We start from the raw sequence: 226236 nt of genomic DNA, 5'->3' as shown, positions 1-226236 counted from the left end.
AAATGACTTTTATCAAATGAAATTGCTTTCGATTGACAAAAAGCATTTCCGTTCGAACTCGTATAGCAACATGTGTGCTGTCAACTGCTCTGATTGCATTAGGGAACCTGGACATTGCTGGAAATTGCTCTTTGAACCGCTTGATTCTGTTCACCCACCCAGTAAGGAAATCTTATGTACTGACTTGCCAATTTAACAATGCCAACCAAAATGACTGACAGAATGGAGCTGAAGGATTTCTGTAAATAGATATCTAAAAACTAAGAGCTAAGCCTCTGTACCATTTGCCAGGAATCTTTGCTGTTAAGTCTTGTAAGTGGAAAGATTTTGCCTGAGATATGCAACATTATTCTCTTTTAACCCGGACTCAGTTTAAAACATAGTTCCTCCATTACAAATTAGTCATCAAAAAATCTTCATGATGTTTGCTAACTTTATTTACCCATAATTACAAATAGGTATCGCTACAGCCCGGAGACCTCCAAGTGGGAGGGACTTCCGCCGCAAGTAGGCGCCACTCATCCAAGAGAGAGGAACTTCTGCCGCATGTAGGTTGGATTTCACAAAGAGGCGGGGTTTATGCGGTGAATGACGATTCCAGAAAGTAGGAACACACGTAGATTAAATGGTATTTATTTATTTATTTTTTTAGTTTTTTTTTAATATCATATTTCTTTTACGTCTTTGCCATTGTGTATGTTAAACGCTATTTTAAACAGCAATTTTATTGCTCAATATAAAATAAATGTATATATAGAATAGTCTCCATAAACCTTTATTGCATATTTTCTCTCTTCTTTTTTTTTTCTTTTTTTTTTTCTTTTTTTATAAAAGTGAATGGAATCACAACAACATTATTTCTTATTTGTACACAATTTAATACAATAATGAAATCTGAGGGTGGGTAACTGATTTTATTTTCAGTAAAATTAGCAAAACATTTACAAGTCACTCATGCAAACATGTAACATTTCTAAAGAGAACATGATTTTTTTTTGCCATGTTTTTTAATTAAAACTCATTGTAAAATATTATAACTCTGAAAAATGTGGACTGTGTACGTGTATATATATATATATATATATATATATATATATATATATATATATATATATATATATATATATATATAATCATTCGCAGGACTTCTGCAAAATGGTCTTAAAATATTTTAAGAAATAATAAATTACTAAAAACAAATCAACTGTTATGTATCTTCTGAACAAAAGCAACAATAGCAACTAAAAGAGCTAGAGGCACAAGGTCTGAAGCGCAAGACAGAGGAGAATCTCTGAGTGATACAGATATTACTGCATTATTAAAGAAAGGAAAATACAACACAACAAAACCTTGGCCTGTTGTTTTATAAGATATCATTCCAGTTGTTGTTCATGTCCATGTTCATTTACACCAAAAGTCAAACTCAAATAATTTTTGTTTTTATATATATATATATATTTAAAAGTAGAGCAAGTGAAATTAGTAGTGAAAAGAAGCAGTCAGTGCATTGAAAATAATACTACTCATACATTTAACTTGCGGGTTTTTGGGGGCGGAAGCAGGACTGAAAAATCTGTCCCGTGCAGGGTTCTACCTTGGAGCTCAACTAATACCTCAAAAGTCGTAATCCACATCAATGTACCCAACTTATCAATAAAGTTGTGTGGATATAACTCTCCGAGCCCTTACTCTCTAACATGAGTCACATGTCTTTGAAGACTATCAGAACTGCCATGTAGCTGGTTCACATCAATGTGTCCATTTTATATATTTGTTCTCAATTATTTTGGACATTACCAAATCAAATCCTACTACAGTATTTGGTATGTCTTTTCTAGCATCATGTGTGTATTCAAAATTAACCCAGTCAAAAAAAATAAAAAATTGTGATGGCTAGAAGCAAATTAATTTCTGCCCTATTTGGAAGACTGGATTCTATGTGCCACCAATAAGAGAAAGACCATCCAGAAAACATTTATCCTTCTTGCATACAATACAGAACTTGACCTCAGTGTGAACTTAAAAAAATGTCCCTAGCATGTCATTTATTGGCATGAAGCTGGATTCACTCAGAATGTTAACCACACTAAACATAACCATAATGTGTGGCAAATATAATAGCGTGGTGATCAAATACTGGCAGGTCACTATTTGTGGTACCAGGTCCTGCTGAGATAGATAAAATTGTTAACCACGGCCACAGCTGTAGTAACTTTCAGAAGTGGTTTACTACTTTTAATGCTGCAGTCTCAAATCATTTGGTCATAACACTTCTTTAGGAGTTTAGAGTTTTGCTTCAATTGGGGAAGCTTTAACTTGGCAACAGGGAACCGTGAAAAACTGTACAACACAATGCTTTCCTTTCAGAAAATCAATTCGAGCACTGGATTAGATTTAACTTTATTGTCATTGTGCAGAATACAAGGACAGGGCAAATGAAATGCAGTTAGCATCTGACCAGAAGTACAAATAGCAATGTATATAAATAAATCTTATATAAATATATAAATATACAAATATACAAATATACAATACATGTACTATGGGATTGCAAATGTGCAATATATAATTACTATATATACATATGGAGCTCACAGGGGTTACGTTCTAAGACCCCCGAAAATCCGCGAATTTTGGGCACACCCCACAGCCCCTTTGCTACCTTAGAGAATCCATCTAGACATTATGTCACTTCAATACAATAATGTGTTTAAAAATGTTCATGAAATTTGTTATTGTTATGTTGGAAAAAGTTATACATATAATGTTATACGTATATATATATATATATATATATATATATATATATATATATATATATATATATATATATATATATTGGATAAATAATATCTAAAATATTTGAAAAATAATATAAATGTAATTTAAATAATAAATAGAATAAATACAATTAATGCAATACTTTTTATTATATTGGTTAAATTGAGTCATCAATAAAAATTGCCACAAATTAAATTTATTAAATAAATGTTAGTGTGTATGTTTTACATTTAATATTACATTTTCTAAAGATTCTAACTGTTCTACTTATTTCTGCATACTTTAACAAATGTTAAACAATAAATAGAATTGTCAGGATTTTCTACTTTTAAGAAAAATTATTGAAGCTGGACATGAAATGTTAAAGAATCCATAGCGTTAGCATTAGCCACCTGCCACTTCCTGGTTAGCGGCTAACGCCAGCGCTGTGAATTCTTTAACGTTATCATGCATGAGCAAAACAAATCTTATTTCCGGTACGCCGTAAGTACCCACAGTGACACTGCTCTAACTCAAGTTACTTTTTTTTAACCCTTGCATTGCTGTTTTCATGCTTAATAATAATAGTTTTATATTATTAATAGCTTAATAATAATAGGTCCCCTGGTGGTCTAGTGGTTAAGATGCAGCGCTCTCACCGCTGCGACCCGGGTTCGATCCCGGGTGAGGGAACCATCCCCAGCCACTGTCAGTGCCGGTCCCAAGCCTGGATAAATTGGGGAGGGTTGCGTTAGGAAGGGCATCCAGCGTAAAAACATGTGCCAAATCAAACGTGCGGAGGATCCGCTGTGGCGACCCCTAACGGGAGAAGCCGAAAGAAAGTTTTAATAGCTTAATAAATATAGTTTTATATATATATATATATATATATATATATATATATATATATATATACAGTGATACCTTGACCTATGAGTGAATTAATGTACGAGTTTTCCGAGATAAGAGTCGTCACTCGGTCGATTTTTTTGCTTTGTTACGCGAGAACAAAATTGAGAGTGCTAGATGGCGAAGTGAAGCCAGAAAGCGAAGACTGTGACGAAAATTAAGATGAACAAAGAAGAAAAAGTAAAAAATTAAAAGTTCAGGGATACGTAGTGTACAGTAGTGATAGAGAGTAGCAAAAAACGAGTTTTCCCTCCTCCTCCGCCTATCTCCTCTACCCGCCAGCGTCTTCGTTAGCTCTAGTCGTCTCATCTCCAAGGTAAATACACTGTATAAAACCTTATTATATCTTTAGATACTCTTTCTATTATGTTTTTTTTACAAGATTTGTTATTTAGAAATGTATTTTCATTATTTAATAACCTGAAATATAAAAACAGGGTGGCATTTTGAGGGTTGGAACAGAATAATGCCATTTTAAGTATTTCTAATTGGGAAAATTGATTTGATGTGCGAGCAAATTGAGCTACGAGCTCGGCCACTGAACGAATTAAACTTGTATGTCAAGGTTCCACTGTATATGTGTGTGTGGGTGTGGGTGTGTGTGTGTATATATATATATATATATATATATATATATATATATATATATATATATATATATATATATATGTACAGTTTTTACTTTATAGGATGCGATATGTTTTTTACAGCTTTTTGCCACTGAAAAAAGTAGGCTGCATGTTATTATGCACAAGGCAACATCCCAAAATCCTTTTGCCTTATTCAGTAAGAATGCACTCTGTATCTGCTCTAACACAGCAATGCTTTGTGACTGTATCTATCTCCCTAATGCAGCTTTCCTCATGCTGTTCCAGCATAAAAATCCTGCCCATAATCCTGAAATAATGAAATCAAGTTGTTGTGTACTTATCACACCTTCATAATTCAACTGCTGCAATGTTAATTCGATTAGATCTATTAGATAGAAATATGTATATTTTGTTAGTGTTTCACTCTCACTGTTTTAGTGAAAAGCAGTAACAACAAACCCTGTTCATTTTAAAAGTATTATATTTGACCTGTTTTTCTAAATTAGTTCTTGCAATATAAGTTACATACATTGCTCACAGAATATGCCTGGGGCCACAAGCATATGTAACTGGTTAAAAAAGCACTTAGGGAACTGGAAAAAAAGAATGCTAAGCATGGAAAGTACACCACAGTTATAAACCATTATGTAGCCTAAGGAGCATTAGCATACCGTAATTTCCGGACTATAAAGCGCATATATATATATATATATATATATATATATATATATATGTAAAAGCATATATAAGCCGCACCCACTGAATTTTACAAATATTTTTATTTTGAACATAAATAAGCCGCACCTGTCTACACTGAAACTAATGAACTTTACACAGGCTTTAATGAAAGACATGTTACACACGGTGTAACGGGTGAAATATGTTGCGCTTCCATAGGACCATAGCGGTATTTTGGGAATAGCCTAGCACTGCATTTTCCCGCTATTACTGCGTGTGTTCAAGACGAGGATTATGTCCTCATTATTTTCTGATGCTCATTTCTAAGTTTCTTTGACTAACCCTTAACGCTGTTGCCAAGAAAAATAAAAAAGCACGAGTTTTGGAAACCTGTCTGTGCTTATATGATTTCTGTTGCAACTGGAGTTAGCGAGCTCTCCCTTCACCCAGACTCAACGCGTTACAACGGCTTGTATCTAAACAGTAGCCTACCAAGAAAGTCATTGTTCACTGTCTTCCTCCTTCCTTTCACAACTATTTCTCTCGGGAGTTTATCTTTTGGCATCGTCGTGCGTTTAAGTTTTTTCTCCCAATGCCGTGCAGCTCAGAACACAGGTGAGGTGCGTTTTTTCGTTTCCGTTAGATCTAATGTTATGGGGCTCAGTTTATTGGCTTGAAGTTTGTGAAACCGGGAAAAACCCATTAACATAAATAAGCCGCTTCGTTGTTTAAGCCGTGGGGTTCAAAACGTGGGAAAAAGTACATTAGTGATAGAGCAGATAATTTGGACTGAAGTACTAATAAGCAAAATATTCACTAATGTGAAACACAAAAAGTACCATACTGTAAAACAATAATTGTATTTATTAGAATGCTTTTAATAATGATTTTTATTTAGTGAGCAATTTCTGTAAAATTTCCAACCCAACTACTACTCAGAAATGTGATAAACCACAAAAAATTGTTCTTTGTTGAATTAGTCAAAAAACACAAATGATTGTTTTATCTGACTTGAAAATTCATGCACACTTTTTAGTTTTACTCAGATTCTCAGAAAGCACTTTTTTCTTTTTCTTAGTTCCCTCAGACTTGTGTTTCTTCTGGAAATTTGTTTCAAGACTAGCCAAATTTGAAGTAAACACTGTCTACATGTATGTACACAGCATATATTACATAAGAATTTCAATATACAGATTAAAAAAAAGTTTAACTCAGTTTACTGAAATGGGGTTTGAAATCTGAAATCTGTTTGCATAGATGGTCTAATACATCTAGCCAGATGGAGGAGGGTGAAAAGTCTATGAAACACCTGAAATTATTGTACAGGTACAGTGGTGTGAAAAAGTGTTTGTCCTGATTTCTTAATTTTTTGCATGTTTGTCACAATTTAATGTTTCAGATCATTCAACTAATTTAAATATTAGTAAAAGATGACACAAGTGAACACAACATGCAGTTTTTAAATGAAGGTTTTTATTATTGAGGGAAAACAAAATCCAAAACTTTAAGGGCATTTGTGAAAAAGTGTTTGCCCCCTAAACTTAATACCTAGTTGGGCCGCCCTTAGCAGCAACAACTGCAATCAAGCACTTGCGATAACTTGCCATGAGTCTGTCGAAGCGGTGTGGACGAATTTTGATTCACTCACCTATGCAGAATTGTTGTAATTCAGCCACATTGGAGGGGTTTCAAGCATGAACTGCCTTTTTAAGGTCATGCCACAGCATCTGAATAGGATCCAGGTCAGTACTTTGACTAGGCCACTCCAAAGTCTTCTTTTTTTTTTTTTTACAGCCTTTCAGAGGTGAACTTGCTGGTGTGTTTTGGATCATTGTCCTGCTGCAGAACCCAAGTTCGCTTCAGCTTGAGGTCATGAACAGATGGCCGGACAATCTCCTTCAGGATTTTTTGGTAAAAAGAAGAATTTATGGTTCCATTTATGACAGCAAGTCTTCCAGGTCCTGAAGCAGCAAAACAGCCCCAGACCATCACACTACTATACCACCATATTTTACTGTTGGTATGATGTTCTTTTTCTGAAATGGGGTGTTACTTTTACGCCAGACGTAATGGGGACACACTTTCCAAAAAGTTTAACTTTTGTCTCATCAGTCCACAGAGTATTTTCCCAAAAGTCTTGGGGAGATGATTCCTGGCAAAATTGAGACAAGCCTTTATGTTCATTTTGCTCAGCAGCGGTTTTTGTTTTGGAACTCTGCCATGCAGACCATTTTTGCCCAGTCTCTTTCTTATGCTGGAGTCATGAACACTGACCTTAACTGAGGCAAGTGAGGATTGCAGTTCTTTGGATGTTGGGGGTCTTTTGTGATGAGTCTTGATGAGTCGTCGCTGTGCTCTTGGGGTAATTTTGGTCGGCCGGCCACTCCTGGGAAGATTCTCCACTGTTTCATGTTTTTGCCATTTGTAAATAATGGCTCTCACTGTGGTTCACTGAAGTCCCAAAGCTTTAGAAATTGATATATGACTTTTTCCAGACTGATAGATATCAATTACTTTCTCATCTGTTTCTAAATTTCTTTGTATCTCAGCATGATGTCTAGCTTTTGAGGATCTTTTGTTTTACTTCACTTTATCAGGCAGGTCATTTTAAGAGATTTCTTGATTGCGAACAGGTGTGGCAGTAATCAGGCCCGGGTGTGGCTGGAGAAAATTAAACATGTTGTGTTCACTTGTGTTATCTTTTACTAATGTTAGTTTGATGATCCGAAACATTAAAATGTGACAAACATGCAAAAAGAAAAAAGAAATCAGGAAGGGGGCAGACACATTTTCCACACCACTGTAGGTCATGATGGTAGTTAGAGAGACCCTGATTTTTTCACAATTTATTTCTATAGTTTTGGTGCAGTTCCTGTACATTGAGAGAGCTAGACACTCCAAAAGGGACACGCTTCGTTTTCTTTATGTAGAAGGTGGTGAGGAAGGAAAAGGGGAGTTTTCTACCTTTAGCCTCAGCAAACAATGGTTAGCCTTCTTACAATGACAGGTAGTGTTAAGAGTCCTTAATCATGTGCAAGCCAAAAAAACTTGAAGGTTTTCACTTGCTCTACACTTGTACTGTTTATTTATAGGGCTCTACTTAGGTCTTTCTGAAGTCAACACTAATCTTTTATGGTCCTATCAACTATGAGAGAGACATTTTTGTCTCTACACCATCCTGCGAACTGCTCAATCTCCTGCCTGTATGCTTATCATTTATTCACTCACCCATCAAGCTCACAACCTGAGAGTCATCAGCAAATTTAATGTGAGTTGAATACTGTCCCTGAGTAGCAGGTGTGTTCAGTGTGGCTGTATACGGTGTTGCCGATCCTAACAGAACGAGATCTCCAAGTTAATGTGGAGAATCTAGTTGCAGGGGGAGCTTCTCAAACCCAGCTTTTATTATTATATGTTATTGTGTGATAATTGTAGTGAATTCTTAATTAAAGTCTTTGGACAGCATCCTTACATAATTGACCTTTTTGTCCAGATGTGACAGAGAAAAAGATGGATGGTAGCAAATAGGACATCCTCTGTTTAGCACTCTGCATGGTGGGCATGCGGAAATGGGTCCAGTGTGGTAGAAAGACTGGTGTTTATGTGTTCCATAGATAGCCACTTAAAGCACTTCATGATGATGAACAGTCAATTTCCAGGAGACAACAACAGTAAATACTAACAGTAAATTTTACACCTGCTTGTTGTCTAGTACTGTGTGTGATATTGTATTTAGACTATTTGGCCTAATTTCATAGGAAAGCCAATGTATATAGAATTTTTTGTTTTTTGAAAGTTAAAGGATTTTTTTAATGATTTTTTACAGACTAGGAGAGTCTGAGTGTTTGTTTGGGCAATCTGCTAAGAACAAGACATGACGCTGAGAAATACACAGAGAAGTAGCTTTATTCCAAAGTCTGGCAATCCTGATATGTAATTTGCCTTTCTGCAGCATGCTATAGCCCTCATTTAATTCTCCTACCATTTGAAACATTAACTAATATACAGGAAACTGAGAGTGACATTGGTATTGCAGTGATTTTAGCATTGAATGATGGAAAACTAATTTTTTTTGTTTTGTTTCATGGACCTGGTTAGGTAAAAATGGGCCAACTACCTAGAGATTTCTAGTTCCAGAATTTTTTTTGTTATTGAAATAGCATGGCACACTGTGTTTTAAAATAAAAACAAACAAAGTTAATTTTGCCAGTAATTTTATTTTATAATTCAGTGTTTAATTAACAAACTTAAAATTAAGTGCACACAGCCTGCTGAAAAATCTTTTTTATTAGTTTCAGGGATGTGTGAAACAAAACATGATTAAGACTAAAGTTAAAAGAATAAACAGAATTAACAGATGACTAATGAGAAATACCTAGGCATTTCAAACATTTGGTGATCACTGATGGTGTCCTTTTTGTAAAAATGTGCCTCTTAGTGGACATCCGTGATATTTATATTGGAAGTGATCCTGCACATCAGGATTTCTGTTAACCGGAAAGCATTTTAAAACATTCAAGATTATCCAGAGAGTGTTGGGAAATATATGAAGGAGAACTTCATTGTTTTCCAGGCTGTTCTTTGTCCATCACATTTTTAGCATGTAAGTGATTTGCACAAAGAGGAATTGCTCTGTATTTGATTACACATTTAAAATTTCCTGGATAAATCGAATGAAATGAGTCCAGTTAAAGTACTAGAGCATGAAAGGGAAGTATTTCACACAGTGAAGTTTTGCTTTCAGGAGGTAAAACAAATAAAAAGTCAGAAAAATGAATTCCATATTAACTGGAACAGTTTAAGCAATGTGTTTTTGCTATCCATTAAGTTCAAATGCATCATGAACTTGTTGTGAGAAATGTTTAAAGGCAATAACTGCACAAGTATCGCTTCAGTATCACTGTTCATACTGATTAAACAAAATAAAGTTTATTTTCATTTACTGATCAATTTTTAAGTGCTAATGTAATTTTGATGTTTTCATTCATCTGCATTAACTGCTTAATTCTTAATTGCTTAATTATTGATGCACTGGATCTGAGTCTGTCCCGAGAGCCCTGGGAATATGAATGGGACACCAGTTTTTTGCTGTAAAAGTACTATCTAAAAAGGCACATTAAAAACTGTCTGAATCAAAAGAAGCATTTTGATCAGCTACTGTATTTTTATTATACATGTACGTACATAGCCATTTAGATGTGTTTTACAAATCAGCAGAATCTGTATTTTAAAAAGCAGCTATTTATTATATTATGGTTAAATATGTAATGTTCATTCCAAATATCTGATAGTACTTTGATGCAAAATGTACTTTTTATTTTGTTTGTTAAAATGCCTAAATCATTAAGCAATAAAAATATTTATAATGCAGATAAAAACAGATTTAATGCAAAACAAATGACTCATTAACTGAATTAAAAGACTATGGTGATAATGTAGTTTTGTTTTTTTTAAAATGTTTAATACAATAGCAAACAAATAAATTGCCTACTTAACTCTTTATGCACTCATCAGCTAGTTTCATGTATAAATGAGTGCTAGCTCAGTGGTTAAGGTGCTGGGTTACTGATTGAAAGTTTGGGGGGTTCAAGCCCCCGTATTGCCAATCTGTCACTTTTGGGCCCCTGAGCAAGGCCCTTAATCCTCTGTGCTTCAGGGGCACTGTGAAGAGAGAATTTCAATGTGCTGTAATGTATATGTGACAAATAAAGGCTGTTCTTCTATTCTAATGTGCAAGTAAAGAGCTTCACAGAGTTAGTTTTCATGGCGCGGTTGCTGCTAATGTTTATTTAAAAAATGCTGTTCTCTATCATTTTTACATAAAACAGTATGTAAAGTTGATATAAAGTTTGAAAAAAATCCACTCAGTGTCAATCCATGTGAGCAGAGACATCTTGTTGATGAGAGAGGTCATATGGGTTCTAATTGACAAGAAGGCCATGGTAACTCAAATGATCACTTATTACATCTCTGTAATATATCATCTTGGAATACACAACAATCAATCACTGAGGCAGATGAGCTACAAAACAGGTGACTAGACTATATGGCTTTTTATTTAAACGTCACTAATAGCAATGAAAAATCAACATTATTTCTAAGAAGCATTTGTCTGTGGTTCAGTATAAAGGCATTTTATTGCTGTTAAAATTAGGTTATATATCTGAATTCAGCATAATAAATATAGGTAATTTCTCAACTCTGACTGATTTTAAGATGCTTTAACAATATATCATTACAAGACTGATCTACTGTAAATTAGTTTAAAGTTAAAATTAAGAAGAGAAAAAAAGTTTGATAATTGCAGGTTTAGTACAGGTCATGCCAACTTGTGCCTGCTTGGCACTGGGTAGCCAATGTCATAGTCTTGGCGAAGCATGCAAATATCTTGCCCATAATTAAAAAATTCTCTTGTATTTAACAAGTATAAACAACCATCATCTCATTGTCTGGCTTATTACAATACTCTCTCTCTCTCTCTCTCTCTCTCTCTCTCTCTCTCGCTCTGTCTCTCTCTCTCTCTCTCTCTCTCTCTCTCTCTCTCTCTCTATATATATATATATATATATATATATATATATATATATATATATCTCTCACACACACACACACACACACACACACACACACACACACAAAATTATGAGTAGACTCCTTGAGCTGCAAGCATATTCAACTTCATTTCCACATTTCCATCTGTACAAAAGCAGTAGTGGTGTCGTTAATTTGCTCTTTTCTGGTAGGAAGGGGAGTTGGAATGGTATGTTAATGAGCCTACAATCAAATGAGGAGCCATTTTGCTCTGTATCTGTCCATATGAGATAAATCAATGAGCTTCCCTCATTAAAAGCAAAGGTGACTAAAAGCAAATAAAGCCATTCAGCCCTGTCCTTGGCCATCAGCTTGTCTATTAATCTGCTGCTTTACAGCCAGTTTTGACAAGATGTATTTTATAAGGTATTAAAGAAATGGCACTTCCTCTTTTGGAAAGCACAGTTATATCTAACATATAGACATTTGAAAAGTTCTTTTTTTTAGCTGACTATTTCTTTTCTTTTTTGCCTTGTTATTTAGTGCTGCATATTTACATTTTATCCTCCTTTCTTAAATTTCTCCATTTACTGCAAAAATTATTCTTATTTCCTGAATCATTCATTGCCATGTTTGTTTCCTTATTTCTTTTAATTTCTGTATGTATTTGTCATTCTGATAATGACTGGGCTTCCAATCAAATCAAGTCTAATCAATATTAGACTTCATAAATTAACTGCTTTTACTTGTTGCTTCTGGTGGCTCGAATTGCTCTTATGGACGCCTCCTCCGTCTCAGGTCCGACAGGCTTTGACCCAGTAATCGATTCATGTCCAGCATCATTAAGGATATATTAATGCTTTGAGTGCACTTAGAGAGTCTTTTTTATTACAGCATATTTTGTTATCCTACAAGTCACGCATCACTGGCATTCAGAAAAGGAAGGTATATAAGTCTCATTACAAAGGAAGCAGATAAGGCCTCCAGATAGCTGTGGATTATAATGATTGACTGGTGGGCACATGCTACTTAAATAGGAATAAAATGTGTGCTGGTTTCATCTGCTAATGAATATATGGTTTTGGTTGTGTTTAGTAGATATGTTTGTGTGGCCAAATCCATATGGAACCACTGACACTGAGCATGCATGTTATACCCGAATGGCATAAGTTAATGTGAGGAATCCATCCAGAACCTGTGGCACTGAGCATGCATATTAGGCAGACATATCTGTATTTCATCAGGGAAATGTAAGAACTCCATCCAGACCCAGTGGCACTAAGCATGTATTAACATTCCTAGTGGGACTTGGTATACCTCTACTCACTGGGGAGGCTCAAGTTGCATTAGTTGGCAAGACTAACACATGACTGAAGTAATCTGAGTAATGCCACAGAAACATAAAATAATCTACCGTATTTTCCGGACTTTAAGCCGCTACTTTTTTCCCACGCTTTGAACCCTGCGGTTTTCCCGGTTTTTCCAGGTTTCACAAGCTTCAAGCCAAAAAAACTGAGCCCCATAACATTAGACCAATGAAATTGACAAACGGTTTAAAGTGAACCAATGAAACTCTTTATATTAAATCGGGTGCGCTCCCTCTAAATCGGGCCGCACCACATCATAAATATGGATGATGTTCCTCGGACTGTCAACAGGAAATGCGAATCATTCATCACGCTGAAAACAACCGGGCATGAAAAAACACACTTCACCTGTGTTCTGAGCTGCACGGCATCAGGAGAAAAGCTTCGCTGATGGTGATTTTTAAACGCACAACGACGCCAAAAAAAAAACTCCCGCAAGAAATTGTTGTGAAAGGAAGGAGGAAGACAGTGAACAATTACTTTCTTGGTAGGCTACTGTTTAGATACAAGCCGTGTAACAGACACTGTCTTTTGTTAAAGCCTGTGTAAAGTTCATTAGTTTCAATGTAGTCACCTGCGGCTTATAGACAGGTTCAGCTTATTTTTGTTCAAAATATAAATCTTTGTAAAATTCAGTGGGTGCGGCTTCTATTTTGGTGCACTTAATAGTCCGAAAATTACGGTACTCATTTATATGACATTGCTTTTAAGTGGTAATATAGTGAACAAAAATGTCCTATTTTGCCTAATTTCTCGGCCCTCACATAACTTTACTTCATATAGATAGAAGTAAAAAGAGTAAGGAATGCTGAGAAATGCAATGGAAATAAATTATAAAAATGCAAGCATCACAGCAAGCTTACCTTTGGTAGAAAGATATGTTTTTTAACTCCCAAAAAACAGGTTGATCCAAGTCCAGGAAAAAAAAAATGTCCATCTCAAGTGTATGCTCTTTTCAGGCTCAAGTTCATGATAAAATATTGCAAGTGATTACAAACAAAATAAAGCAGGAGTGGAGGGGATTAGTAAAAAATTCTAAAGAAGATGGTGGGATTTATATGTGGAAGTGAGTTTTAAAATAGACATCACAGAGTACAGATTTGAAAGACCAGAGCAACTTCAAAATATGCTGTGTAGAGTTTATTAAAGACAAATTAATACACTGATGCAGGAAATGAAGAACACTGACACCGGAAATTAGGAACACAACTAAAGGTAATCAAATACTGATATATCTTATATTCTGTTTTGCTTTCCTAATTGCAAGTATAAAGCAATAATAACTGGTATTATCACAGTATCAAAAAAATGTCAGACTGTTACAGCAATTAAAAAGACGAGAATTGTTGTCATACCTTTTTAAAAAGCATTTCATTAACTTATGTTTATTGGTATGTTTTCTTTGTATGTACGTGGGTTATTTTATTAAAACATTATATGTACTGATATAGTGGTATAATGCTGCTATAATATAATGTGGTATAATATTTTTGCGAAATGTTGCCATTGGCTGCATACAGATTTGAGACTCTTGGCAGACTTGAATACAAATGCTAGTCCAGATCTTTTGTGTAGTCATGGTCTTTTGTGTGGAGAGTCTGGCTAACAATATGTTTCTGTTTGGTGCTCCTGCTGATAAAAAGGCTGGCTATCAATTTGCTTTTGTATTTCACTCCAAAATTCTGGATATTGGGATATTTTTCTCACATGCTGTCTGTGAAAGCTCGGGGGAGTAATTTATTGGCAGTTTTATTGTTTGTCTCACAAAGTAAACCTTTTTTTCATTGATGAACAAAAACGTCCATGAGCTAATGTCCTGAGCCACATTACTTGCTATCCTCCCTTCCTGCTGTGATTGATAAAATACCTCTTAGAACCTCAAGTGAGTAGCACAATGCAGGTGAGCAGATATAACTGAAAATAAAAACAACAGATTTTTCCTGTCACCAGTACATAACCAGAGGGCATGACATTTGTGGCCAGGATTTAGCAATTTAGCCCACATTTTCCTTCTGTGGCAGGGCAAAAGGTATGGTTGATTTTTTCAGCTGGCTGATTACCCGATTAATGCTGGAGATTTGCTGTTGTGTTCCTGCCAGTGTACTTATTATTATACTTATTAAATTATTATAAGTAGAGTAGTAGTGCAATAATATACAGTCTGATGTCGTACCAGTTGGTGCAATATTAGTAAAGCGCAAAATATGCAGTAAATAGAGTGGCAAGGTACATGACAACAACCCCAAACATACAGCAATGTCATTAAAACTATCTAAAACTAATCTTTAGCTTAGAGAAAACTAGTAGTCCTGGAAGTGTAAGTTTTGCCCCCACAGAATCCTTATCTCAACTTCTTCGAGTCTGGGATTACAGTACATGCAGAGACAGAAGAATTTGATGTAGCCTACATCCACAGAAGCTCTGCAGCAAATTCTCCAAGATGTTAGAAACAACCTACCTGCCACATTTAAAAACTGTACCTAGAAGAATGTAAGCTGTTTTGCAGGCACTGTGTATGTATATAGTGTATCTCATTATATATGGGTATATACTGGTTGTGTATACTACTGTGATAAATATCGACATTTATATGAAGAAATGTATATAAAAAATATGCAAATAGATTAAATAAAATGTTTAAAAGAACTATGTACATAAAAGTGGATGTATACAGTGAAAAGTACAGGGAATGCATACAAAGGCACAAATGCAAAATATGTGGGAAAAAATGTGTGTATTTGACAGTTCTGGGCTGATGAGTGTGCCGTCGATGAGTGTGTTTAATGAGTCATTTTAAAATGAACCATTGATTTTGGATCTTGGCAGTTGATCTGTGATGGAACCAAAAGACTTTTATGATGGCTTTTTTTGTAATTAAATGGCAAAGAATATTACAGATGAATGAAACAGTCACAACTGGAGAAAGACTCTGGAAAAGTTAATCTCCATGACAATCCTATCCAGTCAATGCCCTGCCTGCAGGATGAATAGCCAATACAATTAGGAAGGCTGTTATTATCCAGGGAGAAAAGTCAGCAAACATTATGACAGGATAGGTACATGTTTTGCAGGGGACTGTTTTAAAAAAGAGTGCCCAGGAGCTGTAGGGGGAAAAAAGGGTTTCACACTAGTGCAGCTAAAACTGCTAATAAATCTTAAGAATTATATTTTCAAGGTACAAGTTGTGTAAATTCTGCTTTCATTTATCTCCAAATTCCAGCTACCTTGTCACAGTTTATTTAAACACATAAATACTTTTTCCATTCTTCTTTAAGTATTTTTGGGTTCTTGAGAACGACTACGTTCATGTAGCAATGTAACTCCAATTTAAAAAATTGTGTCCACTCTAATGTTCAAGCCTTTGATGGTGACCCCATTAGCCAAGGCATCATTGGGTATCACTTACTAAACCAATGTTATGCAAACATTCAGAGAATTTTCATCTGTACTAACTTCACTAACTTTAATCCACATACTATTCTCTAAAACTAGGCTACTCCTGAGCCTTGAGCAAGGCTTTTAACCCTCAACTGCTCGGTTCTCATAAATAAATTGAAACACAAGGTCTCTAAAAGTAATTTCTTGCTTTCATGTTACATCTAGTGGATACCACTGAGGAACAATATAGCACCTTTCATAATTGTATATTGATTGGTTGTATATTGTATGTTGGTATCTATTGGACACCAATAGGGGCCATAAGGACATCATTAAGCATCCATATTCCAATAAGGTTGTATAATGGTTCTGATTTGGTGAGAATTAAATAATAATTAATTATATTGATAATGATGGTAATAATGATTGGTTGTAATAATGATCTTCTTCTTTCGGCTTCTCCCATTAGGGGTCACCACAGTTAATCATCCGTCTTCTTACCCCCCCTGTCTTCCACATCTGCCTTTTTCAAACCAACTACCTGCATGTCCTCCCTCACCACATCCATAAACCGCCTCCTTGGTCTTCCTCTTTTCCTCCCTTCTGGCGGCTCCATAATCAGAGTTCTCCTACCAATATTACCCATGTCCCTCCTGCACACTTCACTGCTGTCACACTGTCCTCATACATGTCCTGCACCACCCTCACATACTTCTCTAACACACCTGACTTCCTCATACAATACCAAAACTCCTCTCTCGGCACGCTGTAGTACACCTTCTCTAGATCCCCAAACACACAATCAACTCCTTCTGACCTTCTCTATACTTCTCCATCAACATCTCTTTTATTCCTAAAGATCGGTACCTGCAAACTCCATCTCCATTCCTCAGACATCCTCTCACTTTCCAAAATATTGTTGAACAACCTGATTAAAAACTCCACTGCATCTCTCTTAAACATCTCCATGCTTCTACCGTATGTCATCTGGTCGAACCGACTTTCAATTCTTCATCCGCTTAATTGCTGCTCTCACTTCCTCCTTACTAATCCTATCCATTTCCTGTTACAATAACTCCACATCATCCAACCCTCTCTTTCTCATTTTCCTTGTTCATCATTTGCTCAAAATACTCCCTCCATCGTCTCAACACACTCTCCTCACTAGTCAACACATTTCCATCTCCATCCTTTATTGCTCTGACTTGCAGCACATCCTTCCCTGCTCGGTCCCTCTGCCTGGCCAATCGGTACAAATCCTTTTCTCCTTCCTTAGTGTCTCATACAGCTCCTCATATGCATTTTCCTTGGCTTTCACCACATCCCTCTTTACCTGCTGCAGCATCTACTTGTACTCCTGTGAGAGCAGAAAAGAAATGCTTACACAGCATCACCACAGAGCACTCAAGGACAAGGACAAAGAGAGTTGGCCATTGATTGCACACAATAAGCTATGACCAGGTTGTCCCAGTTAAAAGATCAGTTAAGATCATCCTTTTTTCCAATTATTAGTCATCTCAGGTTCCTCACTAGAGGCCAGTCTTGATTAGTATTTTTTGTAGTAACAATTTTATTGATGCATTATAACTTCTACTTATTCAAAGTACTGTATAATTATTTTTTACATTTAGTTCTTGTTATCAAACTGATAATTTATTTAATCCTGCTTTCTCACACAATATTAAAACACATGCATGCACCAAATACATAAATACAACTGTGCAAGTTTCTAATTGTGTAGTTATTGAATCTTAAATGCTACAGTGAGTAAATTGCTCTAAAACTGGCTGTACAACAGACAGAATGTTCTGGCTTTCTAACGCACATTACGGGGAATAACAGGATTGGCCTAATGACTTCAGAGAATTTCTAAATCTTTTAACATCTGAAGGTCGGTGTATACAGGAATTGTTAAATATGCATTACCTAAATCTTACCCAGATTTCTATTTTGGCAAATTGCTATTCATATTTTTCTGGGTTTTTTTACAATATATTGATATATGTTTCAGTGAAGGAAGTCCTTAGTATTTGTTACATTCAGAAATATCAGGTTCAGTAGCAACAACATGCTGCACAGGCCATATAATTATAATAAATAGAAACTGCCATAAAAAGGATCTACTGTTCTCCCACTAATAACTTAATCATAAGTAGTTATATGGATGAAATATATCTGGTGTTGTTTTTCTCCAGCATTCGTTTATGTGTCAGGAGGTTGTAAATCCATGTACAGAGGTTTTATTAAAAATGATGCAAACATGATCATAAAAGAACTGGAACAGGAGAGGTCAATGCACAAGCACAAGAAAAACACAGTATCCAAAAAAATCCTAAAATGAGAATTAAATGAGCAGACCAAAAATCAATGATAAATAAACCCAAAAAACAGGACCGTATGATTTAGATATACTGAGTTTAGCGAGGATTGTGACAGCAAAGCGTTCTGAAATAGAGCTGGGAGGATAAACCATCTTTAAAGAGAGGGAAAGGATGAACCATCAATGTCAGCATTCTATTTGAATTGAATTTCTAATTAGAAATAAATAATTCAAGTTTCTCAAATGCCCTATCAAAAATTTGCATAATGATGAATATGCTGTAGAAATCAGGTTACAAATGACATTTCTTTGGATCTTATTGAAGCAATTTTGGGTATTTAAACAACTCGGTACAGTGGCTTCTACATTAAACAGTGTGTGTTGAAATTAGCCCAATGTGAGTTCTGTTATACACTGATGTGGCCACAGTTATGGGAGTGATTCAGATTAGTTTGCATTTTACCAGTGGCGCACCGTGCATTTGTTACCTGGGCCTTCAGTGAGGACTTACCCGACTTAATCCACCTCATAATACCACCACTATCACGTTGCGATTATAGAAACCATCAATAGTAAACAACACATGGCATTACAGAGAGAGACATTTGACATATAGAGGGTGAATAATATTTTAGTAAAGCAAGAAACCCAGTTAAGACAACTCCAAAACTTTACACTACCACCGCAACTGTGCCACCTACATCATCTGGAGTAGTTCATAATCAATATTTGTCTAATAACATGACAAAAACATAAAAAATCTAAATAAAAAACAACCTACTTACCAGACTTGCAGACTTATAATTTGCACCACTCCTCAGAGGCTATAAGCCAGTGGTACCGCTCGTATTCACTGGTCTGGAAGTGGAGAACAAACCTTTTCCCGGGCTGAGACAAGCTAGCTAGCTTAAGGGTTGGCCGACCTCCTCACGATGTCTAGCTTTTCTGGAAAATTGATTTTTAAATATGTCCGAGACCAAATCAATTTCTCTTCCTCCTTAGGCACAAAGAAAAGTCTAACTCAGATGTATTAATGTGTGCAGAGTGCTACAGGTTTTTTGCCAGTCAAACTTAGCTGTAAAAGTTTCCCTCTGACCAACCAACCAGAGGACGGAAAAATGCTGACGCTATTCTGGGCCAGCTAGCTGGCCCTGTGAGGCAAATATGAAATCTAATTGTTTAAAAAAACAGACCCAATGATAATATTCTCTATGGTAAAAGGGCCAGAAAGACAGACTTTGAAGGCCCTGAGCAGAAAACCGTAGATTGCCATGGCAGCACATAGAGACTGAACTGATCTGATTGGACAAAAAAACTATCATCCACTTACACGTACTTCTGATACACTACTTCTGATATTGTTTTGGTCAGCAGAGAAGGCTTTGCTGGCCCTGACCGCCCACCACTGCATTTTACCCAACATTTTTAAAGTGTGGTATTGACCACTATTAGGTCAATAAAACTGTTCAACTATTTAGAGCTTTGATTATTATAATGACAGTTAAATAAATAGAATTGCTTTACCAACACGTTTTGAGATAAGCGAGGAAAAGGAGAGATGTGCTGTTGGAGCTCCCACTGGTTTCCTCCCTTCCTTTCAAACTGGCGATCGAGAGTTTAGGTTAATGCAAACTGAAACCAGGTGAACAGTATCCATCAACTTTGATGAGGGTTAAGACTTTTGGCTGAGGTTGTAGAGAATTAACAATAGCTTTTTTGCTCCCTCAAGCCAGTTTCTCCATTCCTCTATTTCTGCTTTAATAGCTCCTGACTGTTCTTGGCTTTTCATTGTAAGAGTTCAGCTTTCTCAAATAAAATACTAGTAAAAGTTCGCCTAAACTGCTATGATGCTGAGGTAGAATTGCTCCAGTCCTTTTTTAGAAGCAGTCTGCATTATTTTTTTTTTTTGTTTTAGCATGGGGCTCTGATGAACCTGTCACTGAGTGCTAGAAAGACATTTTCACTCCCTTTGTTCCACTTCTATCAATAAAAGTTTGCTATACTATAAAGTTTTGACCTTTTCCTGAATGGGAAATTTGCTCTGAGGTGAGCACTCAGTGAACACTACAAGCAATGACCTTTGTTATAGACTTTTTGTTTCTTCACCAGTTAAAGTTTTTATCCATTCTGCCTCAATGAATCTTTCCTCTTGAATAAATGAATCTTGCCTTATATTTTGAAGTAAGATAATTTTTTACAATTGAATGAACATTGAACAGTTGAATATAATAGGGTGGAGTAATTAGGTATCCTTAGACACCCTTTTATAAGAGTTTGGCTTGAACTGGTTCAAAAAGTCAATGACACTATTTTGGGATTCCAGTCAATGTTTGCAGCCAGGATATGGAAGGTGAGTGCATAAATTGCTGTAGGGTTGCTACCTTGGCATGGTATGTTTGAAAATCTTCCTCTCCAAATTCAAATTGAATGTTACATACATAAGAATTAACAATACAACATGCAGTGAAAAGCTCTTTGACCTGTATCCATGATAATCCGATATCAGTTTGGGAGTCAAGGAAAATTGGTAGAGATAAGAACACATTAGAGAAAGTTAAATAAAATGTGTACTCACATTAAAAATAACAAGCCAGTACCAGTTATCAGTCAGCTATATAGCCAGCAATGTCCCAATGTATAGCCACATACAATCTAAACCTAATCATGGTGCAGAGTCATCTCACCCTGCTTCCCATTCATAAATCTAGAAAACTTTTAGCATGTACTGTTGATAGAGGGATATCATCAATCTTATGACCACATGCCTTGCCAATCTCAAAACAGTGCATATGTCAGAGATAAGGGAAATGTTGTGTGGAAGAAAGTGACTGAATTTGTTGTTTTCTTTTGTGCTTTTGTGCAGTGTAATAATGAAACTTTTTAGCAATTAAATAATTCAAATAAATGTCCAGTTTTACAAATGTATAGCACTAACAATGGTAAATAAAGTGTATTTAAGATTCAGATATAAACAGATCAGATTTGATTGAATACTTGTGTATTACTCTAAAACAAAACTGTAAATTTGAAATACCTTGCAAGTCTATTATTACATGAAACATATGTGGTAGCAAACTTAATGTACTACATCTTTGCCAAAGAAGCTTCAGTTTTTTTATTCATCAAGTAAAAAACACATTTCTGAATATATATATGACATTTTCATGATATTTTAATACAAAAGCTTCACAATTACAGTAACTAGCTAGCTTTTCTATGTGTATAGTTATGTGAAGCAATTTAAGACTTTGCTATTGAACAACTGGTAAAAGCTGATAAGCACACATACAATATGCATTGTGTATTTGTCCTCTAAGCTTGTAAAATATTACTTACGACTTACGACCACGATTGGGACCGACAGAGGTCGTAACACGATTTGGTCGTAAGTAGACTAGGCTACATTTACAGTACTGTGAAATGATGCCGGAAGCTGGTACGCATTGTCGTATGCCGCGGCTAGCGGCGTAGCCGAGGCGAACGACAGTCGTAACACGATTTGGTCATAAGTAGAGTAGGCTATATGTACAGTACTGTGAAATTATGCCAGAAGCTGGTTCGCACTGTCGTACGCTGTGGCTAGCGGCGTAGCCACGGCGTACAACAGTCGTAACACGATTTGGTCATAAGTAGAGTAGGCTATATGTACAGTACTGTGAAATTATGCCAGAAGCAGGTACACACTGTCGTACGCCGCGGCTAGCGATTGTGGTCATAAAGTCGACATCATAAGTTGAATAGGTCATAAGTCGACGACTACCTGTATAGTAAATACTCCCCCTAAAGCACAAACTTGGAATATCACATCATTCTATCACATCATTCTATCACATCAACTAAAATATTAATTTGCACCTGTAGCAATAATGAATACTCAGGACATATTAGATATGCACTATAAATGGATTTTAAATGTGAGCTATTTTATTAGAGTTTTTTTTTTATTTTATTTTTTTGGAATACAATAGAATGCAGTATAAATTTATATAGCGCTCATATAATTTTATTTGTCATTAATTATTAATTTGACATTATGGCTTCTCAACAGGAAAAGGTAGTTAATGTACTTTATGAATGTTATATGCAAAGCTATTAAAATGATGAATCTCTAGCTGGCAGGTAAGCATTTCTACCTTTAGATTTAAGGCAACATATGCACTCAACTGCATTTTTTAAAGCATTTTAACGGTGAGCCAGGGACACACAACATAAGTCTGTGTCTGTAAGTAATCTTGTATTTACTCAGATGATTAAAATAGTACGTTTTTTAACACAATGTCTTAGACTTTGGTTGAATATGGACGTCATACTCTTACTCTCTTTTTTTCTTAGGAAACTCGTAAATGTCACAACCGATCACTCCTCTTGTAAGGCAGACTGAATAAATAGCTGTAACCTAGGACTGTATATCATCAGAACTCACTTTTTCTTTTCACCACAAATGCAATTAAAGACCATGTGAAATAGCGAAAAGCATGTTTTCATTTGTTCTGGATTAATTTAGAAATAAGTGTTTATAATAAAACCGCCAAAGTTCCTCTTTACTATTTAAGTGAAGTCTGTGATGCGAAGCTCCAGGGGCTTTTTTAGAAATGAATCTGCCATTATCGATATTACAGGATAATATTGTAATGCAATTAATTAATCAGATATTTGAATAACTGGGTTTTGTTAATAAAAAAATGTATTGATGTGTTCTGAGGAGTTTATTTTACCATTAATGGGTACTTTGTTACCGAATATATAGGAACCCCTGTATTAAATTATCACTGTGGCTTGAAAGTAGTATTTGAGAAACTAGAAAGTAGGATTTACCCCCTATAGAGAACTATATTATGAAATGGTATAACTAGCAGGCAGGCAACTTCAGTGCCCTTACTGTGAGTCTGTAGACTTTGGAGCCACATTTTCATGTGTTATTGCTGTAATCTGCTTTCTCCCTTTTACCATGAGCTGTTCAAATCCCTGCCACACAGCTTTTTCACAAATGCTTCAGCTTTCAGCTAGCACACAGGAAAACCTTAAAACTAAAAATGTGGAGATTAAACAGCACACAATGAAACTGTCAGGACTGGGGAATTAAGCCTAATGATAGCAAAACTAATCATTGGTGTGTGTGAAAATCTGTGTTTTATTTATTTATTTATTTATTTATTTAAATGTATTGGATTTTTATGCAATTAGTCCCCATTTGTTGTTGTGTTAATAACCTTCAATCTTCTTGAAAGATTTTCCACTAGAATTCTGTCAGAGAACCACCAGCCACGTCTCCTATCTGCACTCAGCCCACTTGCTCAGCCTCTTCATCCTACCATTCTACTAATCTCCCACACCTGTTTCCAATCTACACTCCCCTTTATAAGTCCCCTGTTTCCACTCACTCACCGTCCAATCTAAAGGTTACTCTATAGATCTACACAGGACTACCTTGTGCTCTGGATTCTGCCTGTTCCCAGGCTTCGCTTCTCTGGAAGTACTCTGCTCTGTGTACTAAGGCAAATAAAGCATTCAAACCAGCCTCTACCAGCGGGGTTTTACCAGCCCAATGGCTATTCCCGCTTTGTATTTTGGAGAAGCGGCCGAGTGCAACGGTTTCCTCCTGCAAGTCAACTTGCAAATGTAAATGTAAATGACATCCTCATCTTCTCCCGGAACCCTGCTGAAAATCGCGGCCACGTCACTCAAGTCCTGGAACGACTCCGGGAACATCAACTTTACCTAAATCTAGAGAAATGTGAGTTTCAGCAGTCCAAGGTGCAGTTCCTGGGGTATGATATCAGTCTGTCAGGAGTATAAATGGACCAGGGGAAAGTGAAGGCAGTGCTGGACTAGCCCTGTCCAAGAACAACCAAGGAGCTCCAGTGCTTTCTAGGTTTTTCGAACTTCTACCAAAGGCTTCAGCTTGGTCACTGCCCCGCTCACCTCTCTCCTGAAGAGGGGAAGTCAAAGACCATTGTGTGGACCACAATAGCCGAGGAGGAATTAAAACAGAGGCTTAGTACCCCCCCTCTCCTGCGACACCCGAATCCCCAGCTCCTGTTCATAGTAGAAATGGATGCCTCCTTCACTGGCACAGGGGCCGCCCTGTCCCAACAGGTAACGGGTAACCCTCCATGGCTCCAACCCTGCGCCTTCCCTGCAGAACAGAACTACGACATTGGTAATCAGGAAATGCTGGACATTAAATTGGCACTTGAGAATTGGGGCCACTGGTTGGAATGGGCACACCCATTCACAGTGATCACGGACCACAAGAACCTCCAAAACCTTTGGAAAGCCAAACGCCTAAACCCCTGGCAAGCCAGATGGGCTCTATTTTTTTTCCCCACTTTCATTTCACGATCACATATCATCCAGGCTCCAAAAATGGTAAAGCTGACGCCCTGTTCCAATTCATAGCCCCGATGATCCCACAGACCCTGAACTTATCGTTTCCCCAATTTAATCTTAAGCCCCATTGTATGGAATTTAGAGGAGGAAATCCGGACAGCGACACAGGGAGAACCAGCCCCCACCGAGTGACCGGAAGGGAATTTGGAAGGGGGATTTGTTCCCGGGACATGCTGTCAAACCCTGCTGAGGTCGATCCACAAAGCCCCAGGTTTCAGCCACCTGGGTAGGAGACACACCCTTCTCATGGTCCAATCACGTACTAGTGGCAAGGGATCACTGGTTCCGAGTCGGCACATACACAGCTTCAAAGAGCCTTCAGGACCACCCGGAGGTTTGCAGATCCTCGGAGATCGGCGGCCCCCCTTACCAACCAGGAGATCTGGTGTAGTTATCGACCCGAGATCTGCGTCTCCGATTGCCCTGTAGGAAGCTTAGTCCACGCTACATCGGGCCATTCAAGATCGTCTGGCAGATCTATGAGATGGCCTATAGGCTCGACCTCCCCCCCCCTACTAGTGTACTCTGTCTGAAATTCTGAATTCACGGCGTAGGGGCTCCACCCTGGAATACCTTATCGACTGGGAGGGGTACAGACCGGAGGAACACTCTTGGGTTGCCAGACAGGATGTCTTGGACCCAGTGCTCCTGGAGGAGTTTCACGCCAGTCACCCTGACTGTCCTGCACCCCGTGGTCGCGGGCGTCCCTGGTGCTGAGTTAGGGTGTCAAAAGCTGCCCAAGAAGGAGAGGGTAATGTCAGAGAACCACCAGCCACTCCTCCCTCCTGCACTCAGCCCACTCGCTCAGCTTTTTCCTCATACTAATCTCCCACATCTGTTTCCAATCTACACTTCCTTTATAAGGCCCCAGTTTCCACTCACTCACTGTCTGATCTAAAGGTTACTCTATAGATCTACACAGGACTACCTTATGCTTTGTATTCTTGCTGTTCCCAGGCTTCGCTTCTCTTGAGGTACTCTGCTGTGTACTAAGGCAAATAAAGCATTATCTACCTTACTCTCGGTTTCCGACTCGTGATCTTTGCGTGACAAATTCGGAGTGTGATTGTAGCCTGAGCTGCAGTCACCATTGCAGTTCATGCCTAAAGGTGTTCAATAACAAATCTTCCTGAACACTTTTCAAATGGGGTAGAGCACTATAGCATGCCACTTAAGACCTTCCACTCCAACCTATGTAAACTATACTGTATCTTCAGGGAGAAAGACAGAAGTTTGTTTCTCTAAGTTCCAGGTTTCCAAGTGAAGGGAAAGTAACAACAGTGTGCCTAAATTTTGTGGTAAAAGTTTGTGGAAAAAAACACTTGTGGCTAGAAAAGTCAGGTGTCCCACGTTTCCGTCTATATAGTATAATTTTTCTGTTGACTTTTTTTTTTATACAGTATTTATTTTATTTTTCTCAAATGTAATAAGGCTTTTGGCTAATGTTAAATGAAGAGACCCTGTCTAAATTGTTTAACATTTCTGAATTTAGATCACTGTCCTTGCTGTGCAAAATATATTCACTGTAACATTAATATAGTTTTAAATTATTTCAAAAGTAGAATCGTAAAAAAATATTAGCATTAGTTCAGAATCACAAACTCCCCCCTTTTTATATTTTATAAAAATAAATATATAAATATAAATGGGATTTCTATTTTTTTTTATTTAACACATGTATAACACATGATCCACTATCAATAAATATTAGACTTATCTTTGGCTACAAGTCTCTGTCTCTACTAAAATAAGCAAAAGTCAGATTAGATGAGGTTCTTTGGTGAATAGGAATTTTTTATTGCATTGCAGTCTAAACTTTCACAAAGTGTTTCTACCACATTCAGGTTCTTGGTATTTTAACCACTGCAGTGTAGTGCTGGCAGTATGCTCAGCATTATCCTGTCTGAAAGTAAATAACCACCTCATTTTGAAGAATTCAACTTGCATTAAATCCTCACCAGCTTTTCAGTCCTGCTGCTAAATAGCAAAATGGGGCCACTTTATTTAACCTTAAACTTTAAAACATGATGATTCATGTCAGTGCTTGATTAGCAGGCCCAAAAAGTCTCACTTTCCTAGAAAGGAGTTATCAGTTAACAAATTATAAATATATGACCATTATAACAAATTTGCTTATTTTAAATAATAATTCATAATAAAAATAAATTATAATAAATATTTTACATTTTGACCTAGAAAGAGTGCCACATCTTGAATACTGAATCATCAATGTGGCCCTTTTTAAAATTTTTAAATTTTAAATCTTTTCATTTCCAGTCTTTGTGAAAAATTGTGAAAATGTCCAATGTGCTCTCAGACTTTTGGATACTACTGTGTTTATACAGTATATACACACACAAAAACGTATGCACTACTGATTGTCAACAGTCAAAGATTTTTTATGCATTTTACCCAGCATGTGTCCCTCAATAAAAACGAATGGCTGGTAGAAGCTGCCTTTCGAAATGCTGAACTAGGGTTTTCAGGGGTTTTTTTCTCCCTCCATCTTTCTGCACTGCAATGCTGGTAATGATATTTCTGAACAATTTCTCATAACCTTAATAATAAAATTGTTCATTAACCAAGGAAACTTTAAAACTTAAAGCATAAATGCCTAGCAATAAATGAAAAAGTCTTTCACTATATATTATTCTATTATGAACAGTGTCATTGTTTCAAATGGAACACTAAACGCTTTTATTGCAATTGAAAATAGTGCTGATGAATGCCAATGGGCACTTTATTATACTTGTGAGTGTTGCTGAACCAGCTGTCTTGTAAAGACCTCATCAGTAATACATGGCCTTCTGTCAAAGTGCAATATTTAACTCAGCGGGAACCAGGTCTTTTTAAGAGTAGGAAAAAACGATGCGTAAAAAAGGATTCTGCAACAAAGGAAGTGAAGGAAGACGTTCTTTTTTTTAGCCTTTTAAGGTTCTGGGTTTGAGAAGTACATGACACTAGGTGTGCTTGTAATTCTAAATTCATGTAAATGGCATAGCATTGCTCAGAGAAATTGTGCACTTTTATTGCAGGTATGTTACATCATACAGGTCTCATCCTGGACTCAAAGCAAATCAGAGGGACTTCTATCCATGAATATTAGCGTGAACAGTTTGTAGCACCCTAGAGAAAGTAAAAAAGTGTTTGGTATTAAAGCCACAGTGGGACCTCTTTTATATTCTGTTTACTGTACATGTGTCAAATCTAAATCCAATGAGCAATGCTAAAAACTAGCTCTCCTGGCTAACTAGAGTTGAGAGACACCACATATGGAAAAGTGGCTTCTCCTGACTTTTTGTTAAAAAAAATATCATATATATATATATGTGTGTGTGTGTGTGTGTGTGTGTGTGTGTGTGTGTGTGTGTGTGTGTGTATTTTTTCAGTCAGCTAATTTTCTATTTATGAGCAACCAGGAAATTCTCACTTTAAAGCTATTTAAAGTACTTAACATGGTGCAACTCTCTTATCCATCTATTTTATTTGTATTGTCCATCAACATATCCTTACTGATGCCTTTCAGTCAATCTAAATATGCTCTGGGCATATGGTCAGATAAATGCCTGGAGAAGATAATGTATTCATAGCCGAGAGGAAGTCATTTAAATAGGTCACCATGCAATTATGTGAATGACTCGGGGAAGTCAAGTCAAAAGTGTTTACTCTCTATGTTCTCCCACTGCATGGTGGGAAATTATGTTAGCATCTGTAGACACCACTGTGGCTAACATCTGGTCCAGCATTGACACAGACTGACATAACAGGACAGATGGTTCTGTGTTTACCTCCCTATGTGTGCTGCAAATTGCAAGACTAATCACCTAGCTGTGTTCAACAAATCAAACAATTTGTATTTCACAGTTGGTCCGTTTCTTACTCACGTTACTTAGGCACTTCAACCTTTTATTCAAAATCAAATTACATTCAAATTTTACTATTTAACTTTTACTGCTACTTAATTAGCCTCATCAAAATTCCTTGCTGTCCCTCATAGCCAAAAGAGTTACCTAGACATTACCTACTCTGTTTTTTCCCCTTTCTTGTGCCTGCTGTTTACTGCTGTCTGTGGTCCTGGAGCATGTCCCACTCCCTGATGCCCAGAGATGGCAGAGATAGCCACTGTGCTGCTTTTCGAGCCACAGAATTGCATGAAATCACCTGGCCCTTTTTTCAAGAGCAAATCTACAGACACAAACATGCTCCCGGCAAAGCTTACTTACAACCACAGACCATGTTCCTTTCACTAGTAAACAAGCTCCAACACTATTCTATGCTGTGTGCTTCCCAAAGAGCAATTTGTATGGAGCCAAAACGCTTGAATTGATTTATTTTCAAGGCCATAAGGATTATGTCTGCGTCAACTAATTGGATTTAAATAATACATGGTGAACGGATATGTGCCAGTTGTGCATGCTTCGTGATAGCTCATCAAAAGCAGACAAAAAAAAAAGACAGCATAGCATGGGGAGAAAACTGGCAGCTGTCTATCAGTTTATACATTCCAAAGAAAGTGGCATCCAGTTTTCCCTTAGATATTTTATGTGCTGACTTGAAGTAACATTTAAACAAGGAAAAAGCATCAATACCAACACTTCCCATTTTCAGCACCTTTATATTTATTCCTCTGCACTCATCTATGTTCAGACAAACAATACATCTTCTCACAGTCTTGTTAATACCCCATAACTTTTCCTCGCATTAGAGAGTGTGTTTTTCCTTTCACAGAGTCTTAGAATTAGCCACCTGTAATGATCTGTTGAATAATCTGTCCTTTAATTCAGACTGATTACAACAGCATCAGCACCTCAAAGCAGCAGGTATGCGTGGAAGATGTATAGTTGCCATAGCAGCATAATCATAACATCACTAGAACTTTTAACATGTTCAAATGAGAGCAGCATATATCAGTTATCAACAATATAAGCATGAAGTAATTTATAAATATAAATGGGATTTTTTTGCATTAAACACATTATGTTTAAAACATCAATGCATACATTGTCAATACGTGGTTGAGTTATCTTTGGCTACAAGTCATCTGCGGCCTGTCTCTATTAGCTTTAGACATTTGAATCCTAATATTTTTCTCCTTTTTTTGGCCATTTTTCTCAGCAAAATTTGTCAAGCAAATGTCATATTGGTGAATGCAGTGTTAAATTGGATTGCAGTCTGAACTTTCACAGTCATTCTACCACATTCAGGTTTTAAACCACTCCAGTGTAGCACTGGCCATATGTCCAGCATTGTCCTGTCTGAAGGTGAATCACCACCTCTTTTTCAAGACTCCAACTTGCAATTAATTCTTACCAGCTTTTTAGTCCTGCTAATAAATAGCAAATTATGGCCACTTTATTCAAACTTTTCAGTACTCTACCAAAAGCATAGTTTTGTAGAGTGTCCGTTCTTTGTTTTTCTGACTAACTAACATCTGATTTGTGGATGTCTTGGATCCATTTTTGTTTGGATGACAATTTCATACATTTCTGGGGAACATAGTTCTGGAGTACATAAATCTGGGGGAATTCTTAGAGCATCTTCTAGTCTACTCTGTATATCATAATTGGTTTTCCAATTAACAGGAGCTGCAATGCATAAGCCATGACTCAGGCACACTGGTTTCTGGGAAAAGGTGAATGTGGGTTAATCTTTTTTGCTGAAATGTTCTAAGTTCAGATTTTTTGTGAGGATGTAAAAGAGGTGTTTAGCTCCATCTATCTAATGCCAGCCTCTTTTCCAGTACAGCTATAATGGTAAGCAGTGTATAATGTATGAGTGTTTATATGAGTGCAGTTTGGCAGGTTTAACCTAGGACTGAGATTATATCACTTTCATGCGATTTTTCAATGTCAAAATCTGAATGGAAGTGGGGGACATGGATAAATGAAGTACGGTAGCATCGACAGCTGGAACATCATTCCACCCTGTTTTTTTTTTTTTTTTAGCTTTTGCCCTTTTTTGAACTACTGCTTCAAATATTCTAAATGAAATGCTGCAAAGGAATATCCAGTCAAAAAGCTTTTATTGTTATTTTAACTATATATAGCTGTGTAGACAGTAAAATGAGACAATGTTTCTCCAGGACCCTGGTGCTACATAAAATAGCATAGAGATACATGACACAACATGGAGCTACATAACAGAATACAGTGCTAAGACTAAAGTAAGTTGTCCTAGCCACATAAAGTTTATTGTGTGCGACCTAGTGTAAACAGATAATACAAGACAGTGTAAGACAGATACACAAAACACAAAATATTGCCGCAAGAAACCCTGCTGTACAATGTGCAAAGGAGAACTGTAAGCAAGAGTGTAATTGTGAATGTAACACAAAATGTAAACACAAAAAGTTGTGCTAAACAGCAACAGTAACAATGAAGTCTTCTTTTTCTTTCGGCTTCTTCCATTAGGGGTCGCCACAGCGGATTATCCGTCTCCATACCCCTCTGTCCTCTACATCTGCCTCTTTCAACCCAACTACCTGCATATGTCTTCACCATATCCATAAACTGTCTCCTTGGTCTTTCTCTTTTCCTCCTTCCTGGTGGCTCCAGCCTCAACATTCTTCTACCGATATACCCCATGTCCCTTTTCTGAACTTGTCCAAACCATCTCAATCTCGCCTCCCTCACCTTGTCTCCAAAACGTCCTACATGCGCTAATAAACTCTAATTAACTCATTTCTAATCTTGTCCATCCTCGTCACTCCCAACGAAAACTTCAACATCTTCAGCTATGCTACCTCCAGCTCCACCTCCTGTCTTTTACTCAATGCCACTGTCTCTAAACCATACAACATCGCAGGTCTCACCACAGTCCTATAAACTTTCCCCTTTCATTCTCACAGATACCCTTTTACAGATACCACCCTCACATACTTCTCTGACACGCCTGACTTTCTCATACACAACTACAACTCCTCTTTTGGCACCCTGTCGTACGCTTTCTCAAAATCCACAAACACACAATGCAACTCCTTCTGACCTTCTCTATACTTCTCCATCAACATTCTCAAAGCAAATAATGCATCTGTGGTGCTCTTCCTTGGCAAAAAACCATACTGTTGCTCACAGACGGTCACCTCTTCTCTCAGCCTGGCTTCCACTACTCTTGGTGTGACTGATCAACTTAATTCCCCTGTAGTTACTGCAGGTCTGTACATCTCCCTTCTTAAAGATCGGTATCAGCACACTCCTTCTCCAATTCCTCAGGCATCCTCTCACCTTCCAAAATCCTGTTAAACAATCTTGTTAAAAACCACTGCATCTTACCTAAAGATCTTCATGCTTCTACCGGTATGTCATCCGGTCCAACTGACTTTCCACTCTTTATCCTCTTAATTGCTGCTCTCACTTCCTCCTTACTAATCCTATTCACTTCCTGCTTCACCAACTCCACACTATCCAACCTTCTCTCTCTCTCATTTTCTTCAGCTGCTCAAAATACTCCCTCCATCTTCTCAACACATTCTCCTCACTAGTCAACATATTTCCATCTCCATCCTTTATTGCTCTAACTTGCAGCACATCCTTCCCAGCTCGGTTCCTCTGCCTGGCCAATCGGTACAAATCCTTTTCTCCTTCCTTAGTGTCCAACTTCTCATACAGCTCCTCATATGCCTTTTCCTTGGCTTTCGCTACATCCCTCTTCACCTGCTGCCGCATCTCCTTGTACCCCTGTCTACTTTTCTCATCACTCTGTCGATCCAAATTCTGTTTTGCCTACCTCTTTCTCCTTATGCTCTCCTGCACTTCTTCATTCCACCACTATGTCTTTTTGTCTTCCTTTCTATTTTCAGAGGAAACACCAAGTACCTTTCTAGCTGTCTCCATTATCACTTCTGCAGTAGTTGCCCAATCATCCAGGACCTCCTCAACCTCACGAGCCCTTGTCTGACCTCCTCCCTCAATCTCACACTACAGTTTTCCGCCTTCAGATTCCACCATCTTATTCTTCTTTCAGTCTTCACTCTCCTTCTTTTCTTCTTCTTTACCTTTATAAAATAATATAAAATGGATGGTGCTGACATGAATGTGTGTGAATCGAAATGAGTATGAGTTCAGATTTGTAGCAGCTCAGTAACACACAGTTGAGTGGGTTTGTGTGTGTCTGTGTGTGTGTGTCTATGTCAATATGTCATGTTTACATTTATTATTATATCGTAACTTCTTTGCACTTTTACTCCACACTAGAACTGCATGCTGATCAGCGCTGCACTGTCTTTCACCTTGCCTATTGGTTATAAAACTTTCTTTTGGCTTCTCCCGTTAGGGGTCACCACAGCAGATCCTCCGCACGTTTGCTTTGGCACATGTTTTTACGCTGGATGCCCTTCCTAACGCAACCCTTTCCAATTTATCCGGGCTTGGGACTGGCACTGAGAGTGGCTGGGGATGGTTCCCTGACCGGGAATCGAACCCGGGTCGCAGCGGTGGGAGTGCTGCATCTTAACCACTAGACCACCAGGGGACCTCACCTTGCCTATTGGTTATATTTTTGTGTTAATTTATGTAGCCCCTTGGCCCTGGGAATACAGTACCTGCTGTAAATGGTTGAAATGACATTCATTGAAACTGTTCTCTCAGTATGTTTATATTTTGGATTTCCACCCTTAGAAGTGGCATAAGAAGAGCTGTTACAGCGCTGAATCACCTGGCTGAATCGATTATGAATGCAAGCCATAGGAATCTTTTTGGTGGTTCAATGCTGTGGTCAGTAGGTGACTGCTTCTACTTTTGTTTTATTAATTTTTCAATCTCCACACCCAGCTTATCCAGGATGGAGCCTAGACACCTATTTGGGAGTTTATGAAACTCATATTTTTCTAACTTCACAACTAGATTGTTTTTGAGAGAGACAGAACCTGCAGAGCACATAAACAACAACAAAGAGAACATGACCATGACTTTTTTTTCTTTTTAGGGAGAATATCGTAATATTCCTAAAACATTTTCTATTGCTGTTTAACAATCACCTCCTTAACTTACTAGAGCTACTTTGTTTCATTGTATCCATTATTAAATGATTGACCAGTGGTACTTCATTACTATGTGATTAAGTGTGGCCTACATAACTATCTTACTGAGCTAATACTGAAAACAAGCATTTGGACTGCTACATATGTTGTTTTATTAAAGACATATTCATTAAGCCTTCAATAAAGTAGGTATAATTTCACTGTGCATCTCAGCAGGTCCATGCTGACAGAGCCATGCTGACAGTTATTCAGCATTTGAAGAAGTTGAATCACTTTTAAATGCATCTCAAAATTAGAATGTTCACCACCATCCTTTATCAGCAACATGCAGTGTATTAAATCATAATGGTTTGGTCTACAAGAAGATTTTACACAAGATTTTAAAGAACTATCTATTGGTTCTCATTAGACAGATTAAACAAGCCACCACAACAGGATGCTTTACATGATAACAATGAAAAGATTCTCCTGAAAAAAACTTCCTAATGGTACTTTGTAGAGGAGTAGCAAGGATTTGATGATCAGAATGACTTCACATACTTACTGTACAATGACTCATCCTGCAAGTAATATTATACATGTAAACTCCTGAACAAAATCTTAAGACCGGGGGAAACATTCCAAGTATTCGCATTTGCTGGTGGATCATAACCAGGTTGTAAGTACTTCTTCAAAATGGCAAAAGAATAAACAAGAGCAAGAGACAAAAAATTGAGAGTAGGCAATTTATTGAAAACTGCATTTTAACTCAAACAGACTGTTGATCAGCTGATCTGAAGTTCAAGAAAATCGCCTTTAAAATAAAAATCTGTGCAAAAATATGGCTTTAATGTCATTGTCACAATGTCATGATCTCCTGATGGCAAAAAGCAAAAAGCTTTCTGTTTTTGAACATGGCAGGAGGCTCCATTATGATCTGGGGTGCTTGTTCCCTTCAATGGAAAAATGGACCTTTAGGTTGTGCAGGGGCCACAACCAGGGGCCTTGTTAGGTGGACATGTTGCAGCAGGCATCCCTCATGACTGAGGACCCTCATCTGTCTGGTAATGAATGGGTTTTTCAACAGGACAATGCTGTGGTTCACAACGCCCACCTGACGAAGGACTTCTACCAGGACAATAACGTTGCACTTCTGGACTATTCTGCATGTTCCCCTGATCTAAATCCCCTTAAGAATGTTTGGGGATGGATGGCAAGGGAAGTTTGTAAAAAAGGACGTCAGTTCCAGACTGCCCTTCGTGAATCCATCTTCACCACATGAAGCAACGTTCCCACCAGCCTTCGGAAACATTTGCACCTAGCATGTCGAAACGAGTGTTTGAAGTTATGAACAAGAACAGTGGGGATACTCACTACTGAGTCCTTTTTTGACACTTTTAGTTCTGTTGTTGGGATTTTTGGGCCGTGTTCTTAAACTTTTGATCAGCTGATGAACTGCTTGTTTGAGTTTAAATGCAATGTTTAATAAATTACCAATCTCTGCCAATTCCCTTGCTCCTTTTTCTTCTTTTGACATTTTGAAGCAGTTCTTACAACCTGGTTATGATCCACCTGCGTGAAATGCGAATACTTGGAATGTTTTCCCTAGTCTTAAGATTTTGTTCAAGAGTGTATACTGTATGTAGTCCAGTCCAAACACTCAGTTCTGTCTGGCAACCATAGAAAGACACAGTACTAGACAGATTGAGACACTTATTGGAGACTTTTCCTTCTGCCCTTATAAGCTAAATAGATAATTTTATGCTTATTTAACTTAACAACATGGATTAAAGAAGATAATTTTAAAATGTGAAAAAATGGCAAAAGAAATTAATATCAACAGCTTTATTATTAGTAGAAAAGCAACACAAATGCAGGTAATTTATATACACACATGCACACTCTTACAGCTAGAATTGTAGAACTAATGACCAGTATAGAATATATATTTTTAAATAATAAAGCATTATGTTTAATCTTTCTGTTAGTTTTGCACCACAAATGACTTAAGCTTGTCAGAGTTATATGATATTAATGCTTAGCTTTAAGGTGGTTATTTGCTTTTTTGTTTTTGCTTTTTGTTGTTTAAAATCCCACACCAACCTATGGATTATAGGTATTGGTGAAACATATCAGTCACTATGATGTGCTTACACATCTTCTGTCAGTTTTGAAATAGATCAAACAAAAATGTAGCTTTTCAAATAAAAGCTGTTTGCTTACATATAGTAGATCTTTATTTCATCCACTCCAGCTCTGACTTTAATCATTTTACACAAAGCCACCATCCCTGCCACACATAAATTACATTCAAATGCACAACTGCTGTTATTCAGCTAACAGTCATGACTAAAGGCAAATATGACCAATATATATTTACTAGGGCTGTCAAAATTAACACATAAATAATAATTCATTTTAACAGCCTTAATTTTATTAACATGCAATTAATGCAGCGCTCATTTCTGTTAGATCATTTTTATAAATAAATATAAAAAAGGTGAAATTTTAACTTTTAACGCAACACACATTTATTCACAACGTCCTTTCTTTAATTAGATATCAAATAAATAAATAAATAAATAAACTCATTTTTAATCACTAAACAAGCACCAAAACCCACCGTGATGCACACATCCGGCAATTAAAACCGTCTTTGTAGAAACATAGCTAAAGATCAGTTTGGGTCCTGATTTAAAACACTGTAATTACTTTAAACGATTTCAAAGAATATTTTGTCTTCATGCTTTATGTTGAGTCTGGTTTCAATCAAAATAAACATACATTTGCATAAAGCATCCACATTTGTCTATGCCCATGTTGAATAGAGTTTTAAAAACTTAAACAGTATTATTTTTAAGGTACATTTAGAACGGATAATTTAATTGTGAGTTAACTCATGACAATCATGCGATTAATTACGATTAAATATTTTAAATGATTCACAGCACTAATTTTTACACATATTTGGAGTATTATTATGATTCATCTGAAATTAGTTGATTCTCCATTAGAAGATCAGATGCCACATTTATAAGACTTCACTGAAATTTGTTGTTTTTAATTAGTCCAAATGTTTTTACTTTGCTATAATTTTTTTTTTTTGCAGGCCACGGGCTGTTGTTGAAAACGCTATGCTACTTCTGAGTGAGCATGCTGGCTTTAAGAGCCTGAAACATTCCCATGTCTCTGATAACAGCACAGAATGTGCACTTTTAGATCGGCAAGATTTAGTTTCTCAATATTTCCATTGTAAAACCCAGTCCTTCTTTTCTAACTGAGATTGTTAATGTTGCACAAGGGCTTTTTTCATAAGTAATTGCTTGGCAGTTCATTTGTCCCATTAAAAGAAAAATGAGATAGAATAAAGAAGTGGGTAAATTATCATAATAATTTCTTTGTTCAGACATAAATAATTACAATAAAACTTAATTAAGCAGTGTGCACATTTGGTACCAGTCTGTTGTTAATTGCTGCTGAGGAAATGTCAAATCAGACCAACAGAGATTTCTAACCCAGAATGCATGTCAATAAATGTTCACATGTCTCCAGTATGTGTCATGTCCTTGCTGTTCCTGCTTTCAACCCCTATACAAGGTTTAAGTGGGACACAGAAATGCTGATGCAGGACTACCGGATTGTTCTCAGCTTGTGTGTTGGAAGACAACTAATTCTCCAGGAAAAAAATCTAATCAATCTCATTTTATTTCTAAGCCCTTTATTGTGAACCTTTACTGTGTACTCATTATGCAGCCACATACTGGCCAATTTATATGAAATAGTTTTAGGCTTGTGATTCGCGCAGTATGACAGTAAGGACGCAGAGGGATTGCAAAAAATAGAACAGGTATGCAATAATTTATTTCTGCAAGTTGTTAATAGTTAGCTTGCCGAAAGGTGTGACCTTTATACTTATAAAACATGCCTTAATGAGATTACTTGGAAAGAAAATGTTTTTGTAAACTGTAGCATAAACACGGCATTTTACAGAAGAACGCTAGATAAATTCCAAGTAAAAGCCCATCTGTTATTCTTGGGAGTTTCTTTGCTTTATTTTCATGGGCTTTTCATATTTATTTTCTTGCAACATTATTTTCTTGCAACATTATAACAAGATGTGAAAAATGAATAATGTCTATGCAATCCAGTGTAGGGGACTCATTACTAGAACATTGGCATTTCGTAGAAATTCAGTAAAAATGCAGGGAAAGCCTGTGTGCACTATTTAACATCGAATTTGCTGTCTTTCTCTACTTAATGACTACAAATAGATTCGGTTGACGTATTTATGCAAGAGGTATGTAGCTACTTTTGAAAATATAATAGTGTCCCACTGTAATCAGGCCAAAATATTAGTAGCACTACATATTACATTACCATTGTTATTAAATCAAAAAGTCTGAACTGTTGTCATGTGTCCAGTTTTAAAACTTTTGACATTGTCTTGTTACACCCTTTGAATAAGTTATATTACAAAGTATGACTTAATAGGAAGTTATGGTCAAAGAAACTGCAAATGCTGTCCATTATACTCTTCCACCTGTATTATGACCTCCATCTACCAAATCTAAAAAACTTCTGCAGATTTAAGAGACAGACGGCCCATCAGGTGGCTGATCTATCACCTACTCAGCTGGTCCTTTGTCCAAGTCCTGTCACACTCTGTTCATCATCACAGAACAAGAGGTAAAAAGAGAAGTGAAAAATAGTGTAAAGAAAACAGCTGACCCTCACACCAAGATTCCTTAAACAGTGTTCCGGTCCCACATCTTTACAGACTTATTCGACTGGTCTTTGGAGCTGAATGCTGTTCCAGCATGCATCAAGACATCAGTCATTTCCCAAATCCCCCCAAAAAACAAGATAAACTATACATAGGCTTAGTAAATACCAAATGGTAGTCATCACCTCTCTTATTTTGAAGACCTTAGAAAGATAATGAGATTTCTTAAATCTAATACTTCTATCTAGATTTCCCTCCAGAGCAACATATCTGTATATGAGGAACAGTTAATATTGAGCTTTATTGAATAACAAAACACCAAAACTCTTCAAACGAAAATGCCTGGATTCTTCTTGTTGATTTTTGCTTGCCATTTAATACCATCGTCTCTGAGCTCCTACAAGAAAAACTCATCTGTTTAATTTAAAACTCATTACAAGGCTCCATCTGTACATGGATCACAAACTTCCTCTCTGACAGGAAACAGTTTGTGAGATTCGGCCCCTAATTTTGTGAGTCGAAAATCAATGGCTGCAGTCTGTCATGACTGGAAGACCTGTTCATCAGCAGGGCAAAGAGGCAACCAGAACAAATCATCTCCCCTATATCAAAAACTGGATTCCACTTCCTGATACCAAATGCCATTGAAAGAGTTTCTTTCCACTGGCAATTTCTTTTATTAACCAAGCTGGCGAGAAAGCAATCCATAATCACTACAGTGCTAATCTACCAGTAACAAGCAATCACACACTAAATGATTTTTCAAATAACTGCATTTATGGCTTCTGTTTTAAATACATCATTATTACATAAATGATGCATTAATATGATTAATTATAATATATTATTTATATAACAATTGTTCCATTTTGTGTAATGCACTCTGACCTGCTACCAGCTCTTATCTCTACCTCCACTGTAATAAATTACAACTGAGCCTACTATTTTTGGTTGAGGTGTAATACTTGTATATTAGGATGGTAATTGTGTTTTGGGAGTGGTGAATGTATCATATTGTGAGTAAACACCAAGGAACAAACTTCTAATCAATTTAAATGTACATTATATGGTTAATAACAGTAGCTTTAATATAACAGAGGTTGGAGAAATTAAAGGTTATTCTTTATGTCCTTCCCACGTACAGTCAGCTCTTTCTTCATTTCCTATTTGTTTTCTATTCATCTTCAGCTCATATTCTCCAGCAAATTTAGACCAAATGCCAAAGTAGTGGTATATAAAAGGGGTATATATCTTTTCCCCACTTTATATCTGACTATTAAAATATTTTCTCAAGCATCAGCCTTCTGTCAGAGTCCTGAGGGAGCCCTGCTCAGCTCTAGTGTTTAAAAGCGGATCCTGGTTTTCTGATGCTTGGCAGTGGAGATCTGAGCTGCTCCAGTGTTCAGTCACCGTACAGCAGTTCTCCTCGTTTAACATTACATCTACAGGTCATATTAAAACAAGCCCCAGAGCTACAAACTGCAACCCACAGATCACTATTATTTCTCTAAGGCAATGACTTTTGCAATAATATAATGGTTGATTAATAAATATAATGACTATAATAAAAAAAATTATCTAACATTTAGTAATTACAGGTTACAGAACTGTGATTCTCATTAACCTTTTTAAATTGTATACTGATAATGCTAAAGATTTTACAGTGAGAAATACACACATATGAATTTAAAAATGAAAAACAAAAAAAATAGATAATTGGTCAAATTAATTGTGTATTTAGAATAAATACAGAGTCTCAGAGACATAGCAATATTTTTCATGTTACCTTTTTTAATATTATAAGTCTCTTGGGTGGGACAATAGGATTCTGTTTACCTTCACTTAGTAGACAGCTGTATTTCATTTAAAAAACAGGACAATACTTTCCTATACTTCATTACCTCAAATAACTGGCCACGGTTTTAATATCTTAGTCTGACACACTACTGCCACCATGTGGATCACTATTGAAGTTTCACATAATGATGAATGACTACAATGATTATTCAGTGGATCAGGTTGGAGCTCGTAACTCAGTCAAAAATAAAGCCAAAATGTTTCTGAGATCCTCTGGTCTATATCTTCTAAATACCAAAAAAATCCTCGCATGATATGAGTTTAATGATGATGATGATAATGATGATGATGATGATGATGACTGGACAGTGTTTCTAGCTTCAAATCAAGCAAGGTTTCTTGGAAGTCAGGTCAAGTCAAGTTTATTTCTATAGCCTTTTCACAACATACATTGTATTAAAGCAGCTTTACAGCAGTTTTCTTGGAAACACAAGAATGACTGAATGCCTCCTATCGAACTCTACTTTGGCATGCTCATAAGTTTATCACTTATTCACTGCTGTGAAGAAAGCTATGAATGAGTTCCTCACTTAAGCCATCAAACAAGAGGTATAGAGTATATCTGCTTCACCTGCATAATCTCTTACATACGTCTTCATGCAGAAGTGAATGGGTTTTGGTTAATGCAATGATTCACAATAAAGTACAAATATTTGTTACATTAAGTCATGAGCACTTAAACATGGATGAAATGTCAGAATTTCCACCAAGCATTTCACTAGTGCCAACAAATGAATACACATTTGAAGGAGACAAATGGAAAAGTGACCTAGTCATTAAGGCTATTTGAAGATGCTATATTAAATGGATGCCTCCTCCATATTTCAGGCATTCATTAATACTTCAAACTAAGAGTTTTGGAAAATTAATCATCACAGAGATTGAAAGCCTCTTGATTTATTGCCCCCTCTGTTAAAATCCATGCAGACAACACCTGAACTGATTCTATATTGAATCTGAACCTGAAAAATTAATGTGCCTAAGGTGACTTCCCTGGGGTATGATATCAGTAAGATGTGGATTTTCATGGGTGAAGTTAAGAGCAGCTGACACCGAATGGCCAATCCTTAAAACTGTCAAAGATTTTTTGATATTCCTGATAACTTTTGACATCTGCTACATAGGATTAATCTCCATTACCCTGCTAAAACCATGTATACACAATCTCAACTGGAATTTACAATGACTACAAAGGCTTGTCAAATTGGTTCAAATTGGGAATAGCAGTGAATATTGAAATGAGCTCTGGAAGTAGAAAATCACATTTTTTCCTATTGTTACAGGGAATGATTAAATACGTTCCAGGAGTACCTAGGCTGATCCTCCTCATTAAAAAAAAACTATACTAGACCATTACTACTGAGAAATGGGATGTTGAATGGGCCATCACCGGATATCGTGGTGGTTCAAATGTGGGTATCCCAACCTTCCACCATTTCCAGCTATAAAAACCTACCACTTTGAGAGATGCTAAGCACTTGGGAATTGTTTCTCCTTTAACAGAAGCAAATTATGGTTTCATAAAACCTACGAGATAAACTGTTCGTTTAACTACCAAGTCACATTTTGATATAAATGTTGGGGTGAGTAAGTGAGTAATAAGTGAGTTTGTTGGTGTAATAACAGTACAATTGCTTGCAAATTGCAACTAAGAGAATTAGTTCGGTTTCCTGGCCTGTCTTGAATATGGTCATCTTGCATCACTCTGCTTCCCTGGTTAATTCCCCTCCACACCCTATCGATCTTGAAGGTCAGCCAGCTTACACCATTAAGGATGGGTGACTCATCTGACAGGCTGACAGGTGAAGAATGACTCATCTGACCGTATCACATTTCCCACATCTCTGTAGACCAGTGTCTGCCTTTTTTGCACCACTGAACTCCAATTATACCTGCTATGATATCCCTCTCTATGTGTGTGCTGTCAGGCTGTTCTTGCTGACAGTCTGGCCACATGCTACATTGTTTTTTCTTATATATCTCTCTAGTGCACAAACATCACAGCATCGAATTTAAGTGCAGTCAGTGTTCCTTTTGAAACTCTGCCCCTAATGCATTATGCTTTTTCAAATTTTGCTCTTGAATCCCTGCCCCATTAATAATCCTCCTCTTTCAGTGTCACTTCAAATGTTTCCTCTTGCTATTTTGATCTAAAAATGTTATTCACCTGAACCTGCTGAGCTACAGACCATAGGAGAATATTACTAACTTATTTCTATCATGCACCAAATATGCGTGAAAGCATTTGCATCATGTTTCTTCACTCGTTTATTTAGTTTTTCACATCCCTGTGCTTTTATATACCAATCTTTAAAAGTATAGCACTGCATATCAGCAGATGCTTCTGTCACAATATATAATTATCAATAGGCTTCTTCAATCTAATTAATTATTCACACAAAACAATCACAACATGAAAATGCCAAAGAAAAGTTCATTTGTTTTTTTATTTTGGATTTGAGAATTCTTCACATCCAAACAGTGGCATGGTGTACAGTTAACCTACATCATAGGGAGGAATCAACCAGCCAAACACTCATGAATAAACAGCATCATTAGACAAAAGGGTTAATAGGAAGGCGAAAAACAGTATGTCAATATTCACAACCCACTAGTACAGACAGACGCAAGTTTGGTTTTATGAATGCTGTGTCTAGAGAAGGAGGAAGTCTGTTACCTTAGCATACATACAATCAAGCATACATACATACAATACACACCCATTAAGAGCATACGTTCTCAAACTGACAGAAAAAAATTAAAATAAAGAATTCATGGTCTACTTACAGTCCATAACGGACAGGAGTGCACAGAGTGCCTCAGTAATCGTGCAAGTACCGTAAAAGATTTGATTAGGCCTTAAATACTGCAATGCAATAGCTAAAAGGATAGGTAGAAGGGTTATACAAGGAGCAGAAAGTCAAAGCTCTTGTGCAGCACAGTCTCAGGTCGTACGGAAAGGAGATGGGAATGATAGGACTTCTATAATGCACATACTGAAAGAAAACAGATGGCAGTTATAAAAACATTAGAATGTGATATAGGTTGCAGCCTTCATACATCTGTCATTAATCTCTAGCAACAAGTTCAACAGTTCCTACTCATGAGCACTTTCCAAGAATTCAGTGCAGACCAAAAAGTCATCTATTGATAGCTGAGCAGAGTTCCTGACAGTCCAAATTATAATATGATAAACTTCATGAGCCTTGATCATAAAAACAAGACAACAAAAATGCATGTGCCACAAAATTGTACATGTGCTGTGTAAAAATGTGCTGTTTGCTCATATCTGAAGTTGTGTTTAAAGTTTCTTATGAGATCTATAACACCCTTATTGTTATTATCCTATTATTGATTTAATGTCACAACCCAAGTCAGGCTGGAGGGCAGCGTGTCCATATACATTCTTTAGTTGATTCCTTTATTAAGAGATGATACATTGTGCGATTTGTTGTAATGGTGCACAACTGTTTAGTGCTCGTTTGTATTAAACGCTCTGTTCTGCACACATTGCATTTCATTGTTTTATATGTGACAGTTTTCTGATTAAACATAATAAATCCAGTATTCTCCAGTAGAGGGAGATGAAGAGCACGAAGAGAACTCCCTCACCTTTCCTCTGGAGGGCAGTGCAGGACCTGCTGCAGGATTTAAGACACAGTGTCGGGGCTTTCAGAACAGAAACCACAGGAGTCACCAGTCAAAACTGGAACTAACTTATGGTAACTGATCAGAGCACCACTACATTCAGCATGCATGCTCATCTGTAAAAGTATTAAACCATACCGTTCCTCACTAAAGTGGGACCCCCCAAGACTACATCTTTTGTACCTGTATTATTATTATTATTAAAATTATTATCAAGAGGCTATCCTGGAAGCACTGGATGTGAAGCATGGATGGAATGCTAGTCCCATGCACCCACACACACCCACACACATACACACATACATACATACACACACAAACATATTCATACACTTTTTCACACCTATTGCCTACATGCTTCTTGGAGGATGGAGAAAACCAGAGAACCTAAAGGAGACCCATGTGGATACTGGGCTCGAATGTACTCCAAACTCATGGATAAAAGACTGTGCAACGTGGTAACGATACAGGAGCCACCACCACACCATCCATTATTTACTTACATGTAAAAACTAATTAAGGTACGTAGTTAAAGAAGGTTAAACTTTCAGGACTCTGGTGGTGTTGTGCAAGTTTGTGATTAAGTTTGAAAGGTACATGGCATACACCTTTCCCAGGTAAAATGGACAAAATAATAGTACAAAAGATGAGCCCTTAAAAGTCGCATCCCCGTATGAAGGAATGGTAGAGTTTATTACAGTTTTGTTTGAGGGTTGCTGTTTCTTTTTGTTGATGGTGCTTTTTTTTACCGAGGCAATCTTAAAAAGGCCACACTGCACATGTATAATTGGAAAAATCGTGAATGAGAATGCCACATTCTCTGGCTTTGACATGACATTTCATATGTATGAATCAGTGCGTGAAGTGTCACAGAAATGCAATGCTGAGACTGATAAATGACTCTCCTTGTCTCCTTGTAAAGGACCGCGTGATAGATCTGAGAAAGGCACAACTGCATCGTCTCAGAAGCACATGCACATCTGTCACCCTCCCATGCGCAATGGAAGTCCATGCAGAAGGTGAGGCCGAGCTAGCCGAACTGTAATTAGCGACCGTCCAGAAATTACTGATTGCTAACACAACTCAGGTATAAAATGCTGACAGTAAGATAAAGGCCAAGTCATTGTCAATAAAACATAAAAAAAAAAAAAAATGGCGCATTGAGTAGGGGCTCCAACTTAGACACAGACACCAGTGTGTGTTTAAACTAAAACTAAATAACGAGCCAGATAAGGACGTCTGTGCTGTTGATACGTTAAGACAAGGGCTTCACTTTCTAAACATCATCACATTGCAAACCAAGCAAAGTGTGCAGTAACAGTACTTTTTTCTTTTCCCAGCAGAATTATTCTTGCAACTATACAAGCATTTACATACTGTCAGTTTGAGCAGAACAGGCAAGAGTTGGCAAATAAGAAAGCAAAAAAAAAAACAAAAACAAGTGGACATGTTTGATTATCTGCAGCGGGGATGAGATTAGAGACTGACTGAAGCAGATAATTGGTTCAGTCGGGCAATCATCATGCCTGAGTAAGAATTCCTCCTCCAAGTGCACTGAGCAGAAGGAGGGGGAGAACTGGAAACCAGTTAAAGATGAACTGGAATCGAAGTGACAGAATGGGGGCGAGTGAGACGATCCCTGCAGGATCTGCTTTGCAATGAAGTGGGAATTATTAATCTGGGATTAGCATGGATATCCATGCCTCTATATAAACCCATGTGTTAGAAATATGGTGTACTCAAGCCCTTTAAGATCAAATTAATAATGATATAAATAAGAACATTATTGTAAGTAAGTAACATGTAGAATAAGTTGTACAAATTGTAGACAAATGTAGCTAGAAGGGGTTTGTAGGTTTGTGGCAGGAGATTAATTGTCACTATGGTTGTACTAGTGGTCATTTTCTTTCCATAGATTTTTCAATAAGCTACAGCACCACCTACAAAAGTTGAGGAAATATGGGTACACCCTGCCCTAGCAAGGTAAAGCTATATTTATATATTATATGTCTTTGTTGGATATGTTCAATAATAATATTATCCTTAGGTGGATTTGGTTTCCTTATTCATGATAATTAACATTGACATCTAATGAGTGTGATTTAAAAAAAATAAAAAAAAAGATCAGGAGTTCTTTAGCATTTCCTTTGTTCTGCTAGTTTCCAAACAAAACAATTTTAGGATGCTGAGCACCCACAAATATCCTGTTGAGGGACCATTTTGCACCCCAAGAACCTGAAGGCTCCTTATGAAAAGAAGGGATTGTTCAAACAGGAATAAATGTCTTGGTCCAAGTGTGTTTCATATGTATGAGTTTGAGAAATGCTTTCCTGATGAAGCCAGAATAAAGTGGAATATATTTAGCAGTAACGGCTCAGACGGCAAACATAAAGTACCCATATTTATAAATGCAATCTTTGTTTGCTGGTTGTGACTGGTTGCTGTGAAATGCCATTTATTCTTGCCTGCTCTGTCCCTAAATATACATGTTTGACGTTTAAAAAAAAAAAAAACCTACTTAAAAATTATATACAAAGTAAACTATATCTTTACCACAGGTTTCTTACAATTAGTTGGCAATGGATATTGGTTTCAGTTTCTGCATCTCATATATGATTACAACTTGGCTATGTTGTTACTTAACTGAACATCTCTTATACTACAAAAACAAAAGGCATTACCAGTTCAAGTACAGTATATCTCTATTTACAACAACCCACGTGGGCGGTCCTGAAGTCACAGGCTGCTTTGAATGACAGTCAGATTCTAGGGGAGGGGCTGTTTAGGACCTCCGCTAAGAAAGAGAAAGAGAGAAAGTGCTCCAACCCTCTCAATAACAACACCTCTGGCCGAGCATTGCAGAGACAAACAAACAAACAGTAAATTTGTTTAGTATTGCTCTACTGTGTGTGACTGACCAACTAGGCTGACCCATCATTAACAATTTTGATCAAGATGTTGATATAATCTATATTTAAATACACATATAGATAGTGATATGTGTGTGCATGTGCATGTGTGTGTATGTGTATATATTCACACAGACACACCTCTGCTATATAGTAATATATATACTGCAGGGTCGAAAATCTCCAAGACTCCAATTCTAAAACGTTGCTCAATTTGTTAAAAGCAAACACACAATTCCACTTTGTGAATATCTATTATTTGTTGTGAATATGTTTCAAATTATTTTATACTGAAATTTCGCTGGAAATCCAGTTTGCTCTTCTTTTTTAAAAGGTTGTGCTGCCATATATTACAATTTAATGGTAACACGTTTATACAATTAATTCTTTTACGACTAAACTTGATATTGATTTCATTATTCTGTGTCTCATTATCATAGCTACTGTTTTATTATCAAAGCTACTCCGTTTTTTAGTAGTGGACTTTTAGACCACTTTTATATGTGGTACAGAGATGTTATTATTTTCCAGTACATTTTTACACCACGTTTTACCACACTGAGTGCTCTAAGAGTAAACCTTGCTACTTTCTCTGCCTCATTGCCTTAAATGCCACTGCTCATTTTTGGAGAGTTTTGAGGCTCAAAAAAATAAAATAAAATTTTGCCTTTCAGTTGAGGCTGGCTGTATTACAAATCAGAGAGCCAACCCTGACCCTGTCTCCTGAGCTACATGCTGCCTCCATGTTTATCAGCTGTGTTAGAGGAGGGGCTGCTGGGAAAGCTCTTGTCAGTCGGGGTGATGGCAGGGCTGCCAACTCCGGATGAGCCAGAGCTGCTTGAGCGCTGCTGCTGAGAGGGCACTGGGCGTAAGGGCCTTATAGCTGGAGGTCGCAGCTGGGCACTGGGCACCCTGGCACACAGTGCTGGTTTGAATGTGCTCATCATCATGGTCTCAGAAGCACTGGAGGAGGAGCTGCTTCCACGTCTCAGAGCCGCCTCGGGGTCGCGGATGGCAATTGTGTGTGAGGGGCTGGCTGGCTCTGAGCTTATAGGATTTTTCAGTGGCTCCAGTGTGTCCAGCACCACGTCAGGGGCCTGCTTGGCTGTGTTCTGACGTTCCAGCTCGCGCAGCTCATGCAGAGCTGTGCTCATCGTCTTCTCTATATCCTGCACGATAAACAATTCACAAAGACATTCATTCTCACAAACATAGTATGTATTAACATAATAACCAGTGTAATTTACCAAATACGTTTAAAAATATCCAGCCTCTGTCATACAGGTCAGTCACTTTATCTGCATAATTAGTTTATTACTGCTGCATGTAGTAGCTTCTGTGATAAAGAGCCTCTCATTCAACTATGGCACAGCTGAAACCATATTTAGTAGACATGACATCAGATTTGCCAAAGTACCAATCAGAATTTGCCATCTGTTTACATAAGCTCTTCAACTTACAACCACAGTACCAAGAATTTACTTCTATCTGATGGATACAACTTATTTTTCTTGAGCAAAACTGTTCATATGTTATAAAAGTAAACATATATGACCAAAAGTCTGTAGACACCTGACCATAACATTCGTATGTGCGTTCTGAAAATCCCATTTACTGCTATAATAACAGAATAACAGCTTGTGGAGATTTATATTCATTCAGCCTCAAGAGCATAAGTAGATTCAGGTACTGATGTAGGATGAGGAAGCCTGGGGTGCAGTCATCGTTTCAATTCATCCCTAAAGTGTTCAGTAGGGTTGAGTTTAGAGTTTTATAGCCAGAAGTGGGAAGTGATGAAGTACAAATACTTCGTTACTGTACTTCAGTAGATTTTTCTGGTATAATGACTTTACTTCACTATTTATTTTTCGGACTACTTTTTACTTTCACTCATTACATTTTTCACACAAACATCCGTACTTTATACTTCTTACATTTTCAAACCAGACTCATTATTTTAGTTTTAATCTATTTGGTGACATGATCAATATTTTTTCTTCTCATGATCAATACCAATTCTTAAAAAAGGGAATTTTTTGTGACTTATTATACTTGGTTTATTAAAGACTCAAGAGTTTCCGGGATTTGTAATTAAATTTCTTGAACAAATAAACAAAATTAAAATCTGAAAAAGCCAAGCATCACTGGCAAAACTCATAACAATAAATAGTTACTAAGCAAGTTGTCATGTGATACCTGGCAATTAAATTAGAGTACAGTAAATTTCACATTTTTCTTGTGGTATCACTATTGTAAGCATTGGTTACATTGGTTTGTTAACATGTTTGTTTGCATTTAATTAGAATTATTGTAAGAAATATATATTTGTTAAATGCTAACTATGTTTATTGACAAGTATTTAGTATCACAAGGGTTATTTAAACAGTTGAGACAGTGTTATAATGGGCTTTAAGCCTGGAATACTATCTTTAGTTGCAGAACAGATTTATAGTCAAGGTTTGAGCTTTGGCTTTGCAGAGCGCCAGGCTTAGCCATAAGTTTATCTCAGGGTCCCATATGTCACTGCCGTACTTTATCTATGACATTTATACAGCGCCTCAGCCTGGACTAGCATGCTATAAAACTCACTGCTCAGCTTCTCTCATTCAAACCAATGGGCCTGGCTTATGATTCTACAAGCTGTATGAAAGCTGTACTGATAAGTGGTGTTAAACCACACAACTATGCATATACAGACAGTCAAGATAACAGAGATTAGGCACACATAGACACTCACTCAGGCCCTGATAAGCTATACATTAATCTATACATAAACTATAAAAAAAGGAAACATCATGCCACATAAACTGAGAATAATGAATAATCATGTACATAATTTCTCTCTCAAAATATAAGATCACCAAAAATAGCATACTATTTAGGTTTACACCTTTATGCCATAAACTCTGTCCTTGTGTAGCTCATTTGTTTCCCATTATCTTAAGTTCAAACACACACTGAGTTGCTGGAATATCATTAGCTGTGCACTGTGCCTGGGTGCTCATTATTAATCTCCCGCCCAACCAAATGGATGACTATGCGAAAGACTATTCTTGGTCAGCCGTTTCGCCTAAGGGTCACATGTGCACAGACTCTCTTATGGTAATTGATGCATATATATATATATATATATATATATATATATATATATATATATATATATATGAAGCTAATTACAGCCCAGAGGAAACTTTCATCTAGAGAAGGTCAAATAGACATGACCTAGCATTTATTAACAGGTGAAATATTATGGCAATAATATAGCTTGTCACATTTCACACATTTTGCACTGTAAAAAAAAAAAAAAAAAAAAAAAATTATATATATATATATATATATATATATATATATATATATATATATATATTTTATTTTCTGACCTCAGCTAAGGCCTCGGCTTCCAGGCTCTTGTGGTCTCCCAGGCTGCTGTGACGTGTGCCAGTGTTCGGTCTCAGTGGATGGCCCTCTCCATACACTTTTCTCTCAGGGTAGTTTATCGTGCCAGCGCTACCAAATGTGCCCAGGCGTCTCTTATCAGGACTCTCCATGCGACTCCTACTGCTCAGCATGGCTTTGTGAGGGCTGCTGGGACATGCAGCTGCACGAGGAGGCGTGTCTGAACCGCGTGGAGGACTGTGGCTCTCTGTGGCACTGCGACGCCGTGGGATAGCAGCACCATCCGAACGCAAGCGTACCCTCAAAACAACAACACATGCATAGTTAATTACACTGTGACAAAACACTAATTTACTCCAAGGCTTCTAAAAAACATCCTGGGTGGCACAGTGACGCAGATAATATTTATACAGCTTTAGGGTTGCTTTCAAAACCATGAAATTTAGTTTTTTCCTTTAATTTGTCACCTATCAGTATATACAACATTCACAGCAACGAGTAGAGAAAACTGATACAGGTAGACCCCGATTTACAATGGTTCAACTTACGATTTTTTTAATTAATTTAAAAAATTGAAAATTTCCAGCACCATTTTATTACTGTCAGGATAATCTCCCGCCTTGTGAGATGCTTTACTCTCGGCAGCTGTCAACAGAGTTCAGGTGTTAGAGTGTGTATTATTTTTCTGTGTTTTTGGTGTTTCAAAGCCCAATTTTAGCTCCTGCCTCTCTTCTTTTTTATTGTCATCACCGGACACAGAAACAGAGCGTGTCCGGCTCTGCCCTTCACTCGCAAACTCGTGCACTGGCCTGTTGCCACATACAGTCTTAGGTATGGAATTCACCAGAGCTGCACTGGTTGTTGTTGAGATCCTCTTTATCTCATAATGATATCACGGAGCTGCTGGATTTTAGACACATGGCGCTTCTCCACTTTCCGCTTGAGGATTCCTCACAGGTGCTCAATAGAGTAAATGTCTGGAGACATACTTGTCCACTCTATCACCTTCACCTTTAGCATGGCAGTTGTCTTCTTGGTGGTGTGTTTGGGTCGTTTGCATGCAAGAAAACTGCCTTTTGACCCAGTTTCTAAAAGGAGGGCATTATATTCTGCTTTCTGAATGTCACAGTACATGTTGGAATCCATGTTTCTCTCAATAAACTGCAGTTCCCCAGTACCAGCAGCACTCATGCAGCCCCAGACCATGATGCTACCACCACCATGCTTGACTGGAGGCAAGACACAATTTTCTTGGTTCTCCTCACCGGGTGTCGCCGGACCCCATCTGAGCCAAACAAGTTTATATATTGTTCTCATCAGACCACAGGACATGGTTCCAGTAATTCATGGTCTTGGACAGGTTGTCTTCAGCAAACTGTTTTGTGGGATTTCCTGTAAGCAAAATTCAGAAGAGGCTTCCTTCTGGGATGACAGATATGCAAACCGCCTTGTTGCAGTGTGCTGCGTACGGACTGAGGACTGACAAGCGGACTTTCTAATTTTGCAACCTCTACAGCAATCCTGGCAGCACGCATTTGCCTGTTTTTTTTAAGCCAGCTTCAGCACCTGATGCACCCTACGAAGAATCTACTTCTTTGATTGACCCTTACAAGATACACAAATTTGTATGGTCCTGACAAGCAGATAAAAACATGAACATGATAAATAGGACATGTGGCTTTGCATGGTTACACGGCATAAAGCTGTTACCACTTGGGGTGTACTTACTTTTGTTGCCAGCTATTTTGAAAATAATTGGCTGTATGTTTAGTTGTTTTCAGAGGACAGAAGAATATATACTGCTATACAAACTGTACACTGACTACTAATTCATTTCTACAGTATTGTCCCTTGAGAAGATATATTAAATTGGTTGCTGAATGTGAGGGGTTCACCCACTTTTGTGACACTTATGTCATTTGTTAAATTATTAACAAATTACCGAGTGCATACTGATCTGCACTCTTTGGAAGAGTGGCTAGGCCATGTTTTGAATTATGATATTTTCAAGTTAGATATTTTCAAGTTTTTCATCTCCATCATACCTTGTTGATTACCTGTACATTTGTATTTCTGTATAATAATAATAAAATCCACTATGGTAATATCCTGTTTCAAGTATGAGTAGTAAAAGAAATATGAGCAACAATGCAGGAAGTCAGTAAGGCAATGTGTTACTGTGTCTCACCTGCCCATCATTGCACTAAAGTTATACTCCAGCGCTGTCTCACACGGAGAATGGAGGTCATTTTTGGACGAGGCCTTGTCGTCTAGTAGTGGCCCGCTGCTCGCTTCGCTGTCCGCCTTCTGGCTCAGATTATCAGAAAAGGCGTCGTCTCTGAGACAAGGGGGCAAAAGCAGAGCAATAGGTTTGAGATGACTGAAAGTGAATACTGTGAGGAAGTCAGTTCAGAGTTTCATTGAGATTCAGTAAAGCCCATATTGATCAGACATTCATGCTCTTTCTACGTCTATTGTCCTAAGGAAAAAAGTGCCTTTTTACTGAGAAACTAGCTGAACCTGATCTAGCAGCACCGAGCAAGTTGGTAAAAAGCACCTCATTTTTCGAAACTTACCAAAACATCGGTAATTTATATTAGCATTTCAGAGCACTGAACTGATTCCAATATGAAAGCTTCCACTTACTATTACTTGACTATCGTTTTTCTTTATCTGGGTTCTGAATTCAGGCTTGATTGGCTCTATTCAACACCATGGCAAGCAGATAACAAGACCAAGAGCACACTCTGATCGGCACAATCGTTGTTTCACACGGCTAGCCTTCAATTGCCATTCAGTGACAGCAGGAAAGGAAAGGGATTCAAAAATGTTATTAGAGAAATTGCAGGCATGACTGGCTACCCTTCTGAGACAGTGAACTTTTTAACCCACAATATAAAAGACAGATGATTAGACAGTGCTTTTATTAATGCTTTACGCTAAAGAACAAAGTTTTACCGAACAAAATAGTGTAATTATGACATGACTTACTGAATAGTTCTGCAACAGTGCTTTTTCACTGAGTGTACTGAAATTACTGCTTTAGAAAATTGCTCTCTGGATCACAAACAGATAAACGGTGCATTACTAAGTGTTTCCCAAGTTGTCGTCAAACGTTCCTTTTTTCAAATCAAACCAATTTTATGAAACGTGCCATAGATATTAACACTACACTGTATCTTAGATAAACAATTTCTAGTAGATTACCTGTTTGAGTACACTGCTTTATGGTAAAAGGACAAAAGATTGCATTAAATTTGAATTTTTTGCTATTGAATTCAAATTCAATTCACTTGCATTTGTATAGCAACTTCATTGAAACTTGGATGCAGCTCTATTAGAGGTGCCAGCATTGCGAAAAAAAACATCCCAGTAGGCAGAGAACAAATCTGAGCATTGTAACACCAACAACATTGGTGGGAAAATTGGACAGCTAAATGCAATTAACACGAGAAAAAACCATGTCTCAATAGCATGCAGTTTCTCCACCAAAGAGACCACAGTTCCACCCACTTCTTCTGGCTTATAAGACGAAGGCATGTGAACTTGCAGACCATTGTGTGCAAAGAGGAATTAACTCCCAGAAGTAAATGCAACAGTTTCATGTCCTGTGTCCTTTTTCCTTCAGTGACTTGGCTTTTTTTACTGTGTGAATTTTACTTACATTTAGTCTGACTATTGCTTTCACATTTGACAGTTTCCAATTGGCTCCTGTTTCATTATAGCATAAAGTCAAATACTGGAAACATAAAAAATGTCAAATGTGAAAACCTTTGACCAGAAAACTTTGTATATAGATGTGACCACCTTTTGAGGTAACAGTTGCAAGGAAAAATTTTGCTTAGAGAAGGAAACGTAACGCAACAAGACGCAAACAGGAATTTCCATAATTGCCCCTTTTTTCAAGGGACAGCCTGCAAATAACCAAGAACCTTTCTAGATTACAATTCTAGACGTTCTAGATGTATCTCTCTGGTGCACAAAATCTATTCAGTACCAATCTGAACTTCTGAATGTTTTGGCTTAATGTAGGGTGTTGGGCTATATATGTACTTACAGGTCTTGCACTACGATGTACTGATGAGGGATAAGTCCATCCACTCCGTTGTGTCTGCCTTCCCACCAGTCCTCTGATGCTCTGTGATATAGCAGCAATGAGGCTCCTTTCTTAAAGGAGAGTTCTCGCGGTGTGCGCCCTGAATAGTCAAATTTAGCTATTGCTTCTATTTGTTCCACCTCTGAGAGAAGAGTGAAAAAAAAAAGTCAAATTTAGATGAATAGAAACAAATAGATAATATAAGTAAAAAAAAAGGTACAAAGAAAAGCAGATGAAAAAGTAGAAATTAGATATAAATAATTATATGTAACAAAATATTGTCTTTTTCTTTTTTAAATACACATACACACCAAACAAAATACACCTGGGGATGCGATTTCATGTACTGCTTAAAAATGACCCTCAATTCTTTCAATCTCAGCAAGGTGATCAAAATGCAAAGTGGAAAACCGACTCTATCCAAACCCTTACAAATTGCCACCTCAATCTGTATGCATATCATTATTCTGAATAGACAGCAGGCTGGCCCTTCTACCTCTTCAGCTCTGTGTCTCTTTTAGACATGGATGGAGCGCTGGGTCAGGAGCGGTTAAATATATGCATAAAAATAAATAGTTTCCCAGTAGGGAATATCCCCTTCAACCAGCAAAGCCAATCATTTCCATTAAGGGCTTCAGCCAGGGGTGAAATTACCTACAGACAGAGCATGGATGGATAGAGGTGTGGCGAGCTCTGCTGCTTTATCCTCAGTGCAGTTGAGCAGAAGCTAATACTTTGACAGTAATCGCTGTCTGTTTCAGGAGTACACACACTTTTATAAAAGTAAAAAGTTTTAAAGAAAATATAGCTTAAAGTGGAAGATATAACTATGGATTCATCGATCCTGATAATGGCGTTCGATATCATTCTCATTTAACAGCACTCGTAAACATTTCGGTATGCTCTATGATGTAATAACCTAGAATGTGTTATTGTGTTAATGTACTGTATAGGCGATCAAAGTAAAGCAAAGCAAAATGTAAACTTAAAGTTATCTGTTCTTGGCTTTTGAGTACAATTATAAATTATGGGTATTTCTCTTACACATCAACACACCCATGTTATAAAGAACAAGCGTAGTAGCTATATGCACACACACATGCTTTTCATGGCCACTACATTAGATAAACCAAATATTAAAACGTTTTTTATTATAAAGTCATTTTCAATACCAATCTTGATTAACTAATATGTCAGTACTAAGATTCACCTCAGTATTAGTACTGGTATAAATAGATACCAAAAAAAAAAAAAAGCTCACGAGCATACACTTCCTGAAATCTGACATTGATGCATTTCTACCGAGAATTGCTTTCCAAATAAAGATAGCAGCAAAAGAGGGAGGAAGCAGGAGCAGAGAGATATGAGACAGAACAATAAAAAGCAGATTAAGAGGGCAGAAAGAGAACCTATGTAAAAAACTGGCAAGAACTTTCCCTCTCTCCTCACTGTTCATTGATTAAAATGCTGGAAAAAAACATTGGGCAAGGATCTTGCCAGAAGATTAGCATTAAGGAGGAGTTTGCAAAGCAGACACAGAGATACAGTAGTGGGAGGTTGAGAGTACGAGTGAAATCCACCCCTGGTTCATCTAAGGCTCTTTCCAAAAACCCAGTAGTCAAGATCTGTTTGAGGTCTGGCTTGATATCGACTCACTGCCTGCCAGCCAATAAGACAACTCGCTTGTGCTCTGCTGATGGAACAACCATCTTAATGGTAAGCGGCAAGCAGTCAAACGCGATAACATTATGGACTGCATCTACAGAATATATACAATTCATGTACGATGAATATGAAATTAATATTTTATATTTTCATTTTTTTTAATTAGTAAAAAAAAATGAGCATTTCGATTAATTATCATTCTGAATTACAAAAACCATAAACAACACTAATTTGAAAAAAAAAAAAAAACAACAAAAAAGATTTATTATTTATTTATTTGTTTGTTTATTTATTTATTTATTTATTTTTTTTTTTAGAAAAGTACATTTCCTGTAAATCTCAAGTGATTTGGGGGTGACCTTTTATATTTAATTAAAATATATAAAGTAGCATTAAAACTATTGTCCATAAGCATAGACTGTACATGAAAGTGAAAGAGGGGAAAGGTAGTTTTCAAGCGTCTTTCTTTTTTTAATAATTGTACACATTCTTTTTATAAGACGAATGAATAATCAAGATAGGTTTAACTGTCTGACTGGATGGAGGGATGAAGGAACAAATGGGCAGATTAATAAATAAAAAGTTTCTGATGTACCATCATCACTGGTGTGTGGCTCGGTTCCATTGTCCACCTCATCAAGGGTGCCTGGTTCACTGTGCGGGCTATCACTACACACACACACACACACACACACACACACACACACACACACACACACACAGAGCGCTGTCAATATAAAGAAATTCCTACTATAAAAATAAAATAAATAAATTATTTCCATTTTCAATAAAACCACACTGACAGGCAAAAATCCATATTTAAATATTTATTCTCTGCATTTTAACTTTTAATACTATTTGGTGTATGCTTGTGCCACTGCTATAAACAATGTGGTCACACAAGCAAATGTGACTCCAGACTTCACACAAATCAGATTGGTTAGTTTTCCTTTGCAATATAGGTGTCAGTCTGAAGCTCAGATTCAGGAATTGAATTCAATTTGCCCTGCTGTCTGTCTGACCCCAGTGTTCAGTGAGCGCTTGTTCACCAGCACTCTGAAAAGGGCTTGAGTTTCACATCCACTACCATCAGGGTTCCTTGAGCATTTTTATAACACAACCTAATAAAGTCACCGTTTCATTTGGAACATAAAATTCAGTCAATTTACTAGTGCTGGGTGTGTACAAGCATAAATAAACCCCGGATAGTGAGGTTCAAAAAACTCTTCTACTGCACTTGAGAAAAGCTTCAAAAGCGATTGATGTATTTACGTAAATAGGGATATATGAACACCTGGAATCCCTGTGAACAAAAAGAGGCTTGACATTTTTATGCACAGTGCAATAAACCTGCACCCTTGGGCGGCATACAACCATCGAAATAATACAGATTTCACCATTCAGACTGTGAGCATGCTCACTATAGTGCGCATCCATCGAGTGCTAATTAGCGTTATTACTTTAGCTTTATTTACTATACTGTAAAGCATGTTAAAATAATATTCTATTACTGTTTATCTTTTTTTTTTTGTTATGTAACAATTTAAAAAATTGCTTAAAAAATTCCCAAATACTCTTTGAACTTGGTTACTAGTTACAGTCTCGTTAGCATGCTAAATGTGGTAGTACGCACTAATTGATACACACAAAATCTAAATGGAGGGGAGAATTCTTTGCGGTTAGAGTCAATATTCTCTTCTGACAGTATGTTTTTTATTGTAGAAACTCTGTTTGCATTTTTAGTTGTAGTGTTCTCTAATCAAATATTATTTAAAATGTAATGTCTGCCCAGCAGCTTGTTTTCCTTCTCAATATTTTAATTACAAGAAGACTTCAAATTTGTGCCAACAAATTTCATATGATTTATAAGACAGCTTTTTGATTGTGTTCCGTTTTAGTTGCTATAAGTAGGACATCAAGGTGCATCTGATATTGTTTAAACACACATACCATAATTACTATCAAGATCACGATGCATGAATCTAAAACACACTCAGCATCATGCTGAATTATTTGAAGCCCAGTACTTACCAGTACTCCTCTCCTCCAGTCATGCACTTCTCATATACCGGACCCTCGAGTTCCCGGTGACCTGGAAAGATAGCCTCACTGTGAATGATGATGGTCTTGATGACCTCGTTCACATGGGCCTGACAAGCCACAGGGTCCTGTCCATCCGGGATGGGCATCAGAGTGGGGCCGAAGCAGATGGCCAGGTTGTAGGGGTCCATCATATTCTCATCGCTGTACTGTGACAGACTGGTGGAGGTGGAGTGAGAGAACAGATACATGCAGTGATTCAGTCTATAAATAGTGTTTTCGGTCATACAGGGCATTTTGAAAAATAGAAGCATAAAATTACAGATTTATAAGGTTTGAAGTATCAGTTTAACTGTTAATGTTGAAAATTCTACAGCATTTGTAAAAAATGTGATGCCTAGAAACTGACCACAGAAATGATAAACCTTCAATTATAATTATATACTTCTCATAAGAGTCTGCCTGTGCAAAGCAGAAAATAGTATTGTGAAAAGTGGCACATGGCTTATCTTCAGGTTATACTGCCATTCTACTTGTTTGTCAGATTTATGCATGTACTCTATGTATTTGGACAAATGCTTGTGGACACCTGACCATAAGATTTGTATATGCTTTTTGAAAACACCAGATACAAATAATTATAGTAATAATTATCTCCACTCTACTGGGAAAATGTTAAACTATATTTTGGAGTGTTTTGTGCAGACCTTTGCTCAATTAGTGAGAAAGTCATGTGATGATGTACGGTGAGGAGGCCTGGGGTGCGCTCAGTGAACCAATTCATTCAGAGGTGTTCATTATGGTTCAGGTCAGAGCTCTATAGCAAGCTACTCAACATCTTCCACTCCAACCCATGTAAACTGTATCCACAACCTAATCACATTTTTATCTGTTCTGAATGTAAATCTAAATATAAGTAATTATGGTGTTTAAAATTATGTAAAACATCAGAACACCAAACGGAACTTTTGCTATGTTTCCACATGGGCGGTTTCAATTGCCGGATGTGTGCATCATGGTGGATTTCGGTGCGTGTTAAATTTGGCAGCCTAATATATATATATATATATATATATATATATATATATATATATATATATATATATATATATATATATATATATATATGTATGTTCTCAGGGACAGTAGTATAGAAATAAAACTGAATTCCCTATTCATCATGTTCATGTTTTTGTCTGCTTGACAGAACATTAAAAATGTGTGTATCTTGTTTTAGAGCAGTTAAAATTTGGTGCTTTGTGTACAATACTCACATACTGACCACTAAATGTTCAATATGGCACTTCATCGCAAAATAAATCTCTCAGGATCTGAGAATTATAATTGTTGCTCTCCACAAAGATGGCCTAAGCTATAAGAAGATCAGTAACACTCAGTTACAGAAACTGAGTTACAGTGGACAGGGTCATACAAAGGTTTTCTAAGACAGGCTTCACTTTGAACAAGGGTTGATATTATATATATATATATATATATATATATATATATATATATATATATATATATATATATATATATATATAGCTTAAAGTAAAGATGGGATTGTTTCAGTTTCTGTCAAACTGACACCACAAAGCCATGTGGATTTTACATGTAACTATATAAGAACTCTATGCATGTACATTTTTATAAAAGATTCTCCCATTTCATTCTTTATGTCTGTCAGGGATTTCCCTGCCACGCCCCCCTCGGCCGCTGTCAGAGATGCACCCTGCCACGCCCCCCTCAGTAGCTGTCATGGTTCCTCGTTATCCCGTGCCTGCCTGAACGACCGACAGCTGTGGCTCGTTACCGATCAGACTATATAAACTCACGTTCTCGAGTCACAGGCTGTCGGTTCTTGAATGTCATGCTGGTGATTCCTGTGGCTGCTCGACCGCCAGCATTCCCCGCTGGTTCTGTCTCCGAACTCCGTACTGTGTGGATTATCCTTTGCCATTGGAGTTGTACTTTAGTTTCGGTATCTACTTTCGTTTTGGATTACTCGTCTCGAGCGGATATCCTTGTTTGTTTCTCTCCTCAGCGTGTGTGAGTGTTTTTGGTTATATTGTGTAAATAAACTATGATTGACTTACTTCCGCTTCCGCGTCATGGTCGTCAGCCTGACAATGTCATTATTAGAATTAAATTCTTGTAAATTTACTGACAGAGTTTAAGAACTGCCATTAGTCTTCTGTTTAAAGTGCGTTTTGAAGATTATTCCTTTAATCAAACATGATGAAATTCATGTACTGTAAATGCTAAAGATACAACTGATAGAGACTTCAGTAAAAATGTTTGATTGCACTTTAACCTCTGAACCTGTCTTCAGTAATTTATCCAGTTCTTCTTACGAACTGCACTTGACATGTATGATTTACGAACCTTTCCTTTTAATGTTGTGTGTCAAGTTCTTATTACATCAACCGGACGAGTACATTTCCTCTGACAGACAAGTTAATAGCATGCACTTAGCCACAATTTCCAGGTGATAATTTTGCCAAGATTTAATGCACACTTGTGCTGAAATCCCACGCTCACACTTTGGGTGTATGAGCACACAGATAGGTGTTCATACACCTAACTCATGATTCCTGGTGAGGCAGGATGTTTTCAACATCAATCATTCCATTTTCTGGCATTCAAGGTGTACCAGCAATTGGATTCAGTCAATTCCATTCCACTGTGACATTATACTGCATCCAGACACCATTGTAACTAAACACTACTGAAAAAAAGTCTTAAGTGTAGGAGAGCTGAATATGCTTGGAGGCCCAGTGAAGTAAAAAAGCACATAAAAATAGAAGCTGTCCGGATACAAATTCAGGATGTAAAAAAGGATTTTTTTTGTTCTGCAGGGGAAAGGGTGCAGAAGAAGCATTAATAATGGTATAATAAAAGAAGACAGGTATAGTTCAGCAGAGAGCAATGGCTTTTCGCTGGCATAAATAAGTTCTAAGTGCTGCAGACAACCAGACAGGGCAATGAATAGGACATAAACAGTAGAGGCTGTTCAATAACTCTGTATATAATGAATACCTGTGTGTTTGAATGTAGTTATTCATGGACCTGCTGATTTACTATGCAGCCAAGTCCTTTACATACAGAACACAAACACAGAGACATGTGCCACACTAATCACATATTTAGTTATGTCAAGAAACTGAAAAGACTCACTGATTGAGGAATGCAAACAGGTATCTCATGACGATGATGATGGTACGTGAAAGAGTGACTATGATCTGCTGAAGGTGATGGACTCTTTCAGCAGATGACTCGAGCTCTGAAACAAACACCCAAGTGAATATATTTCAGACATCATGTTCACCTGACCAAATCACTTTTCCAATGAGGATGTATAAGGTGCAATACATTTTATTCATCATTGAATCATCACTTACTAATGGTGGAGATGAAATCCAGAAAGCGTTCCTTAGGGAAGAGTGGATTCTCCAAACCTCTGAAATACAACTTCAGCACCCCTGCCACTGAGTTTATGTCATGATCGTTCTGATCGTCGATAAGTGGATCTTCGCCTAAAAGAGGAAACACTCTGTGCGTTCATAATTCATGAAGCTATACATGTGCAGAAGTTGCTCAACAGCAATTTCCTGCTGTTTATCCATTTATGTTGGGCAAACATGAAGCGGTTGAGTGCCCTGAATAAATAAATAAATGCATAATTCACAACAAGACACCACTGAAACGTATCTGAAACACGGCCAAGAAAACAGAACCATGACTGAATTTTTTTTTTTAAAGAAAACTTAATGATTTGCTTGTTTTCTGCAGCCTTTGTTAACACACTAGTATGTAAGTATGCTAGTATGTGGCCTATTAGCTTGTAAAGGAGAAAATAGTTTTTTAGCCCCCTCTAGATACAAAGAAGTGCGTGCTTGATGAAATTTGATTATACTTTACATAAGCAGTATTTTATGGCAAATAGCCTACTTTATTGTCAATCCATTCATATTCTGTGAATTCACAGAGTTATCAACTCCAGAGCTTTGAATCAATATGCTAACTGTTACTCCTCTACAGTTTACTTCTTTAATAAGAAAGCATATTCTTATCTAACCTAGGCTACCACGTTAAAGAAAAGAAAAGCAATCTAAAAAAAAACAATTACGTGCACTTCCTCCCCTGCATACCCACCTCTCTCGAATGAATTTTTTATATCGTTGACTTCCACCTGAGAGCCAGGAACGCGGAATATGCCTTGCTGCTGCAGACCTAAAATAGAATGCAAAAAAAAAAAAAAAGAAGACATCAGAAAGAGTCAAGGCATGACACTTTCTTTCCAAAACACCAAGCAGGCAAATGCAATATGGTTGTAAGGTGTATTTCTTTTTGGATGAGGCAGACTCCCCACTTAATTTTGAGGGACATGAGGCTTCTAAAAAAGATTTTCTGATCAGTTTCTAAGATTTCATTAGATATAGAATGCCACCAGGCAAGGCAGACATGATTTGTCAGGTAGCGTGGACAGACGATGTAATCGGATAAAGGAAAGGAAATGAAATAAGAATGGTTATCTGACTTATAAGCCTACGTCACAAGAGAGAGGAGTTTGAAATGAAACTCTGTGAGACTGTGTTGGCCTGCTTATGTTGTTATTTGTTGAAACATATGGATGTGCTTTCCTGGGAGAAGTAAGCATTGCACACTTGCTGATATAAAGCTCGGTCAAGGTTATTTTTCAACTGGGAGTAAGCAGATATGCAATAAATTGGACAGCTGGCCAGCTTTACTGCTGCCTAGTGTTCACAATAATATGCCATCTAATTTACTTAATACTGCCTTTCTTTTTATTGCCCAAAGGACACAGATTACTAAAAAATAAAACCCCAACTTTAGCAACATCAGAAATTAGCAGTGGCAATGAATCTTGGAGACACTAATAAAAATGTCCTTACTTGTCCAATCATAACTCTACACCTGAGTGCTCAGAAACACTGCTGGCTGAAACTCTAAATACTATAGCATAAATCGTAATAGTAGACTGATCCATGGTTGGTGTTTGTATTGTTTGTTGACAGAAAACCCTTTCTTAAAAATACTATATTCCAGAAACAAAAATCAATAACTACACAAAGTGTCTCATAGAAACCAAATACAGCTTCTTGTATCTTTATCAATCAATATCACTAAATCCATCCATTTCACTGCAACTGTCAATAATAAAAAGGCTTCTACTTCTGACTTTACCTTAGTCACAATCCAACAGATGGCATACTGGGAGAACTGCCTTCCTACAAAACCTTCAATAATCATAAAACTTTTAGCAGCTGCATCTACACAGATGAGCATTTAAATTAGCATCTGTGATAAATCTACATATCTTTCACCCTGCTGTTTAGTGTGCATAGCACTCTCCATGAATAATAAGAAGGAGCAGTGACACTAAGAAAAATAAGAGCTCACTTACAGCCAATAAGAGCTTCTGAGCAGGGCAAACAAAACCTGAAACCTAGATCTGGACAGCTTACCATACAGATTGATGTATCTAATGCAGCTTTCCACCACAAGAGGAATAGGCTGGCCTGAATCCTGAAAACAGACAAACATATGGTTTATAATGATCTAATAATGGTATTTCTTCACCTGAAATAGTTGCTTAAAAGAAGAAATATAGTGTATGTATATATATATTCATATATTCATATAAGTCTATTCATGCCTATTGAAATTGCAGATTCTTGTGATTAGGAAGTAAAATAATAAATTAACCCACAATAATTCAAATCAGACTTTTTTCATCTCAATGTGATCAACAAAATTCACATGATAACCTAATTATCAGAAAAAAACTCCAGAGCTCCGGAATCATTTCATCATAAAACCATGAGAAAGAAAAAAAAAAAATCAGCTGAACACAAACCTATGGCGTGATGCTTCACTATTCGTTGAGTGATTAGCTGTTCTTATCTTATTTTCTTTTTGCACAAAACATACATTACAGAATTATTGCCCAAAAAGATCTACCCCTACCACAGCACACTTTTGTCTTAGTGATCCATGCTACATCTACATGTTTTGAAAATTCACTTATTTACCTATCCTGTACATGTTTCGAAGAAAACATCTGATCTTCATTCTGTGTTAACCAGAGTCACTTTACTAATGAGGGGTACAAAAAAAAGCACATGACCCTTTATAAAAGGGTGTAATGATGCATGAAACCTGGTCGTTGTATTTTTATTTCCCTAAAAAGGTTTCTATTGGATTTTGTTGGTAACTATATCACATTATTGGTAGAAAGAAATCTGACACAAATAATTTCTTTTCATTTTTCCATCACAAAAACCTGCAATTATCAATCTATACACATTTTCTGTTCACTGTTTGTAGGAGTGCATATATATATGTATATAGGAAGGTATGTATGCATGCACCTATATATGTATTTATGTGTGTAGGTAGGAGGGTAGTATGTACCTAAATATGTATGGGCAAAAGTTGGACACCTGATCACAAGATAGGTATGTGATTTTTTTTTTTAACATCACACTCCACATTTAGTCCCCAATTACTGTTATAATTACTGCGTGAACATGTGAAGATTTGTGCTTATTTATGCACAAGGGTGTAGTCAGGTATTGATGTAGGGTGAGAAGAGCTAGAGTGCATGTACTCTATGTATTTAGACAAAAGCTTGTGGACACCTGATCATAAGATTTGTATCTGCTTTTTTTATACCTATTTTACATTTAGACCCAATTTACTGTAAAATTATCTCCACTCTACACTCTGGTAAAATGTTTCAATATATTTTGGAATGTTTTGTGCAGACTTTTGCTCAATTAGTTAGAAAGAAGTGCTGCTGTAGGGTGAAAAGTACTGGAGTGCATTCAGTGTTCAAAGTCATCTCAAAGATGTTTATTAGGATTGAGATCAATGCTTCAAAGCAGGCCACTTCCACTCCAACCAATGTAAACCATATATTCATGAAGCTCACTTTGTGCATGGGAGCAATGTAATGCTGGAACAAGTTTGTGTCTTCCAGTATAAGTGATGTGAAAATTAAATGCAACCACATCCAAAGACAATTGTTTGCTTTAAACTTTCTGGTAATAGTTTGGGAAAGAACCACATATGGCTGGAAAAGACAAGTCTTCCAATACCTTTGTCCATATAGTGTATGTATGCATACATGGATTTTTGTATGTAGTTGCAGTATGCATGTAGGTAGGTATGTACCTCTATATATATATATATAGTGAGGAAAATAAGTATTTGAACACCCTGCTCTTTTGCAAGTTTTCCCACTTAGAAATCATGGAGGGGTCTGAAATTGTCATCGTAGGTGCATGTCCACTGTGAGAGACATAATCTAAAAAAAAAAATCCAGAAATTACAATATATGATTTTTAAACTATTTATTTGTATGATATATAAGTATAATAAATAAGTATTTGAACACCTGTCTATCAGCTAGAATTCTGACCCTCAAAGACCTGTTAGACTGCCTTTAATATGTCCACCTCCACTACATTTATTATCCTAAATTAGATGCACCTGTTTGAGGTCATTAGCTGCATAAAGACACCTGTCCACCCATAAAATCAGTAAGAATCCAACTACTAACATGGCCAAGACCAAAAAGCTGTCCAAAGACACTAGAGACAAAATTGTACACCTCCACAAGGCTGGAAAGGGCTACGGGGAAATTGCCATGCAGCTTGGTGAAAAAGGTCCACTGTTGGAGCAATCATTAGAAAATGGAAGAAGCTAAACATGACTGTCAATCTCCCTCGGACTGGGGCTCCATGCAAGATCTCACCTCGTGGGGTCTCAATGATCCTAAGGAAGGTGAGAAATCAGCCCAGAACTACACGGGAGGAGCTGGTCAATGACCTAAAAAGAGCTGGGACCACCGTTTCCAAGGTTACTGTTAGTAATACACAAAGAAGTCATAGTTTGAATTCATGCATGGCACGGAAGGTTCCCCTGCTTAAACCAGCACATGTCCAGGCACGTCTTAAGTTTGCCAATGACCATTTGGATGATCCAGAGGAGTCATGGGAGAAAGTCATGTGGTCAGATGAGACCAAAATAGAACTTTTGGGTCATAATTCCACTAAAAGTGTTTGGAGGAAGAAGAATGATGAGTACCATCCCAAGAACACCATCCCTACTGTGAAGCATGGGGGTGGTAGCATCATGCTTTGGGGGTGTTTTTCTGCACATGGGACAGGGCGACTGCACTGTATTAAGGAGAGGATGACCGGGGCCATGTATTGTGAGATTTTGGGGAACAACCTCCTTCCCTCAGTTAGAGCACTGAAGATGGGTCGAGGCTGGGTCTTCCAACATGACAATGACCCGAAGCACACAGCTAGGATAACCAAGGAGTGGCTCTGTAAGAAGCATATCAAGGTTCTGGCATGGCCTAGCCAGTCTCCAGACCTAAACCCAATAGAGAATCTTTGGAGGGACAGAAACCTGACTGATCTAGAGAAGATCTGTGTGGAGGAGTGGGCCAAAATCCCTCCTGCAGTGTGTGCAACCCTGGTGAAAAACTACAGGAAACGTTTGACCTCTATAATTGCAAACAAAGGCTACTGTACCAAATATTAACATTGACTTTCTCAGGTGTTCAAATACTTATTTGCAGCTGTATCATACAAAAAAATAGTTACAAAATCATACATTGTGATTTCTGGATTTTTTTTTAGATTATGTCTGTCACAGTGGACATGCACCTACGATGACAATTTCAGACCCCTCCATGATTTCTAAGTGGGAGAACTTGCAAAATAGCTGGGTGTTCAAATACTTAATTTCCTCACTGTATATATATATATATATATATATATATATATATATATATATATATATATATATATATATATACACACACACATATACACACATGTATATATGAATGTATTTAAGTATAAACTAAGGCTTTGAGTTCTGCATGTTTGTTTATTTGAATGCACTCACATGTACATGTATAAAGCTATGATATAACCAAATTTAAAGTTTTGGGGTTAAAGCATGCAAATTAATTACAGAAAAGAAGAGCACATTAGGCACATCTGTTCTCAACAAATGTTCATTTCCAATTAAAATGTATTAAATGTATTAAAATATATATTATAACTGAAAGGCCATTGTGTTTGTTGTTTATTCTATTTCTGTGTCTGTCATCAAAATAAACAACAGTGAATTGTTATTTGATAAATATTATACAAATCCAGACTGGACAAATAGCAGACAGAAATAGCAAAAGACTTTTGTTTTGTTTTGTGTTAATTGTGTCACTGCTAGTTTGTAAATTATCTTTATTTAACAAGCTTTTTTTTAAAATAAAGAATTAACTTAATGTATTTTAATACAAATCAAACAAATATATTGCTAAATAAACTAAACTGAAAAAAGGGTCTGCTTTTCAATAAACTAGGCTAGGATCCACTAAAGACATTTACAGCATTTGGCAGATGCCCTTATCCAGGGTGACTGACAACTGAGCATTTAAGGGTTGAAGGTAGGATTTGAACTAATGATATTCTGATCAGAATTCCAACATTTTAACCACTGAGCTAGCACTTCTCAGGAACTGGGAAAACCTAGCTACTCTTTACAGAGTCCAACAGCACTTTGGTTTGCTTTTCTTGGTTTGCTTTTGTCTGGATTTTAAAACAATGATCGAATAACCATTCAAGTTTTGATTTTTACAATTCTTTTTTTGACACAAAATAGAATGAACAAAAAAAATACTCAGACCACAGAACTCGCTTTCGATTAGACAAGTCAGTTTCTCCATTTGTTCCACAGATGCATGAGAAAACCAAAATTACACTTTGTTTTTTTGCTCTGTGCTAATGTACCTGGTGGCGAATACGGGTATTCCTTCTTCCCCTAGGACAGAAAGCAGTGGCAAGAGGAGCAGAGGGGTGAGAAAAGCAAGACAATCACAGATTAGGAAGAAAACGACAGAATCGCCATGGAGACGACACTGTCGTCCTGAATCTCGGAGCGATTGCTAGAAAGGCTCAGGATGCAGCACAGGGTGGCTTAGTTATAATATAAACACAGCTAGTCCTGCTTGTTTAAAAAAAAAAAAAAGACCATTTCTGTATGTCTACTGGTGTTCATGTGTGAAACGCCACCCTTACAATCTGCATCATAACTGCCAGGAGAAGAAGGAGGCATGAGTTACAGAAAGGCACAGAGGGAGGGAGCTAGCGAGCGCTAAGAAAAAAAGGATGAACAGCCTGCGTGCCACAGCCAGCCCTCCATTCCAGCAGAGAGTGCTGTCTATAACAACATGGTACCTTAATGAAGGTCTCCATATTTCCGTTAAACAGCTTATGATTATAGACGGAGCGTGGCCGGGGTTTCCGTAGTTTCTGTGGTTTTGGGGGTAGGGTAGGCGGTCTGGGAAATGGATACGGCAAAAAGGAACAAAAACACACACACACATTCACATAACAGCATACGCAGAGACATGTAACACCATGCAGTTTACCTTAAACCTAACATCTACCTCAAATCTAAAGTCCACCTCAAATTTAAAATCTACCTCAAATCTACAAATCTCATGAAGTAACTAATAATGTGTAAATATGTAACATTGTTGTTATATTTTACCTCAATGGAGTATAATTATCTTGTTAATGACTCCTAATTAGATTCATACCAACTGTAAAGAAGGTTTGTGTTGCCCAAGTTAAATGGCTTTTACAGCATCCTGCTACAGAAACACACGCTGCGCATTGAACACTCGATTGCTTCCTAGATTTGCAACAGCCCACACAACCTGATACAATAACACACCAAGCTGCACTTAGCTGTAAATGCCAGGAAAACTACAGTGCCAGAGCTTCCGTTTAGCTCGAGTTGTTCAACTGTGATAGTGTTGACCATCAAAGTTATACATGGGTCAATCCTTCTGCGCTCTGACCTTTTTTTTTTCCTCCCTGAGGAAAACCTGTCACATTAACTACAAAATATCGTTTCAGACTGCATTCATCCGTGCGCATCCGGAAATTTTTAAGCTTAACAACAAATACTTTGAACTTTTTAAAAATCAAATGAACAAATTTTATGCTGGAGAACATCCTGAAAAGGAATTCATGTTATTCATCTTGATGCTTGCATGAAAGCAGCTATAAACAGTGGTTTGCTCACAAGCATCTCTCGTTTCTTTTTTAAGTTTATATGAAGAAAAAAAAAAAAACCCTTGTCATTTTACTAAGAAAATGTAAAGTGCTAAGTTGTCTATCCTGAAGACCTTCAAGTATTGGCTTCACCTGTGACTTTTAAAGCTCTGCCACTGAAGACTACACATCTAACTGGATGCTAAACATCTCCTTAAAGCTTCACCATATTGCACACGATCACCATACAAGACCCTTAAATGCAAGTTGTCACTATACAGTAATGTATTAGAACAAGTGCGGTGAATACAGCATATAAAATGAATGACTGCCATTAATTATTTTTGAAAGACTGATAGCTATAAACACATTAACAGAAGTTCACAATACAATGTAAACTTTTCAGAATTGGCTATCTGTCTATAGTCATAGCCGCTGAACAGTAAATGTGCGCCGTTGAGCAATGGTATGTGCTGCAGCACTTTGCTCATCAGTTTAAGCAGGTTTTAGTGAGCACGTGCACAGATGGCGGTTGACATCTGCTTGCCAGCGGATGCTCTTTTCACTCACTCTCACTATCTCTCTCAAACTTTCGTAAAAACTGGCACAGCTTTTCTAACCCTACTCAGGGAGAGTACTGAACCTGCCAATGACAGCTTGGGGACAAGACCTCTTTGACGGCTGGGCAATAACTGGGAGATGAGAAAATAAATATTTTTAATCCTTTCATTTCTTTCTCTTTATCACTGTCTTATTCAGGATTCTTTGTGCAGCTGAATAAAATGCAGATGCAAATTGATTGAGACATTTTTTAAATAAAAACAAAAAACACCACTAATTGTACTGCATTGTAATGCATTTTAAAGCATTAATTCTTCTCATTCCTTCTTAATTCCAAATACAACATTATAATACTACTGTAATGCTAAGTACTTATATGAATTTATATGAATTTTAATAAGCTATTATCATCAAATAGTGAACAATGCACTGTGTATACTGTTGGTTAGGCATTAAGGGGAATGTCATCACTGCACAGCTGAGTACAAGTGTCACAGCAGTAGGATAGTACATCAGCATTAGTGCTGTGATTATTCATGAAAAAGGAGGGAATTGGAGTAATCATTTAACCATAAAAAACTTGATTATTTAGCGTTTTCTTTTAGGTCTGGACAATCACATGAAACCTTATTTCAATCAGGAAAACTGCTTAAAAGAACTTACCTCGTCGTTCCACACTCGGCCCTTTCTCCTGCACAAAAAAGGAAAAGAACTATTATAAGACCTTGTGCTCTCAGCTGTAGAGTTTTGATGAATTGGGTGTGGGGCTTTAGTGATAGTGAGCCAGTCTATAGAGGAAAAGATGAATAGGTGAACGGCAACCCTGATATTCAGACAAAAGAGTGGTGTGGTCGCTGTAGAAACCTTCACAGATCCCTGTGGGGTGCTAGACGGCTTGCAGGGGTGAGAAACGGGAACGTCTGCATGTGTATGTATGTGGTCAATTAACTGTGTTGCATGTGACAGCACATTGAGTTATTTGTGTGAGACATGGTAATGTGACAGACTTAAAAAACAGGGTTTTGAGGAAACCGACAGACAAACACACAGTGCGTCTGTCACATACAGTTCCCGCAGCTATTACTGGACAAAAATTATGCAAATAGACAAAGAGGATGCTTCGCCTAACTGAACAGTGGTACACAAGGGACTTATCTCTGAATTAATCCAACAGCCATACAATGAATCAAAGTTTTTGAATAAACTGTTGAGATTTAGCTTTAAATAAGAATATTCTAGGACATTATATTTATTTTAGAACCTACAGTATAATCAGCATTGACTTGTGTGACATAAGACAAAATGGAATGTATCTTTGTCTAACTAATATGAACTAATACTTCCTTTATATTGTGTCCAGCCACATACACCACTTAATGTTCTCTTCATGTAATTCCATTACCATAAAAGCTCCAAGAGACCGACTTGGATAATTGTAGTCTAAATAATTCTACTTCTGGGATTTTGCGTATCTGCTGTGAATTTCATTGAAGTGATTTTCTTAATATCTAGCCAAGAAAGAAAAAAAAATCAGTAGTTGCTGGTTAAGAAGGAAGCTAATTTTAAACATCAATTTACTTTTCTTTTTAGATCGCTGGAGCTTGTCCAAGGTAGCTTTCCACTTTTGGCCATGTCCATAAACATGGTGGTGACACCAGCTGGCATGTACCTCATCAACCGTGAGGACATCACTACAGATGAGTGCACCTAGTAAGCCAGATCATCTAATGCATCTAGGATCAATTAGGTGAATAATTAAAAACAGGGGTTGTACCTGCAGCCACCATATGTCACTCAAACACACACACACACACACACACACACACACACACACACACACACACACACACACACACACACACACACATACACACACTTAGCTTGTGGCCAAATCAGAACCCAGACGTCTAGCCCTCCCTGTCTGGTCTGATTTGGTGTAATTGAGTGCTGGGGCTGCTGGGTAACAGGGGGGCATATTTGTCTGGGAACATCCATACGCATAGGAGGTCTCAGCTGGGTTCTCCCACACTGCGCCGCCATTAGATTAAGACACTGTGCACCAGCAGCTGCCCAAACGCTCATGCTGATTGATTGGGTGCAAACTGCCCATAATAGAGCTGCCAAAAAGCAAGATGATGGTTTCTCTCTATGGAGACTGAAAAAAGGGCACCTACTTCCTTAAATTACAATGGCCTGTAAAATAGTCAATGTAAAAAAAAAAAAAAACAAGGAAAGAAAATTTTGAAAATGCAAAACAAAACTTAACACACAACAACTAAATTAAGCAAATATTTAAAATAATATTTTAAATAAACCCACTACAGCATACATGTAAGCATAAAAACCACATTGGCACCCATTCCTGAATCATATTCTGTAAATAGGGTTTCATTAAAAACTGTTTGATAATGCTATTTAATTTCTGCTAAATATAATTTTCCTTTTTTTTTTAATTGAAAATTAAAAATGTTAAAAAAATGAAAATAAGAGAAAAAAAATTACATTTCAAAATTGTAAACATTAAATACTAAATGTTATCTTATAACCTGCGTCCAGACCATTTTTACAATTACATTTAATTAAAAAAATACAATATTCATTAAGTGTATGTTGGATAAGGACCTACACTTTCTGTTTTTAGTTCAAATCAGTTCATGCTCATTTGTTTGTTGTGTTTTAGGTTTTGTTGGTGTATCATCTCATTTGCTCTTAGATTTTTGTTTTATTTACATGTTTTGCACTTACACCGTATTACCCATATTAATGTATTAACCCTTTTCTAACACCCCCTAGATTAGACTTAAGACATGGAGAAAAGAGCTATCACTCTGTTCTTATCACCACCATTTTTTGAAACACAAACACTCTTTAAAAATCAGGCCGGAGAGGAAGCCATTTAATAACAGCCTTCATTAACGCGCTTGCTCTCTCGGAATGATGTGATCTTAATTTGACGTGATCCTGCAGCGACCAGAGTCACAATGAGAGACCTTTGCTCGAGGTCTGACACTTGGCATTTAGCGTTCGTTATGCAAGTGCTCACCTTCCCCCAGTGTCTGCTTCAGGAGGTCGTGCTTGGCCTGCAGTTTAATGATGAGGTTGCTTCCGTTCAGGTACTCTTTGAATTTCTGCACACAAAGGAGAAGACGTTAGGGAGCTAGTAGTTATAATGCAACCTGACAGCGAGTGTCAGAATGAAGTCGCTCACTGACAGAAGGTTTTTTTTTGTATTTTGCACACCGATAATTAAATCTGTTCTCTAAGAAGTTTTATTTCCGTTCTTTGTTGTTGTTGCAGCGCATCGTACTGAGAGCTTTATGATTTCATTTACGATATGAGTACAGTGGATAGACTTTCATTTTCAACATGTGGGCTCAAGATACTATGTACATGATTAGATTACAAAAGGGATACTACAAAGTAAATGAAAAAAGCCTCAAGTCATTTATAGTTATAATTTATATTATATACAGAACATGTGGTCCTCAAAGTGTAGCATCTAAAATGTTTATACTTTAGTATAAACGATTAGTATAGTATAGTATAGTATAGTATAGTATAGTATTTTTTTTCCTGTTTAACTAGTTAGTTGGATTGAATGACTTACAAGCAGGGCTGATAAATAAAATGGGGCTGATAAATTTAATGAAATGCAATGTAATATAGATAATTATGAATCAAATAAAAATTGTAATTAAAAAAATAAAAGACAGAATTATATGTTTAGTAATGGGAAGATCTATTCTCTATTCATACCTGAACATACAGCATAACACAAAACATATAAATAATTAGCAGACTATATAAATAGTTAGTTAATGGACATAAATGAAATCAGTGCTGAGGAGACCAAAAAAGGGAATGCAAAAATGGTTTGAGAACCCTGCTGTATACTAAACTCCCTGAACTAAATAATACTCATTTTTAACATCTGGAAGAAAATTTATTCAAATGTTGGCCAGACTCTGTTCAACACTATCAACACTGTCCCTCACACACTTTTGAAATATCTGTCCTGAAATATCAGGGCCAGAGGTGAGAATTAATGAAGTACAAATACCTTGTTATTGTGCTAAAGTACATTTTTCTAGTATCAGTACTTTACTTCACTATTTATTTTTCTGACAACTTTTTACTTTTTATCATTCATTTTTAATTAATTTTAAAAAGAAATATCTGTATTTTTTATTCTTACATTTTTAAACCAGGCTTGAAACTTTAGTTTTATTTTATTTGCTGACATAATCAAAAATTTTTCTTCTTATTGTGCACTGTTTTCAGTCCATCAACCTATTTCTTGTCATTTTTCAATCTACCACTTGTGTATCATTTCCTGGCTATTACACACCGCAGATGTAGGCTAGCCTGCAAAGCGAACAACAAGTAAGGCAGAAGGCATGAGGATGATACAGAGGGAGTCAGTGATGTAAACATGACTGAGAACAGAGACATTCCTGATCACCGGATCATCATCATCTTTGCTCTGCTTGTGTTCTATATAGTGGTTGTTCAGCCTGCATTCATTCATTAGATAACAACATTAAAAAATATGATGTCAGGTCCAGTTACCAGCGTAACACTAAAACAGGTTGTAGTAATGGCTACTTTATATGTCAGTGCATGTCAGTGGCCAAACTTCTTGAGTAAAATAGTGTGGTCAGTATTTGAAATTTTATCAGTCTTTTAAAACATGGGTATCTGTACTTCTACTTTAGTGAAGGACATGTGTACTTTTGCCACCTCTGATCAGGGGCATGAGGAAGACTTTCTAGAATTAATGAATTTAAAACAAAAAGAAAGCAAATAAATTAAACATACTGTAATATATATATATATATATATATATATATATATATATATATATATATATATATATATATATATATATAAAACACTAGTTAAGGGAACCCCACTGGAAATCATTATCAATAAAACTACTTTGAAGTAGATCAGGTGTCTGACTCACTGTGAAATAGAAGAGCTCGGTCTCCTGCTGGTTGGAGCGTCTTTTAGCGATATTCAGTTTGCTCATGTAGCCTTCAGACGCCACTGATTTAACAGACTCTGTGGAACGGCTGTGTTGGAAAGCATCAGACACGTCAAAGTCCTCCACGGTCAGCATGTCCTGCAGTGTCTGCATCGTTGCATCCAGAGTCTTGCGTACCTGAGCAGCATAAAAACACATAATTTAACAGCGACAATGTCACTCTTGAATCTGTTCTGTAACAATAAATATATCCTGTCTATAAGAGAAGCTTGATATGAAATTATATTACATTTATATAGCTTACTTTATGTACTTATGCAAGCAATTCTAGTTTTTGTTCATTCTGTTTTAGGTCACCTAAAAAATGTGAAAAGCACATCGGATTGTCCTCAGTAATGTGTAGAGTAATAAAAATAATTGAATGTACAATTACGACATACACCTTTACCTAGAGAGACTTACAACTCAAGGGTTAAGCAGTGGAAGTTTGGCAGTGCTGGGAATTCAACTCATGCCCAAGTACATCATCTTAACCACTGAGCTGCGATTCCATGTATGAAAATCATTAACACATAATCTAGATGTGATCTGTGTAACCCTGTGAAAATTAGCTATCACTTTAGGGGTCACAGAGCTCCTTACCATTTGCACATCTTTTGGTTAACAATTCAAATAAATAATCTTGCTACTGAAAAACCACTACATGTACTGGCACTACTAAAAGATACAGGATTCTGCAGGTGTCTACACTAATGTACTTTACACAGGCTTTAATGAAAGACACGTTACACATGGTGTAACGGGTGAAATATGCTGCGCTTCCTTTAGGAGCATAGCGGTATTTTGGGAATAGCATGCCGCCGCATTTTTTCCGCTATTACTGAATGTGTGGAGACCAAGGATTATGTCCTTATTATTTTCTGATGCTCATTTCTAAGTTTCTTTGACTAACCCTTAACGCTGTTGCCAAGAAAAATAAAAAAGCACGAGTTTTGGAAACCTGTCTGTGCTTATATGATTTCTGTTGCAACTGGAGAAGCTATCTCTGACTGAAGCTATTCCTTCACCCAGACTTAACGTGTTACAACGGCTTGTATCTAAACAGTAGTCTACCAAGAAAGTCATTGTTCACTGTCTTCCTCCTTCCTTACACAACTATTTCTCTCGAGAGTTTATCTTTTGGCATCGACGTGCGTTTAAAAATCACCCGATGGAAGTTTTTCTCCCGATGCCGTGCAGCTCAGAACACAGGTGAGGTGAGTTTTTTCATTTCCGTTTGGAAATTTCATTTGTTTAATGTTATAGGGCTCAGTTTTTTTGGCTTGAAGTTTGTAAACCGGGAAAAACCCAGGAAAAATGCATAAATTAGCCGCTTCGTTGTTTAAGCCGCAGGGTTCAAAACGTGGGAAAAAAGTAGCGGCTTATAGTTTGAAAAATACGGTACCTAAGTTTTTCAGTACAAGGCTTTTGGTCTGGTACACACATGTACCAAATGTGGAACATAGTTAAAACCTGAGTTCTCTCGTATAAAGTAGCGGACCGCAAATTCGTTAAGTCTCTGCCTCACACGTTGAGAGCATTAAAAATATATTTTTAAACTTGAAAACATACACAACAATGCCATGGGGTATAAAAAAATAGAGTTAGTGCAGAGTCATTCTGTACCGGAATTAACATAACGTTTGTTTTGCTTATGCACGAAAACATTTATTTTTTTACTTTTCATTTCACTGCAAGATGTATCCTGCACAGAAGTATGTTTGTGATAAAAATATTAAATCTTGAAGCCTAGCGCTAATAATTATTTAACGTTTTATGTCCAGCTTCATAAATTTCTCTTAATCCTGACAATTCCACACATCGATGGAAAGAATAAATGAAGGGTGGAAGGAATGAAGACATTTATTTATTATTGCTGAAATAAGCAGAACAGTTAAGTATATCATATATTTAGAGAATTAAATATATTAAATGTAACACACACATACACATCTGTATTACCCAAATTGGGGGGAACAAATTGAAACTATTTATTACTATTTTTCCATTTATTGAACTTTATTTATTTTATTTAATTAATTGCTAAATTTAATCAATATAAAATCAATTAAAAAGTATATTGCCTTAATTTGATAAAAATTAATATAAAATATAACTTTATATATAATTTAACCGAGCAGACATTTTATTTAATATTGTTTTAAAAATGTAAACTTATCAAATGTTGATTATTACAAATATTACTAATAACAAATGGCGTTACATTTTTTTTTATGTTTTGCGTTTCTTCCCCACCTAACCATGAATTTTGTGTACCGTTACAAAACTAACCTCAAAAAACATTGTTAATATCTTGCATGTCTTGATATTTATTATTATTATTATTATTATTATTATTATTATTATTATTATTTCATAATTAAAAGAGTAAATAATTACAGCTAGTGCACGCTATATGTCATAATTCCTAATGCAAAATTTTACGTGTGAATCTGTTCATTTTTCTATCATAAATATGACAAGCATTCCAAATTTGAATTTAAAGTCTGAAACCAGACAAGAGGACAGTAGTAGAGCAAATGGCAAAAATTATCAGGGTCTTCGTTTTATTTCTCACTTTTAATGCTGGCAGCTACAGCTTTTTACATCCACCTAGAAAATTCCCACATCAGAACCATAAGCCTAGCTCTCTAAAACAGCCTCCCAAATGACCCTGGGGTGAAACATCACTCATGTGATTCGCTAAAAATGAGCCCTGTCTGAGTACAACACAGATGATATGTAAAACTGCCGCAGGACACTATTGTGAAGCTCACAGATTAATGTGGCATATTCCTCTCCTGACACAGATCGTCCATTATGGCCTGGTTACGAGACACACAGCGATAAGGGCCGGATGGAGCCATCAATACATGCAGGTTGGGCTATTATAGAGTCGATTAGCATCTGCGTACACTTTGCAGGAAATCACAGCATGTCGCCTTCAAATACCCTTCCGCAAAGAAGCACTTTTACGAATTCAACTCTTGCATTTGGAAAAAAACAACGTTATTATCAGAAAGAGAAAGCCAAAAATACACCATGTTCCCACAGACAACGAACTGAATCTTGGAAATTAAATCAGTGTGTCTGGTAGTGTGATGCATCCTCCTGAGTTCTTCAGAAATGATACAGCCTGAGAAACTTTTCCTGAGTAAAGCTAAGGGGTTTCAAAAGCAAAATCTTGCTCAAAGGAACTGTCAAAAAACAAGTATCTCCACAGTGAGCAGTGTTAATTGAAAGCCACAGCCTGGATGTTTTTGTCACCAATGTGAGCTTATTCAGTATACTGTGAGTACATAAGAAAAAAAGAAATAAGCTCTCTTAGGTAACTTATTCTTTTAAGCTATACAAATGGGACTTCGACTTAAAACTGGATTTCATAAAGACACTGAAAATCTGAACAGTGTCTCAGCTTGCCTTGGCCTTTTATTTAGACTTGATTGCCAAGCATCTTGCAAAACCTTTCCTTGAAGTTTGAGATGCCATTTATTTCATGGAGCTATCCTGTGCATCCTGGTTGCTGATTTAAAGGTCAACTGATGTTCGGCTCGATTTATCCACATCATGTTTTCTCTAATGGATCTAATCCATACGGTGCATGACACCAATTAGACTACAGTTAATAACAAAATCAAAATCCCTCACTAGTTAATTGATGCATGCTAATTAGATTGCTTAAGCTGTACATGGCGAAGTGTAAGGGTACAGCGTAAAAAAAGATGTAGATTTTTGTGAATATGGTATATGGTTAAGAAATAAGGCTCACCTCCTCGTTCTCGATCTTTAATGTAGCCAGGCGGGACTGCAGTTGATGGTAGCGCATCAGAAGCTCTGTCTGGACTGGCTGCTGAGCACTCACCTGGCACACCTAACACACACACACACTTGTTTTACGATAGGCTTTACTACTGCATGTACAGTAAACACTGTGGCATGAAGTGGCAGCTTATATGTCACTTTTACTCTCAAATTTAAGCCAATCTAAGGTATAACTGTGCTCCCTAGACCTACTATGTACCTTAAATAATTTTAAATGCTAAACTTTATTCATGATTCAAAGGTAAAAGATACATACTAAAGATACAAATGTACCGTTCAGGATAGTGACAAGCAGAAGTTCAATTGGAGATTGCACTTCTTTATACATACCAATAGTCTGTTTAATATTACATGTGTCGAGGTCTCAATATTATATTGCTTGCATTTGTAAAGTAATAAAAAATTAAAAATAAAAGCATGACACCTGTACTTTAACACAAGAAGTGTTTGTATTTATATATACAATTTATGATTATTATTTAGACATTTTGTTCACAAATCTACTGTACTGGTTGGTACTGCAGTGTCACTGTGTGCTGTTTTGCACAAAATGCTGCTTACGTGCAATTTCAAAAGCGTCCTGGTTATTTTTGTGTTTTCTATTGTTAATTTATGTTGTCTGTGCACCTTAGTCCTGAGGGAAAGCTGTTGCATCTATCTAATATATATATATATATATATATATATATATATATATATATATATATATATATATATATATATATATATATATATATATATACATACAATTTAAATATTTATATAATTTATTTAATATATTTATATTAAGCTGTCTATTTATTTGTGTTTGAGATATGCTGTACTAGATTGAATTCAGGAAAGCCCTTCACAAATGTCAATTTATAAATGATTCTTTCTTTTGGCTGCCGCACAAACACACAGTGAAACTTCTGGGTAGATGGAGTTGTTATGTCCAGCTCACTCACCTCGTCTCCCATGTGAGGCAGATACTCAAAGCGCATAGGAGGACAGAACACCTGGTTGTACATGTCCATGATCTTGTGCTTGTCACTGCGGGAGTCCAGGTTGTCAACGGCGCTCTCAATCAGATCCAGGCCTTCATGGCGAGAAGTCTCCAGGTTATACTCGGCAGAGAGATAAGTCCTAAATGTTCGTGCCAGGCTGGCATGATAACCAAGGTCACAGCACTGAAAAAGAACAGAGGACAAAAAGAGGGATGTTTCAAAAGAGCATGTACACCAGCTCATTTCTGTTCTCCATGGTAACAAGTTCCGAACAAATCAATTTCAGATCTAGTCAAAAAAGCTGAAATGGGAAAATTGGTGGCATTATCATCAATTTGTAGGGCATTCTGCAATTAAATTTTTTATTCACTGTTACATACAAACACTTGACTTTGGATAAAAGAACATGTCTAAAAACATGAAATTGCTTGAGGAAGGAAAAAGAGCCAAATGAGGCCTTTAACACAAATTTAGATGTACATGCACAGTGGGATATCCAGTCTAATTAGTTTCTGTGTTAAAAAATAGCATTAGCTAACCTCAATTAGAAGAACACTTTGCACGTTTTAAGCATGCTGCAGGGAAACAAACATGTCTGTGAATCTTTATATGGGTGTTTTAATAAAGAGGAGTCAGCAAGCTCTCTTGAGCCATAAATCCATCCATTAGGCATAATTAGTTGTTTAAGTAAAGTCATTTGTAAAATGGCAAATGAGCTCATTTAAATAACCTGATTACAAAATGCTTTAGAGATTTACTCTTGTGTATTTTCATATAACTGTAACACAGTGTCATTGATTGTGTACTTAGATACACCAAAACTGAAACTGTGTATCAGGACTGATATTGGCATCACAAGTTTGCTGAGGATGGATAGATAGGCAGAAAGACAGACAGACAGACAAAGAGAAAAACAGGCAGACAGATAGATAGACAAACAGACAGACAGACAGACAGACAGATAGATCATGCTAAGTGGCTATAATTGTAATTCACAGCTCAAATCACAACTAAATGAATGTTATACCAATTTATTATACCAAGCAGCGCCGATGGTCGTGGGGCTCGCAGGCCGACCTAGCAGAAGGCATGAAGTCAGATAAGTCCTCTCCAACCACCCCTGCTGGACCGAGCTCCTGTTCCCCTGGTAAAGCTCTCTCTGCTGCGAGAGTTGGACAAGGGATTTAACTCTGGGGCTGACAATATCAAGGAGTTACGTCGTGCTGCCGACCTAACCCTTAGAGCCACCAAGGAAACGGTGCGGGCCATTGGTTGCTCCATGTCAGCCTTAGTAGCCACAGAAAGGCATCTGTGGCTCACCCTGTCAGAAATTCCTGACAGGGACAGGGTTTTTCTGCTAAATGCCCCGATAGCTTCGAGCCTGTTCGGCAACGCGGTAGGCACAGTAGTCAACTGGTTCCAGGAGTCTAAAACGTAGTTGGCTGCGTTTCAGCAGTACTTTCCCCATCGCTCGGCGGGCGCAGAAACAGAGCGTTGCCACCCGGACCCCACCGGACGCTCTGTTTCTGGGCTTCTGGGCCTGCCCCTCCTGGAACCTGTCGACTACTGCGCCTACCGCGTCGCCAAACAGGCCCGATGTAGCTATAGGGGCAGCAACCTTGACAATCAGAGGGCCCTGCTTCGGGAAGGGCGGTTCACATTTGCGATTGCTGTACCTCCTTGACACCACCAGGAGGCCAGACTGTTAGCTCGTCCACAGAGCGCAGTCCCCCCACCAGGTGACTCCTTCCATTCCCAATTGGGATGGAGGAGACCTGGTCCTGCTTTGGAAGCATTTACAGCGTTTCGGAAAGCCTCAAAAGGCTAGCTCCCCGATCAGACTTCCGGGCAGAGTGGGAGGCCTGCCACAAGAGTGTTTCAGAGTGCAGCCTCCCCTCTCGCGGGCTCCCTCCATTCCCGCCCGAAAGATCGCTGCGGATGGAGGAGACCCGCTGCCTCTCAGGAGGCCCCAACGGCTGCAGGGCATTGCCTCAGTCGCTCTGGGAGGGTCCAGTTACGAGAGATTTCCTTGCAGCTTGGAGACATATCTCGGTGGGTCCTGCGCACAATAGAGAAGGGCAACTCAATTCAGTTCGGGTCCCCTTCGCCCCGGTTCAACGGGTTGTGTCCTACCATGGTGGGACAAAAGCAAGCTCTGATCCTGGAACAAAAATAATTCACCCTCCTAAGGCCATCAAGGTGGTTCCTTCCTTAGTCAGAGAGTCAGGCACCTACAGCCAGTACTTTGCGGAAGGATGGTGGCATGCCGCTAACTCAAGAGGCACAGGTTCAAGATGCTCACTCTTGCAGAGCCTTTCCCCCATCGCACTGCTCCCGGGAGTTCTGAAGAGAATCCGCCAGGAGGGAGCTTGAGGGACCTCCTTGGGAAATTCCTCCCAGTAGGGATCTCCGCTAACAGGCAGGGCAAACCCTGGTTAACCCCCACCCAGTGTTATGGAAGCTGTGGCTGTGGCCCCTGAAGGGGTGCAGTTCCTACCAGCTGGTCTCTCTACTGAGGTAGTGGAGACCATTCTCCATCCAGAGCTCCCTCCATGAGGAGGTTGCATGCTGCTAAATGGCATCTGTTCACCACGTAGTGTGAGCACCACCAGCTGGACCCAATTAACTGCCCGGTTGGGTCAGTTCTGGAGTTCCTGCAGGAACAGTTTGCTGCAGGGTTGTCCCCGTTTCCTACGGGCACCCGAAGGCTGAGGCCCGGGACACAACCCAGTGTGCCTGTGTGGAACTTGGCCGTTGTGCCAAAGGTGCCTGCAGCTTCCTCAGGACCTGTCATTTTGCAGGCATTCTGACCTCCTCCTTTCCTAGCCCCTAACCAGGAGAAGCAAAATCCGTGGAGGAAGTCGGAACAGCTGTCTGCTATGGCCCTCACAGGAAAGGTTTCCCGGCTAATAAGCAGACGCTCAGTAGATGGATTTTGGATGTCATTTGTCTGTGTTATGAGTCTTCTGGTCTTTCCACTCCTTTCGGCGTTAAGGCTCATTCCACCCACTGGAGTGTCCCTCCAGGACATTTGTAACGCTGCTGATTGGTCCACCCCGCTGACCTTTGTCAAGTTCTCGGCTCCTCTGTCCTGCATGCAGGTTGTGCTCAGACACACTAGGCAGAGACTGGTCAGTATGGCATTATTGGACATTCGTTCCCGAAGCGTTTTTGACGTAGCTCAATTTACTGAAAGGGAACGTCTCTAGGTTTTGTGGTACCCATAGTTCCCTGAGGAAACGAGAGCTGCGTCAACGTGCCATACTCCCTGCATCCCTGCAGCGCTTACCTTCTCCTTTTCCAGAAGCTGATGTCACCTCCATCGCGCTCCCATTTTGTAGCTTCCTGGTGATGTCGCCCGCTAATGACGTCAGGACTGCCTATTGGCCAGATTTTACACGTGATTCAGAGCATGAACAACGCGTTCCCAAAGCCTTTTCAATGCAGCTCTTGTTCCCTCAGTTCCTGTCCACTTTACTTCAGTCCAGCAGCAATAAAGGAGCCCACATTTCCTCCTCCTCTCATAGTTTCCTGGTGGATTGTGGATGATAGACAACAGTGTTGTTCAACTGCCCCTTGATTTGCCATGGCTTTGAAATGTGAAGACCCAGTAAACAGTTTTGTGTGTGTGTGTGTGTGTGTGTGTGTGTGTGTGTGTGTGTGTGTGTGTGTGTGTGTGTGTGTGTGTGTGTGTGTGTGATGGGGGCTGCCTGAGTCTTAAGTCTTTGTTTATACACAGCACAGACTCTATTATAAAATCCACTGTGAGTGAAGGCAAAAACAGTACCAGAATAACACCACTGATGACTTATATGATGAAACCACTATGGGCTGTGGTTTGTGGTGCAACATGAAAATCCTGCCACATTCTATAATGTCCAGTAAATTTTTTTAAGCTTCAGAATTCACTTAGACATAAATTATTAGTTTAGCTGTAAAGAGCGCAGGAAGAAACTTGATAACCTGATAACTTCTGGCACGGCATAAGGGTCAAATGAATTTCTGTGCTTTGAAGTGGTTTCTATAACACACACACAAAATCTTTATATTTAGGCCAAAGGGGAAATTAACAGTCTTATGCAATATGCATCAGATAGGGGGAGTGGCAGCTCAGTGGTTAAGGCTCTGGGTTACTGATTGGAAGGTCGGGGGTTCAAGCCCCAGTATCTCCAAGCTGCCACTCTTGGGCCCTTTAGCAAGGCCCTTAACTCTCTGTGCTCTAGAGGCACTGTATCATGTTGGACCCTGCACTCTAACCCCAACTTCTGAGCAAGCTGGGATATGTGGAGAAAAGACTTTCACTGTGCTGTAATGTACATGTGACCAAAAAAAGTCTATTCTATTCTAAAATGACTTGCTCTAAACATTTGATGCTGGAATTGTAATGCAAACAAATATCCCCTTCTGTTATGCATTAATGAGAGGAGAAGCAAACGTGTAAACGATATCATAAATATTCATGTAAATTAATTATTTCCCTGTAAAATAAATAAACAGCTTTCAGGCAGCACGATGTGCTAGGGAGTGTTGCTGATTCACAACTCCTGGGTCTCCGCTTTAATCCAAAGCTCTGTTTACCGTCTTTCAAAGCTCTGGTTACCGAGTTTGTGTTTATGTGCGTCTTGTGTAGTGTGTGGACTGCCTATGCTCAACTGTCTCTAAATGTGGATGGCATTGTTAAGTTTGGTATTGCTGCACACAAATAGACTTGTGTTCCCAGGATTAAATCTGTATCCCCTGCTACTCTGAGATAAATGAATTAAAGGTAAAAAAATAAACGAGACACAACTTATCTTTGGCAATATTACTAGCGGAAACTCACTTTTGTTTAGGTGTATCACTACACCAAACTATGCTCTCAAAAGTTCATGTGCAAATGGTTTAATTTCCTCCCCACCTTTTTTCCTGTAACAGGAAAAACACAAGAGAAAGAAAGCCGTATCCTGAAATCCGTGTCACCTTTGTGTGTGTGTGTGTGTGTGTGTGTGTGTGTGTGTGTGTGTGTGTGTGTGTGTGTGTGTGTGTGTGTGTGTGTGTGTGTGTGTGTGTGTGTGTGATTTGCCCTTTGCCATCTCATAGGATGCATGTGTTAAGAAAAAAACAGCAATACACTGCTGAACCCCCGCTGTCTCTCATTAGAATTCCAGGTGGATAAATTTGTCTGTCACACTCACACTCACACACACACCCACACCCACACCCACACACTCACACACACGCACACACAGAGCAAGCAAGTGGTCAGTATGTTTTTCAGTGTCACTGAGAGAAAAAACATTTACTTATGACAAAACAATCACTGCATTAACTCTAGTGACAAAATTATGAGCTTAAAAAAACAATTAAACTGGTTTTCAATTAAAGTAAACATCTGCTCTGCTAGAATAAATAATCCTGGAATGATATCATGATGCAGCAGTGGCGGGTGCCAGAATTACACTTCCAGAAAGGCTATAATTATGCAAATCAGAGAAAAAATAAAGTCTGTGAGAAACATTTGGAGGATATAACATCAATGGGCTTTAGTGAGACCCAGTACCCACAATGCATTGGGGAAACAGATGGAGTTCCCTGCAGTTTCACTGTGTCAAATAAACACATACACATCCATGCCAACGTACACAAACACATGTCTCATGTGGCATACTCACGTCAATCATGTCGGAGACGTCGTGAATGTAGTATTTTGCCACTACTGCGTTGGTTGCTGCCAAATTCAATAAATAGTCGTTGCGAGCTTTTGTGCATTTCAGCTTGTTTTCCGAATACTTGGCTTGTCTCTAAAGAAGGAAGAAAGAAAACAACATACGATAAATGCATTAATTTGGGGAAAGTACACACGAGTATTAGTATATAGGTTTTATTTTTCAACAGTTCTGGTTAGCTAATTTGATTAATTAAGCAGCATTTTCTAAGATTAACTATCATTTTTACAACCCGAAATGAGCTCACTGTGTGAATCACTCCAATTTCCTAATTTGAAACATCATCAATGTTCAAGTAAGAAAAAACTTTTCCGTTATATAACTTATGCCTTGAAAGCTCATGAGCTGATGGAATAGGAGACATCAATTTAAACAGAAGCACCTTTAACCTGTAATGTACAAATCATCTTGTGCTATAGTGAGCTGCCAGATTGGCTATAAAGTGAGTATGGCTACTTCAATTGCCACTAGCCAGGAAAAAATAAACAGAACATCTGGCCATATTGTGTCTGAATATCAGGCATTTGATATCAATGTCTTGTTTATAGAACTGTTATAAAAAGCAATATCACATGAAATATTTTTGAAGATGGTCATGGCTGTGATTAGATTCGTGTCTACAGCTGAATCACATATATGCCATAACTCGGTATAATTGCACTATTGCTCCTGCATTACTGCCTAAATAAACCTTTCCTTTTACTGCTACAATATTTGTGGCACTTACCCAAACTGTTACCACAAAGTTGGAGGCACACAATTCTAAAGGATTTTCCCATCACTTGAACTTGGAAAACCAAACCTGTTTCAGCATGACAATGCCCCTGTGCACAAAGTGAGCTCAGCTCCATTAAGATACAGTATGGCTTACATGGGTTGGCTGGACAATCTTAAGTGGACTGCTATAGAGCTCTGACCTTAACCTGAGAACATCTTTGAAATGAATTGGAACTGATTCCACCCCAGGCCTCCTCACTCCACCTATCTCTATAGCTTAACTAATGCCGTTGTGGCTGAATGAGCACAAATCTCCACAACCACACTTTAAAAACTAGTGAAACATCTTCCCAGAAGAGTGGAGGTTATTTTAGCAGCAAACGGGGAATAAATTTGGAAAGTACATCCGAATCTTATGGTGTATTGTACTATATATAATGTGTGTGTTTATTATTACTATATACAGTGTATGATACATAGTGATAATTTTAAACAACATAAATCTTTCTTACGGTCAAAAACTGTAGAAATATTCATCTACATTTCTGATAGTAAACAGATTTCGTGACTACACAATGCACAAGATGCAAGTTTTTCTTTTCAAAGAGCCTATAAAGAGCTCCATGCACACTGAAGCTTATCTGTTAAACAGCTCCAGCTGGGACATGTTGAATTTTTTATCAAACAGAATCAGGGCTCAGATCTGACAGCTGCTTTAATGGCATGAAACATAAAGTCATAAAATGATACTAGTACTAAATTCTTAAATGATGTACAAATTGCGGCCACGTCGTTCAAATGCTAATGCTAATGCTAATCACGTGCCATTTTACATGTAAACGTGTGTATTTTTAATGAACACAAATAACTAGAATTGTGACCAACAGGTGACTTTAAGGCTATTTGATAATTATTATTATTGAAATTGTAATTGATCGTAATATGGATTGGTGCAGCTCTGCAGTGTGTGCATGAGAAAAAAAGAGAGCGTGATGGGATTTTCAGTTTTGATTTTGAGCACTTAAAATCCTAGTCTTTGTTGAGAAATTACAACTCAGGTCATTTTGCTGAAGTGGCCCCTGCTAGTATGTGTGTGAGTCCACACATGAAGTCTGGGCAGTCTACATCCTCACTGCAATTCATGTAAACTAGCTCCTCTCTTACAGGTCCCTTTATCAAGTCTAATCAGGCTTTCAGGGTCTGATGGAAGCACAACAGGAAATAGCATGGTGGATGGAGGGCAGCTCCATGGTGGCGAAGGAGCTCGTTTCGATATGTCACCTACTAAAGCAGCCATTAAATCTGTGAACAGACAAACCTTATCTCAAGACAATTAAACTGTCATGAAGCGACACTGAAAGCGGTTCGCATTTGGCCTTTTCTCACCTTCTCCTTCATCTTCTCGATCTTCCTGACAGAGCTGCGACGCTGTGCACGCTCCTCATGCCGCAGGAGATTCACGTTCAGGTCCCCGGACTTGCTGTACTGTTTCTCCTCCTGCTTCTCGGCGTCCTTCAGCTTGCTCTCGGCACTGATGCTCTCTGTGTGGTACATGTGGTAGGTCTTCATCACCTACAGGGGGCAGTAAGGAAGCAGCAGGGGAACAAAGAAAGCATTTAATTCAAAAATCATATGACAATGTGCTCGTACGTAGAAAAACTCAACAACATTTATACTCTATGCTACAATCAAAATGACTATGTTCTAAGTGAAGTCTCAGAATCTCATGTGATTGAAAAGAACAGTTTGGTGGCACAGCTGTCACCTCCAGGACAAAGAAAGCAATTTGAAATGCTGATGATAATGAATGAACAATGCAAGTGAACACCCGCTCTCTCTGTGGGCATTCAATAGCTAAAATTTGGGTTTCCCAGCTGCTCATTGTAATATTGTTGCAAGGCATGTTTATAATTAGATAACTGCTATTCTGCAAAGACTTCCACTACTGCACGGTTAAAGATGATCTTGAGTGCGTCTCAATCAGCTCCCTGATTCAAGAGTTAGAGCACAGATCAGAGAGTCTGCCTGTTTTAATCACAAAATCCTTCCAGTGCACTGGAAAAAAATCCCTCTAAAAAATGCACAGCAAAAATACAGGGAGTATCAATCCTCTTACTAGAAATGACAAAATCTTTTTGAAACCTCACATCTTGGGGGAAGGGGGATTGGGGGGGCGGAAGGGTGGAAAACTCTTAGCCAACTTTGTCCACATATGTAGCTTGTCATCATTGTTTTTTTCCTGTACTGAAAGATGAAAGCATATCTTCTGCGCAACTTCATTCCTCAAGTGCAGCACAAGGCCCCGTTATAGAACAGTAACAACTTGGAGTTAAAAAGTCTGCACTTATTAGAGGATTAGATACGAGAACATTAATGATGATGTTCTAGTTAAGGGTTAGACATCTGTTGGCTAATTTAGCATTAGCATGGACGGACAACTAATAATTCTATTAGTAACCTCACCAGGCAAGTAAAGTCCTGTGATTTGTGTTACCAAAAACCTTATAAAATTGGTTAACCTAGTTAAATTGTAGATAGCATATTGTAATATCATGCAATCTAGTTAATTAAGTGTATTCATTATCTTTTGTGTCATGTTCGAACACTTAACAAAAGTCAAAAAGTCACTGAACCTTTCAACCTTGAGGTGAACAAAAGAGATTTATGCTATACTTGCTATTTTGCTCAGCTTTGTTCCAATATACATGCATATGCATGTCAGAAAATGCTGTATATTACCTGTAAATGTGTAAACGACAGAAAGACTAATATCAGAAATGAGATGTAGTGCACTGCCATGGAGCAAATTCTGTTTTAAAATAATCTTTTCTGCTGCAGTGGAGGTTTGTTCTTTCCGTGGATGAGCAAGCAAACAAATGAAACAGCCTAGACACATAATCTTCATGTCTTAGGCACCCTGTCTCATGAACTGTCCATGCCTGGTTTGCTAATGAGAAGAAAATGTAATTTAATCCATATGGCAACTTACAGGTCTCTGTCAAAGCAAAAAGCTGTGTAATTTAAAAATAACTGCAACAATCATCAATCGTAATGAAGTCTTATTCTGTCAAGTTTTAGCTTAAGCAGCTTAATATAATGTACGTTGGGGTTTTATTGTATCTTGGCAACTATCTCCACATATACAGTAGTGTTCTATTATATATTAAATGAGCACTGAGTTTAGGTGAATGTTTGTTAGTAAAACTGTTGAAATAAAACAAGAACTTTGGTGCTGAGTTGAAAAACTTTTTTTTTTTTTTTTTTTTTTTTTGCCAGACATTAAAGGTCCTGCTTTTCCTTAATTCAGAAACTAACACCACATACTTGCACTAATGCAGGTGGCTTTTTCTGTTTGCTTTTTTTTTTCTTAAAGCCTGCCAAAAACCCAGTCATTAAACAAGTCCATGGCTTCTGGTCACCGTTTCCTGCTGGATAAAGCTGTTTCCTGTGGCTCATTAGGAGGAGGATGAGCAGAGTTTGAGCCTCTGGACATCCAAAAAAATAATAATCCACAGACAACACGATCGGTGTGTTAAAATGTGCACAACCATCCTTTATAAGAACGTTCTCATTAGAGTAGAAACGAGAAAGCAAGAAAATCTATTTTTAATGTTGCAGTCCTAATTAAATATTATGGATGGTCCTGCAACAGCTTTCAGCATCCAAATGAAGAACTGATGCATCTGTATTTTCTTTATGCTGCGGTTTTAATGGTTGCTGCTGCACAGTTTTATGAATGCCCGCACCTGGCTCTTTTATGGCACACGGTTTCCTGGAACATACAGCTGCTGTCCTTTGCATAGGAACTTTTACAGCTCTAACACTCATCATTTGATCAGGGGAAAGTCAGAAAACATAAGTAAACATTATAATGCAGAAGATCATAACACTGTGTCCCCTAGTTAAAAGGAATGACAGATATCTTACTACATAAACTGCATCCACAAGCAAAGACGGCATCTTATTTACTACTGAGGAGAAAACAGGAGGCGTGGTTAGAATCAGGCCAGATCTATATATGTCTGTAAGTCCCAGAAAAGCAGAATCTCAAAATCAGCAAATCCGAGGTTCTCATGCAAAAACATAGATTTATTCTGCTTGACTTTTAAAACAAAACAGCAACAGCACCACCAGAATAAATGTGGACCAACAATTAACCCCACAACAGAATCGAATACACTAAAATATAAATAGCTTTTTTAATGATGCATGTAATGTAATTCTCGGTTTATAAGGCACACTGATAAACAAGGTAACAGTTCAATCAGCTGATCGTGTAACAGATGATACAGTGAGCAGATGTATGAAACCTGAGTATATGATGTCAGAGTTATTTGTGAAGTCTACCATAATGTTTGGATATAACATCATATTAGTGCTGGTGAGTAATGTTGCCATCTTACTGTCTTTGTGTAGTTTTTATGTGTTCTTTTTGTGGGTTCTCTAGTTTTCTCCCACCTCTGTTAAGCCTTGCATGGAAATACTCTAGTTTTGAATGTACGTGTGTGTGTGTGGGGTGTGTGTGTATGCATAATGATTTTGTTCATCTAGCTCATTCCTCAGGCCCTGATGTGGTTAAGTTAGTAAATAATAAATACAAAAATTATAAATTGTATTAAATATTAAAGGTGTGCCAAGAAATAGTCCACACTATCTTTTTGTTAGACAATATGTAGTTTCAGTTGTTAAAGTTCTTTTTTAATAAAAAAATGTTTGCACATTCTTCAAAAGGGAACACATGGAGTTGATGTCTTGATATACAATGATTATTGAGGAATAGTGTGTGACTTGTGAGACATTTCACACAATTAAACTTGATATGAAAAATGATTTGTATGAAAACCTTTTCATAAATTCATTCATAAATTCATAAATGTTTTCATAAAATCATAAATTTTCATAAATTCATCAGTATTCTTTTGAATGTACTCATTCTTTCATCCTCAGTAACCATTTCATCCTGGTCCAGGTGGTGGTGGTTATGTAGCCTACACCCTGAATGGAATGCAATTATAGAAACCAATTCATGCCATGGGTGGGGGGAAAACCTGGAGAAATACCAAGATTTACCATGCAGAAAAACTAGACCTAGACAGTAACTTGAATTTAAGAAGGAACCAGAGATCTTGTAGCTGTGAGGTGGAAACGCAACCCACTATATCACTATATCAAAATCTTCATCTTTATCCTGCTTTTGAGTCTGGTTCCTCTTTTTCTTTGCCACTGCTGCCACTGGCTTTCTCATTAGGGATAAATTTATAAGTTTAACCACAAACTTGTCCCCATATAGTGTTTAGTCACTAATAACAGTCACATATGTTGTCAATAAACACCACTTCTATTTTCTATTAAGATTTCAGTAATCTGTGACTGGGAAGAACTTTTGGGAATATGTGGACCCTTTTGGGAGGACATTTAACTCTGGCTTTACTCCAATATAATTTGCACAGAAATGCTAATACTTCTTACAATTTACCCGCCACAGTTAACCTGTAAAAAAATCTGCTTTGCTGTTACAGATAAATGTACCAAGCAGGACCAGTGGAACGAACAATCTATACAAACAGCTCAAGGTGCTACATGCATTGCTACTGTTTTATTTATTTACATTTATGCTTGTAAGAGTAACTACCGGCTCTACTGCAGAAATGTAGTACTGCAGTCTTTCTGCACTACTGGGTCTCATTGCTAATTCCCTGCACATACTTCCACCATCAGGAAAGAGGTCTGGTCAATAACCGTCTCTGTGTAAAGGTGTGTTTTTTTTCTTTTTTAATTAATATTGAATTATTATTATTATTATTTTTTTGATTATGGAGCCATTAAAAAAAACACTAAATGACATCATCGTCTTGTTGATGTATAAGTTTTGAGCTTGTACATGAAAATGCAGAATAATTTAGCATTGGAGATGAGCCACATTCAATCATTCATGAATATGCACACACACACACAAACACACACACACAAACACACTGACACACACACTTCTTCTTCTTCTTCTACTTCTGGCTGCTCCTATTAGGGGTCGCCACAGCGGCTCATCTGTCTGAATACCCCGTCCTCTACATCTGCCTCTTTCAAACCAACTACCCGCATGTCGTCCCTCACCACATCCATAAACCTCCTCCTTGGCCTTCCTCTTTTCCTCCTGCCTGCTCGCTCAATCCTCAGCATTCCTTTTCCTATATACCCCATGTCCCCCCTCTGCACATGTAAAAAACATCTCAATCAAGCCTCCCTCACCTTGTCTCCAAACGTCCATCATGCGCTGTCCCTCTAATAAACTAATTTCTAATCCTGTCCATCCTTAAAACTATCAATGAAAACCTCAACATCTTCAGCTCTGCTACCTCCAGCTCCACCTCCTGTCTTTTACTCAATGCCACTGTCTCTAAACAATATGACATCGCCGGTCTCACCACAGTCCTCTAAACTTTCCCTTTCACTCTTGCAGATACTCTTCTATCACAAATCATTCCTGCTACTCTTCCCCACCCACTCCACCCTGCCTGCACTCTTCTCTTCACTTCTCTAACACACTCTACATTACTTCGCACTGTTGATCCCAGGTACCTAAACTCCTCCACCTTCTCCACCTTCTCCACCTCTTCTCCCTGCAGAGGCACCACTCCACTGCCCTCCTTCTTTTTTACACACATGGAGACTCCTGTCTGACCTTATCTGTCAACCTGTTCATCACCACTGCAAACAGAAAACGACCGATTCTTGATGCAATCCAACCTCCACCTTGAACCAGTCTGTCATTCCTACTGCACACTTTACTGCTGTCACACTGTCCTCATACATGTCCTTTACACACAAACACACACACACACCACATACACAAAATAAATAAATAAATAAATACACATTGACAACCAGAATGAAAGTCTGTTGCGTTAAACTCTGCTTATCTTATGACTGATTCATCACTCTCTAAGGCTGTAAGCTTACAACACACAACAATAATCAAGCTTTAGTCCTCTGTGTGTCTGTTATGCCAACTGTTTAACAAGATAAACAGCAATCACTGCATTTAGGAGGAATTGAATGTGTGTGAATTGACAGAAAGAGAGCAGTTCTTTTTTCCCATGTTCAGTTAATAATCAGCAACATCATATCTTTGTGTGGGTTTCCTTTTGGTTACTTGGTTTCCTCCCTCACCTTAAAAATAGACCTGTAGTGTGACTGGATCCTCTCAAGGTGCCTGAATAAGTGTGTGAGTGAGTGAGTGAGTGAGTGAGTGTGTGAGTGAGTGAGTGAGTGAGTGTGTGAGTGAGTGAGTGAGTGAGTGAGTGAGTGAGTGAGTGAGTGAGTGAGTGTATGTGTGTGTAGTACCTTGCACTAGACTGTTGTGTAATTCTGTAATGCACACTGCACACACTGATGAGATGGCAACTGAAGGTGAATGAATGAATATATATTGTTTACAATAATATCTTAAAAGCAGGACAAGAAAAGTAATTTGGCTGTTCCTAAAACATATCCATTCCAAACACCATCCACACACCTCTTACAATGTGTTTGGTAGATCAATGTAAATAAAATAAAATTAACATGTTATTCAGCAGCAGGTCAGGAATAAACTTTATTAGAACGTGTATAAATACTCCTTTGAAACGGCATTTAGATACACTTTGGAGTGTATCTGTAGATATTTGTGTTTATGACATCACTAAAGCATTAGCAAGGGGAGGCTCTGATGTTGAGTGAGGAGCCTGTTGTGTAATCGGTGTTCAAGGTCATCCCAAAGGTGCTCAGTGGGTTTGAGGCCAGGTCCCTGAGCAGGACAATCAAATTCTTCCACACCAACTTTGTCAAACCATGTCTTCATAGAGCTCGCTTTGTACACAGAAAATTTGTCGTGCTCAAACAGGACCCTCTTAGTTCAAGTAAAAGAAAAATGTTTTTGCAAGTTGTGTGCTAAACAGGTGTCAGCTGTTACATGCACACATTGGCCTAACAGTGATAATTAGCTAGACATGCCACCACACAGATAATTTCATTACCTCCCTTTTCTTTTTAGCACTGAAGCATGCTGAGAATGTACTAGATAGAGCTGGGAAGGGTCAGCATGTATAAAATAGAAACAACCTACATTATAAAATAAAATACTTCCCAATGTTCCTCTAAGTAAGGAATTGTAAAAATCCAAACTATGATGACCTTTCACTGTCTGTATAATGTAGAGATTTTATACAGGTTACGAGTTACACATCAGGTAGCCACTCGCTTCACATTTAAGTCTGCTGAAAATCGCCTTTTCACATTCTTGTTCAAAGCATCGGATAATGAAATTGGTTATTTTTATTTGCTCTTTAAAATTGGTTTACATATTGGTTGTTTGTTTTTTTTTGCGAGAATTTGGAAGAGAGTTGTTTTTCTTTGAAAACTTTTACATTAAAAAATAGCACCACAGGAAGAGTTTTAAACTTCACTAGACATGCGCTGTAGCTTATTTTTACTTTCCAACAAAGTTCAAGAGTAAGAATTACAACACCAAATACACTGCAAAAATATGCAGTAAAACTGTTTGGTTTTTACCATGGAAAACACTCCTAAACTGGCAGTGAAAGATTTCATTCAGGCAGCTGCTCAGAGATTATTTTCTGATAAAGTCTCATTTGTGAGTAATCACACAAAAAGTAGATGATAAAAAAAAGCTGAGAAAGCAAGGAACTCATCAAGATAGAGATAATGAGAAAACCAGGTAACAGAGCGAAAGAGAGGTAGAGAGAATGAGAGATAGAGAAAGAAAGAGGGAGATGGTTTCAGATGTCTTTTGTTTCATACTGATTGATGAGGACAGGTTACAGTACTGCATGATTAGTCAGAAATGGGAGCATCAAGAGTGAAACCGAAGAGGGAAAATACTCATGTAAGAGAAGCCCAAAATGTGGCATTTCATCAGTAAATACTGCCAGCATTACGGTCATTTGAACAGATATCATTATTGTTATGTGACTGAATGTGTCATGTTTGTGTCAGGCAGGTCACTCGACAGCGAGTTCTCCTTCTTCACCTAACACTAGACAAGAATACAAACAGACAAGACAGCAAAAGCAAAAGGCCATGTTGCCATGGTGAAGAATGTGCTGAATGTGTGTGAGCTATAATGTGGAAAAAAGAAGCAAGATAGGCGTGTGCGAGAGACAGATTACTCACCGTGTATAGCTCATTTGTCACTTTAACCAACTCCTCATGCATCTGAATGCCAATTTCTTTGCTCTGAAAATAAAATGTAATATTCGTTAGTATCAACATATCAACAGTGAAATGCATTCAAGAAAAAAACTAATGCTGAATGGACAAAGACACCTGGTTTGTCTCTTCATACCTGAGCTAATGCACAGAAAAGCAAACAGTCTAATGCCATTATCTACAAGTCTGCTGCATTTTCTAGACAAGACACTCCACTGCAGTCAAAAGCAACATACAGTACTCATACCACAAAATGAGATGCCTGTCAATGAGGATACAATACAATATATACTTTTATAAAACTATATATACTTTGATTTATATTAATATTATATTAAGAAATATTATATACAACCTATTAAGATATCATTTTTGCAGTGTTGCTGTGGTTAGACCTCACATCACCACAGGATGTGGAAAAATAATCAAAAATTCAACACGTCACAACATACCATTCCATAGTTAATTCTTTTCTGGCCACACTAAAACCCATTACATGCCCTTTCACTGCAATGTTAATACTGAATTTTCAGAAATCACTTCATAAACAGGTGTTTGAGAACTCTTACAGTTCATTAAAATTATATAGTTTTAGGGCCTGTACGTTTCTCACAACAACAGTAAGCATATAACACAGCAAGCTGGAGGTATTTATCTGGTTACTATGTGTAATGATTAATATCAAACTATTTATTGATAGTTGATTTTTAATGTTTACTTAGCCTAATATAAAAAACCTCCAACCTACATTTCACTTTGAATTATAAACCACTGCACTGTCGAAAATAAAAGGAATCATTACTCTACTTCTTTAGATGATCTTAGCGTTAGCATTTCTAGTTCCATCATCCAGTCATTCCTCTTTCTGTACCTATTGTTATCTTTACCAGTAAACAACTGGGTCATATAATTAATCACTCCCAAGACTCACTTATACATCATGAATCACCTAAAATGTCAGATTAGAGCAGATGGGAGTAAACTTTTGAAGGAAGTGATTCAAATATAGGACCTAATATTCAATCATTCACTTTTTTAATAACTGTGGTCTGTCATGTCCATTTTATGTCTAATTAGTTTTCTCTTGAAGGACCACAAATGAAAGTTAGCACAGGATATTAGTCAAATTCAGCTGCTGTCCAGATGTTTAATTTGAATTTCATAGTTTTAAAAGAAAATCATGTTGTTATTAATTGTGAAAAATAGAAATGTGCAGACCAGACCATCAAAAAATCTGATCCAAAAGCAATGTCGAAAAACAGGCAAAGGTCAAGCGATGAGCAAACAGCATTAATTAAAGCAGGCAAAAACAAAACCGAGAAAACGTGAACAGGTTCACTAATTAGAGGGACTAGCAAAAACTAAAAACACTATAAACAGAACATTTACTTTACAGTGTATGTGTGACCTGAGAGTCCTGTGAGTGTTGCTGTGAACGAAAGTGAATCCAGGTATGTGGGTTATATGAGAAGCATAAATGTGATGTAGTCTGCATGCTGTAGTCTTCAGCAGCCATGTGTGTAAGCCATGCTAAAAGTTGAAACTGTTTCCATGGTTGATGTGATATAATAATTGTGAGAAGTTTGTTGCTGCAGCATGAGTTTACGAATTCTATTTGATTAAATTGCATTTCCTATATTGCTTAGTATAAGTATAGTAATGGCAAAATGCAAATAGAATTATGTTCATAAATATGACAAAATCCCACTCCCAACAGACCCTTTTGCGAAAATGTTCCGCCATTCCAATATATTGGTCATTGCGACAGAAAATCTATTTCTCATTTCTTCAACTTTTACTGCTTAGTGTTTAATCAGTGCATACCTCCAGTACAGTTTACTTCCCTGGAGCAAATGCAGAACTGCATTTATCTTCCCCTCAACCCTAACCGTACAATCAATGTGCTTGTTATGAAAAGTAGCTTGATAAAATAATCCACTGACATACTATTACTTCACAAAATTCTCAAAAAAAAACAAAACAGGGGTCCAAACACTTAATCAAACCTAACACTTTGCTTCTGTGAGAGATTTTTCAAGCTTTCTTTTAAGCTATTTTATTGCTTTGTCTTCACATACATTGGTGCTTGCTTCCTTAACATGAAATACTCCTGATTTATTTCTGCTTCCATATAGCTACTTCATGATCATAAATCACAGAGAGCTATAATCCACTACAATCAATATTGCCTGCAGTATCAATGCAGCAAACAACAAAATATGAACAATGTATTACATCGAGCTGTGTGACACAGTAATTCAATTGCAAAATGCCATACAATATACTGAAAACATGTGAGTGACCTCTGGATGTGACACAGTAAATGATTGGATATATTAGTTTCACCAAGCTGTATTTTGAAATTTTTATTGAAACAGTGACAGAAACACGTGTGCCGGACGTCAAAAAGAGGTCCGTGTGCAATGCGCAATACAGCGCGATTAAGTGCTCTCAACCATATTGCAGCTTTCAATATATTGTGCAACCTTTAGGAATCAATACTCACTCTATGGCTGTGACACACACCACATCTAAAATCCAACCCTCCACAAGCAGCATGAGTTATGTGTTATAGGCAACACTAGATACCTTGACACATACATCACATCCTGTCAGCACAAACACACATACACACAAACTTACACTCACACACACAAACTTACACTCACACACACATATCCTTGAAGCTACTATTATCCTGCAAAACTAAGATTTTATTTCGACACATCTTAACCAACAGCAAGTCTCATTTATCAAACTGCACACAAACTAATTCATTTATAAATTTTGCGAATTAGAATTTATCCACAAGATATGTGGGGTATTCTGATTTCTCCTAAATTTGTGTAAATTTTATGTAATTGCAAATTGCATTATATGGATTATGATGTTAGGTTTAAATAGCATATTCATTTAATTGAATACAGAAGTCGGGGAAACTATCACTTTACATGAATCTGAGGGAAAGCAATCTGGAAAAAATCAAGATAAATAGCTATTAAATTTGTCTAGCTATTCATTTGCAACAGAAAAAAATTTATAAAATGAAATAAAGTTAGTCTGTGCCTGCACTAGCCGTCACACTGTAAAGGCTGATCTGGGAGATTTACGACCCTCTATGCCAAGGGAATTACTCTTTCAGTTGTTTGGTCATCGTTTTGATGGTTTCAGCTCTCTGTAAGTCTGGCCTTTTAAGGGGTTTTGTGGGAGTCACCAAATGCAAATGAGCTGTGCTAGTAGTGTACTTGATTATTTGCCGTTGGCTCGTGAATTTTATAATCATTCTGTGAGTACAAAGAAATCTGGTAGGAATTTTTAGTTCGGTTTGCCCTACACCAAATCTTTTGCACACTGCTGAATTGATCAATGAGGCCCATTTAAAACATACTTAGTTTATTCAGTGTTATTATTGTATAGTGTTTCAATTGTATATGTGTATCATGTGCATAACTTAGGTAAAACATGCAAAGATAATGCATGCTAGATTTTTAAATAACATTTTACATTTTGTAGTGCTCTAAAATGAATTTTAGCTGCTTTAACATTGCTGTGTGGTTAAATGTACTATTGTGACTGCGATGTCAAACATAGAACATGAAGATGGTCATAGTTGTTCTGATGCAACACAATGAAAGAATCAGTCCAGTCACTATCCATCAGAGAAAACACTGCTTTGGCTAGCAGCTTACTGCCAATGTGCGATGACTTTCTTTTCCTTCCAACTCCTGCTAACCATTTGGGCACATCTTAAGCCCTGAGCACCAGTATATCCCTAATTATTACAGTGTAAATATAATTGGTGGATAAATTCACTGACTGTATTACAGCGATACACAGAGCCTTTCCACAATAAATTTTTGATAGAAGTGCTAATCATCAAAAGAGATGAGTAGTTACACTTAAACTCAACATGGTGCAATTCTACAGAGATCATTGTTTAGCCCCAAGCTAGCAGGGCATCCAGCTGAGACACCGGTTTGAGTTCTCAGCATGAGGGTGTTTTCCACCTAAAAAATAAAGTTGCAAAAAACATAATCCTTCAATTCCCTGCAAATCACACACAACAGTAGTGACAGTAAACTGCACTAGGGAACAGTTGCAGATTTCTTATTCTCAGCTAATCTGTTTCCAAAAAACCCTAGGGCAGTAAGGCATTATCATAGATTTAATTACCATGAATTTAATCCAAATCGCATCCAAATAAATCTTAAGGACAGCTCTATGCATACACCTGCACTCCTCCAAGCTAAAACAGAGTACAGAAAAATGCTTATTACAGTAGGCTCACACTGAGGTGCACCAGTTTACTGCTTTCATTTATATTTTCGGTCTGTTTAAGGACTAAGTCAGATTTTTGACCAACACAAGCTGCCACTAACCCCTTGGGCTCTTTCACTGCTCTACATTGGCTTATTCATGCTCTCCACTTCCATCTTCTCTTGTGAATGTTAACTGAGACCGAGTGCACACACCTAGGGGAAGCGCAGCCAGGTGTAAACATGCTGCTGCTGTTTGCTTTAGACCTCAGGAATCTGAGTTATGTGCTGACACCATTTCATATAGAGAGCCCTGAGCTATCGAGTTATAAACCATGTGTGCGCTGTCCTTCATTAATGCACAGAACATTTTTGAATGTGACTGCTTCTGCTGCTTCAATTGGCCAAATGCTAGAGCTTGTTCTAAAGCAACTGCATCAGGAACAAAAGTAAATAATTAGATAATATTATAAGTGGTATTTTATTAGCACTTGCCTGTTAATAAAACGAAGATTTCAAATGCCATAGGTAAGGAGTCTGCCGTTCTAATACAGTCTGCAAAGCTAAATTAAGTAGATGCAGCAGTTTTCCAGCTGTTTTTCCCCCTCTAGCTGCCAAACCCTATCTCTCAAAGTTTTAAAGGAAGTCTTTTCAAAGTCCCATTTGTATTGTTTAATAAAACCTTGATATAAATGACTACTGTTATACTTCTTTTATTTCATTAACCAATTTATTATTAGGTCTTCTTATGAATCAACACCATACCCCGTTGCATTGTGGGATTGATTTATCTAATGATGACATTTTACAGACGCTAATTTCCACTATAGATGAGAAAGCATTAATGTTTCATAAGCGTCTGCATTATGATGGATGTTCCACAGGCACTACAGATTGAAACCACATTCCTTTTCCTTTACTTTACAGAGGAGGCTAGTAGACACAGACCTTTTTAAACAGGCGAATGACATCCTCGCTGATCTGCGCCAGACGGACAATAACGTTGTTGATGTAGATGTCGTTGAGTGTGGCGTGGTCTCGGCTTTCTCTGCGAGTTTGGTTTAAAACCAGGTACCAGCAGTTCACTGAAGACAGGAGGTGTTGGTCTTTCCTAAACAAGAAAAACAGAGAAAAAGCTCAGGAAAGTTAATATGGCCATGGGATGACAGCTAGCTCTAGTATCACAGACTGCCTGAAATATTGAGGTTCAGACAGTAATGTTAGACAAAAAATAACGATTTAAATCATTGTTCCTTTTATTGACTTAAACAAACAAAAAAAAATCACTCACACAGCTAGCTCCCCCAGGGCACACTAAAATAAACATAGTTAGTTTGCCTTTTCAAAAGTAAAACATAATGGGCAAAAAAATAATTTAATTGTGATTATACACGCATGGGACCATTAATAAAACAATTGGTGATTTGCTAGGGGCTACTGTAGTTAGTGCTCTAGTCAGTATATTATGTTTTTACAGTGTGGAAAGAATCTGTTACACCTTTATGTGATTATCTGGGCTAATTAAAGTCAAAAACTGTCAAAACAACAACGACCCTACGAAGCGATACGCAATCTGTATGCGCAGCTCAGGAATCTGTTTATTGTCTCGAGCAGTCAGAGAACGGAACAAGCAGTCGCTTTTAATTAACTTTGTTTGGCCAGATCATGGTCTCTAATGCCTGGTCCCATTTTTTTTTTAAAAAGGTCTCTTATAGACTGCTATTATTTTCTTACAGCAGAAACAAAGGCTGAAGATGACATTTCTCAGCGTCCTTGAATACCTATGTCACACAACACACTCGAGAACACGCATTTGCATGCAAACATGATGTCCGGCAGCTCATCGATCACTTAATACCTTAATGCTGGTAATTATAATGACCCTGAACCAGAGAAAGAGTGAAAGTGTCCTGGTATGATCCTAATCTGCTTTCGTGGCTTAAGCTTTCACTAACCATCACCATCACCGACACCCCCAGGCCCCCACCTCCCTGTTCCCATCCTCCATCTCAACCCTATCTCCTTCCCTAATCAATCAACAAGCCTGAGGATGAAGGGGAAAAAAGCTTGGATGAGAGGAGATAACTGGATGTGGTTTTATGTAAGGTGAGCAGGGGAAGAAATTACATTGCATAGTAAGACCACAGAGAAATCTGTAGCATCACCCACTTTTGAGAGTAGCAAAAGTTTTTCTTTCTTCTGGGCTATAATATTTAAATACATTTAGAAAATGTAAGAGTTCCATTATATGATGACAGATATTCTGTCCTTTAATCAACAAACCAGCTACCAGTTATTATAACGTAGGTATATGTGACAGGACCTGAGTGTGAAAATGTCTATAGTTTAGCAGGCAGCGCACATAATATGAGGATAAGCTATAGTTAAAACCTAAAAATATAGAAACAAAATGCATTGCAAAGAGCTAAACAAGATCAATAATGCAAAAAGACTTCAAACAGGAGAAACAGAAACAGCAGGACAGAATTAATCAAACGAATCAAGTGAGACAAAGAACAGGTGAACACATTATCATCATAAGAATAGAGGTCCAAACACAGACCGAATTTAAGATTAAGTCTGAATTTAACACTTTACAGGATAGTCTGGGAAAATAATGAGTTAAGATCAGATATAATATATTTTTTATATATATATTATATATATGTAGAGGACAGGGGGGTATGGAGACGGATGATCTGCTGTGGTGACCCCTAATGGGAGAAGCTTAAAGAAAAAGAAGAAGAAGAAGAAGAGAAAAAGAAGAAGATATATATATTGTATACATATATTTAAAATTATGTCTTCTCAAATATCTGCAAAAAAAAACACACACTAAAGACAGCTATATGACACATTGACATTCAAAAATCAGACAAATGTAAATAAAAATCAAGGACAGAATTATACCCTAAATATGTCATATTTATCTATTTTATTATGCCATTGATTAGGACTCTACTGGGGTTTTTTTTTGCCTTGCATATTTACAACCCCCCCAAAAAAATAATTCAGTGTGACATTGTGGCTGCTATTACATGCTCAGAAAGTGTTCCTGGATATTGCTTCTCACTTAAGCCATAAATGCCTTTAAGTTAAAGGTCAAAATCCTGCATAACTGAGACACACCATAGTTAAAGCAAGTCTGTAGTTAAATCTGATATTTGAATATATATATTTATGTGTGCAAGATCCATGAAAAATCCTCAACTATAAATACAACCTTTTACACATGACTGCAGTGCAACGCTTGTTAACTCTGTGTCACTCTGTCTATATTCATGATTGACATTCTGCATGTCTTCTCTTCATTGCCTTTCGATTTCACTATTAGCCTGATGTCTGCACACTTAACCCCTTCCATGGTTTAATGAATTTTGAATAAAGTGTATTTTGGATTGCTGCATTCGAAGCGATCTGTGATACAGCCACTAAAATCCTGACTTTGGGGCAAGCAGAATCTAATTGATGTCAGTCAGACAGAAAAAAATAAACAGTAAATCTGTAAGTTAACATTAACTATATGTAATTATGAAAAATCAGTGTTGCACTGCATATACTCGCTTCTCAAACAACACCTCTAATTAACGTCATACACATTTTGCCACTCCATGCTATGTTACGCGTATGTCAGTGCTTCGAAAAAAATATACCAAAAATACACAATGGTGTTATGTTTTTTTGTGTTACAAGCCAGCGTTAAGTACAGCATAATACATAGTGTCTCAGAGGCAGACAATAGAGTCAGGTGCATTTATCTGATGTGCAGAAGATTTCCTCCTAATCATAATGGATGATAAAGAGTCAAAACGTAGCAACAATAGAGAGCAGACAACAGCCAGCCTACACAGCATTACTCATGTGCCGATAAACAGACAACGTGTAAAAGATTTCGTTCCTCCTCTCTGAATGATATGAAACTAGTATCTTTATCTTTTTATTCCCATCAGCTTATATAAATTACATTTTTACTGCTGGAACAAATATGATGTGATGTGAATTGAGCAAGTAAACAGAGTTACAATTTGGAAAATGTACATGGCTTGTATCTCACCTTTTATTCATGCACTATAGATGCAAGGGAAAAAATCATATGCAGACGATTGTGTGAGTGAAAGTGGTGTGTAACTGGCAATAAGAATGGGGAAAAAACTAATCGAGATATTCTAAACTAGCAAATGAGAAAGAATCATTGAAGGACAGCAGCCAATCAGGCTGCTGAATGCTCCATGTGACTGGATGTCATGTTTTATAATCCAGTATACGAAAACCCAAAACAAAAAAACACCAAAACAAGCAGGACATTTTCATTCTGCTTTATAAATGTGGTTTATTTAATACATAAATGCACAATAAGCAGTGACTGCTCCAGCTATTTCAGACTGCATGGCTTAATTATAAATCTCTCTACATCACACTATGGCTGCATTCCTGCTTTTGGCTTCCTGTAGCCATGGCGATCAGATTTATAATGGTGGAGCTTGTGGTGCAACTAGACTTGCCATTGTGGTACAAGAAAGACAAGACGTCAAGCATCAAGACACTTGGCACTTGCTGTCTGAAAAACTGAATCACTATCTGTCTTTACATAAAAACAAAAAGTCTTTCTCTTTACCAAACATTTAAATGCACATTAATAAAAAAAACAATAAAGAAAAACATGACATGTGCTATTTTTCAATTTGTTCAAACTTATTTTCTATGAACTAGAATAAGAATGTTTCTTCTGAAGACTGCAATGCATTTTGGGAAGGTTTCAAAAGGAAAAACATCATTATGCTGACAAATACACTTGGATAAAAAAATTTAATGCAAAATAAATTTTTATATACTGTATAGAAAAATGCATAACTCCATCAAGTTTACAGATGACACCACCATGGTCCAATTGGCCTACAGGGAAGAGATTTGAAGCCTGACAGTGTGGTGTGCCACCAACAACCTGACCCTCAACGCCATGAAGATTAAAGAGCTCATTGTTTGAAAATCTAACAGCAGGTGACAATCCCCACATCAATGGAACTGCGGTAGAGAGGGTCTCCAGCTTTAAGTTCTTGGGAGTTCACATCTCTGATGATCTGTCCTGGCACCAAAAAACTTCAGCTTTGGTAAGGAAGGCACAACAGTGGCTGTACTTCTTGAAGAGTCTTAGGAAAGCTCATCTGTCCCTCAGGGATTTTTATCCTGACCAACTCCATCACTGTATGGTATGAAGACTCCACTGTGTGTGAACCTAAAGCCCTGCAACAGAGCACCTTCACCACAGCAGATGTCTGCGCAAAGCTCACAATATCATCAAGGACTCCTCACATGCCAGTCATAAGCTGTTTAACCTACTTCCCTCAAGAAAGAGATACAAGAACACATGCACCAGAAACAGCAGGTTAAGGGCCAGCCAGCTTTTATCCATCCACCATCACCCTACTGAACTCTAAACTACAGTGTTAGAACACTGTATAATTACTGTGTACATACAATGTAAATTACAGTTGTAAATGTATACCCCTCTTTTTCTATACATATTGTGCCTTGCACTAATCTATTATTTATATGTATATGTATCTATATATACACGTTACATACTGTACATCCTGCCTAATATATCACATATACGTATACATAAACATTTTTTGAAGCCTTAGCCTTGTAAACTTTTTAACAGTGTCTGCAGATTTCTTTTACTGCTACAGTAAAACCCCATTGGACGAGCATAATTCGTTCTTGAAAATTGCTCGTAGGTCCATTTGCTCGTACGTTCAAACTGATTTTCCCCATAGGAATGAATGTAAAAGTGATTTAATCCGTTCCGAAATCTCATTCGATCGCTTATTTCTGCACTTAAAAAGTATTTGTAGCCTTACCTACTTACATATTTATCTGCACTTGTCAATTGGCACAATTGCTTCTATTTGCACTTCTAGTGGATGCAAAACTGCATTTTGTTGCTGTGTACCGGTACTGTCTGTCTGTCTGACTGTATGTCTGTCTTTCTGTCCGTCTCTCCAGAACTACAACGCTATATGTACACCATATGGGTAGACCCTTGCAACCTGAAAGTTACAGCCATGTGCTTAACATCTCATTTCCAAAACCAAATATATTTGATCACTTTTTACTTCTTTAATAGCCTCAAGTCTAGTAAGGACTTTTCACTTGATACTGAAGTGTATCTGTCTGGTTTTGTGCTCTTTCAATCACAAGAGCATTGTAGAGATCAGACACGAATGGTGAGCGAGAAGTGCATGTGCAAAGTCGACGTTCAAGTTCATTCCAGACTACTTGAATTCTTCCAATCCAAACATGGCAAACCATGTGCTCATAGACCTTGCTTTGTGTACAGGGGTATTGGCCGAAACAGGTTCAGGCCTTTAATCTCTTCTGGGCCTAAACTCAGTGAAGGAAAATCTATAAGGTCCAGATTTGGATGTTAAAGTCAGGTGTCCACATAGTTCTGGCCATTTATTTAGCTGTAAGATGAATGTAACTTCAAGTTTCTATGTATTTAACATTAAAACTATAAAAAAAAAGCAAAGCTTCATATATGGTTTAGATTGTTCACTTAATACTTACATTTCCTATATGTTCAATCTTGTCTGACACCAGTTTAAGGCCCACATATGGATGTGATGCGGCAAATTGGTGGACACTTGACTATAAAAACCAGAAACAGGAATATTAAGAATGATATTTTTAACTTATCCTGTTCTAATAGCTTCCACTTTCCTTGGAAGTTTTTTCACTAGAGTTTGGAGTGTGGCTGTGGGGATTTATGCTCATTCAGCCACAAGACCATTAGTGAAGTCGGGTACTGCTCACATATTTTTAGCCATAGTGAACCTGTCACTGGATAGTTTAAGTTTTTTAATTTGTATTTTATTGACATGTAAATGCTGGTTAAGGAAATGCTTCCCTAAAATTCTAATCTCTAAACAATAATTTTCTCTAGGATACTTAACTTTATAGGGGCAATGCTATAAATGATAAATTTCATGATAATTAGCAAATATATACTGATGTGAAAGATATATGTCAGTCCTAAAACACTCTCACACACACACACACACACACACACACACACACACACACACACTACAGATAAGTCATAACTGAACACAAAACTCTAAAGCTTAAGCAACAAAGGTTTGCATCGGAAGTTATCACAAATAAGCACAAGATGAGATTTTTTTCTTTCCAGTGAACGTGTAGTTCAGTTCAGAACTAGGTCGCTCTCAGTTCTGTGTGTGTGTGTGTGTGTGTGTGTGTGTGTGTGTGTGTGTGTGTGTGTGTGTGTTGGGGTAGAGGCGATAAGCGGAGGCATAGGTGAAACTCGTTTTTTACTATCACTCCTGTACACTACGTATCCCTAAACTTTAACATTTTTACTTTTTCTTCTTTGCTTATCTTAATTTTCGTCACAATCTTCGCTTTCTGGCTTCGCTTCGCCATCTAGCAGCGGCGTCTCGAGCTCATACCTCAATTTTTTCCTCGGGTAACAAAGCAAAAAAATCGACAGAGTGACCGCTCGTACCTCGGAAAACTCGTACATTAATGCACTCGTAGGTCAAGGTACCACTGTAGTTGTGAAAGGAAGGAGGAAGACAGTAAACAATGACTTTCTTGGTCGGCTACTGTTTAGATACAAGCCGTTGTAGCGAATTGAGTCTGGGTGAAGGGAGAGCTCGCTAACTCCAGTTGCAACACAAATCATATAAGCACAGACAGGTTTCCAAAACTCCTGCTTTTTTATTTTTCTTGGCAACATCGTTATGGGTTAGTCAAAGAAACTTGAGCATCAGAAAATAAAAAGGACATATTCCTCGGACTCCACACACGCAGTAATACCGGGGGAATGCAGTGGCAGGCTATTCCCAAAATACCGCTATGCTCCTAATAGAAGCGCAACATACTGCATTTAGTGTCTTTCGTTAAAGCCTGTGTGAAGTTCATTAGTTTCAGTGTAGACAGTTGCAGCTTATAGACAGGTGCAGCTTATTTATGTTAAAAATTTTAATATTTGTCAAATTCAGCAGCTTATATAAGGGTGCGCTTTATAGTCCGGAAATTACGGTACCAATATATTGTATCAATCTTTCCCAAACTATTGCTTAAGCTTGAGTGAAAGTGCACAACAGTATAGGTATAGTAAAGTATATAATATTATATGTCTAAGTATGCTGTAGTAATAAAATTTTCTTTACTGGAACTGAAAGAGGCCCAAACCTGTTCCAGTATGACAATGCCCTTGTACACACAGCAAACTTGATGAAACAGTGGTTTACCATGACTGGATCCCTGACCTCAACCTAACTGAAAACATTTGCGATAAACTAAAATACGATGAGCTCTGACTTTTAGATGAACAGGAATGTGGACTGCACCCCAGGCCTCCACACCCAACATCAGTACCTGAGTTCACTAATGGTCTTGTGGCTGAATGAGCATAAATCCCCACAGCCACACTCCAAACTCTAGTGAAAAAACTTCCAAGAAAACTGGACGCTATTAGAACAGGATAAGTTAAAAAGATAATTCTTAATATTTCCGTTTCTGGTTTTTATAGTCAAGTGTCCACCTACAGTTGTCTACATACTGTATATTATGCTGTACACTGACCTTAATTATATCATGTTTTGTATTCTTTTTTTTTTTATTGGATAGGATTGATTTGGAGTGTCCAATTTGCTGCATAATACTGTATATATGAGTGCATTTAGATGCCTAATCAACTTTCTGATGATAATTATAAATATATGACCCATTTCCCAAACACCCTTAGGCACATTTAGATATACACAACACTTGGTTCCATAGTAAAATACATGAACAGATGTACTGCAGAACAAACCAGATCTCTAGACACATATACATTCCACATGTACTTCCATCTAAAACATGTGTACATGTGAAAATAGCTTAAAAGCAGCTAAAGAGTTTTTTTCTATATGTAGACACATTTTCTTTCGAAACAGGAAGTCAAAGTCAATGTTCTAAAACACTAATCACTAAATTGACAACAAGAATATCTTCAAAAATATTTTGTAATTGTTTGTGACCAGATATACTACCATAGTTGTGTCCGTAACATTAAAACACAAATACAAAAAGCTTTGTTCATATCTGAAATACCCATGTTGATCCATTAGATTAAAAAAAAATATATGTAAAACATAATTTCACTTTCCTTTCCTATTTTACTTGATGTAGTGAAAAGAAAAGACATTCTTAACATTTTATTATTTGTTCTTAAACTGTAAGGTATATGCTAGTGTATAATTACAAGTTTGAAAATGTTTTAAATATTAAGTTAGAAAAACCAAGATTTCTATAAAAAAAAGTATTTCACAAGGATTTGTCACCCAAATACACCAGACCATAAAATATGTTCAGGTTTTTGAACATCCTATTCCACATGTAGCCCTCGTTTGCTGTTATAAGGGTGTTCGTAAAGTCAGGTAATGATGTAGGGTGAGGAGGCCTGGGGTGCAGCCAGCATTCCAATTCATCTCAATGGTGTTTTTAGTTCTGAGGTCAGAGCTCTGTAGCCTGCTACTTAAGATCTTCCACTCATCCTTTATAATTGTGTACTTTGTGGTAACATTTGGGGAAGAACTACATATGGCTGGAAAGTCAGGTGCCACAGTACTTTTGTCCATATACTGCATGTAAAGCCACGCTAAATATAAATGATGTGAAAATATCACTATAGGTAAATAAATAAAAAGAAATATTTTTTAATAGAATTAAAATTTTTATAATAAAAAAAAAAAAACAGTTTGATTTAATTAAAGGATAAAAGAACAGAAAGTCATGTTTGTTTTATAGGCCATTTACTATTTTATATACAATCTTTCAAGAAATTAACAATTTTATGTATATATCGATCACTATTCATGTATCTGTCACTGATGTCTGACAATTCAGCCAGACAGAATAATAAGTAATACATGTTCCAGTTTAAAATTCCCAGAATTCCTCTATTGTTGTTAATCTAATTTTGCACAGTGAAACAAAGGACAGCAATTATCTGTTTTTAGCCCAGACCTGTCCTGGTTTAGAAAGTTATCGAGGGCAGCAGGTTTGCTATTAAACTCTGGTGGAACTGCTTATTTGAACAGGTCAGGTGATTTCCTCAACTGTCCCCCATACTAATGCACAGATGTTAGACAGATGTTGTTCCTTCACACATATGAGCACACATGTATGCACACAGACACAAGCACACATACCCACTGAAGCCAGGGGATCACATGTATGAGGGTTTTTTGCTCTCTTCCCTCCCATCTTTTATTTCCTACTGGTAATTACAGGTGCCGTTTCCACTCATTGGCTCGGTCATAGGAAATTGATTTTCTAAGAAAGGCAGGGTTTTTTAGTATTTAAGCACCATTGCAGAAGCGGGTTGGGGAAACAAGAGAAGTGTTGTGGTTGTTGCACTGTGGTGTGAATACTGTCGGTATGTGAGACCTTTGTTTGTTTATAAGCTAGATAGAATTTTGACAAACTATCTTTTTTATATTCCTCGCCTCTCACCAATGTTCACCTCTGCTGTTAGCCTGTTGCGCATACATAACGTACTGTATGGCAGGTTATATACAAATGATACATGTGTGAAATGAAACAAATTAAACGGTATTATTGGGTCTTGTTCATGTCCTTTCTTCCAGTCACCATCAACAAACACCACATGTTACTACAATATATATTTAGAAGGGGAAAGTAACATACACCTAACTACTGCTTCCTTGAGCTGACAGCCATTATTGTGCAGACCAGCAGCTTATGGGAATATGATGACCACCAGAGCGCACGGTTTAACACCCCTAATGTGTGTGTGCATGTGTGTGTGTGTGTGTGTGTGTGTGTGTGTGTGTGTGTGTGTGTGTGTGTGTGTGTGTGTGTGTGTGTGTGTGTGTGTGTGTGTGTGTGTAATTTGAGTCAGGTGTCTTCAGAATGGAGGAGAACAGCCAGATGAATCTGCTTAGGGACATGCCTTACTGCTGAAACAAACAGAGCAATTATCCAGCATCTGTCTGCCTTATACTCACATTCACACACACACACACACACACACACACACACACACACACACACACACACACACACACACAACACATCTTACAAGCAATGAAATAAATCATAGATGGGATGTGCTGTTACAGGAAAACGATCAATGCTATATTCAACAACAGCATGCCGAATGTCTTTTACATTTACACTCCGAATCATCTAATATCCTTATCTCTGCTATAATCAGTCACTGCCTCAGCAGCCACTTCCTTTTTTCTCTTTCAGGAAGTTAGTAAGACAAACAACACAACTTTGCGTGTTACCGAAAAACCTCAAATCTGTCCATCTTGAAGATGGCGGAAAAGCTCTGACACTGGAGACTCCTTTCAAAAGTGCTAAAGAAATGAAATAATAAATCCTCTCAAAGAAACTTGCATTATAACAACAAATGACATACTTTCTAAATCCAATTATATAGAAGTAAGTCTTATAGGCCACTGGGAACGCTGTGGAAAAAATAACGTATTAAAACAAGTGCATGGACAAGAGCGTAAGCTACAACAAATGTCAGAGATGTCAAATTTTGAGAATGGAATCAACACTATCGTTTAAAATGTGAAATTTAACAGTGCTTTATTTTTATTTTATTAAACATCAAATTTTAAGGAAAAGGAGGGGAAAATGGATTACTTGTTACCGAGTAACAGTGTTATAAAATACAGCCCCAACATCATATGCCTATTAATTTTTTAAATTGAACTCTTTCAAATCATACTCTTTTCCTGTTAAGTAGTTAATATGCAGACTTGGTTTTAAACAAAAATAAAGCATGTTCATGTGAACATTATTATGCAAATATACACCTGTCCCAGAGAAGATAGGCACAGATGTACAGACGTCTAATCCGATTCTACAAGGATGCTTGACGACAAGCTTTATTTCCCCCTGACTTCATTCAAATGCACCAGCAGCTAGACTGCACCCGGATCAAAAGCGTCTTCCGCAAACCACACCAAAGGACAATCCCATCATATAATCATGTCCTTTCGCCAACAATTCGGAGGGTTTAAAAGAGCTTTGCCATAAGGCAGCTAATCCAGTCTCGTGTAGCTTGCTCAAGCTTATCCGCTTAAAGTGAAGGGAAACAAAGGCCGAATCAGTGACATGGGCGCATACACATGACGTTACTGCATGTCCAGCCGTTTAACTTAGCTTGGAACGCTAGGGCTGTTATTTGCTTATCTTACATAGTTTCCCTTTTTTCCACACACACACACACACACACACACACACACACACACACACACAGAGAGAAAATTAGGCCAGAAATGTTTGATAGCTCCCAGCTGTAGACACAGAGTCTAGTCCAGACAGGTTTAAAGATGAGATGATGGAGCAGAGGATGGACATTACCAAATAACATTATATTCGGTCTGATGTTCACAGCACAATCAGTCTGCTCCAGCAAACACACACACACACACAACATTGCTTTTAAAAACAATTTTGGCACATGCTCTGTAGGCCTGGCAGTATGTGTGAAGTTGGGAGACCCGAGGCTTGTGCCAGTGACAAACAAAAGAAAAGGATGCTAGCAGAGGCGTGCCATAGTTCAAACAATGTTGCTGTGTGGTTTCGATTTAGAGTGCAGATTAAATGCTGCTGCTTTGATTTAGGGTCAGATTGTAGATGAAACACGGATGTGATTCAAATTCATATTGCCGATTAAACACTGATGATGTGATTTGAATTCGGACAGCAGATAAAACACTAACGCAGTGTTTTAAATCTAAACTGTAGATTAGTTCACACGTGACATTTTAACTTGTTTGCATTGGGGTTTTTATATTATGAAGCGCTTATATTCAATAATTGTTGTTAGCTTTGAATTCTGAAATGTTTTGGAATGTAGTTATCTGCTTGAATAACTCATGCGTGTACCTGCTTGTGTTAAATAGTCATACTGGACTCTCCTAGCTTATCAAGCTTGGGTTAGGGCTCTTCATAGAGACAGGCATAATTGCAAACTCCCATTGTTTAATAAAGAGCTCAACCTTCCTGTGTGAGCACGCTAATAAAATATGACATGAAAACACACACAAACACACACACACACACACACACACACACACACACACACACACACACACACACACTCTGCCCCCCAGCACTTCTGAACTGTAGGTAGCTCATTACTGTGTGCAGCAGTAACAGTGGAGTTGCAAGCTTTACTGTCATTCCAGCGATATACATGTACACAATAGAATGATAACATTATCCACCAGTGTGGTGCAGTATATTAGAAGAAATTGACAACAGTCTGGCGCAAGATAAACCCCAAACAATATGTAGTGCAATTTAGGAAATCTCACACTGCAAATAGACAGCAAGATGCAATATGAAGACAATACCATAATACCATAATACCACTGCACCACATGATATAGGTTCATATGATATGCATGGTTTTACAGACAGAACAAACATTAGCATTAGTTGAGGAGGTGGTGTGTAGCTTAGTGTTTAAGGCATTAGAGTTTGCCTCTGAAGGTCATGAGTTCAAATCCCAGCCCCATCAAGCTGCCACTCCTGGACCCCTGAGCAAGGCCCCTAACCCCACAGCTGCTGGGTTGTATGATTGAGACCAATGTGAGTCACTATGGATAAAAGTGTCAGCCAAATGCCGTAAATGTTGTGGGTTCATTCTGCATACAACATCATAAACCCATCTGTAATCTTTTATCATATTATATATCTTGCAATAGTCTTAAGATTATTATTACTTTATTATGTTTTGTTCTACAATATGCATAAATTCCTTCAAATCCTTTAATGTTAAGTTGCATAAGGACTGTATTGTTTATTATACAGTACCCCAGGTGTTCAGTGGTTAAGATGTTGACCTAGAAGGTCATAAGTTCAAATCCCTGCAACCACCAAGCTGCCAATGCTGGGCCTTTAAACAAGGCCCAACAGGTCTCACATCTTACTTAAAATTACTGATACCTGTAAGTCGGTCTGGATAAGGGCGTCTCCCAAATGCCATCAATGTATTGTGTGTCTGTGCAAGCTTCGATTTCTCCCTTCTTCATGCCTGTGTACATCTTGCCCTCTGAGTCACTGTCTCTCTGTGTGTGTGTGTGTGTGTGTGTGTGTGTGTGTGTGTGTGTGTTGGTGCAGCAGTGAAGGCTTCACAGTTCAATGAAACCTGTTATCTGTCATGTAGGAATCAGCTACACACGGATGTGCTGCCTGTATACCTAGTTCACCTCACTGTCCACCAAGAAAGTTTTTTTCCAACTTCAGGCACAATTAAAGCAGCTCATCTAATTAGACTATTATCTAATTACAGCTGGATGAAACATTTTGATTATATGATGTTTTCAGCTTAATGTGCCAAAAATAGTCTGAATAACTGCATGCAATTTCATATTTTTATGTATATATCTATATATGTATGTATGTATGTATATATATATATATATATATATATATATATATATATATATATATATATATATATATATATATATATATATATATATATATATATATATATATATATATATATATATATATATATATATATATATATATAATTTATTATTTTTTTTTTTTTTTTTTTTTTATTTAAGTAGTACATAATGCCATCGGATAAAATTTTTTTTAATTGTGTCTTAAGAATAAATGCATATTTAAATCATACAAATAAACCAAAAACAATCTAACAAATATTGTCATAAAATTCGTGTTTTAAATATTTGCATTAAATTGTTCTGCTATAAAGCTTGTAGTTTTTCTAGCTTAAATCCTCCACAGCACAATTTTAACAACAAATGATTCTTAACACTACATATCATTCAGGATTTAGACATGTTGCTCTGTTAAAAGAGAACAGTAGTGTAGGAAAATGCCTTCTGTCTGACTCAAAGGAACAGAACTCTCATTCCCCATTTATTGTTTGGCATGAAGTCTATAAAGTTTGTGTACGAGACAAACCAAGAAAAAACAACATCAGTTAGATCTGTATACTGTAATACTTTACTCCGGTTCAGCCATAAGCAGTACCAGAATGTGCAAATAAAATGCTGTAAGTAATTTATCAGACACAAAGACCTAGAATGACACAAATAAACAAGGAGGACAGACTGGGAACTGGAAATATGAAAACTGCCCAATTGTTGAGGGTTCAAGCTTAGGGCTGTAGAGACTGGCCAAGTTTCCCCTTGTTGTTGAGTTCAGGTCTACAGGCGAGCTGAGGGTGCATACAACTCTCTTACAGCTGGCCTTAATTACACACAACAAGCCTGCTGCTATTGCAATGGGCCTCAGTAGGCTCTCTCTCTCTCTCTCTCTCTCTCTCTCTCACACACACACACACACACACACACACACACACACACACACACAGCCTGAAGAAATCATACTTTTAAGCACACGTGTGCTCAGAGCTGCTGGATTTACTGACCAACTCTCTTATCTATACAATCTTTACTCCCAGCACATGTACACCCAACTGCATACTGCTCCTTACAGAACCACAAAATTCTATTTAAGAATAGAATAGAATAGAATAGAATAGAATAGAATAGAATAGAATAGAATAGAATAGAATAGTGATCTTATCAAAACAGTGAAGAACAGAATAGAACTTTTGCCACCATAAAATAGAAATAAGCACAACAAAAAAGGCAGTGGAAATGCTAATCAATAATTGTTTTTTAGGAAATAACAGTGATCAGTGACTGAAATAAACAATAATTGATTGAATGATTGATTAATAGTAAACAATGGTGATCAGTGATTGGTTATTAGGATACAATGGAGACCAGTGATTGGCGAATGGAAAACAAGGGTGATTAGTGATTGGTCGAAGGGAAACAACAATGATCAGTAATTGATTGACAGGAAACCACTATGATCACTGATTAGTTAATGTGAATCAACAGAGATCGGTGATTAAGCTAGGGACATACTACCAGTTCAAAGTCGGTCTGCTTAGCATCCATCTACACCTGGTCTCCACGCTGCACATCGACAAGTCATGTGACCACATACGGCACACGTGCACTGCCTAAATGCTACTGAGACTACTGTTTTGTTTTGTTTTGTTAGCGGCACAGGAAAACTGCAAACTGTTCTCAGAAAGCATGTGTCCACACATGCACTTATTTATTTCATTGTATCGCACAAGCTGACATCGCGATTGCGATACAATTGATTACAACTACAATTACAACTAGTGAGCAGTCAGTCAAACCTGCTCTTTATCAATCTAAATAAACAGCAGGTGGAATATTACATCAATCGACTACAGGAAAGATACAAAACTCAAAGTTATTTGGTTGGTCAATTGGCTTGCCATATTTTTGCAAAAAAATTCACTTATTCAGCAACATTGTAATTTATGTTAAATCAGTGCATATTCTCCTCATTCACAGATAAAAGCTCGCAATTTATTAGCATGATCCTACATACAAAGCCGAATGAGCTGCTGCAGGGTAAAACTCCGTTGCTGGCTGAATGCCACTGAGCAAATAATTGCCTATTGATTAAATATGCAGAAGCAGCAGCTCACATGCAAACTGAAGTGCTCCAGTCTTTTGGTTTTTAACCAGCTGCTTTGATGAAGCACTTCTTTGGCAGTGAGGAAAACAGAAAAGAGAGCCTGTTCATTTAACAGTCCCATTTCTGTTTCTAAAATGAAGTGAAGATAAAATCCAGCTTGTGAATATGTTACAGCTTCTTACAAGCTTGCCTAGTAGTGTGCAGGTGGATGGACATCTGTATCCAGTGGCAAAGCTCAACAAATTTCCAGCAGCTACTTCTGTTCAGACAACAACAGCACAGACAATGGACATAGCACAGACAGAATAGAGGAGAAAATATATTTTGAAGTGAACAGCGCGGGAAACCCCTACACATACAGATGCTGAACACACACACTGGCACGCAAATGCACCACAGTATCTACTTACAAAACCAACCACATGTGCAGTAAAAAAAAGCATGCTCACAAAGCATTACAAATAAGGTGTAAGCCAGGTGATTCAGCAATAATGTGATAAATTTTCACAATTTTTGTTTTTTGTTCTAAAAAATGTTATTTAATCTGTATAACATGCTTTTCAATAATTGTACAAACTGACTAAAAACATTATTTATTTATTTATTTTTAACAGTGAGAGCTAAACCTGTAAGCCCAGAGGAAATCTATGTGAAGACGGGGTGAATCGCTGTATCGACAGAAACCCGAGCTCAGGATCAAACCACGAAGTTTATGAAGGTTATGGCAGCTGCACCACCTCCTCAAGTGTACTGTTTAAAAAGTTGAAAAACCCCGCAAGCCAATCGTTAACTAGCCTATGTGAGCCTGTGCCCACTATAGCCTCAGCTTCCTTCTCTTTACAGATAGAATTAAAGCGTGTTGAGATCTGTTTTGTAGACCATCTGCGTCAAGGTTCAACATGTAGTGCATTCTAAAAACGCTTTTCTGCTCACAACAGAGTGCTTATTGAATTCATGTCTTCTCAGTTTGAACTAGTCTGGCCATTCTATTCTGACATCTTGCATCAACAAGATGTGTTCCCAGGCAATTCAATACAGGAGTCTGTACAGAGCTCATATATCCAGCTTGCAAAAATGATGCTCTCCAACATTTCATAACTGTAAATCCAGTGTTGGTATCCTCACTCAATGCTATTGGTATTGCATTACAATACAGAAAAAAATCATTAGCATTTTAACTGTCAATACAGAATGTGATCCATTGCACATATTGCTTGGGATACAGGGTAGATTTATTAGAGATATGTATAAAGGGAATCTTACATAAAGAGAATTGCTTACAAAATGCATTCTTCTAAAAACTGCATTTTGAACATGCACAAATTTAATTGCCTTTCAGTCAACTATGACAAAAAAAAAACCCTAGTCTTGTGTTAAATGCAGGTTTTCACTGCATGTTCAATGAAAAGATTTATTTACACTCGGAGAAAGGCACTTTCATTGCAATCAAAGCATATTTTCAAACACACTGGGCAATTAGTCTAAAAAATGTATTAATCTTGAGAGGAATAAATCAGTGCTCTGCCTTTGTTTTAGACTTGTTGCTTAGTGACTGTGATTTCCATGGACATTGCTATAGCATTAACAAAGATTTATTAGCAGTCCCTGTAGCCATCCCTAGAGCTTGTAATAACAATATTGCATTCTACTTTAAATTATCCACCATGGGAACACAATATACAAATGAACAGACTGTGTTCTGGACAACAGAACCATCATGTAGGTGGACATCTACGATTGTTGTGTATGTATAAAATTTGAGCTAGTTGTTTGTTCAAAATGAGCTTCACCTCATTTCATATCTGAAACTTTAGGTCACCCAGAACAAGAATACAGTGTACAAACACAGTATATTCCTGCTACATAAACTATGATGAACATTTGAAAATATAAGAATTGTTATACTCTATCCATTTCAAAACAGGTACAACAAAAGCAGTGATTGTGAGAATCTTTTTGAATAGTTTAAACACAGTATGATCAATGGTTACAAATGGTTTAGCTTAATGCAGTTTATTGGATGAATTATGCTGAGTTTTAGAAGAGTTAAAGAAGGACTGAAATTGCAGTTTTTTACAATAATACAAATGAAAATAGATTAAAAAACCCAGCAGAAATGGATGTTTAAAATCTTGCTAGCTGGAATTTAATGTTTGATGCTCTGTATTGATTTTGTGATTCCTAAAATGTGATTTTAACCAAAATGTCTTCTTTCAATGCATTATTAATGTAAATAATTTGTAAGCACAAAACATAGGAAAAGCAAGATTAACACACGCCCCATACACCAAAGGGCTAAGCCTGTCACAGTTATAAAGTCGTGTCTGATGAATACCCATACACATACCGGTAATTATAATTAACAATAAACTGACTTTTTATACCTGACGTGAAGCAGCTATTTATCTACACCGAACATGTACTTTCACACTTTAATACCTCTGGCTGCTTCTCAGTTTCTACAAAAGTGCCAAAATGGAAGACAGGAGGCAATAATTGAAACTTGTAAACCTATTATTATGTTGCACAAAAAGAAACAGTGTGCTAAAAGAAAAATTATATCAAAAACGGTCCATAATGTCGTCTTTTGTTGTTTAAATAACAGTGACTCAATAGTGGGCTATGTTACATGGCAATACATCAATATATGTCAAATATAAAACTTATGGTACATAATTACAAATATATTGAAGAAAAAAGTATAAAACATACAGCAATTTAAATATATTCTTATGTTTAGTGAAGCCTTCATTCTTGATAATCTATATAAATCATGTAACTAATGTTTTATAAAGATCAGCTTAGATATGTGCACTTATATAATAATTGTAAGAGCTCCATTCTCTGCAGAGTATTATAATCCTCATAAAACCCATAGACATACACATATATCAGCACAATTAAAGAACACACACACACACACACACACACACACACACACACACACACACACCCCACCCCTGGGCTTACTTGAACTGCTGATGTTCTCTGGAGGAGCGAATCTTGGACGAGAACCTTTCAGCTAGTTTCTCCAGGCTACGCGAATACTCCAACTGAATCTCGGCTTTACGGCGGAAAAACTCCTGTAGGTCCTGCAGCAGCTGAATCCGAGATTCTGACTGCTGCTCCAGACACTTGAACTGTTCCACCAGTTGATTACGGATCTCTAAAACACAGACAATTAAAATCGTTAGAAAGGATGAACTCCTTAACATGAACTACATGTTTGGACCGATATCCACAAAAGCATCTAAGAATGATCAGTCTAGCTGCGATATGAAAAAAAAAAATTCTTGTGTAAAAAAAAAAATTGTGTTACTCCAATGCACTGTGGATAAATCACTTTTTAGTGTCTAGACAAAAATATCCTTTTTTACATTAGCCAGACTTAAATAAAGTTTGTACAGCAAAGCTCACAGCCAAAGTTACAAACACTATATCCAAGCTGCATCAGGAGATAATAAAAAAAAAAAATGACTATCCCAACACAAAGAATTCATAATCTCATTTGTTTCTCTTTGTCTGCATTAATGTACTAACTTCCCAAATTAATAATTAGCATTCGCTATAAATTTTAAGTCGAATCAGGTTTTCACGCAGACAATGAGCAATAGAAATGGCATTTTTACTTGCCCAAAAGGATAGTTAATACATTTTTAATTGATCGACCCTTGAGCTGTTTTTTCATGAGGAAAGTCTTGAATGTGAATTATAGTCCTTTAGAGGGAGCATTGTGTCTAGACAGCTATGTTGGAATCAGCAGGCTGAAAATCTTCCTTAATGGCTTAAAATGCAAGGAAGCTTATAGGTATTGCTCACTAATTTAAAATTCTTATTGTGGCATTTTATTGCTATATATTGAAATAAAAATGAGTCTTTGTGGACGTGGGAGTGTGATCAATTGCATGATCAAACACCACTTCCACAGTCTTGTAAGAAAGTAAAACCCTTTGGTGAACCAGTGATCAAATGTTCCATATATGATGTTTTGCTTGACCCAGGTACTCTTAAAAAGAAAATTTGGGCATGATGTGACTTCTTACTTAAGATTTATATAAATATAAATATAAGGCTAGCAATGTATAATAGCATTTATCCAACATGTGGTATTTTTCAAATGATTGCTGATTTTGCTAAGCTTTTGCTTTATCAGCTGATAATTGCTACAGTACACTGCTGCATCAATAATGATTTCTATTAAATGAAACGTTTCAAATACTTCAAATAGAAAAACCTGTTGTAAATAAATGACACTGTTATTGCTCTCATCAGCATTTTTTTAAGCACTACGAAAAAAAAGTTCTGCGCTTTTTAATATTTATGCACCTATTGTTGCCTTCCTAAAAAAAAAAAAAAAAAAAAAAAGCCTGTGCATGTAACATTGAAACAATAATCCTTTATACAAGCATAACAAAAGCAAAGTCAATCACTTGTGTGACTTTTTAATGAATTTATTTCTGTGCTTATATTGCTGACCTTGTCATATACAACCTGTCACAACAAAAACAGCAGGGTTTTTAATTAATCATGCCTGATTGTTCTCTAGGGCTGATCAATTTAAGCACTGTGCTAGATGTTACCCAAATAAATGCTAGCCAGTAATGTATTATTTATTTTGTATGTTTTTGGTGGGCATGGTAAAATCATCACGCTACCTACAGATAAGATGAGATTTGTCATGAATCTTACAACAAAGAACACAGCTACGCCTCGATGACAACCATTCTACAGTCCTATACTGTGCAGCTTTGTGTTTATTATTTAAGACTAACATGGCCACAGAGAAATCCAACATCACTATATTCTATAAAAGAAAGTCACATCCCTGTTGCTGCTTTCAAAGAATAAAAACTCATTCATGATTCATTTTTAAAGTGGCTTTGTAATACAGCTTCAAAAAGCACTCTATATTTCATTGCTCTGCTTCTAAGGTTGAAGCTAAATAAAGCAAAATCACCTAGCATAATACATAAGTCCATCTTTTAGAGCATATTTTGTAAGAAGATTCTTTATTCACTCATCATTAGTAACCATTTTGTCCTAGGCACTGCCATGCTGGAGCTAGATCCCAGCAGCACTGGGCATGAGGCAGGGACATACCCTGGATGCCATCACCAAACACATTCACATGTAGCATGTACTCTAGGAGATGGAAGGATTCCAGTGAAGTACCCAGTAAAAGCCTACTGGGACACTGTAAACATGTATAAAGGAGTAATAATATAAAGTATTCCAAGCTCAGGATTGAACTGGGGGCCCTGGAGTTGTGTGTCACAACACTACCCACTGCACCACCATGCTGACCTAGAAGTTCTTCTTCAAGAAGAATCTACCAAAAAGTCAACTACAATACTGTGCTTATATAGTTGTACTGTAAAATGACAAAATTATATCAAATGTTATATTACCTGGGAAAATGGCTACATGATTGACATACAATAGTTCCCTTTTGGGGGAAATATGAGAATCGTAAGTGCAATGATATGTCATGTACTGTAGCTGGAATACATGTGACTTGCTTGAGTGAACTCATGTTACACAAACAGTGTACTGCTAACCAGAGCTTTCAGTAAAAAGTCTTTGCTCAGGCTGAAAGATATGAAGAGCTTCAAAATCTACTTTTACTTTGTGATGAGTGCACAAGGTCCATTAATTACTCATCAAATGTGTTCATTCATTTTGTCTAAGAATTCATTATACAGGGAGTGCAGAATTATTAGGCAAGTTGTATTTTTGAGGATTAATTTTATTTGAGGATTTAATTTGAACAACAACCATGTTCTCAATGAACACAAAAAACTCATTAATATCAAAGCTGAATATTTTTGGAAGTAGTTTTTAGTTTTAGCTATTTTAGGGGGATATCTGTGTGTGCAGGTGACTATTACTGTGCATAATTATTAGGCAACTTAACAAAAAACAAATTTATACCCATTTCAATTATTTATTTTTACCAGTGAAACCAATATAACATCTCAACATTCACAAATATACATTTCTGACATTCAAAAACCAAACAAAAACAAATCAGTGACCAATATAGCCACCTTTCTTTGCAAGGACACTCAAAAGCCTGCCATCCATGGATTCTGTCAGTGTTTTGATCTGTTCACCATCAACATTGCAGCAGCAACCACAGCCTCCCAGACACTGTTCAGAGAGGTGTACTGTTTTCCTCCTTGTAAATCGCACATTTGATGATGGACCACAGGTTCTCAATGGGGTTCAGATCAGGTGAACAAGGAGGCCATATCATTAGATTTTCTTCTTTTATACCCTTTCTTGCCAGCCACGCTGTGGAGTACTTGGACGTGTGTGATGGAGCATTGTCCTGCATGAAAATCATGTTTTTCTTGAAGGATGCAGACTTCTTCCTGTACCACTGCTTGAAGAAGGTGTCTTCCAGAAACTGGCAGTAGGACTGGGAGTTCAGCTTGACTCCATCCTCAACCCGAAAAGGCCCCACAAGCTCATCTTTGATGATACCAGCCCAAACCAGTACTCCACCTCCACCTTGCTGGCGCCTGAGTCGGACTGGAGCTCTCTGCCCTTTACCAATCCAGCCACGGGCCCATCCATCTGGCCCATCAAGACTCACTCTCATTTCATCAGTCCATAAAACCTTAGAAAAATCAGTCTTGAGATATTTCTTGGCCCAGTCTTGACGTTTCAGCTTGTGTGTCTTGTTCAGTGGTGGTCGACTTTCTGCCTTTCTTACCTTGGCCATGTCTCTGAGTATTGCACACCTTGTGCTTTTGGGCACCCAGTGATGTTGCAGCTCTGAAATATGGCCAAACTGGTGGCAAGTGGCATCTTGGCAGCTGCACGCTTGACTTTTCTCAGTTCACGGGCAGTTATTTTGCGCCTTGGTTTTTCCACACGCTTCTTGCGACCCTGTTGACTATTTTGAATGAAACGCTTGATTGTTCGATGATCACGCTTCAGAAGCTTGGCTATTTTAAGACTGCTGCATCCCTCTGCAATATATCTCACTATTTTTGACTTTTCTGAGCCTGTCAAGTCCTTCTTTTGACCCATTTTGCCAAAGGAAAGGAAGTTGCCTAATAATTATGCACACCTGATATAGGGTGTTGATGTCATTAGACCACACCCCTTCTCATTACAGAGATGCACATCACCTAATATGCTTAATTGGTAGTAGGCTTTCCAGCCTATACAGCTTGGAGTAAGACAACATGCATAACGAGGATGATGTGGTCAAAATACTCATTTGCCTAATAATTCTGCACTCCCTGTAATAGACAAGTTTTATTTTAATTAAAAATGTTTATTTTGCCCACTGAGGTTTCAGTGTTGGTGTGTATTACCATTTTATTTCCAAACCTGCACAAAAACACAGCTTCTCCCTCAATCTGTTAACAGAATGTTATTCAAGAGGAACATCCAGGTGGTCTTTTTTAAAATGTAAACATGCATCAGAACAGCTTTTATTATTTGGAAAGCTTTTTTTCCCAATAATGCCCTTGCATTACCAATATATACACCTTTTGCCCAGCTGTGACATATGATGGAGATTCTTTACATGGCCAAAGGTTTGATGAGACCTGAAGCATGACACCCATAAGCAAGTTTAGCCCAAACTATATAGTGTCATTGTATGTTCTGGCATTTAAATTTCCTATGTAGCTGGAACTAAGGGGCCTGAACCTGTTCAACGGCAATGCCTGTGTGCACAAAGAAAGATCAATAAAACACAGTTGGCTAAGGCTAGCACTGAAAAACTCAAGCGGCCTGCACAAAGCCTTGATCTCAACCTCAACAAGGTTCTGGTGTCTCTTAGCCTGGACACCTTGCATCCACTGAAGACTCAATGAATCAGGAGTAACCAGAAAACCTTTGCTTTATTATCCTTTATACTTTTTATTACAAGCTTTATATGTATTATACAGATCAAGTTCAAAATTCTGATGGCTTTACAATTACTTATGACTGGGAGTCCAAAAGTGTAAAACTGGCCATGTTCTATGATTTGGAAGTAGGGCTGTCCCCTTTCATTCAAGGCAGCACTACCCAGTCATGGGTGTCTATCAGCACATGCATGCACAAGAGGGCAGATGGAGCCTTTCTTCAAGTGTGTTACAGTTCCTGTGATGTTACATGAGCAGTTTACTTTATTGGTCTAAGAGGCAGCAGCTGGCTGTTCCAAAAAAATAAAAAATGTTGGCCAAGATCAAATAAATAAGGATTCATTGAGATTAGTGTCAAGACCTCATTGTGATCTTGCAATATGGCCCTGTAGGAGCTGCTCATAAATTTTTTTTTCCAAAAATCCAGAAATAATAATGAAAACGTTTTTTCAGCAAGTCAAGCATTTCCCCTCACTGTTGAGCTAGTCAATCAGCAGCTACAGAAAATGTTTGGCTGAGGTCTAGGCTGCTAAAGAATGTTCTGCTGGTTTTACTAATGATTCTCTGATTAACTAAAATGGTTTCTATACTTTGAATTATTAAGGGTGAATGTGTATGTATTTTATTATATCTATTATATCTAGAATGAAGATCAGATTAAAGCAAAAATCCAGAAAATTCAAAAAAGATTCACAAACTTGTCTTACAACTGCATACTAGTCATTCAGGCACTGTAGAAATGAGTGCTATTTGTGATGACAGGGAACTAGACATTTGGCTCAAAGGTAAACACAGCCCTGAAGCTGAGAGGGATAGAGTGTTTTATATTTCTTTGTTTCTTTGTGCTGGCTAGCCATTGCTTATGTAGCACACCCCAATCTTAGGTTAACCACTGAAACCTAGCCCATTCCATTAGACACAGAGAGATATAGCCTTTGAGACTTAGAAACATTTGGCCCCTTTTCAGCCACCACACATACTGCAAAACTGAAGCACAGCTCAGGAGATGCCATTCTTTTAAACATTCCATGACTTCTTGTACGTTTTATCTGGGTTTTTTTCCTCTCACCATTTCTTTCACTGTTCTCTGCATGTATTCGATGACAAAAAAAAGAGCACAGCCCAGGGGAACGCCCCTGAACCATCTGACATAGATTCGCATGAATGGCAGGCAAGACTTGCTCTTATAAAGAGAGGACTTCAAAACCACCAGCAGCACGAGAACTCGCGGGCGGGCTTGAAAAAATTAGGTCACGTTGTAAGTGAGCCCTGAAAGTCTTGCAGAGACCATGTGCATGAGCAATCAGTTATTTAGAACACAATCACATGCACACTACACTTACAGTACTCTTTTCCATACCAGTAACTTGTACCATTTCTAAGATAAGATCCAATACTGCTCATTTTAGATTACAAAAACGTTTCCGCATTTGGGATAGAACTATAAATTTGTTGCATTATAATTACATTACTACAGTATTGTATAGTGTCTCAAACTATAAACAGAAAATAAATAATTATTGAAAATGTGTATAAGTTTATATGTATATATATATATATATATATTATACAAAAAGGATGACTCATTTAAAAAATAGAACATTTATGTCTTGTTCTTTTAGAATGTTTGCTTATGAATAAGACATGACTCTATATATATAGTGCAAGGTAAGATAGTGGAGCCAATAAAAGCCAAAAATACATAAAAGCTTAATTAGACATAAGCTTAACCTTTAATAGAAGGGATTTCCACCTCATACTGTGGTCTGATTAAGCAAAGCTCTAATTATACCGTGTGTACCTCCCCCTACAACATTTCAGCTCAGAGAAATAGTGGTACTGGCAGGAGGATACAGAACCACAGTATGTCACCATTGTATGCCTTGTAAATTTGTGTTAGGAAGCCTTTAGAATACTTATATATGTTCTTTACCATTTGTATTGACCTGGAAGATCAAGGCTACTACAGTATGAGCTTCGACGTCACAGCTGTTTTAAGAAACTGGCTGAAGATCGACACTGACTCTCTTGTTGACACCTGTCTATTTACTATCTATTTACTGTTACCATATACTTGAACGCTATAATATTATAGAATATAGTTGCCTACTGTAGATTTAAAATGTTCCTTTACAAGAACCAAGTGTCCCATACATGCTCCTATGTGACAATGTCCCAAATGCCTGACTTGTCAAGTTAAGTCATATCAAGTGGCTGTATTGTCATGTCTTCACCATATACAGTTAGTAAGTTTCATAGTTTCACAAAAAACAACACAGTTATACGGGACAACACAGAATTAACTTCCACATTAGCATACCTCCACACAGGAGTATATAAAGTGGAAGGGTCGAAACCTGTGTAAACAATGCAACACAGTACAATACATGCCAAAAAAGGAGAACAAGGCAACAATAAAACAACAGCACATTGAATTACAGTGCATCGCCAACCCGTACGCAGAGCCACTGTGAAATAAAGTACAAGGGCATTGTCCAAATACTAATACAACATATATAAAAAGAACCTGTCACTGAATGATGGCAAATCCACACATATGTGCTCTGAAATTTTCTTTCAGCTTCTCCTGTTAGGGGTCACCACAGCAGATGTTTGATTTTTCACATGTTTTTACGCTGGATGCCCTTCCTAACGCAACCCTCCCCATTTATTGGGGCTTGGGACCAGCACTACGAGTGCCTGGGGTTTGGTTCCCTGACCAGGGATCGAACCCGGACTGCAGGGGTAAGAGCACTGCATCCTAACCACTAGACCACCAGGGAACCTTGACAGAAGAATAGAGGATATTTAAAACTAAATCTCATGTCAAGTCAAGTCTATTTCTATAGCGCTTTTCACAAAAGACATTGTCTCAAAGCAGCTTTACAGAATTTTAAGAGTTAAGGTAAGCGATGTGTATTTACCCCTGGTGAGCAGCCATGGTGACTATGGCAAGGAAAAACTCCCTCAGATTTTATGAGGAAGAAACCTTGAGAGGAACCAGACTCAAAAGGGGAACCCATCCTCATTTGTGTGATATCAAGAGTATGATTATAAATCATTAAACAATACAGTACACTGGAGAGTGAGAACTAACATGAGCACTGGAGTGTATGGTTATGAGTAATGTCCTTTCTGCAGTCTTATACAGTCATTTGAGATTATGGAACCAGGAGCGACTGAGCTACTCAAAAAATAGTTCAACATTTGCGGTCATCATAGATACAACACCAGCTTCTCTATGCAAGAGCCTTTAACCACTCAAAGAGGTCCAATGTGCAAACCACATGAAGTGGGATCCAAATGGCGATGGTACGTCTCTAGATGGTTCGGATGTTTGTGGGTCGTTATCTACTTCTTTAAAGGTCTATAATCTTCATGAGGTAGAACATGACTGGGGCTGGAGCAACCTCAGGATGCTTTGGGATGGGTAAAAAAAGAGAAGCAGCGTAGCAGCTGTTCATGATATTAACAAGCACAAATTGATAATGTGCATGTGATCAGACGTACTGGAGCACAAGGTTATAATGTTATGTGGGTTATGTGTAGGACCCACGAAAAAGATACATCTTTAATCTGCACTTAAACTGGGAGAGTGTGTCTGAGCCCCGAACACTGTCAGGAAGACTATTCCAAAGTTTAGGAGCTAAATGTGAGAATGCTCTACTGCCTTTAGTGGACTTTGCTATTCTAGGAACTATTAGAAGTCCGGAGTTTTGAGATCTCAAGGAACATGACCGATTGTTGCCTGTTAGAAGACTAGAAAGATAAATGGGAGCTGAACCATTTAGTGTTTTATAAGTAAGTAGTAGTAGTTTGTAGTCGATTTGAAACTTAACAGGTAGCCAGTGTAGGGACTATAAAATTGAGGATAATTGATTATATTTTCTCGACTTATCTATCGAAAATCTAAAATGGAATGTCCAACTAGTACGTGTGTGTGAGAGGTGGATGTCAGCAAACATTTGGCTGTATATTGTACATAATCAGGGAGCTTTTCTCCTATTTAAATTGTTGTTTCACAAGCCAAAATGTATATCAGGAATTCCCAAGATAAGTGTTATAACCCCATGTGGAGTTTTATTCATTTATTTTACAAATGAATTTATATTTAAATAAATATCATACTAACTATTAGGATGTGCTGTTTTTGGGCTACATTATACGGACAAAAGTATTGGGACAAGTACTTTTCCAGCCATATGTGGTTCTTCTAAAAACTGTCCCAAATCACAATTGTATAAGATGTCTTGGATGTGTTAGCATTCAAATCTCCCTTCACCCATACTAGTTTACCGATTTTTTTTTCTGAGCCGAAACAAAACGTCTTTGCTCTTGATATGAAATGATCCCATCCTAGTGTAACCTAATACGCCATACTTCACTTGCCAAATCTATACCAACACTCAAAGAGTTGTTCACCTTTTCTGGAAAAAGATGATGTGTCTAGACAGTGGTTGATGATCCCCTGAGAACAATGATCTAATCAGACAATCTTACCGATGGAGAAGATAAAGTGGAAGAATGGATTTACAGCTAATATCATGCATTAATGGTTTCTCGTTTGCTGCATGTCCAAAGTCTATTTAAACACATTCAGTGTCTAATAGCACTGTTCTTGTATCATATCATATCATATCATATTTTTTTTATTTGACACATTTATTTACAAACTTTGACATTTATCTTGACAAATCTTCAATGGTGTGATTTTATAATATTCATGATAATATTCATATAACATTTCCTCTGTCAAAATTTTAAATGTAAGTCATTTCGTGAACAAATACAAAACAAATAGACAGATTTCCCTCATGCCCAATCGTTTCTATTAAAGCGTGTGATCAGATGATATTCCATTGGATTAGATGTATAATGGATTATAAATTTACACATGGATAATAAAATATTTTAAAACTCTGAATTTCATTTCAGCATTACAAAGATTTTACTTTAGAAATTACTGTATTAAATTAGAAAAAAATAATAATAATTGTACTAGTTTTTACTAGTGCTCTCACAGGTAGAAACTAAGTCTGATTCCCGAAGGGCAAACAAGCTATGTATAAATCTGTATACTTTTTATTTAATTATATATTTTATGATACAACTGCAATTTTACTCTGAATAATAAATATATATATAAATATATAATATATAATATAAATGTGGAAAAACACAAAGAAATACAGTAATAATAATTACCGCTCTATCAAATCACATCTGACTGATGTGTTTGTTTGCTGTTTTTTAACATGATGTGGTGATGTACTAGCAGCAGGATTAAATGCCCACTGAAGTGGTGATGGCACACCAGTATTAATCAAAGCTTATATACCAATCAAACAAATATTATATAACACACATTTGTACATGCAGCAAGTACATTGTGTTTATCTAGTAAACTTAATACAGTGCATCCGGAAAGTATTCGCTGTGAAGTACAGCGCTTCACATTTTCCACATTTTTTTTATCTTACTTCCTTATTCCAAAATCGATTAAATTTATTAGTTTCCTCAAAATTCTACAAGCAAAACCCCATTATGCCAACATTAAAGACGTGTTTTGAAAGTCCATTAAGTCCAAGGAATTGCCTGTAAACCTCCAAAACAGGATTGTATCAAGGCACACAAGGGTACAAAAAAGTTTCTGCAGCATTGAAGGCCCCAGTGAGCACAGTGGCCTCAATCATCCATAAATGGAAGACATTTGGAACCACCAGGACTTTTCCTCTAGTTTGCCACCTGGCAAAACTGAGCAATCTGGATAAAGGGCCTTAGTCAGGAAGGTGACCAAGAACCCGATGGTCACTCTGAAAGAGCACCAGCATTTCTCTGTGGAGAGAATACAACCTTACAGAAGAACAGTCATCTCTGCAGCACTCCACCAATCAAGTATGTATGGTAGCGTGACCAGATGGAAGCCACTCCTTAGAAAAAGGAACATGACAGCCTGCCTGAAGTTTGCCAAAAGGCATATGAAGGACTGAGACAATAAGTAACAAAGATTGAACTCTTTGGCCTAAATGACAACTGTTATGTCTGGAGGAAAACAGGCACCACTCATCACCTGGCCAATACCATCTCTACAGTGAAGCATGTTGGTGGCAGCATCATGCTGTGGGGATGTTTTTCAGTGGCAGGGACTGGGAGACTAGTCAGGCTAAAGGGGAAAGATGAATGCAGCAATGTACAGAGACATCCTTACGACAGTTCATCTTCCAACAGGACAACGACCCTAAGCACACAGCCAAGTTAAAAGGGAGGCTACAGGACGACTCTGTGAATGTGCTTGAGAGGCCCAGCCAGAGCCCAGACTTTAACATGTTTAAACATCTCTGGAGAGATCTGAAAAATGGCTGTGCACTGATGCTCCCCTTCCAACCTGATGGAGCTTGAAAGGTTCTGCAAAGAAGAATGGGAGAAACTGCCCAAAAATAAGTGTGACAAGCTTGTAGCATGATATTCAAAAAGACTTGAGGCTGTAATTGGTGCCAAAGGTGCTTCAATAAAGTATTGATCAAAGGCTGTAAATACTTATTTACGTGATTTTGTTTTTTTAATTTTTTTATATTTAATAAATTTGAAGATTTCAAAAACACTTCTTTCACATTGTCATTATGGGGTATTGTTTTTATAATTTTGAGGAAAATAATGAATTTAATCTATTTTGGAATAAGCTTATATCAACAAAATGTGGAAAAAGTGAAGAGCTGTAAATACTTTCTGGGTGCACTTTATAAAAAAAATCTATAATTCTACATATTTAAATTGTAACATGTTTAATGCAAACCATTATAAATCAGTATGTATAAATAAAAAATTTGTAAACATGATTATAAATCATATTGTAAATGCAGTTTGAACAAAAAACGAATCCATTACATTAAAGAACAATATGTCTTAAGTTCTAGAAGATGTTATGCTTTGTAATGAGGGCTGACATTAATTGATGTAACATCCTTCATTTATCAATCATTGCTAACATTTTCCTATTACTGATGCTCACAAGAAAAGCTGTGCTGCTTGAGTCAGCATCACATGTCTACAGCACTTGATAGACTGGAAAATACAGCAAATGTGATCTGACATCCAACACCCATCTAATGTTTCTGGCCTTTATAAGCTTACAGATTTGATTTGGAGAACCTGCTTCAAAAAAACAGATAACTATAGAAACATAAGGTGCGCAAGTGATTACTTAATTATGCATAATAATGAATAAGTTATATTGTCACTCTATAGCAAAGTCCTCAAACACATAGTAGTTATGGAAAAGCTATTGAAGTTAGCTTAAATAGCTTAGTTTTTACCAAGTCACCAGAAAGTTGTGACCTGGTTACTAGGGGAAAATGTCTATTGACATGACACTCTATAGACATTTATAGTGTTTTGCCATTTTAGGAGACATTATAATCAACCTAGCATTGAAACACACCCAACCAGGAAGTCCACAAGAATATTTTCAAAATGGAACTGGTCTGTTGTCTGCAAAAGAATGGAGAGCCCTGGCTTACAGAATGAAGAGAACAAAGAAACACTACTTTTACAATTATGTCATGATACTTACATTTGATACACTGATACTTACATTTGTCTCATTCATACAACTGAGCACCTATAGGGTTAAAAGCCTTGCTTAGGCACCCAGAAGTGGCAGCTTGGTGCTGCAAGTTAAAATCGTGACTTTCAGATCAAAAGTCCTGTCTTATATTATTAATTCATTGTACCCTATATGTCAGACTGGTCAAACATTGTCTTTGTAGCAATGGCGTAAAACTGTCCCACACACATGTGGACATCTACAGGCCACAAAAAGCACAAATTTTGGGGGCAGAAATAAAAAAAGGAAAGAGATGTACAAGGATAGATTCTGACTTGATCAAACATAGAACTAATCACACTGGTCGGATGATAAGTTCCCAGTTGGTGGCGCTGAACTGAGTCAGACTTTTCTGGTCAGATGACTGAGATCAGATGGTAATTTCTCAATTATTTCCACTATGAATCAATAAACAGAAGTACAGCTCCTGCTCCTATCATGCTTAATCAATGTAGGGGGTCATTGTTCATTGCTCATTAAAGCTTATCTAAATTTGGATAGGAAGATGGAGAAAAAGAAGTGCTCTACATTGACCTCGAGACAATATCGTTTAATCCATGCAGCTGCATAGCAGGACACAGGATGCAGTGTGACTGTCAGAACGCTGTAAACATGCTCGGTGCAAGACGAGAGATTACGCTGTAAAATATGAATGGCATGGTGTGAAGAAAATGGAAGGAATAGTGCGAAGGACAGATAAGGTGAGATAAGAGAAAAGTCTAGTGTGCTGAAATATTTATGTTGGTTATCATGTCTGTACATCTCACCTGAGACTGAGATCTTATCTTGTATCAAGGTTTCGTAATGACCCATAGATAAAGCTAAAGTTACAATATAATGTAATGCACTCTTGGGTTGACATTTGTAACCATTGCTTTAGATGACTTTGTGAATGCGCTTTAACTTCAGAAGTGTTCAAATGTCAAGAATTAGAAAGTGCTTTTCAATATATGCGCTTTATTTGTCTTTACATATTTTTGCTAACTGTAAAAATGTTTATTAAATAACATTTTTAGATGGCCACTAACGGCCGTGTATTTTACCAGAATTGCCCTTTGTTTCTTACAATTTGGCTGCATGAGCAAACACAAATACAAAGTATAAAATAAAAGTAAAGAGAGACTTAGCACTTCTTTATCTTGCTGACATCTCAATGATATACAACAGCCTCATACATCAACAACCCAAAAAAAAAAATCAACCATCAACGAAATGGAAGAACAGAGACATGCAGTTGGGAAAAAAACATTCATTGCCTTCTGTTTTCAATAGAATGTTACACTTGAACACACCACAACAATGACAGCTGATGGCTGGGACACACACATACAGTCAGTGCCTGTGTAAAAGGAAACAACTCAAATAATATCACTCTGTATTTGTAATGAATAAAAAGGCACATAGGCAAACCTCTTATGTCCTATGAGCATAAGACTGTGTCTAAAATTGCTTTCATATATGTTGAGGATAGTCTATTTCAAAGGAAATCTACCTCGGTCTGCCCGTGGTGCGGTTTGGTTTTGGCATCTCAGACAGCTGTGGACAAAAACAGCTGACTTGAAAGCATCTGAGAGTGGTAGTCCAGTTCCAAGTGTACCATAATGCAGTTTTAAATGCTGTCTGAAAGTGATTCCACCCTGAACTGATCCAACTGCAGGCTGAATTAAATGAATTAAACATGCCGAGTATGGAATGCAGCACTCCTGAACTGACTGCAAGAATTACATGGATTAAAAAATGTGGAAAATAATTCTTTACCTTTTTTTCTTTTGAATACATTTTATTTTTCACTTTCTTTTGTTGTGTTTTTTATGTGCAGCAGGTGAAACTAAACCAAACTAATAGCAAACATATTGATTTTAATTCAAACTTTAAACATCGGTGTTCAATTGCACACAACTGCATTAATAGAGGGCTCAATAGTACACATACGTACCATTCTGTCTTGTTAAGCACAAGTAAAAAAATGGAACAAAAAAAAAATCATTTCAATCTACACATAAGCAGAGGTTGAAAAATTATGGTTCGCCTAATGATCTCTCCTGCCACACTCTAAACAGGTCAATTGCTAAAACTACAGATGACACTGATTTTCAGGCTAAAACAACAAAGATGCTCAGAAAGAGTGAACGTGTAACACAGCAATTGTGTCACAGCTCCAGGGGTCAAACTGTCACCTCGTGTTTTTGTCCATGCAGAGCCTCTCATATTCTCCCCATATCCACTTAAGCTTTCTCTGTATCCTTTGGTGTTCCTCTCACCTCCCAAGTTGACATATAGTCCCATCTTGCTTCAGGTGCTTCCGGGATAGACTCCAGACCAGAACTGAAGAGGTGAGTGACTATAAAGTACATAGTCTGTGCTCAGGACAGTGTGCATAATGGAAAACAAGTCACAAATTGCTCAATACAGAAGGCTAGTTTCATTGACTGGAGCAGTCTTTTAAACTAGAGCAATGATGCATGCTGTAAAATGTATACTAACAGAGACAATCACAAACAAAAGCAGACCACTTTGGGTGCTGTTTCATCACAATGTAACTGGAACATCAAGCTTCTGTGCAATTACAGTGAGTGTAAATAATTGAAACACTGTGCAGAGTGGAGCAATGCTAACATGAACCTGAACAACAAAGAACTAAAGATAAGAAACAAGCAAACACAATTGTATGAGTTTACAGATTACAGTATTGTGTTTCTCCAAACAGCACTCAACGAATAACCGAAATGCCGTATTACCAGTTGTTCCAAGAAACAAAAATAAACATTATAAAACAATAATTTACATTATATTAGATAAAACCCTCTCTCTCGCCCTCTCTCTCTCTCTCTCTCTCTCTCTCTCTCGATCTTTATCTTTTATTCAGTTAACTCTTTATTCAGGTTAGGGTCATAATGGCTAAGAAGCTATGTTTGGAACAGTGGATTTGAGGCAGAAATACAGTATATCCTGAATGGAACACCTTCAGGTACCCATTCAGACAACTACATTTATTAAAAAAGCAAATTAAATAACAAGCTAAATATGTTCTGAAGTTCTTTTGCTGGAAAGGCTGCTATGTGCCAAAATCTATTATTTGTCATCTTTTTTTAAATATTGTTATTTCATCAAAGAAAATCTTCCTTCTGCATTGCCAGTGTTAACCTCCCTACACTTTCAGTGAGCATACAGAGTCTCTCTCTCTCTCTCTCTCTCTCTCTCTCATTCATTCTCTCTCTCACACACAGGCAAGTACCTGCCTCACTGCAGCAGCTTTGCAGTGTTTAGACAGAAGGCTACACGGTGCACATTGCAGACAATTAATCTCAAACCGAAAGTGTTCAACCCCCACAGGCTCCATTACCGCTTGCTCATTATGTTCGGCAATCGAGGCCCAGGGTATCTATTAGTAGACCTTCTACCCCAAAACCAAGAGGAAGTGAGAATAGAGCAGGCACGTTTTCAGATCCATAAACATTTAAAATGAGTCAAAAAGATTAATGTCTCTTACACTAAATAAAAGTAACCTTTTAGCAGAAATCTTTAACATCAAGAAAGTCCTCTTAAATTTCTGCTCTTGAGCTTATCATTATGAATACTATTAAAAGCGAGAGATTTGTGTTTTACTGGTTGTAATAGACAAGGATTCTTAGGTTAGTGTTTCCCTTTTTAAATAACAATTTGTTCCACACAAGCACAAAGTGCCATTATAATCTTTTAGTGGCATCAGTTCCTCAGTGTGACTACAGTGTTGACTGGCAGTCATATGATATCACTATTCCATAACCTAATTTTTTACTGACGCTGCACCGAGACAGAAACTTCCATTATGGAGAAAATATGCTCAGAGTGATCCGTGTTTGCTCCATTACAGCCATTAGATACTGAAGAATTGCCACTGCACTCGCAGTTCAAGGAGCAAATTCAATTCTCGGAGCAGAGCCGACACAGTGTAGCACCAGGTGAAAGTTGTGTAATACAGGATGCAGTTGTTTTGAAATTGGTCAGAAAATGGCCTTGACCTTAAACTCTTCCTACTTACTAAAATTTGTCTGAAAAGCTTCCTGATCATTTTTTTTTTTTTACAGCATCCATACCAAGTGTTTGTGAATTCATTAGAATTGTCAGAAGCTGAAACTTTGCTAAGAAGAAAGTCCTAACAGTCAAATTTGGGACATTTGTGAAAATGAACGAGCCACCACTGAATTGTGTTGCCACATGGAAGATGTGTTTCCATCTCACCTATTTTGTGTCCTTTACAAACTAATCTGCTGTTTGACTTCAAACAACAAAACATCTTTGTTCTGGATGACCTTAAATATAACTAAATGAATTAGTGTGTAGTGCACTAGTTCACCACAAAGCACATGCAAGAAGAAGTAGTCGAAGAAGAAGCATTACAGCACACTGAAGATACTTTCTTTACATATTAGGAAGTTGGGGTCAGGAAAGTAGGGCCAACAGTGATATGGCATTTGTGACATGGAAAAGGTTAAGTACCTTGCTCACATGCACAACTGTACAAACCTTATTACATCTATCATGTTATGTTTATTTACAGTCTGACTTCATTTGTGCAAGCAATCTTGTCCTTGTTAATGATCAATTGTGCAAAAAAGTGCCTAAGCACTGGAGATTGTAGCTACAGCTGACTATTAAACAGCTTCCAATGTTTTGGCCACACCCCTTTCTGGGTGCTCCATGTGGTAAAGCTACATGTATTGATATAATCTGTCAGTAATAGATAGGGGGAAAAAAGGACAATGGTTAATCACACATTATATCATAAGCCTAGTGGATGGATTGGCAACGTTAATAATATGTTAATATAATTCACAAGCAATCACGTGGGTCTAAGCTTATTTTAAATGATTGTTACATAATTAACATAAGTGCAGGTTCATTCTGAAGTCAGGTCAGATGTCAGAGGCCGCACATCATACATTATTTAACTATAATGTATAATATAACAAGAATGCAGACTGAGAATAGCCATGACCCATTTTCATTGTTATAGCAAAGTAAAATGCATCTACCACAACGAAAAAACTCCTTAAGTTTAGTAGTAGATAAGCTACAAAACCACTGCGGGAGCGAGCAAGATTGATCCAGGGTGTCTGTAAAAGCAGGCAGGATTGGGCAAAATTCATTCAGCAGAGGGTGTGTGTGGGATTAAAAAATAGAACTGTGCACACTTATTGCAAAGACAGGATGACAGAGCATGCTACACTGTGAAAATGTCTAATGCAGGTTTAAAGAAATGGTGTAAAGCAAAAATAACAATAATTGAAATTAAAAATTTTTACATTTCATTTCATATCTGTTTTTTTAAATATGGATTAGTAGTTACAGGGACAGTTTGTAAAAATGTTTAAGGAAATTAGCTCATTAACTTTACCTTGCACCTTGGAGAACCACAGTTCTGGAGACTTTGATTGGCATAGTTGTTTCTAGTATTGACCCAATACACTACAGAGCCTCGCTAAAACAAAATGTTGATTTTGGACATGAACAGGACACAAACAGCAAGTCACCACTCGCCACCTGTTAACGTCTGAGTCATTATCTAGTTTTGACTTTTCGCTCAGATCCAGTCTGCAAGCTTGTTGGAAGTAAATAAAGCGCTTCGACTGAAGTAAATGCAGTAGAGGGTTTCTAAGACAATTAGTAGAATGGCCAATGTTAAATGGCAGCAGGGACTGATAACTGTGAAACTCTTATCTTTACTGCAGCAAGAGCTGAACCGAAACTTGAAAGCTCAGAGTATTCAGATGAAATAAAGTGGCATGAGAAGCACCCTTTGTAAGATGAGAGAGGAGCTGAGGCAGCACATTTTATTGATTTATCTAAGTGCAATTGACTGTGGTCAGGCCTTGCCATCTCTGTAGCACAGATTATTCTCTCTCTCTCTTACTCTCTCTCTCCCTTTACCATCTCTCTATACCTAGGTCTCATTATTTTGGGTTTAAGAATAAAAAAAAGAATAGAATAGCTGACTACAGTCATTTTGTCTGCTCCAGTGTTTAACCCAGCTTAATAGCCACAAACACACACACTCACAAACACACGCCGTTTCAGGAGTCAAGTATAAGACTGTGAAAGTCTATATCAGAGTGACCATGACCCAAACTTGGCTAAAATTAGTGAGTACCACTGTGTAACAACACACACACACACACAACCACAAGCACACACATGGCAGCAGTGTTATTTCTAGCCTTTTGTCTAGTCTTCTTTTTCCCTCTGCAACTGGAGCATCATGAGCATATCTGTTTGTGTGTTACATGACCCCCATCAGGGAACAAGAGCCACGCCCGTTTGGAACCAAAACCATCAGTCATGGCTGTCTCCACGCTGACTGTCTCTACGGCAACACAGGCTGTGCTCTCTGAGGAAAAATGGTGTGTGGTGTGATGTGAGTGAAAAAGTGAGAGAGTGATGTGAGGACAGCGAGACGTTCCCACCCACAACACTGCAGAGCTTTGCGTTTTCTAATGCTGCATGTATAATATAATGTATAAGCAAGTGTCTTAATATGTAGATATAAAACATACAAAGAAATAAATGTAAGAATGTACAAACAGGTATTTAGTAATTAAAAAAATAGCAACTGTACATTTTGGGGGGATTTCATTCTGGATAGCCATTGAAGGCTACTTGCAGAAGAACATTTCTTTGGCTGTGAGTGTCAAGTAGATACACATAGAGAGAGAATTTAAAACTGCATTCAGAACTGCATAATGTGCACTAAGTAATAAGCCTAATAGTAAAGCCACACATACGCATTATCCCCATTATCCTCAACATTATAAAAGCATCTCTGTAAAAAAACGTTAAGCACAGACAACACTACTGTAAGTAAATGGACAAGCAGTGGTGCCTGTGCATGCATGCAGCAAATATATTAATATAGTTAACTCATATTAACTACACTTTATGGCCAAAGGTATATGGAAACATGACCATTAAACAGATATACAGTTCGTCCCCAAACTGTTAAAACAAAGATTGTAGCACATATTTGCATTTTGTATGTCTTTGTATAATGCTGCATGGCAATGTCTCTGTTCTATCATGATAATGCCCTTGTGCACGAGGTAATGTCCATAAAGTCAAAAGGCATTAGTCAGATGGTTGTGAGTTCAAATCCCACCACCACTAAGGTGCCACTGCTTGGCCCTTGAGAAAGGCCCTCAACTGCTCAGTTGTATGAATGAGATAATTGTAAGTTGCGCTGGATAAAGGCGTCTGCCAAAAAGCCGTAAATACATCAATAATGCTTTTTTGCCACTGATGTGTGAGAAAATGTAGTAGAAATTGAAAGCCCTCCCAGAACAGTTGATTTTATTATAACAGCAAATAGAAGAATAATGCTATACTATATGGACAAAAGTATTAAGACGAAATTTCCAAAGTTCCCTGAACTACTACAACATAATTGAAGGCACACTATTGTATTGAAAATGTAAACCAGTTCCAGCATGACAAGGCCCATGTTCATAAAGCAAGCTCCATGAAGATATGTTTCACATGGGCTGGCCTGGATCTTGAGTGGCCTGCCATAGAGCACTGGCCTTAATTCAACTGAACACCTTTGGGATGAACTGGAATGCCGCCTGCACCCCTAGGCCTGCTCACCAGTACTGGAGGCTATTATGACTGCAAATAGGGACTAAATGTGGAATGAAATATACAAAAAACACATACAAATCTAATTATCATGTGTCCACAAACTTTTGTTTATGTAGTGTATTATTAATGTGAGACAGTGCAAAGGAGGATCATTTTATTCAGATTTGGTGCAATTCATAATTCTTCCAGATTTTTGTATGATACATTGTACTAGAGTGCTCCAATGTTAAAACATGAAGTGTCAAAGTCAAATTTTAGTGTTCACTAATAGCCCCTGTACCTAATTCTAATACACTGGAATAATGAACCAGTGACTATACTGCTGAGCTGCACATTCTTTAATGAATGAGCAGAGTTGTCAAGGTCCACAGAGAATCCAGGCTTTACTTCACTAGTTTCATCTTTTTAATATTTTTTCTAAGTCAGTCCTCTTTATCATCCAGGTTCCTGCACCAGAGTACAGCTGCAAAAAACTGCACAGCCATTACTGTGAACTGAATGAGAGCTACAACAATTAACAGCACTTCTTAAATAAAGGTCTGCATGAATAGGGTTCAAGTTGTCCTCCTAGTTCATAATATCATTAATGTGTTCTCCAAGCAAGTGGTATGATTACACCAACACTGCATGTGCCTTATGAATGAAAAACAGAGTTGGTGATGTGTTATTACTCCTGAAGTTCACCCACAGCTATTTTGTCTTGCTGCCACAGAGCCGGAGATTATTCTGTTCACACTGCTGGTGTCGGGTACACTTCCCCTTTTCTTTATTACTTCAACCTATCATAAGAGATTTGTCAAAGAATTTCTGAAGGTAGCATAACTATCAGACTGATGTGTATAGTAAACTAGAAAAGTGGCAGAACAGTTCTTTGCTGCATAATGCAGTGTCTACAGAACAATCAACTGCAGTGTCATAGTGTGATAAGCCAGCAGGCCTCGATCTGAACTTCTCGTCAAACAAAGTGAGATGTCAAAGAAAAGAATTCTTACCCTACTCCTAATAAAAGTAGTCCATACTATAGAAATGCCTCAAAAGTCTTAAGGTAGGATAGACCCAAACTTTTTATAGTCTCACAAGCCAAAAGTCTGGCAGCTTTCATCACTAAATTCCACCAAGAACAGTATTTACAGTAAAAGGCCATTTTACTGGCACTAAAACTCACCAAAAAAAAGACATTTTTCTTTAATTTGTGTAAACTGTTTTAATTTTCCTTTTCCTGTATGTAATACACTACACAGAAAGACAAAGAGCCAATCACATTGCATCCTGATTATGAAGCTTGCGCAATAAGTATCACTCTGTGGACAAAAGATTAAGGATCTCAGGCTATAGTTTCAAAGCCACACGCCTGTACGGTCAACAGATGTTGTAATTAAAACAGGGAGCTTTAAAAACTGTCTCATTCACCTTAAGTTTCCTTAAATTCTTTCTTACCTAAGAGGTTATGGTGGGAAGAGTGGCCATGTTTCTGGATTTGGTCCTGGCCATGTTCTTGTTCATTCAAAACTACTATAATTTACTTGTATACTCTAACTTATTAAAATATGAAAGGTGAGATATAATGCTAAGATAAAATAAAATCAGTGACGCTACAAAACAGCCTATTTCCAAAGATTAGCTCTATCTCCCTTCAGCACACATTACCAGTGACTGGGGGAAAATATCCTAATAGCTTCATAAATTATTCATGAAGATTAGCCCACTCTCACTGCCCAAAGTACAGCAAGGAGGTGGAGAGAATGTAGCACAGCTACAGTACAGCTGAGCTAACAACCATTTCTAAGGCAAACCTTTAGCACACTGCCTTATATAAATTATCTACATTTTTGTCATAGATTAACACATCATTATGCTAATGGAAATATTTAGTGTAATGGAACAAACTGTATTTAAATAACAACGGTGCTGTAAATGAAAATTGTTGATTAACTAACAGCAGCTCTGAAAATGTTGGTGATTGTAATTCAAATTATTTCTATTAATGTGCTTGGTTTAATATGTAATATTTAAAAAAGAAAATGTCTCTAAAGTCTGGAATGAATTGGAACATGGAGAAATATGCTAAATCTAAATCTGCTGAGCAAAATCTATAAGTAAAACAGCTGTAGGAAAATGGATATAGTGTAGAGATGAAGATGCATAACTTCTTTTTCTTCTTCTTTCGGCTGCTCCCATTAGGGGTCGCCACAGCGGATCATCCGTCTCTATACCCCCCTGTACTCTACATCTGCCTCTTTCACACCAACTACCAGCATGTCTTCCCTCACCACATCCATAAACCTCCTCCTTGGCCTTCCTCTTTTCCTCCTTCCTGGTGGCTCCATCCTCCGCATTCTCCTACCGATATACCCCATGTCCCTCCTCTGCACATGTCCAAACCATCTCAGCCTCCCTCACCTTGTCTCCAAAACGTCCTACATGCGCTGTCCCTCTAATAATCTAAAATGCAGAGCGTAGGTTGTAATTGCTTGGTTTCTGACTTTTTAGACCCCCTGTTGTGATTAGTAATTCACTACACTTATAGGACAGATGTGCAACATAATGTAAAGCTAAAAGTAAACATAAAAAACACAAAATTATTTTATTTAATGTTAATAGAAGAGATATTTTATAACATTTGTTCATTTTTCAGCATAAGAGTCTTCAGAACAGAAACGTTTGTGTTTTTTGGTTCCTCAGTAATGTGGAACGCATTTTTCATTTCATTTTTGTTGTTTAAAAAGAAAGGTTGGTGAGAGATGGACAAAGGAATTTATTTATATGGTGGACGTTCTACAACATTAAATGGAACTATACACAGTTAAAAAGCATCATGTATAATCCAATGATAAATCATAAATGAACTCTACTTTACATCAGACCAAATCACACCATATCCAAGAAATAGAAACTTTATATACAATTCTTCAATCATATAAAGGAAATTGTTTCTGCCAAAAGTTCCATGAACAAAATTCAAATATCCTTTGTCAATAAGCATATTTGTCAGTGGCTACTTTGGCTAAATGTACACCACATGCAGAAAAAATCGGATCTACAGGAGAGCAGATATACCAGTGAAAGTCTTCAGTGATTGAGGTCGGTTTGAAAGTCTCAGTAGTAGTATAGTCTGGGCAGGTTACTTACTCATCCAGATGACAGTGTGATTCACACCTGTAATATCACAAGACTAACTGACACTGTGGTGCAGAGGTGTAAACTACTGTGAAAACACAGTAGGAAACATGTTAGGACATTGTACATAGTAGGTGGTAGAGAGGTGGGTTGCAGACAATCCCCAGTTCAGAGACAGTTGTTTTAGTATGTGCATGTGTGTACTCAATAAAATCACATTAAAACACAGCACAAAAATACAGACCATCCAAACACTTAGCACATTTCAACATGAAAATTTCACCAAGAGCTACACTAATGACTTTGCCCTTTAACAAATTTGGAGTGGTGTTATTTATTTAAGTAATGTTTAGTTCATTTTTAGCATATCTTTAATAAATGAATTACTTATACAAACAGAAAAAACAGAGTAGCTGTTTGTCAGTTGACAGCATGTTCCTTCATGCCAATCAATCAATTACTTAAGAACCATAAGATATATAATAATTATTATTTTATGATTATTATAAGTATTAGTAGAATTTTAATATACAATTGAAAAAGAACTAAATAAATAAATAAATACAAATAAATAAAAAAAACATGGCAGTTGTAACACTACAAAGAATAAAAGATTTCCACATTATTAACAGTCAGAACGAAAGATTTGTATTAAAACATATGAAAAGACTTTAAAAGATATTTAAAAAAAACTTAAAGCCCAGTGTGTGTCTTAGATCTGAAGCCGTTTTGCCGTCAAACCACAAAGCCGACCAACCCAATACAGTCTTGCACTCATTTCTTCTTCTGCAGATGCACACTCTCCCAAATGAACAAGTGATCTGTCTCAGATCACTCAGTCTACATGATGCAAAGTGACATGGCATCCTTTAATACCTTCATTTAGAGCGCCATTCCTGCAAAAGGTATGTTTGTAATTTAGTAACACAACAACTGTGAGATGACACGACTTGCTCGAGCACATGCTATGTACGTTTCAGTTACTATGTTTTAAAATGGTGCCTGCCAATACACACTGTTGCTGAGCTGACACTGTTCGAGAGGAAGCCTAAATCCTGATCAGCAAGTCTGCAAAGTAACCACTGCATTACATTAGCAGGAAAAGAATGCTTTCTTTTGTTTTCCGTACCAACCCTTTTTTAATGAAAGGCTTCAGTGTGTTTACATACAGTCCTTATTTCAATGCCTTTCAATTCTCAAGATTTCATTGCATCAAACAAACTGACAAATAAAATGGAGATGCTTTTGTTTCTTTTATGGCTTTTGGTTCTCTATGAAATCTGGCTTCATGTAAATCATTAAAACCATCAATAATAATAGTCTACAAGATCAAATGTATGCAAAATAGAGCAGAAACTATTATAAATGTTATAAAAGAAGGAAAATGCTATGTGGTCTTCAGTTATCTCTTGAGGAATGATATTTTAGTGGTACCTGTCTGCACTATTTTGAGATCTTATATCTTACTCTGATTGTGTCACTTGGCAATTATGACATTAATGTTGAACCGATTTCAAATTCGCAGCTGAAAAAAACTTTATAAAACACTGATCTCTGCATTTGGCCTGCATAAATCACTGTTTTTGTCCCAGAAGCACACATTCTGATAATTCAAAACAGAACAGCATGAGAATGGCATGAAACAAAGTCTGCAAATGGCTGGATTAAAGCCACTGTTTATATGCAGGCTTTTAAGCACCAGCTAAACCAGTAAACATCATTATTTGGTATCAAATCTGCCACAGTTGGGGATTATTAACAAGCAGGGATAAGCAGCTCAGAGGCCCATGGGACGAGGCAGCATGAACCCACACCAACCACAACACCCAACCTACCACCAATTTCTCAGGGTTGCAAAGATATTTCGAGAAAAACAACACCAGCTCACTTTTATGAGTAAAAGGTGCATGCATCAGGACTAATGCATTTGTATTTATTTATTTAGGGGTGCCATGAAACGGACAGCTCTGAAGACATCTTCAAAATAGCGGCCTAGTCATTTAATTCATCTTCAGAAAATGTAAAGTTAGAAATGTGATAACCTTAACACACTCACACTATGGATAAGCCACAATGTACTGGTTTAACTAGTACATTTATCCAAAGTTTCACTTTCATTCAGCTGCTTGTGAAATAGAATCATTCAAGCTTTAATACAGAACACATTCAGCACATTACAGAAGCAAAACCAAAATGATAATCACCTAATTTTGAACTTTAGATCTTTCTTTTGTACTCTTATCCGACCACAAGCTTTAAAACACGTAAGGTTACAGTCTGACTGGATATCTGCACATCTGTGCACATGCACTTTCATACACTTTTGAACATCAAACATTTTTTTTAAGAGCAAAGTATAGTCAATGGATAAATGCTTCACACAATCAAATCTTTAAAAGTTTTTAGAGTTTTGTTTGAAGTACAGACCGGTGAGCAAACAACAATCTCACATCAAAAGCGGTCTATGGCTGGTCATGTCAGACAAACAAAGTAGGTTGCTCTTATTCATGCTCTTGTTCATTGCTAAATATTTTTTTAGCAATGCTTATTAGTTTAAAAAATGATTTACTATTTGGTGAAATGCCAATGTTAATCTGCAAATCTCATATCAGCAAGATGTCTAGGCTGAGAGACAAATCACATAGGAAACAAATGAAACCCTGGACTAGTAAGAAACCAACATCATATGTTGTGCCCACTATTTCAAACTATGTTCTGCCAAGTCTGTCCACAGGGCAGCCGTCCTAGCAATGCTCTGTTTCGTCATACATGAACATGCTCCTATTTATTTAAATAATCAGCGAATAGAATACCAGAACCAGAGAGCATTGATTTGAAAAGACTGGTAAATCTGACAAAATAACAAACGTTTATTTCTCACACACACGTTACAGCACTATGAAATTCTTTTTTTCACATATTCCAGTCGGCAGAAACAGCACACGGTCAGCCATCCCTGAAACAGAGAGGGTCAAGTGCCTTGCTCAAGGTTTGCCAGGTTATTAAATAGTGGCAACTTGGCAATACTGGGGCTTCAACGATCAAGCAATGACCGTGTCACTATTCATAAAATATAATATCAATTAAAAAAAACAGTGGGTGTTTACACAGTTCAGATTTCTTTCTTAACACTCTGCTATGATTTTTTTATTATTATTCTTTTGATAAATAACTACCATACTGCTTTATGCAACCTAGGCTCAGAGGTCCATAAGCCTAATTAGCCAAGTCTAATACTTGAGTTTGATAAATGGTTGAATTACAGATCATTTTATATTATTTTAATACAAATGTACCATTAAGTCTACTGATGGTTAATGTCAATGCACAAGCTCAAAATGATGACAGGAATGGAGCAGGCGTTTTTACTTTTCACAAGCAAAATTCTTATAAACTCATAGTACACTGTAGATGAGAGGACAGTCAGTTTGATTTGTTCATGGAGGCATTAACTTGACTTCATAAAAAATCTACTTGCATTAAATAAACTCTTGTTACATAAAAATAGAGTTCCCCAGTTCATATACAAAACATATTGGCTGCCCCTGTGCTGTGAATCATAGTCCGAATTCACAAAGTTACAAACTCTCAAGTTATTCTGATGGCCTACATGACTCCAAGGAGAACCAAGTGTGTCTTGTGTGCCTGTAAACGAGAAGAAAATGCAAACAAGGCAATCCAGACTTCCCCTGGCCTGAAGAAAACAGTACCATTTTAATGAGGTCCTTCAGGCACCACCTCTTTTTACACACTTCCCTTTATAAACTACAGACCAGGAAAGATGCTCTGTACTTTTCCTCTATCACAAAAGCATGTTATAGTTACTCTATATGTGCACAGGGAACTAACATTTATTTAACGATTCTAACAAGAAAGTTTAGCTCCTACAGCCAGACAAGCAAATCAAAAAGCAAGTATACTCTTAGGAGCAGAGAGGTATCAAGGCGACAGTGAGAGGCAGCCATGGCTCTGGTTGTATAAAGGGCTGTCCGGCTCCAAGGCACAATGCCAAGAGCACAGATGACCTCTTCCATGCCGCAGAGAACCACAGAGAACAATGGGCGATAAATAAGAGGCAAAATCTAATAGAACTCAGTTGCTCAAAGAGGCAACATCACACAACATGTGGGCTTAGAGAAAATGATCTCTACACACTCATATACTGTGATCTTGCCAATAATGATTATATTAAATTAAAATACCTAGTTAAGCCATGTTTGATGAATAATCTGTATATTGGATGAAAAAATAAATACTGTGCTATATAAAAGTCCCCAAGATAACGGCAAATCCCCAACTATAAGCACAAAACATTGGTAATGGCAGAAGCGCCGCCAGCCGGGGAGCCTCCCTGCCTGTTCTAACACTGATCGCAGGAGGCCGGCAGTGCTCATGGCCAAATCCTGACCCATTACATAATGCAGTCCTTTCACTGCCTCTGAATATGACAAGGAGAATGAAAAGGAGAATGCAGACAAGCAGGAAGCAGCTCTCTCCAAGCCTGCCCTTCTCTCACTGTGCAGCAAAGGAGCAAAGGCTAAACCCAGTCCAATTCTGAAGGCCTGGCTCATTTTCCACGCAGAGCCCCTCTATTTAAATGCAAATGAAGTTGTGTAGCAGCTGAACAGCTTGGACAGAGGTGAGGCACACACACCCCCCAATCCTCGAGGGGCCCATGTTCTGGCACTCATCTGCTGGGTTCATAAACCATTAGCTCATCAGATTTCCGGCTTTTCCTCCCTGATGACACCTCCATAACGTTTAGCAAAAGTAACAGAGGGTCATGACTTTGTGCCTTATTTTTTTTTCCAAATCTAACTTTGTGGAGTTAAGGTTTCTGCATTTGTTAAATCGTAGCTGATGGTGCAGGTTGATTCAAATTCGCTCTGATCGCTGTTTACATGCATTTACATTTATCATTTGGGAGATGATTTAAACCAAAATGACTCATGAATGAAGCAAAATACAATCCAAGCATGTTGCATAAAACAGCCGACAGTCACGCAGTTGCCAAAAGTCCAAGACATTTGGAAGAAGACCAGAAATTTGCACATTCATTCACTTACACATTTCAGACAGACTAAAATCTTACATCTGTGCATATTAATTATATTTTAATCATCTCATTATTTCTGAATAATAGCTTCCAGTATTGGACTGTATTTGTAGTTATTCTTTTAATGAATCGAGAAAAAAAAACCTTTTCATTATATGTTTCAACTTGCTCACGTTTATAAATATTAACCTATAAAGCATGTGAATCATGTATTAGGAGGGGCTTTATTTGTCAAATGTGGTTAGACCACCTGAAGTGGTTTGAGTAATCATATCTCATTTTCAAAACAGGAGCTGAAGTTGATTTTCTGGGCAGCCCTTTCAGATTATATAAAAATAAAAGTGTGTGTTTTGTTCATGCGGACAATGCTGCCAGATTATTTTTCAAGAGTAGGTCTATATCCAGTATCAAGCACTCTTTTTTTTTTTTAAAGACACTGGCGGAAAGTGTAAGGCGTAGGCAGAGGTGAAACTAACATAAACTGTTGAGATTTGAAACAAGTAACTGAACTGGCAATAAAATAATACATTTAATTAATTGTTTATATTGTGCCTTCAACATGAAATCTGCCATGGCTGGCTATAAGTCCTGAGAAACTCCTTACCTTTGGTGTTTCCATATGAATGAATGTGGAAAACAAAAGATGTAAAACCCAAATGTTGAAGTGAATTCCATTTCATAAGCGGACAGTAAAATTCAATTTATGAATAATAAAAAGAAAAGCATTGTAATATTATTATCTGAGTGGTGCATGTGTACCTTTAGGTAATTATGTACTACAGAAGATATCAGGTGTAAGATGTGAATAAGTGGTGATTAGATTCACATTGTGAATTATAAGTCAATCATAAGAATCATGGCTGAAGCACACGGTTTTGCAAATAATGGCACTGCAAATCCATGTATCTGATGGAAGCAAAGTGTCGTCATGGTCAAAAGTGTGCTTAAATACTTATATATGTATATGTGTATGTATGTTGTGTGTGCCACCAGCATTTTAATGAAAACTGTTCAGCACATTAGGTGATATTCTGTCAATCTCCTGTATACCTTAACCTCAAAATAGAAACATTTTTGGCCAGGAAGCCCATTCTCTGTACATCATGGCAATGTTTGTGGCTGTGAATCCTAAGCACCTTTTTTGGCAGTTTGTCAGATGTTTGTCAGGGTTCCCAAGTGGGGACAAAAATGGGTAAAATAAATCACGAGACTATAAAATAAGCGTAATTTTTATTTTACACTATACGCATCCTAAAATCAAGACTTTGTAATGCAATTTCTTTTTTTGCAAATAGCTATATTTTAAGCTTTATACCACCTTACTGACTGAAAGTATTACCAAAAGAAAATATAGAAAAAGAATCTCCATTGACCTCATGGAGGGTGTTTTCTTAATATCACAGATTTGTTAGATGGATCATGAGAGTATATGCTAATATTATCAGTATAATGAGATCGCAAAAACTTCTTCTTCTTCTTCCAGCTGCTCCCATTAGGGGTCGCCACAGCGGATAATCCGTCTCCATACCCCTGTCCTCTACGTCTGCCTCTTTCAACCCAACTACCTGCATGTCTTCCCTCACCACATCCATAAACTAGATTGCAAAAACCTAGAGATTTCTAAAAGAACAATTCTATTTTATACAGGGAAGAAAATAAGAAATGTATGTATTTTACATCCATATTGTAATGTAAGATATTTAATTATAATTATATTTGTAAATATGATGCTGTGATTTGATCATAGCAAATTGGCCAGCCCTATTCACTAGTGAGACGATGATTTTTTTTACTTCATCGTTAGTAAATCTGATAATTCTATAACCATCCACAGCTAAGAAGCATCTCTGTCTACCAGTTTTCCCAATAACTAATCGACTGCAGACATCTCTGAGCTTACATATGGAAACCCGAAGGTAGTGTTTTCCTCCATGCATGTTCAGCTGCCCTGTGTCAAAGCAGTTGATGCAGTGTCTCAGAGGGTTGTGAGTTTATTGTACCATATAGAGACCCAGCTATCAGCAACAAATAAACAGAAGCCTTAAATAGTTTTTCTTTTTTATTTTATATACGTCAACCTTTAGAATCTAGAATGTTTTGTCCAGAAGCACATTTAATTAAATAAAAAATGTTATTAATATATATATAACTTATGATGCCTCTTAAATCATTAAACTGTTTTAATTTAAAGTTAAAAGTAAGCAGAAAAATCGATGCTGTGCAAGCCTATAAAATGATTTGAACGACCTTAAATCTTCCACTACTAACACACAGAAGCAAAGCTTTTCACTCAGTGTTTTAGCAATCTAAGCTAATGACTGTATACACTGATTAAACTGAATCTAACTGTCGCAATGCAGAAGTGCTGTCATGGCTTCAAATCAGATTCTTCCACTCGGAGTTCTGGCTACCTGTATATTGAAGAATTCCTGAGAAACTGCTACAGCAGGACAGACAGGAAATCCAGCTGCTGATCCACTAACGTGTGCGGAAAAGCTCTCATTATTACAATAGCGATTGTGTCTATACAACCTTTACAAAAATAAGCTTCCAGCTTCCCAAAATATTTTGTTAAACTGTAAGCGCCGAAGGTAATTAATGATTAAAGAGCGCTGAATATATATTCAGCAGTTACAGTTCAATCTCTGTGCATTGCAGAGCTGAATCACTGTGTGAATAACAGAGTTGGGAATACTTCATCATTTAGACAGGCGAGATACGATGAGCTCTACTGCTGACTCTTGCACATGCAAACCCAGCAAATCCACAATCGCTCTGTGTGATAAGTCGTTTCAAGCTGTATCTCATTATAAGCTGGAGTGAGAAAAAACCACAGCTCACACACAAGCAAAACCTTCATTCACACTTACCAAGGACAGTCCCTGACTCTCATCAGCTCTCACAAAATGAAACATCGGTACTTCATACATTTACATGCTCATACTTCTTGTTAATTTCAGACGCAAAGCCTCTGTATAACTCTGCACGTTTAGTAAACTCGCTCCATTTAAGGTTGGCCAGTACGCTGTGATTAAAAAAGCCGAGCCTGATTCTACATTGCATTGCCATTAACAGATTGCTCCCTTATCTTCCCCCCTGTCTCATGTGGAACATTGCTTAATTAAGCAGGAACTGGGCACCATTTGCGAGCACTGATGCTAACTGCATAATTTAATGTTCATATGCCCAACAACGCATGCAACTTAATTGACAGGCAGAAGATAAATAGTACTATCTGAGTTGCATTACATACAAAACCACCATCAGAAAGAAAGACTGAGAACAGATGTCTTCCATTTCGAGAAGGACATGTTAACAGTGGAGATTAGGCAATGATTTAGCACAAATTTGTATGTAAAAAAAAAACCCCATATATTTTAGATTAAAGGGGTCTAACATTGCTGCTCACCATTTTATTGCAATATTGTGCTTTAAAACAGTCCACATTAGATAGTATGATTTGCTTTATTGGATCTGATGAATATTCCTTATTGACTTTCATAAACCAAATGATTTCATCTGATATGTACATATGTTTGAAGCTCTTCGCCGTTATTCGACACGCTGTAGGAACTACATTACACACATCAACCAAAGTGCGATCTGGCTGTAAAAAAGGATTACTACATGGATTCATTAGCATTCACACATGATAAATTATCTTTTCCGTATCAGGAACACACAGGTATTCAAAAGGCTAAAAAAACCGAATCAAAATAAAAGTGCAACGCATTTTTATTACCGTAATTTCTGGACTATTAAGCGCACCCAAATATAAGCTGAATTTGACAAAGATTTTTATTTTGAACATAAATACGCTGCACCTGTCTATATGCCTACATTGAAACTAATGAACTTTACACAGGCTTTAACGAAAGACAGTGTCTGTTACACAGCTTGTATCTAAACAGTAGCCTACCAAGAAAGTCATTGTTCACTGTCTTCCTCGTTCCTTTCCGATGCGGTGCAGCTCAGAACACAGGTGAAGTGTGTTTTTTCATGCCCGGTTGTTTTCAGCGTGATGAATGATTCGCATTTTCTGTAGACAGTCCGAGTGAGCGGCAGGTTAAACGTCAGAGGAAACCTCATCCATATTTATGATGTGGTGCGGCCCGATTCAGTGGGAGAGCGATTTAATTTAAAGAGTTTCTTTGGTTCACCTGAACCCGTTCGGCAATTTCATCGGTCTAATGTTATGGGGCTCAGTTTGTAATGAAGTTTGTGAAACCGGGAAAAACCCAGGGAAAAACCATATATTAGCCGCTTCGTTGTTTAAGCGTGGGAAAAAAGTGGCGGCTTATAGTCTGGAAAATACGGTATATAACTCTTTAAATAAACACCAGGAAAGAAAGTGTATTGGATGTTTTACTTGCCCAGGCTAGCAAACACATTTCACATTCGTACATGGCAGGTTGATATTCCCAACCTGTACATGATTTTTATCCATTATCAACTTTTGCAATTGTGAAGACCCCCAACCCCTTCAGTGGCTTTACTCTCCTTCATCATATACCCCATTTCAATGGCTTATACTATTCACAACTAATTCCAGAAAATCCACAGTTAACATGTGCAACCTGAATCGTTTATGTGGGAGAACTGGTGCAATGATTATAGGTGAAGCATTGTATGTCACACCTATTGTCAGTGATCTTGTTGGACTGGTGCTACTGCTTTGAGAAATTTAAACCAACTTCGGAGGCTGAACACAGCAGGTGCTCCACTGCAGTCTCTCTAAACCTTTGTAGAGAATGTACTATGAAACTGTGACCGTCTGAAATCCAATGTGTTATATTAATAAGCTGTTCGTGTCAAGCATGGGATAGGAAGGTATTAGAAAGAAAGTCGTGTAAATAAAGATGCCTCCTATCTTTTTTCTTTCTTAAAGAAAGTAATGTACTGGGCACAGCCACAATTCAGTACTTTTATGTAAGAGAGGGATTTAAATTAGATTTGATTATTTTAGTACTGAACTGAAACATGGTCCAGCAGTATAAGTGTTAATGGTGCGATAAGTGTACAACTTAATGTTGCACTTTTTGCTGAATTACTATCTGCAGTCAACATAGAAATTTGTAACATTTTTCGATGTATAGATCACACATTTTGTCATTTTGCTGGTTTAATTAAGAAACTGTTCATTTCAAACATATGACGTTAATAAAGATGTCTGTGTTCTCAAAGCATCCATCACACTTGTTTAAAGAAGGTGATGAGAGCCTGGCAGATGAAAGTCCTTGGCAACAACAAGCAAAGGAATGCTAAAGGAAATTCACAGGGGTCCCTTCATAACAGCAAGGAACTTACGAATAAATCTAAGTTTTTCATATCGCATGAAATGTCCGTAAAGAGAACGTGTCATTTTTACATCTACAGACTGCTCTCAGACTGCTTTTCTTTGGTTCTGCTACTCTAGTTAACTCTAAACAACCATGCCATGCTGATTTAGCAGTCAGTAACCCATGACAGCCTGGCTCTGTTGATCAGAAGACGTCAAAGTCACTGCCTCATTTAACCACATAAAGGATATTGGCATCAGGGGGCTCTATTGAGACAAACAGACTTCTTTTTTGACCTGCACAGTTGACTGCAGCCTATGCTGCCTATCATACTAACAAGTAGTATTCCTGTCTATGTTTATGCATTACAATACAGAACTTTACTCTCATGGTCACAGCTGATTTTGAAGATTCTGGAGACTTTCTGTCAAAATAGTAACATTAAAATGTATGAATGTCATATTTACTGTACATTTTGTCATTTCTTTGGGAGTTCCACTAAATATTTTTCAGACATATTTGCATGAACAGGAATGCAATTTTGCGGTTTATGTCCACCTGTGTATTATACCTTGACACGCATGCTGTCCCATAGGGGAAAAAGAGTCATTTACCTAATGCTTCTTACACTAAAATCCAATTGAAAAGCTATATAATCCTTAGAACATGTCTAGTCAGTGTGTATTGCAGTGTAGCCTTTAGCGCAGTCAGCTCCCTTTTCTGATCTGTCTGGGTTTTAGTTCATTCACAAAACAGAAAGGCTGAATTGAGAATCGCTCCAGTGGCCGGCAACACTTTATTAGAAGATGGTTTCGGAAGATATTTAAATACTAACTAGATAAATATATAAATATGTAATAATGCACATATAAATGTATTTAATGTAATGATGTCTGTTCTTAAAGCATCCACCACACACACTTAAAGAGCCTGGCAGATGAAAGACCTTGGCAAAGACAAGCAGATTGAAAATTGATGCAACCAGAGGCCATATTTTCAGAACTGTATTAAAGGATGGTTTTATATGGTAATTAAATACTGCCTGAAAGGGGTAGATTTAATATAAGAACAGTATAACAACAGTATGTACAGCATAAAATTTGCTTTTTGGGGCATTACTGTAATTGTAGACCACATGAAATGTATATAAATGGTATTGCATGCATACTGTTTAGGGGAATGTAAGAATATATATTTAATGAACTTAAGCAGACTGCTTTTAGCATCCATCATTCCATAATGTTGTTGCATTCTGAAATCTGATTGGGTAGAAGGTGCTGAATCATTTTCTCAGGCAATAGCGTTCAGATTTTCTTAAACAAATGGGTTTATATTAAAATGTTCATTCTAACACATTACTCGTTTCATAGTAATAGAAAATAGGCACTTAACAACAAAAAAAAACAATATGTGTTATTATTTTAAAAATGTACCAGATTATGTTTATACATGTTTATTAAACATTTAAGAAAATAGTCTTGCTGTCTGAGTTTTGTAACAGTCAGTGAACTTTCCGCCACAGGAAAGTCTTCACGACTATGCTATCTGGATTTCCTGGTAACGTGACATGGCAAGGGTGGGGTGATGGAATGACTGTTTAGAACTAGCTTGTTTTAATGTTCCACCATGTTACATCATAAAGGTTTAGAAAAATATGATCTCACAAAATAATAAATTAATAATTGCTATTGTTGCCAAGTAAAAATGGCCCTCTGCTTGGTGTTGGACTACATCACACCACTATGAAAACAATATCCACGGCGCTTATTGCTTACCTTTTATATAATATTCTAATGCTCTTTACAAAATGTGGTTTTCTCGTGTGAGAAAAATCTTTTAGGTTTCTATTATGGTTATATAGAAATCATATTGTTGTCTATAGCATCACATAACGATAGTGTTACTCTTTTAAATTTCCATGTCGATTTGTCACAGACAATATACTGTGCATTCGCTGTTGGCTGATTGGTGCTCAGGCACTAAGCAAATTCAGGACTGATATAAACTGGTGAAAGCAATAAAAATTGGTGATTGAATTGAGTGAGGTTGTTGCTTTCAAAAGATGTATCAAATTAAGACAGTAAGCTAAGGTTTCCAATTGCTAACTAGGGAGTGTATTGAGTGTTTTCGCAAAACACAATTGGTTTAAGGTTTTTGTTGTTTGGTTTTTGTTGAGGAAAAAGAAAATCACAAGGCTTAACAGTCATCAGTACCACAATTAACTGAAAATTCTGTTCCACATTCAGTGTGTCCATCTACAGAAGCCTATTTGTGTATGCACGGAATGTATATGTTGACAGGCTTTTAGGTTTGTTTCCTATCAGCCCATTGCAGTGTCTGCTGCATAAACAATAAGGAGAGTACAATTTTCTCCACGTTCCACCCTTTTGTGTGGAAGGAGCTTGAAATACTCCATTCTACCCAGCAACAATGCCTTTACTTGGGCTTCTTCTGAACCTTTCATCGACACCAATTTGCCCAGAAAAATGGACATTTGGTCAGAGGTTCAGCTTTGTGCTCGTGGAGCGAGCGCGAGCCCAGTATGCACCATTACTGCTTCTCTGCACAAGAAGCCGAGCCTCCTCGATTTTTCTTTACTTGCATTAGATATATGTATACAAAAAAACTTGGATCTTGCTCTATTTGTTTTTATGTTTGCCTGATTGCACTCTATTGCATTGCAATTCTTTGCAATGCTTAAGATGTGCGATTCAAATGCAGTGCAACTTCAATCACAAGGGGGGAAAAGTGTAGGGGGTGGGCGGATTTGCAAGCAGAGATGAGGCGTTACCCGGGTTCAGGTTCAATGCAGAGAGCACCACATCAAGGCTGGAGATTATCCTAGTCACCATTAATGTAGAGTCGAATTGAATTCATGAGCACTGATTTTTGCAAATATCCGTATAAAATCCCAGTATCACGCAACCCATTTTCCATGCAAATGACACTGGTGGGTGCAACTTCAATTCGACTGACACGTACCTTTAACTTGCGTCTCATATTCCCCAATGATCTCCTTGTCCTTCTTGTATTTCGTGTGCGATGACATTTTGATGGCTTCCTGAGATATTTAACGGAGGATCCCGTGAGATGGGAGATGGTGCACCAAAAGCTCTCTGCCCCTTGTCACAGCTTGCAGTGGTTTGCTTGCTCTTTTGATTTTTTACAAGAGTTTAATAAAAAGTCTCGCCTGTTACACCGAGTCTCTTTTTTTATTTCAGTTTCTTTTGTCCAATGTGCTTTATAACTCACCCTTCTGCACACCTGCCTTTTCTCATTCCTTCAGCTAGCTAAAGCGCCAAACCCAGGAGCTGGGAGAATGAAGCACACACACACACACACTCTTACACACTTAACGCACACTCGCGCACACGGCGGCTCCTCCTCGCTCAGGATGCCATCCAAAGTAGCAAAAGCAACGCAAATTCCACTGCTCATATAAAGACCCGAGTGATGCACAGGCACATGTCGCTTGCAGCCATGCTGCAGAACCGATCGCAATTTCCAGATAGTGGAGGGCACGAGCGCATTTCACTAGCCCGCCGTGAACAAACACGCCTCGCGCTCCTGCTGCAGCCTCACAAGAATGGACTCGCGCCGAGCGCCGCTGGAAACCACGCCCACTGCTAAGCGCCCGCCCCCCATCTCTCTCAGCTAATCAGCGGCAGCCTCAGGGCATTGAACTGATCGCTTTCGGAAAGAAAGCAAAAAAAAAGATGCTTTCCAGCTATGTGTTTGTTTTGGCCGGATCCTTCGCATTGTGACAGGAACACAGAAGGTTTTCCTTGCACAAAGACATCAAATACGGTGCACAGTACAAGGCAGTAACGCCGTGTTCCAGCTCATTCGTTTGATCTCATTTATGCAATCAATCCAAAAGTATTGGCACCCGTGAATAGAATAGAAGTGGTGCAACGATTGGCATACAGCATACAAAATAAATATTAAATCTTCTTTTACTTGTAATTATTATTAGTATTATTAGGATAGATAGATAGATAGATAGATAGATAGATAGATAGATAGATAGATAGATAGATAGATAGATAGATAGATAGATAGATAGATAAAAAATACATAAAATTCCATAAAATGGAAACTAAAGACTTTCAAATGACATGAGACAATATTTTATTTACAATAGAACATATAGAGCATAACACATGTTTAACCCGAGAAATACACTCTACACATTTATGCACAAAATAGGCTCATTTTAAATTAATGCCTGCTACAGGTCTCAAAAAAGTTGGCACATGGACAACAAAGGGCTAAAAAGGCCAGAAAATTTGAAAATATTTAGCTGGAAGAACATCTAGCAACCAATCAAGTTAATTGACATCAGGTCTGTAACATGATTAGCTATAAAAAGAGATGTCTTAGATAGGCAGAGTCTCTCAGAAGTAAAGATAGGTAAAGGTTTGCCAATCTGTGAACGAGTGCATAAAAGATTGTGTAATACTTTAAAAACATTGTTCCTCAATGTCAAATTGCAAAAGCTTTTTGCGAATCTCATCATCTACAGTACATAACATCATCAAAAGATTCAGATGCGTAAGGGACAAGGCCGAAGATCTTTGTTGGATACCTGTGGTCTTCGGGCCCTCAGAAGACACTGTATCACTCATCGACATGATTGTGTCATTGATATTACTAAATGGGCCCAGGAATACTTTCAGAAACCTCTGTCGTTAAACACAACCCGCCATGCCATCTGCAGATGCCAACTAAACTCTTTATCATGCAAAAAGGAAGTCATATGTGAACATGGTCCAGAAGCGGCGTCATGTCCTGTGGGGCAAGGCCCATTTAAAAACTGTTTCAATGTGGAAAAGTGTTTTATGGTCAGACAAGTCCAAATTTGACATTCTTCTTGGAAATCATGGAGGCCGTGTCATCCAGGCTAAAGAGAAGAGATACCTTCCAGCATGTTATCAGCGTTTGGTTTAAATGCCAGCCTGATGGTATGTGGTGCATAAGTGCATACAGTATTGGCAGCTTGCATGTTTTGGAAGGCACTATGAATGCTGAAAGGTATATAAAGGTTTTAGAGCAACATATGCTCCCCTCAAGATGACATCTATTTCAGGAAAAGCCTTGTGTATTTTAGCAGGACAACGCAAAACCAAATATAGCAGCTTTTACAACAACATGGTTTTGTAGTAGAAGAGTCCGGGTGCTGAATTGGCCTGCCTGCAGTCCAGATCTTTCATCTATAGAGAACATTTGGCGCATCACGAAACATTTCCGGAATTCGAGTTGTAGTAGTAGTAGTGATAATAATACAGTAATAATAATAACAGTAATAATAATAATAATAATAATAATAATAATAACAATCCTATAACATATGTTATACTATATTTTACACTATATTTCATATTAGCACTATCATCGTTTTATTTTTCAAGAGTATTGACACCATTCAATAGAGCAGTGATAGTTGATTGCATAAAATAAACATAGGAACTAAGGAAATTATGTACTTACTTAAAAGTTTATGTTTAAATGTCATTGCTTATATTCTCTGTATGAAAATTCAAGTTATTTTCAAGATACTCAACAAATTCTGTATTTGCAGGAGAAAATAATTAGTTTGTAGGGGAAATATGTTACTGCATGCTAATAATGATGTTTTTTAATATCCCAAAGCAGTATAATAATAGTTGTGTATGTATTTATTTAGGTTATTGTTAATATATGTTTTATATTAATCAGTTTTAAGGTTAGACAACATCGTTCCTTGTTGACTGACATTTCAGCACATCTTCTGGTGAATTGTGGTCAGCTTGTTCCATTGACAGCGTTTGTGAAAATGGAGTTTAGTGCTAATAGGTTGCCAAGACAAGCATCTCTCATAGGTTTGTCACCACAGCACTAGTGATAACAGGAGCAAAGAAAAATAGTGAAAAGCTCTTAGTGAAACGAACCATGAGACAACTGCCTCTGTAAAACAAATGAGTCAAAGCACTTATGGTAAACTGTGTTAATGTCTACAAAGAGGTGAGTGACTGATTTTTACACATACACACATTGTGTGTAAGCTTAGCTCCTGGATCAATTCAAATCAGCCACTCTTACTGAAAGACATTCCTCCCAGACTACAAATAATGAGTAATCTTATGAATAGTCTTCAAAACGATTATAGAGCATCCCTTTTTAGAATGCCCCAACATGTTATAATACATTTTCACAATGTCATCTTAGAACATTTTGTTCCGTTCTACCTGCACATTTATTTCTAATATCAAGCATTAGGCATTTGTCACTAATTTACAGGCTTTGTTTTATAGTATATGTTAAATGTTTCCTGATATTTAGTCCTAAGGAGTCCTATGGCAAAAATCTAAAAATGAAAATATGTAAAGGCCAAACTTGTCATTAATCCCTATGAAAAAAATGTGTGATGCTTTACATATATTGTCCACATATATTGGCATTCAGCACTCTAGAGGTTTGACAGAGGTCCTGCTAAAGCTTGAGCTTTGGGTGGATATTTGTTATTGCATAATCATAGATCAGCTCGACTGCTCTGTCCACTACAGCTACTCTCTGCTTGCCTTCTTCATTCTGCACACAGCTTTGTCCTGCAGCATTAAAAAAAAAGGTTTCTACTACAAGAGCTGACCTGCCGATTGCATGAGTGAAAATGACAAACCAGATGAATGCATAGCTCAGGAATTATGCAGCAGGGAGCAGCCCTTTCATCTTCTGCTTGAAGATTGCCCTGAAGACTTCCACTATAAATCCAGTAAATGATTTATGCTTTTTGAAGTATGATTTATTATAAAATTATAAAATAATTATGTTGGCTAGGTTGGGGTCTGCTTGTGAGTCATGGCCTAGGCCTATAATCAGCTCAGGTTTATGTGAATAGAGCTGTAACTTTAATAATTATTCAGTTATAAACCAAGCACAAGAATACACTGTATCTTTATCATTTCCTAATGGAAATTGGTTGCCAAGTCCTCTTTCCTGCACTCTTCTGCTCATTGCTAGAAGTCTTGAAGAGAAGGAGCCTGGGAAACTATGACTTCAGTGTTTTCAACGGACAAAGCCCCATTGTAAAGTCCCTTTCAGTCCTTTAAGTCTGAATAGAATGAGAGAGAGAGAGAGAGAGAGAGAGAGAGAGAGAGAGAGAGAGAGAGAGAAAATGGCAGTGAATTAGAAAGAAAGTGTCCACTGAGTGTGTCCATCCACAGAACCAAAGCACTGGGGACACCAAGTTAGCTAGAGAGTCCAGACCATCTGGAGCACTGCTAAAATAATAGAGTAATGCTGTAAATAAATGCAGTTTACATATAATGAGTATTTGGGAGGAAGATAACATTAATGAAATGTTTAGTGAAAGCAGCAGTAAAAAGCTTTTCCAGAAATGTTGGAATTTGTACCCTTTTTGTGACTTTTGAGAAGCTTAACCTTTTTAATTTATGGTCAGCATCTTGTATTTAGCCATATCAACCATAATTTTAAAATAAAATAATGTTAATTTATTTATAAATGTTTGCACTGAACAACCTACAGTTTATTATTAAAAAAAAGAATTATTGTAAAAAAAGAAATCATAGGCACATGAGTAAAATGTGCTCACAGTTCATATAATTTTATTATAGTTTAATATTTTATATCTAGTTGCTCTTAGTAAAGTGGAAATGCTTCAAACTAGACATAAAATAGTCTATAAACTAACATCTAAAACTAAAAAAACAAGCTGAATAATAGTACACAACAGAAAGGGAGAATGAACATCTGGTGAACTCATTGCTGCACCTTTCCTGACCACATGGAGCAGATCAAGCTGAGCTCTGTGATTTTTATTTTGTCACATGTTTTTGTTATGCCTATTTTTTTTAATGATGCTTGGTCTTAGCACACTCATAGCTTGTTGAGGAAGATTTCTTTGACTCATTGTATTTTGGGGTTATGTCTCATTAAGACCTTAAACAAATCTATATTTTTACGAGTGTAAGATGCATAAGTAATTGTTTATTGTGGCAGAAAAATGGCAGATTTGAACTGGAGCGTTTGATGAAAATGTGTTTATTAAGGCAATCTTTTTGGTTTTCATTAAAAAGAACACCCACTCAAACAACGTTACATAATATTAACTTGCTAAAATGAATAATCAACTGGTAAATGAAATGATTGCATAATATCAAATTTGCTAATATGAAACATGAGAACCAGAAGGGTAAGATCAGTGGGCTACAGTCCTGAAAAGTCAAAGAAGAAAGCAATGGCCTGCCATAAAAAACTGTCAGAAAACAGACAGACCTATTAAACAGAATCTTATTACTGAAATGCAAGAACGTGTCCATACTTCTTTAAGAGTTCTTCAGAGAGTTTGCACTACCTAAAATTGAGCTCATTTTGATAAAGGACCACTGTAGAGTCTAAAGAAACCCTAGAGGAACTGTGAACCTTTATATATATATTTTTTTTTTTAAGTTAAACCTTCTGTCTAAGACTGTAGACAAATCCCATTGAAATGTCAAATTTGCAAAACCCAGAGGAAGTGCCAAAGGAGGAATTCTGTATTTGTTTTGCAGTGTTCTATATCAAGTCCTCAGTTCACTCTCAGAGAAAGAAAGGTTAAACACTAAACTAAATTTTTTTTCAAATCATCACGCAAGTAAAGTTTTTTTAGTAGGAAGAACTGATTTTAAAATGGTTTACAATTTCAGATTACTTACAGTTTTGGGGATTGACATTGAGAACAAGCAGAAATATAGAGTAGGCTTTACTACTAAAAAAGGGCAATAAAATGTAATTTAATTTAAATTTCTGCACAGGAATCCACTGCCAATAATGTTTAAAAAGACTGCACATGGGTCTGATGACATACCTTTGTAGTATTAGTCTTTAAGTCGGTATGATCTTTTTCTGCATTTTTATTTTAATGTATTTTCTTTCTATCACTCAGTCATGCATTATGTATTTAGTTTTAGGACATCATGCAGTCATATCAAGTAGTTTAAAATCTATCAGCTTTTTCTTCACAGTAGTAAATTGTTGGCTTGGGGACCGTGTTCAGTAATCGAGTTCTGCCCAGCATTTCAGTGAACATTTATATGAGAGCATCAGCAGGTTCTCTCAATGTAATTACAAACACAATACGAATTAAATCCAGCCACGCCTCTGAGAGAGATGCATATCGAATAAACCCCATGCTTGATTAGCATTCTTTCCTCAAATCATCATTTGCATGCTGCTCTTTCAACATCAGTATTGTCTTCAGTCTTTCCATTTTCTTCCTTCCTTCCTTTTTCCCATTTTCTTCTTTTACTGTGTTGCTCATTTTCTTTGTGTTTTTGCTTTCTGTGCTGTCTATTTCTCTGTCACACATTCCCTCTGTGTATGTGTGTGTGAGTTTGTGTGTGAGTGTGTTCCTTCTGGCTGGCTGCTCCAGTATGTGATGTGTTTGGAGTAAACACTAGAACTATAGTAGAACTCTGACAGACCCGCACTGTACTTTCCAGTTCACAACAACAATCAGTACCATCTGGCCTCAAAGCCCTTTCTCTCACATGCACCATCAGCACAGTCATGACAGTCACAGTTTTTCTTCACAAAGGCTAAGCTTCCCAGACTCCCATTTGCAAAGCAATACTACACGCATGTTTTCACATTTGCAGTGACGCTCTGCCTGATTTCAGGGTTGTGTTTTTACAGATGTTTTTTTTTACTGCATTAACAGTCCAAAGCATGCAACTGAAATGTTATTGTTCATCTGGGCTCAACGCAATGGGCCCCAGTTCCTCAGAATGAAATGTCATGTCATTTAGATTACTAATTGCTTCTCATCATTATTTCATTTGGCACAGTCCCTCAGTCTATATTTTTGTAGTAAAAGGTTAAGTTTGTCGGATGGGTTCATGCTTCCTATTATTAATTTAAATCATTTATCATGTCGGTTTAGTTATAGTTCTATTTTCTTGTCAGAACCTATTATTGGTAACATTATTGATGCAACATAATCTAAACCGAGCCTCAGAAACAAACAAACAAAAAAATTCTTTGGTTCTTTTAGCTTCTCAAATAACGTGTTTTCGTTGGTGGTGCAGTGTCTCTTCATAGCTTCAAGACAGCGGGTTATAATCTTCAGCTCAGGTTACTGTCTGTGCAGAGTGTTGCATTTTTTAGCCCATGCTTGTGTGGGTTTCCTCCAGGTTCTCCAGTTTCCTCCCAATGTTTTATAACATGCCATCAGCCTACACTAAATCCATATTAATTTGAGTTCAGATGGTGTACAAAGACGGATTTATATCTCAACCTGAAAAAAATCTCTTGCCTAGAGAGAATCTTATGCCTCAAGTCTGGCTCCAAATCTACTGTGTACTGTAAATGAAGCTAACTGCATCACTACAGATAAAGATAAATGAATTCTGAGTTTTCCTTGTGGGAATCAAGGTTAAAATAATATTCCTCTCTCTGGATTCTCTCTCTCTCTCTCTCTCTCTCTCTCTCTCTCTCTCTCTTCACACACACACACACACACACACACACACACACACACACACACACACACACACACACACACACACACACATACTTTCTCTACCCATGCACTTACAGAGCCTGAAGGAAAAGCAGAGAACATAGATGCAGTGAGGTTTTGGCGCCACCTGGCGTTCAATCGTATTTATATCGTTAAGGTCAAGTCAAGTCAAGTCAAGTTTATTTGTATAGCGCTTTTCACAACAGACATTGTCTCAAAGCACAAATCAACAGTGATGGTGAATGGTGTGAATTTGTCCCTGATGAGCAAGCCGTGGCGACTGTGGCAAGGAAAAACTCCCCTTAGATGTTATGAGGAAGAAACCTTGAGAGGAACCAGACTCAAAAGGGGAACCCATCCTCATCTGGGTGACATCAAGAGTTTGATCATAAATCTTTCAACAATACAGAACACTGGACAGTGAGAACTAACATGATTACTGGAGTATAAGATTATAAGTGATGTTCTTTCTGCAGTCTTAAACAGTCTATATGGTTAGTAGCTCCGAGTTTTATGAGCTCAGCATTTGTGATCACCACAGATCCAGCATCAGCTACTCCATGCCAGAGCCTTTAAACACTCCAGGAGGTCCAATGTCAAAACTCCACACATGTAGCGGGATCCAAATGGCACTGGTACGTCTCTAGATGGTTCGGGATGTTTGCGAGTTCGGCATCTACTTCTTCAAAGGTCCATATTCTTCACGAGGTGGGAGGTGACTGGAGCTGGCCAAACCTCAGGGTGTCTCGGGATGGGGAGAGAAAGAGAAGCAGTGGAGAGGAATTAGCGTAGCTGCTGTTCATGATATTAACAGCACAAGTTGATATTGTGCATGTGATCAGATGTTCTGGAGCACAAGGTTATGATATGTGATGTGTGTGCTTTGCTAAAAAGATATGTTTTTAATCTACACTTAAACTGGGTGAGTGTGTCTGAGCCCTGAACACTGTCAGGAAGACTATTCCAGGATAAAAACAACTACAAAACAACTTGATCTGGAGGAGGAAACCGGTGTACCCAGAGCAAACTCACAAAGCAATGCATTACCATTTCATTTAATTGTATTTAAGTTCACATATAATTTATTTATTTATTTATTTCACATCAATACACGATTGTAGTGTGTCGCTCGTGCATTTCTCGGTTAGACCTTCTTCGTTGTGTTTAAAAGTCATAGACTTTAATTTTGAAACTTGGCGGAGTACAGCTTCCGTGTTTGAACTTGAACCTGGGAACAGCATGGGCAGCGTTGATCTGTAGTGAGCTCTTCATGCTGATGCTTTTGGCTTTTACAACTACTATGTTAAGATGCTGTTTTATAAATAATTAATGATGGCAGGGTTGATGTCAGTAAGCAGCAGATCCGCCTGGATTCAGAGAAGCTTTAAAGGGTGGATAAGAGGAGGAATAATTCAGCAGCAGGTGAGACACAGGACAACTACAGGCACACTGAGAGTTATACATAATATAAATAATGAATCCCTGCTGATTGATAATTACGACAAATGGGCAGTTCTCCAGAGGATCAATCATATTACTGGGTTTTATTATTATTATTATTATTATTATTATTATTAGTAGTAGTAGTAGTAGTAGTAGTAGTAGTAGTATGTAAATGCACTAATGTAGGTTGTGCAGACAAAGTCAAGTCAAGTCACAATCCACTTAAAACAATTAAATAATTCAGACATTTGTAACAATAAAATACACTGTATTTTATTGTTACAAATGTCTGAATTATTTAATGAATATGCATGTGTGCTCCAGTTAATAAAAAAATTTATCTTGCTTTATATTAGAATCTAATAATTTCATTATATACGAGTTTTACTTTTTGTATTGAATTACTAAAATCAACTTTTTAATGATATTCTAATTTATTGAGATGCACCTCTATAGTAGAATGTACAACCACAACAGTTTACTTTAAGAAATAATTTTTAATTATAAAGTAAACCAACATTCAGGAACGAGGTTGGTAAAATAAATAAACTAATACATACATCCTGCTTATTTCCACAGACATAAAGAGTGTAATTGCTGCCAGGTGCTGCTAATGAAACACACAAGATTTATTGTAATATAAGTAGTTAATATTCTTTTAATTATTTTTTAGTTTATTTAAAATAATTTCATTTTTTTGCTGCATAAGAACAAAAATAAAATATGGATAATGGCCATCTGTATTTTTAGGCTCTGTTGTGTGTAGGTGGCGCTCTCGCTCCTCCTGGTGACTGCATTGTAACGGTGGAGCAGGCGGTGAGTGTGTGGACACAATGTTTCCAGCAACATGGTATCTCTGAAGCACTGCTCTCCTCAGACTACATCATAGCTCACGTCCTGGGAAAGAAAACTGTGAGTCACGCTTGCTGTCTCTGCCTCTGTCTTTTTTTGTGCCACTGTCTCTATTGTTTAGTCAGTAAGTAAATAGACACTGAATGATTGCACACTTCGTTTTATATTTGTTCTGTATTGATGCATTAAGTTTAAAGTTCAGAATATCAGAATTTTGTGAAAAATAAAGGAATTGCAAAGTGATATATATCCAGACAATATACATCATTAAAGAATGGTAAAATGGTACAAAAAAGCTGACCTTAATGTGTACTTATTACAGCTGATAATCTGATATATTTATATAGTTTAACCTTTTTTCTTCTTTTCTTTTTTTTGTGCGTGTTTGTATATTATCACAGTGGTGTCAGTTCAGTTGCTTATAAAGTCATCCATTACTGTCATTTTTTTAGTATATTTATAGTCTTTTATTTATATATATATATATATATATATATATATATATATATATATATATATATATATATATATATATATATATATATAATTTTTTTTTTATATACACACACACACACACATATACCTTCCAAGTCCCTTCTATAGTGTCATAGATTTTGTTATATACTTTAACTTTATAAATATTTTATGTATAGATGTTTGTATAGAATCTATGGAAGAGCTTTAAATGGTATACAAATGAAGTATGTGGTGTACTATGAGTCGTCTTCTTCTTTTGACTGCTTATGTTGAGGTCGCCACCGCGGATCATCCATCTCAATACTACTCTGTCCTCTACATCTGCCTCTTTCAAACCAACTACCTGCATGTCCTCCCTCACCACATCCATTAACCTCCTCCTTGGCCTTCCTCTTTTCCTCCTTCCTGGTGACTCCATCCTCAGCATTCTCCTACCAATTTAACCCATGTCCCTCCTCTGCACATGTCCAAACCATCTCAATCTCACCTCCCTCACCTTGACTCCAAAACGTTCTACATGCGCTGTCCTTCTAATAAACTCATTTCTAATCCTGTCCATCCTCGTCACTCTGAATGAAAATCTCAACATCTTCAAATCTGCTACCTCCAGCTCCACCTCGTGTCTTTTACTCAATTTCACTGTCTCTAAACCTACAACATCGCAGGTCTCACCACAGTAATATAAACTTTCCCTTTCATTCTTGCAGATACTCTTCTTTCACAAATCACTCCTGCCACTCTTCTCCACCCACTCCACCCTGCCTGCACTCTTTTATTCACTTTTTTAACACACTCTTCATTACTTTGCACTGTTGATCCCAGGTACCTAAACTCATCCACTTTCTACACCACTTCTCCCGGCAACCGTACCCCTCCACTGCCCGCACTCTCACTCACTGTCTTATTCCTACTGACTTTTATTCTCATTCTCTCCAGCACCTACCTCCACCTCTGCAGGCTCTTCTCAACCTGCTCCCTACTCTTACCACAAATCACAATATCATCTGCAAACATCATAGTACAGGGAGACTCATGTCTGACCTCGTTCTTCTACCTGTCCATCACCACTGCAAACAGAAAACAGGTCCTTGATGCAGTCCAACCTTCACCTTGAACCAGTGTGTCGTTCCTTCTGCAACCTTCACTGCTGTCACACTGTCCTCATTCATGTCCCGCACCACCCTCAAATACTTCTCTGACACACCTGACTTACTCCACAACTCCTCTCTCGGCACCTTCTTGTGCGCTTTCTCTAAATCCACAAACACACAATGCAACTCCTTTTGACCTTCTCTATACTTCTCCATCAACATTCTCAAAGCAAATAATGCATTTGTAGTGCTCTTCCACGGCATAAAACGGTTGCTCACAGATGGTCACCTCTTCCCTCAGCCTGGCTTCCACTACTCTTTCCCAAAACTTCATGGTAAACCTGATCAACTTTATTCCCCTGTAGTTACTGCAGGTTTGCACATCCCCCTTATTCTTTCAAATCAGTACCAACACATTCTTTCTCTATTCCTCAGGCCTCCTCTCACCTTCCAGAATCTTGTTGAACAATCTGGGTAAAAACTCCACTGCTATCTCTTCTAAACATCTCCATGCTTCTACTGATATGTCATCTGGTCAACTCTTCATCCTTTTAATTGCTGCTCGCACATCCCCCTTATTTATCCTATCCACTTCCTGCTTTACACCATCCAACCTTCTCTCTCTCTCATTTTCCTTGTTCATCAGCTGCTGAAAATACTTCCTCCACCTTCTCAACACATTCTCCTCACTAGTCAACACATTTCCATCCCCATCCTTTATTGCTCTAACTTGCAGCACATCCTTCCCAGTTTGGTCCCTCTGCCTGGCCAATTGGTACAAATCCTTTTCTCCTTCCTTAGTGTCCAACCTCTCATACAGCTCCTCATATGCCTTTTCCTTGGCTTTTCAATCCCAATTCTGTTTTGACAACTTCTTTCTCCTTATGCTCTTCTGCACTACCATATTTATTTTGTCTTTCTTTCTCTTTCCAGATGTCACAAGTACCTATCTGTCTCCCTTATTACTTCTGCAGTAGTTCCCCAACCATCCAGCACCTCTTCACCACCACAGAGCCCCTGTCTGACATCTTCTCTGAAACTCTTACTATTCTTCCTTCTTCAGTTTCCACCATCTTATTCTTCTTTCATCCTCAGTCTCATCCTCTCCTCCTACACTGTCCCCTGCCAACACCTTACAGTCTCCAATCTTCTTTAGGTTGCATCTCCTGCATAGCATATAGTCCACGTGTGCACCTTCCTCCACTCTTATACGTCACCCTATGATCCTCCTTCTTCTTAAAATACGAATTTACAACTGCAATTTCTATCCTTTTAGCAAAATCTACCACCATCTGCTCTTTCACATTCCTCTTCTTAAGGGCACACATACCCATCACCTCTGTTCCCTTTATCTACATGCCCATTTAAATCTGCCCCAATCACTAATCTTTCATTCCTAGGTACACCTTCTACCACTTCATCTAACTCACTCCAGAAATCTTTCTACCTTTCCATCTTACAACCCACTTGTGGAGCATAAGCACTGATGACATTTATCATCACGCCTTCAGCTTCCAGATTCACATTCATCACTCTATCAGAAACTCTCTACACCTCCACTACACTCTTACTGTACTCTTCTTTCAGGATCACCCCTACACCATTTTGTCTATCCATCCACACCATGATAGAACAGTTTAAACCACCTCCAATGTTCCTGGCCTTACTCTCTTTCCACTTGGTCTCCTGCACACACAACTAAGCTACCTTTTTCATCTCCATTATACTGGATCAGCCAAGATTTAAGTGCAAACCACCCTAACGTTGCTCTGGATAAGGGCGTCTGCCAAATGCCGCAAATGTAAATGTAACGTCCACTCTCCTACACTTCTTCTTTTCCTGCTGTCCTCCTTACTTTCTTTCCCTCTCCTCCTTCGGCCAACTGTAGCCCAATTTTCACCGGTACCCTGTTGTCTAACAATACCTGTGGCGGTCGTTGGTACTTATTTGACATGTTTTACGCTGGATGCCCTTCCTAACGCAACCATCCCTATTTATCCGGGCTTGGGACCGGCACCAAGAGTGGCTTGTGCAACCCTAATGTATATGTGTGAAATATATATATATATATATATATATATATATATATATATATATATATATATATATATATATATATATATATATATATATATATATAATGTATGTATGTATGTATATATATATATAATGTGTATGTATGTATATATATATATATATATATATATATATGTATGTATGTATATATATATATATAATGTGTATGTATGTATATATATATATATATATATATAATGTATGTATATATAATATATATATGTATGTATGTATGTATGTATGTATGTATAATATATATGTATGTATGTATGTATGTCTTCCAGGATTGAGGCAAATGTTGTGCAGTGATGTACTTTTCTTTCCTGTCAGCAAAACAGTATATTAGTAGCTCCCTCTGGTGGCTTGTTCCAATGCACTTCATAGAGGAGATTGTGAACGCAAAAAGTGTCCGGTGTGATTATTACATCCTCCTGGCCAAGATTGTCCACTTTACCTTAGTCTATTTCATTTTGACATGCAGCTTTTGGTCTTCAAGTCCTTGCTGGTTCTATAAAGGTTTCACAGGTTTAGAAAGTGTGTATTCGGGAATTCGACAGAATACCAGCACAGACTTCATGTGTCATTGCTTAGCCAAACAGTGAACTCATGAGCAAAAACAATTTAAATCAATTTGAAATAAGAAACGTATTGCTTTTTTTATAGCTCTATATTGAATGACCTGTATTATTGGATTGCACCAAAATGAGAAACAGGGCATGGTATGACCGTGTGGGCTTTGTGGACATGGGTAAATTCAGGACTGCATATCTAAAAAACCCTCTATTTGTAAACTCCAGTAGCCTCCTTTTGTGAGGCACTAGCCTGTTTTTATTTGCCACAGTTCGAGTCATTTCTTGGTTTGTGTGTGTTTGTGAATGTGTGTCAGAGAGTGTGGTAAACAGCGACAGAGTTTCAGTCTCTTCAACAAACATACTGTGACCTTTTCCAGCACAATTACTGCATGTTTGTGCAGGAACTTCTAAGAATTAAATTACGTTTTCAGCCACAACCACCTCCATGTTTTTCCAGATTTAAAAAAAAACAAAACTCTTTCCCTATCTGTTAAAGCTGCAAAGTTTGGAAAGGAGGAGGCTCCAAGAAAAACTGAGTGACAAACAGAGAGAAGAAGTTTGGGCATTGTGTTCCAAACGCCTGACAAGGTACAACCTCTCGAGTCTCCTTTTTTAACGTATAAAAACCGATAATGTGGTTTTAAAGTATCATATTTAGATTTTTGCCAGCTGCCTGTTTAGCCTAATGTTCATTTTAGAGGACCCATTATGATCTTTTACTCAGATTAGAGCTGTTATCTGATAGGCGTACTTAGATTTTGGCACAACAATTAGGTCATTCAGTGAGTCCATTGGATACTTCCCATGTGTGTAAACTCACCAGGGAGAAAAGAGCAACACACAGTCTGTCTGCAGTAAACACCACAGACTTAACAGCTTCAAGGTGTTATTTATCATATCCTTTTTCTATGGGTTTATTAATGGGTTACATGGTGTTGTTTAAAGCGTATTATGACTATTGCCTGACCACTAACAAAGTTTTCCCATTATCAGTTTACTCCAGTGTACATAACCATGTCGACAAATTACTGAGAAACACCTGACCATAAGATTCTTATTTGATTTTAAACATCCCATTCCACAGTTAGTCCCCAATTGCAGTTATAATCATCTCCACTCTTCTGGGAAGATCTTTCACTATATTTTAGAGTGTGCTTGTGTTTATTCAGCCACAAGGGCTTCAATAAAATTAGGTACTGAAGTAGGGTAAGGAGGCCTGGTGTGTAGCCTACCAATTGATCAAAGATTTTTAATAAAGTTGAGGTCAGAGCTCTATTGCGGACCACTCATACTTAAGCAGGTTTGGGTACCCTAATTTCAGGTCCAAAGACATCCTGTACAATTGTGTGCCTCCCACTTTGTGGTAACAGTTTGATGAAGAACCACATATATCTGGTGTCATAAACATATATCACATATATCTGGTATATAAAAGTGTCACAATACTTTTGTCCAAATAGTATATATACCTGGTAGGTGGTGTTATTTTTACTAATCTAGACTGGTCTATAGACAAAACATTATTTGTCTAGCTAGTGTTTTCTGCAGTGTTGATTTCTTTCCAGTTTGCTGCTAGCAAAAAAATCCACCTATTGTGTTTTGTTATTTTTTGTAACAATATTTTGTGTGAAACATTGTGAAGACCATAAAGCATATACAGTAATTAATATATTTTTTTTTATTACAAATTAGTATCAATAATTATTGTTGCTGTGTGCTGTTATCAGAGCATTACTCCTGCTGAGTTTATAGTAGTTAGGATTTTTCTTTTCAATCATAAAAAAAATGGCGTCAAAAATCATTGTAAAAGCATAAAATGATAATTTGTTTTTTAAATGTTATCATGATTTAAAATAAAAGTATTTTTAAAAGAGCGATATTGAAATTTTCTATGAAATCAACCAATTTATTAATTGAGAAATGCCAGGATTTCTATTATTTTGCTTTCAATCCACATTTTGCCTTCAGCATGCAAAAAAATAATAATCTTTTTGGTAATTTTTTTTAAGATGATTTTTATAAGATTGCATGTATTTTAGCAAGATGTTATAGTAGCTGATTGTGATATTATTATAGAGCACATTTTGCCTTGTTTCGAATTTTTCATTGTGAAATAAGTCTAGATTGCTTTTTTCATGGCTTACATCACAATATAATGTGGATCAGATGTTATTGGTGCAGTTTTATAGCATATGAGAAAATGAGCATGGCAGTGGGTCAGTATCAATAAATTTTTTTTATTTGATCAGTTTTTTGCAGGCACGTATTGTTGTATTTTAGCAAGGTGCCAGGACATAAAACGTTATGGAGGTTTAAACAGGATTGCAGATGTTGGGCTTTGAACCAGTGTTTATTGTGATGCTTTAAACACTTTGTAAAGGACATAACCATAACGTCTTTGTTTGTGTGTTGTGTGGTTCAGTATGCCGGTGCAGTATGTGATTGAGGAGTGGGACTTCAGGGATCTGACCCTGAAAATGAGACCTCCAGTGTTTATTCCTCGCCCGGAGACAGAGGTCCAGCATACATATACACACTTTTCACACACGACACTGTGCAAACATATCCTGGCAGGACGCAGTGTCCTTTACAGTGTTTGCAAACTTGAGGAGTGTCACTTCTAATCATCTAGAAATTTAGGAAACTGAGAGTTATGGAATAAACATAATCTCCATGTGGGCATACAGGCACGAGTGATCATTTTGCGTGTGCTTACAGGAACTGGTTAGTTTGGTGTTGAAGGATCTACAGTCACTGTGGAGAAGAAGTAGTTTGCGATGCCTGGAGGTGGGCTGTGGATCAGGTGCCATCTCTCTGAGCCTACTGCATAGTGTACCACAGGTTAGCCTATGATCACTTTATTCATATCTCTAGTTGTACATACACTGTTACAGAGGTGTCAGTGCTTATTATTTAGCCAAAGTCCAATGTTTGTCTCCCTAGCAAGACGGAAGACACCTCAAATATTTTTCATCATTTTTATTTATTTTGTTATTTGTTTGTTTGTTTGTTTGTTTGTATATAATTTTTTTTTTTTTACAAGAATAAGCAATTGCCTATTCCCAAGGACATGAATAGTCAATACTTTTGTTGCATGCGCTACATTTACACTTCTGGGTAAAAGAAGGTGCCAACATGGCAAAATATTAAGCTTTTTAAACAATAAATCAGTGGTCCTGAAATGGTCAAGATTAAAACAAATAATCCAGACTTCTCCACGCTCTATCAGGAAGGCTCTATCAATACTGCTCTGTTAATCCAGGTTTTATTTATAAGCTTGTTGGCAGACACTTGATGAGATGCAGCAGGTGTGGCAGATACATGTTCATCTTTTAAGATAAAAATAAAAACCAAAAAATTAACCAAAAGATGTATTTGGAAAATGTTGTATATCCAGATGCGTCACATGTGTGGTAATTGTACATTAATCCTTTAAATCATCAGGATTTTAGCTTTAGAAGACTATAAAAATGAATTCCCCATTTTCTAGGTTTTCCCCAAATTCAGGGAATCCCTGAATTACAATGGTTCAACTATTTTTCGATCTTGATATGATGAGAGCGATACAACACAATTGTACAAATATTTAAAGTTTCATTTAGCAGGCAAACGTAGCAGTGTATGTGGTTAGATACTTTGGGATGCTGCCAAGATGTACGCATCTCCTGCTTTACTCTCGCCAGTGGTCGACATAGTTTTGTTGTCTTGGTGTTAGAGCGCATATTTCTTAGTGTTTTTGTAATTTCAAAGCCATTTTGAGCTCTTTTTTTTCTCTCTTCTTTTTATTGGCATCACTACAACAGAGAACACTGATTAGTCTTATCGTCTGGCTTCACCCTCTAACCGGTGCTCCTCCACACGCCCACACTGGCACTTGTTCACGTGCCCGCTGCCACATACAATATATATATGTTTATACAGTAGGTTTTGTAAATTGCTCTGTTTTGCTAAATCATGTACTGTAATTTGTTATTAACAAAGTACAGTATATTACCCCATACTGATCACCATCCTTTAAAACTCCTAGGTAGGCTCGATTTTCAAGTTTCGATGGGGTCATTGGAAGGCATCTCCAATGTAAGTCAGAGACTACCTGTAATTCCCTACATGAAAAGTAGACAAGCAATTACTGGCACAAGAGCTCTCACGAGTGCATTTGTTTAATTCTTGCCCATTTTTCTGAGCAACGATTTGCTGTTAAGGCCAATGGGAACTTTTCCTATATTTTTGCCCAGAAATGTAGGTAAAATCTGACCTATAACTTCACAAGCCTTTATCTTGTCACTGTGGTCCCAGATACAATTATAGTTCATTTTATTTCCTTTTATTTACAGCACCTTAATAGTTTCTTTCTAGACTCTATGCATTCAGCCGCCTCAGTTTAGAGGCAACTGTTTCTGAACTTTCTTAGAAGGTTTTTTTTGCGTTGCAGTTTGCACACAGACACGTGTTTTTATATCCTGTCTCTATTTATGTCTCATTATTGCTGCTTCATTGTATGTTACACAGCCTGTTTAATGTTGCACGCTGGCACCAAACCAAAACCATTTCCTGTCAGTGCTCATGTGCAATAAATGGTTTCTGATTTAGTATTTCTTTCTGTATATTTTCTTATTGAGTATATTAAGTAAATTTTTGGACAGACATTTCTGCACACAATTTTTTTGTTTATGTACATAATAAACTTATAAAATTAACAAAAATGCTTTTTATTTAAAAAAAAAAAAAAAAAAAAAAAAAAAAAAGGAAATAATTAAATAATATGGACATGAACCCAGAGAAGACTGGACCTGAAGTAATGTTAATTGTGTAACAGCTGAAACCCTCAGCTGGCTGCTTATTTACAGAATTCAATTTCAGTTCAGCCGATATTTTAAATAATTTATGCTTTTAGCATGAAGCTGTTTTCTCCAGCTAGGTTTAAACTTTGTGGCAGCCAAATTGAGCTAAATGACTACAACTTATAGCAATTATTATTATTTATACTATGTTAATATTAGTGTGTCTTTTAATAAGCTGTGTTGCATGTTTTCCTAAGCTCCAGGCAGTTGCATTGGACCAAAGCCAGGAAGCAGTTTCTCTCACTAAGGAAAATGCAGAGAGGTGAGTGAGATTCTTTTGGAACTTCTAATATCTTTACTTAGTGCACTGATTCAGAATTAGGGTGTGTACAGTGTGACAGAGACTTTAATCCAACATCGATCTGGACCTAAAACAAATTTAAAACATGACTTACATTGTTAACAGCTGAACATTAATGGCACCATAATTGGGGTTCTAGACATTTGAAGTTGCAGTTTTTTTACATTCTGTAAGAATCACATACTTGAGACAGTCATTTTGATTGAACAGTCCTTGACCATGATAAGCACCAAGGCTGCTGCTGATAGTTAGTGGAGGGGGAAAAAAAAAAACGTTTTTTTACAAACGGAGAAGGTCAATTCTTGGGTATACTGTACTTGCCGTTAGCCGGCTCTTTTGTTCTAATCAAGATACACAAAAACCTCTTTCATGTTTATTACACCTGCTTGTATTTAAAACATGCCAGCTCGAACACTGCCTATGTTATGGATGTATCAGTGAAGCGGTTACTTCTACCGTTATTGTTGTTGGTTCAACAAAATTTCAAGGCGTTTGCTAACAGCAGATAAGCTGATATGGACAGCAGAATGAAACATTGTATTGAAGTGTTGTCCTCTTGAAAGGCAGCAAGCACGTTGATGCTAGCCAACCCTAAGGGTAACTGAACAGTTTTTTTATAAATACAGTGGTGAACAGAAACAGTTATTTATTTATTTATTTATTTATTTATTTTCTCTCTTTATTATTGAACATTTTTTAAGTATCAAGAATATTTTCAATTTGGCAAACCTTTACTTTGCTGCATTTTAGTGCATAATATATATTTTTACTTCATTTTAAAAAAGCATGCCTTTCCTCTCTATTTTTATGTGAACACATAAACTGTGTTCAATGGTCTGTCGTAAGACCATACCCATAGGTTCTCGCCTGAGCAGCCCATGATTCTCACGAAATTTCCAGGGGCGTTCTCTATTCTTAAAAAAGTATAATTATGCAGAAGAAAAAAGAAGAAACATCGAATTGCATAGATTGTTAAAATATAGCTTTCCTAGATCAGTACATTTTAGGGTTTTTTTTGTTTGTTTGTTTTTTTGCTTAAGTTCGTTCAAGTATTTTTTGCACTTTTACTCAAGTACAGGAATGGAGAAGGAGTATGCTGGTACCGTTCTTTAAGAATAAGGGAGATGTGCAGACCTGCAGTAACTACAGGGGAATAAAGTTGATCAGTCACACCATAAATGTTATGGGAAAGAGTAGTGGAAGCCAGGCTGAGAGAAGAGGTGACCATCTGTGAGCAACAGTATGATTTTATGCCGAGGAAGAGCACCACATTATTTGCTTTGAGAATGTTGATGGAGAAGTATAGAGAAGGTCAGAAAGAGTTGCATTGTGTGTTTGTGGATTAAGAGAAAGTGTACGACAGGGTGCGGAGAGAGGAATTGTGGTATTGTATGAGGAAGTCAGGCGTGTCAGAGAAGTATGTGAGGGTGGTGCAAGACATGTTTAAGGACAGTGTGGCAGCAGTGAAGTGTGCAGTAGGAATCATAGACTGGTTCAAGGCGAAGGTTGTACTGCATCAAGGATTGGCTCTGAGCCCTTTCCTGTTTGCAGTGGTGATGGACAGGTTGAAGGACGAGGTCAGACAGGAGTCTCCCTGGACTATGATGTTTGCAGATGATATTGTGATTTATGGTGAGAGTAGGGAGCAGGTTGAGAAGAGTCTGAAGAGGTGGAGGTATGTGCTGGAGAGAAGGGGAATGGAAGTCAGTAGGAGTAAGACGGTGACAGTGGAGTGGTGCGGTTGCAGGGAGAAGAGGTGGAGAAGGTGGAGTTCAGGTACCTGGGGTCAACAGTGCAAAGTAATTGAGTGTGTGTTAGAGAAGTGAAGAAAAGAGTGCAGGCAGGGTGGAGTGGGTGGAGAAGAGTGGCAGACGTGATTTGTGATAGAAGAGTGTCTGCAAGAGTGAAAGGGAAAGATTATAGGACTGTGGTGAGACCTGCGATGTTATATGGATTAGAGACAGTGGCATTGAGTAAAAGACAGGAGGTGGAGCTGGAGGTAGCAGAGCTGAAGATGTTGAGGTTTTCGTTGGGAGTGATAAGGATGGACAGGATTATAAATGAGTTTATTAGAGGGACAGCGCATGTAGGACGTTTTGGAGACAAGGTGAATGAGGCGAGATTGAGATGGTTTGGACATGTGCAGAGGATTTTCATGGGGTATATCGGTAGGAGAATGCTGAGGATGGAGCCATCAGGAAGGAGGAAAAGAGGAAGGTCAAGGAGGGGTTTATGGATGTGGTAAAGGAAGACATGCAGGTAGTTGGTTTGAAAGAGGCAGATGTAGAGAACAGGGGGGTATGGAGACGGATGATCCACTGTAGCGACCCCTAATGGGAGAAGTCGAAAGAAGACGATGACTCACGTACAGGAACAGTGTACTTTGTCCATCACATTTTAAATATCAAATTTGAATCCAATATCAAATCATGTCTTTTATCCTGCCTATGGTAAGAGTAACATAACTTTCAGCATAAATACCACAGTGACCCCATGCTAATGTCAGGTTACCACAATGTACAACAGTAAACCCATAGTGAACATTAGTGAACAAAATAATCTGCATTGGATTCTATGTAAGAGGAAATGTTTCATTTATGCAAATAATATTCATGATTTTTTTCTCCTGATAGACTGGGGTTCTTGGACAGACTGGACATTTATCATTTGGATATTATGAAAGGTGAGTGATTGGTTGTAATAAAAAAAAAAAAAAAAAAAAAAAAAAAAACCTGCATTTTAATTGTTAAAAAGCTTTAAATAATTGTTTGTTTTTGCCATGATATTGAAGTTTCTTTCCTCCTACAGAGAAATGCAACCCATAGGATAGACACAATCAGTTTCCATTTGCAAATCAGCTTGACCTGTAACTGTTTGCATGGAAAATAAATGAATATTTTCTGTTCATTATTATTTGCATCAACATTCTATATATGACTATATTTAGAGTTTAGAGGTTAGCTAGCATGGCTCGCTGTGTGCTGAAGAGTTTACCTATAATTCTTAATGCAAACATTACAATCATGCCATTCATTCTTTCCAAAAACCTGCTGTGAATTATATTTATTAAATGACATGAAAAACACAGGCCTTTCCATTTAGCAGAAAGATTCTCAACCCCATGTTTTTGATAGCAGGCTGCAATGCTTTCTTTGATAGCAGGTGAGGAGAGTAATAGGACACTGCCAATGTAGTAAAATTATGCAGATAAATTATTCTTATGTCTAGCCAATGCACAAATATTAAAACTTTTTTGCACCACACAGGCACAAAATATACTCCTTTTACTTTCAAATTAAAAAATGGTCCTTTTGGTTAATTTTTTTGCTTTTTGATTATTATCTCTGACCTTGTTTATAAAGTAATACATACTGTATAAAGAAAACTAGTATTTTCTTTTTGTTTAGTTTTTCGTTGCAAAAATGTGTGAAATCTTAAATGAATACATTATAAAGTCCCCACCAAAAGTATCAGAACATCAAGGCCAATCCCTTTGTTTTTTTGGTATGCTCTAAAACAGTTTGATTTGAAACTAAATAAATAAATACATAAATAAATAATGTGACAGAATGAATTTTAATTTCTCCATTCACTTCTGGATGAAATGCTGTGGAAGTTTAAGCAGATTTGGAGTAGGCTGTGTATACTGTAAGCAATAATACTGTACGCCAGATATGTTGCTTATATGAATTATTGTGCTTTAAAAATAACAAGAGGGTGACGACATGGTCAACTGCGGCAATTTAATAATTTTTGTATCAACTAAAGTGTATTGTGTGCAGTTGTTAAAGGCTGTGTGTGGGCTGTTTCTCAGTAAACATGGGCGGCTGGTAAGAGGATCAGTAATTATAGCTTAACAGCACAGTTGCAGCAAGATGTTGGTCGAAATTTGTCTGGTAAAATCTGTTCATTCTAAAATTGTTTATAGATTTCAGAATTTAAAGAAATAACATTTTTAAAAATGGAAAGACTAGTCAATGTTTTTGAATTGAAAAAAGTTGATTAGGTATTTATGTCTGTTGAAATTCAACTAAACTAAGAAAAGGAATGAGGGGGTGTTCCTGTTTTTCTATTCATTTTTAAATGAAAAATTCATTATCGTTCATTAAGCACAAACCCTACACTTGTGTATTAACAGTTTTTTATTTTGTTTAAAACAAAGGTAGTCTATTTAAATAAATGCAATATCTGCTAAATGTATACATGTATAATTTATGTCTCTGTATTTAGGTCTTCCTACAGTTTTTGGCTGCAGTTCAGCTAAATTCAGTGTGTTTCATTGCAGTGGCAGTTATAGCAGTTACATTATTGCCAAAGCAGTGAAATGACAGCGATATTTGCAGCTGCTTCTGTTATTGCATATTGTTCCTGCAGACTCTGTTCTTTCACTGTTAATGCCCTTATTACTAGGAAGCTCAGGCTGATTGTGTTGTCAGGGCTTCCAAGGTCAGTTGGCATGTTAGTGAGGTGCTTTAGTTCTATGAGCTTTGCCACTTTGAACCGACTGTGTGTGTGTGTGTGTGTGTGTGTGTGTGTCTGTCTGTCTGTCTGTCTGTCTGTCTGTCTGTCTGTCTGTCTGTCTGTCTGTCTGTCTGTCTGTCTGTCTGTCTTATTCTTAGACACTGATTTGACAGTGAGAAGCTGTAGTCCTGTTGATGTGATCGTTAGCAACCCTCCTTACCTGTTTTCTGACGATATGGAGTCTCTGCAGTCAGAGATACTCAGGTACCCAAAGCAGACACATACATTCAACATACTGTTCAACAGCTTTACACCTGTGCTTTCATGCAATTATCTAGTCAGCTATTTATGTGCTGGCAGTGACTTTGACCTCGCCAAGGTTGTTGATGCCAGACAGGCTGTTATTTCTGCTGATCTCCGGGGATTTTAACACACCGCAGTCTATAGAGTTTCACACAGAAATGTGTGAAAAGAAAAAGAAAAAGCGAGCACCAGTGAGCAGCAGTTCTGCGGGTGGAACCACCTTGTTGATGGGAGAGGTCGACTGGATTATTGCACACGAAGTGTTTATTGTCGTACATCCCATTCTGACCTCTTTAGGGGTGGCAATGTTTTATTTAAAAATAAGAATTATAGTCAATTTAATGCAAATGTGATTCTCATATAGTGTATTTGAAAGTGCCTTTTTTACTCTTGGGGATAATTTGTGGTTCGGAACTCGCGGCTCGGGAAATTCGCGGGTTCTCATTTGGAACCTAACTAACAGCAAATTGTGGATTCTCCTAAAATTCACGGGGATCAGCCACGGACCCGAACATTTTAAACTGTTTTCACTAACAAATTTAATGAAAAAAATTTCAAACACTTTATTGTATAAACGTGATATAATGTCTAGATGAATTCACTAAGGTACCAGAGGGACTGCGGGGGTGCGTCTACATTTTTCGGATTTTCGGACCTTGCAGGGGTTACGTTCTTAGACCACTGTATATAGCCTATATTATGTAACATAATTTATATTATAATATTTGTAATATTTAAAATTTAAATATTATATTGTATGTATTATAATATTTTATATTATGTTATAAAGGTCATATAAATTGCATTAGCTGAATTAAAAAAAAACTTTAAGTATTTTAAATAATTTTTTGAAGGGAGCTAATCACTATGACACTATATATATCTTCATCTCTGTAGGTTTGAAGATCACTCAGCATTGGATGGAGGTTTGGATGGCATGTCAGTAATCAGACAGATTCTAACTCTAGCACCGAGACTGTTAAAAGACGAAGGGTAAGATGAGGGTGTGTGTGTGCGTGTGTGTGTGTGTGCGTGTGTGTGTGTGTGCGCTTGCTTTAAGGATCCCCTGCAGTATGTTTATTGCTCGGTGAATTTGATTTCATGTCCGGGAAATAGAAGACCGAGTACACTCCAACAGATTATAAATAGAATGCTCTAATCCCACTAAGGAGCTTTACCAGCACTTTTTAAGTGCTTCAGGGAATCCGCTCCTGGTCACGTTCCTCCACACCTTCGTGAAAGCGGATACTGGTGTTCCCAGGATTATAGGGCTCCTTTCCAGTAATTCACCCCATAATTCATACACTGGTGGACTGTGTCACTTGCACTTCAGGGTATCGTTGCCTGTCTTGCCGTCTTTTTGTCTCAGGAAATTTAACACACAACATACTTGGAGATAATAGTGTGAGGAAGCAAGAGCATGTACACGTGTCAGCTCTGTCTAAGTCGCCAAATCTGTAGTCTGCATTCCTTTCCTAGAAATGCTGCTTTTTTTCTGCGAACTCCAAATTCCATCCAGTCTCCTTTTCATTTGTGACTAGAAATGTTTTATGGTATTATCTGTTACTGTGATAAGATCTTCCTACTATTAGATATCCTTTCATCTCTGCTTCCTGCAGTTGTTTATTTGATCTACTTGCATTTCAGTCGAATGTATCTAGAGGTGGATCCACGTCATCCTCCACGCATAAAGAGTTTGGTTGAGGAACGCATGCTGGGGTTGCAGTATTTGGGATCACACTGTGATTTCACTAACAGGTCAGAATACCTGCAGTAAGCATGGTTGTTTTATTTAAAGCAACTTTACATGAATAATGTTTTCAGAGCTTATATGATCTTTATTTTAATGTGTGGACTTTAATGTTCTTTCAGTGGTCTGACTGCTGTATATGATATACAGTGGTGTGAAAAAGTGTTTGCTGATTTATTTTCTTTTTTTTTTGCATGTTCAAAAAGAGAAAGTTAAACTCTCTATGATGATCGTTATTTTATGAGTTGCTCAGTAGCTCCTAGTTTTATGACCACACATGACTGTAGAAAGAACATTACTCATAATATTACATTCCAGTACTCATGTTAGTTCTCACTCTCCAGTGTTCTGTATTGTTTAAAGATTTATAATCACACTCTTGATGTCACCTAAATGAGGATGGGTTCCCCTTTTGAGTCTGGTTCCTCTCAAGGTTTCTTCCTCATAATATCTAAGGGGGATTTTCCTTGCCACAGTCACAGGCTTGCTCACCAGGGATAAATACACACCATTCACCTTAACTCTTAAAATTCTGTAAAGCTGCTTTGAGACAATGTCTTTTGTGAAAAGCACTATAGAAATAGACTTGACTTGTCTTAAATAGGACCTGCCTGACAAAGTGAAGTAGACCAAAAGATCCTCAAAAGCTGGTCTAGCTTTAGAAATGGCTTTATAGCCTTTTCCAGACTGATAGATCTCAATTACTTTCTTTCTCATTTGTTTCTGAATTTCTTTGGTTCTTGGCATGATGTCTAGCTTTTGATGCTCGTTTGATCTACTTCACTTTGTCAGGCAGGTCCTATTTAAGAGATTTCACACCACTGTATGTTTTAGTCCTAGAGTTTCCTTCTGAGCTTTCACTAATGTTTAGTAGCAAATTTTAGTGCATGATTTCACTTGCCAATTACTGTATAATCAATGTTTGTCCACCTTGACCACATTTGTCATCTTTAATTAATGAATTAGTTTACTGGGAATAAAATAGAATTAGTTTAATTAATTCAAAAACTTCTAGTGATCTGAGTAACAGTACTAAGATAATATTCCTGTGTTGACTAAATGGATAGACAGATAATGTAAAAAAAATGTTTATTACATTATTTTAGCAAAAAAAAAAAACTAATACAGTGCATTAATAAGCAACAGTACAAGTAGCAGCCAACTAGGAAATAAATCATGGCAATCAATATCAAGAGAAGAATGAAACCGGAGAAAATAAAGTGAAATAAATGAATGTGATACATTATATGGACAAAAATATAGATCTACCCAGACTTTTTTCCATTGTATTTGGTTCTTCCCCAAACTGTTCCCAAAAAGTTGGAAGCACACATTTTTATAGGATGTCTTTGGATGCAGTAGCAATAAATAAATAAATGTGTGTGTGTGTGTGTGTGTGTGTGTGTGTGTGTGTGTGTGTATATATATATGTATGTATGTATGTGTGTATATATATATATATATATATATATATATATATATATATATATATATATATATATATATATATATATAAAAAACAAACATTAGGAATAGGCAAATTACAGATGATGCTTGTTAATGAGCACCAGCACCTTTTCCTGTTTGTCTGTTGCTTTTCCAGGTTGCGGTTCTGCATTCTACAGAAGAGGGGATGAACTAAAAGAGGAACACACATAGCACGAGAGAAAGCTGATATGGAAGTGGTGGCTTAAGCGGCACATGTGAAGAAGCATATTCTACACTGTTCTGCCAAAGTCAGAGCCTGCAAGGTTTCTGTGGGGTGTTTAAGGTGTGATTTTATTTATTTTTTATCCTAAAAAGGATTAGAATTAAAGGCAGACCTGCCAGAGCAATGCGCTTGAGTCTTCTGACCAGTTTATAATTCATACAATATTCCAGATTGAAGAACTGACCATAACTGATAGTTAAAATAGCACAGTGTGAATTGTTCTGCATTTGTAACTATTTTGATGGTCTTACTGTGCACATAGAATTATTTGTTTAATAAAAATAATATTTTGGGGGTGTGTTCATGTCATGGCTTTAAAGTTTACACCAGGAACTGGAGCTGCTGGTCTAAATTCCAGTCCAGTATTAGTATCAGGTGACAGGAGATTCTAGAGTTTTGCCATTTCTTCTGACCACTGCAGTCATGCCCAGTGACAGTAAAAAAAAAAAGAAAAGAAAAAGAAATAAATGGTACTGAGCTTCAGCTGTAGTTTGTGTCAGAATATAATTACTAATATAAATACTTTGTGGTATATTATATAATATAACTATTAGTATTAGTTCAATAAAGGACTTTTTTTTTTTTTTTCTTTTTTCAATGAATTCCTTGAGATATCTTTTCAGATAAAAAAAAAATATCTACTCCGATTTTCTGTTGGCCAAAATTCCTAGTTTTCCAGATAACAGCTGCACTGAAGAAAAAAATTATTTTATTTATCCACATTTATTCTCTAAAGGATATTATGTGGTTTGGTGCACTTCCTACTCAATGCTTGGTCTGAGTAATACCATATATATACGATAGGATTATCAGGCCTGTATTGAGGTCAGGCTGCTCCTCCCAAATGATCTCAATAGGCTGTTCTTTTTTCAAGTTTCTTTCTCGACTATTTTGTGGTGTGTGAAATCCAGTCGTCTCCAATCTACACACACTGTTGATTTCAACTTGCAACTCTTAAACAGGTTTGCAAGAACCCTAAATGTCTCATGTAGCAAAAAAAATTAAATCCTGAAATCATTCATTACATTTTATAATCAGTGACTGTCAAACTGAACTCGTCTGACGTGTGTTTTGACCTGAAGTCACATTTTTTTCACGGGAAAATTCTGAGAAATCCCCGCTTCTGAGAGTCACTGATTTAGACCTTGAGTTTGCGATGCTTCATCCTGGCTGGATCTTGTAGTGTTGAGTGTGATGACTGAGAGACAGAGAACTGTGAAGTATGTAATTGTCAGTAATCTTCTCATGTGTCATTAAGATAAATAGCCACAACCCCTGGGAAACTCAAACCCTCCATCGTGTTAAATACCTGGCAACTTAGATAAACAAGCATGTTTGTTTTAAGTATTGTTTGTTTTCTCTTCTTCCTTTTAAAACTACTTGTGCACTGCTTCTCACACTTGTTGATGGTTCTTGCATGTGGTTATGGTTTATTGTGGTGAGCCTGTGTTCTGTGAGCTTGTGTATGTGTGTGGAAGGGTGCAGTAGGCTGAAGGTAATTATTGTAGCAGTTTCTGAGAACTCCCCCTCCCGATGCTGCGCTAGCCTTTCCCTAGAAGCACTGCGCACATTCTGCGAAACAGCTGGCAGCCTGCCGCATGCTCACTCGCTCCTGAACAAACGCGCACGCACACACATACATACATACACACACACACACACACACACACACACACACACACATACTGTATATATACACACAAAGGCAGAAAGACATATTCCTTGCAATACTGTTTCATGTGTACACCATGTTTTGTCTACCTTTCTGACTCAGACATGCAGGTTAATTGCTTTTATGGCTTGTAGAAGGTTTGAACAAAGCAGTTTAAAACCTATTTTAGCTGATTTTTTTCAGATGTAAATACACTCATGTTTACATCAGATACTTATCATATAATACATCAAGCATCAGCAGCTTTAGTTCAAATTTTTTATAAAACAAAGCCAAAGCAAGCTTTCAGAGAAAACAGATGAATATTTGACCTTTTTGACCAATAAGTGTTTCCATTAAGTTCAGTTTTTTAATGGACGAAATGCAATTAGACTACAGGCTAGCTTCAGGTTGTTGTTTTTTTTTTTTTTTTTTTTTTTTGGCTAAAATAGCAATTCCCGTAACCAATGTTTTCAGCTTCGTCAAGCCGGTTCTGCTTTTAGTTCTATGTGGATGAAAGTAATCCGATTGTGAATTTGCGGAAAACCAATTTGAACATCCCTGCAGGCGCTTACTGAGAATCCAGTACCCAGAAGACAAGTGCTTTGGCGGCGATTCTGTTATTTATTAATGCATTTCAGCTCATCCTCTTTCCGAGATTTGCTTTGTTTTCCTAGAGCTCTGCTGGGTCTAGGAACAAAAACACAGACTAGTTTGTCACTGTGCAGCTCTTCATGCTACAGTCCTCCAGCTCAGAGCCACTGTTTTGTCAACTGAACTACAAAGAAAAACTCGATACTACAATAAACATACAGAATCTTAACATCTCCTATTGTTGTTAATGCATCTTTATAATCATGAATCATTACATTCAATAATTTCCGGAGTCAAATTAAAGTAAATTAATAAATATTTATTAACAGATGTATTTAATAAGATCACATGAACAAGCTTGAATGGTTCAGTATTTTTCTTTTATTACAAAATAAAAAGGATCTTTGTCCATAAATATATACAAACACCCACATTGTGGGGATAGGAAAAAAAATAAATTATTCTGGACTGATTATATAGTAGTATGGACCAGAACGAAATTCGCATAGAAAAGTGAAAAAGAAAGAAAGCAAGACAACACAAGGCTTTCTGTAAGCTGTGGAGCTCACTGGCAGCTCCTTATTGTCTCAGTTAAGAAATTAAGAAACAGGTCAAAAACTGAAATTTACACAAATTTCCCTAACCAAATTGCAGTTAGTCCTCCAAAATTGGGTGTTTGCTCCATAAGTTTTGTGTAACAAGTATGGGAGGCTTCAAGTCGCTAGTTTAGCACTGTGCAAACAGAACTCCAAAATAATCACACACTTGTCATAAAGGCTATCATCTGACTGTTAACAGTTTAAAAAAATCTTTTCATAACTTGAAAGAAGAAAAAAAATCTAAACTAAAATGATGAACAATTAATATTATTTAAAACTTTGTGTGACAGCTATACTTTAGGCATATTGCTAATGTAAACAATAACTAGCTAAGTGAACTAGCTACAATAGCTGTAGGACACAAAAACAGAGTAGATTTTTCTTCTTAAAGACTTTCACAGATTTCAGGGTTTCACAGGCTTGTGATCACAATCACAAATCTGAAATATTGATCATAAAATAAACACTTAAATCTGCTGGGTTTTTATTTTGTATAAAATTTACCTCTGAGCAGTGAACCTGAAGTAAATGTATTTATTTTAGCTATTAAGGATTGTCCTTAACCGATTATTAATTAATCCTATAGTGTCAGAAACCACAATAGACCACAGATTATTTCAGATAACCATAGTTTTAGGCAAATGTGTGATAATTAAGGCATGGAGTTTTATCTATGATTAAAAACAGCACTATATGCGTATTTTACTTAGCCTTTATATTACAGGGTAGTTTTTTTTATTATTATTTTATTTTTTTAACCAAACAGTCACAGTAGATAAATGATGTGATGTTAGGGAAAGGCTATGTTGTAGGGAGAATCAAAGCCACAGTAGTCTTCAAGTCTTTCAAGGTTCATCCAAAGACTGTGGAGTAATGAAACTAGTTACACCTTGTCCTATAAACACCATTATAATGCTTACACCGATAAGCGGAAAGCTTCTTGCTATTTGACATTATGTGAGGTTCCAGTGAATTTCTAATTCAGTCTGTATTTGGGAACCTGAAATCAAATTTACCCCACAGGAGAAAATTCGTCATAACAGGCAAAAGAAAAAAAAGTGTTCTAGAGCTTTAAATATAGCCACCATTGATGAGTGATGTCATTAATGACATCAGTGTCCTCGCTTTTAAGTTCAAGTTGATGTTTCCATGGTGATGTCAGAGCTGGAAAGGGTACTCCTGTAGGTACTGCAGTAATGGCTTTGGTAATGGCAGCTTTGCTGGGCAGGTTGTGTACTGATTAATGGCCAGGCGTGCAAGATGCTGTAGGGATGGAAAAGCCTGAGGCTGGCGGAGTGGACGTTTCAGCTTGAGCAGCACAGCACACTCCTTCGGTACCGGGGGTGTTACAGGATCACACGCGTCCTCCTGAGACCCTTCACGTCCCTTTGCTGAGGTAGCATAGTGCTGCACCAGACTTAGCACGTCAGGGAAAGAGAGCAGACGTGCTCGGGCTGGCGAACTTGAGTCGAGCTGGAAGCGCCCGTGACTGTACTCAATGCGTACATTAGTTGGGCCGCGTCCTGTTTTGACTGATAGAGTCAGCATGTAGTGAGGGTGACTGCTGTCCCGAATGAGGAATGTGCCCTCTGGGGCTGCCTCGAGGAGTGAATGGGCCTCACTGGCTGTGATGGTCCCCCAGTACCACCCTAAAAAAGAAGGGAAAAAAAGTTACATAAAATTTGAGGATCCCTCTAAATTAACTTTGTGATTAAGGAGCCAATCATTTGTTTAAATTCCAGAACTGCCAGATACACTTCTAGTCTACTGTGTAAGACTTGTTGGTGCTTAGACTTCTACTTAAATTGTGTCCAGCCATGCTTGTAAGATAAAAAGCGGAAGCCAAACAAATAAGTATGGTAAATGTACATTTTTGCTAGAAATCCTTAAATCGAAGACAATTTTTTTTCTCGATTTAACAGGCCTACATCATATCCGAGCTGTGTGCTACAAGCTGCGTCCTATGCAGTTGCCATTTTGTCTATTTCCCATGAGTAACACTCCTTAGGCTGAACGAACACGTAGCTCTCATTCCAAAGCCATGACCAATAGTCGTCAGACTTGCGCTCTAAATGAGATCTTGGCTTCTTTGAATATGTCAGATCACAATCACAACAATGTAATGTACTTTTGAACTCGATTTCCAGGAAAGAACACCTGAAACCTTGTTACGGTTACCTGATGCATCGAGGTAACATAAGTTGCTGGTAATGGCGCACAGGTCTTTGCTGGGGTCCGAGAACTTGGGGGTGCTGTGAAGACAACGTGCTGATGAGGAAGAGAGGACTGAAACCCCAAGAGGAACCACCTGAGACTGAGAGTCTCCTAACAGAGATCTGGGACTGGACACAAAAACAAAAACACAAGAAAGGTTATTAAAAAAAAAGAGCCAGTGAGCTACGAGTTTCTTTGAAAATAACACAGAGATGCATGTGTGTTATTTACAAGTGTATCCGCTGCTATTTTTATACATGGAAAGATTTAAATTTGGCAGACGATCACAGATGCAGAGAAGCCCTTTGTTCTGGATGTGTGTCTATTGGTTTACTGCGTCGATTAGCTGAATGGCTTGAATGCAGCATATAATAATGAATGGTAAACCTGATTCTTTATATAATCTACTATATAAAATTAAGTTATGGTGGAAAACACGTAATAATGGAAACAGTAGTGGCATTAGAAAAATTGCAAATATACCGTGTGTGTTTTTAAATTGTTTGTTATAATTGAGTTCTCGATCACTGTTTTTTGTAAAAAACAAAACAAAAAATCTAAAGACCAATAAATCGACCCATACATCCTCTAATCTCGCAAAGAATTGCTGCTGGGAATAAATAGAACCAGATAAGGAGTGCGAGTCGAACAAATGCTCGGTTGATCTGTCGGGACTCACCCTTGAACGCAGAGGATCATCGTCTGAGTGAAGGCTTCAGTCAGGTTCCTCAAAGCGCCTACTGAAAGTTTCTCAGCCGCTCCTGGGCTTGTTGTCGCCGAGATCCGGGGAAAGAAAAACCCTCCACTAAGAGTACCGCGGTTCTTTGTGAAAACGTTACAAATCAAATACCGCAGAGCAGGGGATGGGGGTGAAACGATATCAGGTCAGATGTGCGCCAATGAACAGTGTTTCAGCCGGTTCCCAGCCTAAAAGTGTGCCGCCGAAGCCACTGCGGGCTTTGGTGTGCTGATTCCGCCTGAGTTCCAGGAACGACTTTTCTCCGAATCAGCGCGCGTGTCTCTGCGCCTCTGACGCCATCAGTGACTTTCTCTCAGAGTCGCCCCCCAATCATTCCCGGTATAACTCCCATTCTTAGCCAGTTTTAACAAACACATGGCTCAAACTGGTTTTTTACCATATTTCATAAGAGGCTCGGTTGCAATGTGGGATGTGTTTAGTCATAAAAAGGTTTATTGCAAAATGTAATTCATGTTTCCATTTATTTCCCTCAAACACTGCATAGCGACAAGCCTTTCCTTGGAGCTTCTCGTAAAACCATTCTAAGAACTTTCCAGGAAAAACCGAGCGTTCTAGGGACTCCGACCAATCGCAGCTCTTATCGGTTCTCTGAAGCTCCGCCTCTGTGTTGACAATCAGCCAATAAGCGGCGCGCGTCCCGCCTCCGCAGCTCAGGCGCTCTTTGCTGTTTACTGGTGACGAGTCGCAACCAACTAGCTCAGAGTTGGTGTTTTTTCTTTTCTTTTAAAAATTCTGCTTCCATGATGTTTTATACATTCATCTGACGGACAAAATAGAAATTATTTTTCCCTATTAAAAATCTGTTTTAAATAAACAAAACCAAAATTTGCATTCAGAAACACACTTCCTGACCACTTTATTACTAAAACTAGGAAGTGCCTCAATTTTGCATTTAAACAGCCTCAGATGTTGGTGTTATGGATTCCACCGGTTGTTGGAAAGTACTTTAATACATACAGGTTTATAAATATATGCTATATACACTGTGTGTGTGTGTGTGTGTGTGTGTATGTGTGTGTGTGTGTGTGTGTGTGTGTGTATATATATATATATATATATATATATCATATATATATATATATATATATATATATATATATATATATATATATATATATATATATATATATATATATATATATATTTATAAACCTGTATGTATTAAAATAATGTTTCCAACAACCGGTGGAATCCATAACACCAACATCTGAGGCTGTTTAAATGCTAAATTTAGGCACTTTCTAGTTTAAGTAATTTTATATATATATATATATATATATATATATATATATATATATATATATATATATATATATATATAACATACACACAATGTATATATATACACACACACAGTATCTCACAAACGTGAGTACACCCCTCACATCTCATCAGCCATTTTAGTATCTTCTCAAGGGACAATAATAGAGAAATGATCCTCTGATATATTTGAGAGTAGTCAGTGTGCAGCTTGTTTAGTAGTATAGATTTACTGTCCTCTAAAAATAACTCAACATACAGCCAAATAGCTGCTAAAAAAAGTGAGTACACTCTAAGTGATAACAGCTGTACGTCTTGTAACCATGCAAAGCCACATGTCCTCTTCATCATTTTCATGTTTTTGTCTGCTTGACAGGACCATACAAATTTGTGTATCTTGTATTCATGGCAAAGAACTTTCTCAGGATTCAAGAATTAGAATTGTTGCTCTCCACAAAGATGGGCTAGGCTAGAAGATGTTTGCTAACACCCTAAAACTAAGTTACAGTACAGTGGTAAGGGTTATACAGAGGCTTTCCATGAAGGGTTCCACTCGGAACAATCCTCGCAATGGTCAAAGGTCCTTGTGCTGTGCGTCAGGTGCTGAAGCTGGCTTTAAAAAATTAGATGCATGAGTGCTGCCAGCATTGCTTTAGAGGTTGCAGAAGTGAAACGTCCACTTGTCAGTGCTCAGACCATATGCCGCACACTGCAACAAGTCGGTTGCATTGTGCCAGACAGAAGCTGTTTTCTCACGAAAAAGCCTGCAAGAAAGTTTGCTGAAGACAACCTGTCCAAGAACATGAATTACTGGAACCATGTCCTGTGGTCTGATGAGACTAAAATAAATCTTGTTTGGCTCGGATAGTTTCCAGCATGTGTGGTGACTCTCTAGTGAGGAGTAGTAAAAAAATTGTGTCTTGCCTACAGTCAAGCATGGTGGTGGTAGCATCATGGTCTGGGGCTGCATGAGTGCTGCTGGTACTGGGGAGCTGCGGTCCATTAAGAGAAACATGGATTCCAACATGTACTGTGACATTCTGAAGCAGTACATAAAGTCTTCCCTTCAGAAACTGGGCCGAATGATGTTTTCCAACATAATATATATATATATATACACACAATATATATAAATATATGGCAAAAATATGGCATAACATTATAACCACCTGCCAAATGTGTTGGTCCTCCTTTTGCTGCCAAAACAGTCCTGACCAGTCAAGCATTAACAGCATTAACTTCAGCAATTTAAGCTATTAGCTAGCCTTTGCTCTTCACGTGCATCATTGAGCCTTGGCCGCCCATGACCTTGTTGCCGGTTCATGGGAGAAGCCGAAAGAAAGAATTTTTTCTTTTTGATTTGCTGCATTATTTTACAGAAAGTAACCATTAGATGATGGTAAAGTGTAGCCATGATGAGATGCACATAGTAAGTAACAATATTCAAACAGATTGTAGCATTTCATCAAATGTTGCTTGGTAGTATCAGGCCCAAAGTTTGTAAAGAAAACACTCCCCACACCATAATACTAACCATTCCAGCCTGAACCACTGGCACCGGGCAGATTGGGTAATTGGATTCATGCGTGTGCTATATTTTGGCTATGTTATCAGTGCGCCTCAACAAAACATCTCTTTTCATCAGACTAGACTACTTTATTTCCATTTTGGTGTTACTGTTCCCACTGCAGCTTAAGATTTTGTTTTCGGCTGACCAAACTGGAATGCGACATGGTCTTCTTTTATTGTAACCTCTTCTACCTCAAGGTTTGAAATGTTGCATTCCAAGAGCTTTTTTGCACACTATCTCTGGTAAATCCAGGGTACAGAAATACTCAAACCAGCCTGTCTGGCACAATCAACCACACAACAGTCCAAATCAATAAGATTACATTATTTCTCCATTTGGATGGTTGAACAGGGGCAGCCCTTATCTGCCTGATTTATGAATTGCATCATTGCCCCATGTTTAATTAGGACCTTAAAAGAGCATTAATGAAGGGTGTACAGGTGTTCCTAATAAAGTCCTCAGTGAATGTACAGTAAGAATAACCACTATGCACTCATCTTTTGAAGTAGAATTTGAATCTCTTATTTCTATATTTCTATATCTTCTTCATGTATCTTTAATCACCAAATTACACACACAAATAGAAAAAAAGATAGAATCAGATGGACGTTTCATTCTCACTGGATCTCATTCTCCTATCATTAAAGAGTAAAGCAATTAAAATAAACGCATCCGATATGTGATTCAACCGTAATTCCAATTGTGGAGATTTTATGCCCCCTAGCGTCAAAAGTTTAGAATCGACACGAGACAACGTGTAGCAGTATGTTCAAAATATACTAGACTGTTTTATGCGCCCCCTGGCGATAGTAATAGATGAGCAAAAAGATTTCTATTGTTTAAAAGAAATTACATGAAATCTAGAACTGCAACTAGTGCTCCTGTTTTGTCAATAGATGATTGTTTGGTTGGTTGAAAGATTCAGCTGATTTACAACGGACTCTATTGTTTTTCCGACCATAGAGAGATCAGTACGAGTTGTGAACGAACACCAATTATTTCAACACTGTCCTTTTACTGTCCACTTTATTCAGAACACATATTGTATTGACTACTGTATTTGCACTAGTACATTTTCTAGTTAAAATGTAGGCCTACTTCAAAAGCATGTAGTGTGAAAATGTGGTTTTTTTATGTTTAAAATGCTTATTTTTAATGAACTCTTCTCAATATATGGTTTGAGAGCAACTGCACTTTCATTTACTATTAAAATTAAGTTTGCAAATACAACCTTTTTAGTAAACAAACATTATTCGACACAAGTGATAAAATATGTGCATAGAAAAATATTGGCATATAAAGGAGAAGAAAAACAACAATAGAAATATCTAAATAATTATTGATAAGCATAAATCTGTATATATTAATCATAATATATGTAATATAAATATATATAATCAAAATATAGTTAAAATTACTCATAGTTTATATAAAATAATATAAAATTATATAATATAATATAATTAATATAATATAATATAATATAATATAATATAATATAATATAATATAATATAATATAATATAATTATAATATAATATAATTATAATATAATAAAGATTGGTTGAGTATATATCGGTTAAAGAATGCTGAGGATGAAGCCAGCAGGCAGGAGAAAAAGAGGAAGGCCAAGGAGGTTTATGGATGTGATGAGGGAAGACATGCTGGTGATTGGTTTGAAAGAGGCAGATGTAGAGGACAGAGTGATATGGAGGCAGATAATCCACTGAGGTGACCCCTAATGGGAGCAGCCAAGAGAAGAATAGAATAGAATAGAATAGAATAGAATAGAATAGAATAGAATAGAATATGAGTGATTCAGTGATGAAGCATGTGCCATTGATCGCTGTGACGTCACGGCCCAGAGCAGCAGAATAAACAGGAAACTTTAACTTCATATCTCCATATGATAACTAAAATGGAATATATCATGGATATATGGTTTAAAACCCACAAGCTGGTGGTCAACACTGAAATAAATAAAGAAACATTTTATTTGTTAGAAACATTTTATTTGTTATTTGCATATTATTATTTATATATCATATATCATGTCCTCATTGTCAGTCCTTCTATTCTGCAATAATTTGATTCTGATCTTGGACAAAGTGTTACAATGAGTCACTGTCCAAATACCTATGGACTTTACTGTATATAATGCATCATAGACCAGGGGGCAAATAAGTATTTATTTATATACTGCCGATTTTTCAAGTTTTCCCACTTAAAAAGAACCGAGAGATCTGTAATTTTCATCGTAGGTACACCTCAACTGTGAGAGACTGAATCTACAAACAGGCAAACAGCTTGGTGAGAAGGCAACAACTGTTGGCGCAATTATTAGAAAATGGATGAAATTCAAGATGACTATCAATCTTCCTCAGACTGGGGCTCCATGCAAGATCTCGCCTTGTGGAGTATCAATGATCCTAAGAAAGGTGATGGATCAGCCGTGAACTACACGGGAGAACCTGGTCAATGACCTAAAGAGAGCTGGGACCACAGTCTCAACGGTTACCATTAGTAACACACTACACCATCATGGATTAAAATCCTGCAGCGCACGCAAAGTCACCCTGCTCAAGCCAGCACACATCCAAGCCCATCTGAAGTTGCCAAAGACCATCTGGATGATCCAGAGGAGAAGGTCATGTTGTCAGATGAGACCAAAATATAACTTTTTGGTATAAACTCCACTCGCCATGTTTGGAGGAAGAAGAGAGAGGAGTACAATTCCAAAAACACCATCACAACCGTGAAGCATGGGGGTGGCAACATCATGCTTTGGGGGTGCTTTTCTGCAAAGAGGACAGGACAACTGCACTGTATTGAGAGGAGGATGGATGGGGCTAAGAGCATTGAAGATGGGTCATGGCTGGGTCTTCCAGCATGACAATGACCCCAAACACATAGCCAGGACAACTAAGGAGTGGCTCCGTAAGAAGCATTTCAAGGTCCTGGAGTGGCCTAGCCAGTCTCCAGAACTGAACCCAATAGAAAATCTATGGAGGGAGCTGAAACTCCAGGTTGCCCGGTGACGGCCCCAAAACCTGAATTATCTGAAGAAGACGTGTATGGAGGAGTGGGTCAAAATCCCTGCTGCAGTGTGTGCAAACCTGCTCAAGAACTGCAGGAAACTTCTGACATCTGTAATTGTAAACAAAGGTTTATGTACCAAATATTAAGTTCTATTTTTCTATTGTATCAAATACTTATTTTATGCAATAAAATAGAAATTAATTATTTAAAAACCAATGTAATGTTCTGGATTTTTTTTTTTCCAGATTCTGTCTCTCACAGTTGAGGTGTACCTCAGATGAAAATGACAGATCCCTCCATTCTTTGTAGGTGGGAAAACTTGTCTACTTGATTACACTTGAAATCTTCAGTGTATCAAATACTTAATTGCCCCACTGTATATGTATATAGACAGTAAAAGGAATTATGGTCTATTCCTAAAATTCCTACTATAAGTATAAGTACTATAAGAATTCCTAAAATTCCTAAAATTAGTATTAAATGAGTAGGCTAGGCATAATCTTGTGTGTTTGTGAGGGTTTATTATATTAAGATGTATTTATTTCCATAAACAGTAAACATAAATGACAGCTTTATTGCATATTTTTTGTTCTGAAATAAACAATATATTACTATTTTTTACTATGTTTTAAGTGTCATTCTTTCATTGCACTATAAGCAATTCTCATTGGTTTCACATATAATTATACAGACGCTCCCCACTTTACGAATATTCACTTTACGAACATTCGGGGATACAAACAAACCTGCCCTCAAAGTGAAATTTGTTTGGAGTTGAAAAACAGAGGAAAGCCGCCGCTAGCTAGTAACGAGTCTACAGTCTACTAGACTAGAGCAAATTAATTTTTTTTAAGTGAATTCTTTTTTATTATTAATTTTTATTATTTTTGTATTACTTAATACAAAATATTGTATTCAGTATTTCGATTATTATATTTTACTGTTTATTTGATAGTATTTATAGCACTTACATAATTAGGAGATATGCGTAGTCAATAACGAACACAGTAACAACTTACGAACAAATTCATGGTTCAAACGGTCATTCGGAACATAACTCGTTCGAAAGGTGGGGAGCGTCTGTAATGTCGAAATACAGGTTCAGTTAAAACATTCTTGTTTAGGATAAATTGCTCTGTTTTTCTTTAATAATCTGGTATTACTAGGGCTGCACGGTTTGAGAAGAATATCATGTTGTGATTATTGTGGTCAATATCGTGGTTGCGATATAATAAATGGTATCATGAAAAATAGCACACAGATTAGTGATAATGCAGAAATGTGTATTTGATTCTAGGCATTCGGTGGCCTAGTTGAGTGCTGGGAGGTCAGACGGAGATCTAATTAATGTTGATTCGAACTCCTGAAGATTATTGAAAAATCTCGCTGCAGTAGTTGACGTGAATGTTCGCTTAACACTGTAACGTGGCGAGGGACTTATGACTGAGGCAAATTTTAAAAGGGATAAGGTAATGATTTTTAAATAGCTGCAGACTGTGGAAATATGACAGTATATTGTTTATTATCATTACATTGATTATTATAGATAATTAAAACTTATATTGAGGTCACCAACTATTAATGCTTTGTCTAAATAAGTAGCTAGATTTGTGATGAAATCTGCAATTTCCATGAGAAAATCAGAGTAGAGCCCTGGGAGTCTATAAATAAAAATGATAGAATTGACTAGACTAGATTAGTTGGTGTAAAGAACTTCGAATGTGTTACATTTGTGTTTAGTTTTTTTGTGTGATAATTAGATTATTATTATTATAAATAGCTGTGACACTGCCTCCTCTGCCATTTAGACGGGGCTGGTGAATGTAACTATAGCCAGGAGGACTCGCTTCATTTATTACTAGATATTCATTCGGTTTAATCCACGATTCTGTCGTTTATAGTCAGCGCTTTTAACATGAGATCTAATATTCAACAAATCTATCTTTAGTTCAGAATTGCTGGCTGTGCATTCAGTCATTTAATTTAATGTTAATCAAGTTACTTAAACAGATTTTCTGAGAAATTCTAGATTTTGGTTTTTCTCAGGAGACAGTCTCAAACCGTCCTTCGGATGAGACGTTAAACCGAGGTCCTGACTCTCTGTGGTCATAAAAAATCCCAGGATGTCTTTCGAAAAACGAGTAGGGGTGTGCCCCGGCATCCTGGCCAAAAAAACTTGCCCGCTGGCCTACTAATCATCCCCTCATATTAATTGGCTATATCACTCTATCTCCTCTCCACTAATATGCTGGTGTGTGGTGGGCGTTCTGGCGCAATATGGCTGCCGTCGCATCATCCAGGTGGATGCTGCACATTGGTGGTGGTTGAGGAGAATCCCCCCTTTCATATGTAAAGCGCTTTGAGTGCTGCAGAAAAGCGCTATATAAATGTAATGTGTAATGTGTAATGTAATTTGGTGAACCCTGAGCGACGACTCTGTGCAGTTAATATGATAAATGTTGTCAGTGTCTATGCTCCACAAGTGGGTTGTGAGATGGAGGGATAGGAAAAATTCAGGAGTGGTAGAAGGTGTTCCTAGGAATTAACGATTGGTAATTAGGGCATACTTTAATGGATATTTTGGTGAAGGGAACAGAGGTGATAAGGAGGTAATGGGTAGGTATGGCTTTAAGGAGAGGGATGTGTAAGCGCAGATGGTGGTAGATTTTGCTAAAAAGATGGAAATGGCAGTGGTGAACACTTATTTTAAGAAGAAGTAGGATCATAGGGTGATGTATAAGAGTGGAGGAAGGTGCACACATTTGGACTATGTTCTATGTAGGAGATGCAACCTGAAGTAGATTGGAAACTGTAAGGTGTTGGCAGGGGACAGTGTAGCTAGAAAGCATCGGGTGGTAGTCTGTAGGATGGCTTTGAATGTGAAGAAGAAGAGGAGGACTGAAAAAAGAAAAAGATGGTGGAAACTGAAGGAGAAAGACTGTAGTGTAAGATTCAGGGGCTCAGTGGTGAAGAGGTGCTGGATGATTGGGCAACTACTGCAGAAGTGATAAGGGAGACAGCTAGGAAGGAACTTGGTGTGACATCTGGAAATAGAAAGGAAGACAAAGAGTATCGATTGGCCAGGCAGAAAGACCGAGCTGGGAAGTTTGTGCAATAAAGGATTGCGATGGAAAGGTGTTGACTAGTGAGGAGAGTGTGTTGAAAAGGTGAAGGGAGATGAGCAGCTGATGAATGAGGAAAATGAGAGAGAGAGAAGGTTGGATGGTGTGGAGATGGTGAAGCAGGAAGTAATTAGGATTAGTAAGGAGCAATTTAGAGCAGCGATTGAGAGGATGAAGAGTGGAAAGTCGATTGGACCAGATGACATACCAGTAGAAGCGTGATGTTTAGGAGAGATGGCAGTGGAGTTTTTAGGCAGGTTGTTCAAGGAAATTTTGGAAGGTGAAAAGATGCCTCAGGAATGGAGTAGGGGTGTGCTGATACCGGTTTTTAAGAATAAGGCAGACCTTATTCTGTGCAGACCTGCAATTACTACAGTGGAATAAAGTTGATCAGTCACACCATTAAGTTATGAGAAAGAGTAGTGGAAGCCAGGCTGAGAGAAGAGGTGACCATCAACAACAACAACAGTATGATTTCATGTCAAGGAAGAGCACCACAGATGCCTTATTTGCTTTAAGAATGTGGATGGAGAAGTATAGAGAAGGTCAGAAGGAATTGCATTGTGTGTTTGTGGATTTAGAGAAAGCGTACGACAGGGTGCCGAGAGAGGAGTTGTGGTATTGTATGAGGTAGTCAGGTGTGTCAGAGAAGTATGTGAGGGTGGTGCAGGACATGTTTGAGGACAGTGTGACAGCAGTGATTGCAGTAGGAACGACAGACTGGTTTAAGGTGGAGGTTGGCCATTTATTGTTTGCAGTGGTGGTGGACAGGTTGACGTACGAGGTCAGACAGGAATCTCCATGGACTATGATGTTCGCAGATGATATTGTGATTTGTGTTGAGAGCAGGGAGCAGGCTGAGAAAAGGTGGAGGTACAAGCTGGAGAGAACGAGAATGAAAGTCAGTAGGAGTAAGACAGAGTACATGTGTGTGAATGAGAGGGAGGGCAGTGGAGTGGTGTGGTTGCAGGGAGAAGAGGTGGAGAAGGTGGAGGAGTTCAGGTAACTGGGGTCAACAATGCAAAGTAATGGAGTGTGTGTTAGAGAAGTGAAGAACAGAGAACAGGCAGGGTGGAGTGGGTGGGGAAGAGTGGCAGGAGTGATTTGTGATAGAAGAGTATCTGCAGGAGTGAAAGGGAAAGTTTATAGGACTGTGGTGAGACCTGCGATGTTGTATGGTTTAGAGACAGTGGCATTGAGTAAAAGACAGGAGGTGGAGCTGGAAGTAGCAGACCTGAAGATGTTGAGATTTTTATTGGGAGTGACGAGGATGGACAGGATTAGAAATTAGTTTATAAGAGGGACAGTGCATGTAGGACATTTTGGGGACAAAGTGAGAGAGGTCCGTTTAAGATGGTTTGGACATGTGCAGAGAAGGGACATGGGGTATATTAGAAGGAGAATGCTGAGGATGGAGTCAACAGGAAGACATGCAGGTAGTTGGTGTGAAAGAGACAGATGTAGAAGACAGATTGGTATGGATGATTGATCTGCTGTGGCGACCCTTATGGGAGCAGCCAAAAGAAGAAGTAGTTAGATATTAGAGAACATTGTCTGTTCTTCAATTATTCTAAGCTCATTTATTCATTTTTTTTACCAAAAAACATTTTAGGAAATATCATGGCTTTTACCATATATTAGATATTAGAAACTAAAGTGAATTTAAAACTAAATGCACACTATAAGTAATAATTGTCGAAATATAAACAAGGAAATCATACATATGCATAATTAGAACTTACTTGATTTAAAAGTGCAAGTGCAAAACGACGTAAAAAAAAAATAAAAGGTTTAATTTTAAAAGTGATGCTAAAAAAAAGCACATAAAAGAGTATCAATAAACAGAGGGAAAAAAAGATCACCAATCCCCTGCCGAAACCCGGGATCGAACCAGGGACCTTTAGATCTTCAGTCTAACGCTCTCCCAACTGAGCTATTTCGGCGTGCAAGAAGCAAACTCTACATTATTTATAACTGTTATTATACATGTACATGTAGGATTATACAAGAACTAAGCTACGATAAATGTGTATATATGTTTGTAGTAGTAAATAAAAAAGACATTTTCCGCTATTCAGTAGTGGAGTTGGGTGACGTTTCCAGATTACACCAAAAGAGGGCGTAATTTTCTAACACGTGAGTTTTAGCTGTGTTTAAAATCTTAAAGCTTTCATTTACTAAACTTCTTTAATCGTTTCCTATTATATTGCACCATATAATCAACGTTAAATGCAATTGTCTGCCTTCGATCACAAATAATCTTATTAAATGATAGCATCATGGTTAGCATTGTAGATCTAGGGTGTAGGGTTCAAGCCTGGAGTTATTACCTGCATGCAGTAATGTTCTCTCCAGGGTCTCCAGCTCTCCTCCACCTTTTAATATCATCACAATAGGTGGATTGTGTATTCTTCTTATTTATCACTGAATTTAGAAATCAGAGCAATTAAGCTACAAAGTTGGGAAAACCATGAAGCCCTCCATTCTTGGTAGCAATCCATGTTTTTACTGAATGTTAAAAGGTAAGTATACCTCAAGGCTCTTCTCTGTTCTGACACCAAAGTGGTGGCATGAACTTCAATAGAACTTGAACTGATTTATCTTACGTTTGTAATCTACAGTACCAGTGTAGATTTATTGACTAATAAAGCCTCAAAGCACTTTTGTATGTCGCTCTGAACAAGAGCATCTGCTAAATGCCACAAATGTAAATGGATCAAACAACAAGCTGTAATGGGTTGTGTCTGTATGTTGACTGATCCAAAGCAAATACTATTAAATAGAGTATAAGTCAATTAAACATGTATAAAGTGTTATTTGTTTACTGCTGATGCTGTGGGCAGCCATGTTGATTAAATGTGGATTAAACTTTGATTTGAAAACTACCTCATTTTCTAGGATACATTGACACTATTCCCAGCAAGGTTACATCTAAACTTTGCCTAGGATTACATGATTAAATTAATACATGCAATGAAGTAGAATCCCATTCAGGGTTCTTTCCTTCATTGGTCATGCCCTTAATCACTGCAATAACAATCAGAAAAATAGAAGATACTCAAGATGAAGGGATGATGATATTTTGGATTAGGTAATTGGTAGGCTTTCTATATTTTAATGTTATAATGTATTTTAAAACTGCCTGTAGGAGGAAACTGCAAATATGACAGAATTTAGCAATGAGTCTGATGTTACATTATACCCTTGAGAAACCTGTACGTGTGGTTTTACACGCCTGTGCCATTACATCATTGTGTGTGTGTGTGTGTGTGTGTGTGTGTGTGTGTGTGTGTGTGTATATGTGTCTCCCTAGTGCTCCATCCTACACACTGCTTTCATGCTATCTTACTGAACCATAGACCGATGTCCCACATAGTCAAACTCACAAAATACTCAAGCTTTGCAGGAGAAGAAAGAGGAAATATTTAATATCTGAGAATTGCTGCTTTTTCTTCTTCTTGCCATTAGGATGTTAGATGAAAATTTCACACTGTATGAAGATACATGTTTATACAACAGGCTATGACAAAATCTCAGCTAAATGAAACCAGAAAATTTATTGATAGACACATTTTAAACATACATTAAAACAGCACAATGACATTATTGTACAACAATTACATTACAGAACATGCAGTGCATGGTCAACAAATGTGCATCTGACTCAACACAAACAGTGTATGTGTTGGAAAAAAAACTTTGTAAATACCCGGCAATATTATACTGTGATCCTGTAGAGCTTGTGCCACTGACACTTAATAATGGAAAATAAAACCTCCTTCTGATCTTCTTATCTCCATATGGACTCCAAAGAAACCAGCTAATGTGTGATCAGTCTAGGGAGGTGTACAGTGGCATCATGGGAATTTTTTTCTTTAGCGTCAGAGCTTTTTATTATGTTGCTCGGAAACAAATGAGGCCCCATTCAGTAACATATTCTTAGTGAAAGCTCAGGAAACTAATCTAGTCTTATGCACCAATTATCATATATAATGATCATATATATCCCATGTAGAACAATTAGAACAATAATATACAAAGTTTGAATTTGTTGACAATTGATTGATATTCACTGAGTCCACTGGAAAGTTCACAATTTTCCACAGAGTTTATGTTTAAACGGCCATGTTATGTATTTTAAATGTAGAGATTAATATTTTTAGCTCATTTAGACTTGTTTTATTTTCTGTTTTCTGATATTAACTCTGTAAACATGGTACTGTCTTCATAGACTTACCACATACTACACTGTGGCTATAAACATTTATGTATGTACAGTGATTAGCATCTATACACTTACCGACTCAATCAGTTTATAAATAAATATGCTAATGCATCTCCCACTCAGCAACACGCTGACTAAAACTAGACTGGATACACAAACATGAACCCAGCATTAGCAGGAAGTATACCTTAATTCTAAGGTTTCAGTATTTCATTAACAGCCAAAAATAAATCAGCAGAGGAACTTTACATCTCCCAAGGAATCCGGCTTCCCTTTGCAGAACAGTCATTTTCTATGCAGAACTAATTAGTGATATATATATATATATATATATATATATATATATATATATATATATATATATATATATATATATATATATATAATGTGTTTTTATAAACACTTTCTTTCCCTGTGGAATGTCCATATGGAAAATTAAAAGCACATTCAACACCACAATACTCTTGTGAGAAGATATAAGGCATGGTCCGGAACATATTTGCCCTTATAGTAGAGAATGCTTTCACATGCATCTAATTGACAAACTATAATTATTGTGCATTTAGTTTTACTGTAAGCTGCTATTGAAGATTAGTGCCCTAGTGAGTACTCTCAAAGAGCAAGTTTACCATTAGGTAAACATGGACTTAAGTCCACACTATGCTCCTAGGCTATTGAACATTTAAAGTCCATATCTAACTCAGTGTGAACAAATGTGTAGGTGTATAAGAGGAGGCCGGGGTCGAATCCAGATAACTGAGCGCTTGAGATTTTGCATCAGCCCTTTCCTCATGCTCTCCTCATGGTTCGCTGGTGATAGTAAAATTTCCCAAACAACAGTTGCTAAGGAGGCCCAGAGGTGGCTTCTGTGACTTATTTCTAACAAGAATGCTAGTTAACAAAAAATTAGCTGCTTAATTGGCACACCTGTGCAATTCTCTGTTCAACTTCAAGTTGCAAATATTGCAGATTACCTTATTACTGACTATCATTTTTGTAAAATATCTTATGATATGCACAGTTATGCCTGAAGAAATAAAATTCATATTCCACAATTACATTTGTATATTACATTATATTACATAAATAAATAAATACTTAAATAAATAGGCCCTGGTATTTACACCAAAAGTGTATACTACAAATTAAAACATTTTCAAAATAGATCTTTCATTAATACTCCAGCTTATCTCTATCACTTTCACATTAAAAATAATGCTTTAAATATGATTTAAATGGTAAATAAGTGAACATTGTTAACATAGTAAGTCAGCACACAACTTGCAAAGAATACGCATTAAAACATTTTTTAGCTCACTGATTATTATGAGTCCACTGATTGTGTTCGTTGTGACCTCCTTATTAATTTGGACATCACACTTCAAACTCTGCCTAACAAGGCCAAAGCACATTTCCTTTTCTTAATGTGCTGACATACAGGACAAATATACAAACCAAAGGTCTTGTTGCTTGATTTCAAAGTGGTTCTGTTAGACACCTATCTGTAGCATCACTGCCTTCTAAACGAATCTTACGTCCCTGTCGTGGCTCTACCCAGGAATTGTGAATGACGGTTCCGCCTGGGGAAGGGTCCACTTGCAACAAGGACACCACACGCTTCTTTACTTTGGCTTTGAGAGCCCGGCGGAGCTTCTGCCTTGTGAAAGCATACAGCATTGGATGGGATATTGTGGTGCCATAGGCCATGGCCAAGAACCAAAGCCTCACACGAACAAGAGTATCGCTAGGACCTAGAGTCAGGATGAGAATGTTTGCCACAGATATAGGTGCCCAGCAGCCTAAGAAGCTGCAGATAATAATGAGGGACATCCTGAAGACCCGTCGCTGACGCTCTCGCCGATCTCTGTGCCGCCTTACGGCTCTGCGAAGAGCAATGATGGCCGAAACTGAAGCCTGAACACCTACTGTGGGTGCAGGGTGTGTCAGAGTGCTGGCACTAACCAGTGGGGTGGAAGACAGAGGTGGCGGCGAGGTGGCTGTAGGGGTTGGAACTGGTGAGGAGATGAGAGGAGGATGTGTCAGTTGCTTGGTCTGGCTTGTTGTTTGGGCTCCTCCTTCAATATCTGCAGAGCCTCCCTTTTTTTTTCGTCTTCTCTGGCGCCCTCTGCAGTTTGCTCCACTACGCCGCTGACTCCTCCTCATATGGGATCCAATACGAATATTGAGTGCTCGTAGAATTCTTGAGTAAGTAAAAAGCATGACCACTACTGTGACAAAGAAAATTGGCACCTGCAGAAGGATGTGGTAGTACATTCCGAGGGCTGTGTTATAACCTTGTCCTCCCACACACAGGAGTGTCCTGTTACGCCAAGCTGGAGCCAAGGAGCTGCTGGCCAACCCATTCTCTGGCTCTGATGAGAAAAAGTCTACCTCTATGAATGGGATGAAAAAAACTGCAAGGGACACGGCCCATACAGCTGCCAATAGAAGCGCTGCCCATCGAGGGGTGAGAAACCGGTTAGCAGGCCGCACAGAGATGTCATAGCGATCCAGACTGATGACTAGCACATTAATGGCTGTGGAAATGCTTGCAAATGTCACACAGGCTTCATGGAAGCAGCAGATAAGTTCCAGATTGTGACCAGTTGGCAGCAGCACCACAACAATTGTTAGCGGCAGACAAAGTACACACACAGCAATGTCCAGGACGTGAAGGTTGACTGTTACCATGTTACTTACTGAATCAACCAGGTTGGACTGGGAGCAGTAAAGTACTAGCACTGTTAAGTTGCTGCTAAATCCCAGAACCAGCTCTAGTAAGAGAAAGCAGGTAAGTGACACCTGGAATCCAATTGGATAAGGCATGTACCATCCTGTGTTGACACTTTCTTCAATTGGTCCCTTAACACTGGTGATGCTGGCCAGCGTTCCAGCCCCATCACTGGTCTCCAGCTGGAGCTGCTGAGTGTAACTCTCTGTCCCCATTGTTTGGTCTGGGTGCTAACCTCATGCACTTTGACAAGTCCTGTTGCCCCTTAGGCAGGACCATGATGACTGGCCCACAGCATAATGGGATCTCGTTGCCAGAGCACCATGCAGTCAAGGCAGTCAAGGAAGGGGAAGGAAGTTCTAGAATAATAAGACACAAAAGATTTAGACAGATGAAGCACATCATATGCAGACAATAAGGAGCTATTCATAATAAACCCTGATCTTGGAGGAGGAGAAAAAAAATCTGTAATTAATGTAGTTCTTGTACTTTAGAGTAAGAAGTCTGATTAGCAGTTTTGTTCCTGTCTGTAAAAGAACTGCTGCTGTGTCAGGATGTAATCTTCACACCAGCAATCTATTCTTTCTAGGTCTCGCTCTATTCTTGCCTTGGTTATCAAAGTAAGATTTGTGCTGATGTTAGTGTGCACATGCGTAGCCTTACAAAAACAGACCCTGCTGCCTCAGTAAATTGCTGCATCACTGAATTACTCTGAATGCACATAATTGCTAAGGTATCCACCAATTTCAGTATTTAGTATTTTTCTGTAGAGACAATAAACAGTGGTGTTCATGGCTTTGCAGTGCTACTCTGACATTATTCCAGCTGCTACATAACTCCAAACTGCCACACACCAACGGAATAATGAGCATCAGATGTTGCAGCTTATGAAAGAAGATTGCCATGGTTGGCCACAGGACCTGCCGAACTTTCACACCATGTAGCCTCTAACTGCAGAGACAAGCCAAATGATGCAAAAACATGAAATATGTAAATGGAAAATGATATGCTTTGGGAAATTGAAGCATTGTATTGCATAAGTTAACGAATAGACAAAGTGATGTCGCAGACCTAGGCAGTTATAAAGCTATAAGGTAGTCCAAAAGCTGCTAATAAAAGTAACTAATGCAGAAGGCTGCTGTAATAGTGGTTTGGTTTAAAATATAATATATATCATCATTATATTTTATTAAATTATATCATTTACAGATTCAGATAAATTATTATTTACTTTAAAATCTGTTCAGAATTGAAAATTCTATGAAATCCAAGGCAGCAGGTGAACTTAACATTACTACATGTAATTCTGTTGATCCAAAGACACAAAGTTTCTGAACGATTTAGTAAAGAGCAACTGCACTCTTTTTTTAGCTCCTTATTGTTGTTTCATTTAGTGAGCCTAGAAAATTACATCCTATGAAGCTCATACAGTCACTTGCCCCAGCACCAAAACTAATATTTTGCACTTATGTATGCATAAACCAAATAAATATTTTCTCAAACTGATAGCCTACTATTCACTCCTATAATCGTTGCCATAGCAACAGGGCTAGGGGGTGATCTTAACAGGAGGCCAGATGTGGTCGAATGTTGCTGATGTGTTCTGCTTTTATTGTTTGTATCATATTACCAAAGTATCATTGCATGGCTAAAAAGGATTAAAAACAGTTTAGCCCTGGTCGCCTCAGGCCTTGAAAAAAAAAGTATTCCTTTCTTCGGATATAGCAGGACAGTGCAAATGAATCAGGCACAATAATAATGCAGCACAAATGGCCAGGATAATGGGGAAGTAAAATAGGGCTAAATGGGAACAGTGAGGTTAAAAGCAGTGTCATATGGGTTTCTCTCTCGCTTCTGGTCCGTTATCCCTCTCTTTTCCCCTCTATCCTCATCTGTGTCTTTCTTTTGTTTCTTATTCCCATTCTCCTTGTATCCATTCCTGTTTCTGTCCCTATCCATTTCTCTCTCTCTCTGTCTCCTTTCCTATCATCACCCGTTGATCCTCTTCTGGCTTGTAGTGCAGATTTTCAAGCTGGTTGAGAGCGTGAGTGGACTGCCTGATGTTTGCGGTGTCAGTGATGAGGACACACAGACAATAACTGACAAGCAAAAAGGGCCCGATGTTTAGTTTTCACTCTCCTCTCATACTGCGGCTAGTGACAAAGCACATTTGATGGGTTAAGTGTAGATATTTCCATTATTGATGCCTTCTGACTGCAGAATTGGCTTTGTGGTTCTTAGTCTCAAAACAGGACAATATGAAGGAAAGTGTGTGTGTGTGGGTTTGTGTGTGTAGGGGGGTTATAGATGTAGTGAGGATGATGGGATAGCAATCTCATTTAACAGGTAAACATGTCGCTCTAGGAGTAAAAATGTTGCTGTGGCTTTCTCCCTCAGAATGAAGGCACAGGTTTCCCAAAGGCTATACACTCTCCCCCTCCTTAATCTGCTCTGTTGTGATAAAGCAGCATTATTGTCGGTGCCACTGTGTAGGTCAAACCCAAATCGAGCCAGCCAATATACTCCCGAGCATCTAGAAAAAGATACAATTTGATAGCACCCAAGCCAAAGATTGGCCAGAGGGATTGTGGCTAAGTGTTGAAATCACAAGGTTAATTGCAAAGAGGGTGCATATTTTACATAAATCTTTAAGGCAGGACCTCTACAAACCTCAACTGATAAAAAGCATTCAGGCTTGTAACGTAGGGTCATGCATTTACACCAGTGAAGTAAATAAAAAAGGGAAAGGACACAGAAAAGCAGAGGTGAAGATTTAAACTTCTGACATTAAAATGCTTGAGGCTATAGACACAAATTAGACAATGTGTCCAGGGATTTCTGATACAGTTCCATGTATCCATGTATGTAATCTTGAGAAACTTGCAATCCAGTGTTCTGCTATTGTTCAAGAGGGTTTTTTTAACAACAGCAGAACACAGGATCTCACAGGTTCTCAAGATTACACAGAAAATATAATCAGAAAATAATCGGTGCACACATTGTCTAATTTGTGGCAACAGCCTCAAGTGATTTACTGTCAGAAGTTTTAAGGTATAAATTGCTGGCAGTTTTATTCTGCATGATGCTGTCGAATGAGAGATTAGAGAAAAGCAGGCATTGATTTTCTGATGACTTAAAGATCTGGAGACTGTGTCTGTGACTAAGTGAGAATCCAATTTAAGCTTCCTTTGACCCCCTACCTATTCTAGATCCAAGCACTGACTGTGCATTAGTACAGATAAAGGTGGCAGAAAATGATGTGAGTAAATAGACTTCTACATACAGTTAATAGAGCTATATTTAAGACAGTGAGGTCCTACTTTAGAAATCTCACAGCAACTAAAATGTCTGCTTTGTAATTTATGATAGCTTTAAATTCCAGTCTGCACTTTCAATAAATGTAAAACTGTTCTGGCTAATATGTTCTTTTTGCATGAATTTGTTCTTTAAAAATAAGAAGAATAAAAAATAAATTAATTTATATATGATTTTCTTCGTGCTTGTTCCCCCAACTAACAGTATGCACATACAGTGAAATAGTTACATTAAAGAAATCAAATAAGTGGGAAATTATACACATAAAATTTTTTTACTTGCATAATGACATTGCTAAAACTGTGTATATGTACATAAAATAAGCTTTTAGGGTATTAGTGTCCTTATTTTGGACACTGCAGTTAGTTACTTTGTGTGTCCTTGATTATGCACATTGTCTGATCGATTTTAAACTCTATCAGTGGGCATGAGTTAAAAATTTCTTAGCAACTAAGCTTAAGATCTCACAGTTAAAGCTCTAAATTCTTTATTATTTTTGACAAAGACAACCCTCTTCCCAGCAATAGGAAATTTGGATATACAGGAACTGTGTTGTGTGTGTGAGTTTGTGTTTGTGTGTGTCTGTGTGTGTGTGTGTGTGTGTGTGTGTGTGTGTGTGTGTGTGTGTGTGTGTGTGTGTGTATGTGGGGGGGCGGGGAGGCCCAGGTGGTGTTACAGCTAACACACAATTCCTAATGAAGTCCCCAGATATTGAGGTACACTCCAGGCCAAAAGTACTGCAAACTGCAACATGCCTTACAATTAATCTGCCAACAACCATCTCAGCACATGTTTATTGACATCTGGTCAAGTTCATGTCAAATGTTCAGCATAAAAGTCTACATTTCTCATCGATCTAATTCTTTTGTCGTAAGAACGAATTAAGAAATACTAGTAACACACCCACTGAAACTTTATTAATGGATTGCTCAAATATATCACCCTGTTAAATATAAATGGTATCTGTAGTAAGAATCTGGTGTGCACTACAGCTGCAGATATTTAGTGGAACAGTATCCTATGTCCTAGCGTAGATTAGGAAGGTCTGTTTTAATTACTTCCTTCTGTTCCTAGCACAATGGATTTACTGCAGGAGGCTAGTCATAAGTCTGCCCATAACCACTGACAGAATCAATCACTTAATTTATTTTACTTCAAGCAGTTATGCTAAAAGTCGAAGAATCAATGACAATGACTGAAGGCTCAAGTGAAAGGTTAAATATCCTTCTCATGTATAAGGAACACAGGCATGTGTGTTGTGTTTTATAATACACAAATTGCAACATATTAAAGTACAATGAGACAAACTACTCCCTGAGGTATTATCTCTGTTTCTGTTCTATTGTATCCTGACCCTGAAGAGTCTTTTACTAACCGCATGCAAAACATCACTTCCTAAGAGTGTCAATGCATTATACTCAAATTACAAGCCAAATACTCACTTTGCTTCTCTGCTGTTTGTTAAATGAATACCACTTTAAAGAAATGTTAAGACAACGGCATTCTTTTTGACCTACTGCGGTTTGCCTCCTCATAAAAGAATGACCTCCCGCCTTTTAAACTGCCTGAGAGTGCTGATCATTTTGACATGCTGTGTTTTTCAATGCCTATTTTGTTCACTTAACCAGATGGTGAGAGAGCCGCAGACATGTGTAACGCATTCTTTAGACACTTGTGAATTAAAAAGTAGCATTGGGACCTCGGCTTCCAGGAAGGCACAGTCTCATTAAAGGTTTCTTAGAAATCCAAATCGTTCACCTGCACACACACACACACACACACACACACACACACACACACACACACACACACACAAAATTCTTCACAATTAAGATCCACAGACTGCAAAGGAGTATGTCAAAAAAGAAAGCAATTTTCTTGATTTACCCCATAGTGTAATGACATTTTAATTAAGAAACAGATGTACATTCATTAGGAGATGACAAAATGTGTTGCATTTTCAAATTAGAGGGAATACTGGTACTTCTTGCCGACTGGTGCGTTCTTAACCTTTCAACAACACTTCTCAATTTCCATTGTGCATGAAGCGGCAGTTGAATGACAGAATAATAAAGAACGATGAAGATGAGACAAATATTTTTTTTTAAATATATGTAAGTATGGTGTTATGCTGAACTCATCTGCCCTCTGCTCCTCCACATACCTCCTACTCAGAAATCTCTCCCAGAAAGAGAGAACGAGAGATAGAGATGGCAGCCCACACAGAGGAGTAGGCACAATATTTTATTACAGCTGAAACAATCCGATATAAAACGTGACACTATTCTGCATCCTCAATCTACAAAATAACAATGCCATAAAACACTATGCCTTGATGAGGGCATGAAGTGTAGTACATCATATTTCTAATTATGTGACATGCCTTAATGACTGCTACAACTACATAAAACGTATCACAGTTAATCAGTGTGCAAACTAAAACGCATCAGGCCAATATGTATCCAGAACCAATTACAGAAACATCACCGATTATAGAAACACCACCATAAACCACCGCAGCATAATTCTGTACACAATCTGCCGCTACTGAGTTCCTCTTTCATCAGTGACACACAGATGACTGCTCTCCCAACCACTTGTGCTCTGATGGCACTGCCCCATAGTCACTCACCCTAATGAGCTATTAAGATCTGCATTTATTGGCAAACCATGTGACCTGTAGACAAGTCTGTGTTTCATTTGTAAAGCTCCAAATGGAATTTACATATGATTTGGTATCACAGCTAGGAAGAATAAATTTCTGGACATATTGAGAAAGCGTATTGTGTGGCTCAGATCAAATGCATGGCAGATGGCTGATTGCACTCAATTTACTTTCAAGGGAGAGACAGCTATTTTTGGTGCATTGGATAAATCTAGGCAAAAAAAAAACATTTAAGTCTTCACATTCTCCTATTACTAATACCATTTATTCTTTCTACTGAGAACAGTAATTTGAACTCATCCCTTCACACTATGATGATGATGATATCTGGTGATGGTCAATAAAGCATGGTTATTAATACTTTCAAATCCATACAATTCCCCTACCGGGTAAAGGCCACAGATAAGATCTGACATTCCGATCTGCCCGTAATGGCCTATTTTTTAGAACCGAAATAGCCGTTCAATGAGACGCATTCTTGAAAGTATAGGTGCATTCTAGCCATTTCAGGCCATCTCCGATTCCATTTAGAGAGCGTAGTATAAACTTACACACAGTGTGGCTGGGAATGGTCATGACCTTTTCATCCAAAGTGTGAAAAAACAGACAAGCCAATTACACACGCCTGTGCTGACTGTGAAAAGATGAATGCACTGAGAAAATTGCATGCTGAAGAGTTTCTTTTCTTGACAATGCAATTAAAGTCATTAATTAATGCATTGTATTAGTACGTTATTTGAGTTTATTATTTACCTCACAATGATTACATACAGTAAACAGAGAGCAAAACATTAGCTACACTGACAGTGACCTTTAGATGATCATTGTACAAGTCGGAAAATGTCTTTTGCTTCCAAATGGGAAACAATGAACATATCATTTTCTTTTTGAAGCAACCATTTAGCATCTTTATATAATTAATATGGTTGGAACAATACCACTTTTCTGTTCTAATAACAATACTAAAACCTTGATATCAGCGGATAACAATAATGGGTAATATTAAGACGTATGGTGAAAGTAAGGGAAAAAAACTTAACTAACCCATACCTAAAAATAAAATTCTTATAGAACAAAATATCCGTCTGTGTAAAAATAAAATAAGAGAAAAAATTAACCCACCAAAATACACTTATGTCTCCTTATAAGTCAACATTTACAGATTCCATCCATAACATTTGTAACAGGACTAGCTCAAATTCATTAATTTTATCTCTAACATTTGTTGCACCATTTGCTGCAGATTCTGGCCTGGTACCAGTCCTGGTTGTCGGATGGTGCCATCTCTAATAATCACAAAGCTAAATGTCAAAGTGGAGAAAAAATAAATCTTACAAATGTCCATTTCAACACAAGAACTCGTACTCTGCCAGAACAGAATGCCATTATAAAGCCATTTAGGCCAAGCGTTGACATTGAAGAAGCAGGTTTTCTTACACTAATATGCTGTTTAAAAGATGTGCATCAGATGACTACAGCACACACTGAAGAACCCATAATGACATATCATCACAGGTAAGAGATCTGATATCTTTGCTCATGGCATCTGACAGGGCACTGGCTGTTTACACAAAGACATATAATTATTACCATGAAAACACACACAAACACACACACACACACACACACACACAAAGCTGCAATGAGGAACAGACAGTATGTGACTCTACTGTAGGTATTAAGAACATTAAATCATTAAAACAACATTTAAATCATTAAAATGTATTACACTAGGGTACTATAATCTATCTCGTTTCAGCAAGTACCATGTAAGAACACAATTGTAAATACATTGAAAAAATAAAAGGAAATGACAGAATAATGCCTAGTGATTAAGAGTTTTTAGGACGTAAACAAACTTTGCATTTCAGATAGGTTCATAGTCGGTTCAATATTCTCTTCGGAAGTAAGCACAATTTTAGATGATTAAAAAATGAATCTCCAGCTTCTTAAATCTTTTTAACACATTAATAATACAACACTAAGCTTTAACAGAATTTAAAATAGGAAAAGTTGGTGTGCAAAGGCAGAGATTCAAACAAATTGAGAAAAAGGAAGTCTCGGACATGTATCCATTTGGCAGAAATGATGAAGTTTCTTATCTAGAGAAAGAGGCAATTAGAACACAATTAATCTAATTTATCTCCTGGCAACGGAGTGCGTGAGGTAGTGAGGAAGAAAGAAAGATGAGAAGGCGGTTTAATGGTAATAGATGTCTCTGTCTGTCAAGAGGTTAAATTCCATTCATTTTGGAAGCACACAAGCAAGCAACCTTGTCATTGAGATTCCACTCCCCTCTCAAATATGCTCTTCACCCTCATCATCTTTTGCATTACCTTTTCCATTTCCTCCACTGCACATATCATTCCATCTGCTGCTTGCCCATTCTGACTTTCCATTTGCAACTATGAGGTACTTCTGCTCTCTCTGCTTGTCAGATTTGTCCATGCACTCCCTAGAACTTTACACCACCTTACATGGTCTCTATTTATATGGGGTAAAGAAGGGATCATTGCTTTAATCTTACAATATCATAGTGACCCAAGTAAAGTTGGGGGAAGGCACATATCCTCCTTTGCTGGATTTGTAATAATATGATTACAATTCTTCACAAAACAGATCAATCATAATACATGTCATGCATCATAGGAATGACAATTGTGTTATGATATCGTCATATCGCTCATGGAAAACAAAAGAAAATGAAACAAATCAATCTATTATTGTGCTTATGAGAACTGGAAGTGTGTGATCATTAATATGTCCTAGGACTTTGGGAATCTCAAAGCATATAATACCTGTGCAAATTAAAATATGCTCTAAAACCTTCATTTGCCCATTGTCAATCAATGAAGGGATTAAAGGATACATTACAATACGTTGTTCAGGGTTAAATAAAAAGCACACTTATTGTTAGTTTAGCAGTATTATAAGCTTTATAAGCTTCCAAAACCTTCCTGTTTCTGTTGATGTGCATGAATACACCACTGCGCACAAATCATGCAGATACAACAAGCCATTGACTAATTGACTGAGCAGACCACACACAGACACCACTAGTGTCATTATGCGTTGTGATCAAAAACAAACAAACGAACAAACAAACAACAAAAACAATGTACAAAGGAAAGTATTAAAAAATACGTATAAAAGATTCCCCCTGAAATTAAAATAATTTGCTATAGATGTGTTTACAATGGACTGACACTTGCGAATAATGCACAAAAAATAAAACAACCACAATCATGCAATTGTACACACATAGCAGTTAATATCTGTTATGCACGTGTAAGAGGTAAAATGTATGTCCGATGCAATCCGCAGTGTTATGCCGTGGTGCTGCCATAGAGATGTTTACAACTATCCATAACTTACCTCGCGGAACCAGGAGCGGACGGTCTTCGCTACATTCCCGGACAGGTGGCTTTCTGAACCTAATGCTTTAGACTGAACATATCACTGAAAGAAAATAAAAACGTATCATATTGTGCCACATGCCAACTTTGATAGCTCGTCATATGGCAAGTGTCCGGGTGACAGCCTGCGGTTTTGCGTGCAAACGGTCTAAATGTGCGCCGTATGGCGGGTCTGTAAGGATGCTGCGGGCACCGTGTGTGCTGTAGTTATCGTGCAGACTCTGGAGCACATGCAACACTGCGGCGAGAGGAAGCGGAGCGCGCGCGCTCGCGCGTCCCGGCTCTGGAACGCGAACCGTGCGCGCCCGCCCGCCCGCCCGCGCGAGCGCCGACCAATCGCGACACGGCTGCAGGCGCGAGGAGGAGGGAGAGAAGAGGCCGCCAGAAGGGCACGGGCTACCTTCACGCGCTGTCCGAATTTCCGTCAACGCAGATTACGAGCCAATTAAACCGGGGCTTTCACTGCGCTGTTCCAGTCCTCGTTTAAGATCGTTCTGTGTTCGTTCTTACTATATCCTAGATCCTGATAAAAAATCTTCAACTGGCTGTCCAACAAAGTGTTCTCGATTACAATTAATATTATGTAGATCCTTTATTTATAGATCCGATTTAAGATTCTGCTCACTTCATCGATCTGCATAAAATGGAGTTACATAAGCAGAAACCATTCAGTTTTATTTGTATAGCGCTTTTAATACTGGGCCCTATCCCAAAACAGCTTTACAGAGATAAATAGGTTATAAAATATGTATTTATATGTTAATGCATACACGTTTATCCCTTACCAACTAGACTCAAAAGGGAACCTTTCCTCAACTCAATCTCGAAGTAAACTTGGGGTCAACAATTTTATTCATACAACATAAACATACAATATGTTTAAAAAAATTACCAGCACAATATTCATGCAGTGTCTTGCCATCCTGCTGTTGGTTACTGTCGCGTCAGTGCTCACACTAAAATTATACTCAGGAATTTGCCACTGCCACACTTATGTTCATGATAAACTACACACTGTCATGGCACATGACATCTAAGACCATCGACTGCAACTCATGTTCAAGAATTATTTCAGGATATAAATTTTTCTGGACCTGACAACTCAAAAACCCATATACTCACCAAAACCGAGATCTGCGCAAGCTATATTAATTGTTAAGTGCATGCAGTATTTAAACGTACAGTGCTTTTGACACTTAACATTCAAAAAGAAAAAAATATTTTACTTATATGTGAAAGAAGTATTATGGAGTAATATATAAGGTGGGTATTTAAATAATGAAGTGATGCTTCCTATTGCTTTTTCATAAAACAGTTCATTTATTGCAAGCAACGTGCCTTATACAGTAAGTACTGAAGTCATCATGTAACATTGCATTAATAATTACCATGCGTGCACTTTTTAAACATATCAGTGCCATAAACTTCCATAGTGCAAAAGGAAGCAGCTCTTGAATGCAGCACCATGCTCACCACACTCCCAGAAGGAGGAGGAGGAGCTACGCCACTCTCACAAGGTCATCAGAGACACCTCAAGGGTGGATATGTCTGAACATTGCAATCATGAGTCCCATAATTGCTTAAAGCCAGGCTTCGAGTGCAAATTTAAGACGTGATTGGACCATTTGTAAAGTGTTAAAAAAAACTCCACATGCTGTATTGACAGGTGCTGTAACTACTCAAGTGTCTCATCTAATAAAACTGTCCAATCAGAGGCTGCACTGCTCCTTTTTTTTTCCATTAAAGTGTTATCATGGCCATTTCGTAATGTGTCTCAGTCACCATTCATTTTTAATCAACTTTATTCTGGTCAGGGTTGAATCTGAAGCTTATCCTAGGAAAACTAGGTGTGAGGCAGGAGTACACCCTGAATGGAGCACCACCCATTTACAGGCCATTCACACACATTTGCATGCAATCTATTGTAGCAAACCAACATGCATCTTTTTTTAAAAGTGACAGGAAGCTGGAGAACCCAGAAAAAAAATCAAGATCCTGTTCAAAGGCCAAAGAACAAAATAAAGAGAACATGATTAGCTCAACCTAACTAAGTCTATGTTAAATGTCACTTTTGGTATTGTTATTTTAAGGCTACCTCAATATGATTTTTTTGTTAGGGTGCTGTAATGACTGAAAGAGAAAAGTGATTAGGTTCTGATTTCTTTTTTCTAGCCCTTTTATTATAAAACTCCCTGATTTTGCTCTTAGAGCTCTTAGAGCTTCAGGTCATGTTAGATCACAACCTATCATTGCATTTGATAATGATTCTATTATGTGTGAATAAGTGTTATTAAATGACATGTTCTATTAAGGCTACCCCACAATCCTATTAATGAAAACGCAGAGAAACACGTTTGGACTGGATGGAATTGGATGGCAATCTGTCTGCCACATTTCATTTACTCTAGTTCGCCTCTCAGCAGCACTACAAACTGAATACCTTACGCAGAATTACACAGCCCATTGAGAGGTTAGTCAAGGCTCAAATATATACACTGACGAGATGAGTGTGTGTTTGCATATGTTAAACTGCTTGCCAAAAGCCTGGGGACACTTCGTTTTTCAAGATGTTCTTAATAAATGAACAGTGCCTATACATATACATGCTCTCCAGAATTATTGGCACCTGTAATGAAATTATCAGATGTTTATATAAAAGCAATCCTCAACCATGTCCTGTTTTCCTGAGGTATAAATATGAGGTTGCACAAATGTGAAAAAACCTTGATCATGTTTTATAATATGAAAAAAGCCCTAAAGAATTCCAACACAAAATAGACAAATGGTTATTGAACTACTTAAATTAGGTACTGGATATAAAAATATATAACCATTCAAAAATGATTTCCAATTAGGGCTATTTTATAAATGTTGTAGGTCTGAAATAGTTGGAATATTAGTTTACACTTTTATTAAAGCAAGCTAGTTAGAAGCATTACCTGGGAGCATCTCTCAAAATGCCACTCCTGTGCCTCACTGGGTGTCATTTAAACCAAAATTAGCCCCCTGTATCATAGTCAGATAAATTAGAAATTCAACTTTTGGTGAAAAAAAGCATCTGGTTCTTGCTACAAATGCTGTAAAATATGGAGGTGGATCAATTATGGTTTAAGGCTGTTTTATGGCTGGTGGTTCCTGGGCTCTTGTGAAGATTGATGGCATCATGAATTCTGCTAATTGCCAGGCTATTTCAGCACAGAACCTGGTTGCTTTGCATTGAAAAGGCTTGGTACACATGTACATGTACACATCCATAGTTAATTGAATCACATATTTGATGAGTAGAATCTCTGGTTTATTTAGGATTACAATCTGAGCAATATAATCATGAGAAAATAATATTAAAATGAAAAAGGTGAATTGGCAAGACTAAATGGCAATGACAACAATAAAATAACAATATGAAGTCCAACGATTTTCTTTTCTTTTTCAGCTTTTTTATCATATACTTTGTAGTGTTTCAGATTAAAAGAAATATAATTTACACATTTAAAAAAAGGGATGTTCATATATTATATTTTTTGGAGAGCATGTGATTGTGAGTGGTAGCTTGAGTTTTAAATTCTGTAAAGCTGCTTTAAGACAATGTTCATTGTGAAAAGCGCTATAGAAATAAACTTGACTTGACTTGACTAGCTGCCAACCTTGAAATGAGCTTGCCACCTTAACAGCCACTCCAATTCTGACCTTAATTCCCTATGAGGAATTGAGAGAAACTCTATGAGATTCATTATTTTTATGCAGTTCATGCAGACTAAATGCAACATACAGTATCTCGCACACAGCTTCTGAATAATAATTGAAGCATATGTGAAATAAAAAAATCCCAACTATGAAACCTATACAGTGATAGTATATTTTTGGAAAATAATTTTGCACAGAGAAACAAATAAAATATTCTGTAAATGCAGTACTGTCGAAATATAATTAGATTCTATTTCTAATCAATGTCTAAATGTCTAACACATCTGTGACACATCACTGACATGTGCAGGGTTAAAATTATACAGTTAAAAAAAGCTCATGCCTGCTCCTGGAGTGCTCATATTCTACTATACACCTGGCTTGGAAATTTCAGTGATTTTAGACCTTGATTATCTGGCTCATGTGCTACAGGGTGTTTGGGACCCAATGTGGTAGAGCAGCTGCCTGAACAAGAGAAAAAGCTTACATCAGTAAGGGTGAGCACTGGGACAGCACAAGCATTAACTTATTGTTATCCGCTTTAAATGGATCTGCTGTAGGATACAGGAACAGTCATTAAATTGTGACATGTCTCACAGTCTTTTGATCTCACTTATTTATCTGTTCGTCAGTGAACAAACTGACCAGTTGATGATGAAGTTGTGGTTGGAGGGTTGTGCGAGTGAATGGGCATGATTTGGAAAGGACACTGAGTGGTATGGAGTGGTGGGTGCAGGATCCAAATGCGTCATCCACTCTCCTCTCTGTGAAAGGGATCATTTCCGTCCCCTCCACTTTCCTCCCTCCAGCTGTGCCTTTCTACTCTCTCTCTCTCTCTCTCTCTCTCTCTCTCTCTCTCTCTCTCTCTCTCTCTCTCTCTCTCACTCTCGCTCTCTTTTTCTCCATCTCCATTTCTCCTCCTTCTTTCAATATTTCTTCTCCCCTCGTTTATCTCTATTTCTCATGCCTTCCCTATTCCCATTCTCCGTACCTAAATCTGGTAATACTCTCATGTTTTCTCTCTCTCTGTATGCCTGTCTCTCTCTTTTTCTGCTTGCCTCTATCCCGCCAGGCCTTTTTCTTGTGCCTTCTCTCAGAGACAATTACAGGCTGATGTGGGATTAGGGAAAACACCCATTCGTTGGCCAATTACAGGCCAGGCCAGTTAGACAAGCATGTCATCCCCTTCATTCCTCATCCTACCCTCTCCATGCACACACACACACACACACACACAAAACTATACTCAAATCAGAAGGCTGGGTGAGAATCTCAGATGATTTAAAATTCTTTTTTTTTATTCAAGATCAAGGTTGTAATACAACAAGCACAACGCTCACTATCAATACAAAATGTGAGTATTTCATAGCAGTTAAATATATTAATAAATATTAATAACTTCATTGTTAAGCAGACACACCGATGTATCTAAAACTAGTATGTGCAAATAGCAAAATATAACCGATACAGTCTATTTTTGATTACTCCTTCTTGTAAAAGCCTTTGCTTTGTCAGAGAGTGTGGTATGTATGTGTCTGCAATTATACTCCTGTAACATAAGTAACCCGATGCCATAGTGGTTTCCAAGACATTTGTCTGGGCAAAAACCAAGCTATTTAAACTCCCAGGTTTTTAGCTTTTGTGGTCAGCTGCTGTTTTCTTCCACTGAATGGCCTGTAATGGTTTGTTTATGTGTTTGGAAGCAGTCAGTTGTGTCTCAGCTTTCTCATCCTCATCAATTAAGTGTTGCATATAGTATGAAGTACCCAGTAAAACATGGCCAGTGGCTTGCATGCTGAACAGAGTCCATCTTAGAGCCTCCCTGTAGACATAAAGACAAGAAAACAAACCGTTGTTGATTACTGGCTTCAGTGACTGTGTGTCTGTCTATTTAGTTTGTCTTTATGTTGATTCACTAAAATACATGGCAGCATATAATATAAAAAATAAAATAAATTGAAGTAGAGTTTGACTTTTCAGTAATTTGTCTGCACAAATTAATTCACATTAATTGATAACTGTGCTGTAATTGAGCGTTGCTTTATATACTATGCATGATCTCTTACTACAGTATTGCCCTTGATATGCTTACATGTCTGTGACATGGAATAGATTTGATTACCTAAACATTCGCTTTGCATGGTAACACTGCAGATCATATGACAGAGAGTACATCCCATAGAGAGTCATCTGTACATTCAGGCATCCGATGAATTCCTTTGGGTGGTTTTTGTAAAAATCGAGGGTCAGTTTGGCCAGGTCCTTCCTATGCTGTGTCTTGCGATCTGCAGCTGGACCCCATAATTGACTACTCTGTAAAAACATCACGGATTTCAGCGTGCCATTTGGCATTAATATTTCAGAGCGGTACTGTGTATTCTACAGTCAAAAACAATGAAGAAGTTGTGCTTGAAGGACAGACTTTCAAAACCATCATAGATTTCAACACAATGACTGATGTGCAACACATCAGAAATGAAAAAATAAAAAAGCCTAGGGCAAGGCATGGAGTAAAAAATCCTGCTCTAGAGATGTGTTCGTATTTAACTTTTGTAAGTGTCTGTCAAAATGTAATGGATGAATGCAAAAACAAAGTGAAATTTTCCCCATTGACTTCCTCCTCCTCTCCTGTCTTCTAGTCTTTTGGTTTAGTGCCTTGAACATTAATCTGATGTGCATTCAAATACAGATTAATGCATTTAAAATAATGGGTGATGGTGAATTATGGAAAACAGACAGAGGCGGGAAAAGCATACGGCCCAGCATGAAAAGAACTAGGTAAACACGAAGGTTAATGGTATTCAGGTACCCGCAAATCATTACACACATAATTAAGTGCGTATGTAAATTACCTGCATTGGACAAACACTATTCAAATTAGTGTGCTGCCTAAATGGTGCTCTCATTGTGACTTGCTGGCTGACTAAAGCAGAGGAAATGAATTCGCTAGTGTGTACCTGTGTTGCCGTTGGGCTTGTTGCTTGGTTATATTTCAGTAGTGTGACATAGTATAGTGAATAAAATTACAATGTGCTCATGGAATCAATCATTACAGACTATGAAACCAACTTTGGTACATTGTTTTATGCTCAGCTTCATAATTCTATAAAAAAATTTTCATTAAATTATAAAATAAAATATTCCACCACCTCACATGAAAATCACTTTGTTAATATATATACAAATTCTTAAGCTTTTCATTTTCTATAGAAAATCATGTTTCTGAAGTTTTCTTTTTAGCATCTGAATATGTGGGATTATTACCTGTTGAGGTGTCCACTTCTGTCCTTTCTCCAAAACCATTAGCGCAGTGCTGTTCTTGAGAGTCTGGAAGAAGTCTTCTGTGTCAACTCCTGTCCCATCTTCATCCAGCACCAGGCCTGCCACGCAGGACACACTGAACATCTCCATCGTCTAAAGGTCAAAGTACAAAAGAGTCTCTTGTCAAAGAATGTGAAGCAGAGAATGTGAAGCAAAGAATGCTTCAAAAGATTTAATATGGTAATGATACGTTTAGGTATAGTTAAAACTATTTAAACACAGTCATTGACAACAGTAGGAAAGAAAAACTGAGGAGGTATTGAAGTTCTATGAACCTAGAACTGGATACATTAAATACCTTTTTTATCTACTTATTGGGACCATTTTAGCTTAATATCATCAGTAAAATCTGCTACAGTATCCTAGCATATCTTTTAAAAACAGCAAGCATTCAGGGTGACTAATAAACTATCAAAGTTTACATATAGTTTAACAAGTTAACATTTTACAAGATACCATGTAAAGGTGTGTCATTAAATTCTAGCGTTTAACTTGTAAACCGCAGCATTGACTTTTAACATATTTTCTATCTACAGTAAACGTAATTTGTTCACTTATTTGGTGATATTTTTGAACACTTGTGATCAGGCATGTCAAAGTTGCACTGCAGCATATATAAATCATCGATGAATCAGGACAATGTCAGTATCAAACTTTAAGTATTTCCCACTCGCTTTCTTTCACTCTTTATTTTTTGTTGCTCATTGCCTTTCTGTATCTGAATCTGAGTCATTAATTGCTCCTTTATTCTTTTATACTTCTATGGCTCACAGTTGAATGTGATTTGGAGGAGCTGTCAAAAACTGACTATTGAATTGTCCTTCCACTGCCTTCCCTCCTCATTCTCATCCCCCCAGTCTCTCTCCCCTCCTTCTCCTCTCCTCCTCTCCTCACCTTGTTCAGCAAGTCTTTTAGTCCATCTGCCATTATGCCTTTTTTTACAGAACGGTCTGAGTTGGTGACCCGAAACGGTCTGGGGCGTGGGTTAAAACTGGGCAGGACAGATGCGCTGGCTGCCACACATTTGTTAGATATACTGTCAACGCATACACACAAAGCATAAAGAGGTTTTTTTAGGAGATAAAGCAATACACAGTCCTCTAACCAAAATGATCATGAAAAGTGGAAATACAGTAAAAACATTGGCAAGACACTCACTTGGAAAGAGAAGGTGAGAACAGATTGAGAGACTTCTTGGCGTAATCCATTCTATTTAACCAGCAGAGTCAGATTTTGGAAAAATGACAAAACCAAAATAGCAAAAGACAAAGAAAAAAGGAGTGAACGATAAACAAAAAGGTGGAAATAAATGCATGAATTTATCAAGAAATTAAATGTGTTGCCTTTTCGAGTTAACACCGTTAACAAACAACATTCCTCAAACAGTATTTCATGTATCACTGCTTATCTAATCAGTGCAATAAGTAGGTTAAAAGTGAAGGAGAAGCTTCAATACCCTGAATAACTCAACTCATATAAAATGAGAGAAAAATAATATAGCAATTTCTCATTATAAAAGATTTTAAAGCTTAAACATCATAATAAAATGTTAGTTTGTTATTCTTTTTTAACTGAGTTGTATTGATTTTAAAAGTACACCTTTGTTTTAGCTTTTTAATCATAAACACACAACCCAATTAAAAGACAATAAACTGGATACTGAACAGAAATGTATGGAATATTTTTTCTCTTTAAATAGAAAATATAAGGTGATTTATCTATACAGCATCATGCCCAGCATTCTGAATAGGCTGTGTCCATAATCAGGTTAAAACAGTTACTAAAAGTATGTGAATAAATGTGTAGAGAACTCATTTTACCTTGATGTACTTAGATCCCTGGTCTCTCTTTTTGTATAAGTATCAGTATCAGTATCAGTATCTTCTGAGATTTCTATCGTGTTGGTAAGTCAGATCACTGTGGTGCCGAAATGTCAGTGTATTCTGCGTTCTGTGTGTCTGCTCTCTTTCTAGTCCTGTGGTGTCCTTGCGTCACTAATGTTTTGACCTTTGCTCCAGTCTGACAGCAGGGAGGATATGGGTTACAGCTGTGTAAAGCATGACTCTGTAGCAGCCTCTCAGACACACCAAACATATTATGAGCTGTACCAGAAGCACCTTATTCGCCTGTCACTTATTTCCGATGACATGGAAAAGATTTGATTCAGAGGCGCTAAATTGCACCTTTGCTTCCCACTAATACAGAACCTTAGAGAAATCATCTTTTGTTTTTATCACTATATATGTAATATATATTGTGTGCCTCTAATGGTCAGTGAGGTTATATTAAAAAAATTAGACATTAAGAAGCACTGGTGTAACTTAAGTTTAAAGGAACGCACAAACACACACACACACACACACACACACACACACACACACACACACACACACACACACACACACACACACACACACATATATATATATATACGTCTGGTTCCTCTCAAGGTTTCTTCCTTATGCCATCTCGGGGAGTTTTTCCTTACCACAGTTGCTCATCAGGGACAAACTTACTCACAAAGAACATATTAACTTTTAATCACCACATTATCTGTGTAAAGCTGCTTTGAGAAAATGTTCATTGTTAAAAGCGCTATACAAATAAAAATGATTTGAATTGAATTGAATTGAATTGAATATATATATATATATATATATATATATATATATATATATATATATATATATATATATATATATATATGAAAATTCATGAAAATGTAAAGATGTAAATAAATTGAAACAGTAATGTAAATAGTGTTAATGCAAATGCTTTAGATTTTATACACACACACACACACACACACACACACACACACACACACACACACACACATATACATACTGTATACATATACATATACATATAAATATACACATTTCATTATAACAAAGCATATTTGTTTTCAATGTCAACTGGGTCATTTAAAGGTAGACATTTCGAGCTTTCTATATATATACAGTGGAACCCGGTTATGTCGATGTCCTAGGGGGTCGCCAAAAAGCATTGAGATAACCGATGATCGAGATAAGCGCAAATCAAAATGGCGGCAATATATTAACGTGCTTGAAATTTCTTTATGTACATGATGTGCGTTAATAAATGAGAATGTGCATGCACGTGTTTTTGGAGGGTTTTTTTACACAACAGCGTTGCCGCGATTTGTTTGATGAAGGCATGCTATAAAAATGTACATACATGTTTATCTGTCAGGAATCCACCTGCCACGCCCCCTTCGGCCCCCTTCAGCGTGTCAGGTGTTTTCTCGGCCGCTTTCTCTGAAGCTCCCGCGGCTTCAATCCCGCACATATGGTGCTCGTTTAGCATCATCACCAGCTCCTATTTAAACTTCCACACTCTCACTGTCCGTTATTGTTGGTATATGTTGGTTCACGGCGGTCGTTGTTATCGCTCATGTGTATCCCGGTACGTGCCTTCCCACCGGCACTCTCTCAACGGCTGCTCTTTTCTTCCCAAAGCGCACATGATTCCCCGATCCTGCCGGTGTTCATTCTATGCTTTTGCTGCTCATCCCATGTTCTCCCGTGTGCTGTTCAGCGCCGCGCTTCTACTTTCGCCGCCCGTTCATCGCATAACATTTAACAACAAAAGGCATATGTGCACTAACTAACAGCAGAGATTCACCAGTATACAATACAACACCTGTAGCATCTGTAAGGCTTGATTTTTCCACCACTTCCGCGAGTTCTTCTGCGGCTGCACAGTGCTGATCGAGATAACTGAAGTTAAATGGCAAATTTCCCCCCCTTGTGCTTGAGATATTAGGGTTCGGCGAAATAAAAAAGTCGACATAACCGATAAAAAATGCTAAGACAAAGCGAGAATTTGGCGGTTCCACTTCAAAAACGTCGACTTAATAGGGTTGTCGAGGTTAACCGAGGTCGAGATAAGTGGGTTCCACTGTATTTATTATGTCTGTGAGGCAAGTATTCACTGGGATTCATGTTGTTTTATTTATGTGAAGAGACATGATTGAGACGGCAGAGAGCACCTGCTGTCTGCTTTCTTTATTTTACAAAAGCACAGCGTTATTATGAGTGTATACAAAAAAGTAGACCCTTTACACATTCGAATGATGTATTGCTCTTATCTGTATGATCAAGTAATTTAAGTTTATTTCAGAGTTATGAAGAAAAAATGCCACACGTGTTTGTCGACCCAAAAGGGTTAATTGTGTGCATCGTGGATTTTTCAGTGTTTATTTTTATATATCTGAGAAAAGAAAGGATGTCTTGAATAAATGTTTGTCTCATTGTTAGCTTTATAAACTAGCCTACGTCTGTGGTGTGTGACAGCCAGAAAATGTATACACCAGTGGTAGATTGAAAAAGCCACGCAAATTTTAAGAAATAGGTTGATGGACTGAAAACAGCATGCAATAAGAAGGAAAAATATTGATCGTCACCAAAAAAAGAAAACTAAATTAATGAGCCTGGTTTAAAAATGTGAAAAGTAGAAAGTACAGATATTTGTGTAAAAATGTAATGAGTGCAAGTAAAAAGTAAAAAAAAAAAATTAAGTAAAGTACTGATACTTACAGTACAGTAACGAAGTTTACTGGTACTGGTACTGGTATGCATATATATAAAGGAAAGGTTAAAAAGGTTCAAAGGGCATGTATTCTTTAGCACACAACATCAAAAAACAAAATGTGAAACTGTGCTAACAAATTCATAGTTAGAAGTAAGACTAAATGTATTTAACAATCTGCATCGAAGAGTGATGTATTATAGGTGATAAAAGTGGACTACAAACATAAACCTGCCCATAAACTGAACATTACGTGTAAGCCTAAAGTCCAATGATGATATCATTAAACAGAGAACAAAAGGTACCGGTTGTAATCCTGATTCCTTTTAAGTCTCTAAGCTATGTCTCTTATCTGTAAAGATAGGTCCTGATCTAACCACTGTCATGTGACCACTCTTACGTAGAGAATGACACTAAAGATGTGGTATTATTT

At 37.4% G+C, this 226236-nt stretch overlaps 5 protein-coding genes and 1 non-coding gene across 9 annotated transcripts; 1 reads left to right on the top strand and 5 right to left on the bottom strand.

Annotated features, from left to right (window-relative positions):
* Positions 1-42887: 42887 nt before the first annotated feature.
* Positions 42888-156302, bottom strand: srgap3 (SLIT-ROBO Rho GTPase activating protein 3). 2 transcript variants are annotated; one of them, XM_046851047.1, is made up of 22 exons: positions 155690-156302; positions 119144-119339; positions 100547-100709; positions 95307-95369; positions 87525-87710; positions 85368-85496; positions 79678-79899; positions 78678-78779; positions 74849-75046; positions 72926-73010; positions 70546-70573; positions 68497-68599; positions 63703-63763; positions 62369-62446; positions 61615-61749; positions 61391-61496; positions 58205-58432; positions 56769-56842; positions 54470-54650; positions 52601-52750; positions 50397-50712; positions 42888-48185 (listed from the first exon to the last, which is right to left on the bottom strand). In XM_046851047.1, exons 1-22 carry the CDS (start codon positions 155754-155756, stop codon positions 47745-47747), a joined length of 3312 nt encoding a protein of 1103 aa, XP_046707003.1. In that variant the 5' UTR covers positions 155757-156302; the 3' UTR covers positions 42888-47744. The 2 variants fall into 2 exon arrangements, with proteins under 2 accessions (XP_046707003.1, XP_046707007.1); XM_046851051.1 differs by lacking the exon at positions 68497-68599 and adding an exon at positions 68050-68080.
* An 8098-nt stretch (positions 156303-164400) lies between these two features.
* Positions 164401-183377, top strand: hemk1 (HemK methyltransferase family member 1). 2 transcript variants are annotated; one of them, XM_046848655.1, is made up of 12 exons: positions 164490-164627; positions 165228-165282; positions 165399-165560; positions 170213-170304; positions 172139-172232; positions 172435-172557; positions 174755-174819; positions 177492-177541; positions 179478-179583; positions 180520-180615; positions 181270-181380; positions 182976-183377. In XM_046848655.1, the coding sequence occupies exons 2-12, from the start codon at positions 165262-165264 to the stop codon at positions 183007-183009; spliced, it is 954 nt and encodes a 317-aa protein (XP_046704611.1). In that variant the 5' UTR covers positions 164490-164627; positions 165228-165261; the 3' UTR covers positions 183010-183377. The 2 variants fall into 2 exon arrangements, with proteins under 2 accessions (XP_046704610.1, XP_046704611.1); XM_046848654.1 differs by lacking the exon at positions 165228-165282 and having other exon boundaries at positions 164401-164627.
* Positions 183378-185626: 2249 nt separating this feature from the next.
* On the bottom strand, positions 185627-189744 carry cish (cytokine inducible SH2-containing protein). The gene is made up of 3 exons (XM_046848656.1): positions 188821-189744; positions 188106-188269; positions 185627-187576 (listed from the first exon to the last, which is right to left on the bottom strand). Exons 1-3 carry the CDS (start codon positions 188838-188840, stop codon positions 187086-187088), a joined length of 675 nt encoding a protein of 224 aa, XP_046704612.1. The 5' UTR covers positions 188841-189744; the 3' UTR covers positions 185627-187085.
* Positions 189745-199762: 10018 nt separating this feature from the next.
* Positions 199763-199835, bottom strand: trnaf-gaa. The gene has a single exon. It is a non-coding gene; the product is annotated as a tRNA-Phe (tRNA).
* A 2698-nt stretch (positions 199836-202533) lies between these two features.
* Positions 202534-214517, bottom strand: LOC124394178 (G-protein coupled receptor 22-like). Its single transcript, XM_046862344.1, has 2 exons — positions 214204-214517; positions 202534-205207 (listed from the first exon to the last, which is right to left on the bottom strand). The coding sequence occupies exon 2, from the start codon at positions 205061-205063 to the stop codon at positions 203594-203596; it is 1470 nt and encodes a 489-aa protein (XP_046718300.1). The 5' UTR covers positions 205064-205207; positions 214204-214517; the 3' UTR covers positions 202534-203593.
* Positions 214518-219205: 4688 nt separating this feature from the next.
* cidec (cell death inducing DFFA like effector c) lies at positions 219206-223220 on the bottom strand. Of its 2 annotated transcripts, none has more exons than XM_046863310.1 (6): positions 223070-223220; positions 222408-222476; positions 222144-222285; positions 221193-221342; positions 220051-220241; positions 219206-219750 (listed from the first exon to the last, which is right to left on the bottom strand). In XM_046863310.1, the coding sequence occupies exons 2-6, from the start codon at positions 222455-222457 to the stop codon at positions 219561-219563; spliced, it is 723 nt and encodes a 240-aa protein (XP_046719266.1). In that variant the 5' UTR covers positions 222458-222476; positions 223070-223220; the 3' UTR covers positions 219206-219560. The 2 variants fall into 2 exon arrangements, with proteins under 2 accessions (XP_046719266.1, XP_046719191.1); XM_046863235.1 differs by having other exon boundaries at positions 222408-222458; positions 223070-223218.
* Between the last annotated feature and the right edge of the window lie 3016 nt (positions 223221-226236).

Source organism: Silurus meridionalis, chromosome 1 (genome assembly GCF_014805685.1).
Source record: "Silurus meridionalis isolate SWU-2019-XX chromosome 1, ASM1480568v1, whole genome shotgun sequence".
Lineage (NCBI taxonomy): Eukaryota > Metazoa > Chordata > Actinopteri > Siluriformes > Siluridae > Silurus > Silurus meridionalis.
The sequence above is the reverse complement of the archived record's forward strand: the minus strand, read 5'-3'. Positions and strand labels throughout refer to the sequence as shown.

What these genes read in the sequence shown, in the direction of transcription:
- srgap3 (XM_046851047.1), bottom strand. Translation starts at nt 155,756, where the DNA reads ATGTCATCGCACACGAAATACAAGAAGGACAAGGAGATCATTGGGGAA. An exon ending in ATATGGAGACCTTCATTAAG is followed by an intron (nt 63,764 to 68,496) that starts GTACCATGTTGT and finishes GTCTGTTTTCAG; the next exon opens with GATTCAGGCCAGCCTATTCC. An exon ending in GCCACACACCAGTGATGATG is followed by an intron (nt 54,651 to 56,768) that starts GTACATCAGAAA and finishes CTCTTCTCTCAG; the next exon opens with AGGTGGAACAAATAGAAGCA.
- hemk1 (XM_046848654.1), top strand. Translation starts at nt 164,535, where the DNA reads ATGATGGCAGGGTTGATGTCAGTAAGCAGCAGATCCGCCTGGATTCAG. An exon ending in GAGGAATAATTCAGCAGCAG is followed by an intron (nt 164,628 to 165,398) that starts GTGAGACACAGG and finishes CTGTATTTTTAG; the next exon opens with GCTCTGTTGTGTGTAGGTGG. An exon ending in ACGTCCTGGGAAAGAAAACT is followed by an intron (nt 165,561 to 170,212) that starts GTGAGTCACGCT and finishes TATCTGTTAAAG; the next exon opens with CTGCAAAGTTTGGAAAGGAG.
- cish (XM_046848656.1), bottom strand. Translation starts at nt 188,840, where the DNA reads ATGATCCTCTGCGTTCAAGG. An exon ending in ATGATCCTCTGCGTTCAAGG is followed by an intron (nt 188,270 to 188,820) that starts GTGAGTCCCGAC and finishes TTTTGTGTCCAG; the next exon opens with TCCCAGATCTCTGTTAGGAG. An exon ending in ATGTTACCTCGATGCATCAG is followed by an intron (nt 187,577 to 188,105) that starts GTAACCGTAACA and finishes CTTCTTTTTTAG; the next exon opens with GGTGGTACTGGGGGACCATC.
- LOC124394178 (XM_046862344.1), bottom strand. Translation starts at nt 205,063, where the DNA reads ATGGGGACAGAGAGTTACACTCAGCAGCTCCAGCTGGAGACCAGTGAT.
- cidec (XM_046863310.1), bottom strand. Translation starts at nt 222,457, where the DNA reads ATGGATTACGCCAAGAAGTCTCTCAATCTGTTCTCACCTTCTCTTTCC. An exon ending in TAAAAGACTTGCTGAACAAG is followed by an intron (nt 221,343 to 222,143) that starts GTGAGGAGAGGA and finishes TTTGACCTTTAG; the next exon opens with ACGATGGAGATGTTCAGTGT. An exon ending in AGAAGTGGACACCTCAACAG is followed by an intron (nt 220,242 to 221,192) that starts GTAATAATCCCA and finishes ATGTTTTTACAG; the next exon opens with AGTAGTCAATTATGGGGTCC.